Source organism: Notolabrus celidotus, chromosome 23 (genome assembly GCF_009762535.1).
Source record: "Notolabrus celidotus isolate fNotCel1 chromosome 23, fNotCel1.pri, whole genome shotgun sequence".
Classification (NCBI taxonomy): Eukaryota; Metazoa; Chordata; class Actinopteri; order Labriformes; family Labridae; genus Notolabrus; species Notolabrus celidotus.
The window spans coordinates 4,745,846-5,015,845 of NC_048294.1; the positions used below are offsets into that span (position 1 = coordinate 4,745,846).

Below are 270,000 nucleotides of genomic sequence, written 5' to 3' on the forward strand. Positions count from 1 at the left end.
CTCTAAAGGGAGGCGTCTGGGAGGCATCCTTGTCCAATCCCTGAACCACCTCAGCTGACTCCTTTCGATGCAAAGGAGCAGCGGCTCTACTCCGAGCTCCCTCTGGATGTCTGAACTCCTGACCCTCTCTCTAAGGCTGAGCCCAGACACCCTTAGGAGGGTACTCATTTCAGCCGCTTGTATCCTAGATCTTGTTCTTTCTGTCAAGACCCACAGCTCATGACCACAGGTGAGGGTTGGAACGTAGACCGACTGGTAAATTGAAAGCTTTGCCTCCCGGCTCAGCTCCCTCTTCACCACAACGGTCCAGTACAGCGCCCGCATAACTGCTGACGCTGCACCAATCCGCCTGTCGATCTCACGCTACATTTTACCCCCACTCACGAACAAGACCCCGAGATACTTAAACTCCCCCACTTGGGGCAAAGACTCAATCCCCACGAGAGAGAGCAATCCACCGTTTTCCAGCAGAGAACCATGGCCTCAGACTTGGAGGTACTGACTCTCATCCCAGCCGCTTCGACTATGCTCTGCAACAAGCGTAATGTATTCCCCCCAACCAGTCAATGCAATATTTGTTTTCAACCATATCAAACTTGATCAAAGTACCTCAAAGTAAATTAGCAGCGCTGTGATGCTCTCAGAGATTACAGCTCTGGTTTGAGAGATCACCTTGATAGGACAGGTGCATTTTAACATACTTTCATGAAAAAGAGAATCCTCCCCGGAGCAGCTTTAATTCGTTGCATCCAAATCAAATCTGATGAGTGTGCCTGAGAGGCGGCGAGAGAGAGACAGAGAGAGAGAGAGAGAGAGAGAGAGAGAGAGAGAGAGAGAGAGAGAGAGAGAGAGAGAGAGAGAGAGAGAGAGAGAGAGAGATACAGAGAGAGAGATGAGATGAGATGTGAAGGGGATACAGGTGCAGAAATGCCTCGGTCTGATCTCTAATTCTCGATCTGGAACAAACACAGACACTCCAATCCAAAAGCAGGGAGCATGCCAAGCTCCAGCGGAACAAAGCCTCGAGACTTGTGATGAATTTACGACTGTGCCGCCTGACAGATATGAAGACGGGACAATCGCTCAACGTCAGAGCAGTCGACAAAGACGGAATACGCTTAAACAAGCCCAAAGACAAAAGGGGTTCACAAAGTACGCCAAAAATGCAATTACATGAACATTAACAAAAGAATGGACACATTTTGAGGTGGATATTTGAACCAGATGCTGGTGTCAATATTGTTTTTGCATTTTGAGAGGTGTATTGCGAGTATTGATATTCTGAAATGGAAGTGCTGGCAACAGTTCAGTCCATTAATCAACACAAATACAGAAGAGTAGGTTTAAAGCAATCCCTCGGCTCCTCTTTCAGAAAGCTCTTAACAACCACGCTATCTGCATTTGCTCTCTTAATTAAACAAGAAGATTGATACAGGTTTCATTTCTGTAAGAAGCTAAAGCTAGCAGCCTGTTTGCTTGGTTCAAAACAAACGATATATAGTAACCCACCCAAGCTGGTACCTTTTTAAGGTTTGAAGATCTTTTACCTGATTCTTTCATTTAAATGGGAGTCAATCTCAAATTCCATAATGGAACTCAGTAAAGATGACTTACTTTGGTCATGCAACACTTAAAGGTGCAATTACTGAATCTGTCCTAAATCTACACATTGTGTTCACATTGTATTTTTGAGGGGCTTAAACTCGGGCTGTCAGCATCCAAAATGTACATTTTTCATATCCTGTATTATTTTGTCCCTTTTGGCGCTCCATAGTTGAGGTGCCGCATTGTCCTCCTGCTTCCCACTGCTGCTATGATGCAGGATGCCTACACCACTGCACTTCTGAACTGGCGCTTTCACTTTAAAACACTCCCAGACAGCTCAGCTGACAAAAAAAGTTATATCATTATAACCTTTATTGAAACTTGGAAATTCACTGAGGTTGCCCTCATTTACAGTGGCGTCGAGTGACACACAAGTCAAACACAATTACACAACAACATACAAAATGCAAGGTACAAACAGAGGAAGTTGCACACACTCAAAAGCAATAATAAAAATGGAGAAACCCCATATTCGCTTAAATCAGTTGCAGAAGGATACACAGTGGTTTGCACTTTTGTCTCAAACAGGATTAAGACATTAATGAGGTACAAAAAAGCGAACACTTGGACATAGATAAACACATTAAGAACAAACTATAATGACATAATGTATGTGCATTTTGATTTTGAAGTTTGACCCATGTCCCATCTGTTAACATGGAGGAGGCAGGCTTTGTGACCTATGTTGTATCCAACCTGGGGGCTCTTGATGATTTATTGGGAGATGTGTTTGACATCTGTGATATGTGATATCTCACCCCCTTTCCCCCAACCCCCTCATCACTTACTTTAACTCTCCCTGTCCCATTAAAGTTACCAATCATAGACCTTTCTGGAGTCCCTGAGCTCCCTTGTCTCGTAGGTTCCTCTGAGCTGCCGTAGACGTCCTCCTGCTGTGGACGTTCCAGACTCCAGCTGATACAGACGTGCTGGACTCAAGCGGCAACAGCTACTACTACTTGTCTCATCACTATCGCTCCCTCCCTCTCTCTCTCTTATTCTCCTCTATCCCTCTTTCCAGACCCAACTCGGTCCAGGCAGATGTCTGTCTAACATGAGTCTGGTCCTGCTTGAGGTTTTTGCCTGTTAAAGGAAGTTTTTCCTCACCACTGTAACTAGCTAAATACTTCGAGGTGCAATGCTCATGGTGGATTAAGGTGGGGTAAGACTGAGTCTTATCCTGTCTTGGTGTTGGGTCTCTGTTCATAATTTGACATAGAGTGATCTAGACCTGCTCTGTTTGTAAAAGCATCTTGAGACAACGTTTGTTGTGATTTGGCGCTTTATAAATAAAGATTGGTTGATTTGAAAAGCGGAAAGGGCAGGACGTCAATCCATTATTGGGTGTATATGACTCCAAAACATGAAACCAGATCAAACTGTAAAAGTCAGAGGCGCTATTTTGGCTTCACTTTTTTTTTTTTTTAGAAGAGATGGAGGCATGCCGTCCATTTGAATGTTCAGTCATTGTACTCAACAGGTTTTTCTCGTACACTCATATCACATGTTTCCTGCAAGGTGTATGCTCACAAGTTTGTGCTAACCCTTGATGGGAGCTTAAGAGGGTTGGAAGAAACGTGTGTGGAGCTCACATGTTGAAGACTTAATCCAAGGCTTCCCTTGACATTGTTATTGACTTCTCTCTGAGTCCAAAATACCTCTAATTCTTGGAAAAATTGAAGTTTCCTTGGACAGAGACCAAACACTGTAAATATGTGTTTGCTTTTGATCTATATGAGAACTGAAATCAGACATTTTCAGAAGATAGGCGTCTTCTCTTGGTGCATAAAAGGGGCTGTGTTAAAAGTTCAGCCTCAGAGGACCACGGAGACCTTCTCTGATCTATTCTTTAATCATCATCACCATTAAAACTTCCTACACATGGATGGATAAGTGGCTGCACTGACGGATGGAAACTGTAGGATTTTTGGCTTTGAAATGAGGCGACACTTCAGACACTTCATTAACTTTCATTAATTCCTAAAGACTAAGGGGCTGCTTAGTAAGCAAAGTGCTGGCATGAAGAGAGCTGGATGAGTCCAAAGTAACCGTTGTGACTTGTTAATCTGTGCATGCAAGGAATTTGCATGTGGAAACAGAGACCACTTGCCAAACAAAGTGCTGGAACTGGACAGCTCTGCAGAATCCTGGATTAAAACATATTTTAATTGGACTCCTGGAAGTTTCAAACACAGTTCATGGAGAGAGCTGAAAAATAAGTTTGAACAAAAGAAGACTTTTTTGTACATTCCTTTTTGCTTGTATTATATCAGAATACAGTCACATTAGATATTCCTCTTTAGACTAATCTCTGCAATTTAGGCTGGTTTAACCTGATATTTATCACTTAATGAATATCCAACCAATCAGAAATGAAACTGAGTTACATGCACACATGCTCAACAAAACTACTCCTCTCCTGCTCAGACCGTCTCCTGACATCTCAGCAAGCTCCCCTCAGTGTTGTCTTAGCTGCTAGCTTGTTTGCTAATCACGTACAGGCTGTGATCTGTCTGTATAGCTGTCTCTCTGCTCTTTGCACTGCTGTGCTCATGTGTCCCTGTCTGCACATCCACCACTGAAGATGACAGCTTGGGGACGCGGTTGAGTTGATCTGCGACCGAGTGGCTAAAGTAGTCCCACACATGCTCTGCTCATTTCCCCAGGACAGGTTCACTAACTTTCCCGAGGACTGGTTCACTAACTTTCCCCAGGACCGGTTCACTAACTTTCCCCAGGACCGGTTCACTAACTTTCCCCAGGACCGGTCCACTAACTTTCCCCAGGACCGGTTCACTAACTTTCCCCATGACCAGTCCACTAACTTTCCCCAGGACCGGTTCACTAACTTTCCCCAGGACCGGTTCACTAACTTTCCCCAGGACCGGTCCACTAACTTTCCCCAGGACCGGTTCACTAACTTTCCCCATGACCAGTCCACTAACTTTCCCCAGGACCGGTTCACTAACTTTCCCCAGGATCGGTTCACTAACTTTCCCCAGGACCGGCCCACTGTCTTTCCCCAGGATTAGTCCACTAACTTTCCCCCGAGATCGGTTCACTAACTTTCCCCAGGACCGGTTCACTAACTTTCCCCATGACCAGTCCACTAACTTTCCCCAGGACCGGTCCACTAACTTTCACCAGTATTGGTCCACTCACTTTCCCCAGGACCAGTCCACTAACTTTCCCCAAACAGCTCTGAGTTTAGGTAAACAGCTCCGTCTGACACCCAGAGCCGAGCTCCTCTGCGTGCACATACTACACTTCAGCCTTTGCTGCTCCGGGCGTCCCATGGTCCTAATTCCTGGGAGACTACGAAGTGACTCAGCACTCAGAGACCATTTGAAATGAATAATTTTCAGATTCTGGAGTTTTTATGTCTTTGGATTCAGAGTCAGACGGCTCAAACATGCAGGCAGTGAACTCTCTCTTGACCTATCAATCAAAGAGTTAGGCCACGCCAACACAGTCCTGAGAAATGCTCTGACCTGGAAAATAAGCTGTTTTTGAACAGAGTTTTTTCAGAGTTATGGATGTTTATGTTCACACAGATTTCTGTTGAAGCTTGATTACACATTTCATTTTGATATTTTATGTGAATTTTAAATATTCCATTTACGTTTCCAGAGCCTTTAACAACGGGGCTCAGTTTCGGGGACTTTCAATGACGTTTTTCTTGCTCAACTAATGCAAACAGACACACAAAAGCACACACACACACTTGCAGATGACTACAGGCCGAGTGGGCCAGCATCTCTCCGGTGTCTCCAGCGCTGCATTTAGTCAAGTGCAGCCTGAATCTTCTCCGGGGGATATAAAAACTGCTTCATAACCCTCTATAGGTATGTGTATTAGAGTGTGTGTGTGTACCGGTGTACGTCTTTGTGTGGCCCCGTGTGAGCTGCTTTTATTCAGCTTGTTCGGTGGGTGTATGACTGGAGGGAATACTCGCGGCAGGGGAGCTTATCTCAATTACAGTGGCTGCGTTTTTTGCTTTGATAAGCTATCTGACAAGCCTGTTTATCTGCTGGAATGTTATATTCTCCACAGAAAGAAAAAAAAAAAAACATTAAATGTTGCTCAAAAATACCTTCAGCTCCAAAAACCCAATAGTGATACCATGAAACCTTCTTTTTTATTGGATCTGTTTTAGGTGAAACCAGGCCCAGGAAAAAGAATAATGATGCAATCACACTTAACCATTTTCTTCAGTGCAAACCAAAATGGGAAAGTTGAACTTGTTGGATTTGGCTGTTTTGTTTAGAAAGCCCAGGAGAAACCATTTACAGGCAAAACCAGAGAGCGTGAATGAAAGATAGGAGGACTCACAGGCAGTGCCTCAGACTGCTTTAAAATGAAAATAATAAATTAGAAATATCAGAAATTGCTCTTGTTGTTTTCCATTAGTGAAAGAACTTAAGCTGCATACATATGGACTGTGAAAGTTACTAATGAGTTGCTTCTTTGCTCATCAGAAAGACACTCAGTGTTGGCGCTTCTGACAGTGATGAATAAAAGTTAAGTTTGTTTTTTGCTCTGTTTTGGTCTCCACCACAGATTGTATAATAATGTGGTCAACATCACAGCTCCCCAAAAGTGAAACCAAAGCATTTGGAGCTCACCCGACCAGTGTTGTAGTACTGGAATCCAGGACTCTTTTACGGACATGGCCACAACCTTAACGAGGAAAAGACTGAGGTCATTGTATTTGGACAGCCCCAACAGTTCGATGGGAGCACTCTCGGCCCTCTCGCAGCAAATGTTCACTCCTCTGTAAAGAGCCTTGGAGTTCATTTTGACAGAGCCTTCAAATTTAGGAAACAAAACTCTTCTGTGGTTCAGTCCAGCTTCTTCCAGCTGAGACTCATAGCGAAGGTGAAGGCATATCTCCCTCCTAAGGATCTAGAGAGAGTTGTACATGCCTTTATTACGGCTAGGCTTGATTATTGTAATTCTTTGTATGTGGGCTTAGACATGGCGTCTATTCAGCGCCTGCAGCTTGTACAAAATGCGGCAGGTCGCCTCCTGACTGGCAGGAAAAAGAGGGAGCACATCACACCTGTGCTGCGTGCTCTCCACTGGCTCCCAGTCCGTCACAGGATTGATTTTAAAGTTGCACTTTTAACATACAAGGCCCTAAATGGATTGGCACCATCCTACTTGGCTGATCTTCTCCATGCTCACAACCCAACCCGAGCACTGAGGTCAACAAACCAGCTGCTCCTGGATGTGCCTAAAAGTCGCCTTAAAACCCGGGGAGACCGAGCCTTTGCAGCAGCGGCCCCCAAGCTCTGGAATGGCTTGCCACTCCAATTAAGATCGGCCCCAACTGTTGAATGTTTTAAATCTTTGTTGAAGACACATCTCTTCTCTTTGGCCTTCTACTCGTGAAGAGGACATTAATATCCTGTTATGTTGTTGTTTATTGTTGTCTTCATGTAATTTTTACTTTTTACCTTGTAAAGCACTTTGGCCAACACTGGTTGTTTTAAATGTGCTATATAAATAAAGTTGACTTGACAACCTTAGTTTCCCTGTGTTTTCCTGTGTTTCCTCATCCCTCTTGTGTCTATTGCTGTTTTCAGAACCGCCTACTGTACTAGCAGTACGTACTGATTTGGCCAAAATTCAGTATGTAGTATGCGAATAAGAGAAAAATTTGCAGTATGCCAAAACTCCCCAGATGTCGTACTGATTCAGGAAAACTTCTCAGTGTGCATCGGACCAGTCTGCCTCGGAAACTGTTTCACAAAATTCACAGCGCTAACGTTACGCTTTTTAAATTGTCTTCTTTTTTGAAGGGGGGAACTCAGTTTTTAGGTGCTGTGAAAATTATTAAATTCCATATGAACCACTTCTTAACTTTTTAAATCATAAGTGATGCTAAAGAAGCAGTTTATCTATCAGCTTGGTCGTTGTTTACCTCCACTTTCTGAAACCGGAAATCCAGCGACGCCTGACCCAGCATCCTGCAGACCAGATCCAACAGAACAGTCATACTACAGACTACCTTCAAACACAGTGAAACGGCCTGCTACATAATGCCTAGAACTGTAGTATGCAGTACTTACTGCATACTACAGTTCTAGGCATTATGTACCGGTCGCTGTCGGCCGTGATCACGACAACCAACAAAACAACAATCAAAGTTTGAATGAATGAAGAACTTCTCCTGCTTGTCTCCCCTCTCTCCAGCTCACACATTCTACTGTACACCTCTCCTGATGCCTTCACTGACTGTCAACACTGTAGGAATTAAGAGCATCTACACTGAACATGTTTAACAAACAGTAGAGCTGTTACAGTATTACATGTGTTATAACTTTTCTCCTGATATCGTGTCACCAGTACAACTGGATAATGCTAGAATGACAGTTGTGAGTACTAACAGCAGCCATGTTTATTTGTGTTTTTAACTTTCACTATGATAATGTTTTGGTGAGGACCAGTTTTGAATCAGTCACCATCATATGGTTGCAAGTCAGCGGCGGTCGTGCATGTGAGCGGGGGGGGGGGGGCGTCGTTTTGGAGGAGCTCTGAGGGAGGAGGGGAGGGGTTAGACGGAATCATGAGGAAATGCTACATTCAAATTCATGCTAGTTTTCCGAGACTGCCAACCCCAGCTTTAACATCAATAATGGGGACAACTAAGACTCCAAGAAAGCAACTGCTTTTTCAGGACAGATGAAGCAATTGTAGATCTTCACATGCAATCATTTTTCATTTCATCCGCCACACATTCAGTTATGTTTCCCAGCACGTTCCTCTTTGTCTGGCTCTATCGATTTCCCTGCACGCAAAAGATAGCTCAAAGAATTTCACCCTCAAATCTTTGAGTCTGTAAAACACTTTTCCTTTTGGTGTTTCATATTACCTGAAGTCAGTCATTTACACTCTCAGGCGTGGAGGTGACAAAGTCAAATGAAGATAAAGGATGAGGGTTGAAAGTATGATGGGTTGGAGAGTGGAATAAAAAGGAAAAAAATGTATCAGGTAGAGGCACAAAAGGAAAGACAGGGTGAAACATTTAGACGCGGCGATGGAGCGAAAAAAGAAGCATTACGAGGATGGAGTTGTGTCGCAGAAAGTCAGAGGATGAAAATAGATAGCAAGCATCTGCTCAGCATGTAGGATGGCTTAAAGAAGAACATCACTGAACATCATTACAGTAAAGGGTGGAAAGATGGAAAACACACAATCCAGCATCAGCATTAGACTGAAAACGAGAGCTTGCAGCGATATGAATCCTCCTCAGCCATCTGGAGCATCTGGAAGCTGATAGGCTCGAAAAAGGTTAATGTGATTTGGGCGGCCATATTTATTACAAAGCTGCTTTAAAGCCCATTCATAACAATACGGTCCAACGTTTCTGCAGTTACTTTATTACAGTAAGCTCTTTAAGAAACAGCAAGGTGGGGAGATTATGACCTACTTCTCCTCACATGCTCAAGCTGTAGTTCAGCTTTGACAGTTTCACGTGCAGGGACGTAATTTTCCTTGACATATCTGACTTTGGAGCCGTCTTTGTGCGCCAGGAGATGTCCGAACCTGAGAGAGGAGTGATAAATTTAGAGACAAAGAGTGTTGTTGTTCCAGCCTTGTAAGACTGGGACAACCACTGTGCTGGCTCGCCAAGTCTTAGGGTGGATGGGAAAGAGGAGAAAAATGAAAGTGACAGTGCACCTGCAGTGATCATGGCTTGTGGTCAAACTTAAACTACAGATGGGCCAGGTGCTCGTGCTATCCAGGCATGGCACTTATAAAGGGCAGTATGCTCTCTCTAGAAGGGGGCAATATCCATCCTGTTCCAACTGTTCATATATTGTTTGCTGCAACCCTCCAGTTTTGAGATATTAAGTGGCTGCAGAAGTCCCCAAAACTGCAGTTCCACAAGTGACCACTTCAGGCTGTCTACAAAGACCCTGTAAACCACATACACACTTATTCTAAGAAGCCGATCTTTACAGCAATGACTCAGATCTCTATCCCCAAGTTTTTGTGAGACCCAACACACAACTAGTCATTTAACACAAACAGGAATAAATCAAAACAGGGGTAGATCAGCAACTCCCATGCTGGAAGAGGTGTCTTTTTGACACAGTTGATCTGGTAACTTTAAAATTAAGGTGCATTTCGACCAAGAGTTCCGGGGTCTTTTAGTCCCCAGAACTACTTTCCCTAGAACTAAAAGGTTCCTGTGCCCTCATTGTTGTCTCAATTCGACCGCGGGCTGAAGTCCCGGGTAGATAGTGCAAATCAGGCCAGTGACGTATAGAGAAAAAAAAAAAAAGTAAATGCACTACACCACCAGACCAGTAGAGGGCAGTAAAACAAAGACGAATGCCATTCATCACAGATGACACCATAGAAGCAGACGGACAGGCAGGTATCATTATGAGCAACACAACAGTTAGCCTGTTAGCATGAAGAGACTCAGCTGGCGCTGTTTTAGATGGTGCTATATTTCATCACAGATGGATTCACTGAATAAACACGTGAGAGGAGATAAGCACGAGTAGCAAAGACGTTTCAACACGGCTTTAAAATCCTTTTGAACTCAAAAAGCTGTGGCAGAGATCGGCCGGTGTTTTGGTTTAAACAGCGACCCTGTTAACTGGAGTCTCTCAGCCGGATGCATCCCTCATAAACGTCTTTAGACGATCATTAAATATCTGATGAGGATATTTTGAAATCTTAATAAAAACTAAACTAGTTTGCATTCCCAGGAGCTCCCTCTGTTTCAACAGCTGTGTAAACTCCACAAACACTGACACGTTCAGCTGAAGGTCTCCAGTTTACAGGGTCACTTTTAAAACCGGAACACTGGGAGAGACGCATTCACGGTGGGGCTGAGAGAAGACAACTGTTACAAGCTGCTAAATCAAGAGAATCACAGCTTCTTCTTTTGAAAAGTACACACACATACAAAAAAGATAGAACAAATAAAAACTAATGAAAGAAAGAGAAATCAAGTGAATCACAGATGTGTGTGATGTTATTGTGGACGGCGGGTGGAATAAAAACACTGCGGTTAATCTACCAATCAGACACGTTCAGCATTGCAGGCCCTGGGGGAGAGATTAACTACCCCTGAACTAAATTTAGACCCTGGTTCCTCAGGTTGAAACGCACATACAGTAGTTCAGGGGTAAGGTTCCTCCCTGTCATGTCTATTACTTACACTCACAATCAGTTATTCCAGTGTTCTGGTAGAGAGCATATTACTGTTTATCATTTCCTAATGTTCAGGAAACAATAAACTGCTGGGTCACCTGTGGTAACATGACATCGTCTGCAGTTCTGGACAACCAGGGAGACATGAAGGATTAAAAGAGGGGTTAAAACCAGGGAGACCGCTTTGAGGGAGAAGATTAAGGTGAAATAATAAAGTCAGCCAGGAGAAGAAAAAGAGGGTGTAAGATCTGGGAATGGATGACACAGAGGGGTAGAGTTGATGGAAGAAGATACGGCCTTGGCAGCATCCATTTGAGATATAAATAGCAGGGCGGCTAAGTGGCTGGAGGCAGGGCAGAGGTCTCATATGACATTGGGTGATATTGCTGTGATGTAGATATATGGCATGTTTTGTGCATCCATCGTCCACTCTCTTCTGGAGAAACCTACAGAGCACTAAAAATGACTTACGGCTTTATGATTCCCCGTTTGTTCTGGTTATTGAAAATGGACTATTAAAAAGTGCTTCATATCTATATCTACTTTTAATTGTTAAACCTAAACGTCTTAAAACCAGGGGCCCTGTTTGAATGATCTAAAATGCATGGTTGGGTGAATTGGGGCGTGTCCAATCACATACTGCTAGTTAAGCACCTGGGTGTTCAGTGAGGCGCAGGTGCAAAGAGGTTGGGTTAAGTCCTTTTGATTATTCAAAGATGAATCAAACCAATCAGTGTGCTTGCTCTCGTTCCTTCTTAGAGCCAGGTGCGACTGCAGGCAGGTGTGTCAAGATCTACGAGGGGGATTTCAGCCTTTCTGCTGAAATACACCAGGCTCCAGTCTGCATTTTAAACTTCTCTTCTTCCAGTGTGTCCTCAAAACACACACAAGTCACAGGTGAGTTATGGCGATGCATGGATTAATGTTATGGATCACATGTCTGCATTCTTTACTGGATGCAGTCAATTTTCAATTGGTTTCAATTCAAATTTGCTTTATTGGCATGAACAAAGAGATGTTATTGCCAAAGCACATACATTCATACAATATTCATCACATACATATCAATCACATATTACATATATTACATATTCTATATGCATCAATGAATGATTACCCATACAGCATATCTCAATGTCCTCACCCGATGCGGCAAGCTCACAAAACCCCCACCCAAAATCAAACACCATGGGATGGTGCGTCCCTCAGGCTGTGACAAGCAGACACATATCTAACAGCCAGAGGAGCTGCTGACCCTTCCCCCAGGAGAACTGAAAGTTTCTCTTCTGGGGTTAATGTTGGGAAGTTTGGTACCATTTTAGTAATTTTCCTGTAGTGGGCATCTCTTAGAAAAGAGAACATGCTACAGTCTTTGTTACTGTTGGCAAAGATAGTCATGTTTGAGGACAAAAAAAAAGAACAACCTTTAGTTGTGTGTGAGTGTTTCTGTTTCTGCATGTAACTATGGAGCTTGGTGATGTCTAGTTCCACTAGATCCGTGTCCGGTCTGTCTCCAATCCGCTCCAAACTCTCTCGTCAATCAACACCCACCGGTTGTGTTTTCAGAACAGAGCACGGAGGAGGACCGCCGGACAGCTGGAGTCATGTGACCGAGGTTTTGGTGCCTGACTTCCTGTCCCACTCCGTCTGCTCTGTTGAGATTGATGCATCGTGCTCGGGCATTCGGCAAAAATAGAAGTCTTGTGTATCTGATCCAGAGGGCTCAGACCTGCCGGATCAGAGACACAGGCGGAGCGCAACATAGTGGATCCAGTGGAAGTTAACACATTGACTAGAATAGAAACCTATCAGATCCGGTGCTGTGACGGACCGGACTTGGATTGGGTGGAATTGGCTGTTATTTTGCAGTTCTTGGCGGTGCAAGGCTGAAGTGAGGCAGGCATGTAAATAACAAAATAACCACATGAATCTGAAGCTACAGTTGTATTTCCTCTTTGAGATTCGTACCGTCCTCATTTCAATTTGGAAACACAGTCAGGCTTACAAAGTGGTTTCACTTGTAGAATCATATATTTTAAAATAATGTCAAGGTCGTGCCCTTCTTGTTCTTAACTTGTCTGATCTGCATGCAAACTGTCCTCGTCTGTGTCCCCATGTTCTGGTCCTTTTGGAAGTCCTCTTCTCAGGTCATTTGGAATTAATTGGATTCCATTAGAGGGTTATATACAGATGTTATCGTCCTGTCTGGGAGCCTAATTGGGAATTTTCCTACAAGAATAAAAAGACCACCGGAAATTTGCAGGAGTCCAGTACAGGTTTATTATCTCACAATGTCTTCCTTCTGTTTCCACCTACTCTACCTATTTTCCCCATACACTTAAATGTCATTTTCCTCACACAGACAGAACATTTCTTCTGCTCAGACACAGTTTGCACTCACTCACCTTTTCTCAAAACACACACAACATATCCTCTCTCCCTCCCTCACCTCTGCGTCTTCCACACTCATGTCCTCGTCTCTTTCCGCTAACTGAATCAGCCTGGACGTGAGGCTAGAGCTGGCCCATTACTACCCCATAATGACATTCATTTTCGCCACAGACTACATTTTCTGCTACTCGTCTCTGCTTGTGTTTCCATTTTAACCCTTTAACTTTATCCCTTGTGTTTTTACCAAACACTGCTTGTCCTTTAGCGCTAATTACATTTCAAGCTCCAAGTTTTGCAGAGGTGGACGTAACAAGGGCGACATGTGAAAGTCTTCTCGTTTAAAAGCCTCATTTGTGGATGAGTTGTTGTTTTTTTGCGGTGTTCTGGAGAGTTTGGGGTTCGTTAAAGTCGCTTGTGAAAGCTTTAAGATTGTCCACAAAGTGTGGAGCAACAAGCATGAGGAGGATTAAATTGGAGGACGCTGTAGATATATAAATATCGATATATCCGATATATCCGATATATCGGTATAGCGGACACATTGAAGAAGTAAAGATATCAAAAGAATTTCCCCACATCACTGGGTGTGGGCGTGGCAGAGGGTCAAAGTTGGAGGTTTAAAGCATTTGCTCTTTGTACCGATGCTCTGATTACATTTCCAGGCCTTGTGCTACTTCGTGTAGTATTTTTTAATAGAGTTCTGCACAGTCAAAGCCCCTGTGAGGAGTCTTTAACATGTTTTGAAACAGATGCCTCTTTATGACCTACAAAAGACCACCTCAATCAACATGGACTGCTTCTATATTGTAGTTTTTGATTCCTGAAACCACTAATGGGGGTAAGCGCCAAACAGACGACTGACAGCACACAAAACACTGCTTGTCCTTTGCAGTAATTGTTGGGGTTTCAACATATTTGCTCCAAGTTGGAGCATTGGAAACATTACGAGGGAATTAAATGTTAAATCAGTGGTTCTCTTACATCTATAGAGTCTGCATATGTGTACAGAATCTCCTGGTAAGGGACAAGGTTTAAGGTTTTGTTCTGATCTCCGTTGACCGTCTGATGTGTATTGTCAGCTTGCACGTTGGAGCAAGCAGAAAGAGCTGGATGGCATTGTTTGTATCATAATTCTGGGTCCCATCAGTGGTTTCCTGTCATCAATTTGACAGCTTTTTTTTTTTAAGTTATATTTTTTGGCCTTTTTGCCTTTATTTTACAGGACAGCTGAAGAGAGACAGGAAATGTGGGGAGTAGAGAGTGGGGGAAGACATGCAGGAAATGGTCGACCGGCCAGGAATCGAACCGGCGACCCCTGCAAGGAGGACTGTAGCCTCTGTACATGGGGCGCTTAGACCACTAGGCCACCAGCGCCCCTCAATTTGACAACTTTTAACATAGAAGCTGTTTCAGCTCAGCAGTAATGAATTTGCCCCACATATACGGTCTACAGTCCTTGATGCAGTGACCCCAAGGCTCAATCCTTACCCTTACCATCAGCATTACTGTAGAGACTCTGTTGTTCTCAGTTGTGGTTCATTAAGTAGTGATTCCTTTGTTTGGTATCGAAAGTATCAACTATACCCCAAATTAGAGGATGGAACACTTACTTCACCAATGATCTTTAGAACAAGACAAGTAAGAGCTCTCTGGATCAGGCCCTTAGGTTAGGTTTAGGCACTCTAGGCTTGGTTGGGCTCCAACAAAACAAAACAAAGCATGACAATTCCATAAACTCTGCTGTGTTAAGAATACATGTCTGTTTAAATACCATGTTTGTGTCACGACTACTTTCAGTCCGACAGTATTGGCGAATGTTCCACTCCCTCTTCTTCTTAGTCAATGACGGTCACCAAGAATGCCCTTGTGTCAAATGCCAAATCAAACCTCTGGCAAAATGATAAAGAAAATGTCAGCAAGTGCCCACAAAACAAGTGTCAAAAGACATTAAGTAAAAAGATCTGATTTGTCAAACCAGTCAGAGACAGATTGACCGTATCTTGACCTTTTGATTTGCATTCATTCTCCCAATGTAGCAGCTAGGTCATTGGCCAAATGGGTCAAAATATGACACGGTTTTGGACACGGTCACTCAACTTGCTGTTTGGATGTTGCATGAATCCGGTGGTGTTGTATAATGTGCTGGAAAGTCTGCCTGGGGTTGCATTTTGGGGCATCGGGTGGGTCACACAAACCCTAACCCTTACCAATAGGGACAATTCTGCATGGTATCACATCATATTCTATCCCGTCATAACGTATCATATCCTATTTTCACTAACAAGACCACGCCCTTGTTCGTTATCATTATATTTTGACAAGACCTGCTGTAGTACGGAAACAAAACCACATCATTGAACATCAAAAACGAAACCACGCAATAGTACAGTTTTAATAACTTTATTTCAGTAAGTTTAAGGGTCGAAGTAAGGAGGGATGAGTAGGGGTCTTGGTAGATCTGCTTGAGCTGCTGCCTTCGCACCCCGTGGATGGATGGATGGATGGATGGAAGGATGGATGGATGGACATAGTGACAAGTTGAAGTGTCTTCCCACCATAAGAGCCAGAATGTTGACTTTATAACTTTTTGGTGCTTCTTGAAAGTTTGGGGGAAAAATGGTGACTTGATTTTCTGTTCCACGTACATAGGTCTATGTGATCCGCAAGCTCTGCTCTTTATGCATTTAAATCCACGTCCAAAGACTTTGTTGCCTAATTGCCCGCTCAATCATCTCCTAAGCGCTGGACCTGAATACCTTTAAGTGCCCTCTTTAGTAAAAGCAGAGTGTCTTGTATCTGATTTTGAACTTACCAAGAAGAGAGACCTTGAAAAAGATAACTTATACCTATGATTAAAGCATCATACTCAAGTTTTTAAAGTGTTTATAGGGGCGTTACAGCTTCTATTTGTATATAATGTATGTATCATTATGATGCTGTATGCCTCTACAGGAAATCAGTCTCTTTTTAGTCAACCTGCCAGGCTAGTAGGGTTAAAAAAAGGCCTCTCTCCATCCGCCAAAATGTAGAAATTGGTTATTTTCCACACTTTCAAGCAGGTGTTATTCAGCATAAGTCGACTGTTGGAACAAAATGACACACAGAAGAGCAACCTCTTGTGCAGCTATCCCACACAAATAGCTCCCCTTTTGTCCTCTCTCTGCATCCTGCATGTTTCCACTCCACACCTCTCTCTCTCTCTCTGCGAGTCATCCTCTCCACGCTGCAAAAATAGCACCTTCACCTGCAAGAGAGCAATTACACCGATTACTCCGAGAGGAGAAATAAGCATCGCTAACAAACCCAGCCGTTATACATACAGTTATATACGGTGAGGGCGGCTAAAGATAGTGACTACCAGCTGGCAGGTAAAGCTTGAGGCGGAGAGTCATTCATCACCTGATTAGAGGTTGCACATGGTGAGTTGTTTCAGTGCCGAGGCTTTAACAGAAGAAATATTCACTTCCTGTTAGCATAAATAGCAAAAAAGAAAAGTTCTTTTATTATTGCATTTAATCATTTGTGGGGGAAAAAAAATGAGCATCAGAGTTAGATGAATGTCTCCAATGTATGCAATTTTTTTATTGCATTTTTTATATTTTTTGTTCCAAACTTAAACAGGACATACATCTCAAACATACATTATATACAGTATGTACACAAACAAGAAAACAAAAGCAGGATGAGGACAGTGGGTGGGCGGCATCAGTAGATACTAGATAAAGTGTAAATTCATGTTAATATGGCTGATATGCTAATAAGGCCAGGAGATCATTAGTAAAATATAGTAAGTGAAAATACAGTAAAAAAAAATATATTCAAATATATGACCCCCCTGCTTCGCGTCAGGGTCTTGTCTCACCCTGTCGGGATTCTTTTTCCCATAACAACCTTCTTACCATACATTGTCCCTTACATAATGTCACCCAGAGACATTTTGGAACAACAGTGTGAAGGATCCCTGTGAGAATGTATGCAAAATAAATGAAAGCTAGAATGAGCCACAGCTAGTTATCGTAGCTTATTCAAGGATTCAAGGTTTTTTATTGTAATACAAACACAAGCTGTTGCATATGGGACGAAATTTTGTTTCTTAGGTCCCGTATAAAGCCACAAAGAACACACAATTAAAGGAAGACATTAGTAATATATAAAAATATAAATACAACCTACAAGCTTATGGAAATGACTCAAAACAATGGAAGCAATGTAGACTGGGTCTGTCCAATGAGAACAAAGCCTGCCCAACAGACCTTACAGAACTAGGCCGAGAGCCAGGCCCAGCCCTCAGGATGGTTTTTGCTACTTTTTTTTTTTACTAGTATTTCCAGTTAGCATTTTCCATTGCGCCATTTCATGGTATGCCCCTTTTCTGAAAAATGCTCCTGGCATGATGACGTAAATCCAGAAATTAAGGTGTTAAAATTGCATTATTTGCCATTCAAGTATGGAATTTGGCATAGAGTATCCTGACACATAGAGGAACGTTTTCAAGATAGGATTCTGGTGCTTGCTGATTTTAGATTTTTCAAAATATAATCCACAAATCTTAAAGGTGACATATCACGCTTTTTTCATCAATATATATTGGTCTAAGAGGTCCCCAAAAAATGTCTTTAAAGTTTAAGCTCAAAAAAACACTTTGAAATCAGATTTTGGCATCCCAGAAAAACCCTCTTTGTCAGCCCTGCTTAAAACAGTCTGTTTTCTCTCTGACCACGCCCCCTCAGGAAGTGTGTGTGTGGGGGGGGCTGAATATACACGGCTGCTCACAGACCCGCGTTACTTCAACCCTCTGAATCCAGAATCTGATCCTGACAGAGAGGCGCATGCAGCAGGACCTTTCTGAACCATTGGTCACAGATTTAGTGTTTCTTGTTGTTTTATTTGTCGGCATGTCGACGTGTGTCTTGGTAAACAGCGACGAACGTGTAGCTATGTGGCTATGCTAACTAGCGCTAGCACTTTTCCATGAAAAATACAAATCATCCACTAGATCTTCAAATCTGCAGACGTGGGGAGTAAAACCGACCTTTGTGTTTATTAAGACAGCCTACAACTAGCATGACTCCTTCCTAAGCTCCTTGTTAGCACACACGTGTGCATGGAATGAAAAACGGAGGAGGGGTTGAGTTGTATTTTATGCAGTCTATGGGCTGAACAAGCTCCGAGCTCTGACTTCCTGTTACAGACCGAATGTCATTGTGACGTATGAAAAACACTGAAAATGAAACGGCTTGTTTCAGCACACATTTACAGAAAGGTGGAGAAATCAGAACAGGGGCAGAATGGATTTTTTTCATTCTCAGGTTGTTTGCAGACATGCCAGGGACACATATTTCAGGTAGAGAACCATTAAAAAGTCGATTTTGCATGATATGTCAGCTTTAAGATCATAACCAAGTTATTCCTTATCTAGTGTTTTTTAAAAATATGAAACAAAACACGTGTGACGACATGGGATAAGCTAGGCTAACTATCACCAGTCTTTATGCTAAGCTAGGCCAACCTCTGCTGGCTTTAAGTGTTGTCACTGTCAATACCAACAATACCAATAGTCTTGAGCGTTACAGATTTGTGTCAGTTTGAGTCGGACACTCACGGTTATGGTTAGTGTTGATTCCATTTCCTCTCACCTTTCCTCCTCCACTCTCAATCTGACACACACACTCACACAGAACAGTCAGTTATGGCCTCATGACCCCTTTTATTAATATCTGGACATAAATCTGTACGATAATAAATAACTACACTGACAGAAATGATGTGCAACCTACAAGAAATGGATGTGGATTTTGATTTTATAGTTTGACTCATGTCCCGTCTGTTTATATGGACACCGTATGCGGGCTGTACTGCAGCCCATCAGTCTGATATCACCCTTTAATACAGTCAATGAGAAGTTATCCATCTTCTGCATGAAGGCTTATATCCAAACCATAATTTTAGCTCTGGGAAAGTTGCCATGACAACATCAGCACTTGTTGTGCTCCAGTCTTCAGACCATTGTCAGTCAGAGTAGCCCTTAAAAGGAAAGAATCCGATGCATCCTTGGCATCTCGTCGTTCCTCTTTGTTTGATATTCATAGAAAAGCGGGGGTGAGATCAGTACAGACTCCTTTTTCATCCCCTGCTTTGTTCCCTTTGTCCCGCGGCGACTCTTGACTTTATTCGGGCTCGACAGCCCGAGAGGTATTAGTTGTCAGAGCGTTCCAAGTATCAGTCTTTTATTTTCTGGATGCTTAAGCAAGTTGTCACTCTGTCTGTGAGGCTAAGCCGCCCATCACGAGCGCTGAATAATGATGGAGGAGATGGCATTTGAGAGAAGACAGGGGAGGGGAACGGCTGGAGGAGAGACAAGGTGGGGTCGAGGATAAGTCACAGCCAAGTACAATCTATTTTGGGGAAGTTGTACATTGACTTGCTAACAGGGCTAGGGGGGGCGGATGCCAGTCAGATCTGAACCTGGGCCAGTAAAACAGAATGAAAGAACTCTGAAAATGTCACAACTCAGTTTCATTGAGGCTAAAACTAGCCTAGCTTTTAACCATCGACAGCAGGCTAATAAAATCAATGTATTCAAGTCCCTTCCACTGATGTTCTGACAGCTAGCTTATCTTACTTAGAGGATACAAAAGCATGCTATGTTGATGGGAAACTGCTGTCATTGGAAGCAGAGAGAGCAAATTACCTCTGTTGTAACTGAAAATGAATAACAAAGACACATACGCTAGCTAGCCTAGCTGAGTTTGAGCTAGCAACACAAAAGTATAGCTACTGCATCAAGGCAAATATTACGTTAATGTGGACTCTTGACCAAATTATCAACCTGCTTGTCAACAGTCTCTTTTCATGTTTGCTAGCTTGGGCTCTGAATGAGCACCTCGCGTCTTGAGTCTGACGTAAAGCTAGCATAGCTGTTCAATCTAAACCTTGCTTTAAAATTAACATGTAGCTGTGTTGTACAGAGTAGCTGAAGTCCTAAGTTGATTATTTCAAACTCCTGAGCTCAACAACTACCTTGCATGCACAAGATTCTTCTTATCTTGTATGCACAAAATAAAAATGGTTACCTTTCCGGGACTTCAGCAGCCATGTTGTATTGAATTTAAGTTTTTACATATTGTATTTACTGTCATTTTTTAAACTGCTGAGTCTCTTTTGACAGTGTAACAGCTCAGTTGTTGTTATACTGCTGCGATACCAGGTAGCGCCACCAGGTGGTGACACCTTTCTGTTTCTGAAGCCCTGTTTTGAAGCCAATCATCGGCGGGTGCCATATTGCTGAACTTAACTTACTTCTGTTGTCAGCTGTGACTCTCATTATGGGAAACTCGTAATCTTAATATCTTCCAAACTGCTGCGTTAGGAAAAAAAAGAACCTCCCATAAAGTGTGCCAATCGAGAAATGAGCTATTCAGACTACCCTCGGTTTTTGAACCAGGCTGTAAACATGTTTATTTCTGCTGTAAAGATCGGCTTTTTTAATTAGGTGTGCATGTAGTTTCGGGTACTTTCGGAGCCAGCCTCTCGTGGACACTCAAGGAACTGCAGTGTTAAACACTTCCACATTGGCTTCAATTCTCAAAATTTCATTGCAGACTTACACCTTATACCTTTTTCCATGAATGTGTCCATGAGATGACCTGACAATCATTCAGACTACTGATAGTACCTGATAACTCTTACAACAATCAAGTACAACCCCAAGTAAAGATAGAGCTGCCGCCTGTAGTGGTCTGTATCAATGAACAGTTGGAACCTCTGCAAGAAAGTCCCTTTACATGCAGATACTCAGGAGTCCAGACATTTTTGGACAGAGAAAAAGTTATTTTGATCTTTCCTTTTAGAGGAGCTGCAAGACTTTTAAACTTTGCTTTCAGAAAAGTAATAGTTTGCCTCAACATGGTCAGAGCAAGACTTGCAAACTCTGACATGGCTGAAGATGTGGAAGCTGTCATAGACCAGGATCCCCATGTGCCTCACAGAGAAAGAACAACTGAGTACTCAGATTACTGGGAGGAAGTGTCTGAATTGGATGTGACAGAAGAGGTGGAGCCTGAGTACTTCCCAGGTGATCTTGAGGAAGAGTCTGACTTGGATGTGAGAGAAGAGGTGGAGCCTGAGTACTTCCCAGGTGATCTTGTGGAAGAGTCTGAATTGGATGTGACAGAAGAGGTGGAGTCTGAGTACTTCCCAGGTGATCTTGAGGAAGAGTCTGACTTGGATGTGAGAGAAGAGCTGGAGCCTGAGTACTTCCCAGGTGATCTTGAGGAAGTGTCTGAATTGGATGTGACAGAAGAGGTGGAGCCTAAGTACTTCCCAGGTGATCTTGAGGAAGTGTCTGAATTGGATGTGACAGAAGAGGTGGAGCCTAAGTACTTCCCAGGTGATCTTGAGGAAGAGCCTGAATTGGATGTGACAGAAGAGGTGGAGCCTGGGTACTTCCCAGGTGATCTTGAGGAAGTGTCTGAATTGGATGTGACAGAAGTGGAGCCTGAGTACTTCCCAGGTGATCTTGAGGAAGTGTCTGAATTGGATGTGACAGAAGAAGTGGAGCCTGAGTACTTCCCAGGTGATCTTGAGGAAGTGTCTGAATTGGATGTGACAGAAGAGGTGGAGCCTGAGTACTTCCCGGGTGATCTTGAGGAAGAGTCTGACTTGGATGTGACAGAAGATCTGGAGCCTGAGTACTTCCAAGGTGATCTTGAGGAAGAGTCTGAATTGGATGTTACAGAAGAGGTGGAGCCTGAGTACTTCCCAGGTGATCTTGAGGAAGTGTCTGAATTGGATGTGACAGAAGAGGTGGAGCCTGAGTACTTCCCAGTTGATCTTGAGGAAGAGTCTGACTTGGATGTGACAGAAGAGGTGGAGCCTGAGTACTTCCCAGGTGATCTTGAGGAAGAGCCTGAATTGGATTCGACAGAAGATCTGGAGCCTGAGTACTTCCCAGGTGATCTTGAAGAAGTGTCTGAATTGGATGTGAGAGAAGAGGTGGAGCCTGAGTACTTCCAAGGTGATCTTGAGGAAGAGTCTGAATTGGATGTGACAGAAGAAGTGGAGCCTGAGTACTTCCCAGGTGATCTTGAGGAAGTGTCTGAATTGGATGTGACAGAAGAGGTGGAGCCTGAGTACTTCCCAGGTGATCTTGAGGAAGAGTCTGAATTGGATGTGACAGAAGAAGTGGAGCCTGAGTACTTCCCAGGTGATCTTGAGGAAGAGCCTGACTTGGATGTGACAGAAGAGCAGGAGCCTGGAGCTGATCACAGAGAAAGAACAACTGATGGCACCTCAAGAAATCAAATTGTAGTTCGACGTCCTGGGATTGTTGTAGATGCTTCAACCACCTTGTCAGTGCTCGGGCTTTAACAAGTAAGTATTCCTAAATGCAAGAAAACAAGATGTTGCCTGTAAGCACTTTCAAATTGCAGTAAACTTTTTTATGCCTCTTTGGTCCTTTCATTGTGAAGTATTTTTGCCCTCTTAAACGCACAATAAGGGAACAACTGCAGTCAGCAGCGATCCCATTTAGTCGGTTTCAGGAAGGTAATTACCAGCAGAGCCTTGGAGTGCAACATTATCCAAAACATTCACCCTCTCGTTGCAACGCTGAGAGGGAAGCAAATCAGACTCAAAGCACTTCGGCAAGCACTCAGAGGATACACACGCCCAAAACAGAGGTCCCCACACACGGCTGTAATTATTCTGAGACCCCCTTTTTTTAAAAAGCAGAGAGGAGGAGCAGCAGCTGGGACCGCTCAGACCACCGATACCCTCAGACTCAGACCAGCTCTGTGATGTATGGTCTATCGTCGCACTGTAAATGAATGCAGAGGTGAAAAAATATGCACGTAAAATCAAGCAAAAAATAAAGATTGTCTTGGTCTTTTATTATTATGTGTAAATAAAACCAAATTAATTAGTACATGTCACTTAAAGGTGACATATCACGCTTTTTTCATCAATATATATTGGTCTAAGAGGTCCCCAAAACATGTCTTTAAAGTTTATGCTCAAAAAAACACTTTGAAATCAGATTTTGGTCTGCCTGAAAAACCCTCTTCTTCAGTCCTCCTCAGAACAGTCTGTTTTCTCTCTGACCACGCCCCCTCAGGAAGTGGATGTGCCCTCGGCTCTCCGGCACGTTGATCTAATGTTTACATGTTGGCTGAATATACACGGCTGCTCACAGACCCGCGTTACTTCAACCCTCTGAATCTGATCCAGAATCTGATCCTGACGGAGAGGCGCCTGCAGCAGGACCTTTCTGAACCATTGGTCACAGATTTAGTGTTTCTTGTTGTTTTATTTATCAGTATGTCGACGTGTGTCTTGGTACACAGCTACGAGCATGTAGCTATGTGGCTATGCTAACTAGCGCTAGCACTTTTCCATGAAAAATAAAAATCATCCACTAGATCTTCAAATCTGCAGACGTGGGGAGTGAAACTGACCTCTGCCAGAAAGGCAGCAGGACCTTTCTGATGGATTGGTCACGGATTCTGTGTTACTTGTTGTTTTATTTGTCAGTATGTCGACGTGTGTCTTGGTACACAGCTACAGCTACGACATGTAGCTATGCTAATTAGCGCTAGCACTTATCCATGATAAATAAAAATCATCCACTAGATCTTCAAATCTGCAGACGTGGGGAGTAAAACCGACCTTTGTGTTTATTAAGACAGCCTACAACTAGCATGCCTCCCTCCTAAGCTCCTTGTTAGCGCACATGTGTGCAGGGAATGAAAAACAGAGGAGGGGTTGAGTTGTATTTTATACAGTCTATGGGCTGAACAAGCTCCGAGCTCTGACTCCGTGACAGACCGGATGTTGTTGTGACGTAACAAAAACACTGAAAACTGAAACGGCTCGTTTCAGCACACATTTACAGAAAGGTGGAGAAATCAAAACAGGGGCAGAATGGATTTTTTTCATTCTCGGGGGGTTTGTAGACATGCCAGGGACACATATTTCAGGTAGAGAACCATTAAAAAGTCGATTTTGCATGATATGTCATCTTTAAACGAAACTAAATGTGTGTCTAGACAGGGTAAACTCCATTCAGTGCAATACAAATTCCTCAGCTCTAACTTGAAATATGCTCCTGTGACTATTCAGACATCTTCTCATTTATTTGATTTCATCCATTCAGCCGGCAATCCCAGACAGTCCTCGAAATGGAAACACGGTTGTAAATAAAGATGAATGGGGAATTTACGTCACACAAAAGGCTTCATCTGAATGAAACAATATTTGATTATTTAGCATGATTCCAAAGGATCTGATTAACTCTGATTAAGAAGCACTACGGATAGAATTTAAAGCCGCAATCAGTGATGAACGGGCCCTTGCACAGGGCATGTTGAAGGATACAGGAAGTGATTATATTTTGATCTATCTTTCCTTTCTTTCCTTTTTTATTTATTTGTGTTTTGTTGCAATGACAGATAAGTTACTGGGTTATGTTTTATTTGACCCTTTTATTTATTTATTTACTTATTTATTAATGTATGTTTTTATTTATTTAGTTAATAATTCATGTATTTATTTAATAATGTAGTTATTTATTTATTTATTTATTAATTTCCTTTTTTTCCTCTTGTTTTTGTTTATTGAAGCAGATACACTATTTTTCTGTCTTATGCTATATAAAAATCTGCAAATATAGGAATGTTACAAAACAATTACAAAAAGATAAAAAATGAATACATGTTTAATGCTAAACACATAGAACAGTGTATCACTAGTTTCATCAATAGGTGTGCTTTGAATTTGTTGGACAATGTTTCTGTAACAGTTAAATTTTCTAGGTCAGTAAACAGTAAAGATTTTCATCGAGTGGTCTTGTGGATTTTTTTGAAGTGGAACACAAGAAAGGAGTTGTTAGTGTGTTAAACTAAAGCTTCATTAAGTGGAAATCTGAACTCTGCATTATTCAGGCCCTGAAGCTTAGCTTAGCTTAGCTGTGTGCTATGAATATTTCATTTGTTTTATTCTTTGGTTGTTTCACTTCTTGATATAACTGTTTTATCAGCTTTTTAAAAAAAATGTATGTCTGATGGCACCTTGTAACTCTGGTTTTAAAAGGTCTGTTAATCAGTGGTGGACAAAGTACACATCTTCATTACTTAAGTATAGATAGATAGATAGAAGTATAGAAGAAGAATTTGGAGTAAAGGAGTCCCCTGGGTTTGGTCTTCAGACGACCTATTACCCTGACTAGAATGAATCAGGGCCTGTGGTGCAGTGGTTAGCACTGTTGCCCCACAGCAAGAAGGTCCCTGGTTTGAATCCCCGTCCAGGCAGGTGTCTTCTGTGCAGCAGTTAGCATGTTCTGCCTGGGTACTCCGGCTTCCTTCCACCATACAACAACATGGTGACTAAATTGTCCAGATTTATGACTGGTTGTTTGTCTTTACATATTGAGATGGACTGGTGACATGTGCAGTGCATCTCGCCCAATGACAGCTGATTATATAATACAAGGCTCCAGCTGCACCCCCACGACTCTCAATCAGGTAAGTGGTAAAGTGATGGATATAAAGTATTTTTCCTGAGGGAAAAAGAAAATCACTTCCTTCTGCAGCCACTAAGTGGTGCTGATTGTGTTTTCACGTGTGGCACCTGAATCATTGCCCTTTGAACTCTGTTGGAGGCCACTTTGTTTGTCAGTGAAGCCACTGAAGGAAACCACATAATGGGATTTATTGGTCCAAGCTTCTACATCCGTCAGATTGGAACCACCAATACAAGAACTGTGAGTACAGGTTTAAAGACACACCTGTATTTACTTTGATGTTGATGTTTTGAGGAGATGATTGGATGAAAGATGGCCGCCCAGTTTAACTATCTCACCCTAGACTACCCGAGGCAGAAATGAGATACTTCTACTTTCTGAGATAAAAACCTGAAAGTTAAATTATAGTGCTTTCTATATTTGCTTTAAAAACCATGAGACAGGGGATGATGCTTGGAGATCCTTGGAAACACCGCTGCGTTTCCAAGATCCTCTGAAGATAGCTTTCTGGACCCACATGGTGGCATCATTTGCGAGTCTACCACAACTTCTGCTCCACATGTCAGCTGGGATTTGTTCACCTTGCACACGCCGTTTCCACTACTCAGCTAAACTCTGTAAGCCTGTTTTTCAAGCAGCACAGTTAGCAAGAAAGTTTGATTACAGCCTCAAATGCCCCTGATTTAGAGGCAAATGCTTTAAACAGCAAAATTAGATTCAGCTGCAAATTTCCTTTTATAAACCGTATTAAGTACTTGGCAGAGAAAGCAGGCTCAAATCCAGCGGTTTTGTCTTTTGAGGCCACTTTTTGCAGATGAATGTGCAAACGGCAGAGCGTGGAGCAAATGAAGATTAAGCCCACATTGTAAATCCACCGGGACAGGCCCAACTCTTCTGTCTGCCACTTATCCAGATAGCACAGGGATAAAGAGACAAACAGGGAAGTGTGTTGTGCCAATAGGATAAGAGCTTGCTGTCCTATTATGCTCAAATGGGAAAGTAGTTTGGCACTTCAGAGCTCAGCACTGTAGCGTTGTAGACTGCAACAAGTAAAACCTAATCTACATCCAGAGTTCTACTGTACGGTGGTTTAGTGCACAAAATAAAATGTGCTTTTCAGGACTGAAATTGGTACAAAAGGAAGGAATATGCACACAATTACAGAAGCTGTGGACGAAAGGAAAGTAACAGGTTGATTTGGAGGCATATCTAATGTTCTTTATGTTATGGACCAGGGGTGTGTGCAGACTTTCAAGTGGGGTGGCCCTGCAGGGGTGGCCTAAAACAAAACCCAATGCATAGGCTGCTCTAATCACATAAAAATACAGATGTTTTTGTACTTTTGTGCCACTTTTTAGTTTTGCAAAGTAACCGGTGCTGTTGGTATTAATGTGTTAATCACATGGACAGTATAAATAATGGACGGAGTATCCGTGATGTCACCCATCTGTTTCTGTAGCGCTGTTTTGAAGCCAGTCGTCGGAGAGAGCCATATTGGAAATGCAGAAGTAAATTTAAATTTAACCAGGGCATCAGCAAGAGGAGACTGTTCAGCTAAACGTAGGAAGACTGCATTTGGACAGTCTGCATTTTCAGTCGGAGCAGCAGGAAAATGGAACTCAATCCCGACCCACATTAGAGACTGTACAAGCCTCAGTGTTTTTAAAAGTACACTGAAATTATGGCTCAAGGAAAAACAATCATGTGATCATCTGAATGCATCAAATTAGAGACAATGAAATGTAATTTTAAATGTGTCGTTATTAGTGATGGACTGTGTTGAGTAGCGTATGTATTGTTTTAAATGCTAGTATGTTTTTTTACCGTTTGTATTGTACATTCGTTAACATCTTCCTGCCCAGGGACCACAGATGAAAATTAGCTTAGAGCTAACTCAGGCTTGACAGTTTTTGTTTTGCATGGCCCCTGTCAAATAAACTAATAAATAAATAAATAAATTCTGTCGTGGTAAAGAGACGGGCTTTGAGCCTCCTCGCTAACAGCTACAGTGTTCCTGCCTGTCAGTCAAGTCAGCTGTGCCTCTCATTGGAAGACTCGTAATCTCAATATTGTCGAAATTGCCACGTTATGAAAAAAATTCACCCCCCGCACAGTGTGTGCCGATCGAGAAATTAGCTATCCAGACTACACTCGTCTTTTGAACAAGGCTGTAAACATGTTTATTTCTGCTGTAAAGATTGTCTTTTTTGACTTGGTGTGTATGTGGTTTCTGGTATTTATGGAGCCAGCCTCTAGTGGACACTCTAGAAACTGCAAGTTTTTTTGCATTGACTTGACGGCCAGAAGTTGCCACTTAAGGTGTGAAATTAACGCATTAATTTCTATAAAACCACGTCTTTTTTGTGCCTTTCAGCAAACCATAGTCCAAAAGCCGCAGTGTCTTCCTGCTTCCTGCTGTCGCTGTGATTGAAAATCAGAGGTCAGTTGACGCGCTGAAAGTTATATGCACTTTGTGTCAAACTCACCAAAATACTTCAAGTTTGAGCTACAATTCGAGTTAAGCTAAGCACTAATGGAAGCTAATCAGGCTGATGCATAGACTGTAAATAAAAATGGACAGCGTTGCTCCGCCTCTTCCCGTTGTGCGGTTCTGAAGCCAAAAAATCCCGCTCCTGGGCGCAGCCATTGTGCAGCCAGAGCCTGTGAAGCCACTGTAATAAGCTCCGCCCTACAGCGTAACGTCACAAGACGCTGTGTGTCCTTTTGAAGTTTCCCTCTACGGCGGCTGTGAATCAAAGGAAACAGGAAGTAAAACCCCGTTTTTTAAACTCTAATAACTAACGAAAAAGAAACTTTTCAGGAAAAAGAGGCCTTGGACACAAAACAGTCAGATACTAACTACATATCACCACAGCATATAGATGTGAGAAATATTCGTACAACGTGTATTTGTTTTTTAAAGTTTCACTGCTCCCCCATTCAAATGAATGGGGGAGACAGATTTTTTGACCTATACTGCAGCCAGCCACCAGGGGGCAGACACACGGCTGAAAGCCTCACCACCAGGGCCGCGTCCAGCACGCTTGGGCTGATGTCAGTGTAACCGCCTCACGCAAGCTAGCAGAGCACTGTTTCGGAGGTTGTGCAACGCCAAACCTGTGGAATTCACTACATAGAAGGTGTTAGCTACAGCGCTTGCTAAATGGGTGGCCAGTAGACGTTGTGACTCACGGCTAAGGGACGTCCTCAGGTCGGCGTGTTTTTAAACGTAAAATAATGGAATTTTAAATTCAGGATTAATAATGTTGTCTGCAAAGTTATTAATGACATAGATAGTCTTAAACAAATTGGTAAAAATGGATACAGGGAACATGGACCTGAACAATTTGGGTCTACACTAACAGTTACCGAAGATGGATTTCAACTGGTACCATTAGTGAGACATAAAAGTGGTTTTGAAATCAGCTCTTTGAAAACTCAATTACCAGATATTATTGAAGTGAATATTTGAGGGGCTCTAGAGAGGCGGAGTTAGCCCCATACTGGCAGGAGTTTAAGATTGAATCTGAAAGCAAACCTAAAGGTACCAGAGCAGCTGAAAAGTTTAAGGAAGATTTATCCGAGAGTCACTAACTGGAGTGGACAAACTGGGATTGAAGGTAAATGGAGAAAGCCGGCAGAGGGACAGACAGGAAAACCAAAATGGGCTTACTGAATGAAGACTGAAGGCAGCTGAGGAGACTAACGTAAACAGACTGGTTGTGGACAACAGGAGAAGGCTGGCAGGCTGCGAGGGATATTCATCAGGAAGTTGATGGGATAAAGCAGGATGTTGAAGACTTGGAACCCATTTCTCTGGCAGGCGAGCTTCTCTCTTAAGGGGATCAAAGAAACTTGACGAAATTACATTTTCTGGCTGAGGGTGCTCTCCCGAAAAGCCAGGAGTGATGAGGAGCAGCTGGGCAGAGGGACATCAGCTGGGTAGATCCAGAAATCGAGAGCTTTAAAGCAGGTCTCTCCAGCAGGACAAACAACCACATTTTAATGGAAATAAACAATTTTAATTGGATAGGGTTTGAGTTTAGCTTACTTTAACCTGACAAAATTTAGTTTTTTAACATTTGCAGATCACCACAAGAAGCTAGTTTTTTTTTCTCTCTACAAAACCACTAGCTAGCTAAGACAGCTAATTTGGGCAACCAATTTGACCTGCTAGCTATAGAATATGTCCCAGGTCATCTGTGACAGTGGTTAGCTTACCAGTTTGCCTCATCTTACAACATTGTTAGCTAGTTATGTTAACAATTCTGAGATTCAATCCCTCTTGTCGTCTCTTGGTACCAACATAACGATAAAACTCAAGTGCCTCTTCAACAATCACATTTTTTTCAACATTTATGCTAAATTTTAAAAACAATTAAGATCACCAGGCTATTTGCATGATCTAATCCAGAAAAACTCTTCAATATAGCTTTGGTTTAATATTTTAAGCTGAATGTAAAGACATAATTTAATGGCATTTATGCAAAATTCCAAGACGGCCTCCTCTTTTGGAAGTCTTGTAAGTAACAAAGTCATGGTAAATGTAACTCTTCTTATCTCATCATGGTTGGAAGACAAGTCCATCCTGTATGTGTATAGTCAATGATGCACAGAGAAAGTTACTTACAGTTGCTTTAAAAATACTATTTGTTATATATACTATTATAATACTATTTGCTCTGTCCACAGGGGGCGCCATAATAAACAGAAACTTAAAGTCTCATGCAGGAGGTTTGGCTTCTTTTGCTACACTGCTTTTTGTAGAGGTACAGGAGACATTTAAAGCTGGGGTTGGTACTCAGATTAAGATAGACTTTTAGTTATACAGGTTCATAGTGATGGGAACTCTTAGAGAACCGGTTCTTTTGGCTCGGCTCACTACAAAGAGCCGGCTCTTTCGGCTCCCAGGTGGCTCCTCAGATTTTTTCTTGTTTAAATTAATGCATTACCTAAAATAATGTAAAATGAATTACTAATGTAAAAAACTTACATTATATCAAATGTGTATTATTTATCAGGCTTTATTTATAAAATCAACATGGAGCAGAGTGCTACAAAAATTAAATATAAAGTACAAAAACAAGACTCATCTCAGTTAGACAAAAAGGTCCAATCTCTGATCGTATATTATTCATAAACTTTTGAACACCTTTATTAACAGCAGGTTTATTGACTGTCTTTATTCTTCTAATTGCACTGGAGGGATAAACAGTTCTAATGTCCATGACCTGGATGACTGAGAACCTTCACAGACCGATCTAATGGGCCTTTGCAGGTTTTTTGTGGACCCTGATTGTTGACATTTTCACCTTGCACAGTCTACACTCTGCCTTTAAACAGTCAATGCCTTTTAAATGTGTCCAAAGTTTCCTGCGTTTCCTGCAGTCACTGGTTTTCTCACCTTTCAAGTGTGTTCTCTCTCTGTTGCGCATGTTCTCCCTCTCGTCTCCCTCCTGTTGGTGTGCTCACTGTGTTGTGTGTCTCTGACCCCTCCCCTCCCCGTTCTGCTCAGTGTAGATGCCACCATGTCTTGACCAATCACGTGAGGCTTTAACAGAAAAAAATGAGAAAAATAAAAAAACAGCTCCCAGTCGTCAGGAGCCGGCTCCCCGGTCGTCAGGAGCCGGCTCCCGAGACGTCAGGAGCCGGTTCCTGACGACTGGGGAGCCGGCTCCCCAGTCGTCAGGAGCCGGCTCCCCAGTCGTCAGGAGCCGGCTCCCAGTCGTCAGGAGCCGGCTCCCGAGTCGTCAGGAGCCGGCTCCCGAGTCGTCAGGAGCCGGCTCCCCAGTCGTCAGGAGCCGGCTCCCCAGTCGTCAGGAGCCGGCTCCCAGTCGTCAGGGGCCGGCTCCCCAGTCGTCAGGAACCGGCTCCCAGTCGTCAGGGGCCGGCTCCCCAGTCGTCAGGGGCTGGCTCCCCAGTCGTCAGGAGCCGGCTCCCCAGTCGTCAGGAGCCGGCTCCCCAGTCGTCAGGAGCCGGCTCCCCAGTCGTCAGGAGCCGGCTCCCCAGTCGTCAGGAACCGGCTACCAGTCGTCAGGGGCCGGCTCCCAGTCGTCTACTTCAAAGAGCCGGCCCTTAGAGCCGGATCGTTCGCGACCGACACATCACTACTGGTTCAAATTCTTACTGCTGAGTGAGACATGAGTTGACGTAGTGCAAAAAACAAACGATGTGCTGAGGACCGCTTTTGAATCAGTCACAATCATATGGTCGCAAATCAGCAGTGCATGTGAGTGCGGGCGTCGTTTCGGAGGAGCTCCGAGGAGAGGGGTGGAGGGGTTAGACGGAGTCCTGAGGAAATGCTACATTCAAATTCATGCTAGTTTTCCATGCCTACCAACCCTAGCTTTAAGTCTAGTCTAATTTATTGCAACAACACATTGAAAGCTTCTGTGAAGAACTCTTTGTGTCGATTTTGGCGCCCCCTGTGGATGAAATGTTACTACATCTCTTTTGTACAAATGTATCATTTTTTAACAAAAAAAAATCTCTGCCTGCAGTCTTTGTAAAGTAAAGTGTATCACACATCCGAACCTGTGACAGAGGATTCAGACAATTCAAATGAACTTAAAGCTGGGGTTGGTAATCTCGGAAAACCAGCATGAAATTTGAATGTAGCTTTTCTTCATGACTCCGTCTAACCCCTCCCCTCCTCCCTTGGAGCTCCTCCGAAACGACGCCCCCCCGCTCACAGGCACGAGCGCCGCTGACTTGCGACCATATGATGGTGACTGATTCAAAACCGGTCCTCACCAAAACATTATCATAGTGAAAGTTAAAAACACAAACAAACATGGCTGCTGTTAGTACTCACAACTATCATGCTAGCATTATCCAGTTGTACCGATGACACGATATCAGGAGAAAAGTTATAACACATATATAATACTGTAACAGCTCTACTGTTTGTTAAACGTGTTCAGTGTAGATGCTCTTAATTCCTACAGTGTTGACGGTTAGTGAAGGCATCAGGAAAGGTGTAGAGTGTGCGAGCGGGAGAGAGGAGAGACAAGAGGAGAAGTTCTTCATTCATTCAAACATTGATTGTTGTTTTGTTGGTTGGCGTGATCACGGCCGACAGTGACCGGTTATTAAAACTCAATGTGTTCACGAATCGGCTCGTCATCCCTACAGCATCCGGACGGACGCTACAGTACATCTACATTTTCTGTAGGACTTAGTAAATGTCATTCATTCTTCTGCTTGTCAGAGCCCCCGTGGTGAGAGCTTATTAGACTCTGATCCGGACTACAGTCCTGAGCAAAGCACCTCATCAGGTCAGAGGGGACAGGACTGAGGTGGAGCGAGAGGGGCAGTAAATAGAGTCAGGGGAAGCAGGGGCTGGGGACGGGGACTCGGAGGAGTGCACGCCGGGGAAATGTACGTGCAGGAGGAGGGCAGAACGGCTGGACGGGATTTGATTGGTTTAAAATTTGGGGAGCCAAAAAACGGTGATTGGTTGGTGTTTTCCCAGGTTTACTCCGGCTGTAGATAGCAGCTTTTTTTTACTCTTTTTTAGGAACACATCATGTATTGATTACCATCAGGACATAAAGATCATTTTAACCAGTATAACAAAAAGTGTATCTAAATCTGATTACCAACCCCAGCTTGTTAATGCTGATGGTCTTGTTGGCTTTGTCAGGTCATACAGAGGCATTAATATTTCAGTCTGTTTCATATCAAGCTCAAGATTCCTCACAGGAGATTTAAAAAAGACATGAACAAAGTGCTTCACAGATATTGGCACAAATGAAAAAATACTGGTATACCGGACAAATATCAAGTTAGAGAGGAGTCATGTAAATAATCCATGTGAACACAGGTGCAGGGTAGCATTGTGTCCTGATGGTATTTTACCTCATCACAGGTTTTGTTGATCTTATAGCAGCAGTGAGTAATTCACATCACAGCCCAGGCTCTGAAGCTACAGTACATCCAGCTTGGCGTCGGCATGTAGCAGTTGTGTCGTCTTTACGACTGCGACAGTTGAGCTGAGAAACTGTCATAAAACGCAGCGTGACGACGGCGTTCATCTGATTTAATCTCCTCCAGTCTGAAATGATGCAGACGCCACATCAAAGAGGGGTTTTATCAAGCCTGAGGAAATGACTGGTGGCATTTCGAATGTTTATCCGCTGCTGGAAACTGTGTCATATAAAATCACTTCATGTTTACAAAGCACACACACAAAGCAAAGCACAGACTACATTGAAACTTCCTCCCCTGAGTGGATACACAATCTGCTTTTTTACTCTCAATGAGTTGATTTTTTTTTTTTCATCTCAGGCTCGCTCACTGCAAGCTTCGGGCAATTCAATTTCCTTTATGGTCCATGTGCTGGAGAGTGTATGATGTGAACTTGTTTGGGGCTGTACAGTGGCCTATTAGACGGAGGCTGTTCAGTTTAGTTTGCAGGATGAGTTTAATGGAGCCCTGGGTGTGTTTATAATGTCTGCTGCAGCTTCACTTTGAAATGACTTCAGGGATAATGGAGAGCTGGAGGGACACTGAAAAAAAAACACAAAAACAGATTTGAGTGGTCTGTTTATGAACCTCACAACCTTTGATGTGCTCTTTGATAAACTGGGAACATTGTATGCACAACAGGTGGTGTGGTCACAATTGTGAAGTTTGGCTTGGTTCAGACACTTTCACTGCTTGTTAGGGATGTAGGATACAGAGTTTCATGAGCCAATACCGATTATGAATACCATTCTCCTGATGTCAGATACTGAGAAAAAGAAATCCTGATTGTCTCTCTAAATTTTGTATTTCACAAAGTATAGTCCATGCACACCTGAGGGTCAGAACTCTGCATACTCACTGGACTAAAATCAGAAGTCTGCGGTAAAGCTCATGTCACTGACGTTGCGGATCAGACTGTAATGCGAGTCAAGATCACGTCAAACATGGCAGCTATCTACGACTTATCTCTTATTCTCCTCAATCCCTCTTTCTAGACCCAACTCTGTCTCAGCAGATGTGTGTCTAACATGAGTCTGGTCCTGCTGGAGGTTTCTGCCTGTTAAAGGAAGTTTGTCCTTGCCACTGTAACTTGCTAAATGCTGCAAAGTGCTCTGCTCATGGTGGATTAAGATGAGATCAGACTGAGTCTTACCCATAGGCTGTATCAATAATGGACGTAGTATCCGTGACGTCATCCTTCTCTTTCTGAAGCGCTGTTTTGAGACCAATCGTCAGCGGCAGCCATATCGCTGCTGTCCAGCGATTGTGACGTAACCTCCTCGCCAACAGCTACAATGTTCCCGCCTGACAATCAAGTCAGCAATGCTTCTCATTGGAAGACTCGTCATCTCATTATCTTTTGAAATTGCTGCATTATGAAAAAATTCAACCTTTACAGTGTGTTCCGATCAAGAAATTAGCTATCCAGACTACACTTGTCTTTTGTACCAGTCTGTAAACATGTTTATTTCTGCTGTAAAAATCGGCTTTTTTTGAATTGGTGTGTATGTGGTTTCCGGTACTTCCAGAGGCAGCCTCAAGCGGATCCTTGATGAACTGCAGTTTTTAGCACTTCCGCATTGGCCTCATATTTTCAGACCGGAGGTTGCCGCTTGGTCTTACCCTATCTTTGTGTTGGGTCTCTGTTCATAATTTGACACAGAGTACGGTCTAGACCTGCTCTGTCTGTAAAAGCGTCTTGAGATAACGTTTGTTGTGATTTGCGCTATACAAATAAAGATTGAATAATTGGTACAGGATACTGTTTAAATACACCTTTAGCTGGTGATATTCTTTGTCTTCTACCTTTAGAAAAAGGTGAGCAAGTGCTGTTAATTCACTGATTCTGTCATCGATGAAGTTTGTTGTGATTTGGCGCTGTATAAATAAAGATTGATTGATTGTGATGACGACTTGTCAGGTGACTTAGCAGATTTGTTGTGTTAAAACTGGAGGACTTTGTTTCTTCCACTTAGTATACTTTTTGCACGTTTTGAAATTAAGAAGAAAGGTACTTTATTGATCCCAAGGGGGGAAATTCAATTTTTACACTCATGCTATTTTGGACATGCTACACATACAGTTTTTTTGGTATATACATACAAATGCACACACATGCAGTGAACATGCTTAGGGAGAGATGTCAGAGTGAGGATACTGCCGTCAACCAGCGCACCCCGGGCAGTTGGGGGTTCGGTGCCTTGCTCAAGGGCACCTCGGCAGTGCCCAGGCAGGTGAACCAGCACCTCTCCAGCCACCAGTCCACTTGCCAAACTTTGTCCATACTGGGACTCGAACCAGCGACCCTTCGGCCAAGTCCCTATGGACTGAGCTACTGCCGCCCCCAAAATTATGATTGTGCTAACCTCTGAAAAAGTGAAAACATCCACACCGGTGACGCCATCAGAAGATAAAAGTGTTAGCCAACAATTGCCTCTTTTCTATATTCAGTAGACAAGGACAAGGAGTTATCTCTCCTAATATTATTTGTCCTTTTCAATCTGTTTTGGTCTCCACCAGTGCTGTAGAAACCTGACCAGCTCTTTTAGCCCTTGAATACTCTAGAAATGATTCACGTCTCTTGACCTCTGAGGAGAGAGCTACATTTTATTTTTAGAACCAGTTGTCTGGACTTGGAAGTTTGGCTGCATTATACCAGAGTGAGTGGCAGAAGAGAAGCAGTTACAGAGACAGACAGCCGGAGAAGAGCAATTGAGGGGAACTCGGAAGAGAAATCTAGAGAGGGTAACAACTGAGAGGGGAGGCAAAGAGAGACGGGTGAGGAGTGCAATGAGGCGACGACAGAGTGACACAGTAAAGCAGATGAGAAGGAGAGCGAGAGACGGACAGCATTAGATTTTAATGAAGCCCTCAGTGCATCACACAATCTGATCGGGTGACACTCCAGAGACAACAAAATGGCGGGAGTGTTGGAGTACGTGTGTGTGAGAGAGCGTGTGTGACAGATGTGATGTGTAGCGCAGGCCTCTTGTTGCTCGTACGCTCTGGCTGCCCGACAACCAGAGTGCCTCTGCAGTGCAGGAATCTGAGTCACTCGGTTGCAGACCACTGCAGCAGCAGCAGCAGCAACGACCCTCCGGATGTCTTTTATTTTCGTGCGTAAAAAGAGGACGGCGTGACGAGGTTCTCTGATTAACAGCTCACGCTTTATAGGCAGCACTGATGTCCCATAATGACGGTGAACGTGCTTGTACCAAACAGACAGCTAGTATCTACAGACCCTTTCACACACACACTGCTCTCCTGAAAATGTACCAACATCATGTGAGAGGGCTGTTTCTGTAAACACAAACAGCAGAATCTGATTATTCAGGCTTTTTAATGTGGCTTCGTACAGAAATCTCTAGGGGCATTCACTAAGAATGGATTTCGGCGACTAAGCGCAACTAATTGGGCATCATTTGCCCCTGCTATCTGCTCCCTAGAGGTCTAATTCACAAAACAAATTGTGCTATTGATATTGAAGCGTAAAATATCCACAGATTTGCTCTTGTTTTGTGTTTTATTGTGACCGAGATGAGCTGTAAGCATCTCTAATCTCTGCTGCTAAAAACTGCAGTTCCTGGAGCGTCCACTAGAGGCTGGCTGCAGAAACACCAGAAACCACATACACACCCATTCGAAGAAGACGACCTTTACAGCAGAAATAAACATGTTTACAGCCTGGTTCAAAAAACAGTTTAGGTCTACATAGCTAATTTCTCTAACGGCACACACTGTACGAAGTGAATTTTTTTATAACTCGGTATTTTTGAAGATATCAAACTTACGATTTTTGCCTAAATAAGGGCATGCCTGACTTGATTGCTAGGCAGGCACCCTGTAGCTGTTAGCGAAAAGGCTAAAGGCCCGCCTCTTCACCCACTAGCTTGGAAGAATTTAAGTTGCGTCCAGCATTTCCAATATGGCACCCGCTTCAAAAACAGATGGGTGACATCACAAATACTAAGTCCATTTATTATACAGTCTATAATCCCAACCATTTCACTTTGCAGCTAGCTAGCTAGCAAGCTGGATCACTCTCCTATGATTCTTAAGTACCCAAATAACCTCATATATAAATGAGCGATGTATAAATTGAAGCGTTCGTTATCAATATCCCTCCAAAAATCTCATTTTGTTATACACAAAAAGCTAGCAGCAAGGTAAAGCACAGTTACAGCTAACAAGCTAGCTACACATTTTTGGAACCATTATTCACATTCTTATTAAAGGTGACATATCACGCTTTTTTCATCAATATATATTGGTCTAAGAGGTCCCCAAAACATGTCTTTAAAGTTTATGCTCAAAAAAACACTTTGAAATCAGATTTTGGTCTGCCTGAAAAACCCTCTTCTTCAGTCCTCCTCAGAACACTCTGTTTTCTATCTGACCACGCCCCCTCAGGAAGTGGATGTGCCCTCGGCTCTCCGGCACGTTGATTTAATGTTTACATGTTGGCTGAATATACACGGCTGCTCAGAGATCACGTTACTTCAACCCTCTGAATTTGATCCAGAATCTAATCCTGACGGAGAGGCGCCTGTAGCAGGAACTTTCTGAAGGATTGGTCACAGATTTTGTGTTTCTTGTTGTTTTATTTATCAGTATGTAGACGTGTCTTGTTACACAGCTACCAACATGTAGCTATGTGGCTATGCTAACTAGCGCTTGCACTTATCCATGATAAATAAAAATCATCCACTAGATCTTCAAATCTGCAGACGTGGGGAGTAAAACCGACCTTTGTGTTTACTAAGACAGCCTACAACTAGCATGCCTCCCTCCTAAGCTCCTTGTTAGCACACACATGTGCAGGGAATGAAAAACAGAGGAGGGGTTGAGTTGTATTTTATACAGTCTATGGGCTGAACAAGCTCCGAGCTCTGACTCCGTGACAGACCGGATATTGTTGCTACGTAACAAAAACACGGAAGTCTGAAACGGCTCGTTTCAGCACACATTTATAGAAAGGTGCAGAAATCAAAACAGGGGCAGAATGGATTTTTTTCATTCTCGGGGGGTTTGTAGACATGCCAGGGACACATATTTCAGGTAGAGAACCATTAAAAAGTCCATTTTGCATGATATGTCACCTTTAAATATTTTGTCATCATGATGAGAAGCCACCATCAATATAGAGGTAAGCTGCGTCTAACAAGCTAGCTAGCTAAAACTTAAAGCTGGGGTTGGTAGTCGGATTTGGATCCACTTTTTGTTATACTGGTTAAAATGATCTTTATGTCCCGATGGCAATCAATACATAATGTGTTCTTAAAAAAGAGTTAAAAAAAAGCCGCTATCTACAGGTGGAGTAAACCTGGGAAAACACCAACCAATCCCTGCCATCAGGAGCCAAATTATGGAACCAATCAAATCCCGTCCTGCCGTTTTCCCTGCCTCCTGCAAAGCGTACATTTCATGCTTGTTTGTGTTTTTAAACTTTCACTATGATAATGTTTTGGTGTTAGACGGAGTCCTAAGGAAATGCTACATTCAAATTCATGCTAGTTTTCTGTGACTACCAACTCTAGCTTTAAATTCTGCTGTAGCTGAAATAAGCCCAGTGGCGTTAGCTTCATGATTTGGCTCTATAGTCTGAGTAGCTTTATTATGTTTGTGTCCCATTGTGTTGATTTGTATGAAGTCTTTTGTAGTTTCCCTTTGTGAGGCATTGTTACTCACAGATTGTTAGTTATGTAAACAGAACCCAGTCTTACTATGTTTGTGTATCGGAGTGAAAAGTGACTTTCCATTCTTTGTAAAAGTTCCCTCAACAGTTGTTTTTTTACGTGGCTGTCTCTTCCATACAGTTAACAGTCAGCGTGTGGTCTTCTTTATTGTGTTTCTGTCTGTCAAACTGTCAGGGTCTCATCATAAATAAATGATAGAGAGACTGCCAGCCGATGTGGAGAGAATGAGTGAGTACTGTATGAAGCTTGAGTTTACTTGCAAACAAGTTTGAACTTTGAGTGCATGAGGGGAATCACCCAAGGAAAAAAAACTACTTTAACTTCGACACTGATATGATGCTAATCAAGGTTCTTGAACTAGACATTAACACTTATATAAAAAGGGCTGTCACAGTGAGTTCAAGCACAGAAGTGTCGTTAGCCGCAGACATCTTAAACATCCTTTTAGCCATTGTCACGTTAAATGACAATGTTGTTTAGCTTTTGCATGTAAAAGACCAAAAATACATTTAAACTGTCACCACTCTCTTTTGCAAATGAGACAATGTGGGCACTAAAATGTTAACGCTTTGACAGCTTAAAAGAACCCATTCTCATACCTACGAATGACGGGCTGTCTCGGAATTGTTCTTGGAAAAATGTGCCTTAAATTATGCAGAACAATGAAAGAAAGAGGGGGGTATGTTGAATCCTGAGTCATCGTGTTTGACAGCAGCATCATTAGAAAAATGGCAAGAAGGAAAGCTGGAAAATGCACTGCAGTGAAACCATCAAGGGCCAACATGTATGAGACGAGAGGCCATTTGAAGGAAGGACTAGAGACGGGACAAGGATAGGGTTTCAAGGTGGCGTGAGACGACCGACTCTGTGACAAATACAGTGTATTCATATTCAAGTCATGAGCTCACATACATGTCAATCCGCCGGCGGTCGACTTCCAGGAAGGGAACAAAGCCGTCAATGGTGTGTCTGCAGACGGCGACAGAGGCAGAAAGAAAGAAAGCCAAAAAGAAAACAGGACTCGAGAGAATTTGAAGGTGAGGAGGGGGTTGAGTGAGAGCATCAGATTTAGTTGCCCACTCGAGGCATACAAAAACTTGTATGTTACTAGTTTGTCTGTTCTGTGCTGCTTAAAAATGGCGGTGCAAGATGGAAGGTGACCCCTCCTTATGTAGATATAACAGTCTCATTCTAAGTTAACAAAAACCAAACCATTGCTCTATTAAGGTGATTATACACAATTTAAACTTAAAAATACATTTCATGTTCAATTTCCTCTAAGTCTGTTCTGCTAAATGCTGCTAAATACTACAAACTGTACATTTCAATTCTACACACTGCAGCTTTAAAGCGTGTAGTAATTAAAGGTACAGTGTGCTGTATTCAAAGGCACAGTGTGTAGTATGTCAGGGTATGTCGTTTGGTATTTAAAGGTACAGTGTGAGGTATTTAAGGGTACATTTAGCTGTATTTAAAGGTACAGGGTGTGTTATATACAAGTATAGTATGTTATTTAAATGTACAGCGCGCAGTATTTAAAGGTACAGTGTATATTATTTAAAGGTGCAGTGTGCTGTATTCAAAGGTACAGTTTACAGTGTTTAAACGCACAGTGTGTAGTTTTAAAAGGTACAGTGTGTTGTATTGAAAGGTACAGTATTTAAATACTATACACAGTACCTTTTTAATACTACCTGCTGCACCTTTAAATACTACACACTGTACCTTTAAATACCACAGACTGTTCCTTTTAAATACTACACACTTGGGGCACTGGTTGTCTAGCGGTCCAAGTGCCCCAAATACAGAGGCTATAGTCCTTGTTGTAGGGGTCGCCGGTTCGATTCCTGGCCGCGACCATTTCCTCTGTCTTCCCCCACTCTCTCCCCACATTTCCTGTCTCTCTTCAGCTGTCCTATGGAATAAAGACAAAAAGCCCAAAAATAGAACTTAAAAAAATAAATAAAAATACTACACGCTGTTCCTTTTAAATACCACACACTTCACTTTTAAATACTGCACACTGTAGCTTTAAATACTAAACGTTGATAAAGAATTTGGGAAGTATTCCGGACTTCTTTAACAGATATTTATATGATCTAGTTGTGCCTGGAGTAGCTATAATTGTAAAATAAACTTGGTGTGAGTTAAAATAACATTTTTCTCAGATTTCAAGAGAAGGACAAATCGAAAAAACAAACTGTACACTACTTGAAAAGTTTGTTCTTTCCATCACAGCTACCAAAAAGAAATACACAAAACAAGGAAGCAATTACTTAACTCAGTGCAGCCTACCATAAAAAATCTGAGTAAAATAACATCTCACTCAATTTAAAGTCCCGAAAGGCACGACTTCCACAGCAGCTGAATAATAACTCATTTAAAGGAATATTGGCATCTGGGGCATATTCTCATCTTATCAGCTGTGTGCAGGTCACTCTGGGGTTTGTCCAGACCCAAACTTTCCCTCCTTCAGCCCTCTGGGAGGAAACTTCAGCAGAGCTCCGTGTAATGAAGGGCAATATGGTAAATTTGACATTTAGCCTAAATGGCTAAACGTAGGAGAGTGAAATCTCTCAGTGGAATAAAGCTGCATGACTTCCCACTTAATGCATTAGAGACGTGAACTTCAATTTCATTTAGTGGTATCTAATCAGTTATTTATGTATATTATAAAAAAGATGTATTTATTTTGCAAACACGCCTTGATTTTTCTCAAACTGATGTTTCACTAACGGACGCTAAATGGCGAATGTGTGTTCTCCAGCTGACAGTTTCACTTTAGATATTGACTGACAGGAAACAGGACTATCGTTTAGGGCATCACCCATTTAATACAACAACACACACACATACACACCCACCCAATGAAAAGGCCATGTCGGCTAACATATGGTGCATCATCCATCTGCATCGGGTGTGTTCGAGGGCTTGACGCACGCCTCGCATTATCAGAGCTGTGTGCCATATGGCGCCGCTAATTACACCTGAAGTCACGAGGGAGACATCGAGGGGCGTAAGTATGAGAAATGAGGGCACAGAGGGAGAGAAATGACGAAAGGCAAATGTTGAAAAATGAGGGAAGGTGACACCGTGAGTGTTGGCGCGAGGGGGACCAACAACCTTCTGCTTCACGTCAGGTGGAGGGAGAGTTTGGAGTGACGCAGGAGGGACGGGGAAGTAATTCACAGAGGGGATGTGAAACTGAGAAGGTTGTTCGTACATAGCTTGCATTTATGGCGGGAAGAAATCATACTTACGAATGTATTAGGAGTAAAGTCCAGCAAGTTCAAATTATAAAGAGAAGAAAATGACTGATATAGAATTGAAGTGACTTATAAACGTATAGAAAACAGTGTTTTCGTGTTGCATTTATTGCGTATTTGATGCAGAGATAAAACACATTTCTAAAGACCTTGCCTCGTCGTCTCGTTGAGTGATTCAAACACAGTTTATTCAGCACCATTTAAAGGCAGTGTCTCCATTTGGTTATTTGGTTTTCATATTTTTCTGCCATGAGAGTGGTGCTTTTCGTTGGTCGAGACAGAAATCTGTCAAATTTTTGGATGGAGTGCCAGGACAGTCTGTACTGACATGCAGAGAACAAAATTAGCACCTGCCACCTGTCAAACACAGGGTACATGCTGACTGAAGAAACCAAAAATTTCAGACCACCTGCTCCAATGAAGACGGCTTTTCCGAGAAAAAGTTGGAGTAAGTGGCAAATGAAAGGGAATCAATCCTACATCCAGTGAGACGAGGACTGTACCATCTGTACATGTGGTGCCTGCTATACCAACTGGGCTAAACCAACGTACCTTATGGGGCGAATTATATTTGTGAATGAAGCAAATTTTACGTACCAATGAAGCAAACTATTTGTACGAATTAAGTAAATTATACGTACGAATGAAGCAAACTATTTGTACGAATTAAGTAAATTATACGTACGAATGAAGCAAATTATTTGTACGAATGAAGTAAATTATACGTACGAATGAAGCAAACTATTTGTACGAATGAAATAAATAATACATGTGAATGAAGAAAATTAATTGTGTGAGTAATGGGAATTATACGTGCCAATGGAGTGAGTTGTATGTACAAATGAAGTAAATTACACGTACGAATGAAGTAAATTGTACGTACAAATGAAGTAAATTATACGTACGAATAAAGTAAATTATACGTACGAATAAAGTAAATTGTACGTACAAATGAAGTAAATCATATGTGTGAATGAAGCAAATTAATTGTGTGAATAATGTGAATTATACGTGGGCAACAAGCAAACTATACCTGCGAATTGTACGTGCGAACGAAGCACATTACACGTACGTATGAAGCAAATGAATCGTGTGTATTCAGAAAGTTATACGTATGTAGGAATGAAGTGAATCTAACATAGGAATGAAGCAAATTATACGTACGAATGAAGCAAGTTATATGTGCAAATGAAGCCAATTATACGTGTGAATGAAGTGAATCATACGTAGGAATGAAGCAAATTATACTTGTGAATGAAGCAAATTACACGTACGAATGAAGCAACCAGTACGTGTGAATGAAGCAAATAATACGTACGAATGAAGCAAATTACACGTACGAATGAAGTTAATTATATGTACGTAGTTACGTACGAATGAAGCAAATTACACGTACGTATGAAGCAAATTATACTTGTGAATGAAGCAAATTACACGTACGAATGAAGCAACTAGTACGTGTGAATGAAGCAAATACGTACGAATGAAGCAAATATTACGTATGAATGAAGCAAATAATACGTACGAATGAAGCAAATTACACGTACGAATGAAGTTAAATTATATGTACGTAGTTACGTATGAATGAAGCAAATTGTACAATCAATTATCAATCAATCTGTATTTGTATAGCACCAAATCACAACAAACGGGATATGTAGGAATGAAGCAAATTATACGTAGGAATGAAGAAAGTTATACGTGCAAATGAAGCCAATTATACGAGTGCATGAAGTGAATCATCCTGACAAATGTACATATGATTAGCGAGTTTTAAAAAATCTGAACTCCAGCGAATCATGAGGGTACACTAATTTTAAAGATAAGATGTTGAAAGTAAAGTCTAAATCCAGAGTATGAGATGATCCCACTTTAAGATAAACTAAGGAAAAAAACCTGTCCCATATTCCGGTCAATGCGGTTCATCATTTGATTATTATGTTGGTGTATTCATGTGGCACAGGAGGAATCTGGCATGGTTTTATTGTACAGCTCTGTGTTTGAGAATGATTGATTGATGATTATTACTCTTTATATCAACAAGCTCATACTTATCTGATAACAGTCTATCACAACCCCACCTACACGTATTCACAATCAAGACTCGCCAGATAGCTGAGCTTGGATGTCTTCTTAATGTCAGAGAAACCCATGAAGGAACTGGAGAACATTCAAACCAGAGATGTTTCCAAATCTCAATCTGTTTTTCAGGATATCAGATGAAACACTTCTTTCTAATAGCTTTAATTACCTGAACTCAGGATCTTTATTCTGAGAGCCAGCAGCAGTTCTAAACATCAGACAATTGAGGAGCTGAGATAGGAAGACAACTCTTATACGTAACTTTGACTCCCTGTGGGTGAAAGCAGACGCTCAAGGCTGAATTTAAATTATTTGAGGAGCGATTACTTGTCATACGACTCAGGTTTGGAGCTAAAGAGAAGGGATCAAAGTCTTCCTGGATAAATCCTGCTGTTAGAGCAGTTTAAGCCTCCTTTTCCCCTCCTCTTCTACTCTCTTTCCCTCCTTTCTTCTTCTCCTCCATTAGTCTGGCTCTGCTTCACTAAGAGCTGGAGTGGTCACATGACCTCGGCTGCTTTCTTAGGTTTGCATCATCGAGGAAAATGGATGGCAATATAAAAGCAAACTGAACATTTCAAGTGACACAATCCAAAGTTAGGAATGTGACCGTGACAGACTTGTTTTTACAGATTCATGAATAACTCACTGACTTGAAGATCCAGATGATTAAAAAGAGGCCATGCTGAGTCAAAACTCTAACTCTTATTATTACTGTTCATTCCTACAAGCAAAGAGCGATGAATGAAAGAATGTTAAAGACAACAAATGTGTTGATTTCATGCAGAATCAGTGAAGAATGACGCTTTTCCTGCTTCATTTTGGGCCAAGTCGATGATTTCTGTGACAGTTCGGCTTTATTTCTAACACCCGAACCACTCAGAGACAGCTTGACATGCTTTATTTACACACTTTCATTTATTTGGTTGAAACAAAATTAGCGTGTCATCAACTTTGCATTTATTACAGAAGCATCTAATTTTACACATAGTGGCTACAAGTGAATTAAGCTCAAGGGAGAGCGATAAATGAGCCAGCGAACGCTTAAAAAAGTAACCAAAAGCGGTCGTTCATGAGCGAAATCCAAGTCATGGAATAAGCCACTGTAACATTCGTCAGACTGTCTAGGGCAGTGTTTTTCAACCTTTTTTGAGCCAAGGCACATTTCTTACATTAAAAAAATCCCGAGTCACACCACCAACCAAAGGTTTTACAAAATGACACATTTAGTCTCTCAATTCATGAATCTATTTATCTGAGAGAGGGACTTTGGCTACTTCTTTAACTGTGTCAGGGCAAGCATCTTATTTACAATAGCTTTTGCAGGTAATATTAATGTCTCTGCCACAGTTGATGGCTTTTTGATTTGGCTACGAGTTCAGAGCTCTCACAGACACCGTTGTAGTTTTTCTCATAAAAGTTGCCTTTTCGACCACCCATATTACGCTCTTCATCCGGGTTAGAATTTTGTCCAGGGCCCAGTTTGGAATTTTCATTTTTCCTTTTTTGAATATTTATCCATCGCTTTTGTGCGCCTACTTCTTGTCACATACACCTCTCATTAATTCGATTGTCTTAAATTAACAAGATCATAAGTGTGCTTTATTGCCACCCAGTTGGTGGGCAGCGCAGGTCAGTACATGGACAAGTATTTAATTACTCCGCCAGTCACTGCACTGAAAGCACAGTTGCACTACATGACAAATTATTTGCAGTATATGTATAATATTTTTTGGGACTAATTAAGTGAAATCTGATAATGTCCCATGGCACACCTGACGATCTGTCACGGCACACTAGTGTGCCACGGCACAGTGGTTGAAAATGACTGGTCTAGGGAAAACAAGTTTACTCGGAGGGAGAGATGGAGGAGGAAATGGTGTGTTATCTTCCTGAAGCAGTGATTTCTGAAGCATGTTTAGAAATTTACAGTAATGTCAAAAATGGGATTGTTTTCTTTTCTTATTGGCCCTGTTCATGTGAAAAGGAGAAGTACTTTGAATGCTAATGGAACTTCTTAATAAATGGGTAAATGGTAAATGGACTTGTACTTATATAGCGCTTTTCTAGTCTGTCTGACCACTCAAAGCGCTTTTACACACTACTCGTCGCATTCACCCATTCATACCCATTCACTCACTGATGGTAGAGGCTGCTAATGTAAGGGACCATCAGTATTAGATAATCTCATTCGTACACATTCACACACCTCCGAACAACAGAGGGAGCAATTTGGGGTTCAGTGTCTTGCTCAAGGACACTTCGGAGCTGGGATCGAACCGCCAACCTTCCGATTGATAGACGACCGACTCTACCCACTGAGCCACAGCCACCCATAATGTCCCTATCATACTTGCTTGGCGGTATCTGGGCGTCTCAGCAAAACGGAGAGATTTCCTCATAATTAATCTTGAAAAAATAACATGTACTGTATGTACAAATGAGGCAAATTTTACGTACGAATAATGGGAATTATACGTGCGCGTGAAGTGAGTTGTACGTACAAATGAAGTAAATTATACGTATGAATGAAGTGAATCATAAGTTTGAATGAAGCAAATTAAACCTGCAAATTCCACGTAGTACTAAAGCATATCATATGTAATCATTTTGTTCCCTCTTAAAGCTGGGGTTGGTAATCAGATTTAGATACACTTTTTGTCATACTGGTTAAAAAGCTGTGTGTGTGTGTGTGTGTATTTGTTTGTTTGTGTGTGTGTGTGTGTGTGTGTGTGTGTGTGTGTGTGTGTGTGTGTGTGGTTAGCAGGTACATCTTTGTAAACGTGTTATTGTCTGCGAGGGAGACGGAGGCAGGAGGAGATATAGTAAGACGCAGCATGTTCACCAGTTTTAGAGCTGTGAAAGGAGCACAAGGTATATTCAAACACACTTTATAATATCACCCATTCACTCGTACACGCATCAGAGCACCAACACACACACACCTCCTCACACACACACACACACACTACCCTTTCTTTGCACACTTGCTACATCCTTGACAGACATTACAACAAATTCACACACACTTTTCTGCCCGTAACTACCCACATTCAAGCTCTGACAGAAAGCTAAAGATGCTTGTGCCTGGCCAGCACACACACACACACACACACACACACACACACACACACACACACACACACACACACACACACACAGGCAGTGAATGGAGTGTGTGGGTAGTGACAGGAGCGCTGGAGCACACTGGGACAAGGCGGAGGAAAGAGAAGAGGTGTGTTCCAAAAGCCAATGAGAGCTGACAAGTCTCCCCACAGGCTTTCAACAACCCCGACCAAACCCAACACAGCAGTCTGCGTTCAGAGAGTGTGTGTAAAAATATCCGTTTGTGTGTGTGTGTGTGAGGCTGACAGAAAGAGAGGAGTGAAACTGGCAGCTAGACTCAGAGAGAAGATTGACAATATCCAAAAGATTTTTTTTTTAAAAAGAGCAATGGCACAAAGACAGCCTGTTGATATTTTCCTGTTGCATTAAATATCACAACACATGGGATTAGACGTCATAACATCCTGTTTTCTGATCATATTTATCATTGGCATTTTCAGCTGGAGCCATCTTTAAATTCAGAAATGATTCCTCCATCTGAGTTTTTTTATGGAAGTGGCAAAGTGGATTAGCAGGAAAACCAGGCATGTGTGTGATCTGTTAACTATTTATGTTTGCATAATAATGATGAGCATTTCAAGCCAAAATACTACCCGATAATCACTGGCATCTATTCGGCGATTATTCGTAATCAATCATAGAATCACGATGTTGTTGATCTGAGTCTTTAAGTCTGTTTTAAGTTGAGTCCAGCTCTCTGACAGCAGGTTTGAAACGTTAAGTTGGGACACACAACACTTGTTGCTCTGCAGGACTAGACAGTAAACACTGGACGTGATACCTGTCACATTGACGGTCCGTTTTTTGTGGCAGTCGCGTTAACCAGCACTGGGACGAGGTGCTGCTAGTAGCAGGCACTGACAACGTGTGTCTCGACCTTAATGACGTTGTTTCTGTGATGCAGCAGCGTGGCGTGTGTTTACATTTTACAGCCATGCTCAGTCTTTGCAATTTTCTGCAATGTTTTCTTCTTTTTTTGTTATTTAATGTAGTAAGCATTCTTCTTCTTCTTCTTTTTCTTGTGTTACTTAATGTCGTTAGCAAACAGCTTTAAAACGGCGCTATAGCCAACGTCTGGCAAGAGTACTGTATTAAAACCAGGCACCAATGAAAACAATGAACATTTTTGCTTTTAAAATTAGATAATATTCTATAACTCTTCAATTTTTAATAAGCAAATGAATATTAGAGCATTCGTAAATCATGTCCCATCCCTAATGTATAATCCTGTATATAAGTATTATCTTGTACTCATTATCTGGTGCTAACAAAGTTTTTACTATCACACAGTGTAACTTTTAGCACTACTGACTATTTCTGGCTAATGAAAAAAATACAATTAGCGACTGTAAAATTGCGTTAATTGGTTCGTATTTTATAAAATATCACAGTTAACTGGATTTTCATGCATTTAAGTTTTTTGTTTAAATATATTATTGGCATTTTCCTTAGTAGCCATATTCAACAAGTTTCCATTCTAAGCTTTTCCTGGAAGTTGTGAAGATTGCCTTTTTTTTTATCTTAGATGAATTATCTGGCTAGAATTAAGTTTATTAATCCTCAGTTTTTCTGAATGAATGAAAACAAAATTATCTTGGACATATGAGATTTTTCTAAATGAAAAAATTGCACTATGTAGCTTCACTTCTCAAAAACTGCATCCCCAATGCAAGAGTGCAACATCAACAAACTCATGCTGATACCAAACATTAACAATACCATGCTACTTAAAGACACAAGCATCCCCCAGTGCTTTAAACCAAATAATACTGGATTAAACTGAAGAGTCAGAGCAGGTTTGCCTCCTCAAGTGGCCTCGAATTAGAGCTTCCATTGGGACTTTGAGATACCAGTATGCTGTAATTTTTAAGTCAGTGAATACTGTAATCTGGAGCGATCTGGCACTGTTGTTTATTTAGAAACAAATGTAATTTAAGGTTCTGCTAATGAGTGAAGCTCAAACTCCACAGGGCACGGCTGCATCGCACTCTGGCTGTAACAGAACCAACAGAGCTTATCGCAGGCACTCTAGTTAATGCATGTGCTTCCAACACATGCACCGCTGTGTGTTTCAGAAGCGTCCCAGAAGCAGCTATATGCTCTGCTCCTCTAAAAATACACACTTTGTCTATTCTGAAAGAGATGTTCGACAGTCGTCTCAAGCTGCAGAGAAAAAACAGCCTGTGCAGGGTTCTGTTTACGACAACACTGCATCAACAACACAGCCTGTAATAAACCAAGGTCATTCGTAGAAGACCGAGAGCTCCTTCAAAGCAGATTGTGGACGTAGTCTCTGTGGTGTCGCCTATTGGTTTCTGAATTGAAGTTTGAAGCTTCCACTCAAACCTGACTTTCAATCAACTTTCAATCAGGCATAGAGGTGGAGTTGAGACAAACTTGTACCCTCTGTCAACCAAACCCAGCTCCCAATTATGCTTTTTTTTTTTTTCCCAACTCTTTGCTTTAATAAAATAAAAAGGATACGTTATTAAAAATGTTTAATTCACCCCCTGTACAGTGTATTAACAACTCTGCTATATACCAACAAGGCTTTTGTACCAGGTTGTGAACATGTTTGTTGAGGACACTGAGGTGTCCCTCATTTCCAATGTCGTCCAGATCACAGGCACATCAGAAACAACGAACAAACTTGCATAATCACAAAACAATAGATTCATTAAAACAGATACAATTTTGAGACACAGTAGTCTGAGAGGGAAAAGGTATCATCGTCTGTTGGAGGGTATTCCATGAGTAAGGGGAATCGATGGAGAATGCTGACCTACCGAGTTCAATGTAATCTCAAGGGGCTTTCAGAATGAGCCAATCAGAAGAACAAGGATCCATAATGCCCCTCAATGTAAGAGGGTAGCTTTCCAGTAAGGGCTTTAAAATAAAGACCAGAGTTTGTTTCCCCTCTGCTCAAGAGAAGGCCAACCAACCTTCTCATAAAGGACACAGTGATGAGTGTTGTATCTGTCACCAGTTATTCATCGGAGAGCAGAGTAGTATACACTACCAGTCAAAAGTTTGGAAACACCTTCTCATTCAAGGGTTTGTATTTATTTGAATTATTGTAAACACTGTAGATTAATACTGAAGACATCAAAACGAAAGAGAGAACATATATGGAATTACTTAATTCACAAAAAAGTGTTAAACAAAGCAGAATATGTTTTATATTTTAGATTCTGTAAAGTAGTCCCCTTTTTCCTTCATGACAGCTTTGCACACTCTTGGTATTCTCTCAGTCTGCTTCATGAAGTGGTCTCCTGGAATGGTTTCTAATTAACATGAGCCTTGTCAAGAGGTCATTTGTAGAATGACTTGCCTTCTTAATGTGTTTGAGACCATCAGTTGTGTTGTTCAGAGGTAGGGTTAGCACACAATGGATAGCTGTATTTGACTACTGTTGTAATCCAGATTATGGCAAAACCAGATTATTTCATAGTTTTGATGTCTTCAGTATTAATCTACAATGTTGAAAATAATTTAAATAAATTAAAAAAATTGAATGAGAAGATGTGTCCAAACTTTTGACTGGTAGTGTATATATACAACGAGTCTGCAGAGCCAGAGGCTGCAGTATCAGGACCACAATTCTGGGACTTGGTGTTGTTGCGACAGTTAAGCCTGATTTATATGTCTTGGTCAAATCGACGGCGTAGCCCAAGTTGTAGGTCTGCGTAGCTCCCGTCCGTACACAGAGGCCTACGCATGTAGCTGCCGCACACCTTACTACCCGTCAAATTGACGCGGACTGCAAGCCCTGTCATTGGTCAACTCGGCGGCATTGTATTTCCTGCTTTAACAACACTTCCTGGATCCCTGCACATTGGCCGTGTATTTCATCTCCACCAACGTCTACTCTCTATTCTTCCCTGTAATCAATGCTGTATGATAAACAGCAACATGTCTCAGCTCTAAATTAAAATCAAACAGAGAACGTAGCGGGGACTGAAACAGGCAACCCGACTCCCATCAGCCACTGCTGCTTTGGGGCGTTGCAGAAGTATAAACTAGCCTTTAGAATAAGGGTTACGGTAATACACTAAAATGATACATTGGATGCTGGAGTGTAGTCCTCTGGGATCTAGTGTACTAGGGGGTGCTGTTGCAAATAATGGTGTTAGAATTGAGGCCCCAGAATGTGTTCCTGAATGGGCAGCTTCCAGGTCTGCAGACACAAGCTACTCTTAAAACTGGACATCTTAACATGGGACCGAATCTGGGTTTCTTGGTTTTTGTAGCCAGCCTCAATTGGACACTTGAGGAAGCTTCCAGGTCTGCAGACACAAGCTACTCTTAAAACTGGCGCATCTTAACATGGGACCGAATCTGGGTTTCTTGGCTTTTGTAGCCAGCCTCAAGTGGACACTTGAGGAAGCTTCCAGGTCTGCAGACACAAGCTACTCTTAAAACTGGGCATCTTAACATGGGACCGAATCTGGGTTTCTTGGTTTTTGTAGCTAGCCTCAAGTGGACACTTGAGGAAGCTTCCAGGTCTGCAGACACAAGCTACTCTTAAAACTGGGCATCTTAACATGGGACCTAATCTGGGTTTCTTGGCTTTTGTAGCCAGCCTCAAGTGGACACTTGAGGAAGCTTCCAGGTCTGCAGACACAAGCTACTCTTAAAACTGGCGCATCTTAACATGGGACCGAATCTGGGTTTCTTGGCTTTTGTAGCCAGCCTCAAGTGGACACTTTAGGAAGCTTCCAGGTCTGCAGACACAAGCTACTCTTAAAACTGGGCATCTTAACATGGGACCGAATCCTGGTTTCTTGGCTTTTGTAGCCAGCCTCAAGTGGACACTTGAGGAAGCTTCAAGGTCTGCAGACACATGCTACTTGTAAACTGGGCATCTTAACATGGGACCTAATCTGGGTTTCTTGGTTTTTGTAGCCAGCCTCAAGTGGACACTTGAGGAAGCTTCCAGGTCTGCAGACACAAGCTACTCTTAAAACTGGGCATCTTAACATGGGACCTAATCTGGGTTTCTTGGCTTTTGTAGCCAGCCTCAAGTGGACACTTGAGGAAGCTTCCAGGTCTGCAGACACATACTACTCATAAAAATGGGGCATCTCAACATGGGACCTAATCTGGGTTTCTTGGCGTTTCTTCTCAAGTGGACATTTGAGGAACTGCAGTTTTTAGCAAGGCTTTTTTTGGGGGGCATTTTTTCAATCCCTTTTTCCCTTTTTTACAGGGAATAAAGAGCCACCACAGGTTCTTGGAACATGAAGACCTGCATACAACAAGAGGCGGCACATCTCGTGGGCATTAAGGTAGGAACCTCCTTGTTGGAAAGTACACTGAACAAGCCTTCTGAAGGTTGAAAATGATATTGTGGTACAAAGTTTAAACTTCCTCTAATTGCACTCTAAATAGGTAAACCAGTCGCTCTCCCTTTATGGTCATTTTTGAAGATAAGCACATGTTGCAGGTAATCATTTTGAGGACTCTGGCTTATGATGAAACACCATTCACTCGACAAGAGCGGTGTGACTTTTCTGCAAAAGTCTGGCACATCTCTAATAAGTGTTATTAGTGTTACCTCTTATTTTATTATCTATAATGAGTCATATGTTAGTGTTTAATTGGACAAACATACTGGACATTCAGGAGAGAAACACCCTTTAAAAAAAACAGTGAATTAATACGCCGTGTCCTTTGTTTGGATTTTCTGTCGTCAAGCTGAAATAATCACGAAGAAGTGTTTCTCACACAGCGTCAGTCATTTTCTCCAACACTGACTCCGACTTTGATCACAAACACTGTAATCATCTCTCAGCTGAATGGAGGAACACAGGCTCTGCTGCCATCCCATAACTAATTTACTGTAGATTACTATCAGCTGGAAAATGTGAGATACCGCACCGCGTATACAACCACCGCCACTCTGACTAATGAAGGTAATTCTCATTCACATGCTGACAATGATTGTGTCTGCTTTTCAATGGGTCGGGGACTCATTCAGATCATCACAACGGTACATTACAAGAGATAGAAAGAACTGCTACCAGGCAGATTATGACTCATTCAGACTCAGATTTGGGGGTCTTGGAGTCTGATGTTGATTAGCGAGTGCCTTGTTATTCTTGTCTTCCTTGTTATTCAAAATTGGCCGAAGGCAGTTGGTGGTTTTTGACTCACTGATTGAAGTATCTTCACCCATGAGTGCTCCGTCTTGGATTCACAGCAAACAGTTCAACACCACATAAATCAGGGATTTCCAATCCCGTCATTAGCATGCATGGCTGTGTGGAGTCTTAGCAGGCGCTCCAGTGGGAGGACACATTGGACTCTTTTCTTTTTGAAAGGAGAATCAAAACAAAGCATGTTGGCACGGGGAATCTTCCTGTGCAGAAGAAGGTTTACACATGCAGCTGAAAGTCTTCAAGGTAGTTTTGATGTGTATCCAGATCCTTTTCATGCCTCTGAATACACAGTGTATAAGAAATGGTCACAGCCAAATTGGTGTTTCCCATTACTCTGTTGACTACCTGTTTTGGGCTGTCGCCATCATTTTATTCCGATTTAATATCTTTATTTTTTCCCCCAAAAGAATAAAAAGTGCTCAATTGAAAGGATAAATAATAATGACCATAGCTACTGATGTTATTTTTACAAATGGCACTTTCTAACTTGTTTTAATTGACTTTGTTCTTATTAAATTCTCATTTCTTACTCCTATTGGGAGTTCCATTTTAGTACTGAGATCTTTGTTTGTCGTGTCTTGTTCTATGCTGTTTGTTGGTTGATGCAAAAAGGAGGCGGACTCACTGCAAACCAAATCTACCTGGGTACAAATAAAGTAACCTTGATAGCTACAAAAACTGCAAGGACAACAGCAACAATGACAAAGACAGAAAAAAAGGACAACTACAAAACTTGTTGAAACAACAACTTAACAACCTTTGTTTGAATAAGTTGTTAACTTGGGGTGCCTGTGTATTAAAGAGTTATATTAAGTAAAAATGATGACATCATCAGAGGGTGTAGGCAGGACTATGTAGTTTAAAAAAAAGGAGCAGGGGAATACCATAGACTGTAAATAAAAATGGACAGCGTTGCTCCGCCTCTTCCTGTGAAACGGTTCTGAAGCCAAAAAATCCCTCTCCTGGGTGCAGCCATTGTGCAGCCAGAGCCTGTGAAGCCACTGTAATAAGCTCCGCCCTACAGCGTGACATCACAAGACGCTGTGTGTCCTTTGAAGTTTCACTCTACGGCGGCTGTGAATCAAAGGAAACAGGAAGTAAAACCCCGTTTTTTAAACTCTAATAACTAACAAAAAAGAAACTTTTCAGGAAAAAGAGGCCTTGGACACAAAACAGTCAAATACTAACTACATATCACCACAGCATATGGATGTGAGAAACATTCGTACGACGTCTATTTATTTTTTAAATTTTGACTGCTCCCCCATTCAAATGAATAGGGAGACGGATTTTTTGACCTATACTGCAGCCAGCCACCAGGGGGCAGACACACTGCTGAAAGCTTCACCACCAGGATCGCATCCGGCTCGCTTGGGGAATACAAGTAATATTTTTAGAAGTAGGTAACAAATTTGTTGGAGAAAAGTTGCAAACTCGTGTTAAAAAAGTCCCAAATTCATGTGGACTATTAGCTCAACTTGCGTGTCTAATCGCGTGCACACAAGTTCCAACAAAGGCAAGGCTGGCTATGCTAATTGGCAAAGTGCTAAGTTGCTGGTGCAAGGGATAACTGGAATCAAGGGTTTACTCAACTTGTTAGATAATTCGACCTCACTCACTTCCCTCAATGCAAATATTTTGTTATTATTATATCTATTACCCCCCCCCCCCAAAAAAAAAAACGGTGGTGCTGAACAGTTGAGGGTAGTCGCACATCATTTTCCAGATGAATGAACCTCTGCCGGTCACATCTCCTTGCTGTTTGGCCATCGCCAATCAAGAATGATTTGCTGTAGGTCAGATTTGTCAACTCTTGAGAATAAGCAAATTAAGCTAGTAGCATGTTGAACATATCGGGACTTTGCATGATGTTTCTATCCATGTATACAACTCACTCCATTGGTGCGGCGCTATTCCCGCCATTCACGTCACCCAACAAGAACTTGAGTTGAATAGCGTCTTTACATTGACATGTAATTTGCTTGCCAGAGTGATTTCTGTCCAAAAAGTTAAATTAATGTAAAAAACAAAACAAAACAAAACAGAAAAACGGATTAGGAATGTCAAACTTCCGAACTCAAGTCTTTCAAACTGTAGCTCACTTCCTCGTTGAGGATGTCACTCCGTCTACATTTCTGTTTACAGTCTGTGTTTACCTCTGGCATTGAGTTCCTGCGCTCGGCTTCACCTTAAACACCCCAAACAGTCCCCTTCTTACACACTCCACCTGGCAAAGCGTCCTCTCCCTGATATCGAAGGTCTGCTTTAACTTTGAATAATTCATAGCAGTTGAAGCAACTGGCCTTATTGTTTAAAAGGTTTTAAAAGGCCTCATAATAACGGCGTGCAATGATGCATTAGAGCTCGTGCGCGCTAAGCTGAGATGTGCAGCTTTAAAACTGCAAACCTGTTCAGCTCCCTGGAGCTCTCCATCAGCCTCAGGCACCAAGGTCCTCCACTCACTCCCTAACCTATACACAGCTGAGGAGACAGATGCTGGAACAAACATCTGCACTCATGGGGCACGGTCTCCTGCAGAAAAGGCCAGCTCGGGGCAGGTGTTGTTGTGGTGGAGAAGAATTGCACAGATACATCAGGTGCTTTTCTACCTTGCTCAAAGTAATTGTAATGACCCTGGTGATGATATCAGGCAAATGAAGAAACAAAATGCACCTGCTGCAGTTCTGGTGATGCATATGTTGTTCAGAGGCTGCATACAGATGATGCTTTTAAAGGAACAATGCAGAAGATTCAGGGAAATATATTGGCAGATAGAAACACAATGATGAGATGATGTTTCTATGTAAGGATAATGTATAGTGAACAGATAGTTATGGGAAATAGAATCCCGACAGGGTGGACAAGACCTCGATGTAAAGCTATAACTCCCATAACTACCTGCTAACTATACAGTATCCTGCTTATAAGCCAGCTACTAACTTAAAATACAAACACGTTGGTAAAATAACTTTGATATTTTTATAACTTTTATTTATTTTTTGAAGTATGAATCCTCATAATATGTTTGTTTAACTTGGTTTTATGTCATCTTCTGACACGGTTATAATCCCCTCCATCCTAAAATCAATGGAGGTGCCTGGAGATATAATGTGGTATAAAAATAGCCTTTAATAATTCAACAGCAATGTTTTCCAAAACAAAAAAAAATCCCCTAAGTTAATACTTAAGATCATAAAAAAAAAAACCCACTGAGTCAGGATCACTACAGTCATGGCCAAAAGTTTTGAGAATGACACAACTATTAATTTTCACAAAGTCTGCTGTTTCAGTTTTTATAATGGCAATTTGCATATACTCCAGAATGTTATGAGGAGTGATCAGCTCAACTGTAATTAATTGCAAAGTCCCTCTTTGCCTTGAAAATGAACTTTACCACCAAAAACACATTTCCACTGCATTTCAGCCCTGCCACAAAAGGTCCAGCTAACAGAATTTCAATGACACACAGGTGTCACACACATTAACACAGGTGTGGGTGTTGATGAGGACAAGGCTGGCGATCAATCTGTCATGATTGAGTGACTGGACACTTTAAAAGGAAGATGGTGCAAGACACCATTGTTCCTCATCTGTTAGCCATGGTTACCTGCAAGGAAACACGTGCAGCCATCATTGCATTGCACAAAAAGGGCCTAACAGGGAAGTTTATAGCAGCGAGTAAGATTGCACCTCAGTCAACCGTCTATCTAACTTCAAGGAGAGAGGTTCAATTGTTGCCGAACAGGCTCCAGGGCGCCCAAGAAAGTCCAGCAAATGCCAGGACCGTCTCCTGAAGGTGTTACAGCTGCGGGATCGGGCCACCACCAGTGCAGAGCTTGCTCAGGATTGGCAGCAGGCTGGTGAGTGCATCTGCACGCACAGTGAGGCGAAGACTTTTGGAGGAAGGCCTGGTGTCAAGGAGGGCAGCAAAGAAGCCACTTCTCTCCAGTAAAAACATCAGGGACAGACTGATATTCTGCAGAAGGTACAGGGACTGGACTGCTGAGGACTGGGGTAAAGTCATTTTCTCTGATGAATCCCCTTTCTGATTGTTTGGGGCATCTGGAGGAAGGCTTGTTCGGAGAAGACGAGGTGAGCGCTACCATCCGTCCTGTCTCTTGCCAACAGTGAAGCATCCTGAGACTATTCATGTGTGGGGTTGCTTTTCGGTCAAGGGAGTGGGCTCTCTCACAATCTTGCCTAAAAACACAGCCATGAATAAAGAATGGTACCAGAACGTCCTCCGAGAGCAACTTCTCCCAACCATCCAAGGGCAGTTTGGTGATGAAGAATGCCTTTTCCAGCATCATGGAGCACCTTGCCATAAAGCAAAAGTCATAACAAAATGGCTCGGGGAACAAAACATTAAGATTTTGGGCCCTTGGTCAGGAAACTCCCCAGATCTTAATCCCATTGAGAACTTGTGGTCAATCCTCAAGAGGTGGGTGGACAATCAAAAACCCACAAATTCTGACAAACTCCAAGCATTGATTATGCAAGAATGGACTGCCATCAGTCAGGATTTGGTCCAGAAGTTGATTCACAGCATGCCAGGGAGAATTGCAGAGGTCTTGGAAAAAGAAGGGTCAACACTGCAAATATTGACTTATTGCATGAATTCTGTGTAATTCTCAATAAAAGCTTTTGATACTTATGAAATGCTTCTAATTGTATTTCATTATACCATAGAAACATCTGACAAAAACACCTAAAAACCCTGAAGCAGCAGACTTTGTGAAAATGTAATATTTGTGTCATTCTCAAAACTTTTGGCCATGACTGTACACCTCCATCGGCTGTACAGCTATCAGTCAAACTCCTTCTACTCAGCCATCGGAAAACAATGTGGGGAAGTGGCTGTTAACACCCCGAACACAAAGACCTGAAGATAAATCCTCCCAGGACACAGCAAAGATTTACTGCCGTAAAGAGAGATTTCCCTCCTCATTAAATCGATCCATTGTTGACTGTGAGAGAGGGACGGGGGACGGGGGACGGGGGGAGCAGAGCGCTCCTGTTTGTGTGCTTTTCTGTGCAGGTGTGTATGGATTGGCGAGGGGTGTGTGTATTTATGCTTCTGTGTGTGGCCAGGTGAGGAGGTACGCTACTGGGCTCAGGTGGGTCTTTCATTCTTCTTCTGCCAGTATAATTAAAAACGGCTGTTTCCACGAGGGCAAAAAAATCACTATCGTATTAAGAGAGAGGATGAAACAAACAATTAGCCCAACAATTCATTGGTGAGTCGATGAAAGGCTCTTTATTGCCCTCAATGAGTTAGGTTGTGTCCTTCAAAGAGCACTCAGAGAGATCTACTGACCCGGGCTCAAACTTTGAGAGGGAAGAGAAAGAAAGAGGAGAGAGAAGAGGAAGAATAGATGAAGAGGTAAATACAGGGACTAGAATTAGCTACAGTTTGCAGCTATTTAGCTTAGCTGAAAGGCTGAAAGCAGCTAGCATTGCTCTGCCTGAAAGTCAAACACATTCATTTGCATGAATATATTTTTATTTAATCCATATAGTAGTCACAATGTAAAATGAATAGTTGTGCTGTCATGGGGTTATTAGCGGGTCTATTTTTTTAACATGAAGCAGTGACTTTCTTTGAGCCTTCGCTACTTTGCCGTCAAGCTAACCGCTCTGCTCTCTGCCAAAAAAAACACCTGACATTTTTTCACTTCAGGTTTTGCTTGGCTTTTCTAAGCAAGACATATTTGATGTAATCAGTGTGCTAAAGAGGTACTGGTACAAATCTGGTTGGCCAACAGAATTATCAGACAAAGCAGTTCCCTCAAGATTCATTCATGTAGCTAAGCTAGCTAGCTGCTGCAGCCTTATTTTGACGGTTTGGATAATAATAGACTCAATCTTTTCAACAAGTGTAATCAAAAAGTAAATAAGGTCATTATACCAACACTTCAAACCCATGAAAATGTTTTATTTGTTGTGTATTTCTAGTAATATCAATGTGCGACTAATGACGATGCTAAATCCCAGATTGTTCCCAAAAAGATGGGATTTAGCATTAGCATGCTTAAAGGAAAGACTTCGCCAACTAAATTTAAGAACAAGAGTTCTACATCTTGAAAATTATAATTCATTAATTATTCATTTGTCTATTAGCAGTAATTATCTACTTGAATTACAAGATGTTTCAAATAGATTCTAACTTGTACGGTAGCCCTGGGAGGCCAGTGAGGAAAAAATGTGGTGTTCAATTTTATTCCTTAATCCATTTTATTTTTTGAATGTCTTATGTTTTGGAAAACCACTAATTGTCAGAGAAATTATCTGCAGAATAGATATGTGTAGATATTTTTACCATTTTTTACGTTTTTCTTTTATCTTGTAAAACAGACGAAAATTTTCATTTTCAGGTAAAAGTTTTTGTTGTAATTCTCCTTTTTGCCTAAGTGCTATTGAGGCCAAGTTTCTCAATGAGAATAATAATAATAATGCATTTTATTTAAAGGCGCCTTTCACAGCACTCAAGGTCACCGTACAGGGCAGAGTTTAGAAAACAACAATATAAAACTAGTCTGTTAAAATCAACAAGACATGATGCGGTGTAATCAATAAATAAAATGAGCAGGATGAGATGCAGTGCAGTAAATTTGACAGTTTTGAGATCTGATTTAAAAATGGAAAGAGAGGTATGGAGGAACAAGGTTATAGATGGATTTAAAGGTGAGGGTCAGAATCTTGAAATTGATGCGAGTTTTGACCTGCAACCAGTGAAGCTGCTGAAGGACGGGAGTGATGTGATTAATGGACGGGGATCTGGTGATGATGCGATCAGCGGAGTTCATGGATGGCTTTGAGAGGGAGACCAAAGAGGAGGGAGTTAAAATAATCAATGCGTGAAGTTACCAGGGTGTGAACGAGAACGGTGGTTGATGTTACGTAGATGGAAATACGGGGACTGAGTGACATTATTGATGTGAGATTGAAATGATAGTGTGCTGTTGAGGATGACACCCAGACTCTTAACCTGGGGGGAGGGAGAAACTGAGGAGTAAGTGAGAAACTGAGAACCATAAAAAACAACGAATACTCTAGTATTAAATCTTTGAAAAAAAAAGAAAAAAAAAATTTTTGTATACTACCAAAATAACATTTTTTCCTTTATGTTGAACAAATTAAAAGAAAATGTAACTCCAAAAAATGATCCTGTCTAAGCTTTATTCCAATGGCTCTAGAGCATAGACTGTAAATAAAAATGGACAGCGTTGCTCCGCCTCTTCCCGTTGTACGGTTCTGAAGCCAAAAAATCCTGCTCCTTGGCGCCACCATTGTGCAGCCAGAGCCTGTGAAGCCACTGTAACAAGCTCCGCCCTACAGCGTGACGTCACAAGACGCTGTGTGTCGTTTGAAGTTTCACTCCACGGCGGCTGTGAATCAAAGGAAACAGGAAGTAAAACCCCGTTTTTTAAACTCTAATAACTAATGAAAAAGAAACTTTTCAGGAAAAAGAGGCCTTTAACACAAAACAGTCAAATACTAATTACATATCACCACAGCATACGGATGTGAGAAACATTCGTACGACGTGTATTTATTTTTAAAAGTTTCACTGCAGACAGATTTTTTTACCTATCCTGCAGCCAGCCACCAGGGGGCAGACACTCTGCTGAAAGCTTCACCACCAGGGTCGCATCCGGCTCACTTGGGGAATACAAGTAATATCTTTAGAAGTAGGTAACAAATTTGTTGGAGAAAAGTTGCAAACTCATGTTAAAAAAAGTCCTATACTGCAGCCAGCCACCAGGGGGCAGACACTCTGCTGAAAGCTTCACCACCAGCCACCGTATCCGGCACGCTTGCTCTTGAGTCTTAGGAACAACGTCCATCAAACTTATAACATGGATTATATTTTTCCTGTTTGCTTTCTATTTGCCTCTCAGTGTTTTCTAGGAATTGTGAAGATTTTGAGTTGTTGGTCTGATAATGAATTAAAAAAAAAAAAAAGTTTATATTGTTCCCTGTATCTGTCACTAAAAGACGTTGTTGCAGGAATAATTGCTGGAGTCCATTTAATGTAAAGTGCTGCATTCTTCTGCTCTGAAGGACAATTAAACCCAACAAAACCGTAATTGCATAATAGGCCGAGGGCATTAAAATGCCGTAAAAACAACACTAAAACAACAGCTGCATTAAAGACAAGATTAAAATAACCATAAAAATGAGCGTAAACAGCATTAAGATATTTCTGCTGAATATTCTGTATGAGTGGGTAAAGTGAACATCCTGTTTCTGACCACCTCAGGGGTGATGAGTCTCCGAGGAACCTAATCTGCTCTCTGATGCTTTCCCAGCACTTTGGAGATGTGCTGCAAAAAAAAAAGAAGCCATGAACAGGGCGGGTGGAGCGCCCAGTGCTGCTTCCAGCGTTATCCAACACTTACAGTTGGAGGTGTGAAGCTCTGACTGTAGTTTTCTTACTGTAATGGTGTTTCATGCTGATTTAATGGAGCACAGCGTGGTGGTGGTCATTGATTTTCATAGCACACTTTGATGCTTCAGAGGTTCGGTTTTACTTTGGTGGATTAGAAAAAAGGAAAGAATGTAACGTCTCTGTTGAAGATTCAACAGATCAGAACGGATCTAACGAAGCAGGAGTGGGAACATCCGTGGATGGAGTTTCACAGAGGTAGACACATTTTTGAACCATCAAACAGATGATATTTTTGTACAGGAACTACGCAAAGGTTTCATAAGTTGAAAGTAAAATCTGAGGAAGCACAACTCAGATGAAAGATACTTTCATGCAGTTTATGGGTAACACTGTGGCTCAGACTAAAAGATGAGGAAAGAGGAAGTGGTGAACTGTTTTTGGTGGTTAGCCCAAGTCACGTCCTTGCCTTAAACCTTGCAGTGACCCCCAGGTTTTGAGCCAACTCAGCCACGGTTAGCTCAAAATCAAGCTCACAATTTGTTGGTTATCTCATAGAATCCTAGTTTCTATTTTATAAATTGGCAATGCTAAGTAATGCTAAGGTAAAAGCCAATACATCCATCCATCCATTATCATGACCGCTTATCCAGTTCAGGGTCGCGGGGGAATGGAGCCTATCCCAGCTGACTTCGGGCGGAAGGCAAGGTACACCCAGCACAGGTCGCCTACCTATCACAGGGCTAACATTGAAAGACAGGCAACCATTCACGCACACACTCACACCTAAGGGCAATTCAGTGTCACCAATTAACCTGGGAAGCATGTTTTTTGACCGTGGGAGGAAGCCGGAGTACCCGGAGGGAACCCATGCATGCACAGGGAGAACATGCAAACTCCACACAGAGAGGCACCTGCCTGACATGGGCGAGGCAACAGCGCTACCCACTGCACCACTGTGCAGCACCAAGCCAATACAGAAATGCTAAAAAAAACTGCAGTTCCTGGCACTGTTGGCCTAGCGGTTTAAGCGCACCCCACATACAGAGGCTATAATCCTTGTCGCAGTTGTCGCTGGCTCGACTCACGGCCTCTACCATTTGTTTCATGTGTTCCTACACTCTCTACTATCCACATTTCCTGTCTTTCTCCAGCTGTCCTATTCAATAAAGGGAAAAATGCCCAAAAAACACAACTTCAAAAAACAAAAATACTGCAGTTCCACAAGTGTCCACTTGAGGTTGGCTCCAAAAGTACTGAACACCTATTAACAACCATGTTAAAATTCATATTTTTACTTCAGAATAAAACATGATGACAGCCTGGTACAAAGAAACAGTCGGGGTTGAACTTCACCTGCAACGCACTCATTTTGAAGATGCTAATGCTGCAAGTTTTGTATAATTAGGCGTAATCAGAGTGTGGCTGACTTGACTGGCAGGCGGCACAATGTAGCTGTCAGGTCTGCCTCAATTCTGCCTATAAGCATGAATTTTGGTTGTGTCGGCATTTCCAATATGGCGCCTGCTATTGTTGGACTTCAGGGCTCAGTTTTGGAAACCAATGGGTGACTTCACTGAGACTCTGTCCAAGTTATGTGTAGTCTATGGGTAGATTAAGCGAAACAGTTAGCTAAAATGGATTGGACCTTTTTGTCAAATTTGGCAAACAAATCCTGTTGTTCACTTTGTTCTCTATTTTTTTTACGACTGACTCTTTGATTATTTCAGTATGTTCTGAGTGGTGCGATTGTTTTACAATCCAGATTTAGTCGTTAGTTTAGTATCATGGTTAGTTGATCACTGCAAAACTGGTGCTGGTAGCCTAGCGGTCTAACCGCCCCACATACAGAGGCTACAGTCCTCGTTGCAGGGGTCGCCAATTCGATTCCTGGCCGGTCGACCATTTCCTGCATGTCTTCCCCCTCTCACTACTCCCAACATTTCCTGTCTCTCTTCAGCTGTCCTCTCAAGTAAAGGAACAAGGCCAAAAATATAACTTAAAAAAAAAAACTTGTGCTTTACTAAGGTATTACATTTTTTAGAATCTGGCATTTAATAGGTCTCATTTGGTAGTTTGGAGCTCTATTTTGAACGTTAGGTTTGCAGCTTTCATAGGCATGTACCATTCGTCTTTTAGATTTGCAGTATGTATTGTTTCTCTAACTTCTTACACCTAAACTCAAAGGAACCATTGAGACAACATTACTGATGACATAGAAAGGTGACACTGTAATGTCCACGGAACCAAACCTCTGTTAGTTTCTGTTGGGGCCTGTTGGTTTCAGACTCTCAGAGAACAACATATCCTCTGAAATCTCATCTACGAAGTCAGAATATTAATATGTGGTGACTGATTATGGAGCACAAAAAGCTGCCAAATTCCGAAAGATTAAATTGGATTTTGAAATGTTGATTTGTAAAATGGTCAGCAAGAGTCCAGAAGCTAAAACTTGGTGGTGTATTTTGCACTTTTAGAAATGTTCCTCAGTTTGTTTTTTTTGGCTTTGCACCGTGAGATTTAATCCAATCTTTGAAGTTCCTGCTGGCTTCTCAGCGGACTCTGCATGGCTTTAAGTGTGTGGATAAATACAACTTTAATGGGGTGGGTGTAAGGGACAAAAGAGCAACAGAGGAAGTAAGAATGGTGGGTAGACGGCAGGAAGGTGAGAGACCACAAAAAAAGAAATAGATGAGACGAGAGAGCGGACGAATCAGTGGCAACTCATTCATCCTCAGTGGTCGATACACGGCTGGGTGAATAAGCGGGGAAAAAACAGGAGTGCAACCCGGGAGTCCCACACACCTGTGGGGGGGCTATTGATTGGTGCACCACAAGTCGCTCTCCGCGTGTGATTGGTCCTGCTGTGTTTGAGATACCCCGCTTACCTTGACACAAGTGTGAGTGGGTGTTCAAGCGTGTCTCCGTGTTCAGTTGCAAACACTTTTAAGGTGTTGTTAGGCCACGCTGTGTGTGAAGATAGCAGCCAGAGCTCGATAAGCACCCAGCAAAGGGGAGCGCCGCAGAGCAATTATACAGAATGACTCAAAGGCGAGACGGGGAGGAGGGGAGAGAGGAGGAAAACAGGAGGAAGGAAGTAGCATCAATAGAAAAAGAGAGGAGAGAGCATGAGATAAAGGTGAGTGAGATAGGGGAATAGAATAGAAAAGAGCTTTTGTTGTCCTTTCACTGAATACAATAAATTCATTATAAAATTAAATACTTGACGTCTAAGAGAGACAACATCCAGGCATCCACTGTCACATTGCTCATTTAAAGGTACAGGCACAATTATGTGTATTGCAAAGTATACAATAGAACATGTATGCTGCAAGGTAGGTGCTGTATAATGCATATTAGGCAAAAGATAACATATAATGAAGGGTAGATAATTTATATTACAGGGTAGATAATGTATAATGTGCGTTAGATAAAGTATAATGCACAATAGATATTTTATATTGCACAGTAGATAATGTTTATGTCATGGTAGATAGTGTATATTGCACCATAGATAATGTACAATGCACCGTAGATGATGTGTAATGCATGGTAGATAATGTTTAATGCATGGTAGATAATGCAGAGTAGATCATGTGTAATGCATGGTACAAAATGTATAATGCAAGGTAGATAATGCATAATGCACTGTAGATAATGCACAGTAGATAATGCATAATGCATGGTAGATAATGCATAATGCACCGTAGATAATGTATAATGTACTGTAGATAATGCACAGTGGATAATGTAAAATGCACCATAGATAATGTATATTGCACCATAGATAATGTATAATTCACTGTAGATAATGCACAGTAGATAATGTATAATTCATGGTAGATAATGTTTAATGCATGGAGGATGATGCAGAGTAGATAATGTGTAATGCACTGTAGATAATGTATAATGCACTGTAGATAATGTAAAATGCACCATAGATAATGTATATTGCACCATAGATAATGTATAATGCACTGTAGATAATGCATAGTAGATAATGTATAATGAACTGTAGATAATGTCTATTGCATGGTAGATAATGTATAATGCACAGTAGTTAATGTTTAATGCATCGTAGATAAGGTATAATGCAATGTAGATAATGCACAGTAGATAATGTATAATGCACCATAGATAATGGATAATGCACTGTAGATAATGTATAATGTATCGTAGATAATGTATAATGCACCGTAGATAATGACCAATGCACAGTAGATAATGTATAATGTATCGTAGATAATGTATAATGCACCGTAGATAATGTATAATGCACCATAGATAATGGATAATGCACTGTAGATAATGTATAATGTATCGTAGATAATGTATAATGCACCGTAGATAATGACCAATGCACAGTAGATAATGTATAATGTATCGTAGATAATGTATAATGCACCGTAGATAATGTATAATGCACCGTAGATAATGACCAATGCACAGTAGATAATGTATAATGCACCATAGATAATGTATAATGCACCGTAGATAATGTCTATTGCATGGTAAATAATGTATAATGCACTGTAGGTAATGTATAATGCACCATAGATAATGTATAATGCACCATAGATAATGTATAATGCACCGTAGATAATGTATAATGCACCATATATAATGTATAATGCACCGTAGATAATGTATAATGCACCGTAGATAATGTATAATGCACTGTAGATAATGCACAGTAGATAATGTATAATGCACCATAGATAATGTATAATGCACCGTAGATAATGTATAATGCACCATAGATAATGTATAATGCACCATAGATAATGTATAATGCACCATAGATAATGTATAATGCACTGTAGATAAAGTATAATGCACTATAGATAATGCACAATAGATTATGTAGAGTGCCTGGTATTGTATATTGAACAGTAGATAATGTTTATGGTACATGATGTGCATTGTACATTGCAAAAGCACTTTACACAGTTGGTAAGGCTTGGTATATACATACATTTTTACAGTATGCATATTGCACTGTTGATATTGCACAGGTGCATTTCCGCAATTTAGAATATTGTGAAAAAGTTGAATATTGGACTGTGCCATGTCATCTGCTGGTTTTTGTGCAATGGGTTTTATCAAGACCAAATTCAACATAGCGGACTACCAGCTTTCATCCACTGACAAGCTCTATGGAGATGAGAATTTTTCACCTGCCCACTGCGCCAAAACTACCACCAAGTTGTTTTACTCAACATGATAGCCTGACCTGGGCTTCAGTACCACCTCAGCAGTATGGGTTTGGAAGCTTATTGTACAGTGGAGCTCTGGCTCTGTGGAGGAGAGTGAATCTGAATCAGTAGCATCTGTCAGAGTGCCACAAGTCAAATCAAGGAGCCTGATAATGAAGGAAACCAAAGACAGTGAGAGAGCCATTAGTACATGGAATTAATGAATGAGAAGAGAAAAAGGGGAGGATGAAGAAGAGTAAAACAGAGAGAAAACATGTTTTACAAAGAGAACACAGATTAGTATTCATGCCGAGAAGACAACATCTTGCTCCCTCTGTGATCTCTGTCTCTTTTCACCTTGCCTCCCCTTCTTAGCCCTCCTTCTCCTCCCTCTTTTGTCTCCGGCTAATATCTCCAGTCTCCTTTTTTCTGCACTCTCTCCATCATACCCTCCCACCTTCTCCTCCCCTCTGTCAGTCCCCCTGATAGGAAGGTGAATCAGACCGTGAAGAAGGCGATGTGAAAAGGAGGAAAACTTGATGCTTATCTGTTGTTTCCCAAATTGAAACTGCCAAGTTCGCAAGAGTCTGGAGGTTGATTGACCCTCAGAGGAGGGTGTGAATATTTCATTAGTCATGAAACGTCCCATCAGGATCGGTGTTAAAGGGATAGTTCTAACAGGATCCTTTATGTAGTTTTAGATTGAAATGCTGTAGCTATTTCAGAAATCAATTATTCATGCTAACACGGGACTTCCACCAGATCAGTGTCCGGTCCGTCTCCAATCCGCTGCGGTCAGTAGCCGGACCGCCGGACAGCTGGAGTCATGTGACCGAGGTTTTCAAGAATTCTCCTCCTCCTCCTCTTCTCATCCATGTTGTCTTCTGGTCCTCTGAAAACCTCTGACCTGTTGACTCCAGGCCTGGCTCCGCTCATCATGACGGTTTGTTGTTGTAGTTAAGTGAAATACGATCTGGTGATAACACAGAGTGTTTTATTCTGAAAATTAACCGGATGTTTTCATTTTGTTTTGATGAAACCTGACTTCCTGTCCTGCTCCATCTGCTCTGTTGAGATTGATGCGTCGTGCTCCGGCATCCGGTTAAAATAGAAGTCTTGCATATCTGATCCAGAGGGCTCCAACCTGCCGGATCAGAGACTGAGCCGGAACGCAAAGGAGCAGATCCAGTGGAAGTTAACACAGCGTAGGATAGAAACCTATCAGATCCAGTGCCGTGACAGATCGGACATGGATCTGGTGAAATTTTTGCCAAAATGATGAGTTACAAAACCTTCAACTGCAAATTTGAAATATATGTATTTTAAAACTGTTACCAGGGCAGAAAATTAGAATAAAATACCTAATTTCAGCAATTTCCTTCTGCATATTGTCAAAGCGGGGATATTAATAACTGTTGGCCGCAAAGCGCCCTCACAGGAACATGTTTCAGATCAGTGCCCAAGAGTTAATTCATCCATAAAAGCCTTTTTTTTTCTCCACTTTGTCTGCCCAGTCTTTCCCGGTTTTGTTTGGAGTGTCTGCCAAGAAATGTTATTTTTCAACTTGTTATTCATGCAGAAGAAGTCTCCCACAAAACACGAGTTGCCTTGGAGTTCCTGTTAGTGTCTTTGAGCTACGGAGTGCATCTTCAAGGCCCCCCCGAAGACGCTTAAAAGGAAGGAAGCGGCGCTGTTTTTAGAAGTATTTCTTAAAAGATTCTCATCCTGTTGATGTAAGCTTTTGCAAAGGATGGATTTTCACACAATCCCTGCAAGGACAAATTGGTTCAATACCCACGGGGGACAGCCGGTGTTAATGTATGCAGTGATTGGTCCTGGAAGGTTCTGGATAAGGAACTTGTTTTTTTAGCTAGAAGACTTGTAAAGGTACCAGAAACTTCATCACGTTCAGCTCTTCTCTTTCCTCTTTCGCTGCTTTTCAGCTCTCCTAAAGAAACTCATTCGTATTTGTTTCGGCGTCGACTCTCCCGTCTCTCTGAGCCATTTGTTTTGACTTCATTTGCTCTCCGTGCATTTGGCAGCACATTTTCATTCCCTGCATTTTCTGTCTCCATTCGCCCAATTCAGTCCCTCATCTCGCTCGGCTCCTCTGTCCTTGTTTCACCCTCGTGCTCCCGCTCCAGGTTGTGTTCTTGCATTTAGCTGTGTCCCTGAGTTCAGACTGCTAATTTGTGTGTTTATTTTCAACCAAAAGCTGAAAGCTGTCAAACCTTGAAGTTGAAAAAGGAATATACACATTCAGAAACCCACGCTGTGCACATGAACATTCAAATATACCCTAAAATACAAAAAGTCATACCTTGGCACATGAGAAAATTTCTATACCGCAACTGAAAAGCAGTTAATGAACAAAATTTAAAGACAGTTGTGACTTTGATGGATCAAAAACATTCAACCCCTCAGAATCTTGAAGTATTAATACCCTTGCTTTTAGGGAGACTTCCACTTTCTCTGAACTTTGAAACAAAGTTCAAGTTCTTTGATACAACAACAACAAGTTGCTACTTGAACTTCAAGGAATCCACTATCTAAGAGGACCGGTGCCACCTCTTAAAGAGACCTTAGAAGTATCTGCATATTATTTTCACTGGAGGCCTGCAGCTGTGTCTGTGTTGGTAAGAAGTAAGAGTGGAATGAGTTAGGATGAATATATTCTAATATCGTCACACGTCTCAGGACGAAAGACTTTGAACCATTAGTTCTGATTAGAGAGGTAGGTTTAGAGTGCTGCTGAGAGACTGGAGGGGAAGCGGCGGAGAGGCTTGTTCTCATGCTGTGAGCTCTGTCTTGTTGCTTGCTAAACATTTAAATGTTGAAAGCAGGTTAGCTCAGCTTAGCTTAGCACTGCTCCTCCATTCAAATGAATGGGGGAGACAGATTTTTTTTTTACCTATACTGCAGCCAGCCACCAGGGGGAAGTCACACTGCTGAAAAGCCTCACCACCATAGACTGTAAAAAATATGGACGTAGTATACGTGACGTCACCCATCTGTTTCTGAAGAGCTGTTTTGAGACCAATCGGCTGCGGCAGCCACATTGCTTCTGTCAAGCCAGTGTGACGTAAAGAGGCGGGCTTTGAGCCTCCTAGCCAACAGCTGCAGTGTTCCCACAGGCAGCTGTGCCTCTCATTGGAAGACTGGTAATCTCAATATCTTGGAAATTGCCGAATTAGAAAAAAATTCACCCCCCTCACAGTGAGAGGACATCGAGAAATTAGCTATTCAGACTACACTCATCTTTTGTACCAGGCTATAAACATGTTTATTAATGCTGCAAAGATCGTCTTTTTCCCATTCAGGTGTATGTGACTTCCGGTACTTCTGGAGCCAGCCTCAAGTGGATCCTCGCTGAACTGCAGCTTTTAACACTTCCGCATTGACTCATATTTTTAGACCGGAGGTTGCCGCTTGGTCACCACCAGCCACCGGAACCTCTCCCTTGGTATGAAGATACAAACAAAAAAAACAACAACTAACAATCAGACATTGAAGAACCCAGATAAACAAACAAAACATGAACAAACAAAAACAAAAAAGGACAACGAACACAAACAAACGAACAAACACGTAAAAACACGAACAAATAGGCACGAACACCAACAAAGAAACAGACACGAATAAACAAACAAAATCGAATGAACAAGCTAATGAACACAAACAAACAAACATGTATGAACAAACAAAAACAACAAAAAACAACAAACCCAAATAAACAAACACGAACAAACGGCCAAAAAGAACAAAGTAATGAACACGAACAAACGAATGTACATGAACAAACTAATGAACACAAACAAACGTGTATGAACAAACAAAAACAAACAAAAAACAACTAACAAACAGATTGAAGAACCCAAATAAACAAACAAACATGAACCAACTAACAAACACAAACAAACTAATGAACACAAACGAACAAACGTACATAAACAAACAAAAGCGAACAAACAAACGTGTATTAACGAACAAAAACAAAAAAAACAACGAACAAACAGATTGAAGAATGCAAATTAATGAACAAACATGAACCAACTAACAAACACGAACAAATGGACAAAGAAGAACGAACAAACTAATGAAGAGAAACGAACAAACGTACATGAACAAACAAAAACGAAAAAAACATGAAGAGACACGAACGAATACAAATAAGCCAACAAACACGAACAAACACGAACAAATAAGCAAAGATGAAAAAAAACACGTACAAATTACGAACGGACTAACAGCTATTTATACCAGGTTGAAAATTCAATCATAAAAGCAAATGTTGTGATTTTTAAAATGTCTATGTGCTGCAGTCTTTTTTGGGGGTTGGCAAAGTCACCTTGAATTGCAACTGTCTTCTATGGATCTACAGTAAAGCTTAGCTCTCAGAATCAAACGTATGCTAATATTTAGTGGCCCTGAAGATGTTTCTTTAAATATTTGTTGTTATTTGCTGAAATGTTTTTCAGTTCTGTGAAATATTTTGTTTCTGAAATAATTTTTGTTTCCTGAGTATATATTTTTTGCATTTAAAGAAATTATTTAACGTTGAGTGTAACGCTTTTGGATTAGATTGGTACAGGTAACTCTGTGATGTATTCCACCATTAGCCGTCCTTTTGTCCCTTATTTTCAGTCCGCCTTATAAAGCCCAGCACCAAATCAACATTTCATGCTGCATGGATGTTCCATTCACCTCAGTCAACCTGCAGGTCTGCCAGCTATTCTGTTTATCTGCCTGTTGTTGCCTCACACCTGTCCTCCTTTTCGGCATTATTCCCTGCCCACCTTTTGAGCCTGTTATGTCTGGCAGTCAGCTCATATGTCCAGGGTCCCCAAAGCCAAGCCTTTCCCTGGATTTCCCCAAACCTCAGAGCACAGTTATCATGCAGCCACACTGTCACCACCTCTGCTTTTAAAATGTAAATATATTCTTAATGGTGTTGTGTTTTCATCTTAATGCTATATTAGTGATTTCCCCCTGTCTTCTGAGAATGATCAAGCCTTGAAGGTGGTGGCTAATCTTCTGGAGCTCCCAGTGAAGCCAGTTTAAATGCAGATGGGGCCAAGTCTGCCACGTAATTTAGCTAACTTTGAGGGACTCAGAGTCAGCAGTTTACTTTGCCATCAAAGAGCAGGTTTGTGGATCAGCTGTTTGGGTCTGGAGGCTTCAAAGAGACAAAAATAAGAATTAGGCTCAGTGGGTCAGAGGAAAAAGGGAGAAACTTCTATGCTAACTGGAGAGCAGAGTGATCCCAAGTTGTGTGGTGGTGCATGTGGGTTAAGTGTGCTCGACCTGGAGGACCACTTGTTTTCATGAGTAGGACTCTGGAACCGGTTTTCTGCGCCGGGAGCCAGACTTGCAGTCGTAACATGAAAAACCAGTTCTCATTTGAGCGCCGGCTCCAAACCAGCCCTGAAACTGCCTCAGTCGAAAAGGGGTATATGTGGTTCCCGGTACTACCAGAACCAGCCTCAAGTGGACACTCGAGGAACTGCAGTTTATAACACTTCCGCATTGGTTTCAATTCTCCCGGCCGGAGGTTGCCGCTTGGTCAACACCCACCGGTTGCTTTTTCGGAACGCAGCACGGAGCAGGACTGCTGGACAGCTGGAGTCATGTGACCGAGGTTATCCAGGAGCGTGCCTATGTTCCCACGCTTCCTTTTTCATAAGTTTGTGTCAGATTTTATCCTCCTATCTCACAATTTGGTAGCCAATTAAACCCAACCTGTTATCCAGTAGCAATGGACTACATATGGAATGTAGCTTTTAGCTAAATCTGGTCCGCCCGTCTCTTTGTTCACTGCACTCTGTAAATATACATGTAGATATACAATGCAACAATTCTCAAGCAGAATTCCATATTTCTATTTTTTGTATTATTTAACTTCTATTTTACAATGTAAAACTACCTCTGCAACTCACCACTGCACTTTATCATATTATTTTAGCCTGTACATATTAGTCAAGCTATTTGTTGTTTCTTTGTATTTATAGCTAAGGTTATTGTTATTATATTTCATTTTATTTTTTATTGTAGTTCTTATTCTTATTCCTATTCTTATGCCTTGTACAAAGAGAGCACAGTTTACCAAAGTCAAATTCCTTGTGTGTTCAAGCATACTTGGCGAATAAAGCTGATTCTGATTCTGATTCTGATTCTAACATTTAACCCTTTTAAGACCTAGACAGCTGGCGGCGGCTACTTGTTCTTAAATGTTTGATAACTTTTGAACCGCTAATCCTATCAACAAGCTTTAAAAGCTCAGCTACAGTGGACATTCTCAGCTATTCATTGACACCACATTTGTCTCATTCAGCATATTCAAATTAAATTCAGGAGAGTCTGGCGCCCCTAAAAATGGTCTGGGTCTTTAAGGGTTAAAGAAAGTGCACATTGTCCTTTTAAAGGTGACGTATCATGCAAAATGGACTTTTTAATGGTTCTCTACCTGAAATATGTGTCCCTGGCATGTCTACAGACCCCCCGAGAACGAAAAAAATCCATTCTGCCCCTGTTCTGATTTCTACACCTTTCTGTAAATGTGTGTGAAACGAGCCGTTTCAGACTTCAGTGTTTTTGTTACGTAACAACAATATCCGGTCTGTCACGGAGTCAGAGCTCGGAGCTTGTTCAGCCCATAGACTGTATAAAATAATACTGAATCCCTCCTCCGTTTTTCATTACCTGCACACATGTGTGCTAACAAGGAGCTTAGGAGGGAGGCATGCTAGTTGTAGGCTGTCTTAATAAACACAAAGGTCGGTTTTACTCCCCACGTCTGCAGATTCGAAGATCTAGTGGATGATTTCTATTTTCCATGGAAAAGTGCTAGCGCTAGTTAGCATAGCTACATGTCGTAGCTGTAGCTATAGCTGTAGCTGTGTACCAAGACATACGCCTACATACTGACAAATAAAACAACAAGAAACACAAAATCTGTGACCAATCCTTCAGAAAGGTCCCGCTGCCTTTCTGGCAGAGGTCGGTTTTACTCCCCACGTCTGCAGATTTGAAGATCTAGTGGATGATTTTTATTTTTCATGGATAAGTGCTTGCGCTAGTTAGCATAGCCACATAGCTACATGTTCGTAGTTGTGTACCAAGACACACGTCGACATACTGACAAATAAAACAACAAGAAACACTAAATCTGTGACCAATCCTTCAGAAAGGTCCTGCTACAGGCGCCTCTCCGTCAGGATCAGATTCTGGATCAGATTCAGAGGGTTGAAGTAACGCTATCTGTGAACAGCCGTGTATATTCAGCCAACATGTAAACATTAGATCAACGTGCTGGACAGCCGAGGCCACATCCACTTCCTGAGGGGGCGTGGTCAGAGAGAAAACAGAGTGTTCTGAGGAGGACTGAAGAAGAGGGTTTTTCAGGCAGACCAAAATCTGATTTCAAAGTGTTTTTTTGAGCATAAACTTTAAAGACATGTTTTGGGGACCTCTTACACCAATATATATTGATGAAAAATGCGTGACATGTCACCTTTAAATAAACAAACTGAACTAAGTAGCACAGAGGCCTCGCGTTGATTAGCTTAAAGTATAATTACTCATTCATTCATTTACTATAAAGTGCTTCCAAAAAATCATGTTGGAGGATAGGACTTAAATTGAAGGGTAATGTAGGAACACAAGGCCTAATTTTGAAAATGTCCTAGAAATGTGGGAACATAGGGATGACCCCGGTTTTCCTGCTGTAATCACTGAATCAAGGATTCTCCTCCTCCTCCTCTCCTGATCCATGTTGTCTTTATGGTCCTCTGAAAACCTCTGACTTGTTGACTCTCTGTTCATGACTTGACATAGAGTACGGTCTAGACCTGTTCTGTTTGTAAAAGCGTCTTCAGATAACGTTTGTTGTGATTTGGCGCTATACAAATAAAGATTGATTGATTGTGGTCGTCTCTTCTCAGACTGAAACCCGCCCTGAAACAAGAACAAGAGAAACATGGTTTCGGTGAATGATCCGTCTGTAGAGGTCGAACCTGAGAGAAATAATTGTTGGTAGATTAGGCCGAGTGTTAATGATTCCCGAGAGGAGAAGGAGACCTACACACATAACTGCGTCTTCCTGATAATGTTCGGCATTTGGCGTTTGAGCTCACGTCAAACTGCGATGGGAAAATGCATCCCACAAACGCATCTTGGTCACGTTTTCCTCCTTTTTGCATCTCGTCTGACACAAACAGCATTTTGTTGTTCTGAAAAATCCTCGCCCTCATCGCTCGCTCGGCTGTGGTGTTGTTTACCTGTGTGCTTCAGGGAAACTCCTCGCCCACCAGAGTGTGATTTTGTCAAAGCAACTGCTGTGGCTGAGCTGAACTGCCTAGTCCTCTGATGCTACCAAAAGCACACACACACACACACACACACACACACACACACACACACACACACACACACACACACACACACAACACACTCGCAGAACAGCGGTGGAGTTTTTACTTGAATGGAGACTCTGTCGGGAGAGATTACGCGTAAGGAAACTGGGGCAGTTGCTTTCGGTCAAGGCTTACGTCGGGGGCAGGATGACCCCGGCTGTGGTTTTATTCGAAGCTTCTTGTGTGGCACACAAACACACTCGGCACACAGCTCCCCTAGCATCATTTGCACTACTCTATATTCCACCCACTGGCTCTGCACGTGGATTAGTTGCTTTCTGTACGACAGAGAGAGAGAGAGAGGGAAGCAGATAAAGGAGGAGGGTTTTTCAGTGATTGAGGAGAAGCAGGGAGAGGGAGGCTGAGAAACACTCCACTTTTTCACAATGACAAACCGACTTATTGTTCAATCCACTCAGCTTGAAGATACAGTCACACACACACACACACACACACACATGAGATGAAATCTAACATAGGATGAAGTGAAAAACCATTCCTGGAAATCTCTGCCTCCTTTTGACCTTGCAGCTGAATCAGACTGGCACGTAATCTCGTCTTCAAAATCAGTGATCCAATCCTAACGCATGACGAATACCAATCACATCTGTCTCCTAAACCACGTCCTTGAGAATACCCGGCGTCGTATAGAAATGTGATTTCATTCCCCCTTGTGCTAAAGGTTACTGAGGAGATCCCTGGAGAGAGAGAGATGCTCCTCTAAGTCTGGTCACTTGGATAATTGAAGTTTTCATCCCGGAGGATTTCTAAGGACTCCCCCGAAATCAGCCAAAATAACCTCAATTTCCTCCCCGGTGCCGAGGAATCATGAGTTTAATTTAATTCAGCACCCTCTATATTCTGTAATGATGAGTCACACAATAACAGGGAGTATGCTGCACAGATATTCCACCTCTGAGGTCTCATTAATCATTGTCATGTTCCCCAGACACAAGTCACGAATATCTCCAACAGGCTTTTATAAAAGTATAAAAGCTTCTTTTAGTTTTCAATACTTCAGTTTTGTGATTTTTTTTTTTTAGTGCTTTAATGTTAAAATAGAGATATAATCAAACAATTTCATTGACTAATTAAAAGTTTCAAAAAAATTAATACTAATGTGATTCAATGTTAATGACTCTGTGACATTGGACTACCTCAAGATCCGTGTCTGGTCCTTTCCAACACCCACTGGTTGCATTTATTATTTTATTATGCTAATGGCTGTGCAAGACTGTACTTCGAAACAGCATTGCTAGCATGCTAACACAGGTTTTCCACCAGATCCGTGACCGTTCCGTCTCCGTGCTCTCTCGTCCGTCAACACCCACCGATTGCGTTTTCAGAACGTAGCAGGGAGCAGGACCGCCGGACAACTGGAGTCATGTGACCGAGATTTTCCCACGGTAATCACTGAATCCAGGATTCTCCTCCTCCTCCTCTCCTCATCCATGTTGTCTTTCTGGTCCTCTGAAAACCTCTGACCTGTTGACTCCAGGCCTGGCTCCGCTCATCATGACTTTGGTTTGTTGTTGTAGTTAAGTGAAATACGATCTGGTGATAACACAGAGTGTTTTATTCTGAAAATTAACCGGATGTTTTCATTTTGTTTTGGTGAAACCTGACTTCCTGTCCCGCTCCATCTGCTCTGTTGAGATTGATGCGTCTTGCTCCGGCATCCGGTTAAAATAGAAGTCTTGCGTATGTGATCCAGAGGGCTCCAACCTGCCAGATCAGAGACGCAGCTGGTAAGCAACGGAGTGGATCCAGTGGAAGTTAACACATTGACTAGAATAGAAACCTATCAGATCAGGTGCCGTGATGGATCGGAGATGGACCGGACATCGATCTGGTGGAATTTGGCCTTAAGACCCTAGTTCAGGGGTCAGTAACCTGCAGCTCTTTCAATCTCATGCTGTGGCTCCCTGTGGCTTTGGAAAATAAATGATGAGTAATCAATTGAAGTGTATTTTATTTTTGTTCGTTAGTTTTTTAAAATTGTAATTCTAAATTTGAAGATAATCGTGAACCTTAAAAACCTTTTCCGCCAGATCCATGACCGTTCCGTCTCCGATTCTGTTTTCAGAATGCAGAACGAAACAGGACCGCCGAACAGCTGGAGTCATGTGACCGAGGTTCTCCCACGGTAATCACTGAATCAAGGATTCTCCTCCTCCCCTCCTCATCCATGTTGTCTTTCTGGTCTTCTGAAAACCTCTGACCTGTTGACAGGAGTGTTTTATTCTGAAAATTTGTTTTGGTGAAACCTGACTTCCTGTCCCACTCCATCTGCTCTGTTGAGATTGATGCGTCGTGCTCTGGCATCCGGCAAAAATAGAAGTCTTGCGAATCTGATCCGCAAGGCTCTGACCTGCTGGATCAGAGACGGAGAAGGAATGCAACGGATCCAGTGGAAGTTATCACATTGACTAGAATAGAAACTTCAGATCTGGTACAGTGAAAGATTGAACATGGATTTGATTGAATTTACCTGTTAGAATCAAACATGCTGCTCTAGCGACCTCCTGGTGATAAGGAGCTACTGGACTCCAGCGGCAATAGCTACTACTACTCGTCTCATCACTATCACCGCTCCCTCTCTCTCCTATTCCCCTCTATCCATCTTTCCAGACCCAACTCGGTCTCAGCAGATGTGTGTCTAACATGAGTCTGGTCCTGCTGGAGGTTTCTGCCTGTTAAAGGAAGTTTGTCCTTGCTGCTGTAACTTGCTAAATACTGCAAAGTGCTCTGCTCATGGTGGATTAAGATGAGATCAGACTGAGTCCTGCCTGTAAGATGTCTGAGTCTAATCCTGTCTTGGTGTTTGGTCTCTGTTCATAATTTGACATAGAGTGGATAGACCTGCTCTGTTTGTAAAAGCGTCTTCAGATAACGTTTGTTGTGATTTGGCGCTATACAAATAAAGATTGATTGATTGTGGTACAAGTCCAGAATGTGATTAATAATCGTCTCTTCTCAGACTAAAACCCGCCCTGAAACAAGAACAAGAGAAACATGGTTTCAGTGAATGATCCGTCTGTAGAGGTCGAACCTGAGAGAAATAATTGTTGGCAGATTAGGCCGAGTGTTAATGATTCCCGAGAGGAGACCTGTTATAATTCCTGAAGAATTGGAAACAAAGGCTGCTTACACTGATAATCTCTGTTGCCTGAAAAGAAGGTAATTTGTCTTTGTCCCAGACACGGCGGCGACCATTATTAGCACAGAGACAGATGGAGGTACTTGAATTCTCTGCACACCGCGCCGTAGGAACACAGACTTCACATTGAAATTCAGTGTCACATTTGATGATGGAGGCACCTTGCAGAGGATTCACCTTGTGCCTGGAGGAGAGGAGAGGATGCAGTAAATACAGAGGCCTCCATTAGACAATGAATCACACCCCGTCATTAAGGATAACAAGCTCTCTTAAACTCTTGATTGTTATGAAAAGGAAATGAGCCATAATTTGTTTCTGTGCTCATCTGAGCTTTGCTCTCACCCTCTTTTCTTGTTTGTTTATGTTCCTTTTTGTTCCTTTTTGTTGGTGGAGGACAAAAGTCAGTGCTGTTTGGAAATGAGAGAAGAAAACAAAGATTACACCAGACTGATTTCATAGAGGAGAGAGCGACAAGTTAAAGATGGTACACTCAGTGTGTTTTGAGCATAGACTATAAATAATGGACGTAGTATCAGTCACCCATCTTTTCCTGAGTGCTGTTTTGAAGCCAATCATCGGTGGCAGCCATATTGGAAATGCTGAACTCAACCTAACTTAGTATGACGAAAAGAGGCGGGGTTTGAGCCTCCTAGCCGACAGCTATGTGTTCCCGCCTGTCAATCAAGCCAGTCATGTCCTTATTTGGGCAAAACTCGTAATCTTAATATCTTCTGAACTGTCACGTTAGAAAAAAAATCACCCCAGTGCAGTGTGTGCCGATAGAGAGATTAGCTACGTCTTTTTAACCAGGCTGTAAAAATGTTTATTAATGCTACAAAGATCGTCTTCTTTGAGTCTTTGGGTGTGTATGTGGTTTCCAGTGTTTCTGCAGCCAGCCTCAAGTGGATGCTCCATGAACTGCTGTTTATAACACTTCTGCATGGGCTTCAAATTTAAGACCAGAGGTTGCTGCTTGGGCTATAGCCTCAACGCCACGTCTTTAAGTCATACTAGATTAGGTTGAATGAGCATTTCAAATATGGCGACCTCCAACAGTAGGGTTCAAAACTCTGCTTCTGGAACAAATTGGTGACGTCACGGAGAGTACGTCCATTTACTAAACTGTCTAAAGGTGTATTTCGACCAAGAGTTCTGAAGTCTTTTAGCCCCCAGAACTACTTTACCCAGATCTAAAAGGTTCCTGTGCCCCCATTGTTGTCTGCGTTTCGGCCGCAGCCTGAAGTCCTGGGTAGATTGTGCAAATCAGGCCAGTGACGCATGAAGGAGAAAAAAAAAGTAAATTCACTACACCACCAGACCAGTAGAGGGCAGTAAAACAAAGACGAATACCATTCATCACAGATGACACCATAGAAGCAGACGGACAGGAAGGTATCATTTTAAGCAACACAACAGTTAGCATGTTAGCATGAAGAGACTCAGCTGGTCTGTTTTAGATGGTGCTATATTTCATCACAGATGGATTCACTGAATCAACACGTGAGAGGAGATAAGCGCGAGTAGCAAAGACGTTTCAACACGGCTTTAAAATCCTTTTGAACTCAAAAAGCTGCGGCAGAGATCGGCCGGTGTTCTGGTTTAAACAGCGACCCTGTTAACTGGAGACTCTCAGCCGGATGCATCCCTCATAAACGTCTTTAGACGATCATTAAATATCTGATGAGGATATTGAATCTTAAAACTCCCTCTGTGTTTCAACAACTGTGTAAACTCCACAAACACTGACACATTCAGCTGAAGGTCTCCAGTTTACAGGGCCACTTTTAAAAAAGGGAGATTATCTACCCCTGAACTAAACTTAGACCCTAGTTCCACCGGTCGAAACGCAAGCTTAGCCCCTGCTCTTTCCCAGAAGAAACCCTGTAGCTTTTTTGAATACGGCCACATTTTCAATGGACTGCAAAGACACGTCAACAAATGCAATATCCCTTGCACCACCATCATTAGAAAATATTTACTTACATACTTTTAATATTCTTTTAATGTTTTGAAATAATTTCCTGAGATAGTGTTTGTAGTTTTATACTCCATACCTTCCTTTTCATGTGTGACATAGTAAGACGAGTCAAAATGAGTGTGATAACACCTGTTGTTGATTTATCACACACTCTCTCTCTCATCATTATACCTCCTCATTATTCAGGGGTGTATCCTTAATTCAACCACAGCAGATTTCATGGACCATCGCCAATGATCGCTCTGAAAGCCTGGGGTCTCAGGATGTGGCAAAGCAACTTAGTTGAGTCATTCTTTATCGATCTGCTCTCACATCAGTCTCTGCACATAACTTTTTGGTATAAGTTTGCGCTATAGGAGAGCATAAATCTAACCTACAGACTCTTTAAAACCCAGTGTGTTTACTACGTGAGTGACTGTGGAGGCTCTCAGTGAATGATGTGACTCCAGGGCAGGAAATGGCCATTAACCACTGGATGGATGCCACGGTCTAAATACTGCCCCTGTCTATATTCTCAACTTCAATATTGACTATTGATTTACTGTCGGGTCACATTTTCTGCTGTCGAAGTTTACAGAGGATGAAATGTAAGATCCTAATGTGCCCATTAGAGGTGGGGTGTGGATCTGGCACCTTTTACATTACATTATACGCTTCATTCAGATGATCTCGCGTGATGCTGGCTGTTCTTCCAAAGACTAAACTATTTCCATCCATCACTGTCAACGCCCGGGAAAGAAGAGAAGTCATTGTGCATTAATCCCACAAGGGGAGATTCAGCTTTGCACTTGTTTTTATTTCACACAAACACACACACATACACACACACACACACACACACAGGGCCTTTGCACATGCATTAATGTAAGGAGGGATGTCAGAGTGAGGGGGCTGCCTCAGAGGAAGGCAGCTGAGCAGTTAAAGGTTCAGTGACTTTCTCAAGGCGAGGAAAGACTTAACTTATGTAACATATCACAAAGCGTTAGAATGACGGGGAAATACATTTATTTCAAGTTACTCATGAGAACATTAGAGAGAGTGATCTAAACTGTAGTTATGGTGCTGTTGATTGTTTAGTTGTAGGTCCTGAAGTTTGCCATATGTGAGCTGTAAAAGGTTAAAATCCTGCGCTCACTGTGCTCCAGGGATCTCTCCTTGTAAAATGTAAAGCACATAAATCCACATGGAAATCCATCTGGGTTGTAAAACAGCTGGGGTTTTTTCATTTTCAAAGAATATCTTACAGTATACGTCAGTTTCTGGGGGAGTAGTGTTGAAATGATGGGAGTTGAATCACTGTGAAATGGATTTGTCACAAATTGTGGGTCTAAATTTTACAAAATTTGACTGAGGCTCATCTCTGCGACAGAATTTGGGCCATTGTAGAGAGAAAAACAAATTAAAGGAGAATAGTAATATTCAGAGATTTGAGTCGCAAAACTGTGAGGAAAAGTTTAGAAAACGATCCAAATTGTCTGGGAAAAAAGTTTTAAATTCATGAGAAAAATGTCTCAAATTTATGATAATGAAGTCTCAAATTTATGATAATGAAGTCTCAGGTTTATGAGAATAAAGTCTCAAATTTCTTACAATTAAGTCTCAAATTTATGAGAACAAAGTTTCAAATTTATGAGAATAAAGTTTCAAATGTATGAGAATTAAATCTCAAATTAATGAGAATAAAGTCTCACATTCATGAGAATAAAGTGACAAATTTGTGAGAATTAAATCTCAAATGTATCTGAATAAAGTCTAAAATTTATGAGAATTAAATGTCAAATTAATGAGAATAAAGTGACAAATTTGTGAGAATTAAACTAGCATGCCTCCCTCCTAAGCTCCTTGTTAGCACACATGTGTGCAGGGAACGAAAAACGGAGGAGGGGTTGAGTTGTATTTTATACAGTCTATGGGCTGAACAAGCTCCGAGCTCTGACTTCCTGTTACAGACCGGATGGCGTTGTGACGTATGAAAAACACTGAAAACTGAAACGGTTCGTTTCAGCACACATTTACAGAAAGGTGGAGAAATCAGAACAAGGGCAGAATGGTTTTTTATCATTTTCGGGGGGTCTGTAGACATGCCAGGGACACATATTTCAGGTAGAGAACCATTAAAAAGTCCATTTTGCATGATATGTCACCTTTAAAAGTATGTTTTTTAGCAAATAAAGCCGCAATCAGGAAGTCTAGATGTTGGGTTCTAACGGCGGGATATATAGCCCACAGAATAGAAAGTATCGCCCTGATGATTTGTAATTCTAACCGCAAGCTTAACAAGAAGCCCCCAAAATTGCTTCTCGTTCCTAGAGACTATACCTCTTAAACACAGTCTCTAATTTTGCAATGAAACTGAGAAATGATGGCTTTTTTATTCTCAGTGATACACTACAACGATGCACTTTCCTTTTCTCGTTTGTATTTAAAGACAGACATGCTGAACTTATGTTTTGCAAATAGCTTTAATGAGCGCCTTTTAATCCTTTTTCAATATTTAATCAACTCTCAGGGAGGCCGATGTTGTTACCACGCTGATAAGCCTCTCTTAATGTTCTTCTAAATTAAAAAGACAGCGTCTCCGCAGTGAAACTTTGCATTCTTCCTATTACAGACTTTTAACAGGATGCTGTGGCACGACATCTACTCGCTCTCCTCATCGTGGAAGAGAAAAAGAAGAACAGTAATATCATGAACTGCTGGTTCACAGCCATTTTTCATCTGTTTTCCTGCCAGTTCACTTCCTGCCCCTCCATTGGAAAACAGCGTCCGAGCTGATGTTAATTAGATCAGGACGATCGAAGGTAGAAAGTGATGGTGAGACGATGCTGCGGGTGGAAGCTGGCCAAAAAAGCAAGCGTGTGTGTGTGTGTGGATGTGTGAGTGTGTGACAGTAATATTAAGAGGAGGTCATGAGAGGCTGTGTCAGGACAACTTCTTAGTATTCATGAGTTGAACTGAAGTCCTTCGTACCTACCTTGTGTTTCAGCTCAATTATCGATGTCTCCTCCTACTCCTACTAATGTCCTTATTTTCCTCTATTTATTTGTGTGCGTGTGCGTGTGCGTGTGCGTGTGTGTGTGTGTGTGTGTGTGTGTGTGTGTGTGTGCGTGCGCAGAACTCCCTCCTTCATGACTCTTATCCTCAGTATTTATTCACAACGCTAATTCAAATTTCAGATGGATAACTGTAGCAATCAATTCATTTCTTAAAGGCACAGTAAGGAACTTTCTCATCCAGTTGATTTTGTCACCTCCTTTGTACTGCATTTCCCATGAGCACCATCGCCCACTGTGGTTAAGATGCGTTTCTTGCCAAAACGATCATTTGTCTTGTTAGCAAATTAAATAATACAGATCTAATATTTATCCAATTTGTCTTCATTCAAGGCAGAGTGACGAGGCAGTGTATTGCTTTTTAGCTACGTCAAATTACTAGCTATAACGTTGATTTATTACCAAAGCATTTTCAGTTTAGCCAACGTAAATGAAAACTATAGCTGGAGTTATAACCCTCGCTACCATGCTTTTTAAGCTAACACTAGCTCCATGAGTCCATAGCTGTGACTGAAACCACACACTAACGTACGACCTACTACATACTCTAACAGAACGTACTGCACACTGCCTTCTCACTTGATGGTTAGTTTGCCAGTCTGGGCTACAATGGCTAAGCTAGCACACCAGGCCGTATATGGAATTCACTAACACTATACGAATGTTTCTTACTTATGCAGCTATGTAATAGTTTAAATATATTCTTAACCACATATAAGACCTTTTTCTTACAATGGTATGCCACTTCTTACTGGTTGGCTAACTCCGCTGATGTGTAGTTTCATTAGCCACACTCTATTTTTGGGCTGGTTGAGAATGATGAGTGAGCTCCTGTCTTGGAGTAAAAAACTTTGGCCAATCTATGTGTACATTTTGCATTTCTTGCTAGCAAATACATGCAAATTGTGAATTTAAAATGTTCAAAATACTTTGCTATGCCATACTTAGTGTGGATATCATGACTGTGTGTGGTTTCAGGGTAGTGATGGGAAGTCCAGCTCTTTTGGCTCAGCTCCCTTAGAAGAGCCAGCTCTTTATTTAGTATCACTTGGAGCATTCTATCTTAGCCTAGTTTAGCATTTATGAATTGTTTGTGTTAGTAAGCAATTCTTCATCCAGTGTTTTCATATCTGCCTTAATTGTATGCATTTTTTTCAAGCCAAAAAAAACACAGTTACAATTGGTGCATGGACGGGTTGGCCTGATCTTCATTATACAGATTCTCCACCCAGCTTTGTAGTCCCTATATCATTGATATCATGAATGTAGCCAGATGCTTCCCCCTTTTTCAGTTTTCAGTAATTTCTTCATTTTTTCCACCGTCTGTCGCTCTGTTTGAACCTGGCCTGTACCACTCAGGGGTGCATCTTGCTCGGCTGGAGGTGAAGCTCTCAGCAGAGTGTCTGCCCCCTGGTGGCTGGCTGCAGTATAGGTCAAAAAATCCAGTCAAACTTTAAAAAATAAATACACATCGTACGACTTTTTCTCACATCCATATGCTGTGGTGATATGTAGTTAGTATTTGACTGTTTTGTGTCTTTGTGTTTTTCCTGAAAAGTTTCTTTTTCGTTAGTTATTAGAGTTTAAAAACGGGGTTTTACTTCCTGTTTCCTTTGATTCACAGCCGGCATAGAGAGAAACTTGAAAGGACACACAGTGTCTTGTGACGTTACGCTGTAGGGCGGAGCTCTCTACAGTGGCTTCACAGGCTCTGGCTGCACAATGGCGGCGCCCAGGAGCGGGATTTTTTGGCTTCAGAACCGTACAACGGGAAGAGGCGGAGCAACGCTGTCCATTTTTATTTACAGTCTATGGTACCACTACACTCGCTATATTTGGAGCGTCTTCCCCCCCTTCCTTCTTTCACACAATGGTATGATCCTAGTCTATCCTTGCATGTGATTGGCGGCATGGTGTCAAGCGTAACGGATACGGCCCTGGAGGTGAAGCTTTCAGCAGAGTGTCTGCCCCCTGGTGGCTGGCTGCAGTATAGGTAAAAAAAATCTGTCAGTCAAACTTAAAAAAAATAAATACATGTTGTACGAATGTTTCTCACATCCGTATGCTGTGGTGATATGTAGTTAGTATTTAACTGTTTTGTGTCCAAGGCCTCTTTTTTCTGAAAAGTTTCTTCTTCGTTTGTTAGAGTTTAAAAAACGGGGTTTTACTTCCTGGTTTCCTTTGATTCACAGCCAGCGTGGAGTGAAACTTCAGAGGACACACAGCGTCTTGTGACGCTACGCTGTAGGGCGGAGCATGTTACAGTGGCTTCACAGGCTCTGGCTGCACAATGGCGGCACCCAGGAGTGGGTTTCTTTGGCTTCAGAACCGTACAACGGGAAGAGGCGGAGCAACACTGTCCATGTTTATTTACAGTCTATGGTGCCACTACACTCGCTATCTTTGGAGCGTCTGCCCCCCTTCCTTCTTTGACACAATGGTATGATCCTAGTCTATCCTTGCTTATGATTGGCCGCATGGTGTGCCCATCAAAATAAAGTCCTGCCCCAATCTGCATGGCATCTCAGCCAAGTTGAGCAGGAGCGGCTGGAGATTCGCTACGAAGAATCGGCTCTTAGAGTGTGTTCGTTCGCGAACAACACATTGCTATTTCAGAGCCTTTCCTATCTTTGTTTTAATGCTATTGTCCACAACTAAACTTTATCTGGAGTCAGGATGTTTGGCTAAAATGCTGAAGTTTGTGGCTTTATATGTTTCTTCCTCAGTTAGCTCAGTTTTTTATTTACGAAAAGAAGGGCTGCTATAAAAGGAAGTTCTCCTTACAAGGCAGTGGAAGTGTATTGTTTCCAATATGGCCAAAAACGGCTTGTGGCTTCCATGGTCTTTTTGCACCTACATGCAAAATCGAGCGTTGAATCACTTCCTAACCACCTGGTGCTGGAAATGTTTCAGAGCTGCAGACATTCTGTGTTTGCGGTGTACCGTACCATGACGGGAACTGTATCTACACGGGGAAAAGAGGAACATAAAGTCAGTCTATTGACCATATGTCGAGAGGTAATGACCCATGAATGTTTATACATGTGTGCACATGTGTAGTGCACGTAATATGTGAAGTCACGTTGACATGTATGGCATGATATGTAGGGTCTGATAGCTGTTCTTTCTCCTATTCATAAATCAAGTATTTGGGACTCAAACGAAGTCAGTGTCAGGAATGTGTTTTATTTTTTGATATAGTAAATTTCATCTTTGCCAGCTTTCTTTCTCCGTCTCTCTGTCTGTCACCGATCATGCTATCTATCCATACATGTTATACACATGAGAGACGGGAGGGTGAGCGCTCATAGGGCAGCTTACAGGATGTGAAGCGAGACGGATGATGTCAGTTCGTTGGAGTAACTTGATGGACTAAGCTCCCCTGGGGACATGACAGAGACTGGCACACTGGCGTGATAACAGAGCAGAGCTGAACTACAAGACCCTGTCACTTATTTGACGGGGAGAGGGGAGCGGTGTATGTAGAAATCCAATCATTGGAGAAGTGACTTTAGCTGAAAAAAAAATATGAGGTAGAGGTTATTTAAAGCACGTGTGTGGAGTTTCAACTGGTTCTGAAACCGACTGAAAGCTACAAACACAACCAAGACCATCAGGAGGAGAACACCTTCAAACACTGTAAGGGGTAGGTGCTAGATAAGGCGACTAACAGCATGTTGAATTAACAGCCTTTTTAACTTTTTCCACAGATAGTACAGATGTCTGAATCCCAAAAATCATTGGGATCCATCCTCTGGGGACATGGATATTTGTTTGAATTTCAATGGCAGTCTTTCAATGTCTCTGTTTCTGAGACATTTGATCGTAACCCAAATAACTTAATGTTATTACCCAGGAAAAGCTCACCAGAGGAGCACCAGAGCTAGGGAGCTAAGATAAGATTTTATCAATGCCAATGCCATTGTCGATTTCTGCTTATCAATCCAATTCCTTATTAATTCTCCTAACGATTCTTGAGTATTTTTTTGAGGGGACAAAAAGTAGTTCAGTCTTCCGCACCAAAAGGAACCGTTTTATTTTTTCCAAAATTATGTCTGCACAAGACTGAACATGAACATATTCAACTTGAACATAATGAACAATAGGTTGACCTCACTCTCGGCTGCATGAGTCCGGACGTGGCCCCTCGAAACTGGATGAAAAGACTTTGACCTTGGAGAGGAAAAACATTTTCCTCCGGGGGTCATCGTGGAGGTATTTTACCCGCTCTCAGTGCCATATTTTAGGCCGCATGAGTCCGGACATGGCCCCTGGAGCCTGGATGAAAAGACTTTGAATTTGGAGAGGAAAAACAGTTTCCTCTGGGGGTCATCCCGAGGGTATTTTACCCGCTCTTGGTGCCTAATTTTCGTCCGTGTGAGTCTGGACGTGGGCGCTGGAGCCTGGAGGGAACTACCTTGAATTTGGAGAGAAAAAAACACTTTTCCTCCAGGGGTCATCGTGGAGGTATTTACCCACTCTCAGTGCCATATTTTAGGCCTCATGAGTCCGGACGTGGCCCCTGGAGCCTGGATGAAAAGACGCTGAATTTGGAGAGGAAAAACATTTTCCTCTGGGGGTCATCGCAGAGGTATTTTACCCGCTCTCAGGGCCTCATTTTCGGCTGCGTGAGTCCAGACGTGGCCCCTGGAGCCTGGAGGAAAATACTGTGAAGTTTCCTCGTGGTTGAAGGAGTTCTGCTTCACAGAGTGTGTGTGATGTAATGCAACGTACAGCGGCGTGACGTGACGTTGTGCTGGGAAATGAATCATTAAGAAGAATCGATAACATTTGAGGTGTACAATTGTGATGGAATTGATCAATTGGAACCGGTTCAAAGTCGGATCCGGTTTTCGATTCCTACCCCTAACCAGAGGGGACCATGAATCTCTAATCATATTCTCATGAGTTGTGTTTTTTCCAATGTGGCTTCGGTGGCAGTTCTGGGGAGGGGCCAACAGGGGCCAACAGGGGCCAACAGGGGCCAACAGGGGCCAACAGGGGCCAGTGCCCCTGTAAAACTGAACCTGGACCCCCCTGTGCCCCCCCTTCCATAACAAAATAATATTAAACCATAAAAAAAGCTTAGGTATCGCGCCGATGTTACAGGCGGACCACATGCGTGGCACTTGGTTCCAGTCCCTTAGAGCGTTAAGGGACTCATGTTGAGTGTACACAGCCAAACAGCTGCTGTCAGTCTGCATGTTGAGCTAGTACACAGTAGTATATATGTCTAGTATAAAGGGATGCACTGATGTTTTGCCAGTTTGTTCTCAGCCAGTTCTTGCCCTTCTCAGTCTCTTTTGTCAGGGTTGAATGTGTCCCTCTGACAACACCCTTGGCCCCAGCCTGATCTCAAAACCTGATCTCAAAATGTGCCCAATATTGATCAGATTTCACAAAGAGCCTCAAAGAAGTCTGTCCAAAGTAGATTTGTCAAAGTGACTTTTTTTTAATTTCCCACAATAAGCTCTGAAGTGCACTTAAATCCTGCATGTTACATCAACAGTTATTTCAAAATGATGAAGAGTTGGCTTTCTGACCAAAACACCATTATCTCTCATCTGTGTTACAGAAACACAGTAAAGTCCTTGTCTATTTGCAGACTGGCTGGCCTTTACTTCATTCTGTTTGTTTGTTGCTCTTCATTTTCATATTAATGTTTTCACAAGACCATTATTGCAGCTATCACACCACCATGCTCTATATTTTTACAGCTGCCCGATCCGTTCTAAGCTTAAAAAAATGTCATTCCTCTCCAGAAATAGATCCTCTGATTATTCCCTTTCACATTTCTTGTCCGCTTTCACTCTCTTCAGATTCGCTTGCATGTGTCTGAAATCACAGATCAGACGTCAAGGTCAATCTACAGGAGATGGTCATAAATGTTTAAAGAGCATTTTGAAAGGCCGCTCACATCTGACTAATGTTGGGGGCCATAAAGCAGACTACAATTACTACCAGACGTAATAAAGCCTGTCAGGATTCCTCTGGCACATAAGTCACTCCCTCTACGATGGGCCGCATAAAGATTACTCGCCACACACTATGACGCGTCATCCATTAAGGACCCTACGCTACCGAGGTCTGTCGTCATTCCAGGCGTATAAATTCAGCGTCATCCGCCCCTTCCTTCCTGTTATTACCATCATTTCCTGAGATACGATAAAGCTGTTTCCCAACTCTCAGTGCTGGTATAAAATCCCATTACACTATTAATCAACACACACACACACACACACACACACTCACACTCCTCATGCAGGAGTGTGTGTGAATGAGTTTCTCTGCTTGCACTGACTCTCTGTCTGCAGGAGTGACACATCTGTGTCTGAGTGAATGAAACAGGGTCAGTGTGTGTTGAATTTTTCATAGTATGTTGACACTTTATGTTGAAATATGAGGACCAGGTTTACTATGGCTTGTGTAAATTTCAGCAGAATTCAAAATTTGCTTTTATAACTGAGAGAAATAATGCAGGAGAATGGAAAAACATTAAAATAATACGCCTGTAATAAGAAATAAATAATTCAACAGGGGTTTAAAAGCTACTCGGGCTGCTGCAATATACCCACATTTACGATAACTGTCTTCTTAAAACATCAAATTATGATATTGTATTTAAAATAAAAAACATACAGTTATATTTTGTAACTGATATGTTCATAGTTAGGTTGGTAGAAGCCTTTTGTGTTAGTAATATGAAGGAAACACAAAGAAGTGGCAGCAGCAGCAGAAGAAGACTCAGTAACCAGCTAGCTAGCTAGTCTTTACCGCAGTGTGTGGCTACTTTGGCAGCCCAAATCAAGTGTGAGGAGATGACAGATGAAAGAAAGGTAGGGGAGAATGGGGTTGGTTGTCACACTTTTTACCGTTTTGATGATTGCTCATCATCAAAACGTCTTTCAATACTCATTCCCACATTAAATTGAAGCTTAAGGCGTTAGCTTGAAATGTGCATCCCTTCATTTTCTAGCTTTTCAGCTAGATGATAGATGTGATTACTATTTGTACACCCAGCAAATGTTGGCAAGGAACACTGTCATTAGCAAGGAAGTCATTCCTAGCGTTTGTTAGGTAGTAAACAAACTTTCTTGACTTTCTTGCTAAAGTAAGGTTAGCTAGGAAAGGGTTCACCCCTGACATTAGCTATTCTGGCTATTGGATTATCAAATAAGTTGCAAAAATGTCCTTCATGGATTTTATTGCAAAATGTTGTTTAAGCTGCTTATAAACTGGGAAATGGTGGATTCGTGTCCGTTTTCGTACACCTCACACTGTAACAACTTCCAACTTTGGATACAGACGTACAACATTTTATGATTTCGGATTCAGACAACTCTATTGATCCCAAGAAGGACAATTCATTCATAGCTTACCATCCAACATTTAACATTTACAACACATCCATCATATATACATGCTACAATTCAAGCACCGGATCTGTACGTGAGACCAGATGGTCTGTGCAGGACATGGGGGTGCATCTCACTTAGCCAAGCCAAGCGTCTGCCCCCTAGTGGCTGGCTGCAGTATAGGTCAAAAAATCCATCTCCCCCATTCATTTGAATGGGGCTGCAGTCAAACTTTAAAAAATAAATACACGTCGTACGAATGTTTCTCACATCCGTATGCTGTGGTGCTGTAGTTAGTATTTGACTGTTTTGTGTCCAAGGCCTCTTTTTCCTGAAAAGTTTCTTTTTCATCAGTTATTAGAGGTTAAAAAACGGGGTTTTACATCCGGGTTTGCTTTGATTGACAGCCGCCGTAGAGGGAAACTCCATAGGATCTAGTGACGCTACGCTGTAGGGCGGAGCTCGTTACCATGGCAACACAGAAATTGCTGTGGCAACCACAGAAAATCTCTAAAGCGCAGACTCTGGCTGCGCATTGGTACTGGGTTTTTTGGCTTCAAAACCATACAATGAGAAAAGGCGGAGCAACGCTTTCCATTTTATATACGGTCTATGACACACACACACACACACACACAGTTGAGTGTACTCCATACAGCGGACTGAGGAGGGAACAAAATGTAGCAACCACCACAAGAAAAGCAGAAAAAAATCTCTGCCTTTTTTTAAAGCACTCTCAGGGCCATCTCTGTGAGGATGGCAACACTCGCTCTCCTGCGAGTAGCAGCTGGAGTAGATCTCCTGCTCTGGGTCCAAGTATAGAAAAGAGCCCAGTGGGGAAATACTCCCCATGGCTGTACAAGACTGATCTTGGTAAGTAAGGAAGGAAGGAAGGAAAGAAACACCATGACTCCTTCAAGTGTGTTTGTGGCAAAGTCTGTCTGAGGAGCACTCAGGTCAAAAGATGTATCCTGTGGGGTCCATGAATATCTAATGAAAGTCTTTAAAATGTGGTATGGTTGTTGCATTTTTCAACATGGCATACAATAACAGTGTCATCAACATACACATTATCATCCCTGAAGTTGCACCACTTGTGCATATTATTAAAAATGGATGCAAAAAATCAAACACAGTGCTAAAACAAGAGGAGGAAAGAGACTGTGTTACAGAGAGATGTGGTCACTGCTGGCTGAAAGACTCCTCAGAAACTAAACCTGACTGATACATTTGAATCAAATTGGTCTGTTTCCATTTCTGATAAGGAGCTCCAAAGCTGCCCGTACAAAGTAGATTTCATGATAAGTGACATTATCTTCAGTACAATGGAGCTTTGAAAACTTGAGTTGAAAATGTGCCCAGTCATGATCAGATTTTATAAAGAGCTTCGAAGATGTCTGTCTGGAGTAGATTTGGGGATAAGTGACTTTTTCATTGCCCAAAATAAGCTTTGAAGTACACTTTGAGTCTGCAGGCATCGAATGCTTTTCATTCCAGTACGATCACATTGAGATGCTTAGAGTTATGTTTTCTTAAAGTGAATACATCTGCATCTCTTCCTGCATTACCTGAGGTCACAATTACATCCACCTAATTTACCACACTTAACCTCTGACATCAATCAATCTTTATTTGTATAGCGCCAAATCACAACAAACTTTATCTCAAGACACTTTTACAAACATAGGAGGTCTAGACCGTACTCTATGTCAAATTATGAACAGAGACCCAACACCAAGACAGGGTAAGACTCAGTCTGACCCCACCTTAATCCATCATGAGCATTGCACCTTGCAGTATTTAGCTAGTTACAGCGGCGAGGACAAACTTCCTTTAACAGGCAGAAACCTCCAGCAGAACCAGACTCATGTTACACACACATCTGCTGAGACCGAGTTGGGTCTGGAAAGAGGGATAGAGGAGAATGAGAGAGAGGGAGAGCGGTGATAGTGGTGAGACGAGTAGTAGTAGCTGTTGCCGCTGGAGTCCAGCACGTCCGTATTGGCTGGAGTCTGGAACGTCCACAGCAGGAGGACGTCTACGGCAGCTCAGAGGAACCTACGAGACAAGGGAGCTCAGGGACTCCAGAAAGGTCTATGGTTAGTGACTTTAATGGGACAGGTGGAGTTAAAATAAAGGGGGAAGGGGGTGAGATAGGATCCCAGTGTGTCAGTGTGTCAGTCTAAGCCTTTAGCAGCATAGCTAAGAGCTGGTCCAAGCCTGAGCCAGCTCTAACTATAAGCTTTATCAAAAAGGAAAGTTTGAAGCCATGCATTTACCCCTCACGACATGTGACACTCAGGGTGGGAAAATAGCACGATAACAAAATGTTAAACTGCTGTATTGCAAGTTGTTAGCCATATACATTTTTTTGCTATCCTACAAACAAATTTCACAACTTAATTTTGGCGCCTCCATATTGTTAAATTTAAGAAAAAAAGGGTGCAAAGGGAAATTTTGGAGGGAAATCTGACCATCATTTATTTTGGGATGGGGGGGGGGCTTTTTGCCTTTATTGATAGGTAAGTTAAAGAGAGACATGAAACGTGGGGAGCAGAGGGTGGGGGAAGACCATAGACTGTATAAAATATGGACGTAGTATCCGTGATGTCACCCATCTGTTTCTGAAGAGCTGTTTTGAGGCCTGTCGAGCAATTGTGACATAAAGAGGCGGGCTTTGAGCCTCCTAGCCAACAGCTACAGTCTTCCCGCCAGTCAATCAAGTAGGCTGTGCCTCTCATTGGAAGACTTGTAATCTCAATATCTTTGAAATTGCCGTGTTAGAAAAAAATTCACCCCCTGTACAGTGTGTGCCGATGGAGAAATGAGCTATCCAGACTACACTCGTCTTTTGTACCAGGTTGTAAACATGTTTATTTCTGCTGTAAATATCGCCTTTTTTGAATTGGTGTGTATGTGGTTTCTGGTACTTCAGGAGCCAGCCTCAAGTGGATCCTTGATGACCTGCAGTTTTTAGCACTTCCGCATTGGACTCATAATTTTAGACCAGAGGTTGCCACTTGGAAAATGGTTGTGGCAATGAGAGCTTCTGTTTATGGGGCGTTCTTAGACCGCTAGGCCACTGGCGCCCAAAATCTGTCCATCTTTCAAGCTAGGCAATAGATTTGATTACTATTAGTACACCCAGCAAACGTTAGCATTCTGCTGCTTCTTAGCCAACACTGTCATTAGCAAGGAAGTGGCGTGAAGCTTGAATTAACATTTCAACTTGGCGCATAGGAAAGAAAGACATTCCTAGCGTTTGTTAGGTGGTGTAAGTGTCGGAATGGACTTTCTTGCTAATGTATATGGCTTAGCAAGTATGGTCTATGCCCGCTGATGTGCCAGAATAATAGAAAGCAATGTTGGAAATAAGGAGCAAACAAGGGATTTACCCAAAAACCTGACATCTTCATGTGGAGAGGAAAATCCATGAGAAAGTGGAAAGGATCAAATCCTTAGTGAAACAGAGGGTTGTGAAATAAAAAAAGAAGAGAAAGAGAGAACTAGAGTGTCAATACCCATCCCTCTCCTCGCTGGTTTAGGAAGTAAAATCAGCAGAAGCTGCTATTTTCTGTCACAACCACTCAGCCTCCCTCTCCGCCACCTCACTGTTTCAGCAAAAACCTCCTCAGGGAAGTGGACTGCCACCAAGTTGTCTGCCTTTGTCTGTGTGTGCTCTTGTTCTGTGTTTGCGCGCGTGGCTGAGATTGTGTCGTCTCCCCCGTGTCGCCAATAAACCGCCGGGTTTCCTTGGAAATTGGACCCCATTGATTTCCAGAGGGGGAAATCTTGTGTTATTTTCCATAGATAAATACAGAGCAGCAGATCTGGGCTGGATAGAAAAACACCACTCACTGAGTTTATAACCTCACACTGTATATATCATGGCAAACCACATATTTTCACTTTGTCTGGGATTGAAATTTAAACATCTTCCTTTCCAGTCTGGGTTTATTTTCCCTCCTCAGTGTTAAAGTTGGCGACTGGGAACGATAAGTATTTTTAAAAGGCAACAGCTTCCAGCTTACTAATTAGATTTACAGTTTATCATAAAGGTCACCAGCATGGAGGCCAGTAAACTTTCCTCTCCTTCACTCCCATGATTCCAAAACCAAGTGTCGATGTGTCCTTGAACCCGACCGCGCTCAACCAGAGCCGAGTCTTCAGACCACTGAACCGTTTCACTGCTCCTTGACAGCTGTAAAGATGGATGGATGGAAAATCACTCATCTCTTCCAGCTGAGACAAGAATGCAATTTATTTGTCTCTCTCCTCTATGAAAATCTGACTTTGATGTAACATTTTCTCTAAATCTGAGTTTGATTTAACATTTTCCTCAAATCTGAGTTTTATTTAACTATTTCTCAAAATCTGAGTTTGATTTATCATTTTCCCAAAATCTGAGTTTGATTTAACATTTTACCCAAATCTGAGTTTGATTTTAAAATTTTCCCCAGATCTGAGTTTGATTCAACATTTTCCCCAAATCTCAGTTTGATTTAACATTTTCCCCAAATCTCATTTTGATTTAAGATTTTACCCAAATCTCAGTTTGAATGAACATTTTCTCCATATCTGAGTTTAATTCAACATTTTCCCCAAATCTGAGTTTGATGGAACATTTTCCGCAAATCTCAGTTTGATTTAACATTTTCCCAAAATCCGAGTTTGATTTAACATCTTCCCCAAATCTGAGTTTGATTTAACATTTTCCCCAAATCTGAGTTTGATGTAACATTTTCCCCAGATCTGAATTTGATTTAACATTTTACCCAAATCTCAGTTTGAATGAAAATTTTCTCCAAATCTGAGTTTGATTCAACATTTTCCCCAAATCTGAGTTTGACATAACATTTTCCCCAAATCTGAGTTTGATGTTACATTTTCCCCAAATCTGAGTTTGATGTAACATTTCCCGAAATCCGAGTTTGATTCAACATTTTCCCGAAATCCGAGTTTGATTTAACATTTTCCCGAAATCCGAGTTTGATTTAACATTTTCCCCAAATTTGAGTTTGATTTAACATTTTCCCCAAATCTGAGTTTGATTTAACATTTCCCGAAATCCGAGTTTGATTCAACATTTTCCCGAAATCCGAGTTTGATTTAACATTTTCCCCAAATTTGAGTTTGATGTAACATTTTCCCCAAATCTGAATTTGATGTAACATTTTCTCCAAATCTGAGTTTGATTTAACATTTTCTCCAAATCTGAGTTTCATTTAACATTTACCCTAACTTACGAACAATCGTAAGCACCTAAAGGACTGACTGCAGGCCAGACAACACTGTGAAAGATTTTATTGCATTTATTTGATACCTCAAAGAAGACACTGGTATGACTTGCTTTTCTTTGTAAATTATGACTGAAAAACTTTGTTAAATATTAAGAAATTGAATTTTCAAAAGCATTTTTAAAAAAATTATTAATTGCAATTAACTGTTAAAGTTCAGGGGTTCATCATGATTCAAAATATTAATAGTTTGACAGCCCTACTTGAAATACTTGTGTGCCCCAGCTCGTTTTCTTCTCATAACCCTTCCTAAAGTATTTCAGGCACTTGGCTCTTTACCAAACTTCCACACTTTCACACTTTCACATCACTCCCTCGTTCATTATCGTCTGAGCAGCTCAGAAATTGGACCTTTTTCCCAGAAGCTCTAATTTAAAAAAGGGACGATGGATAAGCCGCCCAGCTCTACAAGATTGTAATGAGTCTGCATTGCGTTTTACAGCAAAAATGTCGATCTTCAATTACAAAGTAGTTATTTGTCTACTTCTGCTTAGCATAGCAAATACGCACAGAAGCCAGTTTAACTCATGTTGGAGCTCAATGGATGAATTAGTTGGCTGTGGATATACAGGAGGTGAGTGTGTGTGTGTGTGTGTGCTGAAGGTGCAGACACTTGCTACTGCAATGACTCATCCATTGATTTCCAGTAAAAGCTCTGAGGTTTTCCAGAGTGTGGGCCAAGACTTATACTGATGCAATGGTGCAAAACTGTAACTTTAGACAGGTTCAGTCAGTAAAGGAAGGAACTCCCAATAGTACGAGAAATGGAGGTAACATTTCCACTGGAAGAAACACAAGTTATAAACATCTGAGGGTCCACACGTTGAGAAATATGCACTCAGAGGGTGAGCGTGGATTATGGTCTGACTACCCTCAATCTGTATTTTTAGACTCTTTCCGCCATTCTCGAATGTTTGATGAATTGTAGCTTCAACTCCCGGCTTTGACCATTTGCTGCATGACCTCTTCCACTTTCTACTCTCCACATTTCATGTCACTCTTCAGCTGTCCTATCAATTAAAGGCAGAAATGCCCAAAACTTAACTTTAAAAAAAAAGTTGGCATCTGTTGGCTAACAATTAGTAAGTGGGTGTGAAATAAAATGTGGGAAATCCAAAGAAATAACAATGACAAAGATTTCCCCGGGTATATTACATAAATAAGGAAAACACTTTATCAACCAAACTATAATGTTTTATTTTTATAAATCACATTAAATGTAACATTTTCATTCATATTAAAGTCTTAACAATATAATTATTTGTTATAAATGACATTAAATTTAACATTTTCATTGATTTTAAAGTCTTAACAATATAATTATTTGTTATAAATCACATTCAATTTAACATTTTCATTGATTTTAAAGTCTTAACAATATCCTGCTTTGTTATTATAAATCACATTAAATTTAACATTTTCATACATGCTAGTCTTAACAATGTCCTGCTTTGTTGTTATAAATCACATTATATTTAACATTTTCATTCATGTTGAAGTCTTAACCATATACTTCTTAGTTATGAATCAGATTAATTTAACATTTTCATTCATTTTAAAGTCTTAACCATATCCTGCTTTGTTATGAATCATATTAAATTTAACATTTTCATTCATGTTAAAGTCTTAAAAATATCTTGCTTTGTTGTTCTAAATCACGTTAAATTTAACATTTTCATTTATGTTAAAGTCTTTACATATCCTGCTTGTTATAAATCAGATTGAATTTCAGATTTTCATTCATGTTAGTCTTAACAATATTCTGCTTTGTTGTTATAAATCGCATAAAATTTTAACATTTTCATTCCTGTTTAAGTCTTAATATCCTGCTTTGTTATGAATTACATTACAATTAACATTTTCATTCCTGTGCAAGTCTTTATATCCTGCTTTGTTATGAATTACATTACAATTAACATTTTCATTCCTGTGTAAGTCTTTATATCCTGCTTTGTTATGAATTACATTACAATTAACATTTTCATTCATGTTAAAGTCTTAACAATATCCTGCTTTATTGTTATAAATCACATTAAATTTAACATTTTCATTCATGTTAAAGTCTTAACAATATCCTTGATTTATTGTTATAAATCACATTAAATTTAACATTTTCATTCATGTTAAAGTCTTAAAAATATCCTTGATTTATTGCTTTAAATCACATTAAATTTAACATTTTCATTCATGTTAAAGTCTTAAAAATATCCTTGATTTATTGCTATAAATCACATTAAATTTACCATTTTCATTCATCTTAAAGTCTTGAAAATATCCTGCTTAATTGCTAGAGATCACATAAAATTAACATTTTCATACACGGGTAATTTGAAACACTATCAATTTTTCGTTAGCATTTTTTTAATACATGTATTTATTGATTTTTTATAATTATGACAGAGTAATAAACAGATAAGCACACTTGATTAGTTTTGTACATGTAGCAACAAAAAAAAACAAACTAAATAGATAACTTAGAATAAAAAACAAAAGGAGGGGAAATTAAAGAGAATAAATGGTTGGCATTCTTAAACAGATACTGAGAATACGTCATGTTCTAAAACAGGATGGTTAAACAGACATCGTCATTGAGTACATACACTGTACCAGACTGGATCCAGTCTTACACAACAGCTTCTGTGTGAATGAGGGGGTTTCTATCTTTTCACTGTTTGGTTTTCTCCTCCTGTCAAAGTCTGGGTCAAACCAGACACTCTCCAGATTTCCTGTGCGTCCTCAGTGACTCAACAGTATCTGACTCACACGCTCATTGCTCATCTTTTTTTAGGTTGTACCTCTGAACAGAGATTACCCACTTGTGGATCCTGCCTCAGACAGCTAATAGGGCAGGTTATGCACCGTCTGAGATGACGCAGCTTTAGAGGCAGAAGTCTCCCTCACACAGAGGCTGTAATGAGAAAGTTGCAAGTTGAATTTTCAAAATCGTACAAAGAAGTAACATGTGGCCTTTTTATTCTGAGGGGGTGAAAAAACACACTGGAGATTTGGATGCTCATTAAAAACCCTTCTATCATGACACTGGGGACAGCCGGCAGGACGATACATAAGCAAGGCGAATATTTTTTTTTTAAAGGAGCTGTTTTATAATTCATAAATACCAAATCTTCTCATTTTACCATTAATTCTGTCAAGGTACGTTCTCCCGATGAGACACCCAGACTCTTCATTAGGTTCTTCTTCAGCTGTGTCTGACATGCTCGTGTTCGTGACCTTTTGTAAGCACAGGCTGATAGATGTAGCTTCCACCGCTGCTGGTTTCCCACGCCATTTTTTTAACATTCATCTCCAGTTCATTGTCCCTCAAAGAATGTCTCAGGGAGGGATTCACTCAAAGATCTTGTTACCGGGAACAACATCACTTCGACCCTGTCATGACAAGAGTTGTGTGCGATGTTTGAATTAGAAAGTGCTGCCAAATCTCATCCTGGACTAGCAATTAAAATTAAATATGTGAGCAAGAGGAAGCACAGTGACTCTTTAAACAGCAAGGACAGTCTAGGGACAGCTACCCTCAACATTTCCCCCTTGTTCCTGAAATGCGTCCTTGTAAGATCGCCTTTTGTACACCTTAAAGGTGACATATTATGCTCTTTTTCATCAATATATATTGGTCTAAGAGGTCCCCAAAACATGTCTTTAAAGTTTATGCTCAAAAAACACTTTGAAATCAGATTTTGGTCTGCCTGAAAAACTCTTTTTTTAGCCCTGCTCTGGTGACTGAAATCCTTCATGTAAGCTTCTGTCTGAAACGCTCTCTCTTTAAATCCACCTCTACAAGCTCACTCTCTTCCAATTGGCCAGCTTTCCAGAAACCTCCTCCACTGTTGCCACCAGTTAATTGGCGTTTCTCAATTTTAAATGACAAATAATGGCCATATCCAAATAGATTGGATTGGAACAACAACTCTGAGGGTACATATTATGTTAAAGGTGACATATTATGCTCTTTTTTATCAATATATATTGGTCTAAGAGGTCCCCAAAACATGTCTTTAAAGTTTATGCTCAAAAAACCACTTTGAAATCAGATTTTATATGCCTGAAAAACCTTCTTTTTCAGCCCTGCTCAGAACAGGCTGTTTTCTGTGTCTGTGCCTTTAAATGAGAAATGAGCTCTCTGACCACGCCCCCTCAGGAAGTGGATGCGGCCTCGGCTGTCCAACACGTTGCTCTAATGTTTACATGTTGGCTGCTCACAGACCCGCGTTACTTCAACCTTCTGAATCTGATCCAGAATCTGATCCTGACGGAGAGGCGCCTGCAGCAGGACCTTTCTGAAGGATTGGTCACAGATTTAGTGTTTCTTGTTGTTTTATTTGTCAGTATGTCGACGTGTGTCTTGGTACACAGCTACGAACATGTAGCTATGTGGCTATGCTAACTAGCGCTAGCACTTTTCCATGAAAAATAAAAATCATCCACTAGATCTTCCAATCTGCAGACGTGGGGAGTAAAACTGACCTTTGTGTTTATTAAGACAGCCTACAACTAGCATGCCTCCTTCTTAAGCTCCTTGTTAGCACACATGTGTGCAGGGAATGAAAAACAGAGGAGGGGTTGAGTTGTATTTTATACAGTCTATGGGCTGAACAAGCTCCAAGCTCTGACTTCAGTTACACACATTTACAGAAAGATGGAGAAATCAGAACAGGGGCAGAATGGAGTCTTTTCATTTTCGGGGGGTTTGTAGACATGCCAGGGAAACATATTTCAGGTACAGAACCATTAAAAAGTCAATTTTGCATGATATGTCACCTTTTTAGAACAATTTGCACAGGATCAGGATTTCTCCTTCTCTCCATCATAAATGTATTCATACTTATGATCCACAAGTTGGACATAGGAGGGTTATTTTTCTCTCGAATGATGCTCTGACATTTGGAAAAACCATTGCAGCATGGATGGACTGGTGGAAAACTCCCACCCCCACCCCCAACCCCCACCCAAGAGAGCCACATAATAGAAAAGGCACACGCAACGGATTCCTGTCGTCCTCTTTGTCTCTGTGTCACCCTCCGCTCGTCTCTTCTCTCGGTTCACTGGTGCAGACATGTTGTCTTGACCAGGTGGAAGATACACAGAGGGAAAACACAACAGCGACAGGTCTCTGTTTACCTGTTGCCAACATGCATGACAGGATTAGAAGAATAGACTGAGGAAACTTAAAGCTCCTGTGAGGAGTATTTAGCTGGAAATGAATTACAGTAAAGGTAATGCATCTTTAAGACCAGGACCATCTACCACACGAGTAACGACTCCTACATTGTAAAATTTAAAGTCTGTAACCACTGTGAGGGGGTTAGTGTCAGACCACAAGAAGAAACAGCCATTTTGTTTAACTTTCCAAAGCAAATTTAGAGCGTTACATTTCACTATTACAAAAAGGCAGAGGATATTTTGCATCAGAAACACTTTTAACCCAAGTGCAGAATGATATCAGCAAAGAAATAAGAGGTATCACTTTGTCCACAGGGGGTGCCAAAATTGGCATGAACACAAAGTTGCTTACGGGAGCTTTAATAACAAACAAGGCATGTCTAGACTTACAGACTAAGATAGACTTATGTCCAAGTGGGCGCTTGTATGTTTTGACTTTTTGGGAGTGAAAAGACACAATTTGTCTACTTTTTTTAACTTGATCTATTTCTTTATATCAAGAAACACACTGATTCGTGAGCTGTCCAGCATAAGACTTGAAAGTTGTTCAAGCTACATGGCTTTGTTAAATCAGAATCAGAATTACTTTATTTATGCCAGGGGGAGGGAATTCAGTCATTACAGTGGCTCTATACACAATAAGTTATACAAATACAATAATAAGCTCTGTAGAAAATAAATACATGGTTGAATTCCCCGAAGATCAGGAAGAGGGAACTCTGGGGGTCTGTCTGGAGCCCGGAGTTATTATGTTTTAAATGACTAATTGTTTGGACTTTTAAACATACATTTAAATTCTGACTAGTCTAAAGGTGAGAGAACACTCAGAAAACAGTCATATTGAATTTATTCAATGCCAACTTAACACAGGATCACAAAGTCAGTGGGTAAGCGTTGCCCTCGGTGAGTGTGGCTAAGGATAGCAGAGCTAGCACCACCAGCATTTGGTTAACATCAACATGCTTGTGTTGGTGACAAATTCACTGTGTGGTACGAGGCCTGAACTGCATCCTGCCGAATGACCCTCCAGCGCATCGTAAGAACAGCTGAGAAGATTGTTGGTGCCTCTCTCCCCCTCCCTCCATGACATTTACTCTTCCCGCCGCAAACCGAAAAGCCCTGCGCATAGCAGGCGACCCCTCTCACCCGTCTCACAGCCTCTTCAGCCTGTTGCCATCAGGAAGGACACTACGCAGTCCCTGGGCCAGAACCAGCAGTCTGAGGGACAGTTTTATCCACCAGGCAGTCAGGATGCTGAACTCTCTCCCGGTTGTGCCCTTTCTTTCCATAGTGCCCCCGTCACAGACTTAACCCGGTCACTGACAGCCCCCCCCCAAATCAACGCTGAGGGTCTGAGAGAGAAACGCAATATCAAATCCTCAGTATGTCTAGTGCATACTGCAGTTTATTTGACAATAAAGAATAATTTGAAGACTTTGACTTTGAAATTTCTCATGTAGAGCAGTTAGCAGTTTTCTAGAACAAAATACTGACAAACTGCATCATGGTCCGAGATGCCATCTGTCATTTGCACTTGTTTAAATCCGGGTAGTAGAGCACTACGACATTATGGCAGCTACAATTAACCGGAGCTACAGCATAGACAACATATGACAGACATTTTGGGCTTAAAATGATAGAGACATTAACTTGTTTAACTAGCTAGTCATTCTAGTGCCCACCAACAAGGTTCACATCTTTTCATTGTTAGTTATCTTGATGCTCTCATTCCAAGATGCGATTTTGTCATCACTGAAAGTTGCAAAAGCCCCAAAATGTCCCATGGACCACACACTCATTTATTCCACAATCTGTCAACCCAACAGCCAAAAGTTATCAGTTCAGTGACCGCTGGATCTGCAGATGTTGACTCCCATTTCAAAACATTGTACAAATATTTTAGAGGACACACACATTCTTGTTTTTTAATCGTTTTGAGGACTTACAACCCTGACCCCAGACCCAACCACCCCAACTGACACAGTATGACATTATGTAGAAATGAGGGATACCATCCTTGAACCTTTTCCGTCTCAAATCAAACATGTCACCTTTACACAGATGCTTTCATGAACCTGCTGTACATGGTCACAGGTGAGTGAAGGCGACTGACCGAGCTTGTACTACAACAAAGTCAAACATCAGCGTCAGGAGGTTCAATTTGTCAATTAGTCAAGCGATGCATGGCGGAGGAGCTCACAGCCTCCGCTGACCTGTGCCGCCTCATCTCCTGCACACCTGCGCCCTGTTTTGACGGTGTGTACGGGGCTGTTTCCTTTTAAGGACGACAACAGTTCCCCTGAAAAGTGACTTCTGTGCTTCAGCACCTCCCTCAAAGACATTTTTCTTTTTATGGTTTGTCACGCACAATAAAACAAAGGTTACAACATTTCAAAGTTATGGATTTTTTCCTTGGCAACATTCTTTATCCTCACTCCAGGGATATCGCCTGTCAATAAATGTGTTCAGAGGTGTTTAGTAAGGCAACATTTTACAAAAGTTCAAGGTACTTTTCCTGGTGAAATAAAAAGCACTATTGGATTTCCACCATGTAGAACATTTTTCAACAGCTTCTGAGATGTTAAGAGATATTTCTGTAAGAACAGCAGCACAGTTACCAACCATCAGTGCACCAAAGAGAGCAGTTTGGACAACTTTTAGCAACATGTTCTTTCTTTGTCCTCAAAGTAAAAGGAACAAACTGATCAAATACGCTAGTTGGTGGGGAAAAAACTTTCAACATTCACTCCAGTTGTATAACTACCAAAGTTGAATAGCTTTGTTTCAAAGTACGCAATGTATATGTTTATTAATTTATATTAATTAATTATGTTTATAAGTGTTAAGAAATCGTAATATTAGCGACATCTAGTGGTCAGATTCTGGAATTAACCCCTCCGTTCCTAATCCTTCACTTAAAGGTGACTTTTTACGCTCTTTTTCATCAATATATATTGGTCTAAGAGGTCCCCAAAACATGTCTTTAAAGTTTATGCTCAAAAAACCACTTTGAAATCAGATTTTGGCATGCCTGAAAAACCTTCTTTTTCAGCCCTGCTCAGAACAGGCTGTTTTCTGTGTCTGTGCCTTTAAATGAGAATGAGCTCTCTGACCACGCCCCCTCAGGAAGTGGATGTGGCCCTGGCTCTCCAGCATGTTGATCTAATGTTTACATGTTGGCTGCTCACAGACCCGCGTTACTTCAATCCTCTGAATCTGATCCAGAATCTGATCCTGATAGAGAGGCGCCTGCAGCAGGACCTTTGTGAAGGATTGGTCACAGATTTAGTGTTTCTTGTTGTTTTATTTGTCAGTATGTCGACGTGTGTCTTGGTACACAGCTACGACATGTAGCTATGTGGCTATGCTAACTAGCGCTAGCACTTTTCCATGATAAATAAAAATCATCCACTAGATCTTCAAATCTGCAGACGTGGGGAGTAAAACCGACCTTTGTGTTCATTAAGACAGCCTACAACTAGCATGCCTCCCTCCTAAGCTCCTTGTTAGCGCACATGTGTGTAGGGAATGGAAAACGGAGGACGGGTTTAGTTGTATTTTATACAGTCTATGGGCTGAACAAGCTCCGAGCTCTGACTCCCGTTACAGACTGGATATTGTTGTTACGTAACAAAAACACTGAAAACTGAAACGGCTCATTTCAGCACACATTTACAGAAAGGTGGAGAAATCAGAACAGGGGCAGAATGGATTTTTTTCATTCTCGGGGTGTTTGTAGAAATGCCAGGGACACATATTTCAGGTAGAGAACCATTAAAAAGTCGATTTTGCATAAGTCACCTTTAAGCTTCAGTGACCGTGGAGGACCGTAAGCTCTCCCGAAAATGGCAATTAGTTGACATCGTGTTACCGCCAGACAAAAGACAGTATTAAACTATTAGGACATCCTCAGGTCTCAGACTGAGGTATCAGACCGCAATTGAAAAAGCATCATGTTTCGGGAAAACCTCCGTTATGTGTCAGACTTCAGATGGAATGGCCGCAGTCAGAACCGCTTCAGGAATAAGTGATTAGTTTTATTCTGAAGGGAACAAATTAAACACGTCGTTAGTGTAACACGGCGTGAGAAGGGAGAACGGTGAATTAACAAAAGGGAAACAAAGAACGTTATCTAGACTGGTTTCAGTCCTCCAGATGTTGTTGTGTTTACTAAACGGCAGGAGTCGTGCTCTGCTTTGTTCGTCACACATTTACCAACGATTTTCGGGTCTCATCTGTTGCAACAAAAATGATTGTATCCGTGAGTAGAGCATCACAGCTACTGATGGTTTGTGCTCGTCTGAAACCACTGGTTCCCTTGAGTTCATGTCAGGAAATACTCGACCATATTTAGCAATAAATAAATTATCTAATGAACAGAAAAAGTGTTAAACAAAGCAGAATATGTTTTATATTTTAGATTCTATAAAGTAGCCCCCTTTTTCCTTCATGACAGCTTTGCACACTCTTGGTATTCTCTCAGTCTGCTTCATGAAGTGGTCTCCTGGAATGGTTTCTAATTAACATGAGCCTTGTCAAGAGTTCATTTGTAGAATGACTTGCCTTCTTAATGTGTTTGAGACCATCAGTTGTGTTGTTCAGAGGTAGGGTTAATACACAATGGATAGCCCTATTTGACTACTGTTGTAATCCAGATTATGGCAAAACCAGATTATTTCATAGTTTTGATGTCTTCAGTATTAATCTACAATGTTGAAAATAATTAAAATAAATAAAAACCATTGAATGAGAAGGTGTTTCCAAACTTTTGACTGGTAGTGTAGTTGATTATAGACACATTTTAATATAGTAATAAGTATTATATCCCATTTCCACCAAATCTGTTCTGCTAAATGCTGCTAACGTCTACACAATGCACCTTTTTAATGGATGAACCAATTGATCATTGCTAGCTTGAAAGCTACATGCTCTGTACCTCTCTTGCAGCCTGCAGACAGACCCCTCTCAGAACAAAAGCAACACAAATCAAAGCTGAAAGTCACTGCACATGACACCAGATAAAATGGACTACCTGTAAAGTTGGCAATAACCCCCAGAGGCTCTATCACTGTCATAAAAGAGCCAGTGGGTTTCCAGATTACAGCTTCAGTTACATGGCTGGTTTGAGGTCTGAACAGTTTCTCTTAGGGCTCAGGGAAAGAAAGGTGTGGACGCCGGTTGGAGAACTAGCAGTGGTCTTAATTTGCTTAACTAAGACTGTCATACTATCTGTACACCTAATGGACTACAGACTTTTGAGCCTCTTGTTCATGTGCATTCAGCTGCTGTTGGTGTTTTCCAGTTACATCCATCCACTGTCTTTCAATGCTTCGTGAAATACTGCGAGGAATCATCCGTCCCTGACGCACAGTGTGATGAAAAGGAGAGCAATCGTACACCAGAGCCTTGATACTGTGATTTAAAGGAAGGGCCAAGGTCTGACCTGTGGAGGACATTGGTAATAAATTATAACATCAAAGGTAGCAGTGTGAGGTGTCCTCTTATGCATTTTAATGTTTAAATCAAGTGCCTGTGTGACAGAAGAGTGAAATATGAGTATTTGAAAAGACAGCTTCTGACACATTGGAGAATTTCTCCCAAAGCAGTAAACCCGCTCCTCCTTTAAGCTCTAAAGTCTTCAGAAACATTTACAGAAACTTTCAGATTCTGGTCAGTGTTCTGCCTGCCAAAGCCTCTAATCCTTTTCAGTGCATTAAAAAGACATCAAATCAAATCAACCTTGCCAGAGGTGAGTAAAAAATGTCTCCAAATCAGTCTGATGTTGCGTCAGATAACCTCTGATGAAGTGCGGCCCACACTCACCTCTAACATAAAAGGTTGGAGGAATCAGCTTGGAGGGCATTAATAAATTCTGTGTGTGAAAGGTTCAGATACTCCTACACTGCCATTAGTGGGGATGGCAGTATGACTGGAAGGAACATCTGCTGCAACTGAAAGACGAGTATTTCACATGATATATCTGCTATTTATCATTAAAGAGGGGGGGGGGGGGTGTTTATAAGCAGGCTTTATACGTTCCCTTTGATACATCTATAGAAGCTTTACTTGATTCTCTGATCAAAAATCTCTTTATCTCAGCCTGGTGACTGAAATCTTTCATGTAAGCTTCTGTCTGAAACGCTCTCTCTTTAAAACCTCCTTTACGAGCTCACTCTCTTCCAATTGGCCAGCTTTCCAGAAGCCTCCTCCACTGTTGCCACCAGTTAATTGCCGTTTCTCAATTTTAAATGACAAATAATGGCCATATACAGTAAGATTAGATTGGAACAACAACTCTGAGGGTACATATTACATTAAAGATGACATATTATGCTCTTTTATATCAACATGTATTGGTCTAAGAGGTCCCCAAAACATGTCTTTAAAGTTTATGCTCAAAAAACACTTTGAAATCAGATTTTGGTCTGCCTGTAAACCCCTCTTTTTCAGCCCTGCTCAGAACAGGCTGTTTTCTGTGTCTGTGCCTTTAAATGAGAATGAGCTCTCTGACCACGCCCCCTCAGGAAGTGGTTGTGGCCTCGGCTGTCCAGCACGTTGCTCTAATGTTTACATGTTGGCTGCTCACAGACCCGCGTTACTTCAACCCTCTGAATCTGATCCAGAATCTGATCCTGACGGAGAGGCGCCTGCAGCAGGACCTTTCTGAAGGATTGGTCACAGATTTAGTGTTTCTTGTTGTTTTATTTGTCGGCATGTCGACGTGTGTCTTGGAACACATCGACGAACGTGTAGCTATGTGGCTATGCTAACTAGCGCTAGCACTTATCCATGATAAATAAAAATCTTGCACTAGATCTTCAAATCTGCAGACGTGGGGAGTAAAACCGACCTTTGTGTTTATTAAGACAGCCTACAACTAGCATGCCTCCCTCCTAAGCTCCTTGTTAGCACACATGTGTGCAGGTAATGAAAAACAGAGGAGGGGTTGAGTTGTATTTTATACAGTCTATGGGCTGAACAAGCTCCAAGCTCTGACTTCCTGTTACAGACCGGATGGCGTTGTGACGTAACAAAAACACGGAAATCTGAACCGGCTCGTTTCAGCACTTCTCCTGAAGTCCACTGTCATCTCTACCGTCTTGAGCGGGTTCAGCTCCAGATGGTTCTGACTACACCAGAGAGCCAGCTGTTCCACCTCCTGTCTGTAAGCAGACTCGTCTCCGTCCTGGAGTTGCAATATATATATTTTCTGTTTTGATATATATTTCTCTGTAAACAAAGTAGTCCTTTTTCATTTTTAAGGTGTGTTGTAACTCAAATAAAATCACTGCACACTTTTTTTCAGCACCAAAGAACTGTCTTTCTTTAGCAGGTTTTTCAGTTATTATCCACACTTCAGGGTAGTGAATGGAGAATGGAAAAGGTTCCTCCTCTGGGGAGAACATATTTGTTCTAAGTCAGTTTCTTGCTGTTCAAGATCTTTTTTTTTTCTTCTATTTTCATAAAAAGTGGAAACTTTCAATGCAAGCTGAAAGTCAAGTGTCAACAGAGAATTAGGAGTCATCCTCTGGGGATCATGAATATAACATTACTGACTCACAAGTTAAGGCAGCCTCACTTCTACCAATCCTACACCAATGAATACTAAGTGGCTGAAATCTCTTATTTAAATTTGTATTCATCATGAAAATGCATACATCTAGATTAGACTACCTGGTCTATGTGAGATAAAACTGTTGAACCAGGTCTCAGCTGAAATATACTGTCTTGACAAAGAATAATCTTTATTTAATTTTCATTCTTTGCATTTCCCTGAAACTCTCGCCTAAATGTGTCTCCGCCAACAAGCCATCCTCCTCTATTACATTAGCTGCCTCTGGGCTGTGTATTGACCTCTGGCGTTGCAGCTCTTAGTCTCTTTTGCCAGGTTAAATTTACTCAGGGAGAGGCTTTATGAAAATGTTTCTAATTCAGCACTGAGCAGAAAAGGACACAACAGAGCAGAAGAAACAAACCCTGTTAAGACAAAACACTTGCAGCTCTTATTTTACATTAAAAGTCATCATTTGTAGCCGACTACATGTTCCTGCAAGTCACCGGATGTGCAATGTAACTGTGTATCGTGCTTGCACAGGTTATTGTTTTTGGGCTAACCTTTGTTCGTGTGAAGTAGAGCATTTGTTTTCTTTTCCTTCACTCAGAGTCTGAGGCTATCGTATTCCCTCAGATCAGCTTTCTCTGACCTCTGTTTTGTACAGCTCCTTGTTCTACCATTTGTTCTCCACTTATTTTCTTCATTCTCTGATATTGTCTCCTTTTTTTTTCTTTTCTGAGCTTTCTGCCCAAAAGAAATTGTAAGAGTGCATCAAGCCAATGTTTGTGGGTTAGCCTACTTGAAAGGGACCATGGGTAGAACTCGATTCAAACATTAGTAAACCTTTTTTTAATGCTTCAGTAACAAGTTTCAAGTCTTTTTCACTACAGAACAATGTTAATTTATTGGAATGGTTCCATTCCAAGCACTAGCACAGGCACTAGTTGACTTAGCAGATTAAGTTTGCGCCCCGTTTGCAGAGGCTAATCCCCTTATTGGAGTGGTCGCTGGTTCAACTTCCAGCCACAACCCTTTGCTTCATGTCTACCCTCACTGCAAACGTAGCCAGTTTGGTGTCCATGGCCAACAAATGAGTCATTAAAAGACATGACAGGCTCCAAATACAAAGAGAACTAAACAGATATGAAAAAAGGCCGAAAAAAGAACAACGAAGAGAGAGCCGCTGCAACAAGCAGCCACCCGAGCGGCGCATGCTCTATATATCTAATAATGAATATATATAAATACTCAGACCTTTAAGCCTGCACCGAGCAATTTCACTCAAACACCGCTGGCTTCATTAGAAGAATAAACTTCAGAAATAAAGGCATGGAGGACCGGCTAATTGCTCTAAAAAGATATATTATTGCAGGAGTCCTGCAGGTGGTTAGGCTCATCCCCAGCCTTCAGAGTCAAGGTGAGACCGTAACTAAAGGATGTGTGTTGTGTGCTTGCTGAAATAGCTTCCACTGCAACACAAACCAAAGACCCCATCGTCCATCTTACGCCGCAGAAAATATACAATCCAGCCATGGTTAGAGGATTTAGGAGTCCTTCTGACCTGTCTGCAGAGATGCCTGTGTGCAATGTGAGTTAGAGTTTATGTGCTGTCACAAGCAGAAGAATAACTTTGATAAAACTTTTGGTATAAAAGAAGATAATATATGAGTGGTGCAACAATTCAGACAATTTATGGCAAAAAAAAAAGTAAACTGCTCCGGAGGAAAAACAGGACCTCAGTGACTCCTAAAAGGCTGAGATAAAGGCCGGACAAGACGATAGCGTCTCAGTGGCATCCGGCTCTGAAAAAGATCACAGAGTGTTATCCCAGTAGGTGGACTAATATATGAGGAAGCAGGCTTTGTATTTGAACTCTACAGGCTTAAATATGACTCACAGCAGGCTCACAGCCAGCCTCCCTCTCCACCAACCTCTGTCTCTATGCATGCCTCTCCCCGGTGTACTCTACCCCTCTGTCCTCTGGTCTGCCTACAGATAAGCTGCTAATAGGGTGTCATGGAAGTGGAAGGTTTTACCTCCTGCCCACTCTCTATAGGAAAAAAAACAAAACACAAGCAGTGGAAAGAGAATGAAAAAAGGTCTGCTCTTCTTTGAAGGTAAAGAAGTGACTCTTGGTTGAACTGAATCAGAGGGTGGCTTAATTAAACGAACAGAGGGATGAATGAGTGGACGCTAAAACCTGCACTTGAGGCGTGTCTGATCTGTAGCAAGGAGCGGAGACGTTGGATTCAGAGCCTTCAGATTCATTCCTGTTTACACGGCGAGTCTTCGAGAGGGAACAGCTGATGGAATATTCATGAGGAAGTACTCCGAAGCAATGAGTCGTGACATATACTGCTGTTTTTTTTAAAATGTCAAACGCCGTGGATGTTACCTTTTCACATTTCATAACCCGATCTATCACAGTCTCACAACTGCAGAGCATTTTGTCAGATATAACCCAGTGTGGGTTGATGGAGGAGGAACCCCCTGATGCGATGGCATTGGTAGCTAACATTTTGTCTTCTCGTGATGGGGGTTAAAAATACCAATAATGAATATACATGGATTCAAATGGCCAAGGAAACGTGAATGATTTATTGGAGAGAGGAAAATGATATTTGATGTTGATGATGTTCTGGTTTCCAGTTGGTAGTCGGTGTAGCATTCGGGTTTCCAGCAGGCTCAGTTGAGTGCACATGCCAGTTGTGAACATCACCTCTCAAAACCAACTCCCATACCCGTCCACACGTACGTGGACACACATTTGAAAAAATATTGTTTCTCTATGTTTTGGCTTGTAAACTGGGATTTATGACACTGAAGACAGGTCATCAAAAACGCTTTTCAAGGTAGAGATGGAGACTCAGGACTACATTTCTTGGTCAGCAAATCTAACACGGGACTTCCACCAGATCCGTGTCCGGTCCGGTCCGTCTCCGATCCGCTGTGATCCGGCTCCGTGCGCTCTCATCTGTCAACACCCACTGGTTGCGTCTTCGTCATTTTGGAGGAGCTCTGAGGGGAGGAGGGGAGGGGTTAGACGGAGTCCTGAAGACATGCTACATTCAAATTCATGCTAGTTTTCCGAGACTACCATCCCCAGCTTTAAATCAGATTTAGATACACTTTTTGTCATACTGGTTAAAATGATCTTTATGTCCTGATGGCAATCAATACATGATGTGTACCTAAAAAAGAGTGAAAAAAAGCTGCTATCTACAGCCGGAGTAAACCTGGGAAAACACCAACCAATCACCCTTTTTTGGCTCCCCAAATTTTAAACCAATCAAATCCTGTCCAGCTGTTCTGCCCTCCTCCTGCGCGTACATTTCCCCGGCGTGCACTCCTCCGAGTCCCCGTCTCCTGCCTCTGCTTCCCCTGACTCTATTTACTGCCCCTCACCCTCGTCCTCGGGCCTGTCCCCTCTGACCTGATGAGGTGCTTTGCTCAGGACTGTAGTCCGGATCAGAGTCTAAAAAGCTCTCACCAACAAGCAGAATAATTAATGACATTCAGTAAGTCCTACAGAAAATATATATTTATTGTAGCGTCCGTCCGGACGCTGTAGGGATGACGAGCCGATTCGTGAACACGTTGATCTTTAATAACCGGTCACTGTCGGCCGTGATCACACCAACCAACAAAACAACAATCAATGTTTGAATGAATGAAGAACTTCTCCTCTTGTCTCTCCTCTCTCCCACTCACACACTCTACAGCTCTCCTGATGCCTTCACTGACCGTCAACACTGTAGGAATTAAGAGCATCTACACTGAACACGTTTAACAAACAGTAGATCTGTTACAGTATTACATGTGTTATAACTTTTCTCCTGATATCGTGCCACCGGTACAACTGGATAATGCTAGCATGATAGTTGTGAGTACTAACAGCAGCCATGTTTGTTTGTGTTTTTAACTTTCACTATGATAATGTTTTGGTGAGGACCGGTTTTGAATCAGTCACCATCATATGGTCGAGAATCAGCGGCGCTTGTGCATGTGAGCGGGGGGGCGTCGTTTTGGAGGAGCTCCGAGGGAGGAGGGGAGGGGTTAGACGGAGTCCTGAAGACATGCTACATTCAAATTCATGCTAGTTTTCTGAGACTACCAACCCCAGCTTTAAGGTAGAAAAACAATATATGCACTGTTATCTTCATTTTAGATGTCAAAAAGGATTTGCGGCTCCCTGTGTTTTCTATTTTTGTGGAAACCGGGTACAAATGGCTCTTTGAGTGTTAAAGGTTGCTGACCCCTGCCCTAGTGCATTGGATCCCCAAAGACCACATTTTTAGTGCCTAACATTAACCAATATGAAGCCGTATACCTCAAAGCCATCTGGTTCGCCATCCACCAAATTCCCATAAATGAATCACAAGCTGCCAGCACTCCATGAGACCTCATGACGGGGTCAGCCCTGGTGTGAACCAATGGTGGAAAATAATGATCCATCAGTGCTTCACACTCTCTCAGTCATAATCCAGCACAGGACGTCTGAATGAACACATGCATCAACATAATAAATGTGGTCAAATACGTAGTCAACCAACTCTCTCATATATAATACAGCATGGCTGTAAATATTGATTGGATCATATAAATCTCTAATACTCTTCCTCCTTCTTTATTCAGTCTGAGTTGTCAGTCATGGGCGAGGTCCCGGCCTGATTACAGCTTTATATATCATCAGCTATATGAATAAATCTCTCTCCATTACTTTATCATAGCATAAATGATGTCTCTCTATCTTTTAAGGGCAATTATTCATCCAGATTTTTTTCCCACCATGATGGGATCATGAGGTCTTTTGGAGCTATTATAACTTAAATAATTTCACCCGTCTGGGTTTTTAATGGAGTTTTGGCTCGTCACACTATCAAAATGCCATTTCAGTGGCATTTTCAAACGAAGTTAATTGGGAAAACGATGTCATTTAACATAAAAGACTTTAATTGTAAACGTGTAGGCAACTGTTTCCATCGTTGTATGTTAAAAAGAAATTGAGCAGCTAAACAGACGGTGTGCTCTTTACGATATCGGTGTCATTCGGGACGGGCGTTGCTCTCCGTCGGAGGGAAAGAAAGACACATTGAAAAAGAGGCAGACAGAGATAATCATGATGATCACTTCGGGGTCCACAGGGAAATCAAAGTGATCACAGACGTGGGCTTAACAGGGCTGTGCTGCTCTGCTGATTGAGATGCACATGATTGATTTGTGCCAAGGCCGCACACAGGTCACAAAGTCAACAATGCAGAATGTTCAGAGCGTGTCAGTCATTGGGATATTTGATAGCGGTTGATTCAAGACTTCTTTTTCTGTGCATTGCCTTTAATCATGGTCCAAACTTCACTGTGAGAGGTAAGAACAGATAGAGATGGTAGACGACGTCTGAGAGCAGATCGTTTTCCTCTCTTCATGCAAATATCTGTTTATAGACATCAATAAAAGTTAGCAAGTGGAAAACACCTCGCTGTAGCCAAAACACTTCCAATGCCAAACCTGGTGCACCGCCAAGAGACTCTGCAGGATCTGAAAAAAAGACATTGGTACTCCATGAACTGTTGCAGCAGCAGCTGTGATGCACTCTCACTTTCACTCTTGGTTTGACACTGTTTCAGTGTCTCCAATTATGAAGGATCCAAAAAAACTGAGCAGCCTGAGTCTCCTGAGCCATTTCATGACAAAGTCTCACCGTCCAGGCTTTTTAAAAATCAAACGGGACTCAATCCAGATATGCCAACACCACATTTCTGAGCTGCTGGAACAAGGTCTTGTAGTCCTCAGGAGAGAGAGAGACCAGTTCCTTTTGATCAAGTACTGATTTACACTTGAGGCAGCAGGTGAATTCAATTAGAGCGAAACCAGCTGTTCCTTGACTCGCTGGGATCAAGGCTGAAAACAACTGCAATTGCTTATACCTTAAAGTTGAACAACAAGTCTTCCAACAGCTTGACATAATGTGATATCTCATTGCTTTGGCTTTGTATGTAAGGGAAAAACACAGCTTGTTGCATATTGCCATTTCAAGGCAGGGTATTTGCACCCCTGTTACGCCTCGTCTGCAGTGTGTAATACCTGGAGGCATGAGGTCGAAGCGCTACGCTTCTGATCCGCCGTCAGAGGTAGTTACGATGGTGGTGATGTGTAGCATTGGAGGCAGTTCTGCAACACCTTTAATGCAATGTGAAAATACAACACTGGGACACAGATATAAAGCAGTTTCAGGGCTCAATGTGCAAGCACAAAAGGCGTGATGACAGAGGGTGCTGTTGTGGAATTACTATGCTTAAGCAGCTATAGGCTAAGGGGCTTAGATATTCCAAAGGGAGCTTGTGCAAGCTGTTGTATAATATGGCCAATCCCTTAGAGTTACACAAAGTCATGCAAATTCAACCAATCCCTGAGCATTTTTTCAACCTTGCAAGTTTGGACAATTTGAATCGACTTATTTCCCCTGAGGAACAATTTCGGTTTGAGATTATTTATCAAATTTTCCATGTTGAACACAGTTGTCCACACTCTGATAGCTTGTGTTGAGTCTGTAAGCCAACCAGAGTTTCAAATGTGAGTCAGAGCTGATCTCAAAGGCAGTGGCGGTTCTGGGGAGGGGCCAACAGGGGCCAGTGCCCCTGCAAAACTGAACCTGGACCCCCCGGTGGCCCCCCCTCCACACCAGTGGAGTAAACAGTACACAGTAGTATATATGTCCAGTATAAAGGGATGCACTGATTTTTTGCCAGTTTGTTCTCACTCGGTCCTCGCCCTTCTCAGTCTCTTTTGTCAGGGTTGAATGTGTCCCTCTGACAACACCCTTGGCCCCAGCTTGCCCCCCCAGTAAAATTGGTCTAGAACCGCCACTGCTCAAAGGGTGTAGATAGAAATGATAGTCTCTTATAAATTCAAAGCTTGAGCCGAAAGGGCAACTTGACTTGGTAGAAGGCCCTGGTAGCAAGTCCAGTTGCCCTTTTGGATCAAGCTTTGAATCACCATGACCTAGATCAGGGGTTCCCAAAGTGTGGGTCTGGACCCCCTGGAGGGTCACAAGACACAAATGGGGGGTCCTGAGATGTCTTCCAGAATGTTTTTAAAAGTTACCTAAAGATAGTACATTTTATCCATTATAGTAAAAAATATGAAGAAGAAGAAAGAAGAAACGTACTTTATCAATCCCCGGGGGGAAATTCAATTTTTCTACTCGTGTTATATTTTTTGGGTCATGCTACACGCACAGTTTGGTGTATATACATATAATGTTATGCACAAAAATACAGTGGACATGCACTTAGGGAGAGATGTCAGAGTTAGGATGCTGCCATCAACCAGCGCACCCCGAGCAGTTAGGGTTTCGGGGCCTTGCTCAAGGGGAACCTCGGCAGTGCCCAGGCAAGGGAACCAGCACCTCTCCAGCCACCAGTCCACTTGCCAGACTTTGTCCATACTGAGACTCAAACCGATGACCCTCCAGTTGCCAAGCCAAGCTCCTATGGACTGAGCTACTGCCACCCCAATGGACAAAAATAGTAGCTAACTTTGAAATAGAAACTTGAAAATAGAAAATGTAATAAGTTTTCTACCTTTTCTTTGTTTCCAGATGACTCCTAAGTTTAGGGTTAGTGAACAGTTAATTATCAAAAGCATCAGCAGCAGTAGGTTCATTCATAACGGCACAGGAAAAACAGACACATGCTCATATAGGTAGGGTCATTTTCTGCAGACCAGCTAAATGAAGACACATTAAATCACTTTGAGGGACACAAGTCTTCGGCACCTATATTTTGGAGGTCGCGGGCTGAAATGTTTGGGAACCCCTGACCTAGATGACTGAGAACCTTCACAGATCTAAGTTTAGCACCCAAAATAAAGAGTAGAATGGCATATAAGTAAGAGGCATGTCGGTTCTTCTTTGCCCTTCTTTGCATAACATTGAGGAATAAGCCTTCAATCCCAATGTGCTGCAATTTCAATCAGTTTTTACACACTTTATTTGGTGTCTGGACAAAAACAAAATGCCTGAAGGTGATGTTAGAAGACAAACAGCTTGCTCAGCCAATCAATGGCAGTAGCTCCCGGGGGGATGTGTAATGTGTTTTATAGAAAAAAGGCCTGAAACCCTTTGAAACTGGCACGGCAGCTTTTTCAAAAGAAAGGGATTTTAGGGCACAATAACTACAGAGAACACCAACAAAGTCCTGCAGAGTCTGAGCAGTGTGTTTGACATGGAAAAATCAAGTTGTTTGTTATTGTCTTTCCATTTTGATTCTGATATTTGGCTGCGACTGCAACAAACACCTGATATGTGTGTATTTGAGATTGAATGGAATTTGGATAACCACTGATTTGTTACGCTGCACAGGTTGCCTTTGTGTTACCGCCCTCCATTCCTGAATTGGTTGTTAACACAGATGTTTGTGCTGCTCAATGAATTTCTGACACATTTCTGAGCTCTGAAACTACGGTGGCCCTGAAGGAAGAAAACTAGTTTACAAAGGAGGAAACACTCTTACAAAGTTGGAGACAAATTCACATTTTGGAAAACATTTTTACATTTTATAAAACAAAATGACATTAGCAAAACTCTTTTACCAAGGCCGAAAACAAATTTACATTTCAGAAAACAAATTTACAAAAGATGAAACACTTTTACAAAGTTGGAGGCAATTTAACAATCGACAGAACACTTACCGTTAAGTCTGACTCACTTTAGCCTGAGGCTATGTGGTCTGAGGCCGTTTCCTCTGGATTTTGACACATGATGAATGAGAATCAGCGGTGCTCGTGCATGTGAGCGGGGGGGGGCATCGTTTTGGAGGAGCTCATCAAAAACGCTTTTCAAGGTAGAGATGGAGACTACATTTCTTGGTCAGCAAATCTAACACGGGACTTCCACCAGATCCGTGTCCGGTCCGGTCCGTCTCCGATCCGCTGTGATCCGGCTCCGTACGCTCTCATCTGTCAACACCCACTGGTTGCGTCTTCATCATTTTGGAGGAGCTCTGAGGGGAGGAGGGGAGGGGTTAGACGGAGTCATGAGGAAAAGCTACATTCAAATTCATGCTGGTTTTCCGAGACTACCAACCCCAGCTTTAATGCACTGATCCTCTTATTATTATTATTTATTCATTTCAGTAATGCAGTATCCAGATTCCTTTACTGGCTCTTTTGTTTTACTTAGCTAATTTAATATTTTTTGAGAAAAGAGAAAGCTGAGATGAGAGTTGGCCATCATCGTTACTTGGCAATAAAGTGCTGTACATCTGTGGTTGCATTATTCTATAATCAGTTTACCATCATTTTTAAGCATGTAAGAGATGATTTCATGGATAGCCATAGACTGAACGTCTTTCAATGTAGACTTCCACTGAGAGGAACATATTACAGTCATGGCCAAAAGTTTTGAGAATGACACAAATATTACATTTTCACAAAGTCTGCTGCTTCAGGGTTTTTAGGTGAGTTTTTTTTAGATGTTTCTATGGTATAATGAAATACAATTAGAAGCATTTCATAAGTTTCAAAAGCTTTTATTGAGAACTACACAGAATTCATGCAATAAGTCAATATTTGCAGTGTTGACCCTTCTTTTTCAAGACCTCTGCAATTCTCCCTGCCGTGCTGTCAATCAACTTCTGGACCAAATCCTGACTGATGGCAGTCCATTCTTGCATAATCAATGCTTGGAGTTTGTCAGAATTTGTGGGTTTTTGATTGTCCACCCGCCTCTTGAGGATTGACCACAAGTTCTCAATGGGATTAAGATCTGGGGAGTTTCCTGGCCAAGGGCCCAAAATCTTAATGTTTTGTTCCCCGAGCCATTTTGTTATGACTTTTGCTTTATGGCAAGGTGCTCCATCATGCTGGAAAAGGCATTCTTCATCACCAAACTGCCCTTGGATGGTTGGGAGAAGTTGCTCTCGGAGGACGTTCTGGTACCATTCTTTATTCATGGCTGTGTTTTTAGGCAAGATTGAGAGAGAGCCCACTCCCTTGACCCAAAAGCAACCCCACACATGAATAGTCTCAGGATGCTTCACTGTTGGCAAGAGACAGGACTGATGGTAGCGCTCACCTCGTCTTCTCCGAACAAGCCTTCCTCCAGATGCCCCAAACAATCGGAAAGGGGATTCATCAGAGAAAATGACTTTACCCCAGTCCTCAGCAGTCCAGTCCCTGTACCTTCTGCAGAATATCAGTCTGTCCCTGATGTTTTTACTGGAGAGAAGTGGCTTCTTTGCTGCCCTCCTTGACACCAGGCCTTCCTCCAAAAGTCTTCGCCTCACTGTGCGTGCAGATGCACTCACACCTGCCTGCTGCCATTCCTGAGCAAGCTCTGCACTGGTGGTGGCCCGATCCCACAGCTGTAACACCTTCAGGAGAAGGTCCTGGCGCTTGCTGGACTTTCTTGGGCACCCTGGAGCCTGTTTGGCAACAATTCAACCTCTCTCCTTGAAGTTCTTGATAATTGGATAGACGGTTGACTGAGGTGCAATCTTACTCGCTGCTATAAACTTCCCTGTTAGGCCCTTTTTGTGCAATGCAATGATGGCTGCACGTGTTTCCTTGCAGGTAACCATGGCTAACAGATGAGGAACAATGGTGTCATGCACCATCTTCCTATTAAAGTGTCCAGTCACTCAATCATGACAGATTGATCGCCAGCCTTGTCCTCATCAACACCCACACCTGTGTTAATGTGTGTGACACCTGTGTGTCATTGAAATGATGTTAGCTGGTCCTTTTGTGGCAGGGCTGAAATGCAGTGGAAATGTGTTTTTGGTGATAAAGTTCATTTTCAAGGCAAAGAGGGACTTTGCAATTAATTGCAGTTGAGCTGATCACTCCTCATAACATTCTGGAGTATATGCAAATTGCCATTATAAAAACTGAAACAGCAGACTTTGTGAAAAAGAATAGTTGTGTCATTCCCAAAACTTTTGGCCATGACTGTAGACTATTTAGGAACTAAATTAGGAACTAAATTTAGACTGTCATACCAGCTTGTTCATCACTGAAAATGTCCTTAAAATGTCCTGGAAAATGATCTCTGGAAAAGAGTGGGAACCCTGAAAAATGTTTTCCAAAATGTAAATTTGTCTCCAAATTTTGTAAAAGTGTTTCATCTTCTGTACATTTATTTTGTCCTTCAGGGCCACCGTAGAAACCTGCTGCCGATACTCTGCACCTCCTCTCAGTTTTCCAACAAACCCAATGCAGCACAGCTCTGCAGTCCTCCACATTGTTTACCTAAAAGTTATGAATTACATGCACTCCGGCTGATTGACTAGAGCCTCGGCGAAAAAAACATAAAGCGCCGCAATGCACCGCCTGCCTCTGACACAAGTGGTAATGAGGTGAATTCCATTATAGGCCGATAATGTGTGTGAGTGTGTGTAACATAATGAAATGTAACAGGATAAACAGTTGAACCAAAGCAGCGTGACAGAGGGCTTAAGACGCCGGATTTGATCCATCGCGGTTGGTTGGGGAGGGAATTGCGTCAGTGCACCGAGTGAGACATGGAGGGGGAAGCAGGCTGAACGGGGAGAGAAAGCAAATCCTCTGTTTCTGTCATGTGTGTGTGAGAGAGTGTGTGCGCAAGTATGTGTGTGTGTATAACATATAGCAGCAATAAAAGGATTCATTCCTGAAAGGTAATTAATTAAAAGCTAATGAGATGGGAGGGTAATTCATATTTAGATTTATAGTCACACAGTCTTTCTGTATGTGTGCGTGTGTTCTTGTTTTACTATTCATGTGGGGACATGCGTCGGTTTAGGTCGTCTGGGGACGTTCTTTATTTTGGTCAGACCTCTTCATTTCATAAGTTGTTGATGTTTTAACATCCTGCACACTGACACATGATTTCTAAACACACTGCATATCAATATGAGCATTAAAGACACCATTCATGACCTGTACAAATGTAAGTTTTCCCGCCCTTAGAGGTGCCACAAAATACGTATTCCTTTGAACGGATGACGATTTTGTTGTCATTGGGATAACTTTAACTTTTGGTGTGAAATATAAAGTGGAGACGATCCTGTAACACTTAAAGCTGGGGTTGGTAGTCAGATTTAGATCCACTTTTTGTCATACTGGTTAAAATGATCTTTATGTCCTGATGGTAATCAATACATGATGTGTTCTTAAAAAAAGAGTGAAAAAAAAGCTGCTATCTACAGCCAGAGTAAACCTGGGAAAACACCAACCAATAATACGTCCATTTATTAAACAGTCTATGATTCCAACCATTTCACTTTGCAGCTAGCTAGCAAGCCGGATCACTCTGCTATATTTGTTTTTTTGATGTATAAATTGATGAGTTAGTTATCAATATCCCCCAAAGATCTAAATTTGTTATACACAAAAAGCTAGCAGCAAGATAAAGCTCAGTTGCAGCTAACAAGCTAGTCATTCAGGTCACTCCCTACACATGTTTGGAATCATCATTCACATCCTCATGAAATATTTTGTCATCATGATAAGAAGCCACCAGCAATATAGAGGCAAGCTGCATCTAACAAGCTAGCTAGCTAGCTACAACTTAAAGCTGGGGTTGGTAGTCAGATTTAGATCCACTTTTTGTTATACTGGTTAAAATGATCTTCATGTCCCGATGGTAATCAATACATAATGTGTTCTTAAAAAAAGAGCAAAACAAAAGACGCTATCTACAGCCGGAGTAAACCTGGGAAAACACCAACCAATAATACGTCCATTTATTAAGCAGTCTTTGATCCCAACCATTTCACTTTGCAGCTAGATAGCAAGCCGGATCACTCTGCTATATTTGTTTTTTGGATGTATAAATTGATGAGTTAGTTATCAATATCCCCCAAAGATCTAAATTTGTTATACACAAAAAGCTAGCAGCAAGATAAAGCTCAGTTGCAGCTAACAAGCTAGTCATTCAGGTCACTCCCTACACATTTTTGGAACCATCATTCACATCCTCATGAAATATTTTGTCATCACGATAAGAAGCCACAAGCACTATAGAGGCAAGCTGCATCTAACAAGCTAGCTAGCTAGCTACAACTTAAAGCTGAGGTTGGTAGTCAGATTTAGATCCACTTTTAGTTATACTGGTTAAAATGATCTTTATGTCCTGATGGTAATCAATACATAATGTGTTCTTAAAAAAAGAGCAAAACAAAAGACGCTATCTACAGCCGGAGTAAACCTGGGAAAACACCAACCAATCCCTGCCATCAGGAGCCAAATGATGAAACCAATCAAATCCTGTCCTGCCGGTCTTCCCTGCCTCCTGCAAAGCGTACATTTCATGTTTGTTTGTGTTTTTAACTGAAACTGATGTTCTTGGCTGGTGAAAGATCAACAGACCATCCTACCGAAAACTGCAAAATTAGCCAGATCAGGCGGGGCAGTCGGGCTGTAAACGGGTTCAGGCTATAAAAAAAATCTAGGTCGTTTGGCCGGGTTCGGGCAGAATTCTCTCGGGTTGGGTCTAACTTTTAAGGCCCGACTACGGCTCTACATAGCAGTATTAGCTTTGCCTTACTTTCACTTCTTCTAAAGTTAAATGAAAGCAAGAGTTTCCTGATTCAGGCGAACTTTACCCGACTCCAGTGAACTCGCACATCAGAGCTCATCTTCTTCAACCTTGGACGCACAGAAGGTGCAGGATCAGCCAACAAAAAACACTGATGCACTGAGTTTGGAGAAGTTAGAGTCATTTATCTGGCGCTTTCAACGCCATGTTTTGTCACAGGGATGTGGTTTAATTGATTGGAAGGCTTAGGTGACCTTACTTTGAAAGGACAAACACATAATGCTTCACACAGCAGGTGTTTTCACTTAGTTTGCCTGATTAGACATCTACCAAGGACTGTGAGCATGTACAGAAGCAGAGGTAATTACATTATTTAGCCTCCCGTTTTTATCAAAAACTACATTTAAGCGAGTGGATACAACCATTAAACTGCAGGGTCATGCAGCTGCGTCAACTCTGATGAGCTCAAAACAATGAGACGTTTCTTCCTCACAGATCAGCAGAGTCTAAAAGAAGTAAGATTCAAATCTGCAACAGGAGAAATGAAGAGTTCCTGCAGTCCTGAAGTCACTGGGGAGTCTTGTTCCGCCACCGTGCAGCCGGAACAGTGAGTGGTTGTGACCATGTCCTGGATGAAGCATGAATCCGAGTCCATTTGTATTGCAGTTGGTGAGTACTGGCGACTTGAATAGGAAATTTGAGCAGCCACCTGGAGCCAGAGCAGGATGTGGAGGAGTGCTGTTGTGTGGGAGAGAACTTGGGTAAATTGAAAACCAGCCAGGCTGCTGCATTCTGGATGAGCTGCAGAGGTCGGGTGGCAGATGCAGACACATTTGCACAGGAGGGGGTTGAAGTAGTCGAGGCAAGAGAGAGAAAACAAGAGCACGGACTAGAACTCAGACTTACATATTTCTTATTCTGCAGGCCCTTTTTGTACAACAGAAGCTGTATTCAAAGCTGGCTTTTGTTGCAAGCAGAAAGGGAGGGATATGGCCAAGAAGCACCATGTGGTGTTCAAACAAGAGCAGAATATGTAGTGTGCCACGGATATCACACTATCCTTCAACTTTTTAAAGGTCGACAATGTTTATTCAACCACTCTATACTCTATACCCTGCTGGATGTGTGCAACAACCCAATACATTTCCCCTTTTGGGCTAACCTTATCACACCATGCTAATACTGAATATTTGACACGCAGGTTTACATCTTTCCTGCTTTTGGTCACTAATATTGTGGAAATTTGATCAGTCAACATTTTTTCCTTTCTTTTATAAGTGCAAGAAGAGATCCTGCCAAGAGCAGTGGTTTAAAATTAGCCATGCTACTGCTACACCTAGCCTAGCATGCTGCAAAAAAGGATTTTTACTGTTTCTCATGGAGGACGTAGGTTTCACTGAATATTGCTATAGAATGTAGAGTGTATTATTTTATTCAGATTAAAGCTGGGGTTGGTAGCCACGGAAAACTAGCATGAATTTGAATGTAGCATTTCCTCAGGACTCCGTCTAACCCCTCCCCCCTTCCCCTCGGATCCCCTCCAAAATGACGCACGAGCGCCGCTGATTCGCGACCATATGATGGTGACTGATTCAAAACCGGTCCTCAGAACATCGTCTGTGTTTTGCACTACGTCAACTCATGTCTCCCTCAGCGGTAAGAAAACACCAAAACATTCTCATAGTGAAAGTTAAAAACACAAACAAACATGAGATGTTTGACAGTCATTTTAATGTAGCGAGATACCTCGTCGTCTTCCCAGTCAGCTTGCTGTACATTTTCCCCCTCCTCAAAAGTCGCTCTTTTTGCCGGAGGATGACCGTGCTCATCTCTGGAGAGCTCTGGGTCTCGAGTCTCCACATCTCGTCGTGCACCTGCAGCACCGTGCATAGCTTGTAGAAGAGTGCGGGCATGAGCATGAGCATGTATGGCCTCCCTGTCTGAGTGTTACAACATTCTCAGCTGGTTAAATTTTGGTCAGAGGAATGATGCAACCTTATAGAGGTCCTGTATTATCACTTTACACGCAAGCCAATGCTCGTGCAGTTGACGCACGACTGCTTGCTGAGGGGAGTCCAGATTCACCTGACCGCGCAAGCCCAAGCGGGGTCGGGTTGGGTCGGGTCGGGTGTTTTTGGCCCACTTGTTTGTCCTGTTCGATGAGGTGTTCTCTCTTCAGGTGTTCATCCTGGGGCACAGGTACGGTAAAAGAGACAAGGTGAAGTGTCAGCTGATGAACTTTCTGTTGGGTCAGGCTAAGCTGGCCATTTATGTGAGCAGGAGGGACCAGCTGGAGTGCTCTGAGGACGTGGATCCTCAGGTCCTGAAGACCGATTTTAAGTACTCCAGTCTGATCCACGGCCTGAATGAGTTCACACACCTGTGGGGACTCAAACAGGGGCTGTGCTCTGTGGAGAACCAGGAGCTGGTGTTTGGGAACATCCTGTGCTGAGCATGTGTTAGCTTCTTTATGTGTTGTGTCTTGTTGATCTCGGCTGGCTCATGATTGGAAAGACCGAATGAGACAATAAAAGGAGTTTGAAAAGTCAAAAAAAAAAAACGGGGTCAGACAAATATCTTCAGCTCTGCTGCTATGTACGGTGTGAGAGTGAAGATTGGTGTAATGGAGCATCCTGCTCAAAATAACACAGCAAAGTTCAAAACATACATTCTTGAAGTCTATTTGAGTCGTACCCCCCCTATGGGAACCGCCCCATGCAGTTCCCTTTATGGACAGAAGGAAGGGATCTATTTTAACCACCAGTCAACGGAAGTAAATGCGTCACAACAAGTGACGTATGACCTACAGGTGTCGGTGTGAGTTTCGGCTTTAGGTATAAAAGTCAGACTAAAGCATTTCTTGCTGCTCGGTTGATGCGTCCACTTGAAAGTGTTCTGTTCCACTCATCTGTTGTCATGTCCTACTATTGCTCTGAAGGCAGCCATGGCTTAGAGGTAGAGTCTGTCGTCTCTGAATTAGAAGCAGTTTGATCCCACAGTTTGCATGCCAAAGTGTCCTTGGGCAAGGCTATGAACCCCATACTGCTTACAGTTGCTTCACAAAAGGCATCTGAATAGGATTAGCTTGTACTGAAGGTGACTTTGACTGTGTGACTGAATAAATGTTGATACAAAGGGCTTTGAGTGGTCAAAGAACAGAAAAATGTTAAAAACTGAGGTCTGTTAAGCCACTTTTGTCCATGTTTAGAAATGAACGACACTTGGAGCACAGGTCTTGGTTAGCTTCAGGGTTGGGCATACAGAGACCAGTCAACAGGAAGTCCATGCACACTTGAACACTCCAGTTAAAGTTACTAACCATAGTCCTTTCTGGAGTCCCTGAGCTCCTTTGTCTCGTAGGCCCCTCTGAGCTGCAGTAGACGTCCTCCTGCTGTGGACGTGCCAGACTCCAGCTGATACAACTACTACTATCCATCTCACCACTGTCATCCCTCTCTCTCTCTTATTCTCCTTTATCCCTCTTTCCAACCCCAACGCAGTTTCAGCAGATGTGTGTCTCACATGAGTCTGGTTCTGCTCAAGGTTTCTGCCTGAAAACATCTACTTTCACGCCCATAATCTGGACACATTTTCATCTATATTGAGTGGGCTTCAGTATCCTGGTTTTGATCGGGTTACTCAAGTATCCCAAATTTTGTGTTTGTGCATGTAAACATCATATCAGTTGAGGCTAACATGAGTCTGGTCCTGCTGGAGGTTTCTGCCTGTTAAAGGGCTCCAGCTGATACGGACGAGCTGGACTCCAGCCGCAACAGCTACTACTACTCATCTCATCACTATTACCTCTCTCTCCCTCTCTCTCTTATTCTCCTTTATCCCTCTTTCCAACCCCAACGCAGTTTCAGCAGATGTGTGTCTCACATGAGTCTGGTTCTGCTCGAGGTTTCTGCCTGAAAACATCTAGTTTCACGCCCATAATCTGGACACATTTTCATCTATATTGACTGGGCTTCAGTATCCTGGATTTGATCGGGTTACTTAAGTATCCCAAATTTTGTGTTTGTGCATGTAAACATATCAGTTGAGGCTAACATGAGTCTGGTCCTGCTGGAGGTTTCTGCCTGTTAAAAGGCTCCAGCGGCAACAGCTACTACTACTCTTCTCATCACTATCACCTCTCTCTTATTCTCCTCTATCCCTCTTTCCAGACCCAACTTGGTCTCAGCAGATGTGTGTCTAACGTGAGTCTGGTCCTGCTCGAGGTTTCTGCCTGTTAAAGGAAGTTTTTCCTCACTGCTGTAACTAGCTAAATACTGCCAGGTGCAATGCACATGGTGGATTAAGGTGGGGTCAGACTGAGTCTTACCCTGTCTTGGTGTTGGGTCTCTGCTCATAATTTAACATAAAGTGGTCTAGACCTCCTATGTTTGCTTATGTCAGAGGTGAAGGGGTAAAAAGAAGTTGTGGTGGTGTGGGTGGAAGGACTTGATTCCTTGATTTACACTCATCCAAGAAGAAGGGGGAAACTCAGCGGTACATGACTTGCACAGGTGATTGAATGAGAATCTGCAGACTGGGCTCCTAAAGGCATGTCTGTCCATTTTTGAAGTAAATAAAGTACAGTTTATTTTCTTCCATTGCAGTTAGAATTTCAGAGCCAAATTCTGAAAAACTAAAATCAGAAAAACAAAAACAACTTAATTAATTTTATTTTTTTTCTCCACTGCAGAGTTGTATTTTCTCGCCATAACCCCCCAGAGCAGCAACAGCAGCAGCTGCAGCTCTATCTTCAGGTGACACCACACTCCAGCTGCATGAATAAATATATAACAGGCATAATCCTGAATATTGCCTCCGGCTGCTGCGCTGCTTGTATTTCATTTGCACGCTGCACAAAAGGCTTTAAGAATCCCCGAATTTTGCAGCAGCATGTTTGGATTTCAGACCTTGTTGAAGCGTCACAGTGTGAGGGGATGGGAAGTCAACTTGTGGTTGATGAAGCGAGTCGGAGTCTGCAGCACTCTCTCGCTCTTTCTCTCTCTCTTTCTCTCTCTCTCTCTTTCTCTCTCTTTCTCTCTCTCTCTCTCTCTGGCTCTCTGTCTCTCTCCCTCTCTCTCTCCCTCCCTCTCTCCCTCTCTCCCTTTCTCCCTCTTTCTCTCCTTATCTCTCTCCCTCTCTCTCTGGCTCTCTGTCTCTCTCCCTCTCTCTCTCCCTCCCTCTCTCCCCCCCACCTCTCTCTCTCCGTCTCTCTTTCTCTCTCCCCTCTCTCTCTCTCTCTCTCCCACATCTCTTTCTCTCTCTCCCCCCTCTCTCTCTCCCTCTCTCCGTCTCTTTCTCTCTGTCTCTATCTTTCTCTCTCCCCTCTCTCCCACATCTCTCTCTCTCTCTCCCCCCCTCTTTCTATCTCCCCTCTCTCTCTCTTTCTCTCTCCCAGCTCTCTCTCTCTTTCTCTCTCTCTCCCTCTCTCTCCCCCCTCTCTCTCTCTTTCCCTCTCACCCCCACTCTCTCTATATTTCTCTCTCTCCCTCTCTTTCTCTATCTCTCTCCCACCTCTCTCTCTCTCTCCCCCTCTCTTTCTCTCTCCCTGTCTCTCTCTTTATATCTCCTTCTCTTTCTCTCTGTCTCTTTCCCTCTCACCCCCACTCTCTCTATCTTTCTCTCTCTCTCTATCTCTCTTTCTCTCTCCCACCTCTCTCCCCCCCCCCCCCTCTCTCTCTCCCACTCTCTCTCTCTCTCTCTCTGTATATATATCTATCTCTTTCTCTCCCCCCCATCTCTCTCCCCCCCCTCTCTCTCTCTCCCTGTCTCTCCCTTTCTCTCTCTCCCTCCCCCTCTCCCTCTCTCTCTCCCTCTCTCTCTCCCTCCCTCTCTCCCTCTCTCTCCCTCCCTCTCTCTCTCTCTCTCTCTCTCTCCCTCCCTCTCTCTCTCTCCCTCGCTCCCCCCCTCTCTCTCTCCCTCCCTCTCTCCCTCCCTCCCTCCCTCTCTCTCTCTCTCTCTCTCTCTCTGTCATTGAGGAAAACGTTATCGCCGTGTCTGTAGTCTCCTGCGCGCTCTGCTCTCCGCTGTGAAAACTTTCCTTAAAGGAGCTCAAATCAACCTCACACATTAACCCACATGTTTATATCTCTTCTGGATCTCCAACACGGACTTATTGTCGTTTATGTTTTTATTCTGTGTTGCTTCATGAAGCTCCTGGTTGCACCTCGGACCACAATGGACCACCGAGCGTGTCCGTTGCCTCCATGCTTGATCTCACAGCGACAGAGAGCCTGGCTCCAGTTGGACTAAACGCGCGCCGACACTTGACTGCCCGTCTCCTCTCCTCACGGCTGTGCGCGTGCCTCCACTCAGAAGACGAGCAGGAGAAGCGCTCAAATAAAAGACACGGACACTCTGAATGAAAGATAAGGAAGGAAGGAGGATGTTGCTATAAAACAAGAGGGGGGCATCTCAAACTGCTGCGGACTAAACGGATGTCTTCACTGGTGAGTGAACCTGCTTCTGTGAAATGTGAATATCTGGTGCGTCCTTGCATCCCTGGCACGGCTGGTCAGTGGAGGGAGGGAGGGAGATCCGAGCTCTTGTTGTAGTTGTGTGTGAGGGGGGAATTGAAAGTTGGTGACAGGGGAGCGACAGTGAAAACAGACGCTTTTGGATGAAAATGAAAGTTTGAGGGAAATCTAGTTTTTGGAGAGACAATGGAGAATAAGACAGGTACTGAGGGGTTGGGGTGCTGAAAAATAAGTGTGTGCAACATCATAATGCAACCTATACATAAGGAAATGCACAGAATGTGTTGTATTGCAGTGGATGAAGAGGTTGGGTGTTCGTGGGTATGCGTATTTACGCATCCGAGCGTCTAAGGCGCAGTAAAAACGCCAAAATAAAGTGATTTACTGCAGTTTAAGCTTCCAAAATCTGCCTCTTTTGTATTAAACTGAACCTCATAATTGCTCACAATCCTTTCCATGCGTTGAAAATGCTCTATGGTGAAGAATGAGCCCTCCACAATCAGAGAGAATTCTGGCAGATTTGCGCAAAAACCCAGCAGGTTTTGTTTTCATCCCTTGGATCTGTCGCTGTGGAACAGATAGCATGTTTTCATGTGTTCAGCCTCGGTTTAATGGCTTGTAAAGAGGCGTGCTCAGCTTCTTTTTTTTCCCCCTTCCCATGTGTGCTGCTGCTTTCATTCAGAGAGGGTGTGGCTGCTCGCGTGTCCATCCCTGCTCTGCTCTGCTCTGCTCTGCTGGAGGCTTTTCAGTTCATCCAAGCTCTGTGAGGGATGCAGCAAACTGTAAATTAATTCATCTAGTTGTGCGATTGTGTGTGTGTGAATGTGTGAACGTGCGAGTCCCTGTGTGTGTTCATTGAACGTCCCACTAATCCACCTGTCCTCAGGGGAGGGGGATTAAAGCTTATGGGACATTTTTGGGACCATGCTCTTCTCCTCCTCCTCCTCCCGTGCCTCCTCCTCTGCCTTTCAGCGACACACTCTGAGAGACTGAACATCAATTCCTTGAGCTGCACACACACGAGACGGAGCCACAAGTGCAACATTTGGTGGAGGCGTGTACCCAAAGAGCATGGATGAGCCTTGAGTGCGGGTATTTTTAGTATCCAAGGCTGGCTTGGTCCCCGCTGATGATGGGATGTCAAACTGTGACATGTGTCAGCTTGGAGGCTTTGTGGGCAGAGCAATTAGTGTTATCAAACCTCAAACTGGTACAGTAATAAGAGCGGGGGAGGATTCTAAGGCACTTTGGGTTTTTTAACTTGAATGTATTCAGGTTTAAAAAGAAGAAGGAGGAAGAGCAGAGCAACATGTTGATGCATCATAACCAGTCTCTGTCTCCTTCTCTGTCTTGGTTTTGGAGACAAAGTCCAGCTCAACCGGCTTCACTGGCATGAAAATGAGAAGTCTCAGACATGCTTTGCCATCCCTCCTCCCCTCTTCATCCCTCCATCTTTCCTCCAAGTTGCTTCATATTGTTCGCGGTCGCACCACAGAGAGTGAACATTGGATTCACACTCGTCATCAAAGCCTCACACACACACCCCCACCCCCTGAAAAAAATCCAGGGGCTCGCTCATTGGTATTCTCAACGTGAAACTAACACTTTCACTGAATGTATTCAGGGTTTTTTTTAGGGGGTGGGGGAGTCTTGGGGGTTCTGCTCGGCATATAATTTCATTCATCACCAGTTTTCTATCATGATCCTGCTTACAAAGCTGGAATCAGTGAGAATCATATCATGGAAATATGGAACGATTGAACTGTAGTGTCTCTTTTTTTTGTCTCACCTCTTCCTGCGCTCACTTTTCATGCTCAGGTTGCCAGAACATGTGCGTGGAAAGAATCAATAGATAATGGTTTTAAAATCTGCAGGGTTTGGCTGTTGTATTTCTTGATAGATCACAGCTGGAGGGACTGAGGATGTTAAACGAGACAACACTTGATCCATAAACATGCTCATGAATACCCTTCATAAAAACGCCACATCCCTCCGTCGTTCGGCGTCAATCAGAGTGCATCAAGCAGTCCTGACTTGGCGCCTCCAGCTGTTTTGTTTCCTCCTGAATGCAAAAAAAACCCAACAACAATCTAAAAGGACAGCCTCGCTCTGAATGGCCGCCGCACCAGGAAAGAACAATAACTGTCGAGGAGGAGATTTCGAGTGGCGGAATCCAGAGGGAAAACAGATTTAGAGGGAGAGCCTCGTAACTCGGGGACTGAAATGAAATGCGATGGCGTGCGTGAGTGTGAAAGCATCCATATGGAGAAATCACATGAACTTATCAAACTGAACATGGACGGTGTGGTCTGAAGCCATCATGTCAAGGTTGTAGTTAGCGTTCATAAATATGCAAGGCCACTAGGGCTTTAAGTGGAATCTGGTAAGCACTTCCACCACTTTCAACTTTAACCCCTTGGCATACTGGGACTTCTTACCAGCTGCCACTACCCTTCCCTGTCCTCTCCACATTACACAACAGCACCTTAAATACATGACCCATGAGGCTAACTTTTTCGCCATAGAGCAACTTCAAACTAAGGCCAACTTACTGTGTCGGATAAACAAGGAAAATCGGAGTCAAAGGAAGACCACAAGAATGTTGGCCTTGCTCAAAAATGGCACAATGATGGCACGAATCAGGATCAAACTTAAAACTAAGAACTTGGACAGAAGCCAACTCTCCTTAAAGGCTGGTTTATACTTCTGCATTGCCCCTACGCAGCAGGGGCTGACGCAGACATGAGCTCCACATACCTCTGCGTTGATGTGTGCGTGTCGCGCAGCGAGTCTACACACGAAAGTCAAAAGAGTAAAAATAACTTAAATTTAAGACATGCTGTTGCCCTCTTCTGCTTAGGGTCAGATTCTAGGTAATTTGGGTAGTGTACTGTTTTTTTCCGCCTCTGCATCCATCTGTACTGGTCTGCAGCCTGACCCTTCAGACAACAAATACTTGTATCTTTCTGTTTTGGGTCAGATTCTGGATTATTTGGAAGTGAACTGGTCTAGGCTCTTCTGGAGCACTCGCCATTTATTGGTGTTTTTCCACCTCTGCATCTATCCGTTCTGGTCTGCACCCTGACCACTCAAACACCAGAAAGTTGCCTTCCTCTAACTGGGGTCTGATTCTGGTTCATTTGTGTAGTGTACTGGTGCAGGCTCTCCTGGAGCACTCGCCATTTATTGGTGTTTTTCCGCCTCTGTATCCATCTCTACTGGTCTTTACCCTCCTCCCTCAGACACCAGAAAGTTGCCTTCCTCTAACTGGGGTCTGATTCTGGATCATTTGTGTAGTGTACTGGTGCAGGCTCTCCTGGAGCACTCGCCATTTATTGGTGTTTTTCCGCCTCTGCATCCATCTATACTGGTCTGCACCATCCCCCCTCAGACACCAGAGAGTTGCCTCCCTCTGTTTAGGGTCAGATTCTGGATCATTTGTGTAGTGTACTGGTGCAGGCTCTCCTGGACGGCTCGCCAAGTTTGTTTTGTTGTTTTTCCGCCTCTGCATCCATCTGTACTGGTCTGCACCGTCCCCCTTCAGACAACGAACATTCGCCTCCTTCTGTTTGGGGTCAGAGTCTGGATCATTTGTGTAGTGTACTGGTACAGGCTCTTCTGGAGCGCACACCATGTTGGTTTAGGTGTTTTTCCGCCTCTGCATCCATCTGCACTGGTCCGCCACCTCCCCCTCAGACACCAGAGAGTTCCCTCCCTCTAATTTGGGTAAGATTCTTGATCATTCATGTAGAGTACTGGTGCAAGCTCTCCTGGAGCACTCGCCATTTTTTGATGTTTTGATATTTTTCCACCTCTGTATCCATCTCTACTGGTCTGCACCCTCCCCCCTCAGACACCAGAGAGTCGCCTCCTTCTGTTTGGGGTCAGATTCTGGATAACTGAAGATTATCTTTAAGGTTCTAATGCCCTCTGTTTTGGTTGACACCATTTTTTTGGGACCTTGTGAATCGGCCCTTACTGCTCTCAACTGGGTTCATCAAAATAGGCGCAAACTTGAAGTCCTTCAAGTGAGCTTTAAGGGACCAACATGAACATTACTTTTCCTTTTCTGTCTCTTTAAGAGTCTGAATTGATTACGCAAACCTGAATCTTGCAATGTTTCCATTTCAAGCAGACACACTCCGGTCATGGGTCGTTCCATGCATTAAGACGATTGCACCGCTCGATTCAGTCAGTAAGTAGAAGACGTGTCATTTGGCTGAATTGCCTCAGTTCCTCCTGGTCACGACTCGACGCGAGATGAGAGTGACATTCATGTGAAAGAACAACCACCATCTCCCACCATCTCCTGCTCTCGGTAGACCTGTGACCTGTCTGACAAAGGGGACTCACTGATCACAGATTGGAGCTTTAACCTTGGGTGTTGGGCGGCAGACAACAGACAACCCTCATGAACTGTGAATCAATCCCTCTCGCTGCTGCTGCTGGTTTTCTCTCTTTAAATAGAAAACAGAGATAAATGTAGAGGCTTCTTGAGTCTGATTGCGTCTTTCTTGTGACAGTGAGGGGATGGCTTAGAGTGTGTAAATTGGGATTCCCCAGCTGCAAGTGCTGCTTTAGGATGGCTGAATAGAATCCAAATGAGCAAAATACCAATCAATGTCTCATTTCTAGCAGAAATTTTTCCGCTTAAAACTCCATTTCATGGTCTACCATCTATATTAAAAAGATCATCTTAAATTATGCAAAGTAATTGGTTTTGGTGAATCAGCTGACTCCAGTAATACAGGGACAACTTAAGTGGTTAAAAGATTAGATGTCAACCTTGGAAAAACTCAACATCTACGTTGAATAAATCAATAGTTGAGCCACCAAGGCCCCCTGGATGTGAGGAAAACTATCCTTTTATTGTCTGCAGTCATCTGCGGTCTTTAAATATTGATCAGCGAACATCTTTTTATTCTTGTAGGAAATGGAAACTGCCTGTAGCGTTTGGAAATAAAAGCTATTTCTTGTAAAGTGGGAGTGGGTGCTAGGAGCAAAAAGCAGGAGTCTTGGAATAGCACGTTTTTAGGGGTTGGAGGTAGATTTACAAGGTACAGGTGGAGAGTTAGGACTAGCCTTACTTCCTTTGCTTTAATCTGGCACATATATTTGATACATGGTGAAATAAATGGTTTCAGGGCTTTTTAGAGTTAAAATCTGGATGTTGTAAGAGGTCTGTCTGCTTTGTTTTTTTATGCTTTAGTGGAGGAATTAAGCCTTTAGAGCACTCCTTGTAAGGCCAAGCAAACAAATCAAGAGCTCAGCTGAAGTTACGAAGCATACACTCAAAAGGCTCTTCACAAAAGCTCACTCCTCCTTGATTTTTTTCATAAAAAGAAAGAGAGTTATTTGGCTCTGTAGGGGATGGGAGAGAGAGACTTGTGTAGTTTTCCTGCAGAAATACATTAATGCATTCATCCTGCACAGCCTCGGATTGTATCATTGATTTGCTGTTTTGTCTTACAGCCAACTTGGCTCTCATTTGCCCTGCAGAGGGTTTTTCCTTTTTCGTGGACCTTCTGGAGATAGTTTTTCATTGTAAGTATTTTATTGAAAATTGCCTTCTTTGGGAACGAAATCCGTGTTTTTTTGGTCTTCTTTTTTCCTGTGAAGCTTGAACTAAGCAACCAACTCTTTGCAAAAAAAATCTATTTTTTTCCACATTGTCGCACCTGCAGCCCTTTTCAATAAGCAGATATAAAGAAAGAGGTAAATGTATGTCAGAGTGATCCCAGAATGAGACTGCAGGCTGCTCTGAAAGGCTTGTTCAAAAAGTCACATGAGAATTGCACAGAAGGGACACGAAATTTGCTCAATTTGTGACATCACTAATTGGTCAAACTCTCCCCACAAGTGCTTCCTTATGAGTTCAGGTTGCAGCTGGCCAAAATAGGATATAGAACCCTAATTTCAGGATTTTGACAAATGCAAGTAAAATATTTAGTCTCCAAAATTTCAAACGAGGGACAACATCCATGTTTTTTGTCTTCTTTTGTCCTGTGTAGCTTGAACTAAGCAATAAACAGTAAAACAATGTCTTTGCAAAACCATTCAAATGTTTTGCACATTGCTGCACCGGCAACCCTTTTCAATAAACAGATATTTAAAAAGAAGTAAATGTATATTGGAGTAATCCCAGAATGAGACTGCAGGCTACTCTGAATCCTGTTCAAAAAGTCACATGAGAATTACACGGGAGGAACACGAAATTTGCTCAATTCGTGACATCACTAATTGGTGAATCTTCTCACAAGCGCTTCAGTATGATTTGACATTGTAGCTGGCCAAAATAGGATATAGAACCCTAATTTCAGGATTTTGACAAATGCAAGGAAAACATTTAGTCTCCAAAATTTCAAACGAGGGACAACATCCATGTTTTTTGTCTTCTTTTGTCCTGTGAAGCTTAAACTAAGCAATAAACAGAGTAAAAACATTGAAATGTTTTCCACATTGTTGCACCTGCAACACTTTTCAATAAACAGATATTTACAAAGATGTAAATGCATGATGGAGTAATCCCAGAATGAGACTGCAGGCTACTCAAAAAGCCAATTGAGAATTACACAGGACGGACACGAAATCTGCTCAGTTTGTGACACCACTAATCAGTCAAACTCTTATCATAAGTGCTTCTGTATGAGTTTAGGTTGCAGCTAGCCAAAATAAGATATAGAACCAAGTGGCAACCTCCGGTCCCAAACTATGAAGCCCATGCGGAAGTGTTATAAACTGCAGTTCATTGAGAATCTGCTTGAGGCTGGCTGCAGGAACACAGGAAACCACATAGACATGAATGGGAAAAAGGCGATCTTTGCAGCATTAATAAACATGTTTACAGCCTGGTCAAAAAACGGCTTGGCCCTACATAGCTAATTTCTCTATCGGCACACACTGTACGGGGGGGATGAATTTTTTTCTAACGCGACGGTTCAGAAGATATGAAGATTACGAGTTTTTGCTCACATAAGGACATGACTGACGTGACTCCCGGTCGGGGACACATAGCTGTTGGCTAGGAGGCTCAAACTCCGCCCCTTTACGTCACACTCTGCCTGGTTGAGTTCCGCATTTCCAATATGGCTGCCACCGTCGATTGGCTTCAAAACAGTGCTCAGGAACAGATGGGTGACATCATGGATACTACATCCATATTTGATAAAGTCTATGTATAGAACCCTAATGTCAGTATTTTGACTAATGCAAGGAAAACATGGAGTCTTAAAAATGTCACTCTATGAAAGTCACAAAAAGAAGAGGAAAAGGAAGCAACACGAGGGACGACATTCGTGTTTTTTGCCTTCTATTTTCTGTGAAGCTTGAACTAAGCAATGAACAGAGTAAAACAATGTCTTTGCAAAAACATTCAAACGTTTTGCACATTGTTGCACCTGCAGCCCTTTTCAATAAACAGATATAAAAAAAAGATTTGTCAAAAATGTTGCTCACAGCAACAAGGTTAGAAAGAAAAAGCATGACAGAGGTGACTGAATAGCTGCTGTTCCGTTCTTTGCCTTGAGCCCTCTACTTCAAACTTTCAAACTTGTCTTTCATCCCGCTTCACCTCGTCCTCCTCTTTAGTATTATTAAACGTATTGTGCATCAGCACAGTTCACTAAAATGATTCCGAACAGTCGCAGCAGAGTGTTCTTTAGCCGAACAAAGGAAAGACTCTTGACGCTGTGGAGACCTTCAGTCGAAAGGAATGCAGAGCCAGGCACGACTTACAGTACGTTTATTTCATCGCTCCATGGCAGAGACCTTGAATGGTTTTATGGTTTCAAACCTCTGGAGTTCAAAGGGTTTGTCTGTGCGATGCAACAGAAAAACATGTGTCAGGGTAGAGAGAAGAGAAAACTGGAGGTTTGGTGGAAGCGAGAAAAGATTGAGAGTTCAAAAAGAGATTAAAAAACTAAAAACAGAACACAAACAGTTTGAATCTCTGTAGGTTGACCTTTATTATGCAGACCAGATAATGTATAGGTCTTAATCCAGCAATTAAAACCACAAGGTCGGCAGCAGAAGTTATAATCCATTATAATCCAGATTATCTATCTCTATGTATAGCTGAAAACAGCTCACTGATTTGGCACAACCCATTTCTATTTGTTAATATTCAACCAGGCACCTTGAAGTGGCCAATGGGGAACAATTAAGGGGGGTACGTACGCCTGCTGTTCCATCTGTCGCATTAAAAACCCAGGACAGATCTTATATCATAATTGATACGATGAATTAATAAATGCACTCTGCATTAACAGCTTTCTACATGATTGCACACAAGTGAAATGTATATAAAGGCATTCAACTCAATTAATAACTTGGGGAAATCTCTTTTAATATTTACAGTTGGAACTCAGATAGCATTAGGATATTTTGAATGTGTTTTACTAGGTTGTTTAATGATTTTAAGACTGCCTTAAAGAAGTGAAAATGTTGCTTCTTATGGGAAAAATCATGAAAAATTTGAATATTTTGCTTCTGGTGCAAAAAAACATGAAAACAGTGAAAATGTTGCTTCTGATTGATTTGTCTTTGGGGATTTTTTAGATCCACTTTTGGCCATTCTAGACTTTTCAGCCGAAACCCTTTTCGATCAGCCTATTTTATTTGGTCTTGTAATGATTGTGATTGTGACGATTTCTGCTGATCGACAAAAAATTACTCATTCATTCATTCATTCATTTACTGTCAAGTTATGTGTGGTTTGATCTCAGCCCCTGCCCAAACTTGAAAGGGCCTGGAACACATGAAAAGACGCTGGGACAACTCAAATCTGCTTTTTCCATGCAGTGGATACAACTTAAATTGAAGGGAAATGTAAGAACACAAAACCTAATTTTGAAAATGTTCTAGAAATGTGGGAACATAGGGATGACCCCCTGTGGATTACTGTCATGTTGCTAGATCTAAAGCACAAGCTAGACAAGCTTTTTTCATATTTTGCAACTACATTTAAAGCTCCAATAAGGAACTTTGGGGTTGTGTCAATTTTGGCGCCCCCCTGTGGACAAAGCAGAATGAGTTTCCTCTTTGCTGATTCTGTCCTGCTGATGTGGAACTACTGTCTTTCAACACAAAATATCACATCCTTTTTTATTCTAAGCGTCTAACAAGTAAGTCACAATTAATCTTTGATGTGGAATGTTTATCATACAGCAAAGATTACAAGAGAGACGTCTGAGGAGATCAAATGTACGGCAGACTGCCATTGAGGGGACCAATCACAGGGCTTGCGGTCCACATCAATTCAACCTGTGGTTACATTTTGGAGGAGGTGTACATCGGTTACATGTGTAGGTAAGGGGGCTACGCAGACTGTACGTAGAAGTTTAGACCAGGCTTAAAGTTATATTTTTGGGGCATTTTGGCCTTTAATGGAGAGGGCAGCTGAAGAGAGATAGGAAATGTGGGGAGCAAAGAGTGAGGGAAGACGGGCACCAAGTTGGGAGTTGAACCCACGACTGCTGCGACAAGGACTATATCATCTGCATATGGGGTGCACGCTTAAACCGCTAGGCCAACGACGCCCCATGATGCCTTTCTTGATAAATATGGGTTTCCTTGCAACAGAAATTAAACAGCTGTCAAACAGCAAATAAATATGATGTCACAGAGTGTGATGTCCAAAGATGGGGAGCCCAAAAAGAGTGTGTGAGGGTGTTACTGAAAAAATTGCCAAAACAGGGTTTGATCCTGGAGAAGCCTTCTAAAAGATAGTCCCAAAAAGGGGAGGGCATCGTGTATTTAGGGTCATCCCTATGCAAGGCTGTATGGTATGTGTTTTAGGCCTTTAATGCTTTTATTCAGGGCGGACAGGAAAGTGCATAGAGTGGGAAACTTGGAGAGAGAGTGGGGAATGACATGGAGCTAAGGACGACAGGCTGGATTCAAACTCAGGCTGCCGGCTTCTTGTACCATAGCTTCTGTGCTCAAGTTTCAGCACAAGGCCAAACTGGCGCCTGACAGCATATAATCCTTAATATGTTTCCGCCTCTTTACACCCAAACAATCCTTATTAAAACAGAGTATAAAACACTTTACTGTAGAAGAAGAAGACACCATTGTAGCGTTAATTCAAACTGGGCTGCACATTCATTTAAAGCCTTTTTGAGCCCCAGATCCAACATTATTTTTCGCCTCTTCAGAACAAGACAATCCTTATTAGAACAGGATCCCTCATACTTCACAGGATACTTAAACCGGCCTCAATTAAAACACAATTCTTTCATATTTCCTGGTCCATTGCGGACGTTCTCAGAGCCGCTCTTTTGTTCCTCCACCAGAGAAATGCTTGTTATCTTGGGAATACAGTTACACCGGTATTATTTCTTGTTCCTCTATTAAAATATGATTACCAGGATGTTTTCTAATACAGAACCTGACGTTACGCCCTCCGACTTTGTCTTGCTGTTGCTCCCCGGGGTGTCCTTTGAAATCATCTAAGTGTGAGGAAAGGTGTAAATTGCATCCCATATGGCTCTTTGTAGATTTACCTCAACGCCGTCTCTTCTTACATATGCACGTTTCTTGCAGCCTGTTTCAGTCCTTTTTTTAAAATCCCTTTATGGTTCTCCAGTGTCGGAGGGAAAGAGAGAGTGCGTGGGATGAAAGAGGACGGTTAAAGACAAGGAAGTAAGAGGTGAGAAGTGGAGGCAGAGTGGACTTAATGCATGCTTCCTGTTCAGGTGAAAGGTGGAGGACAAGGGCGTCAAATATCTGATGACATAATGGCCACTTATGACTTAAGTGAGTGTGTTTAGATAAGAGCCCCAGCTATAAATAGATAAAACACAAGTGCCAGAGTATATCGAGAATGCATCGAGGATGTCACTGATGTTAGTGTAAGACCAAAGGGGGTGAGGTCAAGCTTACTGTATGTGTCACACCCTGAAGTTACACAAGGAGATAAGAATTTTAATGGATCTCATAAAGTACTTGAGTAACAGGAGAATCATGCTTTGTTGAGTTGGTGATCGTGCTTGGGTTGAGCTAAGATCATTGAAATCGGGACAGTCAAAACACAACCAGACTGTTATGATGCGAATAACTTTAAATACTTTGCAGAATCCATCCAAAAACAAGAAAACAAGCCTTAGTTTGCAGAAAAATGAAGTCAACATGGATTATACACGGACTAATGAAACTGAAAGCAGAATTTCATCAAAAATATCCTTGTAGGATTTGAAAAAGTGATGCAGTGGAAGCGTGAACTGTACCATCATCCATTATTTCCTGGAGAGGCGATAAGAAGCCCCAATTTGGAAATGCTGACTGACTAACTTTTGGCTTATCTAAAAACCAACAGAGTCAAGGCCATTGTCTAGCCACTTGGAAAACATCTTCAGCACACCCACCTGTCAGTCAAATCACCTTATAATCAATCAATCAATCTTTATTTGTATAGCGCCAAATCACAACAAACGTTATCTCAGGACGCTTTAACAAACATAGGAGGTCTAGACCACTCTATGTCAAATTATGAACTGAGACCCAACACCAAGACAGGGTAAGACTCAGTCTGACCCCACCTTAATCCATCATGAGCATTGCACATCGCAGTATTTAGCTAGTTACAGTGGTGAGGAAAAACTTCCTTTTAACAGGCAGAAACCTCGAGCAGAACCAGACTCATGTTAGACAGCTATCATGCCTCGACCGAGTTGGGTCAGGAAAGACAGATAGAGGGGAGTAAGAGAGAGAAGTGATGGTGATGAGACGAGTAGTGGAAGCTGTTGCCGCTAGTTTCCAGCACGTCCATATCAGCTGGAGTCCAGATCGTCCGCACCTACGAGACAAGGGAGCTCAGGGACTCCAGAAAGGTCTATGGTTAGTAACTTTAATGGGACAGGCAGAGTTAAAGTAAGTGATGAAGGGGTTGGGGGGAAGGGGGTGAGCTAGGACAATGAAAATAGATGAGATGAAAAACCATGCAAAGTTCCAAGAAATTAAGAATTAAGGTCTGGAAAGTAAACCCAAGTCACCCATTGGTTTCTGAAGATCACTCATGAAGCTCAGAAATGATGGACGCCATATTGGAAATGTCGACTCCAAGTAACTTTGGGCTTATCTTGAAACCAGCTTAGTTGAGATGCTACCTGGCAAACGACTACAATCAGTCAGTCAAATTAGCTATACCCCCGAAATCTTAGCCTTCATATAATATAGATTATATATTAAAATCACCATGAATAAAAATGTAGATAAAGGGTCAATTTTTGTTTTTTTGAACCATGCTTGAATCATGTTTCATTTTGCTGTAAAAATCAACTTAAGTTTATTTGAGCTGGTGTCTCAGTCAGTGATTTGAACATAATGTTTTGGTCTTTTAACATGGAGAGTCTAACCTCTCAGAGAGAGACAGTTTGGATTAACTGAATTGGTGCGACAGATAAAACCATAACCTCACCTTTTACTGTCATGTCAAGGAAACAACATCAGACTGTTTCAAACATGGTTAAATCTCAGTGAGGGCCCCTGTTGGTGTTGGAAGAGGCATCATGAAGCCAGAAAAAGGTGAACGCCATATTGGAAAAATGGTAAATGGACTTGTACGTATAGCTCTTTTCTAGTCTTTCTGACTACTCAAAGCACTTTTACACTGCTAGTAGCATTCACCCGTTCACACCGCATTCACACACTTACTCATCAGTAATTCAAACACACATTCACACACCGCTGACCAACAGAGGGATTTTAGGTTCAATGTGTAGCCAAAGGACACTTCGGCATGTAACTGAAGGAGCCGGGGTTGAACCACCAACCTTCCAATTGAGAGACGACCCACTCTTCCCACTGAGCCACAGCCATCCCATTGGTTTCTGAAGAGGCGTCATGAAACCCAGAAATGGTGGACGCCATATTGGAAAGGCTGACTCCAACTAACTTTGGGCTTATCTTGGAAACCAGCGTAGTTGAGGCACTGCCTGGCAAACAGCTACGATTCAGACCTGCCAGTCAAATTAGCCACGCCCCCTAAATCTTAGCCTTAATTTAATGGAAATGGACCACATTTACAAAAATCCACATGGTCTGTTTTTTAAACATTTGAACCCTGCTTTAAACATGTTTAATATTAGCTCTGATGAGGTTCCCTTGGGTTTTTGAGTCAGTGTTGAATGGGTTTTGTACTTCCTCATTACAAGAAGTCAGCAACCTCCAACATGAATCACCCATTTGCTGTTCAGGGTAATTGTGGTTTGTACCCGTCGATAAATCCAAGGCAATGAGAGGGAAACAAAGTCCTCCTGCAGTGCAGTTTGTCAGAACTAAATGAATCCAGAGATTCAGATTGAGGCAGATTCCAGACATGAGTATGTCACTGTCCTGTGCAGCATTACAAGCGTGTGATGCAGAACAATAACCGACAGCCGTGCAGTGATTCTGCTGTCACGCTGCTGCAGAATACCCAGGTGGTTCATGTTTATCTGTACAGTATGTTGATCATGACAGCCCCACTCTGCATTCAGATTCCCCTCAGACCTCAATCTATGCTAGCAGACGCCCCCTCCGAGTGCAGCTGTAAATCACAGCGCGTATTGAACACACACTCAACACACATATGGGTCTGCACATGACAACATGTACGCTCGATTTAAAGGAAAACTTTGGGATTGTCACCAAACAAGGCAGCCATGACCGAAGCTGTCACGCGCCTGTGCACATGAAGACAAACACACATAATTGTTGTTTCTGTCGTCAGCTTCTGGGTTTGGCTGTGCACGCACTAAAACACACACATAAACACACACATAAACACACATTTGTGCAGCTTGCCACATTCCCTGCGTGTCCCGAGGGTTCCCGGGGAGTTTCCATCAGAAGAGAGGATTTGCTTCACACCTGTCACTGTGTGTGTGTGTGTGTGTGTGTGTGTGTGTGTGTGTGTGTGTGAGAGAGAGAGAGAGTGGCTAAGCAGCATTAAGGATTCCTACAATTCCCTGATGTAATTTGTCAAGTGATGGAGGGAATAGATTCTAGCAGCAGCAGCAGCAGCAACACACACACACACACACACGGACTCACACACACTGTTAGCATCTAGTATGAGCCAGTGTTAATTTTGGCGGCTATTTCAGATTTAGCCTTAGTCTTTAGACAAAAATGCCTGTTAGTTTTAGTCTAGTTTAAGGCGGAAACTCAAAACATTGCAGTCTTTGATTTTTGCCGAAACATCTTCACTCTTTAAAAAATTCATGTAGTCATCAGATATTGGTAACAGGGTTGTCCCTGCTAAAAAGTCAAAAGCAAACATTCTTGATGTGACCTCTGTGACACAAACACTGACACGTTCAGCTGAAGGTCTCCAGTTTACAGGGTCACTTTTAAAACCGGAACACCGGGAGAGACGCATTCACGGTGGGCTGAGAGAAGACTACTGTTACAAGCTGCTAAATCAAGAGAATCACAGCTTCTTCTTTTGAAAAGTACACACACATACAAAAAAGATAGAACAAATAAAAACTAATGAAAGAAAGAGAAATCAAGTGATTCATAGATGGACAAACAATGACTGGGAATGATTTTTGGAAAAAAATAAAAAAAAAATAATAAAGATTGAAAAAAAATGTGGAATAAAATGTTTTGAATAAAAAGTTTTGAAAAAAAAGTTTTGAAAAAAAGTTTCGAAAAAAAAGTTTTGAAAAAAAAGTTTTGAAAAAAAGTTGAACAAAATTTTTTGGAAAAAAAAAATTTGATTTTTTTTTGGGGGGAAAAAAAATATTTGATTTTTTTTGGGGGGAAAATTTTTTTTTAATTTTTTTTGGGGGGGAAAAAAAGAATTAGATTTTTTTTTTTTTGAAATAAATGAATTGGACAAAAAAAATGTGAAAAAAAAAATTGACAAAAAAGTTGACCTGGAACCTTTCGAAAAATACATTTTCCTGAAATTTGAAATTGTGCTCCAAAATTAGAAAAACATGAAAAAAGTGAAAATTTTGCGCCTGCAGTTAAAAACATGGAAAAAGCAATGATTATCTTGACTCACAGAAAAATGCCATAAAAGGACTGTATTGCACATTTACGACGGTGCCTGAATGTACCTGCTAGGGGTGTCCAGATTAGGGATGCACAGATCCTATCCTGGTATCGGATATCGGCTAGATTGGACTCAAAAAGCTAGATCGGATATCGGTGACAAGGGGCCGATATATGGTGCCATATATCCATATGGCAGATCTATTCATCTCAGTTCTATGCTTTTCTGTGTTTACATCATCAGCGCCAGCCGGTCTTTGCATTTTTGCCCGGTGGAGCATGATGGAGGATAACAACAGAGACTCTGCAGTTTAGGTGCATGCTTTTTTTGCTAACAACTCCGCCGGAAACTCGCAACATGTGCACTTGCAGCGGTAATGTTTCGACAGATGGCAGTCGCGCTGAAAAATATAATGGAAACCAAAAGGACAAAGTTTACGTGAGCTGTAGTGTACTGCAAAGAAGCAAGAAACCTTCTATTAATGGATTCAAAGTGTGAAAAAACAGACAGGTTATTGGATTTAATTGTTCCGGATCCTTGAAATGAAGGGATTCCGGCCTCTGGTTTAGCACTTGGAACCCAGGTACAGTTCACCATCAAGTCAGAAAAGCTTGAAGTTGCCAAAACATGATTCTATCCTCAAATTAAGGAATAGAGATTGTTAAATCAATACCAGGATCGGATCGGCTAGTATCGGTATCTGCAGATACCAAAGCCCAGGTATCGATAACGGTATCGGGACCTAAAAAGTAGGATCGGTGCATCCCTAGTCCAGATACAACTTTTTCACTTCCGATATGATACCGATATTGCAGCCTCGAGTTTTTGGCCGATACCGATATCGATCCGATACGATATCAGCACGAATCATACGTACTTTTATTACTTACTTTGTAGTATGGAATGTTAGAAAAGGCTTGATCAAGTGATATTACTCAAACAGAGAACAATAAATAAAACACTTTTGTGTAATATCTGAAGTTAAACGATTCAGCCTATCACTGATAAAAAGTAAAAAGAAAACATTCTTGATATAAAGATATTTTGATTCTCTTGATTCAAATAAAAATGCCATGGACACAATATAAGGGCTGGATTGCACTTTTACGACGGTCCCTGAATGCACCTCGCAGCGACAGGCGGACTGGACAGACAGTCAGTTCACGGCACTCTGAAATGCATCTGCATCTTTGATGACAAGGAGTTTATCCAAACTTACTAAATGTGTCTGATGTATCAACAAACTGGATTAAATCAAGCTGTAGACGGGGAGCTTTTTACGGTAATGGCGGCAAAAATCGTCAAACATCAAATATCCAACAGACGTCCCCCGGTTGGGTCTCCGTCACTAACGCACACCAGAGTTAGGTTAAAAATCCTCAATGAAGATGAGACAGATGCATGGAAGTGAGGAGAGCTGGTTCATAAAGCACACCTGCTGCAGGTAGAGACCATAGACTGTATAAAATATGGACGTAGTATCCGTGACGTCACCCATCTGTTCCTGAGAGCTGTTTTGAAGCCAGGCGGCGGCGGCAGCCATATTGGAAATGCGGAACTCAACCAGGCAGAGTGTGACGTAAAGAGGCGGAGTTTGAGCCTCTTAGCCAACAGCTATGTGTTCTCGAACGGGAGTCAAGTCAGTCATGTCCTTATTTGGGCGTTAGAAAAAAATTCACCCCCCGTACAGTGTGTGCCGATTGAGAGATTAGCTACGTAGGGCCAAGCCGTTTTTTGAACCAGGCTGTAAACATGTTCATTAATGCTGCAAAGATCGCCTTTTTCCCATTCATGTGTATGTGGCCAGCCAGCCTCAAGTGGATTCTCTATGAATTGCACTTTATAACACTTCTGCATGGGCTTCCTCGTTTGAGACCGGAGGTTGCCGTTTGGTAGAGACCAAGCTAACACTGAGCCCCTCAGATAATAACTCAGCCTGTCACAGGAAGTCATCACTTGTGTTTCTAAAGATTAGAAGCACAGCGGGGGGGAAACAGGGATTCTGAATGTCCAACGATCCCCTGCTAATGTTTTCGTTTCGTCATCGTCTCATCAATGAAATCAAAACGTGTTTTCTTCAGAGTTTTTATTACCAGTGATGCACTTTAGCTCGTCATGGTCTCATTTTCGTCATGAAAAATGAGTCGTTGACAGTATTTATCGTCATAATTCAATTTACTAAATTAACACTGGTATGAGCTTAATTAAAAACCAAGCTAAAATCTTCACAATGTGGAAAAACAAACAAATTTTCGTCCTCCATGTTCATGTGACTCTGACTGCTGAAAGCTCATTTTAATGCGAGTGGCTTGAAACACAGCAGGTGACTGTGTTTGTTAACCTACAGACTCCAGCAACATTAATCATGTAAATGTTGAGTTTTTTTTTCCACCACTCATGAATAAATTCCTCCAGCTTCCCGGCCCCCCTGCCGCCAATCCATCTCCCCTCTACCCATAATTCCTCACTCTGCTCTCTCGCTCCCTTTTCCCAGCTTGCCTCCTGTCTATCCTTTTTCCTTTTTCAAACATCTCCTTGCATCCTTCGCCTCTTACTCTTCCATCCTTCTCCTCCATGCTCCATCTATTGAGAGTCTTCGTACTCCCTCATCGCCTCCTTCTTCATCCTTATCTCCACCTGCCTCATTTCATTCCTCTCCTCCCTTGTGATGCTCTTCACCTTCCTGTTTCGTGTCCTATTCTTCTTTTCCCACTTCACTAGCCATTCGGGGGCCCCCTCGATCTTTCATGCATTTCTGTTTCCATTTGATTTTTCACTGCTGTTATTGTTGCTGTATTTCTGATTTGATTTGTTCCATACTTCATGCACTCACTCCATTCATTCCTGCGCCTTTGTTCCTTTTTTTCCCTCTTTTCCCAAAGCGCATGTCCTGCAATTTTTTCCCTGCTTTCCTGCACGCTGAAGCAAAGTGTTACTGAGAAGTGAATCAGATCCCTCTCCATACCAACTGTCTTTTCTTGCATGCACCAAAGCCTGCTGTATGAAACATGAACAAAGCAACTTGGACAGCGGCCTTGTGTTTGTATTGGAAGTGAAGTGATGTCTTGAGGTTAATCAGATCCCTGCCAGCAGGAGATTGCATTCAGCCTGCTTTTGCTTTTCATACCAACTGTCTTTTCCTGCATACACCAACGCCTGCTTTATAAAACATGGACAAATTCTGAGAAACTCTTCTCTAATTGCTCCTACCACTTTACTTTGGTCCCATATTGTTGATATTTATCTTTAAAGTCTCTAATTTGACTTCTTTGAGTGACTTTTTATAAAATATATTTGCCTCTGGGTTCGATGACAACGTTTTTTGAGCTTAGCAATGACCCACCTCCAGCCAAGACATGGGCTGCATTGTTTGTAGTGTGATTAGAACAAAGCAACCTGGGAAGCAGCCTTGTGTTCCAATAGGAAGTGTAGTTATATCGAGCGATAAATCAGATCCCTGCTAGCAGGAGGTTGCATTCAGCCTGCTTTTGCTCTCCATACCAAGTGTCTTTTCTTGCATACACCAACGCTTAGTGTATGAAACAAGGACAAAGTCTGACAACTACCTCTCTAATTGCTCCTACCATTTGACTGTGGTTCCATATTGTTGACATTTATCTTCATAGTCTCTATTCATACTTCTTTAAGTGACAATTTTTGCATCAATATTTGCCTTTTGGATTCGATGGCAACCATAGCAATGAACCACTTCCAGCCAAGACATCGGCTGCATTGTTTACACTCTGATTAGAACAAAGCAACATGGGAAGCAGCCTTATGTTTAGGTCAGAAGTGAAGTGATGTCTTGAGATTAATCAGATCCCTGCCAGAGAGAAATTGCATTCAGCCTGCTTTTGTCCTTTGTGGGGAATGCCTGTTTGAAAAGGTAAGTTTTTAACTGTTTCTTAAATGAATGAAGTGAGTCAGAAGCACGGATGTGTGGGGGGAGAGAGTTCCAGAGGGTGGGGGCGGCTATGGCAAAGGCCCGGTCCCCCAAGGTACGGTGGTTGGATTTAGTAATGGGAGTGAGGAGGGTGGAGTCAGAGGATCAGAGGTGGCGGGAGGGGTGGTAGTACTGGAGAAGGTCAGTGAGGTATGGGGGGGCCAGGTTATTGAGGGATTGGCTTTTTTGAATGGGTGTTTATGTGGCATCCTCTGCCTCTAGAGCCAGCCTCAAGTGGACATTTGAGGTACTGCAGTTCCATCTCAGTTTCACTTCTCTGGACTGGAGGTTGCTTCTTACTGCTGAAGTGTAATTGGTGAACACTACACCGACTACAAACAGTAACCAGAACCATTCATAAACTGAAACCAGACCTCCTAACACAGATTTGGTATTTGTTTGTAGAATCTGCAAACAGACCTTAAAATGGACCTTTACCTTCTTTCTTCCTCTGAGAGCTTGATTTCATCCCTTCCTCCTTCCTCAAATCTGTCCTTCAGGGACAACTCTTCTATTCCTCCTCACCTCTCACTCAAACCTTTTTTCATCTTTTATCTGTTTTTGTCTCCTTCCTTTGATGGTTCCATTCCTTTTTTTTTATCCTTCTGTTTTCTCCCTCCCACAGTTCTGTCATCTATCCCCTGCTGTCTTCCCTCTTTTGTCCCTCAGTCCCTCTCTAAATCTTTTTTCGTCTGTCCCCCGCTGCTTGTTTCCCGTTATTTCCTTTTTCTCTCAATAAAGCTGTTTCATCCTTATTTTGCTCCTCTTCTCATCTCCTGACCTGTACTGTCTGTTCTTTTTTCCCCACTTGTTCTCCTCCACTTCTGTTGCACCTCTATTTCCCTCATTCCCATGTCTCCTAGTCCTCTCATCCTCTTCCTCCCTCGCTTTGTATTCTACCCACCTCTCCTTTTTCCTCTTAAGAACTGGTCTTTCAGGGTGACTGTGCGTGATACAGTTGCTACATTCACACACTCCTCTTTTTTTCCCCCCTCTCACACACACACACACACTTGCTCACACAGTCTCTGGGTAGTCTTCACTTTGAAGGTGATGTGCTTTAGGGATTTGTCTCTTCCTCTGCTGTTTGACAGTTTGGCAGCGCATACCGTGGTCCAAGTGTGTATATGTGTGTGTCAAGCGCAGTTTGCCAGCTAACATACTCTCTCGCTTGTCAGTTTATCAACTCACAACTCCTTCACACTCTCAGTTTTTTCCTCACGTACACACTCATTAAAGTGTGTGGCTCGTGGTGCGGAGAACCGAGCTAAGCCCGGCGGGGTTAGAGAGCTTTAAATCTCAGTCAAAATGCTAACAAACGACAGTATGTGACCCCTCCAGTGACTGCAGGACGTCATATAATAACTCCATAAATCACATGTAGGGGAGTCTATTAATTTTAAGTGCATAACCTGTGATGACATCACTAATTCATTGGTCATGGTTAGGGGTGCAACGGATCAAAAAACTCACGGTTCGGATCAGATCACGGTTTTGAGTCACGGATCGGATCATTTTTCGGATCAGCAAAAAAAAAAGAAAACAAGACAAATATAACTTTGTCCCTCCATTTATTTTGTAAAACACTTTGCCCATTAAATAAAAACAACATTCAACTCAAAATGTACTGCATGTGCAAAGCACCCTATCTGTGGGCTGTCCTGCCTCATTCACTGCATTTCATGGCATGGCAAGTGAAGGAGCAGAGGAACTTCTAAAATTTCACTCTATTCTTCTTTCAATCGCTGATTTTCACCATCCACTTTTCTTTGAGCTGCAAACTTGGAACACACAGTGTTCCAAGTTTGCACACAACTTTTTTCATTAACCGATCCGCGGACCACGTCCGTGCCGAACCGTGGAGAGGCATCCGAACGGATCACGGATCAACGGTGATCCGTTGCACCACTAGTCATGGTCAGTGCTGTCATGGTTCACCATGCAGAATTATTATCAGCCTTTGTACTGGTTTGGTAATCACAGTTAAGTGTGTACAATCTAAACAGATGGAACTAGTGTTAATGTTTGTTGTTGTGTTCATACTCACACTTTAAAAGGCAACTTTTTTGTTTTTTAAGGTGTTTTTTGGGGGCATTTTAATGGATAGGACAGCTAAAGAGAGACAGGAAACTCATTTTTATTTACAGTCATAGCCAAAAGTTTTGAGAATGACACAACTATTAATTTTCACAAAGTCTGCTGTTTCAGTTTTTTTAATGGCAATTTGCATATACTCCAGAATGTTATGAGGAGTGATCAGCTCAACTGCAATTAATTGCAAAGTCCCTCTTTGCCTTGAAAATGAACTTTATCACCAAAAACACATTTCCACTGCATTTCAGCCCTGCCACAAAAGGACCAGCTAACATAATTTCAATGACACACAGGTGTCACACACATTAACACAGGTGTGGGTGTTGATGTGGACAAGGCTGGCGACCAATCTGTCATGATTGAGTGACTGGACACTTTAAAAGGAAGATGGTGCATGACACCACCTTGCCATGAAGCAAAAGTCATAACAAAATGGCTCAGGGAACAAAACATTAAGATTTTGGGCCCTTGGCCAGGAAACTCCCCAGATCTTAATCCCATTGAGAACTTGTGGTCAATCCTCAAGAGGCGGGTGGACAATCAAAAACCCACAAATTCTGACAAACTCCAAGCATTGATTATGCAAGAATGGACTGCCATCAGTCAGGATTTGGTCCAGAAGTGGATTGACAGCATGCCAGGGAGAATTGCAGAGGTCTTGAAAAAGAAGGGTCAACACTGCAAATATTGACTTATTGCATGAATTCTGTGTAATTCTCAATAAAAGCTTTTGATACTTATGAAATGCTTCTAATTGTATTTCATTATACCATAGAAACATCTGACAAAAACACCTAAAAACCCTGAAGCAGCAGACTTTGTGAAAATGTAATATTTGTGTCATTCTCAAAACTTTTGGCCATGACTGTATATAGCACCTTTCATGAACAACAACAGCAATAGGTAAAATGATACTAGGCTAATACATGATAGAGGAAAGTGATACGAAATACTTAAAAAAATAACAAAATCATTACAATACAATCAATGAAATAAAATAAGATACATATCAAAAAATGTAATATTTACAATAAACTTTTAAAAATAGAAATAAGAGAAATATCAGAAAAAAATAAACAAAAGCATCACAATAAAATCAATATAGTACAATCTGAATAATTTCAGAAAAATAACTCAAATCAATACAATAAATCAAAAGAGTATAAACAGGGGCGCTGGTGGCCTAGTGGTCTAAGCGCCCCACATACAGAGCCCACAGCCCTCGTCGCAGGGGTTGCCGGTTCGACTCCCGACTGGTCGACCATCTCCTGCATGTCTCCCCTCACTCTCTACTCCCCACATTTCCTGTCTCTCTTCAGCTGTCCTATACAATAAAGGCCAAAAAGGCCAAAAATATAACTTTAAAAAAAAAAAACGTAAAATCAGATAAATGTAAAAAATTATGCTCCATCAATGGTAATAATGCTAATAGTACTTCAAGTTAAAAGCCAGATTAAAATGGTCAGTCATTAGTTTACTTTAAAAAAAAAAAGACCAATGGAGTCCAACATTCATTTACCAACTAAGAAATTGAATTATATGGTTGAGTTTTGTAACATATTGTATTAAATGATATCATTTTACGTCACAGTGTGATGAACTGCCTGCATCAAATCGTATCATATTGTATCGAATAAGGTTGCATCAGATTGTATGGTGTTGTATCTTAGCATAAATTAACTTATCTAATATATATATATATCATAGAGCAGATCAGTATCATCATATCGCATTGTTTTGTGCCTTATTGAATGTATGATATTCCATTATGTAGTTTCAAATTACTGTATTGCACTGTAATGTACTCTTAATCTACCATTCTCTATGTTTTCCACTGAATGCCCTTTTTGTAATTTCAAAGCGAGGAAATGACACAATGATTTGAATTTAAAATAATGAAAAAAAACATCATTGTCTGTTTTTCTCTCCTACTTTTCTTTCTATATCCTCCTCCTATCCATCTGCTATGCAGTTCTATATGTATTATACAAATGCAGACAGTCAGCAGCCACTGTTATTTAAATCGTATAAAGGGAAAAGGAGAAAAAAGTAATTAAGTGTATTAATTAGACCAAGATTTGTTTAACGAGTGTCCCATTAATTACCATTATTTAAATAATCTAATAACATCACGTAGACTCATTGAATCACAGACTTTGTGGTAATATATGAGTTAATTCTGTACTTGCTGTGTAATGGACGGGTGTTAAATAGTTCAGTGTGAGTGTGTTTATATTAGGCTTTCATGTGTAACGCATGTACAACTGCAAAACAACAAATACATACTCCAAACACACTCTCTGTCTCAGCCGGAGATGAATGTTTCCAGACTCTAACACTTATATGAATAATTAATGGAGTGAAATAACCTCAAAGACAAAACAAAAATCACGGATTAGTTTGTTTTTTGGGGAGTTTTGTAATTCTCTTCTTGTAAGTCAGCCAGCTGAAAGTGGATGTCCCCTTTGTCTTCACACACCACAAAGCAGAAAGCATAACCTTGTGCAGCAGAGTGCCAAAGATCTAAAGCTAGAGCTGAATCTTCCCTAAGCCCTTCCAGATACAGTCTGGGTTTTTTGCTTTATTCTGGCGGGGATCCAGATGTAGAGGGGGATTTGACTTGGGGATATTAGCCGCCTCTCCTTTGCTGGGCGCACTCAATCAAATCTTTTTTTAAAAAGAAGCCGATGGGAGAATGTCAAGCTGTTTCTTGATGTTTGAGACAAGACGGTAAAGTATGTAGATGGAGTGTCGATTCAGAAAAGGTTAAACCAAAAATTCAACATGCAGTTTTACATGTTTGCAATACTGAATGTTAATCTGTGAGGTTTAAAAACATCATCCAGGGAAGGTTTTTCTCACACTTGCTCTTTCTGTTGCAGCAATGAAGCTTTTCTCTTCTATTTGGCAAGTTGACAAAAACAACAGAGGATACAAAAGAGAGAATCCAACCTTACTATCACCCCACTTATCCCACAAGGCAATGTTAATTTTGTCATCTTCTCCATTCTGGCTTTTTGTTTTTGTTTTTGCAACCAAATCAGAAAAAGTTGGAACGCTGTATTAAATGTTAACAAAAACAAGTTTAAACCTGATAGCAGTCAACAGAATTAAGTGCAAAGACAACATATGAAATGTCAAAACTGAAAATGGTAATGTTTTTCATTAAAATGATATGCTTATTTAACATTTGATGCCAACAACATCAGTTGTTGTCGTGTTGAACAGTCACACCTCTTCTTTTCAGAACACTGTAAATGTTTGGTTTTAGAGGAGACCAGATTCTGGACACACCAAATGTTTTAAAGTGGTGACAAGTCAGGAGCATGGACGGTATAATAAGTGGACGTAGTATCCGTGATGTCACCCATCTGTTCCTGAAGTCCTGTTTTGAAACCAATTGTCGGCGGCGGCCATATTGGAAATGCACAACACAACGAAACCTCGTCCGAGCTAGTGTGAGGTAAAGAGGCGGGCTTTGAGCCTCCTTGCTAACAGCTACAGTGTTCCCGCCTGTCAATCAAGTCAGCCATGCCCTTATTTGGGCAAAACTCTGAAGTTTGATATTTTTGAAAATACTGAGTTATAAAATAATTCTTCCCATACAGTGTGTGCCAAGAGAGAAATTAGCTATTCAGATCTAAACTGTTTCTTGAACCAGGCTGTAAACATGTTTATTTCTGCTGCAAATATCGTCCTTTTTGAATGGGTGTGTATGTGTTTTCCAGTGTTTCTGGAGCCAGCCTCTAGTGGACACTAGAGATAGATTTTTCTAGCTATCAAGGTGATTCTAGTTGTACCCAGGTAGATTTGGTTTGCAGTTACTCAGCCTTCTATTTACATCAAGCAACAAACAGCGTAGGACAAGACACGACTAACAAAGGGACAAAGTGCTCAGCACCAAAAATTACCCTCAATAAGTACAAAAAAATTACCATTTTAATAAGAACAAAGTCAGTTAAAAGAAGATAGAAATAAAATCAACCATTCCTCAATAAAAACATGATAAATTAGAAGAAATCCCAAGATAGTGTCTGCTACCCTTGCCATGCTCACTAGTGAATCCCCATGCTATCATGGATGCTGGCTTTCTATCTGTGTGCTGATAAGCTGGGTGGTCCCTCTCCTCTTTAGAGTGGAGGATGTAGCGTCCATGATTTCCATAAAGAATGTCAAATGTTGATCATATTTCTTATACATGGTTTCCTCATTGCATGTTGCAGTTTCAACTGATCATAAGCTGCAACCTCCAGCTGTGAGAATTGAAGCCAATGCGGATGTTATGAAAAACTGCAGTTCCTCAAGTGTCCACTTGAGGCTGGCTCCAGAAGCGCCTTAAACCACATACACACCAATTCAACAAAGCTGATCTTTGCAGCAGAAATAAACATGTTTACAGCCTGGTTCAAAAGACGAGTGTAATCTGGATAGCTCATTTCTCTATCTGCACACACTGGGGTGAATTTTTTCATAACACGACAGTTCAATTATGAGTTTTGCCCATTTAAGGGCATGGCTGACTTGATTGACAGGCGGGAACACTAGCTGTTGACTAGGAGGCTCAAAGCCCGCCTCTTTACCTCACACTAGCTTGACAGAAATTAGGTTGACTTCAGCATTTCCAATATGGCACCCACCGATGATTGGCTTCAAAACAGCACTTCAGAAACAGATGGGTGACGTCTTGGATACTACATCCATTTATTATACAGTCTATGGATTTAACACAGTGTCATTTTATTAGCATGACTTCAATCTTTCACTGGTCAGCCATGAACTTGACAGACACCTGTCTGGTTTCTATGATAAGAAAGATTGAGATGGAGGCAGTAAGACTCGACGTGAAACACGAGTTAAAGGTCATTCTTATGGTTTCGTCTGTCTTACATCCATATATTGAATGTCAATCAAACTGTTCAGGCGGTATCTGTTTCTGTCAGTGGATTCTGAATTTCTCCAGGCAGTGATTTGTTCTTATCATGGCAGCCAGAACAGTCTTTTCATTTCTAATATTTGTTCAGCTGTCAGGAAGATGAAGCTTCAAAATGTACTCAAGGTGGGATTTGTTTTTTTTTATACACATAATATTTGAAGCAGTTCATGTTTACTTCTTACTATACTCCAGAAATGGAAAGGGCCAGTGGGAACCCTGCAAGTGAACAAAAATGTCAATATTCTAAGTAACGCTGTCCAGATTGATCGATGAGTTTGGCTGGGAGTTAAAGTCAAATCCTCGGCAGTCTCCTGTCTTATTCCAAATCCCTGACCTGCTGCCAAGTTTCCCACAATGCCCCTGGGTGCTATTCACTGCACCAATGGGACTGAGATACACAAGCATGCGCGAGGGTGTTTTTGTTTGTGTGTGCTGATGGTGATGTCGGTCATCCGTCTTCCTGTCTGTGTTGTCTAGACACTTTTTTCCCCCTCCTATGACATTAGCTAGAAACGTTAGCTTTCAGAGAGCGTACAGAGAATGGAGGTTTACTCTCCGGGAGTGAGAGAATGGAGGGGGAGAGAGGGATGCACAAAATTGGGTTCACACAGACATGAACCCACAGCTGCACACACACACCTATGCACTGAAACCCCACCTGAACCGGGTGCTCCTGTTTGACAGGGTGAATCGGACAGGCTCAGACCCTCCCTGCATGTGTGTGTTCGTGAGTGTATGTGTGCACACTGCTGACGCGAGTCATGCCGTGGCCTTTGCATGATAGAACAATAACACCCGACTCTCCATGCGGTCATTCACACATTTACTGTTACTGGCTAATGTGTTTGTCTCCGGGGTCCGGCTGTGTGAACAGATGCCTGCTCCCTAACTCGAAGATGCAACTGTTGCATGTATGTAATGAAGCAAGCAAACACATTTGTTCACACATATAATGCGACACGGGGACTCATGGTTTACTGTTGACTGTACAAAACAAGGACACAGTCGGGCGCCTGATTGGCTGAGTTGGTGAAGCGGGTGCTGTGGTCCTCATGGCCCTGGTCTTGGGGTCGATCACTGGGCTTGGAAGTATTTGGTGCATGTCATCCCTCTCTCTCTCTCCACATCTCCAATATGCAATAAAGGTAAACAGGCACAAAAATAAGGACATGGTTTCTGTGAGGTCACCTGTTTGATTCTGAGAAGGTGTTATGAAGCCCAAAGATGGTTGTTACCATATTGGTAATGCTGACTCCAACTAACTTCCTGGTAGTCTAGAAAGAGGTTGGACGTTGGTCTGGTAGCTGGAGAGATGCCAGTTCACTTCTTGGGTGCTGCCAAGGTGCTTTTGAGCAAGGCACTGAGACCCCAACTTTGACTTGGGGGCTTCATCCATGTGCTTGGTCCCTCACTCTTACATCTCTCCATTAGTGCGATTTTTCTACTTCTTTTTTATCTTCTTCTTTTTCTTGATGCCATTGAACTGCCACCTTGCAAGCAGCTGCTACGCAATAAAGTGTCAATGACCCAAGAGTGGACAAGCCACCCCATTTTGAGCATATCTTCCCATTAGACAGCCCTTGTAAATCCAAGTTTTTAACTTTAAATGATACAAGGCTAAAACAAGATAGAGGAAATTGATATGAAATAATTAAAAGGAATAAAATGATTACAATAAAAAATGTATTAAAATCAGACATATCAGAAAATAAAGTAGCATTGCAACAAAATCAATAAAATCAAATTTGATTAATACCAGGAAAATACAGTAAAGTCAAAATAATAAAGTCAGATAATTACCATAAAAATAAAATCATAACAATAAATACATAAAATAAAATCAGATAAATGTTAAAAAAAATCCAATACAATTATTACAATAAAATAAAAAAAATATCAGATACATATTAGAAAAATAAAATCACTACAATAACATACGTGAAACGTATTAATACCAAAAAAATACATTTAAATAAAAATAAAAAGGATCCTAAAACAATGCTAATAATGGTAATAACTCAATTAAATAACTCCAAATTAAAAGTCAAATTAAAAAGATGAGTCTTAAGTTTACTTTTAAAAATAATAATAATAATACATTTTATTTATAAAGCGCTTTTCTAAAAATTCAAAGACGCTGCACAAAGGATAAAAACATATAAAACAACAGAATAATAAAAACATGAATAAAATACATTTAAAATCAATCATACATTAAAAGCAGTTCTAAATAGGTGGGTTTTGGTGAGTGATTTGAAGGTGGACAGGTTGGGGCAGTTTCTAATGTTAAGTGGTAAGGCATTCCAGAGGGTGGGGGCGGCGACAGAGAAAGCTCTGTCCCCCCAGGTTCGGTGCTTGGTGTCAGGTGGTAGGGAGAGGAGGTGGGTGTTGGAGGATCGGGGGTTACGGGAGGGGGTGTGGTGGTGGAGCAGGTCGATAAGGTAAGAGGGGGCCTGGTTATGGAGGGCTTCGTGGGTGAGAAGGAGGATTTTGAAATGTATGCGCTGTTTGATAGGGAGCCAGTGGAGGTTTTGGAGGACAAGGGTGATATGGTCACGGGAGCGGGTGTGGGTGAGCAGGCGGACAGCAGAGTTCTGGATATATTGTAGTTTGTTGAGTTGTTTTGAAGGAAGGCCATAGAAGATGCTGTTACAGTAGTCGAGTCTGGAAGTGATAAAGGCGTGGATCAGGGTTTCAGCGGTGGAAAAGGAGAGAGATGGACGGAGACGGGCGATATTTTTAAGGTGGAAGAAGGCGGTTTTGGTGATGTGCTTGATGTGCTGTTCCAGAGTGAGATGGGAGTCCAAAATGATACCGAGGTTGTCAACATGTGAGGACGGAGTGAGGGAAGCATTGTCGATGGTGGATGATGATGGATGATTTGGGGCCGATGATTATGAGGTCAGATTTTTCACAGTTGAGTTGGAGGTAGTTTTTTTTGCATCCAGGATTTAATTTCAGTCAGGCAGTTGGTCAGGGTGGAGAGGGTTGGAGCAGTTATGGAATTGGTGGAGATGTAAAGTTGGATGTCGTCAGCGTAGCAGTGGAGGCGGAGACCGTGACGACGGATGATTTGACCGATTGGGAGGATGTAGAGAGTAAAGAGGAGGGGACCAAGCACCGAACCCTGGGGGATGCCTTGGGACAGGGGAGCTGTGGGTGAGGTGCAGTTGTTGATATTGATGAATTGGTGTCTGTCAATGAGGTATGATCTGATCCAGGAGAGTGCAGTGGGTGCAAAAACACCCAGAGAGCTCGCTGTTTTAATGTTTAGAGGCAGAGAGTTCAGAGTTTAGGGGTATAAAATCAGAAAGCTCTACGGCCAGCACATGAGGAACATTTGAGAGATCTGTGATGTATGGAGGAGCTGTTAAGTGCTTTGAAAAACAAGTCAAAGAACTTTAAAATACTTTCCAAAAGAAACACGTAGCCAGGTAGGTAACCAAAATGACTTCATCAAGTGTTCCCTTTTTCCAGGAGGCAGTTTATTCATGATCTTAAGGGAGCATGATTATGTATTAGGCTTTCTAGAAGAGATTTTCCTCTAACATTTGCTTACTTAATAAAATACAGGAATACAGATTGCAGAGCTGCCAGATTCAGAACTAGCCTGGGAATTTTAGCTCCAGTGTCAATTAGCAGTATTTTCAGCTAAAACAAGGTCTGGCAAACATCACAAATTGGCTCTCGTCACTTTGAGGTGTGAGACATTGGCGCAACAACTGAGTGATCTCCAAAGAGGCCTAATCTCATCGTTGGCACAATGGCAGGTGGATTGAGGATGATAGCATGCCAAGAAAAACCATATGGGCACTCCTGGCTTACACGCCAGAAAAATTCTTTATCACGGGGACTGTAGCAGCGTTCTTCAAACAGCAGACCGGTTATTTTAAGACACTTCTCTTGTCTGGATACAAAAAGATATCATCAGGAGAACAGAGCATTTCAAAGCATGCGATTTCTGATTGTGTCTGTCCAAAGGGTAACGAACACTGACTCACATTTGCTCTTTTCCTTTCCCCCAAAAGTACAAATCCACTCTCTCCCGTTCTAATCTGAGAGGTTTAGGAATGTGTTTGCTCTGGAGGAGTCGAAATGCACACAAACAAACACACAGTATGTTCCTCAGCACTTGGCTACAGAAGAATTAAGTTCTTATCGTTCCGTACGACCTACATCTCGGTTTACATCCAAAACAAGCTGTCTCCCTCTCACGTGCAAGCCAGCAGATGTCAGACGTATTTACTAAAGGCAAGGACACACACTGGATAATGGTTGCTGAGCTGATTATGATTTGGGTGTGACGGATGATAGGACCCAGTTTTACTGTGTGTGTTCCAGTCTGGGCCATTTAAGGATTAGAATTGTTTGTCCCTTGATAACGGCAGCATCTTGTTCTGTTTCAGAATGTTTGAAGCGTGTGATAATGACAACATCAAGTTTACAAGGAGTTTGGGAATGAGGCAAATCTACAAGCTAAACTTTTTGTGTCATCTGGCTTCAATTCTGTGCAATCACATTGTTGATCCACCATGGGTTTAATACAAAAGACTGGTTTACAGGTCCACTTCTAATTGGATTCTAATAGGAAAAATGGCCCAGATGGATAAAAACTGCTCATATGAACACTTCAGAATAAAAGCGTCGATCAGATTGAAATTTAAAATGTTAAAAAAAGGAGTGGAGGATTCCTTTTCTACACTGTTAAAATGAAAAAGCTGTGAAAACTGAAAATTTCAAGGCAACAAGATTTTTGAGTTTTGAGGCTAAATAGAAATCTTCCATTTGAGCCAACTGATTAGTTTTTGTTGAGATAACTTATCATTCATATGTAGTGTAACTTAAAGTTTTGAGTTCTACATACTAAGAAGTGAAAGTTGTGCCAACTTATTATTTTTGGTTCAGAAAATGTCCCTCTGTTACTGCACGTTACTGCACCGTTTTCCCACTTGCAAGGTAGCGAGCTAATGTTCAAGGTGGCTAACTATTGGTAATGACCATAGACCAGGGGTGTCAAACATACGGCCCGCGGTCCAAAACCGGCCCACTAGAGGTTCCAATCCGGCCTGCAGATGACTTCCCAAAATGAAAAAATGACAGAGAAGACATAAACTGCAATTGTTCAACAAAAGTAACTGCTATATCAGATTAGTTCTCTGGGGGTCGCATACACTCATAGTCCTGATGGAGCGCACCTGAACAACGCAGGTGAGTGGGAAACCTGTGTGTTTGGTGTGTTTGCAGCAGGTTTCAGGGCTTAAAGAATATCATATATTTTGCCCCACTATGAGACTCATCATGGAGAAAAATACAACAGCTGTTTTTCTAAAAAGGAAGTTCATGTAATGTGAACATTTTCAGAATGTACTTGTACTTTGTTGCACTAAAACAAAGGGAAACATTTGGAGTTGCCATTATTTATAGGGTTATTGAGTTATGATTTTACTGGTCCGGCCCACTTCAGATCAAATTGGGCTGTATGTGGCCCCTGAACTGAAATGAGTTTGACGCCCCTGCCATAGACTGTATAAAATATGGACGTAGTATCCGTGACGTCCCCTATCTGTTTCTGAAGAGCTGTTTTGAGGCCAGTCATCGGCGGGAGCCATGTTGCTGCTGTTGCGCGATTGTGACATAAAGAGGCGGGCTTTGAGCCTCCTAGCCAACAGCTACAGTGTTCCCGCCTGTCAATCAAGTCAGCTGTGCCTCTCATTGGAAGACTCGTAATCTCACTATCTTTGAAATTGCTGCATTAGAAAAAAAAAATCCCCCCCGTGTGTATGTGGTTTCCGGTACTTCTGGAGCAAGCCCCAAGCGGATTCTCTGTGAACTGCAGTTTTTAGCACTTCCACATTGGACTCATATTTTTAGACTGGAGGTTGCCACTTGGTAATGACCATGCCTTATAGAACTAACTAAACAAATTAAAGTTACATTAACCGGTAATCAACTCACCATCAACTGACCAACTGTAAAGTTGGAGTTTCAATTCAATACTCAAACAACGTACTCACCTTTAGGGTGATCAAATCCACACAGGACAGGAGAGATGGCACCACACGTGGGGAATTGAAAGTGTGGAAGACCCCTGTAGATTTGAGTTGGAGACCCGTTCTTTGCCTGAAGCATACTCATATATTTCAGCAGAGCCTTAAACCCATCATTTCAAGTTTTACCAACCTAACTTATGAAATGAGACCAACTTTACACAACACACTTAATACAGGTAGCTGAGATAACTACTTTGATGTAGTTTGTTTACTTAACCAAAAAATCATTTTCAGACCAACAATTTTAAGTTTTTATTTTTACAGTGTATTTTCAGTCTGAGTGTACATTCATGCCTTCTGTTGGCAGGTGTTTTGTGCATGCTCATTTCTCCCGTCTCATGACTTGAGATTGTGCGAGAAGACTTTGAAGCAACACGGTGGTGCGACACTGGTCAGAGAATGATACAAGGGTCCTTTTTGGACATGTTAAAGGAATTAAACATCCGTAATCAGCTTGATGGGGGAAATTTGGGAAATAATCATCCCTCCTGCAAAACAGTCAGCTTCTCACATTGATGTAACAACGCACTATTTTCACACTGCTTCATTAAAAACAAGACGACAAAAGCTCCTTATCCACACAACAGATGCTTGACCTCCATCTCCTTCATTGTGTTTCGCTGCTATAATGCCATTGATAAAAAACATGTGATTCCACTTCTTAAAATGGTCCTCAAAAAAGTTGTATTTCCTCATTTGAAACTCTATAATTGTGATATTTCAGTTGGACAGCAATGAATGGCCCTGAGTGCCATATATTTTGGGATTGATGACAATATAATATCAAATTCCTTCAGCCTTCATTTCAATAAGTCATATCTCTCAAACCAGAACGAACAAAGGGCATCATTTTTGTATAGTGACTTAATTTAGCGTGTCCTTTGCGTGACTCTTTTGTCATCTCGTCTGTGTTCCTTCTTTTTCACCTGCTCTCCTTTGATCTGGGAGATCAAACAAGTGTCACAGCAGGAGGAATGCCTTGATTCTGTCAGTAGCTGTGGCAGAAAATTGAGATAAAAGCGAAATTTGCGATAACAAATTACCTTTGGTAAGCGCCATGGACAAGTCAGCCGAGCTTCAAAGCCCCTCATCTGAATTTCTTTTAGATGTTTTTTTAGACTTTTCATCAAAGAGCCACAGGGGATGGGACCTGCTGGGGGGCTCACCTGGTTAAACACATATGACAGGGACCCAAGTGGACTACGTTTGAAGGCATTTGCTACATATCTTGGTCTCAGCAGATGTGTGTCTAACATGAGTCTGGTCCTGCTGGAGGATTCTGCCTGTTAAAGGCATATAAAATATGAGTTTTCAGAATGATAGAGCAAGAAGATACTACAATGTCACATAAGGTGACAACTTGTATCTTGCACACCTGGAATAAGAAATGCAGCAGTGGTAACAATTTCACATGTCAACAACTTCCATAATTTTGTCATTGAATGCCTTTATATACCAGTGACAGTTTGCAAAGTACTAGTATGGGACTGGTATGTTGTGTGTAGAAGACACGCCCCCTACTGGGCAGAGTTAAGTGGTGCGCCCCCATGTTAGCTTGGACCAGGTCTTCATTATGTTGCTATAGGCTTAGACTGCCAGTGGAACTGACACACTGACACACTGGGATCTTATTTCAACCCCCTCCCCCCACCCCATCACATTAACTCTCCCTGTCCCATTAAAGTTACTAACCATCGTCTTTTCTGGAGTCCTTGAGCTCCCTTGTCTCGTAGGTTCCTCTGGATCTCTGCTGCTCTTACTCCCCTCTATCTGTCTTTCCAGACCCAACTCAGTCGAGGCATGATGGCTATCTAACGTGAGACTGTTTTTTTCCTCACCACTGTAACTAGCTAAATACTGCGATGTGCAATGCTGATGATGGATTAAGGTGGGGTCAGACTGAGTCTTACCCTGTCTTGAAGTTGGGTCTCTGTTCATAATTTGACATAGAGTGGTCTAGACCTCCTATGTTTGTAAAAGCGTCTTGAGATAACGTTTGTTGTGATTTGGCGCTACACAAATAAAGATTGATTGATTGATGATTGATTGCTGCTGCAGATGTTCCAGACTCCAGCTGCAACAACTACTTCTATCTGTCTCTCCACTATCATCTCTCTCTCTCTTCATCTCCCTCTATCCCTCTCTCCAACACGGTCTCAGTAGATGTGTGTCTAACATGAGTCTGGTCCTGCTGGAGGTTTCTGCCTGTTAAAGGAAGTTTGTCCTTGCCACTGTAACTTGCTAAATGCTGCAAAGTGCTCTGCTCATGGTGGATTAAGATGAGATCAGACTGAGTCCTGTCTGTAAGATGGGACTGGATCTGATCCTGTCTTGATGTTGAGTCTTTGTTAGTAATAAAACACAGAGTACGATCTAGACCTACTCTGTTTGGAAAGAGTCTTCATCTTTCTTTGCCTTTCACTATAAAAAATAATATATAAAGAGCCTCAGCTCATCATTTGTAATCATTTCAATGAAAGAATTTAGTACAACTTATCGCAGTGGATGTTCTGTTGTTGACATGTACGTTTAATTGGCACAGCTGCGTGATGAAATTGATGAATACGTTGTGCATTAGTCTCCATCAAGGACGACTATTCAGCACCAACTCATTCAGCGACTTTACTTTCCCATGTTTGATTCACTTTGTGAGAATAAAGTCAAGCTTCAAAGCTTGTTATCTCTGTATGAAGTGTAACTCGTGGCCTTGTGCGTTGTGTTGCACAGGGAGGAAATATGCTCTTGGTTATGGCTTAAATTACCTGGATTGCAGGAACAGGATGTTGCTCCACTTTTCCCTCTCAGAGATGGTTGGGGGTCCAGTAGCTCCTCAGGCTGCTCTCACATCTGTGCCCACTAACTGTCATTATTCCAAACTCTTAAGACCAGCCTGAGACTACACTAATGTTTTACCACAGCGTCAACAGGCAGAGGGGAAATGTGACAGACTCCTTTATGTGGATTGATTGATTTGATATGACGTGTGTGATCAGGTTGTCTCTCGTGTCCAATTTGTTGTTGAGAATGAATCACTATTGTTGCAAGGTTTTGAACAATCAGATTCAACCTGAAGACATGTTTTTCTTCCTGAAATACATCTGATAAAAGCGGTCCACCTGATCCATGTCCAGTCCGTCTCTGATCCATCACAGCACCAGATCTGATAGCTTTCTATTGTAGCAGATGTGTTATCTGTCACTGTATCTGCCCTGTTGCGTTCAAGCTCCGTCTTTGATCCGGCAGGTCGGAGCCCTCCAGATCAGATACGCAAGACTTCTATTTCTGCCGCATGCCGGAGCACGACGCATCAATCACGACGCAATGTTGTCTGTAGATGCTGCACGTGTGTTTGCATGTCCAGCCCCTTGCATGATACTATTATATACAGATTAGGTGAGTTATTGTGACAGGCTTGTGTTTTTGTGTGTGCGAGCATTGGATAAACTGGGTACAGCAGGATGTTTGATAGATCCTTCGTGTTCGTAGTTTCGGTGAAAGATCCGTTTGCATGACGCTACATTTTAAAATGATATATTTCCAGATAAACATGATAAAAGGGTGAACACATGAAGGCACATTTACTTTATATAACCACATAAGACTGTATGTGGACTCTTCTTTAAACACTCTGTGATCATTTGATGACTGAGGTGACCCCTTTCCGGAGAGGCTGACGGCCAAATTCCTCCTGATCCGTGTCCTGATCCGTGTCCTGATCCGTGTCCTGATCCGTCTCCTGATCCGTCTCCTGATCTGTCTCCGATCCATCACAGCACCGGATCCGATTGGTTTCTATTCTAGTCAATGTGTTAACTTCCACTGGATCCACTCCGTTGCGTTCCGGCTGCATCGTTGAGCCCTCTGCAGGTCGGAGCCCTCCAGATCAGATACGCACAACTTCTATTTTTGCCGGATGCCGGAGCACGATGCATCAATTTCAACAGAGCAGATGGAGCGGGACAGGAAGTCAGGCACCAAAACAAACATCCGGTTAATTTTCAGAATAACACTCTGTGTTATCACCAGATCGTATTTCACTTAACTACAACAACAAACCGTCATGATGAGGGGGAGCCAGGCCTGGAGTCAACAGGTCAGAGGTTTTCAGAGGACCATAAAGACAACATGGATGAGGAGAGGAGGAGGAGGAGGAGAATCCTTGATTCAGTAATTACATTGGGAAAGACTGGGTCACATGACTCCAGCTGTCCAGCAGTCCTGCTCCGTGCTACGTTCTGAAAACGCAACCGGTGGGGTGTTGACGGACGAGAAAGCACGGAGCTGGACTGCAGTGGATGGAGATAGACCAGAAACAGATCTAGTGGAAGTCCGATGTGAGATTATAAAGCAACACGATCTCCTATATGTCTGCAGAGGTGGAGGCTGGGGAATTGGCGATGGCAGTTGGCTTTAAAGGTTTAAAGGTGTACAAAGAAGCTTAATCACAACATATCCGCCAATCCAGTCAAACATCGTCAGTAATAACAAGCTTTCTTGACTCATCCATGGAACATGTCTCTCAAAGCGATTCGATTCGTCAAGTTGTTTTTAAATCCACTGTCATGATGCCCCCTGCTTTGATAAGGGCTTCTTTAAGTGCCTCTCCGTCCTGTATTCAGGTATAACGCTCATCCAGAGGAAGAGATTTATCTGTGTTGAAGGCAAATGTGAAAAGCCAGGATCCAATTACCCCCGTTTAAAATTCCTAATAAAGTTATCTGCTGCCACAGTGACGGTGGGAGGTGTAGGAAGGTGGGGACAAACACAGCAGATAACACTAATCCACGAAAAACAAACCAGAGAGCAGAGATATCACAAATGTGTGTACGAGCATGCATGTCTGGATAAGAGGATGAAATTATAGAGAACATCTAAAAACACGTCTTGGGTGCTCATTATTGCTAAATCCCTTGTTTTGTTTTAATACTACCTCAGTGTCTGCACGGATAACATCATACGAACAACCTAGGAGGAGCGCTATTAAAGGTGTCCTTGTACCAAATAGGAGTTATTACAGAAGTGTGGGTGTGTGCACACGGCGGGACACGGCTTGTTGTACTTAAGTGTATGAAAGACATCCTTGGATGGGAAATGAATTTGCAAAGCGGAAGAAGGACACTCAGTGTAGTGGGATTGAAGGCAGGAGGAGGAAGATGCCCTGCTGCTACGTCTATTTATTACCTGGCTGTGTTAAATACTGTATTGGCCTTAATATAGGAATACATATACTGTATACTGCCCTCCCTTTTCCAGACACATTGAATCTCAGATTTGGGGCGCCGATGGCCTGGTGGTTTAGGCACGCGTCCCGTGTTTGAGGGCTGTGGTCCTAACCTTGACCGTTCGCTGCATGTCTTCCCCCGCTCTCTGCTCCCTGTGTCTCTTCAGCTGTCCTATCAAGTGTGGGTGGAAATGTCCCAAAATATAACTTTAAAAACAAAAAGTGTATTTTATATAACCTGTACTTTATTGGGTCTAGTAAGGGTCTAAAGAGGTATTAAAAAAAAAGCCATTTGAGGCCTCAGTTTTCCGGGTACTGAGCTCTCTCTCTCTGCGTTTATTGTCTCTTTTCCCTTAGCTCTTCTATTTCAAAGAATTTTCTTTGTGAATTAAGCTGACAGATTGTAGAGTTAGATGTGTTTCTAAGTTTCCACCATGAGCAGAGCACTTTGCAGCATTTAACAAGTTACAGTGGCAAGGACAAACTTCCTTTAACAGGCAGAATCCTCCAGCATGAACAGACTCATGTTAGACGGCAATCTGCCACAACCAATTTGGGGTGGGAAGTGGGAATAGAGGAGATTAAGAGAGAGAGAGATAGACGACTAATGTTAGTGAAAGTTAATAACCATTGTCTTGTCAAGGGGTTTTGTACTTTACCTGATTGCTTTAGCAGGTTACAGCGACAAGGACAAACTTCCTTTAACAGGCAGAAACCTCCAGCAGGACCAGACTCATGTTAGATGGATATATGTTAGGGAACTTGTCCTACTTTTCAGGAACTTTGTACACCATATCTCTCCATCTCACATCCCCCTCGTCATCCTTGCAGTATCAGACTTCCACCAATTCCGTGTCTAGTCCATCTCTGTGCTCTTTCTTTGCGTTCAGTGTCTCTTTTCCCTTAGCTCTTCTATTTCAAAGGACTTTCTTTGTCTATTGCAGAATATTAAGCTTTCAGATTGTAGAGTTACATGTGTTTCTAAGTTTCCACCATGAGCAGAGCACTTTGCGGCATTTAACAAGTTACAGTGGCGAGGACAAACTTCCTTTAACAGGCAGAAACCTCCAGCAGGACCAGATTCATGTTAGACGGCAATCCGCTGCAACTGAGTTGGGGTGGGAAAGGGGGATAGAGGAGATTAAGAGAGAGAGAGATGGACGACTAATGTTAGTGAAAGTTAATGACCGTTGTCAAGGGATTTTGTACTTTACCTGATTGCTTTTTGCAAGTTACAGCGGCAAGGACAAACTTCCTTTAACAGGCAGAAACTTCCAGCCGGACCAGACTCATGTTAGACAGACAGATGTTAGGGAACTTTTTCTACTTTTCAGGAACTTTGTACACCATATCTCTCCATCTCACACCCCCCTTGTCATCCTTGCAGTATCATACTTCCACCAAATCTTTGTCTGGTCTGTCTCTCTTGTCTTAAATTCACAACACTGCAATCCTAGGCAGGTGGTCGTGTTCTTACGGCTGTGGTTCAGTGTGTATTTCTAGCTGTGTTAGTTTTGAATGAGAGTTGCTTCACAGATGAGCGGTGAAACATCTTCAAGTATTTAAGATTAAACTTTGAATCATCATGACCCGTATGACCGAGAGCCTCACCTTTATTATTTGCCGCGCTAATGCGCCGTGAAATCTCTCCCACTTTCACGATGATTGCTAAACATTATATCCTGAAATGATGAATCCTACTAACAGAAGCACCAGACTAAAGAACATATAGACCTGAACTAATATCAAACCGGTGCTTTCAATGAGAGGAAAATGGAAATAGGGGAAGTAAAGGTAATAAAGGGAGTAATAACCTTGGAAGAGAGTAGGAGAGGATGGCGCGACGATTGGATGAAGCGATGCCTGGGAATAATAACGAAACATTACAGGTGCAATGAAGAAACAGAGCATGGGAGAGACGGAGGTGTGCAGACAGACAGAAAGGAAGAAAGGGTGGGGGAGTGGTGCACAGCAGAGGACAAAGGATGACAGAGAAAGATGGATGGTGGAAATCAGTGGTGGAAAGATGCAGCCTGTTGTCCATCGTGTCCTTTACCCAGTGGTCTTCCCACCGTATATTCTGTCATGACACGAGACAAATCCCCGATCATTTTTCGTCCTCGGTTAGCAAAGTGACTCTAATTCAGCCTGTGATGGAAAAACAAAATGATAGTGCGGCAGCGAGAGCGGAGGGACTACAGACAGAGAGCGAGGGAGGGATGGAGGGAGGGAGGGAGATGACACAAACCTCATGAATGAAGTGAGTAACGACAGCAGGGTTTAGAGGCGACTGATGGAGGAGAGACGCCGCAAATGAAGGATGAGCACAGGGACGGAATTACAATGAAGCTATGATTCAAAGAGGTGTGGATGAATAAGGGAACAAATGAACTACTCAAGTGATGAAGGTATGGATGGGTGGAGAGATAAATTGACTGATGAGGACGTAAGGAATAGAGAAGGAGATGACAGATGAGGCAGAAGCGATGCCATAAGGAGAGGAAGGAGATGGAAGGATAGAGCGCAATTTACATTCAGAGATTCTTTAGGAAGGAACGGCGTCTACATCGAAGAGTCTAGATATCAAAACAAACGTCACATCAGATCCAGAAACTTTTTGAAAGTAATGAATAATTGACTTCTCTGAAGATCAGGAAGTTCCAAACCTCCATCATCTCCAAAACCTCCACTTCACTCTAAAACTCCTGTGGAAGCGGCTTTCATCGCCATATTATCGGTTGCTTGAGATGGCCTCCATTGGTGAGAATTTGGAGGATTGGTGCATTCGGAGTGGTAGATGAATGTGTTTTGTTGCACTAAGGTGTAATGTAAATGCATTGTGTGACTCTCAAGTATAGTTCAGATGTATTTAATGACAGCCTTGTTGTACTCGTTCCAAAACACAGGAAACCACATACACACCCATTCAAAAAAGACAATCTTTGCAGCCATAATTAACATGTTTACAGCCTGGTTCCAAAAACGGTTTTGGTCTGGGTAGCTAATTTCTCTATCGGCACACACTGTACTGGGGTGATTTTTTTTTTCTAACTTGTTATTTTTTAAGATATTAAACTTATGAGTTTTGCCCAAATAAGGACATGGCTGACTTGATTGACAGGCGGGCACCCTGCAGCTGTGAGTGAAAAGGCTAAAGGCCTGCCTCTTTACTTCACACTAGCTCAACAGAAGTTAGGTGGAGTTCAGCATTTCCAATATGGCACCCGTCGACAATTGGCTTCAAAACAACGCTTCAGGAACAGATGACATCACAGAGACTAATTACATTTTTTTAAAAGGCCTATGCTGGGACGTTGGTGGCCTAGCGGTTTAAGCGCCCCACATACAGAGCTTACAATCCTTGTCACAGGGGTCGCAGGTTCGATTCCCGGCCACAACCATTTCCTTCATGTCTTCCCCCACTATCTAGTCCCTACGTTTCCTGTCTCTCTTCAGCTGTCCTATCTAATAAAGGCAAAAGCCCAAAAACATGACTTTAAAAAATATTTTAAAAAAGAGCCTATGCTTCAGCCACCAAAAATCCATCAAGTTGGACAAAGATTTGAGTTTATTTTTGACTTTTGTCTGATGGACCCCTGACAACATTCTGAAAACCATATTGAAACTTGAAACTGCTTCTGATTGTTCCAGCTGTGTTATATCCGATGTCAAACTTGCTTTGACAAAAAAAATCTGAATTGGCTTGTCCTTTCTTAGATTACCCAAAAGTTTAATATGACTTCCCCTTAAAAGATCAAAAATCACCAAAAAGAGGAGTCTGACTTGGAAGTTCAGTTTTGCCAGATGAAAGTACAATTTCTTATCTATATAGCACCAAATTACTACAAATGTTATCTGAAGACTCTTTACAAACAGAGCAGGTCTAGACCACTCTATGTCAAATTACAAACAAAGACCCAACATCAAGACAGGATAAGATCCAGTCCCATCTTACAGACAGGACTCAGTCTGATCTCATCTTAATCCACTATGAGCAGAGCACTTTGCAGCATTTAGCAAGTTACAGTGGCAAGGACAAACTTCCTTTAACAGGCAGAAACCTCCAGCAGGACCAGACTCATGTTAGACACATATCTGCTGGGACAAAAATATGTTGCAAAGGCCGTCAAACCTAGTCAACTTGGGTACATCTCACATCCCCTTTGTTATCCTAGCGGTAACTTGGACTTCTGCCAGATCCATGTCTGGTCCGTCTCTGAGCTCTCTCTCTGAGTTCAGTGTCTCTATTCTCTAAGCTCTGCTATTTCAAAGAATTTTCTCTGTGTATTGGGGTGTTAAAGTTGGATCCTATAGCAGAATATTAAGCTGACAGATTGTAGAGTTAAATGTGTTTTTAAGTTTCCACCATGAGTAGAGCCCTTTGCAGCATTCAGCAAGTTACAGTGGCAAGGACAAACTTCCTTTAACAGGCAGAAACCTCCAGCAGGACCAGACTCATGTTAGACAGATATATGTTGGTTAACTTGTCCTACTTTTGAGGAACTTTGTACACCATATCTCTCCTCAAAGTTCCTCAAAAATGGAGCCAAAGAAGTCCTTGCTGTAATGTCTGGTCCTCCATTTTTTGAGGACATTATCATGATTGAGAGTGAAAGGAAACCTGGTAATGCTTCCGCTTGAGTTTTGTCTGTTATATTATTTCTGGCTCCCCATCATATCAGTCCATTATTTTTGATTTATATGCAACACAACAACTTTTTTTTTATGTTCAATTTTTGTAAGAAGCTTCAAACTTGTCAGAGATTCCTTTAAAGCCTACGCTGGGTGAGTCATCAATACTGCAGAGCTACTTTTGTGGTAATGTTATTATCAGAATTCAAACAAAGTCCATGAAATCCTGCGAGCCGCTGTACCCCCGCTTGAAACATTCATCTCCTATATCACCATCTGCCACTAAATCAATGCAGACGGAGCTGCAACACTCTCACATGTACCGTAGAATCATTAAATCCACTCAAGGCAATGTTTTCTAAAGCCTGCAGCCATTACTCTTTCCATCTCCACTAACTGACTCCCCGTCTTTTCTTCTCCCTGCTCGTCCAGCTTGTCTTCCTGACCTCACGCAATATTTATAAGAACCTGTGCGGCAGCTGCTTCTTCGCTTTTTGACCCCTCTCTATACATCCCTGCGGATAACATGATCCCGAGCACTGTATACAAAAACGTGTTGGCTTCCTCGCAGTCTAATAAAAGACGCTCCTCTCCTCACAGGAAGTGACACCCCGTCCCCCGCAAGGCTCCCCGTGTTTGCCTCTGCAGTCCGTCTGCATAAACAAATGCAAATCAGCAGCTCACGCCCACTTTACACCACATACTTTCTTAATTACTTTGCTCTTTGGCTTCATCTCCAACAAACAAAAAAAAAAAGTGTCAATTCTGCAGGATAAACGCAGGGAGGAGTATTTCTCTGGTGATTTCTTCTGTCTGCAGCGCGGATGCACAATAAAGACAAGGAGGAAGACTTCATCAAGAAGCACGTTTATGAGTTCATCAATACTCCCTCTCTGCAGGGAGTAATCAGCTTGAGAGGAAATTTCGATTGCAATGTTAGTCTGTACAATGAGTCTGTTAATAAGGATTTATCTGATTACTCCTTTGTTTTCTGATGAGCTTCTTGAATCCATCATTTCTGACGGTGCCAACAGGAAGCAGGTCTTTCATGTAAGATGAGATTTTTGTGAAGTTTTAGTTTGTAGATTCATATTTTTCTCAGATTGAGGTTATTTCCATAATTTTATTTAAATTTATAACAAATATTTATAATTGCATTCTGTGTATCAGTTTATATAGTATTGTTTGGAGTTGTGCTCTCCCCTTTAAAGCTGCTGTGAGGAACTTTTAGCTTGTATCGATTCTGGCGCCCCCTTGTGGACAAAGTGATACCTCTTATCTCTCGTCCTGTACATGCAAAATAATTGTCTTCAGACAATAACCTCATCCTGTTGTCTTTTAACTTTTAGACTTATCTTACAATGTGATTATTTGCAATGAAAACAGCCAAAAAAGGGTGTTTCTAAAGCGAGTTGTCAATCATCTGTTCTGACACCTACCCCCTCAGAGCAGTTTTAGACATTAAAATGACAACAGAGAAGGTATCAGTGTTGTTGTCGATGGTCTTGTTTGCTTTTGAGGGTCATAAAGAGGCATCAGTATCAGTTTCAGCCTGTTTCTCAGCCAGTTAAAAACTGCTCATAGTGCCTTTAAGATTACAAGGATTACAGGCAGAGTGATGTTGTTTCCCACAGAGCAGCGAATGCATCACAGGTTATTCAGTATTCAGTTGTCCTACGGTCGCGGTGGACATTAAACGTGTCTTAAATGCACAGCTGAAGTTGTCTCCATGCTCTTCCTTTATCCACATCCTGAAAGTATATTTAATGAAGTTAATAGTTAGCGCAGAGTCGACACTATAAGACTAACAACTCTGCTTTGAGCTGGTAAGATTTGAGTCTTTAAGCCCCGCCTTCCTCTCATCGCACGACATGATTGGCTGCTCAATGCCGTCTTCTTCTTCTGTCTAATGTTGGGTGGCATCTAGCGTTTAAGGCTCATAAGTGCCCCCTCCATTTTAAGTGACTGCATGTTTATTTATATCGAATTTTTACCACTTAAATATTGTGACCCCAAAAGAGTAAAGAAAGAAAATTCAAATCTACGTATATCAAAGATTTTGCAAGTGGACATGGATCACATTCAAAAACATCAAATGCATTTATGTTAAATTGGAAATTCTTACCAAACTTGTTGCATAATTGTTTTTTCTGCTCAAATCTTGATTTGGTTTTTAATTATTTTTGTCTCTTTGTGATAGATATGTCCTTATATCAACAAAGAGGGTCATTTTGTGTGTTGGATGACTCATTCCAGATCTGAATTAATATTCTAACACATCCTCGTAGCTGCTTCTTGCCTATTCCCCTTAGTTTAAGTAATGTGGCAGCCTTTATATTAATCTAAAGAGGTGTCTGCATCTGGGTCCTACTTCATGGGTGACTACCAAGGTCATACTCATCAACTATAATAAGGCTATGCCATTGTCAAATAACCTTGACTTGACTGCCTCCGAACACTATGCTGTCTGCATTTAGGTCCTATTTCATGGGTCACTACCTAAGTCATGCCCATTAAATTAAAATGGACCTACAGCATTACAGCATTGACCTGACTGCCTCTCAATACAAGGCAATGTAAGGTTATTTATATAAAGCACATTTTGGCAATAAGGAAAGTCAAAGTGCTTCACACAAAAAATGTAAAGATTGACTTGAACTGTCAATAAAAAACACACTTAAAGAAAATATTTAAAAATGCTTTAAAAAATACATTTAAAAGTAATTTAAACAGTGTGTCAGTTCCCCCGGCAGTCTAAGCCTATAGCAGCGTAACTAAGACCTGGTCCAGGCCTGAGCCAGGTCTATGGTTAGGAACTCTAATGGGACAGGAAGAGTTAAAGTAAGTGACAGGCAGACAGGTGAGAGAGGGAAAGACAGGATCCCAGTGTGCCAGTTCCCTCAGCAGTCTAAGCCTACAGCAGTCTGAGCCTATAGCAGCATAACTAAGAGCTGGTCCAAGCTTGAGCCAGCCTGAGCCAGGTCTATGGTTAGTAACTTTAATGGGACAGTAAGATTCAAAGTAAGTGACAGGTAGACAGAGGAGAGAGAGGGAAAGACGGGATCCCAGTGTGTCAGTTCCCCTGGCAGTCTAAGCCTACAGCAGCCTGAGCCTGTAGCAGCATAACTAAGAGCTGGTCCAAGCCTGAGCCAGATCTATGGTTAGTAACTTTAATGGGTCAGGAAGACGTAAAGTAAGTGACAGGCAGACAGAGGAGAGAGAGGGAAGACAGGATCATAGTGTGTCAGTTCCCCTGGCAGACTAAGCCTATAGCAATCTGAGCCTATAGCAGGGTAACTAAGAGCTGGTCCAAGCCTGAGCCAGGTCTATGGTTAGTAACTTTCACGGCACAGTAAGAGTCAAAGTAAGTGACAGTCAGATAGAGGAAAGAAAGGGAAAGAGAGGGAAAGACAGGATTCCAATGTGTCAGTCTCTCCAGCAGTTTAAGCCTATAGCAGTCTGAGGCTGTAACTACGAGCTGGACTAAGCCTGAACCAGCCCTAACTACTATAAGCTTTATCAAAAAGGAAAGTTTGAAGCCTACTCTTAAAAGTAGAGAGGGTGTCTGCCTCCCGGACCCTGACTGGTAGATGATTCTTAAGAAGAGGGGCCTGATAACTGAAGGTTCTACGTCCCATACTATCATACTTGGACAGCCCAATGAAGACAACGGTAAAATAGGTGTAATTGGCGGTCATACAGTGTGCTTGTCTTGTAGCATTGGATAGGGAGTTAAAAGCAGAGTGTGATCAGTTGTGCTGGCAGCAGAAAGTTACAGGCATCATTGGGATTGTAAAACAACAAAGACTTAGTTAAGGAGTACCCACAGTGTTTTTAGCCTGTATGTGTGAACTTTTTAGCAGATTCACAAGTCTGTAATGTCTGTAAGTGGAATCTGTTTTGAATAAATACGCTCACATTGATCATTCAGCTCGTGTTTCCTTTAATTTCTAAGCAGTGGCTCTGGAACGATGTAGAAATGGAGTTGGAATATTTGTAAAAACAAGAAATATGCCATCCCAGGTCAGTAACAAAGTGCAAAAGAATTCTCTGCCAACATTTCACTGTTGGGCCTGCTGACTTCCCTTTTCTGCTTGAGTGTGTGCCATGTAGTCTACACAGCTGGTGTGACGCCTGTTAGGGTCTGGCTGGGATAGGACTGGGCAGCAGATTCAGAGGAGTTGTTCAGACTCCTTTCCGTGTATATGCACAAAGAACAAGGCGCACAGCTTATCCACTGAACCAGTGAAAACCACCTGCCAGATATGCATTCATGCGTCTGTTGTTACTGTGTGCAATTGGGCTGTCGCTGAGTTGCGATGATTGATTGCAAACATTAGGATCAGTGACTTCTGCGCTGATATGGGGAAATCTTCCCAGCTGTGAGGTATTAAAAACAGGTTAGAAGCCTCGGCCCCCTGCAGGTTCTCAGCAGCTGCCGCCAAACAGTGATGGAAATTAATCTGACAGTCAGTATTCAACTGGATCTGTAAACTGGGGTTTGGATTTCGTACTTCATTGTGCTGTTTTTTCCTTGCTTAAAAATTGGCTTAAATGGTATTCACGCCGCTATTCTTGTAGTGCTAGATTTAGTTTGCATTTTACCCCTCATGTCTCATATTTTATGCAACATTTCATCTCCTTCAGACATGTATGACAATCACTCAGTGCAGCTGCAACAGATGCTTCAGCTTCACAAGGCTGAATAAACCATCGAAGGAAGGAATATTAATGGAAAGAAGGCGGGGTAAGGGGTGGAATCATGGGGAGAAAAACCCACAAGTCAACGTACAAGTAAATGACGGACAGCTGAGGAGCAGGGAGCAGGACTGTAGAGGGGAACAAGGAGCGTGAAGTGAATACACATGAGAGAGGAGGAGGTAGGGGGACAGGTGGAGATGTCAGGGAAGACGAAAGAGATGAAGGGGAGGAGAGAAGTGGAGGGTTTTTTTATGGGGAGCTCTGGAGACTGCTCAGGGAATTGAAGATGATAAAAGCAGAGGGATGAAGGAGGAATTATGCGATGAAAGAAGCTGTCATGCCAGACATGATGTAGTTAGGGTTGGGTTTCCATCTATGTGTGATACCTGGGGTCTCAAACTGGTCAAAGATTCAAGAGGAGACCCAGAACGAGGTGGCAACCTCTGGTATTGGAAAAAGAAGAAAATGTGGAAGTGCAAAAAGACTGCAGTTCCTTCTTCAAACAGGCAGAAACCTCCAGCAGGACCAGACTCATGTTAGACACACATCTGCTGAGACCGAGGGTTAGAAAGAGGGATAGAGAGAGATGGAGAGAGAGAGATGGTGATAGTGGTGAGACGGATAGTAGTAGTTGTAGCAGCTGGAGTCTGGCACGTCCACAGCAGCAGAGATCCAGAGGAACATAGGGACAAGGGAGCTCAGGGACTCCAGAAAGTCTATGGTTAGTAACTTTAAAGGGACAGGGAGAGTTAGGAAGGGAGAGATAGGATCTTAATGTCAGTTCCCCTGGCAGTCTAAGCCTATATCAGCATAACTAAGAGCTGGTCAAAGCCTGAGCCTCCAGCTCTAACTATAAGCTTTATCAAAAAGGAAAGTTTGAAGCCTACTCTTAAAAGTAGAGAGGGTGTCTGCCTCCCAGACCCTGACTGGTAGATGATTCCAAAGGAGAGGTGCCTGATAACTCAAGGTTCTACCTCCCATCCTATTCTTTAAAGACTTCTATACAACACCAGAATAAAACTTGTTTACTGAATGGTGCAAATAAATGGTTTCAGACTGATTAGCCTAATTTGTTATTCGTACTTCACTATGACTCAGCCGTCTTGACTGTGTTAAGGTTAATATTTATGCATAGTTAGGCATAATTAAGAGCATGGCTGATTCGACTGACAGGTTCAATCATCAAGCTGCAAATCAAACGCAATTCAAAGTGCTTTGAGGCAATAAAAAAATAAAAAATCTAATAAATAATTTATTTAAAGGGACAGTACATTTACAGAACATTTCAGCATAGCATCCATGTAAATATGCCATTTAGCCATGAGGCTAATTTTCATCTGTAGTCCCCAACAGGTCATATCAGAGTTCATAACAATACATCATGATAGCATGACAATGAAACACGACTCAACATTAAACAGATTTAGAAGTAGAGACTAAAGGAGTGCCGTTGACTTAGAGGTCTAAGCGCGCCCCATATACAGAGGCCATAGCCCTCATTGCAGAGGTCGTAGGTTCGATTCCAGCCTCGACCATTTACTGCATGTCCTCCCCCACTCTCCACTCCCCCCATTTCCTGTCTCTCTTAATAATAATAATAATAATAATAATAATAATAATAATAATAATAATAATAATACATTTTATTTCAAGCGCCTTTCCAAGCACTCAAGGACACTTTACAGAGAGGATAAAACACAATAAAAACAACACGATAAAATAAATAAAAACAACAAGCAAAAGTAACACCAAGTTAAAATGAGGCAGTGAAGTTAAACAGAGAATGAGGATTTGAACAGATGGGTTTTGAGTTTAGATTTGAATACGGGAAGTGAATCAGTGTTTCGGATGTCTGGTGGGAGTGAGTTCCAGAGTTGGGGAGCAGAGCGACTGAAGGCCCTGCTCCCCATGGTGCTGAGACGAGCAGGGGGCACAGAGAGGTGGAGGGAAGAGGAAGACCTGAGGGAGCGAGAGGGGGTGACAATGTGGAGGAGATCAGACAGAAACGGGGGGAGAGGTTGTGGATGGCCTTAAAAGTACACAGGAGGACTCTTCAGCGGTCCTATCAAATAAAGGCAAAAATGCCCCCACAAAAAATATAGAAAAGTAGAGACTAATAAACACTAACTGTAATTAAATGTATAAATAAACAAAAAATGGAAATGGTTAAAAAATAAGTAAATTAGAGATAAAAATAAATAGTTAAGACAATAAAAAAGTCTAAGATGAATAAAATCACCAAAAATAGCAATAAAAAATAATTGTTAAATAATACATTTGATGATTGAAAAATAAGTACAATTGTAGAATTTTGAAATAAATATAATAATAATAATAATAAAAATAAATTGTATTTAAAATGCCTTTCTCAGCACTCAATGACACTTTAAAGAGAGATTAAAAACACAACAAATAAAATAACACAATACAAAAAATAAAACACAACAAACAAAAGTAACACCAAGTTAAAATGAAGGAGTGAAATTATGCAGAGAATGCAGCTTGGAACAGATTGGGTTTTGAGTCTTGATTTGAAGAGGGGTAAAGAGTCAATGTGATATTAAAATGATAAATCATATGAATTCATAGAAAACCCTACATAAAAGCCAGACTAAGTAGAAGGGCCTTTAATTAACTTTTAAAAGTCTCTATATTCCTGGCTGCAGGTTGGCGCTCTGCAGCCAACAACTATGATTCCTTCGGCTCTCCCTCTACGCCAATTTCTAGACTAGCCTGAAGTAAGTTGGAGGCAGCATTCCCAATACGGCAGCTTTGGGATTCGTAACACCTCGTCAGAAACCGACGGGTGACGTCACTGAGACTACGTCCATGTTTTGTACGGTCTAAGCCCAAAACTAAATGGCAGGATTGAATGTCCCATCTGGCCCAGGGTATGCCTTGATATACCCCAAAATATCCAGAAAGTATTGCTTGAGAAGGAAGTGTGGGCTAACTTCCTCAACCAGTTGCTAGAGTAACCGGGCCTTGGATCAGTAGAGGAAGATAGATGGAAATAAAAAATGATAAGGCAAAAAGTTGTTAGAAAAGGGTTCGGAACAGCTGGGGAATTGAAATCTACAAGAAAAAAGACAAGAAAGATATAAAGAAACAGCCTATTTTTTTAATGTTAGCTGAAAGGATTAAAGGGAAGAATAAAAGAGGAGAGACTTGAGGGGTAAAAGCAGCATAGATAAAGAATGAGCTTACCTGAAGACCTCAAGACCTGAAGACCTGAATCACTGCTGCTGCAGAGATTCCGACTCGTCTCAGAGTTTGTGTGTATGATTCACTTTGTCAGCCGAGAGAGGAAAAAGATTGATGCTGGCGAGGAGGGAGAGAGGACATTTGATAAGCGGGTGATGAGCTCTCCAGTTAGAGAATCAATGGCGAGGAATAAGTTTGACCTCTCACCCCTGTCTGTCACTGCAGAGACGGTCACAGCGGACCGGACTGTTGGAGCGTGAAGTCATCAGAGTGTGCCTCTTTTTCTTTTTTTGCAGATGACAGCACTTTCTCCGCCTCACATCCCCCTGTGTTTATACATCTATCTCTCCCTCCGCCATATGGACATCCCTGCTGTGTATCTTTCTCCCCTCTCTCATTCAAAGTGTAATGTGCTGTAGCGGACTCGCGGACTGCTCTGGTGGCACGCAATGAGGGGGAGGGGAGGGGGGGTGCGACGCTGTGCTGAAGATTGCCTTTTTCCCTCTCCTGCCTCCTACGTTCCTCTCAAAGAAATCTTATTCTATCATTCCTTTGCACCATTTCTTCTGGTCCACTCCCAGTTTCTAAAAGTCAACTTTAGGGAATACTTCTGCTCCATCCATCCACCCGAATGACTTGACATGATCCCTCTTAGTAATGGACAGGATAACCTTTGAAAGACTGGTTCAAACGTGTCCCGCTGCTAGTAAAAACCTGCACACACGCATGAGTACCCACACACATATTGAGACTCTCATTCAAACACAAACACAGCAAGGTTTCCCTCGGGTATCTTTAGTTATGCAAATCTCCTGTTTGTTTAGTCCTGCAATCATGCAATGTTGTCTGTAAAAGCTGCACGTGTGTTTGCGTCTACAGTCTCTTGAATAATACTATTAAATACAGATTAGGTGAGTTATTGTGACAGGCTTGTGTGTGTTTGTGTGTGCAAGCTTTGGATAATTGGGGTCATCCCTATGTTCCCACATTTCCCTTCAATTTAAGCCCTATCCTCCAGGAGAGGAGGAGGAGAATCCTTGATTCAGTGATTACCTGACCATCCTGCTGGGTGTTGACTGAGGAGAGACTGATGTCATTCCTTTTTTCGACCAACACGAACCGGGTTGTATTTCCGGAGCTGGTTGAACTTGCGAAACAACATGGCAGCTGTTTGTTTTTCCGCCCGCTCGAACCCGTGGAAGAGGCACGTCATGACGTCAAATTTGCATGACCGCTTTTCCCAGCAGTGCTAGCACGAACCTTCCCTCACAACAACAACAATGATGGCGGACAACGGCAGCTTGTCTTCCTCGGCCGTCCACTGGTTTGCCTTGGAATGTATTCGTCTATTTTATTTTTTCGCTGCAGGACAATGGCGGAAACACGTTTGGTTTGGGTTTTTTGATCAAAGCAGCTCGGCCCTCGCCCCTGACATAAGCGGTTTGCGGTTCTAGACCAAGCGAGCCGGATGCAACCCATGTGGTGAAGCTTTTAGCAGTGTGTCTGCCCCCTGGTGGCTGGCTGCAGTATAGGTCAAAAAATCCGTCTCCCCATTCATTTGAATGGGGGAGCAGTCAAACTTAAAAAAATAAATACACGTTGTACGAATGTTTCTCACATCCGTATGCTGTGGTGATATGTAGTTAGTATTCAGTCCCTCCAGGATTTCGCGCAATTTTTTTGTGATTGTTGCGACAGCTTTTTGACAAAATTGCGGTGAAAGTTGCGATTTTTTTTTCCTTTTTTCCCCCAATAACATCTCAGGGGCGAGTAAATATGCTAAATTACAGTTGTTTTTAGAAAACATTCTTGATGTGGCCACTGACTGTATTTTGATTCTCTTGATTCTCAGAAAAATGCCATGAAAGGACTGTATTGCACATTAACGACGGTCCCTGAATGCACCTCGCAGTGACAGAGGCACAGACAGTCAGTTCACGGCACTCTGAAATGAATCTGCATCTTTGATGACAATGAGTTGATCAAAACTTACTGAAGGTGTCTGATGTTTCACCAAACTGGATTAAATCAAGCTGTAGACGCAGAGCTTTTTACGGTAATAGCGGCAAAAACGGCAAACCTCAAATATTAAACAGACGTCCCCCGGTTGTGTCTTTGTCACTAACGCACACCAGGGGTAAAAATCATCAATGAAGATGAGACAGATGCATGGAGGAGGGAGAGCTGGTTCATAAAGCACACCTGCTGCAGGTAGGTGACCAAGCGAACACTGAGCCCCTCAGATAATAACTCTAGTATCTATAAATAACGTTGTCATCGTCACTTGCCCTCCTGCTGTCCTCGCTTTTCACCCGTTCTCCCTGCGTGTTTAGCTGTTGAAAAGTGACGATCAAGTGAGGACTTATGTTTATGTTCCAAGGAAGTGAAATTGGTGACAAAACCGATGACGTACAGGGGCTGAGATCGCGAAATCGCAACTTCCTGGAGGGACTGAGTATTGGACTGTTTTGTGTCCAAGGCAGCTTTTTCCTGAAAAGTTTATTTTTCGTTAGTTATTAGAGTTTAAAAAACGGGGTTTTACTTCCTGTTTCCTTTGATTCACAGCCGCCGTAGAGTGAAACTTCAAAGGACACACAGCGTCTTGTGACGCTACGCTGAAGGGCGGAGCTTATTACAGTGGCTTCACAGGCTCTGGCTGCACAATGGCGGCGCCCAAGAGGGGGATTTTTTGGCTTCAGAACTGTACAACGGGAAGAGGCGGAGCAACGCTGTCCATTTTTATTTACAGTCTTATGTTCTAGACCAGCAAAGAGTTGGAGCCGCTTTGGAACGGGTTTTCCTGGCCGGGAGCCATTCACTCGCAGCCGAAACACGAAATGCGGTTCTCAATTAAGCGCCGGCCCTGAACCAGCCTTAGTCGAATAGGAGTATCAGAAGTGAAGATGGGAGGTGGTTCACCACTCTGTGAGCGACTGCGTGAGCAAAGAGTTCAACAATAGTTGTGCATGTGAAACAAATAACATCTTATTCAAGGTTTCTCTGCTTAGTTTATTAATTATAATATGATATTATTGAATTAAATTAGATCTTAGTTGAAAGACACTTTTTTTGATAAAATAATTAACTTTGGCATCACTTCAGGATCTTTTAGAAGAAAGAAATCCTTTACTCTTTACTGTGCTCCATCTGTCCTGATTACTGTGGTCTCCTTTTAAGTTATTGATTGAACTTCACCCCCCATTAACCCATCCTGAAATTATAAGCGCCATTTTGCAAGACCCTAGGGAGACGTATCGTATTTTCTTTGAGTGGAAGCAACCCGTGGAATTGATTCCAAGCAGTTCACCTCTTCCTATTGACAACACTAAGTCGCCTCAGCTGTGGAAAATTCACCTGATTTGCTTCTCAATCTGTTCTCTTTTTCATCCGCCAGATTTAAAGTCAGCATTTTTCTGAAAGAAGAACTGTATTCTGCATCTATGCGCATTCAGTCGACTAATTTTATCTCCTGCAGTTTCATCAACGTATCAGGGTTGTTGTGGCAATCTTTAATGATTCTCAAGTCTCACCAAGAGAGATATTAAAGTTAACACAGACAAATCTCTGAATAAAGGTGTGATGATTAAATGAAAATCTGATAACAGGTGTTTATTACATCCACAGGAGGTGTGAGCAGACTGTAAAGTAGCAGTGGAAGCACATTTCAAGCTCAGGCCTGGCACAGTGAATGGAATCTGGTGCAGCATCTTGAAAAGCCCTGTACAAACACAATGCAACATAATGGTTATTGACATACAAGCATTAAGCCTATTGATGCACATGCAATCGCCGGCTTTTTGTCCCCCGGTTGCTACTTTGAGGCCACTTTTCCTTTTGTATGAGTCAGAAATATTCCCTCACAATTATCAGCTTTGTGTGGCTTCATGTGCGCGACTAGGAGAGAGGATCACTCCTGGAAATCAACACCAACCTGCTCGGCTTCTTTAGACGTATTTATCCCTATCTCTACAAGGCTGGGTTAAATACTTGATTCTGATTGGTCAAGATCCAACGATTGTGCCACAATTAGGACAACTTAGGATAATATTGAAACATGGATCTCTAAAATATGTGATCATAAAATTGAGTTTTCACCAGTGATTTGTCTTTTCCAAAACTGCAGCAAAATAAGACACCCATCTGGATTTCAAATTCTGTTTTCATCATTAGTTTTTAAGAAACTTATTCAGCAAAATTGGTAAAATAAGGAAGCACCAATGCTTCAGATGTGGAATACACTAATGAAATATTATCTGAGTACTGAAAGGACAATACTTCCATCCATCCATTTACTTCTGCTTATCCGGGGTTGGGTCGCGGAGGCAACAGTCCAAGCACTTTCCAGCTCCTCCTGGGGAATCCCGAGGCGATCCCAGACCAGGTGGGATATATAATCCCTCCAACGACTTCTTGGTCTGCCCGGGGCCTTCTCCCAGTTGGACGTGCCCGAAACACCTCTAAAGGGAGGCGTCCGGGAGGCATCCTTATCAAATGCACAAACCACCTCAGCTGACTCCTTTTGACGTAAAGGAGCAGCGGCTCTACTCCGAGCTCCCTCCTAATGTCTGAGCTCCTGACCCTCTCTCTAAGGCTGAGCCCAGACACCCTTAATAGGAAACTCATTTAAGCCTCTCTTATTCTTTCAGTCATGACCCACAGCTCATGACCATAGGCGAGGGTTGGAACATAGACCAAACAATGGCCCCTACTTAGCTCACGTAAATCAGACCTGGACCAGTTTTTCAGACAAAACATACAATTATTTTTGGAAAACGCAGATTTAAAGAAACTTTGCACTGAGGCAAGTAAATTACAGTTTCAAAATAGTGAAATCTTCTTTATTTCAAATCCTGTTAAAGCTCCTGTGAGGAAATTCCTGTTTGTATCAGCTTTGGCGCCCCCCTGTGGACACAGTGATACCTGTGTCTCGCTGATTTTGTCCTGTACATGTGTAAATTATGTTTTCTGACTGCTTTCAACTAACAGACAAATATTTCACCCATTAAGAATATTGACTGCAAAAAAAGTGGTTGTCTTTGACGTGCTGTAAATCACCTCGTCTGACACCTACCCCCTTGCAGTGATTTCAGGCTTAAAAATAACAAAACAGAAGTTATAAATACCTTTTCTAACATTCTTGTTTGCTTTTGAACATCATAAAGAGGCATCACTGTTAATTTCAGTCTGTTTCATGACCACTGAAAAACTCCTCACAGGAGCTTTAATGAGAAACAGAAGTTTCCTCAGCTGTCTTCACATTTACATTTCTTTAGTTTATTTCTGCTGGAATAAATTTTCTCTCACATAAATTAAACTTGATAATATTGATGTTACTCAAACAGAACTGTAAACAGTCTGTATTGAGGCATATCTTAGTATCTGTGGGCAGTCTGAGAGAAACATGTAAAATGTGAGTCACGTTCAATTACAAAAATGTTTTTAACTCACTTGTGATGAATCCTGAATGAGCGGTAAAGATTCAGTTTATCTTTTTTTAAATTATTAATGAAAACAGAAGCCGGAGAATTAAACATGTGCAGAGGACGAGAGAGCCTATGGATGCTAATGACTGATTTTTAAGGGAGCGGTACTTCTCTCTGACATCATGGCATCTCTTAACCGGGGTCTACGTTCGTCTGCATCCTAACGAGTTTATTGATCGGTTCTGGAGGAAATGGATCAATTCTGTGCATCTGCACTGAGTAATGAGTAACGCTAAGACGCTCGCTTCGGCATGTAGATTCTCTTTGGTGTATGCTAAAAAGCCAAATACTGAAGAAAATCATTAAGTGTTTCAGGTTCACTCTTTGCCTCTTCAACCAAAGTAGCAGAAAAGTTTCTCAGAGCTGGGCGGTTGCTTCCTGTGGGGAAAAAGATGAGGAAAGAAGTAAGACTCAGATTGGAAGTTGGGGAACGTGTGAGCATGTTGTGTTACATGTTAAAGTTATATTATGTGGTGCTTTTACACCTTTATTTTATAGAAGAGAGGACGTGGATAGTGTCGGAAACTGGGAGAGAGTGGGGGAATGACATGGGGGGGAATGGGCCACAGGCTGGATTCGAACCCGCGCCGCCAGCCACATGGGCGTGCAACTAAACCATTAGGCTAAGTCCGTGCCCATTACATGTTAAAAGTGGGAAAGGGTGTGTGCAGTAACAGTATAGTATATCCTCTTAAACTAAAAACATATAAGCTTAACAGGCTATATATCAGACTGTATAAATATTGGACGTAGTATCCGTGACGTCACCCATCTGTTTCTGAAGCGCTGTTTTGAAGCCAATCAGCGGCGGCAGCCATATTGGAAATGTTGAACTAAACCTAATGTCTGTTGAGGAAGTGTGATGTAAAGAGGCGGGCTTTGAGCCGCCAACAGCTACAGTGTTCCCGCCTGACAATCAAGTCATCTGTGCCTCTCATAATGGAAAACTCGTATTCTTAATATCTCAGAAATTGCAGTGTTGTGAAAAATTTCACCCCCCGTACAGTGTGTGCCGATCGAGAAATGAGCTATCCAGACTACATTTGTTTTTTGTACCAGGCTGTAAACATGTTTATTTCTGCTGTAAAGATCGACTTCTTTGAATTGGTGTGTATGTGGTTTCCGGTGCTTCTGGAGCCAGCCTCTAGTGGACACTCGAGGAACTGCAGTTTTTAGCACATCCGCATTAGACCGGAGGTTGCCGCTTGGTGATATCAAAGTGACTTTGTCCATGTATGCTAGAAAAAAACAGTTGGTATGGAGAGCAAAAGCAGGCTGAATCCAATCTCCTGCTGGCAGGGATTTGATTAACCTCTCGATATCACTTCACTTCCAATATAAACACAAGGCCGCTGTCCAAGTTGTTTTGTTCTAATCAGACTGTAAACAATACAGCCCAAGTCTTGGATGGAAGTGGTTCATGGTTGAGCTCAAAAAGGTTGACATCGAACCCAGGTGATGTATGTATGTATGTATGTATGTATGTATGTATGTATGTATGTATGTATGTATGTAGACACAGATACACATATTTAAACACATATATCATATATATAACACAAATGCAAAAATGATTTTGGAGTCCTTTAAAGAAAATAGAGCACCATCATAGTCCCATGTATTTTGAAAAGCAGCTGGATCTTCCATTTTTACATAATATCCGTACTTTAACAATACTCAAGCTTTGACAAGGTTCTTGAAAACAAATCAAACTATCACACCTCCACCCATTTCCCATTCTGTCTTTTTCTACTTGAATAAATTGCCAGCTTTGCTTGTCCAGCGAGAAAATTCAGAAGTCGACCTGTTTTCTTCTTTTTCTACTCCTACTTCTTGCTCCTTTTATATCTACTTGAATTTCCCTTACAAATTAAAATAGCAGGAGAGCTGTTTAATGATGCTAGATGTGGTCAGTGTGGCTGTATGTGGTAATCCCCAACTATCTGGTTAGTATGCTGCATGTTTCAGCCTTGCCGTGATTAGTCTTATGTAAATTAGTCCAATTAGTGTCAATTCCAAAGTCTGGCTCATTAAAATGGAAGCAGTTGGAAGTATTTCTAATTACATGATTTGTAGTAAATGGAATCCAAGAATATTATCACTTATTAAAGGGTTCCTTTATTTTAATATTTTTGCGTACACGAAAGTCTTCAAATGAAAGTCCTGAGCTGCTTCACGGATCAAAGGTGGGATAAAGAGCGGTTTATATTTGTTGGATTCATGTTTAATATTCTTCACAGGTCATCTCTTTAATCAGTGATCCCTGAATGTACAGTCATGGCCAAAAGTTTTGAGAATGACACAACTATTAATTTTCACAAAGTCTGCTGTTTCAGTTTTTATAATGGCAATTTGCATATACTCCAGAATGTTATGAGTCTTACCTAAAAACACAGCCATGAATAAAGAATGGTACCAGAACGTCCTCCGAGAGCAACTTCTCCCAACCATCCAAGGGCAGTTTGGTGATGAAGAATGCCTTTTCCAGCATGATGGAGCACCTTGCCATAAAGCAAAAGTCATAACAAAATGGCTCAGGGAACAAAACATTAAGATTTTGGGCCCTTGGCCAGGAAACTCCCCAGATCTTAATCCATTGAGAACTTGTGGTCAATCCTCAAGAGGCGGCTGGACAATCAAAAACCCACAAATTCTGACAAACTCCAAGCATTGATTATGCAAGAATGGACTGCCATCAGTCAGGATTTGGTCCAGAAGTTGATTGACAGCATGCCAGGGAGAATTGCAGAGGTCTTGAAAAAGAAGGGTCAACACTGCAAATATTGACTTATTGCATGAATTCTGTGTAATTCTCAATAAAAGCTTTTGATACTTATGAAATGCTTCTAATTGTATTTCATTATACCATAGAAACATCTGACAAAAACACCTAAAAACCCTGAAGCAGCAGACTTTGTGAAAATGTAATATTTGTGTCATTCTCAAAACTTTTGGCCATGACTGTAGACACAATTACAAAAGATAACACAACAACCACAGGTGCAACAAAGAGAACTCAAGGGTTTGATCTTCTACGGGAATAAATCTGACCTCTTCAGACCGACAAATACACACACACACACACACACGCACACACACACTGACACACACACGGATCATCTCCACACATAAAGTGAAAATCATCCACCCACTCACACCAGCAGGAACACGTACGCCCACACACAGCCCTGACCAGTCTTTCTGCTTAACTTGGTCATAAGAGAAGAGACTCAGGATCTTGCACCCTTTCAGACTCTCTCCTCACTTTCACTCCGAGTAGTAACACCACTTGGCTAAATCGGACTTCTTCACATGTGGGAGAAAGCTGTGAAGGAGATGACATAAACTCTCAAACCTGCTGACTCGGATTAGAAAAAGCACCGGAGTGTCTGGAACGCCAAAAATCCAAGGGGGTGCTGTAAATATACTTGAAAGTTCTTGAAAGGTTGCTGGATGACAGGCAGACTTCTGCCAGGATTTATCCACGCGGTGACTCAGGGTGAAGCCGCGTGCCAGCCCCTCTTATATCATCTCAACATCTCGATGGTCTGACAAAACCTGAGAGCTCTAAAGCTTTTAGTTGTGTTTGAAGTGGCTCCGGCTTTAGCCTGAGAGCGCTTCTTACAGCGCTTACATAAATCCTTTATCGTATGGTGAATGTACAGATCTCTCTGGCCTTTCGTTTCATCTAATCTCTCAGTTTAATACATTAAATCACAGAACAGGAGGCCTAACCTTTAACCGAGGTTTGAAGCCTTGTAAGTGATGTGGCTGTGTTTCCACAGTTTGTGCTGAGATTTGTCTGAGTGTGGTGTTCATGTCCACGAGATCCACTTCAAGCCTTTCATGACGTTGATGGATTTATGACGGCGTATTGATCCACTTTGGTAAGCATAAAAAAGATGCTATGTGCTAACAGTGTTCATTTATAGTCATTTATGTGTCCCTATTTACTGATCCTTCACCTGCAAGACTCTCAACACAGGTCATTACATTTACACCATCAAATGATGTGCATTGCATCAGCTTAAGTTTAGTCCTGACTGTTGACCTCTGGGTTTTGCAAATGCATCCACATATGAAGCATGTAGAGGATGTAAAATGGGTAGGATAGTGTGCATTGGGAGAATTGAGTAGGGGAACCCTGATTTTTCACCCAGGAGACGCAAGTCCTATTTAACCAAAGTCCTGCTTTCGTATGAAAATGTGATTGAAGTTGTGTACAAACATTATATTCCTCATGCCAAATTTATACAGGGAGCAGGTGCGTTGCGTTCCTTCTGAACATCATATTACCAACAGGTTACAGAGCCTTTCTGTGGTTGAATTAAAGCTCATTTAGATAATACCATGTTACTTCAGTGCTTTGATAATTGCTAAGTATGCTGTATACTATAACGTTTACCCTTTTGCAGGTTTTTATTAGTTTAGTATTAATAACTTTGCTCTACTTTGTTGGCCAGCTACCTTCCGACACCTTAAAGCCCTGCTATGGATCACGAATATGTGGTTGTTTTGTAGCTGGTACCAATAACATCCATCATCAATGAGCATTTCTGATCTATGCAATCTTTTAAAAAAAACAGGAGTCCGTATATGGTGATTTACATTGAAATTGAGCAGATGTTGCATGGCATCCTTGTGCCTGACTTCTTGTCCAAAATTATATTCCTTGTTCAGTTTGACACGTGCCAGGCGTGGGGGTCTGCTCCAGGGGGTTCCTCTGATCTCCAAATATGAAGCCAATGAAGAGGTGTTAAAAACTGCAGTTCATAGAGCATCCACTTGAGGCTGGCTGCAGAAACACAGGAAACCACATACACACCCATTCAAAGAAGCCAATATTTACACCAGAAATAAACATGTTTACAGCCTGGAACAAAAAAATGGTTCAGGTCTGAGTAGCTCATTTCTCTATTGGCACACATTGTAAGGTACAAGTTTTGCCCAAATAAGGGCGTGGCGAGGTGTTTCAAAGCCCGCCTCTTTACCTCACACTAGCTCGGATGAAGTTAGGTTGAGTTCAGCATTTACAATATGGCATCCACTGATGATTAGCTTCAAAACAGCGCATCAGAAACACAGGGTGACATCACGGATACAACTTCCATTTATTATACAGTCTATGGTAATGTAGTAGTGTGCAATTGGAGGAGTGAGTAGGGAAAATCCTAAACTTTCACCCAGGAGACGAGGGTTCATGTCCTATTTAATTAAAAGCCAGTGTTGATGGGTCACTGGTGGCCTAGTGGTCTAAGCGCCCCACATACAGAGGCTACAGTCCTCTTCGCAGGAGTCGCTGGTTTGATTCCCGGCCGGTTAACCATTTCCTGCATGTCTTACCCCACTCTCTACTCCCCACATTTCCTGTCTCTCTTCAGCTGTCCTAACAAATAAAGGCTAAAAGACCAAAAATATAACTTTAAAAAAAAGCCAGTGTTGATTTAGCTTTCTTACAAAATTTGTACTCCCTAGTTAAAGTCAAAAAACAACATAAAACCAAATCCTTGTAAGAGACTGCGTTTAGAAAGTGAGAGTCACTGTTTTTCATACGCCTGTTTTGGTGTTCCTACTTCCCAGGTTGTAAACCCTGGATGGTGGTCAACTTGTTATAGATGTTTCAGATTGACTTTGATCTAATATGGGGCTTTAATTAATCCCTACTTCCATTCTTAATCCATCACTTTTCTGTGAAGTGTTGGAAAAACACTGAAAAAGTGCTCATCAAACTTTCTCAGAGCCAAAGATTTCTTGTTTTGTCAGAACAGATGGACAGAAAATCAGCCAAACCTCACATTTGGGAGCTGCAACTACAGAGTGTTTGGTACATATAATCAAAAACCAACACAAATAATGACGAAAAACTATGAAAAAAAACCTGCTAATACTTTTGATGGCATGTTCTGCTCCCACTGCTTCCTGACAGAACATCCTCACACCTGAAGATCCATGTGATATCTCACACCTGCAGAGACACATCAGCGCTGACAGGTGTTTCCTGTGAGATCTGAGGAGGACAGAAAACAAGACAACAAAACTTGTGCCGTGAAGCAGCTTGTAATATAATTGCAAATCACTTTAGGGATGCCACACAAGCCTGGAAGGTGAAGAATGAGTCACTCAAGACTTTGTAGCGTGTTGCTATTAAACTTTTGACCCTGAAGGTCAGGAGGGAGAATTGCCTCTTGCATGTGAACATACTATCACACTTTATTTATCCTTTTCTGCACACGACTTTGACTCTCTTTAGTTTTTTTATTCATGAATTCAAACTGTCTTCTTTGCTTTCATTAGATGATGCTGCCCTGAAGACCTGAGCGTGCCAGTCTGTTAGGAAACACCGCATACTTAATAACGTGAAGTTTTAAACACACCACACCACACCACCTCCTCTGGCTGATTTACCTCCGTGTGTCGTCTAACACATTTGCCAAATCCAATTAAGGAAATTGCACAAGTAGGTCCAATGTTGCTCAGAGGTCTCTGAATGCACTGCAGCTGTTTATCTGAAGTGGGAAAAACCTCCTTAGGAAAGAATGTAAATCTCCTTTAAGCTTCATAAAAATGATTAAAGGTGACATATCATGCAAAATTGACTTTTTAATGGTTCTCTACCTGAAATATGTTTCCCTGGCATGTCTACAAACCCCCCCAGAATGAAAAAAATCCATTCTGCCCCTGTTTTGATTTCTCCACCTTTCTGTAAATGTGTGCTGAAACAAGCCGTTTCAGACTTCCGGGTTTTTGTTACATAACAACAATATCTGGTCTGTAACAGAGTCAGAGCTCGGAGCTTGTTCAGCCAATAGACTGTATAAAATACAACTCAACCCCTCCTCCATTTTTCATTCCCTGCACACGTGTGCTAACAAGGAGCTTAGGAGGGAGGCATGCTAGTTGTAGGCTGTCTTAATAAACACAAAGGTCAGTTTTACTCCCCACGTCTGCAGATTTGAAGATCTAGTGGATGATTTGTATTGATCATGGAAAAGTGCTAGCGCTAGTTAGCATAGCTACATAGCTACATGTCGTAGCTGTAGCTGTGTACCAAGACACACGTCGACATACTGACAAATAAAACAACAAGAAACACTAAATCTGTGACCAATCCTTCAGAGAGGTCCTGCTGCCTTTCTGGTAGAGGTCGGTTTGACTCCCCACGTCTGCAGATTTGAAAATCTAGTGGATGATTTTTAGTTTTCATGGAAAAGTGCTAGCGCTAGTTAGCATAGCCACATAGCTACATGTTGGTAGCTGTGTTCCAAGACACACGTCGACATACTGACAAATAAAACAACAAGAAACACTAAAGCTGTGACCAATCCTTCGGAAAGGTCCTGCTGCAGGCGCCTCTCCGTCAGGATCAGATTCTGGATCAGATTCAGAGGGTTGAAGTAACGCGGGTCTGTGAGCAGCCGTGTATATTCAGCGAACATGTAAACATTAGATCAACGTGCTGGACGGCCGAGGAGGCCACACCCACTTCCCGAGGGGGCGTGGTCAGAGGGAAAACAGCCTGTTCTGAGGAGGACTGAAGAAGAGGGCTTTTCAGGCAGACCAAAATCTGATTTCAAAGTGTTTTTTTGAGCATAAACTTTAAAGACATGTTTTGGGGACCTCTTAGACCAATATATGTTGATGAAAAAAGCGTGATATGTCGCCTTTAAATCAGGTCAACTTTGACGGGATAATCAACATTAATGCAGCGGTGTGTCAGATCTGGTTTCACAGGGTTAAGGGCTTTGTGCAGTTTGGTTCAACCTAATGATTCGTTGAATCTGGACAAATAAGCACTGTCATGGTTATTTTATATGAAGTGTGAAAGACAGCAGGACTCTGATTTATCTGGTTGTAGCTGCCTCTGCTGCATAATTAAGGTCTAGCGGTTACAGCAACACCCACATTGTTGCTCCCTCAGTGCTTCAGGATTCATCATCCACCTCCACTAAAGGTTAGTGAGAGGATGCAAAACCTGTATCCAAAGATTCGCAGGTCTGACGGATGAAACAGCATCGGCAGGGTTTTGCTCTCACAGACAGAGATTAGATGAGATTCACCGGAATAATCAGTCCTGCGTCGCTGCTTTCTGATGAGTTCTTGGAACAAACTGTTCATTAAAAATCAACACAAGCATAATAGAACAAATGCATTCGTACGCACAAAATTTATATTTGTCAGTTGGCGGATTCTGATGCAGCTTTGGCCCGTGTTTTCAACCAATCACAACCCCCTTGAAGAAGAAGAAGAAGCCGCATGGTGGCTCAAAAAGGATGTAATGGTTCCCAGTTCCTGCTGTGTCAAAACAAAATAGAACAAATATATTTGTACCTATAAAATTAACATTTGTCAGATGCTGGTTCCTGATGCCACTGTTTTCAACCAATCACATGGCGACTCCCGGAGCTGGTTTTTGCCTGTGTCTTTAACTAATCACAACTCTCAAGAGGACTCGTTCTTTGGAGGATTACCCCTTTGAAGCAGAAGCCACATGGCGCCTTGAAAAGGATGTAATGGTTCCCAGTTCCTGCACTATCAAAAGAAAATAGAACAAATATATTCATATGCACAAAATCTGACATTTGCCAGATGTTTAATTTAATTTAATTTGAGTTTATTTGATTAGGACAATGCACATTAATCAACATTTCAATGTAAATATGCTGGAGTTAGCACAATAGCTAAGTTTCATCCGTAGTCCTACGGCAGGTACTCACTTAAAACATAAAACAACAAGTTTTAAAACTACAGGATGTCACAGAACAGTTAACAGGACACTACATGAACTGACTTACAAACACATTTTACTTACAAAATGTTTGTGACTTTATAAAAAGAGGATGGAAGGTGAGGCCAAAGCCTCCAGGAACAGGCATCAAGTAAGAAAACAGATTATTAATGAGCACATGACTGGTTTGTTTTTAACCAATGTTTGACAGTTTTTTTAAAGGTACCATGATGTTGGTTCATGATGCTGCTTTGGCCTGTGTTTTCAACATAGACCATAAAATATGGATGTAGTATTCGTGATGTCACCCAAAATTTGACATTTGTCAGATGGTGGTTCCTGATGCTGCTTTAGCCTGTGTTTTCAATCAATCGCAAAGCTCAAAAGTCCTCATTCTTTGGAGGTAGAACTGGTATGGTGCCTAAAGAAATGCATGTAATGGTTCCCAGTTCCTGCAGTATCAAAACATTATAGAACAATTGTATTTGTAGGCATAAAATTAACATTGTGAGATGGTGGTTTCTGATGGTGCTTTGGCCTGAGTTTTCAACCAATCACTTATTTCAAAAGGCCTCATTCTTTGGAGGTAGAACCAAAATGGAGCCTTAAAATAGATGTAATGGTTCCCAGTTCCTGCACTAACAAAACGTAATAGAACAAATATATTCGTACACTTAAAATTAAGCAGCGGATGCTGCTTCGGCCCTTGTTTTCAACCAATCACAACGCTCAAAAGTCCTCATTCTTGGGAGGGTTACCCCTTGAAGTAGAAGCCGAATGGTGCCTTAAAATGGTTCCCAGTTCCTGCAGTATCAAAAGAAAAGAGAACAAATATATCTGTATGGATAAAATAAACATTTATCAGATGGCGGTTCCTGATGCTGCTTTAGCCCGTGTTTTCAACCAATCACAACGCTCAAAAGTCCTCATTCTTTGGAGGTAGAACTGGCATGGTGCCTAAAAAAATAGATGTAATGGTTCCCAGTTCCTGCAGTGTCAAAACAAAATAGAACAAACATATTTGTACGCATGAAATCAAAATTTTTCAGATGGTGGTTCATGATGCTGCTTAGGCCCGTGTTTTCAACCAATCACAACGCTCAAAAGGCCTCATTCCTGGGAGGGTTCCCCCTTTGAAGTAGATGCCTCATGGATGTAATGGTTCCCAGTTCCTGCAGTTTCAAAACATAATAACAAATAACTTTGTACGCATGAAATTAACATTCGTCAGAAGGAGGTTCCTGATGCTGCTTTGGCTCCTGTTCTCAACCAATCACAACGCTCTCAAAGCCTCATTCTTTAGTGGGTTACCACTTTTGAAGTAGGAGCCACATGGTGCCTCAAAAAGGATGTAATGGTTCCCAGTTCCTGCAGAGTCAGCACAAGAAAATAGGGCAAAGTCCTCAAACTGCTAAAAGAACCAAGCGTACGTCCCACTGGTCTAAAAAAGCTTATTCATCCCCCGGGCCGCGCTGCCAATATGGCTAAAAGCACTGAAATGGAAATGGATGGAGTGATGGAGTGTTGAAACAGTTGGCAGCTGTCACTGTCCTGATCATAAAAAAAGTGGAAGTATAAAGCTCCCCGGCTGTGCTGTGGGAGTTTTCGAGAGTTGGAAATAAGTCCTCTTTGTTGGCAGTGACAGTTGGTTATTATGGAAATGAAGTGTACAGAGCATATTCTGTTTTTGATCAAACTCTTTAACTGGCGTCTGCAGAGCAGTAATGATCCAAGGGAATCTTTTAAGCCTTTTTTGGTCCTTTTGTTTTGTTTGTTTACTCACCGAGGTATTACATCCTGTGTCTTGATTCTGACTGAGCATTTTCATGTCACGCTGATTGGTCCAAAGGGAAATCGCAGAGATTGAATCTGAGATTGGCAGGGTTTCATCAGGCTATGTTTAGGATGCTAAATATTTCTTTGAATGCAGCTTTTGGTGTTGACTCAAATTCCATCGCCCACGCAATCTACGTCTGGAGCAGAACCTTGGCGGGCGTTTTTCTTCACTGGAAATCACAGGAAGTCTTGAGTCATTGGGTGGAAGAGGAGGCTTGGATGATTAGGGCGTCTGCAAGGTTAGCAACATGAAAATGAAGGAATAGGTTAAAAAAAAGCTTTACAAACAATCACCACTGTTGGTGGAATGATGTTAAGGAAAATAGCATTCAGTATGCAGAGCCAGAGAGGGAGAAACCAGAGACTTTAAGTAATATAATCCATGTCAAATTATTAATAACCTGCCAGCCAAATTCATTCAAAAACCCCTCTGAGTACCTGCTCCCACTCAGGTAGTCTCTAAAGCAATAAAGAGAAAGACGTGTGAGGTGTTCACGGATCAACCCCAGAGGAGTAACACATCATTCAGAGGGAGCAGCACGTCCACTGGTGCATCATTTATGATCACATTTACAAGGTGAGGATGTTATATAGATGTGCCAATAATAATAAGGACTTATAAAGTGCTTTACATGCTTCCAAATGAAGTTTCTGTGAGGAGGTGATGGCGTACATTTGGCTTAATATTGTCAATCAAGCTTTATTTGTATAGCACCAAATCACAACAAACATTATCTCAAGACATAGCAGGTCTAGACCGTGCTCTATGTTGAATTATTAACAGAAACCCAGTCTCATCTTAATCCACCATGAGCATTTAGCTAGTTACAATATCTTCCGGAAATTTGGCATCCACTTCCACTGCTTCGTGGATGACACCCAGTTCTATCTGTCCAGTAAACCCAACTCCACTCTCCCACCCTCCACCCTCACCCACTGCCTCTCTGAGATCAAGTCCTTCGTGGATGACACCCAGCTCTATCGGCCCAGTAAACCCAACTCCACTCTCCCACCCTCCGCCCTCACCCACTGCATCTCTGAGATCAAGTCCTTTGTGGATGACACCCAGCTCTATCTGCCCAGTAAACCCAACTCCACTCTCCCACCCTCCACCCTCACCCACTGCCTCTCTGAGATCAAGTCCTTTGTGGATGACACCCAGCTCTATCGGCCCAGTAAACCCAACTCCACTCTCCCACCCTCCACCCTCACCCACTGCCTCTCTGAGATCAAGTCCTTCGTGGATGACACCCAGCTCTATCGGCCCAGTAAACCCAACTCCACTCTCCCACCCTCCACCCTCATCCACTGCCTCTCTGAGATCAAGTCCTTTGTGGATGACACCCAGCTCTATCGGCCCAGTAAACCCAACTCCACTCTCCCACCCTCCGCCCTCACCCCCTGCCTCTCTGAGATCAAGTCCTTAGTGGATGACACCCAGCTCTATCGGCCCAGTAAACCCAACTCCACTCTCCCACCCTCCGCCCTCACCCACTGCCTCTCTGAGATCAAGTCCTGGTTCACCTCTAACTTCCTTCAACTCAACAGCAATATAATAGAACTCCTCCTCATAGGTACCAAATCCAACCCTATCCAAAGCCGACAGTTTCTCCCTCACCATAGACAGCTCAACAATGCCCCCCTCCTCTCATGTAAAGAGTCTGGGTGTCATCCTCATATCAATAACATAACCCTGTCTGCATACTTCCATCTCCGCAACATTAATCGTCTCCGCTCCTCTCTCACCCCTCACACCACTGCCATCCTGGTCCAAAGTCTTGTCACCTCCTTGTAACTCTCTCCTCTTCGGTGTCCCTCACAAATCCCTCCATAAGCTTCAACTGGTCCAAAACTCTGCAGCCTGCATCATTTCCAGAAACCCTCTCCTTTCACCACATCACCCCCAGTCCTCCAGCAGCTTCACTGGCTCCCGGTCAAATTCTTAATTCCCCCTCCCCTGTATCTGTCCGATCTCCTCCACATTGTCACCCCCCTCTCGCTCCCTCAGGTCTTCCTCCTCCCTCCACCACCTCTCTGTGCCCCCTGCCCGTCTCAGCACCATGGGGAGCCGAGCTGGAACTCACTCCCACCAGACATCAGAAATATTGACTACCCCTCTTCAAATCAAAACTCAAAACCCATCTGTGTCAGTCCAAATCTCTGTTTAATTTCCACTGCTTCATTTTGAACTTGGTGTTACTCTGCTTGTTGTTTTTATTTATTTTATCATGTTATTTTATTTTATTGGGCTTTAATCCTTCTGTAAAGTAGCCTTGAGTGTTAAGAAAGGCGCTTTTGAATAAAATTTATTATTAATATTATTATTATTATCATTACAGCGGCGAGGAAAACATATTTTTAACAGGCAGAAACCTTGAGCAGAACCAGACTCATGTTAGACAGCCATCTACCTCAACCAAGTTTGGGTTGAAAAGAGGGATAGAGGAGGAAAGTGTAATTTCTGCCGTGCAATCAAGTCTGAAATATCCAACTTCTCATCCGTCTCCTGAAAAGCTTATATTTCCCCTTAGTCACACTGGATCTCTTTGTACCCTATAGTCCTATAATGTCTTTAGGTTTAATTATCAGGTAGAGCAGGAACACTGGAAAGTTTTAACAAGAATGCCCTGTCCTTGACTGTCACAAGAAAGTGAACATGGCTCTCCTCTCTTCTCTCTCCAATTAGTCTGAAAGTGTTGCTCCTCGGTTCAGGACATGGAGGGAAATTTATCTCTCTGCCTGTCACGGCGTGTGGGTTGTTAGTGGGGAGGTTGGCCTGGAAAGAAGATGCATGTGTGTATGGAGAGGTGACTGCATGTGTGGTGTGTTAAGCATGGTTAAGGGAGAGGTGAGGGGGGGATGTGCATATGGTAAATGCTGCCTTACACCATGTAAATTACAGTATCTGTGTTATATATCCCTACAAACGTTATCTGAAGACTCTTTCCAAACAGAGCAGGTCTAAACCGGACTCTATTATTAACAAAGACCCAACATCAAGACAGGATAAGATCCAGTCCCATCTTACAGACAGGACTCAGTCTGATCTCATCTTAATCCACCATGAGCAGAGCACTTTGCAGCATTTAGCAAGTTACAGTGGCAAGGACAAACTTCCTTTGACAGGCAGAAACCTCCAGCAGGACCAGACTCATGTTAGACACACATCTGCTAAGACCAAGTTAGGGTTGGAAAGAGGGAAAGAGAGATGGATAGTAGTAGTTGTAGCTGCTGGAGTTTGGCACATCCACAGCAGCAGAGATCTAGAGGAACCTACGAGACAAGGGAGCTCAGGGACTCCAGAAAGGTCTATGGTTAGTAACTTTAATTGGACAAGAAGAGTTAAAGTGACAGGCAGAGAGAGGGTAAGACAGGATACATGATTGTCCGTTCCCCCGGCAGTCTAAGCCTATAGCAACGTAACTAAGAGCCGGTCCAAGCCTGAGCCAGGTCTATGGTTAGTAACTTAAATGGGAAATGAAGAGTTAAAGTAAGTGACGGGGGAGAGAGGGAAAGACAGAATCCCAGTGGGTCAGTTCCCCCAACAGTCTAAGCTTATAGCAGTCTGAGCCTATAACAGCATTACTAAGAGCCGGTCCAAGCCTGAACCAGGTCAATGGTTAGTCACTTTAATGGGACAGCGAGAGTTGAAGTAAGTGACAGGCAGAGAGAGGAAGAGAAAGGGTCTAAGTGTGTCAGTTCCCCCGGCAGTCTAAGCCTATAGCAGCATAACTAAGAGCTGGTCCAAGCCTGATCCAGCTCTAACTATAAGCTTTATCAAAAAGGAAAGTTTGAAGTCTACTCTTAAAAGTAGAGAAGGTGTCTGCCACCCGGACCCTGACTGGTAGATGATTCCAAACGAGAGGTGCCTGATAACTGGAGGATCTACCTCCCATACACCACTCTAGTCCAGACGTTCATCAACTAAACCTCTGCTTTATCCTAAAGAGACAACATATTGTGTTGGCTTTTCACAGAAGAGGAGATGAAAGGTTCAATTTATGCTCAAAGTGGTCTGTTTCTGTTAGCCAATCGCAACATTACTGCTGCACTGCTTCCTGATTTACCATGAGGCATGCCAAGGATCAGCATGTATTAATTAAAAAAATGTAGGTGTTAGAAGATTTTTGCATTAGCCTTTTGATAGAGACAACTTTTTAATAAATCAAGGGTCAATTTTAGATAGATGAAGTGTAAGTGTATTACAGTGACTAGATTACTGCACACAGTGAAGAGCATGGTCAGGCTGTTCAGGCATGCCTCAGGGCTCAACATATCAGAGCAGGTCTTGCTCAGTACTAGAAACAGAAACACTGTGAGCTTCGGTTCACACCCCAGGACATGAAGCTCATTAAAGGTTATATGAGAAGGTATCCTATCAGAGCTTATTAAAAAAACGATGTGCTGCCTGACTCTTGACCGTTTTGTAATCTCTTTTTTTATCATAAAAGATGAAGCCAGCAGAGAGAGAGAGAGAGAGCTCTGATTATACTGCTTAAATTAAGTCATCCAAAGTTCAGGGAGTGAAGAAAATCCAAAAAGTGAGTTACTGCGTGGAGTCAAATTAATGCATGCACTATAAATTTATATCATTCAGATTTATAGATGGTTTCCAACCAATGTAATTCACATTATTCTAAATTAGGATAAATTGCCTTTCAGGAACAGGCACGGAGCATTTTAAAGTTATTTTATTTTCTATTTCCTTAACTTTTGGGCTGCAGCTCTCTCTCTCTCTTACCAGGAAATTGCAAAGCCAGTAGTTATATTTCCATCCTCTCTGTAACATTTTTTCTGTTCTTTGTCACCATCTTCCTCAGTCTCTGTACCTCTGCCTTTACTTCCTGGCTGTTAAAACCAGGCGTTCGGCCAGAAAGCTGCGAGGTAAAGCATTACACCTTTTATGTGGGAGATTGTACCCTTTAACTAAAGTTTAATAATGCAAGACGAGTTGTTCTGGGACTGAAAGAGGCATTGTGCTCTCTGTTACAAGTCAATGCATATCAAACTATCAAAATGTGTTATTCTAAGGTAAAATACTCACATACTGTTGCATGTTTCGTCCACGAATAACCACCTTATAATGCCAATCAAAGTATTCTATGATGTTTTCCTTGCAAGCAGTGGCTGGTTTGATATGAACCAGACCTTACCTGCATTATAGAACTGTATCATGATGTGTGTTACGTTTTTAGAGCTCCCCACCTGGTTTGTGGCGTGTACTTGATTGGTGAATTCAGCTGCAAAGTTTAGGGTGTTTCATTTTCAAAAGCTAGTTTCAGTTTTTAAGACTTTTTTTGGGCTCACCAGAATTCTTTTGATGCGTCATGACAAGTTTGCAGGGGTGCATTAGTGGACATCAGGTAGTTTTGGCTTGCACCAAGTGGTTTCCATTTCACAACGTATGGATGCTTTGACAGCCTCCCTTTGGGGTCTTGTTTGGATGCCGAAGCCCACTTGTCCACCCATTTGTTCACTTTTGTTACTACTTGTCCATGTTCCTCCCCAAAAAGGAAAAGCCTTCTGGCCATGGAAAGTGGTGATGAGGGGGGTGAATTGTAAAATTAGGTGTGTAGAAGCACTTATAATACCATTTTATTGTGTTATGGTATTTTACCCAGAAAAATGGCGCTATATTGGCTTCACTATGGACGTGCACCACCATGATAGCCAATGCAGCCGCTGCCATTACAAACTGCACGCAACCAGACACTTTGAAAGTTCGCCCCACTCTCTGAATACTCCAAGCAGGCATTTGCTGCACAAAGCATGCTGGGATACACAGCAATGCAAAATAGTGGCGCTATTCTGTACCCCTCAAAGACCTAGACAGCCTGCGGCGGCTACTTGTTCTTAAATGTTTGATAACTTTTGAACCGCTAATCCTATCAACAAGCTTTAAAAACTCAGTTACAGCTACAGTTACTTCGATTTTATGTGATACTACAAACATTTCAAGCCACAAGTCCAACATAGAAAGGGCTTGTTTGTGCTCAAGGACAACTCCAAATGCTCTTTCCTTTCAAACACATTAAACCCATTATGCATATATAATGTAAATGGCACATTTTTTAGGTAGTTCAGTAAACAAAAAGACCACAAATACAAAAGTAAGTTAGTGCAATTTTCCTTGCGCTGAGTAAGAAACAACTAAGACAGAACAAATTAGGAATTAGTGTCAAGGTGTAGTGTCAGTTCTCAGCTTTCTATTGAGGCCACATTTGTCTCATTCAGCATATTCAGGAGAGCCTGGTGCCCCCCAAAATGGTCTAACGGCATTTCTTCCTCATTAGGTTATAGTCATGCATTTTGAAAGATAAATGGTGATATACTATGTAAGGGTCTTGGGTCGGGGTCATGTCTTGCCCTGTTGGGATTCTATTTCCCATAACCACCTGCTAACCATACATTATCCCGCTTATTACCAAGCCACTAACTTAAGATACCAACCAGTGGACAAACAACTTGGTCAAAAGATTGTTATTGATCTAAAATGATTTATATAACTTACAGAAATTAAAAAATAGTCCCAGTGATTCCTCGTCAGTGATCGTTCCATTGTGATGGATTCTTATCTGCCTGTTGCGGTGGATTTAACATGAAACTGTCCTCATTCAGCTCTCCTTCTCTGAGCTCTGCAGTTCACACACTTTTAAAAATAAACTAATGTCACAACTTTGAACCCTGCTGCTATCATCCCCACCACCGCTCATGGTTTAAGTTTCTTTGCAGTGACCGAAAGTTTCACTCGCTTCCTTGTTGCTAGATTTGCTGAACAGGACAAGATCTAATACGAAAATGTCCGTGTTGCTAAGCCTTCCAAATTAGCATGCTAATGGTTTACCTCACCTTACAGTCTGTGGTGTCAACAAGCAGAAGCAAAATGAGCCAGAACTCTTTCCGTGGATTCATTTGACATGACTTGCTATCAGTTTGCCTCTAGCGCTGCTCATGTTAGTGAAAGTTAATAACCATTGTCAAGGGGCTTTGACCAATCAGAATCAAGCATCTTATACAGCTGGAATATCAGTAAGAAAGCTGGGTAATAATAAGTATTAAACTTGTGTCCCATCCCTCTTTCTTCAGTTTCTTGCCTTTCCACCAAAATCCAAAGTTTAGTAAGTTCTCCATAACAAAACATGACGTATGAGGACCGGGTCGATTACAGCTAAGCACACAATCAGCGTGAGGAATTCAGCCGTGTACAGCTCGGTGGCCTCTCTGCTCCCCATCTCTGCTGCTGCACCTTCTCTGTGTTTCATTGACCAGCGGGTCAGCCTCATTTGTTTGTCCATCAAGTGCCTGATTAGCGTGCCGTGCCGCCGCCGATCCGTTGTGTTTTTCGGCCTCCTCATTGTGCATGCTGTGTGTATATCTGTTTGTACCACACAGCGCCTGCAATGTGGAGGCCGAGGCACGCAGAGACGACTCGCAAGAAACCGCATGAATGTTTGTCTTACAAGGACAAGTGACACAAAGAAAACAAGCTGTTCTTATTCCTACTCACTCTGCACTTCTCGCTGTGTGTGTTTGCACGAGTATGCACACACACGTTTTCAAGGCTTTCCACATATAGATGTCTCCCAACACCCACAGACGCAGCGACACAGAGGCGTACCCTATGGATTTCTGCATCGACTGACCACAGAGCATCAGCCGCTTCTCATGATTCTCCCTGTGAGTCAAGTAGCTTTTACTTCGTCTATAGGTCAGCTTATTGCCCCATCTCTCCAACCGCGATCCATACACATGTGGGTGGTCTCGGTGACAGGCCTGTTCCTCTGTGGCAGTACAGAAAACCATAACTATCTTGGGTAGTGCTTATTATCTAGTGCAGCTCTCCTGCACTGCAGAGGCACCATGGAGCTCTGGCAACATAATGACCTGTGTAAAAACCCAGTTTAGTACCACACGGATGACAAGCTATACAATGCTATCATTCTGCTGCGGTTAATGTACGAAAACCGCATTATTCTAGGTCGCATAACGCCTAATTATGCACCCCATTCGTTCCTTGGTCCCACTGGGTTTGTTGTTGCTGAAAAGCCATAATAAACCTGATTCTAATCTTTAAGAGATCTCTAACACCCTGCTCTGCCTGCTTTATGTTTCCTCACCCAATTACCTCAAGTGCTAATTTAGCATTTTCTCACATGGTCCGTAAGTGTTCCACCTCAACAGCTGCTTCGCCCTCTTTAATTCCCCGCTTTTTTTCTCCTTTAACTCCTGAGCCCACGTCTGTCCATTCCTAGCTCTTCTCGCAAAGCCTGTTCAATCACGTGCATGCTAATTAGCCGATTCCACAGGGACAGACACCGGGGTAATTGGCTTGTGGCTGATAGGCGTTGCGGTGGCACCACAGAGGCGGAGTGGAGACGCACCATTGTTGCCAGACAGTTGTTTGTCTCTGTTGGGTATGGCTGCGATGTGGACGGATTATGTGAGGGGGACACGTGTATGTGGAGGCTGCGGGAGAAAGATAGCTGCTGGATTGACCACGTGACTTAACCTTTTAAAGACCTAGACTATCTTTGGGGGCGCCAGACTCTCCTGAGTTTATTTTGAATATGCTGAATGAGACAAATGTGGTATCAATGGAAAGCTGAGAATGTCTGCTGTAACTGAGATTTTAAAGCTTGTTGATAGGATTAGCTGTTCAAACATTATCAAACATTTAAGAACAAGTAGCTGCAGGCGGGTGTCTAGGTCTTTGAGAGCTAATGGAGCCACATTTTCCTTTAGTGGATTAACCTCTTGATTTTGTGTTGTGGTACATGTCAAGTGGCACAGTGGTAGACCCATATTTCTGATACTGTGGCTCTTTTGATTGTACGTGATATTATTCAGTTGAAAAGCTACGTAGTCCAACTTTAAAGCTCCTGTAAGTAACTTTCTATTTGTGTTGGTTTTGGCGCCCCTTGTGGACAAAGTTGTAGCGGGTTTAATTAGTGTCTGGGGAGCCAGTCAGAGTCAAGTCTGACAACTTCAAAGAATTGCAAAAAAACCAGATATTGATCAAACCCTTACAAAACTAAACAGAACAGCAAAGAAGAGTCAGAAAATTGAAATACCTGCAGATGCAAAAAAATACACACAATTCAATAATTCAGTCCAATCCACAGTTTTCTTGATAAGAATTTTATTGATTTGATTTGAATTTGATTTGAAAGTGTTTATTTCGGACATGTCAAAAAATAAATGCAAATAAACAAAAAGACATACACCAAAAAATGAAAAATGCAAACATCACAAACAATGCAAAAAAAGTGTATAGCAGTGCAGCCAAAACAACAATTGAAAACAGTGGTGAGTGTGAGTGTGTCCCAGTTCATTCAAAAGAAAAATGGTCCATTCCAGAACTTCCCCCCACCCAAAGTTCAGTCCGTTCCAGGTCCAAAATAAAATAAAAAAGGACTCAAAATCAGCTCTGGGTTTTACCACAAAGTGATCAAGCATCTCTTTTCACAGTCAATTAAAGCAAATAAACCAACAGCAACATGTCAAGGTTACCAAAAACCAGGCACCGGGGTCAGTTAGTCCCGTCAGGAGTCTGACTTTTATACTGGCGAGAAAACTCCCGTTTGGAACGTCCTCCAAAAATATATTCCAACAGTGAAAATCCTAATTATTAATCCGCTGACAATGAGGACCGATCCACAGCATGCTCAACACATAACAGGGACTACACAGCACTCTCCATGCCCGAGGGAGGCCGGCATTTCCTCCACTGACTCCTCACACACCAATAACTGCACCCCTCAAATGAATGAATGAATGAATGGACGAATGAACTGGAATATGTGTGGCAGCGCTGACGTTGTGGCGTTACAAAGTTATCTCTTTGCTGACCTTGTCCTGTACATGTGGAAGAAGTTTTTCAGGGTTAAAATTCTCTTTTTGCTAACTTTTAACACTCAAACACATCACTTCCTGTCAGTATTTCCTGTGGGAGGAGTTAAAAGGCTTCTTCTTTAGCATGCTGTGAAATGTCCCGCAGCCTCACAGCAGTTACACGCAATAAAAATGTCACTATAGAAATGTTTAATCATGTTTCTGACAGTCTTGTTTGATTTTAAGATCACATCGAGGCATCGCTGTTTCATAAGCAGCTAAAGCTCCTCACAGGGGTTTTCATTTTGATTGAATGTTTGAACAAAGTTTGGTAATGACTCATTTGGCACTGCCAATTGTGTATTTAGCATCTCAGCGATTCACACTTTCAAACCTCTTAAATTAAATTCTAACTTTGGGAATTTTTCAGATTTATTGCAGATCTAATTTTTATTGCACTGCCTTCGTTTTAACAAGGTGCGCCCTCTGAACCGACCACTGAGTGTATTCTCTTCATGGAATGTGCTGCAGGAGTAGCTAATGAGTCCATCTTCAGGAGTCTTGCTAGCTCATGGGGAGTTCAAAAGAAAAGGTACCTTTTCAAAAACTGCACACTGGATCAATCTTACAGCGGGTCATATTACAAGGAGTGCTCTAAAAGCACAACCTACTGGCAGAGTGATGAGCGTGACATGCTGCCAGGGTGTTGTTTTTTTTGGATGGTTATGTTTTGGAGATGATTCTAGTTTTCAGTAAATTGTGTCATTTTCAAGAGGAGGACAATTTCCCAGAAATTCTTAGCTTTTTGGACGAATTGATCCGATTCATCCAGTGAATCAACCAGCAGTGGATAGAGGACAGACGTGTCTTGGTATGCAAAAGGAATGTAAATATTTGCGTTGGTAAATGTGTGACTTCTGATGTTAACAGAGAGCTTTGAGTGGTTTTTGCTGTATCAGGGTTGTCGCAGATTACTGGTATTGACCATAGACTGTATAATAAATGGACATAGTATCTAAGGTGTCACTATGGTGGCTGGGAAGTGCAATGCAAATTTACAAAGGATGAAACACTTGTACAAAGTTGGGGCGCTGGTTGCCTAGCGGTCTAAGCACCCCACATACAGAGGCTACAGTCCTCGTCGCAGAGGTCGCCGGTTTGACTCCCAGCCGCGACCATTTCCTGCATGTCTTTACCCACTCTCTACTCCCCATGTTTCCTGTCTCTCTTCAGCTTTCCTATCTAATAAAGGGCTAAAAAATATAATTAAAAAAAAAAAATGTCCACAGACTAGTAACATAGGTTAAAAAAAATAATAATAAAGAAGATAAAGAAGAAGCAGCAGCAGAAGAAGACTCAGTAACCAGCTAGCTAGCCTTTACTGCAGTGTGAGGCTACTGCAGCGCAAATCATGTGGAGGGAGTTGACAGATGAATGCTAGGTTCTCTACCCACACCCCAAAAATACTGTCCATGCCAGTTTGGAAGCTTGTTCGGACCCAGTAAAAAAAAAAAAAAGAGAGACAGTTTATGTTGAATTAGAAGTTTCTGTCACAGGGCAGATAAAACATACCTTTGAATGTCAGGAGAAATGGATGATGACGTGTAAGGAAGTCAACTGAAGTAACATGTCGCACCATCCTGGTTGGTTTTATTCCAAGTTCCCCATAAATAAGGCAATCATATTGTTATCCAGCAGTTTGTTTTGGCCCCAATAATAATGAAGTGAAAGCCTGATTCCAGACAGTCCTATACGGTATGTTAGGTGTGTTTGAAGCAGCGGATTAAGAGGAGGAACTGGCGATCTAATGATGCACCAATTGGATTTTCTGTCCATCAAAACAAACAAAGGACTGATATTAAATGATGGCTGAGATAATGATCAGCTTTCTGTTTATTTTCCCTCAAAGCTGGTCTCATTTTTCCACAGGTATCAGAGGTGAAAAGTCTTTGAAGATGAATTTTTGCGATGAATTATACATGAACATCCACTTGGAAGGAGCAAAGGTTCTCCATTGAACACAGATACTGTAAGAGCTGATTTTAATCCACCTACCTTTTTAAAATTCTGGTTGCACGTAGGTTCCCAGAACCTGATACAACAACATCTTTTTTTATCCGGTTTGGTCTGGCACTCCACAACTGCATTTCCATGTCACTTGTTCGAGTACATCAGGGGAGGGAAGCCAGGAAGCGATAAGGAGAGAGAGAGAGAGAGAAAGAAGAGGAACAAATTGGCGACTCACTTACTCATTTTAGCTCGGGGGCAAGACCAAACCTTGTGTGAGGAGGGCATGCACAAACTCTAACACACATTATTGCCAACAATTCCGGCCTTTACACACACACACACAAAGCAAAATTATTCATTCATTCAGAGATGGCTGAGTCAGGTTGTGGAAATAAGTCTTGCACTGGTCCAGCCCACGCTCCATTTAGCACATCTGAATGAGTTGCTGGGTGTATAAACGGACAGCGCAGCCACCTTTGAGGCAGACTGTGGACAGCGTTTCACTGAGGAGGATGCACCACATTACACAGCGGTCCAGCGGCCATTAAACTTCATTAGAACCATATTAGGAAACGTGTCACGGATGTTGTCAGCTCTTGTTCCTTAACTTATTATTTGAAATTATTGCCGTATGAGTGCAAACAAGCTCAATTTAAAAAGTAATAATGTTGAAAATTGGAGGGGCTGACGGGTCTGGGAGTGTTGAGCTCAGTTCGTATTCCCACTTCAACTATGTCGTTAATCAGAGTGCTTGATGTTACTTAACACAGACAAATTACAGTCTAGGATGATGTTACAGTCTTATGAGTTTGTGTTTATGACCACCAGACATATTTATTTCATGTCGTATTTACTTGCACATGTACACCTTCGAGGATACAGTCTAAGTCTGTCCATTAGTCATTTGTAAAGGTGACATATTACGCTCTTTTTCATCAATATATATTGGTCTAAGAGGTCCCCAAAACATGTCTTTAAAGTTTATGCTCAAAAAAACACTTTGAAATCAGATTTTGGCATACTTGAAAAACAGTCTTTTTCAGCCCTGCTCAGAACAGACTGTTTTCTCTCTGACCACGCCCCCTCAGGAAGTGGATGTGGCCTCGGCTCTCCAGCACGTTGATCTAATGTTCAACCCTCAGAATCTGATCCAGAATCTGATCCTGACGGAGAGGCGCCTGCAGCAGTACCTTTCTGAAGGATTGGTCACAGATTTTGTGTTTCTTGTTGTTTTATTTATCAGTATGTCAACATGTGTCTTGGTACACAGCGACGAACATGTAGCTATGTGGCTATGCTAACTAGCGCTAGCACTTTTCCATGATAAATAAAAATCATCCACTAGATCTTCAAATCTGCAGACGTGGGGAGTAAAACCGACCTTTGTGGTTATTAAGACTGGATGGACTGAGGCAAATTGGAAAACTGTCCTGTGGTCTGACGAATAAAAATCTGACATTCTTTTTGGAAATCATGGAAGCCACTTTCTCTGCTATAAAGAAGGACTAATCAGCTTCTGGGATGGTATGGGGATGCATAGAGGATGGGAAGACACCTTTAATGCTGAGCAATTATACAGATCTTAGAGCAACATGTACTGTCATCTCGACAATGCCAAACCACATTCTGCACGTATCACAACAGCATGGCTCTGTAGTAGAAGAGTCCAGGTGCTGAAATGGCCTGGCTGCAGTCCCAACTTGTCACCCATTCAACCTTTATCAATCAATCAATCAACGTTTGTTTATATAGCGCCAAATCACAACAAACGTTATCTCAAGACGCTTTTACAAACATAGGAGGTCTAGACCACTCTATGTCAAATTATGAACAGAGACCCAACTTCAAGACAGGGTAAGACTCAGTCTGACCCCACCTTAATCCATCATGAGCATTGCACATCGCAATAGTAACAGCTAGTTACAGTGAAACTAAAACTAAAACTTCCTTTTAACAGGCAGAAACCTCCAGCAGGACCAGACTCATGTTAGACAGCCATCATGCCTGGACTGAGTTGGGTCTGGAAAGACAGATAGAGGGGAGTAAGAGAGAGAGGTGATAGTGATGAGACGAGTAGTAGAAGCTGTTGCCGCTGGAGTCCAGAACGTCCGTATCAGCTTGAGTCCAGATCATCCGCAGCAGGAGGACGTCTTCGGCAGCTCAGAGGAACCTATGAGACAATGGAGCTCAGGGACTCCAGAAAGATCTATGGTTAGTAACTTTAATGGGACAGGTAGAGTTAAAGTAAGTGATGAAGAGGTTGGGGGGAAGGGGGTGAGCTAGGATCCCACTGTGTCAGTGTGCCAGTTCCCCTTAGCAGTCTAAGCCTATAGCAGCATAACTAAGAGCTGGACCAAGCCTGATCCAGCTCTAACTATATTATCAAAAAGGAAAGTTTGAAGCCTACTCTTAAAAGTGGAGAGAGTGTCTGCCTCCTGGACCCTGACTGGTAGATGATTCCAAAGGAGAGGGGCCTGATAACTAAAGGTTCTACCTCCCATACTACTTTTAGAGATTTTAGGTACAACTAGCAAGCCTGCATGTTGGGAGCGTAGAGTTCTAGAGGGGTAATAGGGCGCTATGAGCTCTTTAAGATATGAGGGTGCCTGATTTTTAAGGGCTTTGTAGGTTAAAAGAAGGATTTTAAATTCTATTCTACAGTTTATTGGGAGCCAGTGTAGAGAAGCTAACACTGGAGAAATGTGCTCTCTCTTCCTAGTTCTAGTCAATACTGGAGCTGCGGCGTTTTGAACTAGCTGAGGAGTCTTTAGAGACTTATTGGGGCAGCCTGATAAGAGGGAGTTACAGTAATCTAACTGTTGAGCTGTTAAAATCCTAAATCAGACAGGAAAGAGACAACATGTCACTTCAAATGTCCACAAACTGGTTTCCTGTGGTTCCCATATGTTTACATCGTGTTGTTAGAATTTATTTATTTAAAGGGACAGTGCATATTAATGAACATTTCAGAGTAGCATCCATGTAAATATGCCTCAAACATGCCCCCGTCTCAACTGTTCTGACGTGTTGCTGGCAGATTTAATTTTTATGTAGCAATTAAATGTTTCAGTTTCAATGTTTGGTTGTCTCTGCACTATTTTCATTTAAATACAGAGTTTAAATGATTTGCAAACCATCAAATTCTGTTGTTATCATTTTACACAGCGTCCCAAATTCCTTGTTATTGGGGTTGTATTTTCTGTAGCTATATATCCATTCATGCTTATTTTACAACTCCACATAGGCTATTGGAAAAGCAACCAAATTTGGGCTCAGTGCACCGAGACGCAGAAAGTTGAGGTTTCTAAATTAGACTCAGCAGTTTGTAACATCATCTCTTTTATAAGTTACTTGGTTGATTCGGTTCAGCCTAACAGTAGTCAGAGTATTTGGTTTTTCCATCCTGTGTGGGGCCTGTTGGGAAATTAAGCCCCAACTCCGGCTGTGTTTTTATGATCTACTGTCTGAGGCAGCAAAGCACAGCAAAGACAGAACTGATCAGCCCAGAAATGTACCCATCCCCTTGATCCTCTGCTAAATGAGAACGCAGAGAGGGAAATGTGATGAGGGGTTGGAGAGGCGGAGGCAAAGGTCTATTGATCCGACTCTTCAAACTGGACTCTAAACCGTGTTTGTCCTTCATGATTTAATCTAAGGTTGCCTGGGCAGTACATCAGTCTCCTTTTGAAGTCTTCATTTGTTCCTTCTTTCTGTCTCCCATCCACATTTGTCAGATTTCCTCACACCTTTTTGGGGAAACGTTGTGACGCCCTGACCCGATTTGAATTGGAGGGGATGATTGGATTCCAAGAACAACCGCCAGATCCCTTTTTGGTTCTGATCCAAGCTGTGGTAACCTGGATCTGAATCATTTCGCAAACCTTTTATCTGCTCTTCAATAAAAGCTGTCTCTCTTTAGGAAAAGCTGAGGTTAAGTCTGGACTAGAGTGGTGTATGGGAGGTAGACCCTTCAGTTATCAGGCACCTCTCCTTTGGAATCATCTACCAGTCAGGATCTGGGAGGCAGACACCCTCTCTACTTTTAAGAGTAGGCTTCAAACTCACCTTTTTGATAAAGCTTATAGTTAGAGCTGGATCAGGCTTGGACCAGCTCTTAGTTATGCTGCTATAGGCTTAGACTGACACACTGGGATCCTGTCTTTCCCTCTCTCTCCTCTGTCTGCCTGTCTCTTCCTTTAACTCTTCCTGTCCCATTAAAGTTACTAACCATGGACCTTGCTGGAGTCCCTGAGCTCCCTTGTCTCGTAGATTCCTCTGGATCTCTGCTGCTGTTGACTTGCCAGACTCCAGCTGCTACAACTACTACTATCCGTCTCACCACTATCATCTCTCTCTCTCTTCATCTCCCTCTATCCCTCTCTCCAACACGGTCTCAGCAGATGTGTGTCTAACATGAGTCTGGTCCTGCTGGAGGTTTCTGCCTGTTAAAGGAAGTTTGGAAAGTGCTCTGCTCATGGTGGATTAAGATGAGATCAGACTGAGTCCTGTCTGTAAGATGGGACTGGATCTGATCCTGTTTTGATGTTGGGTCTTTTTTAATAATAGAACATAGAGTACGGTCTAGACCTGCTCTGTTTGGAAGGAGTCTTGAGATAATGTTTGTTGTGATTTGGTGCTATAAAAATAAAGAAAGATTTGTTGTTCCTGCTTAGAATCAGGGACCTTGGCTCCTTTGCATTCAAACATTGACCCCATTCGGCCTTCACTCCAGCTTCATTGTTGCCGTTCCACAAATATATGTGATACATGTGAGATCAGGTTGTCATGTTGATGATCATTACCCACTGTTTTGAATGGTTTTGACCAATCAGAATCAAGCAAAAATACATTATACATTCATGGCAGCTTATTTTCCTTGAGCCTTTCACCTCGGTCTTTCCTCTGTGAGCAAGTCCTGTTCTGCAGTTTGTGCATTTGTTTGACATTTGTTTTTTCCTCTCTCTCTCTCTCACACACACACACACACACACACACACACACACACACACACACACACACACACACACACACACACACAGTGACAAACCCCGGTGGGCTGATTGATTAGAGATGCTGCAGAGAAGAGCTAAAACAATAAGGATCCTCCACCGACTGCAACACGCTCCGGTCTATCAAACTGACTCCACACACACGCCCTGTGTTGAGTGTTATATTGGTATGCAGCACCAAGTTAGGCTGGGACAGTCCATTAATTCATGTGATCAATCTTTTTTACTTTTTTTTCTGTCCATCCCTCTCCATTCCTCAGTCTCTACTGTCTTTATTTAATCACATCTTCATCCATATATTTGCTTTAACCTCTCCTTCTGACTTCTGTATTGGTCCTTTTTACTTCTCAGTCTCTCAAATCCTCTCATTAGATTCATAATCAGGATTAAATGGGTTAAATGTTAAAAAGATTTAGAAGGTTTTTTTTTTGCATTTATTTATTTATTCATTTCTCAACCTAACGGATTATGGTGATGATTCTAGTAATTTATTTGATGGACTTATTTATTTATTTAGTTATTTATTTTGTAAGGGATTATGGTGATGATTAAATTCATTGATTTGATGGACTAATTAATTTATTTTAATTAAGTATTCATTTATTTCAAGGGATTATGGTGATGATTCTAGTAATTGATTCTAGGTTTTTTGTTTTTTTTTGGTACTTATTTATTTATTCATTCATTTGTCAACCTAAGGGATTATGGTGATGATTCTAGTAATTGATTCTAGGTTGTTGGTTTTTTGGTATTTATTTATTTATTTATTTATTTATTTATTTATTTATTTATTTATTTATTAATTTGTCAACCTAAGGGATTATGGTGATGATTCTAGTAATTTATTTGATGGACTTATTTGTTAATTTCTTTATTTATTTAGTTATTTATTTTGTAAGGGATTATGGTGATGATTAAAGTCATTGATTTGATGGACTAATTAATTTATTTTAATTAATTATTTATTTATTTCAAGGGATTATGGTGATGCTTCTAGTAATTGATTCTAGGTTGTTGTTGTTTTTTGGTATTTATTTATTTATTAATTTGTCAACCTAAGGGATTATGGTGATGATTCTAGTAATTTTATTTGATGGACTTTTTTTATTTATTTATTTTATATATGTTGTATTTCGTGTAAGGGATTATGTTGATGATTATAGTAATTTATTGGATGAATTTATCTTTATTTATTTAGTTATTTATTTAGTTATTTATTTTGTAAGAGATTATGGTGATGATTAAAGTCATTGATTCTATGTTTTTTTTTTTAAAAATTTTAATTTATTTATTCATTGATTTGTCAACCTAAGGGATTATGGTGATGATTCTAGTAATTTTATTTGATGGACTTTTTTTATTTATTTATTTTATATATGTTGTATTTAGTGTAAGGGATTTTGTTGATGATTATAGTAATTTATTTGATGGATTTATCTTATTTATTTATTTAGTTATTTATTTTGTAAGGGATTATGGTGATGATTAAAGTCATTGATTTGATGGGCTAATTAATTTATTTTAATTAATTATTTATTTATTTCAAGGGATTATGGTGATGATTCTAGTAATTGATTCTAGGTTGTTGTTTTTTGGTATTTATTTATTTATATATTTACTTGTCAACCTTAGGGATTATGGTGATGATTATAGTCATTGATTTGAAATAATATTTTTTTATCTCAGGGATTATGATGATGATATAGCCATTAATTAAATGTTCTTATTTCTTATTTATTTATTTATTTATTTTGAGGGGTTATTGGGATGATTATAGTCACTGATTTCATGTACCTATTTATTTATTTATTTATTTTAAGGGATTGTGATATTTTTAGTCATAGATTTGATTCACCTATTTATATTTTTATTTATTTTAGTTTTTGTATTTATTTATTTAAATGGATTATTGTGATGATTATAGTCATAGTCATTGATTTGATGGAGTTACTCATTTATTTATTTATTTTAATATTACTTGATTTTCTTATTTGTTATATTTCCTTTGTCCATTAACGTCCAACGCCAGAGAACCATCCAAAATTCTTCCTTTGCATTCACAACATCAAACATAAGCACACACATACCTACTTATTGGAATGTTTTTTCTGCAAATAAAAATAATGAATATAATCAGGATGGAAAATACGCCACCACCTCCTCTTCATCTACTCGCTTCCACACCTTTCTCCTTTTCTTCTTCCACTTTTACTCCTCCACCTTCTCTCTCCTCCGTCTCACCTCCTCGTCTGCTCTCACCTCAGGTTTGTTTTAACAGCCAGTTCCTCCATTCGGGAATAAGAAGAAGGAAAATAAAGAGGTTAAAAAACAAATTGGGAATCTGCAGCACCTGCTCTTTCAAAAATGGCCGCAGACATGTCAGTGGAAGGAGTCATTTTGGAAGTGCAGGTGACACCTGAAACCAGGATCTGAAATTGCTGCACTTTAGGAGGCAGTTTTAAGAAAAGTGGAGACATCTGTTCAGACAGTTGAATGAATGAAAATTAGAACATCTTGGCATAAATATCCGTTACTTTTCACTTCTCTTCCACAGCTGTAATCTCTCTCTTTCTCTTCTCCTGCCCTCATCATCTCTGTCTTCTTATCCTCTCTTCCGCCTATGAATACTGAATCAGCCAGAGACAGACGGTGCGTGGGGTCTCCCCGGAGGTGGGATAGAAACACACACGTACAGCGCACTCACACAACTACACACCAACACGCTGACATATGCCCGAGCAGTAAAAAACCCTCGGCTTTAAACCGGACCACCATCACACGCGTGCACACGACGACTCCGGCTGCACGGGATGATTCTGGTGCTGATAAATTCTGACAGTGTAATTTTCCTTATCGGTAATCTGCAGTCACTGCATCTCAAATAGCTTCTTCTTCAAACATTAGTGAAGCTCCGGGGGAGGAGATTAATGGAAAATGCACACATGTTCAGGAATACACACACACACACTCACACATGGAGGCTGCCTCACACTTAGTGGGGGAAAGTATGAAACGCCTTTGATCAGACTTTAAATTACCTTCTTCTCCTCGTGTGATCCTGCTCCTGTCGAGGAAATAATCCAACTCCTCTTCCTCTCTATTTCAGTCTTTGTCCCTCCTTTCATCTGGGCCTCTCATTACTTCATGATAAACATCTTCTACCTCTTTGTAGCTTCACTTTGGTTCTGATTAACATCCACACCACAGTGTGTGTGGTCCTTTCCTGTCTTGGTTCACCGGATTAAAAGTTCACTCCTGGTGAAGATGAAGCTCTGATACTGAGGAACAAGACACACAAACACATCTGGTAGCAAAGATCTGACTAGATCACCCCTGTGAGGGTCTCTTACATCAGACTTCCATGTACGGTCCGTCTCCGGGGGCACAGAGCCAGACCGCCGGACAGCTGGAGTCACAAGACCAAGGTTTTCCTGCGGTAATCACTGAATCAAGGATTCTCCTCCTCCTCTCCTCATCCATGTTGTCTTTCTGGTCCTCTGAAAAACCTCTGACCTGTTGACTCCAGGCCTGGCTCGGCTCATCATGACGGTTTGTTGTTGTAGTTAAGTGAAATATGATCTGCTGATAACACAGAGTGTTTGATTCTGAAAATTAAACTGGATGTTTTCATTTTTTTGTGGTGAAACCTGACTTCCTTTCCCGCTCCATCTGCTCTGTTGAGATTGATGCGTCGTGCTCCGGCATCCGTCAACAATAGAAGTCTTGCGTGTCCCTCCGGATCAGAGACGCAGCCGGACCGAATGGAGTGGATCCAGTGGAAGTTAACACATTGACTAGAATATAAACCTATCAGATCCGATGCTGTGACTGATCAGAGACGGACTGGACACGGATCTGGTGGAATTTGGCCATTAGTCTCTATTATAGTAGAACTTTTGTGTTTTTCAATTTGTCATTGTGGTTTATGGTTGTAGCTGCTTCGACCAACAGGTGGTCACATTGAATCTGTTTACCAAGCGGCTTGGCAAAAGTCTCATCTCCACCTCCTCGCCAGTTTCTAGTTTGGCCAAAAGTTGGTTGGAGTCAGCACTTCCAATATGGCAACCGCAAACTGAGGTTTTTCACACCTCTTCAGAAACCAATGGGTGACATCACAGAGACTACGACCATGTTTTGTTACCACGTTCACGTTGTTACCACTTAAGCATCTTTGCATGAAGGCAAACTTGAGAGCAACAAGTATTCACCAATCACAGTACAAGATAACTAAAATATGTAACACTGTGAGCAGCTTTACTGACATGATGTCATGGTCTTGGGACCATATCACATAGGTCAGTTGTGATTGGTTGGTGTTTCTTTGTGTATTTAGCGCCAACATACAAAGATCAGATCTTGTTATATATTCAGCCCCTGACCCTGTAATGGCAATTTCAGTTCCTTTTGTGTTTTAAATTGGGAGGTCTAGACCGCCTAAACCTCCCCCTGACAACCCTGTCTTGGTGCAGATACCTGCCGTGCTTGAGGTGTCCCATCTTCTGTTTTCTCACCAAGATACCAGGTCCTTTTGTGTTTTAAATTGTGACGTCTAGACCCCCTAAACCTCCTGCCTGAATTCACAACACTGTCTTGGTGCAGATACCTGCAGCAGACGAAGGTTGTGAAGCATACCTTAGGGGGCATTCCTCAGGTATAAATATTTAGGTTTTCCCCATGTTAGGCGTCTTTCTTCATTCTGGCCGCTCGGGTGTTGACTGATCTTTTATTTGCAAAGAAAATAAAAAACCTTGTCGGCCGGTAGAAGTCTCAATTTCATTATTCACCAGGAGCAGGAAAAACTTCCACAACAACCCCCAACTCGCACTAACCTAGGCCTTGATTCTTTGCTCCATACTGGTTGCCCTAAACTGGTAATTGAAAAGTTCCACCTGCAAGAATTGAAGCAAATGGGGAAGTATTAAAAACTGCAGTTCCTTGAGTGTCCACTTGAGGCTGACTCCAAAAGTACTGGAAACCACATACACACCAATTCAAAAAAGGTGATCTTTACAGCAGAAATAAACATGTTTACAGCCTGGTTCAAAAAATGGGTTTAGCCTGATTAGCTAATTTCTCTATCGGCACACACTGTACGGGAGGTGAATTTTTTTATAACTTGGTATTTTTGCAAATAGAAAAACGTATAAGTTTTGCCCAAATAAGGACATGCCTGACTTGATTGACAGGCTGATTGACACTGTAGCTGTTTGCAAAGAGGCTATTGTCCCGCCTCTTTACCTCACACTCATTTGACAGAAGTTAGGTTGAGTCCAAATTTCCAATATGGCCCCAACTGATGATTGGCTTCAAAACAGGGCTTCAGAAACAGATGGGTGACATCATGGACACTACGTCCATTCATTATACAGTCTGTGGTAATTGCACAGAGCCCCAGCTGTTTATGCTAATTACAATTTTCTATATTCATTTCTAATCTGATGATGATATAATCTATATGCAAAATCAAGTTGTAATTAAGTCGCAGGGGTAAGCCTCCTCATTTTCATTAAGACAGCAGTGTGTTTGTCACTCTTGCTCCTCTGTGGTCAGCAGCTCTTAGGAGCATCATTCTGACGTCTTAACATCTAAAATTATCAGAGAAGAAGAAGACGCACAAAGAGAACTGGAACACAATTTGCTCCAGAGTGCAAAGTGTGAAACCTTTCCTCTGCATGAGCCAGCATGGGTTTTAACAAATGGCAGATGGCCATGGTGTTACTCATTCAGAACTCTGAAAGTGTTTGGACTTCATTGTGACTCAATCATCTCGGGGCCTTCAGCGATGATGGAGGAGATGTTTGGGAAATTAAAGCCTTGGAAGCTTTGGCCGAGGCCTGAGACCCATTAAAGGTGATATATCATGCAAAATGGACTTTTTAATGGTTCTCTACCTGAAATATGTGTCCCTGGCATGTCTACAAACCCCCCGAGAATGAAAAAAATCCATTCTGCCCCTGTTCTGATTTCTACACCTTTCTGTAAATGTGTGTGAAACGAGCCGTTTCAGACTTCCGTGTTTTTGTTACGTAACAACAATATCCGGTCTGTCACGGAGTCAGAGCTCGGAGCTTGTTCAGCCCATAGACTGTATAAAATAATACTGAATCCCCCCTCCGTTTTTCATTCCCTGCACACGTGTGTGCTAACAAGGAGCTTAGGAGGGAGGCTAGTTGTAGGCTGTCTTAATAAACACAAAGGTCGGTTTTACTCCCCACGTCTGCAGATTTGAAGATCTAGTGGATGATTTTTATTTGTCATGGATAAGTGCTAGCGCTAGTTAGCATAGCTACATAGCTACATGTCGTAGCTGTAGCTGTGTACCAAGACACACGTCTACATACTGACAAATAAAACAACAAGAAACACAGAATCTGTGACCAATCCTTCAGAAAGGTCCTGCTGCCTTTCTGGCAGAGGTCGGTTTTACTCCCCAGGCCTGCAGATTTGAAGATCTAGTGGATGATTTTTATTTATCATGGATAAGTGCTAGCGCTAGTTAGCATAGCCACATAGCTACATGTTCGTAGCTGTGTACCAAGACACACGTCGACATACTGACAAATAAAACAACAAGAAACACTAAATCTGTGACCAATCCTTCAGAAAGGTCCTGCTACAGGCGCCTCTCCGTCAGGATCAGATTCTGGATCAGATTCAGAGGGTTGAAGTAACGCTATCTGTGAGCAGCCGTGTATATTCAGCCAACATGTAAACATTAGATCAACGTGCTGGAGAGCCGAGGCCACATCCACTTCCTGAGGGGGCGTGGTCAGAGAGAAAACAGAGTGTTCTGAGGAGGACTGAAGAAGAGGGTTTTTCAGGCAGACCAAAATCTGATTTCAAAGTGTTTTTTTTGAGCATAAACTTTAAAGACATGTTTTGGGGACCTCTTAGACCAATATATTTTGATGAAAAAAGCGTGATATGTCACCTTTAAGGTTACATCAAAAATAGAGGCCGCCATCTTTGTTTGACAGATTTGTGGCGCGTGTATATCTTATACTCATCAGACAGAGAACTTTGTATAATAACCAGAGGAGACAGGAGATTATTGCTGAGGCTGTGTATTGTTGATAAGATGAGTCGGCACTTGGAACAAAAAAAAAAACAAGCATTCTTCGAAAAAAGAAGTTAACACCTCCTTCGTATTATTTACTGCTATGATTATGAGATTTGGATCGTGTGCCGCTAAAACATAAAAGATGAACCACGGCTTTGAGAACAACACATCCCTCGCTCACTCGCTCGCTTGGGGAAAGCGAGGAAAGGTGACACGGGGAAGATGCAGCGATAAACACAAAAAAAGGCAGGCGATGCGGTGGAGAGAAATGACAGGGCAATTTTCAGAAAGAGGAAGAAGGAGATATAGGGGGGGCTTACGGGAAAGATGGAGAGAACGGACCAAACAGAGGGAGATTTTGAAGACAGCCCAAGATTAATAGCAGAGGAGTGGGCGGCCAGAAATTAGAAATGGGAGAATGAGAAGGGAGATTTAGAGGTGTGAGGCGTAAGAGAAAGTGACATGAAAGTAATAAAAGGATTAATGTTTGAAGGACTGCGGTGCAGGAAGGTGGAGGATGGAGTAAAGGAGACGTGATTTAAAGACTTCACGCCAAGCTGGTGTTCAGAGGTAAGATAGAGGGGGGTGAAGTCGGCAAAGAGAGAAGTTTGGACAGTTGGGATTGATTGTTTGAGGAAGGACTGTACATTCAAATATAAAACATCCGCACCAACAGAAGGAGGAGAGATAACTGGATGCTTCGATGCTTAAAGAAGCAATGGCTTGGCGAGGAGAGCAAATTAATTCCTCTCTGCAACCCCTGAGGGAACAGGAGAGAGCAAGTGAAGTCAAGGAGGGTGAAATGCAAGGGACCAAATATAAAAAGGAGGAATAAATTAACGCTGCAAGGGAAGAGGAAGAGAAAATCAAAGAGCTGTGAGGAGATACCCCAAAAGTGGAGGCTGGATCAAGTCGTGTGGACGAAAAACTCACTTAAAGGAAATTTCCGTTCATTTCCGAGACGTATCGCTTTATTTCCTGCGTGACCTTTCTTTAATACCTTCCTCTTAGTCGTTTTCACGCTCTTGTTCGGCATTGCTTAGTAATATGGAGCACTCAATAGATGGAAAAGGACAGCATTATCTGTTATCCCCTTCCACATTACTGGATCCTCTTACCAACTGTTGCTGCCGCTGTGCATCGTCCCCACAAGTATCATTACACTTTAATGGGACTGCAGCTCTGCCCATCCTTACCCTACTTCTTCTTTATTTACAGCTGATTCGCAGTCTCGTCTCGAGGACGGTCTGCCCTTCTCTTTCTGCTGTCCCAAAATCTCTCTCCAACTCATGTGGAAATCGATAATTCGAACCACTGTAGTTATCAAACTTTGGTTGTGTTTGTATCTGAAAACTGATTCAATCTTAATCAACATCCATCCCTCTAACAGACTTGGTGCCAAACCCGCTCTTCACCCTGGAGACTTGTGTTCGTGTTCAGTGTCAACCAAGAGTGAGGGATGACAAGAGATGTTACAAAGCAGCTCATAGTCGTTTAAACGGTATTTTAAATTCCGACTAACTGATAGTCCAAAGGTGAGAAAACACTGAGGAAGCTGCCAAACTTTGAGGACAGTCACAGTTATGTAAAGTCCCTGACTCTTGTTTTAGAGTTTGTTTAATCCCCTCTTGGGAAGAGCTGTCAATCACGGTTTCATAGCCTTAATTAGGGCCCGAGCACCGTCAAGGTCAGCGAAGGCCCTCTTGAAACCCGAGTGATTATTATTATATGGGGGCGGCAGTAGCTCAGTCCATAGGGACTTGGCTTGGGAACCGAAGGGTCGTCGGTTCGAGTCCCCGGATGGACGAAGTTTGGCAAGTGGACTGGTGGCTGGAGAGGTGCTGGTTCACTTGCCGAGGTGCCCTTGAACAAGGCATCGAACCCCCAACTGCTCTGGGTGCGCTGGTTGACGGCAGTATCCTCACTCTGACATCTCTCCCTAAGCATGTTCACTGCATGTGTGTGCATTTGTATGTATATACCAAAAAAACTGTATGTGTAGCATGTCCAACATAGCATGAGTGAAAAAATTGAATTTCCTCCCTGGGGATCAATAAAGTACCTTTCATTATTATTATTTATTTATTTCTCCTTGCCTCTTTGAGCCCCAATTTGCTTGCCTTAACGTGGCTCAAAAGTCCCCAAAAGTTGCACATGCATCAGGCCTGGCGAAAATTTTGATATTTTTCTGGTCCCGTGAAAAATGTCCCCAAAATGGCTAAACAGCGCCCCCTTGAAGTTGAAAATTTCAAAGGGCCAGCCCCAGAATACAGTTCAACATACATGCATGAAAACAGGACCACCCCTTTGACAGGACCACGACTGTTGTTTTCAGGCAAAATGATGACAGTGTTCCATCACAGAAGAAGACAGAAAAGAGAGACATTTATAAATCTGTTTCAAGAAGTCAAATATCGAAAAATTTGAGTCAACAGATGCTGAAGATGGTGTCAGATGTGTATCTGTCTTGCAATGTGAACTTCAGGTCAATACCAATCAATGGTTTTCAGTTCAGTACCCCAAGGTCACGGCACAATTCTTGTCAAGACCACACAGAGCGAGTCATGAAATGTCAAATAGACAGATTCTTGGAGCTGCTCCAAATGTACGACAACTGACCGAGTATTCGAAACAAGCCTGAGAATCCATCCTGTCGCCCAACAGCCGGACTCATTGGTGATTATGAGGCCAGTTAATGAGAGGTTACAACCCCCATCACGGAGATGATCAAACCACGGCCACCCTGGCAGGAATTGGCCCAATTTTAAGTGGGTTGAGGACTCCTGATCAGGTCCTTCAATCAATTTAGAAAATGTAGCATACCAACTGAGTGAAAAGCCAACTCTGTGACTCTCCTTCTGCAGAAACAAGCCCTGTTTTCCCTTTTTTAAAGCTTGTTTTTCTGCTTTCTGCTATTTCCCTAACTGATGCAATCCCGCTCACCTTCAGACAAATTCGAGGGTTTTGGTTGTGCACTCACACAAACTGATCATAATACATCATTTTTTTGTTCCCTGTCACCTGCACACACTGAAAACGCATCTCCTGAATGCAGCGGCGCTCATTTGGTGAAAGAATGAATAAAAAGCTGCATATAGAGTTCTGTGTGTTACAGCAGCGTTAAAGCACGACTGAAATAGCTGCAGTGAATGTATTCAGTCTGCTGCCATTTTTCCAACCTCTGACTGGGAGTCAATACATGAATGTTGATGCATCTATACAGTGCTGCACTTCCCTCTCTCTCTCTCTCTCTCTCTCTTGCATTTGCAATCTTTCTCGCTCCCTTCTGCTCTCCTTTTATTATACACTTTCCTTGCACACTCGTGTACGAATACACCCACATGCAGCACGCTTGACTGGCCTCTCTTCTGACTCACTCAAGCACCTCAGACTTCATATATGCACGTCTGAGATTGCAATTTGAGCCAAACAAACACAATCACATACACAGCAAGGTTCTCAGGCTGGAACGAGGGTCTGAAAGAGCATTATCTGCATTGGTCGAGGCTCCCGCAAGTTGACACACACACGCACACACACAGAGACGCTGGTTAAAAGGGTGTAACAGACAGCTCTGACAGAGAGTTTTATCTGCCGCGGTCAAGGCCTGGCAGCTTGACATGCAGAGATGCACACAGGCTCTCTCTCTCTCTCTCTCTCTCTCTCTCTCTCTCTCTCTCTCTCAAACACACACACACGCAGCGTCTCGCCGCTAATGCAATGTGTTGTTTTTGTGTTTTTTTTCATTAGGACCCAGTCATTGGAAGCAATTACATGGGTCATCCTGAATTTTAATGGAGAAATAATGGACTTGGGGGAAAGGCAGACAGAGATAGAGGCAATAAAGAGGAGAGGGGGCAAAGATGGAAGGAGAAAAAAATAGACCATGACAAAGAGGAGAGGGGGAATAGCCGGAGAGGGGAATGATTAGCTGACAAGAAATGTCTGTCATACTTGTGCTGCGTGCCAATCTGAAGTTCGTGTGTGTGTTTGTGTACCCCGCAGATATGCATGTGGATATTTTCACCAGACAGTGGAGAAACAAACAGGTTCTCAAAATGATCGCATTACACATCTATAACGCTCATTTCATGCATATAGCAGTATAAAACTGTGGAAGCTTTAACATTTACCGTCCAGTATTGCAATCGTTAAACATCTTGATTTAAAAGAAGTCATCCTTTCAAGACTGAAGCTGATCAGGTGCAGCTAAATAAAAGAGTAATGGATGCATATGTGTTAAATGAGTATCTACTTTTAGCTTCAGTCGGGGTTTTGAAGTAACGACAGCATGCTAGAAAGCTAGCTTAGATGCTACTGTAGGGGTCATCTCTATGTTCCCACATGTCTAGGACATTTTCAAAATTAGGTCTTTCCCTTCAATTTAAGCCCTATCCTCCCACAAGACTTTTTGGAAGCACTTCATTGTAAATTAATTAATAAATGAGTAATTTTATTTCGTTCAGCAGCAGCAGAAATCATCACAATCACAATCATTTCAAGAAAAAATAAAATAGGCTGATCGAAAAAGGGGTTCGGCTGAAGCAGAGCTTATAGATGCTGAAATGTGGAAACAAAGGCAAGCTCCCCTACTGTAGCATCAATACATCCTTAGCTGGAGAGTTTTCTTCCTTTTAAAGTAGAGCAAGGAAAAGGGATGAAGGAGAGCTGTCCGAATAGATGGTAAAGAATATGGACAGCAAAACCACTTCAGGACAGTGTTTAAAATCATTTGGAGCTCCCCCTAGTGACTGGCATCAGGTCGACACTGTCTGTTAAAAGGCTCACCAAAGAAGGTACTTTTATCGGAAGCTCAGGGGTTTTCATTTCGACACAACTTTTATGAAGATGTTTTATTCCTGTTTTATTGAATCGCTTTTAACCTTTTCAATGGTGTCCCGGTATGGGTCAACAATTCTAAAAAATAAAAGTAGTAGTGCTAATATAGTGCAGATATGCAGCAGGGTTGCGGGCACACCCCTGCCTGACATGTCAAGCCTTCCCCAAGCCAGGACCCTCAGCAAGGCCTGGTCCATCGTGCCATCCTCTTTTTCATGAATTCCACCGGCTTCCCTCATGCTGTTTTGAATGTTTGCTTGAATGCTTGTTGTACTGTCTGAAAGAAAAATTGCCCCCCCTGGGGATAATAAAGAAACCTTCAACTTGAACTTGGCTGCAGTATAGGTCATAAACCCTGCCTACCCCATATCAACACATAGAAAATTAGTCAAACTAGAAAATTGCAATAGATATGTCAAAAACTGTCCTGGAACTTAGTTTTTGTCATGCAGAGTTATGCAAGATTGTTCATTTTGCAGATACGTTTACATTTAATTAGTTATTTGATGTTAAAATGACTGGATATGACGTCATGATTGACAGCTCTGTTGGCCAATGTGGCTTCGGCAGCGCTCTTTATTGGTTTATCAGAGTATAGAAAGGAAACACAATGACTCAAACCCAAGGGTGGGAGTCTTGGTGCCAAAGTAGATCACCGGTGTAGTATGTCAGCACCCATGATGGTGTATTTTGGTGTCAGTTTTTTTTTTTTAATTGGGAGGAAATGGAGACACATTGCTTGTATTTATCATCAGTCATTTGTTAGAATATGTTTTTACTCTCCATCAAACTGGCTTCTATATAAGTTTGATTTACTAACTCTGCAGTTTGATTGAGGTAAGCCTGGAATGGATGGGAATGCCCAAGTGGTTGATCCGCCATGTTGTCTGTATAACAAACAATCTTTCTCATTAGGTCACTATCCAGTAAATCAGATACAGATATAATCTCTGGCCTTCTTTGTCTGGTGGAACTCAAAAGTTATGCAGGTACATGCATAACTTTATTACCCAGGAGAGGAAATGATAAGTTTATTGACCAATACTAAAAAGAACAGAGAAGTTCTCACTGTTTAGATTACATCCCAGAAATAATGCATTTATATGTGTTTACACCAACATTACAATGATTGTTGACACTTAAGCTTAATAGTAAATGTGTGAATAATCAGGTCGGTTGTTTGACTGGATTTTTAACCATGATTTGAATGAACCCAAGCTGAGTATTGGCTTTTCTTGCTGGAAAAGGAAGCTTAGAACCCAGAGGAATATTTTAGTGAGACTATTCCTTTAAAATTGATCGTCAGTGTTTTTGCATGGCCTGGCTGTGGCCTCTCTCAAACTCCTTGAAGCAAAGCCAGGCTCATTATGTACTATCTGTTGTGATGAATAGGTTAACTCATGTCTTTATTGACCCTACATGCTCAGTGAAATCATTGATCCCTGTTTTTTTTTTGTTTTTTTTAACAGGAAGCCAGCCTGATACGCAGAATACTGAGTCCTAAGGGGGCAGGGAGACCGATTTGTTTGGTTATAAAAAAGATAATCTCGACCTCGGCTGACCTTTTTGCTCTATGAAGCATTCCAATACTCAGTCCAACACCCAAATAGACAGTGTGTGTACAGAACATTACACACACAGGGCCTTCCTTTCCCTTTTCTATTCTAAGAGGGATCTCCCAGACTAATGTGTAATCCCACACAATTGTACTGTTGTATCTGCTATTTACAAGATCAGCTCACAATGAATGCAATGTCAATTTATGGATAGTTCAACAGGAAAAAGGACACAACGCATCTTTTAAAGTGTTTTTTTTCTGAATTAGCATTCTTTGTAATGTTAAAGGTGACATATCATGCAAAATTGACTTTTTAATGGTTCTTTACCTGAAATATGTGTCCCTGTCTACAAACCCCCCGAGAATGAAAAAAATCCATTCTGCCCCTGTTTTGATTTCTCCACCTTTCTGTAAATGTGTGTGAAACGAGCCGTTTCAGACTTCCGTGTTTTTGTTACGTAACAACAATATCCGGTCTGTCACGGAGTCAGAGCTCGGAGCTTGTTCAGCCCATAGACTGTATAAAATAATACTGAATCCCCCCTCCGTTTTTCATTACCTGCACAAATGTGTGCTAACAAGGAGCTTAGGAGGGAGGCATGCTAGTTGTAGGCTGTCTTAATAAACACAAAGGTCGGTTTTACTCCCCACGTCTGCAGATTTGAAGATCTAGTGGATGATTTTTATTTGTCATGGATAAGTGCTAGCGCTAGTTAGCATAGCCACATAGCTATATGTTCATAGCTGTAGCTGTAGCTGTGTACCAAGACACACGTCGACATACTGACAAATAAAACAACAAGAAACACTAAATCTGTGACCAATCCTTCATAAAAGGTCCTGCTGCCTTTCTGGCAGAGGTCGGTTTTACTCCCCACGTCTGCAGATTTGAAGATCTAGTGGATGATTTTTATTTATCATGGATAAGTGCTAGCGCTAGTTAGCATAGCCACATAGCTACATGTTCGTAGCTGTGTACCAAGACACACGTCTACATACTGATAAATAAAACAACAAGAAACACTAAATCTGTGACCAGTCGTTCAGAAAGGTCCTGCTACAGGCGCCTCTCTGTCAGGATGAGATTCAGAGGGTTGAAGTAACGCGATCTCTGAGCAGCCGTGTATATTCAGCCAACATGTAAACATTAGATCAACGTGCTGGAGAGCCGAGGCACATCCACTTCCGGAGGGGGCGTTGTCAGAGAGAAAACAGAGTGTTCTGAGGAGGACTGAAGAAGAGGGCTTTTCAGGCATGCCAAAATCTGATTTCAAAGTGTTTTTTTGAGCATAAACTTGTAAGACATGTTTTGGGGACCTCTTAGACCAATATATATTGATGAAAAAAGCGTGATATGTCACCTTTAAATATAGTAATAATATAAAACAAATGTCAAATATAAACAGTCAGGTGGGGAGAAGAAGTATTTGGGTTTAGGATAGTGCACATTATATGAAAAGTTTTCACGGTTCCCAGTATTACACTTGACTTAAAGATGTATTAGAATAAAATTACGTAAAGATAGACTAATAGAAGAGAGTCAATGTAAAGTCTTTAATATAAATATTTACATATGAATTGGTCTCCTTTTAGAGATATCTCTGTATCAATACAAAGTAAACACAAAGCAGTCAGACTCATTTATAATGTAACAAACTGGCAGTGAACGCACTGAGTGTTACTCACCAAACAACCAAGCTGTCAGCTTAACTTAGTCTTCACTGTTGTTATATCTGTGTTGTGTATCCAAGACATGACTCACATAAACTGGAACTTTTTCAGACTGGGAACAAAACATAAACAAAGATCGACTGTTTTCAGATCAGCTCATAAAAGAGCAGGTTACACTGACGCTCCGACTGAGCGGATGTAATCGTTCTTGCTGGAACATGAAGTGTCAGGTTGTTAGCTGACTTGCGAGCTTGGTCACTAATGACGCTCTTTACATAGATTTCTCTGAGTGCTTCATATTCCTGAGTGGTTTTTGTGCTGTTGCTTTTCTCATAAAGCAGCTCGAATCATGACTTAGCATTCTACTGACTGCTGAAATGGATTTCTCTGTTGATTGAGCCGGGTTGAGTTCACTCCAACGTCTGATCTTGTGGGAGTAGAAACCCTGACGAGGCATTTTGATGAAAATTAGAACATGCAAAGGAGACGTGGAGTATTGATTTGTTTTATTAAACATGATTGAATTTTTGCGACGTGGGTGGAAGCCGTCGTGTTTTTGATGCTTGATTTGAACAGGAAATGCTGATCTTTAGGGTTAACTGGCATGTCGGTATTGATTACCAATAGAGTCGAGTGTTTGAGTGTTTGTGCATGTGTGTGTGTGTGTGTGTGTGTGTGTGTGTGTGTTAATCCACTGGTGTTGTGTATGGGAATAGTATTGATTGTGCATTGATGACTCTAACTACGTATTTAGAGATAAGAGATCCCTAAAGAGCTTCCAATCAGCAGAACGCTACTTGAATGGGATTAAGTGTTTGTGTGAGTGTGTGTGTGTGTTCGCGTGTGAGTGAGTGTGTGTTTGCGTGTGAGTGTGTGTGTGTTTGTGTGTGTGTGACTGATGGTTTGTGTGTGTTTGTGTGTGTGTTCATGTGTGAGTGAGTGTTTGTGTGTGTGTGACTGATGGTTTGTGTATGTGTGTTTGTGAGAGTGTTTGTGTGGGTGTAAGTGTGTGTGTTAGTGTGTGTATTTCTGTGAGTGTGTTTGTCTGTGTTTGTCTTTGTGTGTGTGTGTGTGTGTGTGTGTATGAGTGTGTGTTTGTATTTGTGAGTGTGTGTGTGTGTGTGTGTTTGAGTGCGTGAGTGTGTGATTGTGTGTTTGTGTGTGTATGTGTGTGAGTGTGTTCGCGTTTGTGTGTGTTTGTGTGTGTGTGACTGATGGTTTGTGTATGTGTGTTTGTGAGAGTGTGTTTGTGTGTGAGAGTGTGTTTGTGTGGGTGTAAGTGTGTGTGTTAGTGTGTGTATTTCTGTAAGTGTGTTTGTCTGTGTGTGTGTGTATGAGTGTGTGTTTGTATTTGTGAGTGTGTGTGTGTTTGAGTGCGTGAGTGTGTGTCTGTGTGAGTGTGTTTGTGTGTGTGTGTGTGTTCGCGTGTGTGTGTTTGTTTGTGTGTGACTGATTGTGTGTGTGTGTTTGTGAGAGTGTGTTTGTTTGTGAGAGTGTGTTTGTGTGGGTGTAAGTGTGTGTGTGTGTATTTCTGTGAGTGTGTTTGTGTGCTTGTCAGTGTGTGTGGGTATGAGTGTGTGTTTGTATTTGTGAGTGCGTGTTTGTATTTGTGAGTGCGTGTTTGTATTTGTGAGTGTGTGTTTGTGTGAGTGTGTGTGTGTTTGTGTGTTTGTGACTGATGGTTTGTGTGTGTTTGTGTGAGTGTGTTCGCTAGTGAGTGAGTGTGTGTGAGAGAGTGTGTTTGTGTGTGTGACTGATGGTTTGTTTGTGTGTGTGTTTCTGTGAGTGTGTGTGTTCGTGTGTGTGTGTTCGTGTGTTCGTGAGTGTGTTTGTGTTCGTGTGACTGATGGTTTGTGTGTTTGTGTTAGTGTGTGTATTTCTGTGAGTGTGTTTGTGTGTGTTTGTCTGTGTGTGTGTATGAGTGTGTGTTTGTATTTGTGAGTGTGTGTGTGTGTTTGAGTGTGTGTCTGTGTGAGTGTGTATGTGTATGAGTGTGTTCGCGTTTGTGTGTGTGTTTGTTTGTGTGTGACTGATTTTTTGTGTGTGTGAGTGTGTATGTGTGTGTGTTCGCGTTTGTGTGTGTGTTTGTTTGTGTGTGACTGATTTTTTGTGTGTGTGTGTGTGTGTTTGTATTTTGAAATATTTTTCTGTATCACTGTATCTTTGTTAAAAATAAAAAAACAGTCTGAGAACTCGATCTGTAAAACCATGTCCTCTTCCTGTATGTGGGTTGTTGTATGGCATGCATCTTTGTGTGTGTATGAGTGTGTGTGTGGGGGGGGTCCCATCTGTTTTTCAGCCTCTCACTATCTCCTCTCCATTCTCTCCTCTTGGCAAAAATCTATCTTCCTTCCCATCTGATGTTGCAGCACATCATTACAAAATCAGACTGCAGTGCTGTTCTGCTAATCCCCTCCGTCTTCTACTCCGGCGTCTCACGTCTGTAACATCCGACATCCAACCCCGACGCCCTGTGTGTGGTATTTGTGTGAGAGTGTTTCCCTTGGATGCACTTTAATGCTCATCAACACTTCTGTTGCACATATTGTGAAAGGCTGTAACACCTACAAGAGGCTTTATACTGCACAACATCACCGTATTGTTGATTTAATTGCCTCTGCTGTCAGAGAGGTGTTACCCAGAGATGTAATTATGCACAAACATTCCCATGTGACGCCTGAATGGTTTTAATATCCCTCACAATCTGTTCCTGGTATCTTTAACACTACTGATGTTCTGTTTGTGGAGAGGAGCAGATGAGAAGTTACTTACCAAGGCATGTGGTGCTATTTTTAGCCAAGTGCTGATATTCGTTGCCAAAAAAACAGCCAGAAAGGGTGGAAATGGATGGAAAAACATCAATCCAATATAATGGATGTAATGCAAGTTGAATCTTGGTATAGTGAGCAGGACTGGAGTTTTAGAGATGACAAATTCTAACATTGTTGCTATCATCACTTCCTCTTATGACTTAAGGTACACCAGATTGAAAAATGTCAGCACTCCCAATTAGGGTTGCAAAGGGGTGGAAAATTTCCGGTAAATTTCCGGAAAGTTTCCGGTAAATTTCCATGGGAAGTTAAACTGGGGAATTTTGGAAATATTCCAAATTGGAAATTATGGGAATTTAATGGAAAAGTATCATATCCACGCATAAATATTTGTTTTGTTCTAAGCAGACATCCATCCAAAATAATACTATTGAAACAGATTTATTTGTTAGTAGAACTTTATCAAGTGTTAAATATTTTATTGAACAACAAAAACATGAATGTTGAGTTAAATATTACTCATCCCTCCGACCCAACCCATTCAAAAATTAACAACAATGCAATCCCAACAAAGTCCCATTCAAAATGTTAAATTAAAAGAGCCCCTCTCCCTCCAAAAAAGTCCCATTCAGAATGTTAAATTAAAAGTGCCCGTCTCCCTCCAAAAAAGTCCCATTCAAAATGTTAAATTAAAAGTGCATGTAGGGGGCGTGGTCTCAATAACCCTGCAGTAAGCAGTGTGCTATGTGCATGTGATTGAGGAATAGCATATACATTCAACTGTACTTGAATGAAATCTGGTTGTTTTAGTCAGGATTATGCTAAAATATATTTTCCCCAACTATATTTAAGTTCCCTACTAAGAGCCAACCTTCAATTTAGTAAATTCCTGGTTTATTCCTGTTTATTCCCGTTAATTCCCGTTAATTCCCATGGAAAGTTTCCAACTTTGAAAATTCCTGGAATGTTGCAACCCTAATCCCAGTACAGCAGCTCAAAGAAACTTAGGCGTTTCAGCCCTAGGCTTTCATCAGCGTCTCCTCCTTGGAGACTAGTGGTGGGCGTATCGATTCTGTTGTATCGGTATATCGATATTTACACGCTACTCATTTGAGTGTCGATTAATTTAATAAAATATCAATATTTATAAATAAATGCACAATAAAAGCGCATGTGTCACTTCTGATTCTTTTAGGGTAACTTACTCCAAAGTTTTGTACCAACAAATTCAGAGACATCCTGATCACAGTGTCATTTTAACAGTAGGCATGGTGAAGAGGCTTTTTTAAACTTGTGGATTATTTATTATTTATGTGTTTTTCTAAATTTGTTTCATTGTTTAAAAAAGGCCAGCAAAGGATTTGCATATTAAACAGTATTTGACATGGGCCTTTCAAGGGTTGCATTTTATTCAAAGAAAAAAATCACTGAAAGTATTGGGTATCGAATAAATATGCCAGAAAAGTAGTCGGTATCATATCGAATCATAAAAGTGTGGTATCGCCCAGCACTATTGGAGACGCTATTGCAAGACTGTATTGGGAGTGCTGATATTTTAGTAATTTTCTGAGTAGCTTCGAGTCTTAAAGTACACCAGCTCTGCTTCCATTACTCTTAAGACCAAACGGCAACCACTGATCGTAAAATATGAAGCCAATGTTGAAGTGTTAAAAACTGCAGTTCATCAAGTGTCCACTAGAGGCTGGCGGCAGAAACACTGGAAACCACATACACACCCATTCAAAGAAGACAATCTTTACAGCAGAAATAAACATGTTTACAGCCTGGTTCAAAAAACAATTTAGGTCTGAGTAGCTAATTTCTCTATTGGGACAAACTGTACAGAGGGTGAAATTTTTTTATAGCCCCTCATTTTTGAAGATATTAAACTTCAGAGTTTTGCCCAAATAAGGGCATTGCAGACTTGATTGACAGACGGGCCCCCTGTAGCTATTAGCGAAAAGGCTAAAGGCCCACCTCTGTACCTCACACTAGTTCGACCATAGACTGTATAAATAATGGACGTAGTATCCGTGACGTCACCAATCTGTTTCTGAAGCGCTGTTTTGAGGCCAATCGGTGGCGGCAGCCATATTGCTGCTGTCGAGCGATTGTGAGGTAAAGAGGCGGGCTTTGAGTCTCCTCGCCAACAGCTACAGTGTTCCCGCCTGTCTATGATTTAATGTAGTCAAAACTGAATGACCAGAGGGGGGTATATAAATATCAGAGGAGGCAATTTGTATAGAACACGATCAAAAATAGTCAAAGTGTGTTCTCCATCTTGGATTTGAAAACTACAGACCCCCTCAAGTCCTGCAAACATGATCATTTTTACCTTGGGTGCACAAGATAAAATTGTTACCTTATGAAACTTCAGTCTTTATAGAAAAAACACTTACTTACTTTATGCATAAGAAGCTGCAGGAAGATAAATCCCAGGTTGACTTCAGCATTTCCAATATGGTACCCTCCAAGGAAAACAGTCACGGATACCACGTCCATTTATTCTACAGTCTATGCTCAAGACCGGCCTGCGATGGAAACTAACATTTTTGCCGCAGTGTCAACAGGCAGAGGTGAAATGTGCTGGACTCCTTTCCACTTTTTGATTTAATGTGACATGTGTGATCAGAATTAATCACCATTGTTATGGAGTTTTGACCAATCAGAATCAAGTATTCAGCTCAGCTGGGTAGTAATGAACCTTAATGACTCTGATGATCCCCTGACTCCAGTCCTCTAGCTGGTTGAATGTGCGTATTATAAAATGTATTTTAATGTAATTGGATTGCCGGATTAATAAAAATATGTTACTTTGTCACATGGAGTCATCAGCCCTCAAAGCCCCCCTGGTATTAATATTGAATTGAACTGGCTAATGCTCTTAGGATTATTTATTGAAAAGGGAGCTTGATCTTTCACTCTAATCCATTTATTTTGCATAGGAAGTGTGTCCCAGACAGATGTAGAACATGGCAGGGATGAAAATACAGTACATGTTGAACTTTCAAAGTTCAGCAAAAGGGACAGGATGTCTAGAAAGTAAGTGGGACAAGCACAGGCACGAAATCCACGATTTGCACAAAACTCAAGTCAGATACAAGAGTTAGCACAAGCAGCTTAAAGTGCACATAAGTACACAACACAACACTCTTTTAAAGTGTGCTTTTGTCTGCATTACGATACACTGATGCAGAAACCTTGGTGAAAAGCAAATGCAATTTTTGGTTCATTTTAATAACCTCTTTATGAGACCTAGAACTGGACCAGGAGCTTTACCTAAGACACAAAATTGATACAAGCTGTGGTGGGGTGCCCCGGCCGTGAGGCGATCGTCCAGCGGAGCAGTGACCAGAAATGAGGCTTTGAACTCAGTATCAAAGTTTACACACAAAGTTTATTCATGCAGCATGAGAGAGAAGTTACAGCATACTCAAGAGCATCTGAAGTTCTCCACCGAATGACAGAGATGCTCAATACTTTATAGTTCTTCAAACATAAGGGAGGAAAAAGGGAGGGGGGAAACGTGTACGTGTGACCTTAATACAGTTGTTCATATGTAAGGAAGAACAAAGGCTGGGGGAGAAAGGAGGGGGGGGGGGGTAACAGGTGTGGGTGAGTTGCAATCAAGGGTGAGCAAAGGGTCTTGTCAGGTGAACATTGTACCCTGGAAACAACAGAGACATTTCCTCAGTCTAGTGGTTTACAAAAAGCACGCATCTGCACATATCGTATTCATCTTACGACATTTGTGGTAATCAAAAGCACATATCAACAATTCTTAAAAGCGTACGTCGGCTCTTTTATCTACCAACACATTTAGCATAGTTACCAAAAATCCCCTTCGCTTACATTCAACTGCAATATGAGGCTAGGGTTGGTTCTCGGTCTTTGCAAAACCACTTATAAATAGATGAATTAACCACATCCGGGCTGAACCTGCATTGAACTTGCAGAAGCTGGGTCTCTGACCTCAGTCTCACCTTTATTCAGAGATCTGCACAGATCTCTGGCCTTATGCCTTACTATTTGCTGGTTTCTTCAATAAAACATATAAAATGGAAAACATATGAATATAATTGTTAAAAGAAGAATACATGAGCATAATAAGAAAAACATGATTATATAAAAAGAAAATGCATGATTATAATAGAGGATATTAATCAAGATTCCACAAAGCGTTACATTTACATTTAATTCATTATTTGATGTTGAAACGAGGGGGATATGACGTCATGATTGACAGCTCTATTGGCCAATGCAGCTTCTGCAGCGCTCTTAATTGGTTTATCAGAGTGGAGGAGAGAACATAATGAACTCAAACACAAGAATCATTGAACTTCAAGGTTCAAAGTTCAAGGTTCAAGGTTACTTTATTCGTACGCATGGGTAGATTTTGTTTGCAGTGAGTCAGCTTCCTTTTAACATCAAAACAACAAACAGCACAAGAAAATACATGCCAAACAAAAGTGACAAAGTGCTTAGTGCTTAAGAGGTAACCCTGAATAAAAACAATAAAAACAGGAAATGAGCAATCAATTGGAGCAAAATCAATAAAAACAAGATTGACATAAAAACAATTGTTGGTCAATAAAAACAAGATAGAAACAAGATAAAAGAAAGAAAGTGACACCAGTAAAAAGCAAGATACAAAGGTCCATAAAGACTTTGTAAATAGTAGAGAACTTGTTTATAGAGAATCATGCTGTATTACTGTGACTTGTTTATGTAACTGATGGCTGCTGGAACAAAGCTGCTTTTATATCTCTTGGTTGAGCATGCCGGGACCTTATACCTCCGTCCAGATGGGAGGAGCTGAAATTCAGGGTTTAAAGGATGGGAGTCACTGCTTAAACTTGCTTGAACTTTCCATAACTCTGACTGTCTGCTTCAACATACTCAAGGATCTGTTCTGCTGTGGACTGTAACCACCCGAGGGATATTTATTGTTGTAGGTGCAGGAGTCAATACTGTAGCACTAGCACTGATTTTGTTGTCAGTTTTTTAAATAAGAGGAGGTGGAGGCTTGTTGGTTTATATTTATCATCAGTCATTCGTTAGCACATGTTTTTGCTCTCCATCAAACTGGCTTCTAAATAAGTTTGACTTACTAGCTCTGCTGATTGGTTGAGATAAGCCTAGGATGGATGGGAATGCCCAAATAGTGGATCAGCAAAGTGCTTTGTGAAAATACGTCACACAGTCGTCTGTATAACAAACCATCTTTCACATTAGGTCACTATCCAGTAAACCAGATACAAATATAATCTCTGGACGTCTTTATCTGGTGGAACTCAAAAGTTATGCAGGTACATGCATAACTTTATAATCCAGGAGAGGATTGAACAGTTTGACTTGCAACACTTTGGAAAAAAACTGAGAAAAGTTGATGAACAGTCCACAAGAAAGTGGTCTTACTGTTTAGATTACATCCCAGAAATAATGCATGTGTTTACACCAACATTACAATGAATGTTGACACTTAGGCTTAATAATAAATGTGTGAATAATCAGGTAGGGGGTTTGACTGGATATTTAACTCAAGATTAAATGAACCCAAGCTGAATATTACCATTTCCTGCTGGAAAAAGGAAGCTTAGAACCCAGAGGTATATTTTTGTGAACTATTCCTTTATAATTGATTGTCAACTTTTAAACCTTTGTAAGTAGAATAACACCCCAAGGCCTTCATTTAACATGGAAGTATCTTAAAAACAGCTGACACATTACAACCCACTCAGGGCCAGTGTCAGCACTGCTGAACCTTAGCCCTGGTGTATGCCTTGGGGTGTTTTTTTGGAGGACAGTTGCCACTTTCATTTTTTGCCTGAGATCACTTTTTATGTTTTACAACCTCCACATAACAAGATTTTCCAAACAGCACCTGTATGTGATTAATGCAAAACCCCATCAGCTCTTCTCCTCCTTTGTCTTTAGATATTTCAACCATCATGTGAAATAAAACACAAGCACTGTTCTAAATGTGCATAAATGTCATACATTAAACATGCAAACACACCGGCATGCTCCTTTAATTTCCTGAGAGACACATGCAGCCATATCAAGTTCAGCTTATCTATTTTCATCAAATGGGACCTCTACCTGAACTCATGTCTATAATTAAATGATGCAATGTGTGATAAATTGAAGTATTCCACTCCCGACTGGCGCCAAGGCTGCAGGCCGAGTCCACACTCCTGTTTAGTTTGGATTCGAGACTAATTACATCTCAATTATTCCCAGAAAAACAAAATGAAACAGAGTTAGATAATTTACAGATTGAGAGCTTTTTACCCTCCGAGCTGTTACATCAGAGCATGAGTGTTGCTTGTTGAGATCTTATGTAACGACTCCGAAGGCGTTGAAGCTTTTTAAAGATTGAGGAGATGCTTGTGTTGCCCGGCGGAGTCCGCACAGTGTTTATCATTGTTTGGAATCCAGCTCTCTGATTGGTTCGCGGCACGCTTCCATTCCCAAATAACACCGCCTTGGCAGCTCTGGTGGTAGCAGGGGATCTAATTAGCAAATGATCCAACAAATTAACAAATCCTTCTAGTCATATGTGTTTTGAGTGAACTTTTCAATACAGAGGCGTTGCTGTTTGAATGTTAAGCATGGTGCACATCCCTCAAGTTAGATAGAGGATTAAAACTTCAACAAAAACTTCTCTATTGCTCTTGAATTCAGCAGAAATAGATTGGATTCCTGCCGTCTGCTGCTGTGGTTTTCGACCCTTTTTGCTCCTTGTATTGGCGGCTTGTGGTTGTGGCTTCTTGTATTAATAGCTCAGGTCCAAGGTGGGTGCCCTGGGGGACCCCAGATGGACGCTTTTGTTCAGCTCCAATGTAGCCTTGTTCAATTAACTTCAAAAGAGGAGAAGACTGAGAGAAACAGATAGGCAGGGAAGGGAATCAATGTTGTATCCGGAGAAGTCGATACAAATACAGAGTTTTCCAGCTGTAGGACACACTTGAATGCTCTAACTCCCAAATAGGACTGACTCAGCTGTGAGTTTCACTTCTGTTGTTTTCTTTGAATAATGAGAAGGATGTATGTTTCTCTTGTTATTCAACTCTTTGCAAAAGTGACGATAAAAGAGACAACCACATTAGATTTATTCCAACACAGATACGCCACTGGAAACAAAGGGGGGCATTATGAAATGGTCCAAACTAAGGATGCCAATTTTAAGTATTCGCTGTGATCGATCTTTGGAAACCTTAACGATTAATCATTAAGAAAAAAACAAGAGAACTCACACTGTCCAGATTTCTGCCAACTTGTACTTACTGAGAAAAAATAAGCATGTCTACATGGTCAGGTGTCAGTCAGGAGCGCAACCATATTTCCCAGATCTCAGTTAAATTGAGTGTCTTTGGGATGGCCCCAATTCACTTAAAGGACTACTGATAAAGGGTCCCTCGCATATTGTTTCCAACAACACAAAGCCCTTTTCCTTTTTCAGCCTGGTACAAAAAAACGAGTGTAGTCTGGATAGCTCATTTCTCAATCGGCACACACTGTACGGGGGGTGAATTTTTTCATAACACGGCAATTTTGAAGATATTAAGATTACGAGTCTTCCATTATGAGAGGCACAGCTGACTTGATTGACAGGCGGGAACGCTGTAGCTGTTGGCGAGGAGGCTCAAAGCCCGCCTTTTTACGTCACACTAGCTTGACAGAAATTAGGTTGAGTTCAGCATTTCCAATATGGCTGCCGCTGACGATTGGCCACAAAACAGCGCTCGTCAGCTTCGCCGTTGTTTACTTCCACTTTCCGAAACTGAAAATCCAGTGACACCTGACACAGCATACTGCAGAACAGATCCAACAGAACAGTCATACTACATACTACCTTCAAATGCAGTATGCTGTACATACTGCATTCATAGGTAGTATGTAGAAGGCAGTTTCGAAAACAGCCCTTGCCTCATTATGTCAAGGCTGTTTTGGCAAATTCAGGGTTCCCACGTGTCCTGGAAAACCTGGAATACCTGGAAAACAGTTGACCAGTTTTCCAGTACTGGAAAACACCTGGAAAATGGGAGAAAATGTAAAATGTCCTGGAAGATCACAGATTGTCCTGGAAAATGATTCCAACATGACTGCGTGGGACCTGACAAGGTTAAAAAAAACACATCCCCATTCAACATTTGTGGCTATTTAAGATAAGATAAGATATTACTTTATTGATCCCCCGGGGAGGAAATTCAGTTGTTACAGCAACCCAGACATAAGTACAATCAAGAAAGAAGTTTCAATAAGTACAAAATAAAAATAAAACAAAATAACATAAAATAAAATAAAAAATGAAATGGTTGGTAATGACAAATTAAGCAATAAATTGAAATAATATTTGTATGTAATATGACCATGGGTTGTAGTTAGAATAGTAATGTAATATAACAAAATATAATATAGCAAGATAATTATATAATACAGTATATTATACATTATAATGCCAGCAGCAGTTTGGGATGGGATGATGGAGTGTGACAGACAGAGCAGGGATGTTATGGGTCTGTTAATGGTGGGGGGGGTGTCAGTGGTCAGCATGGTGCAGTCTGTGGCCTCCGTTACTGTTCAACAGTCTGATGGTGGTGGGCACAAAGGAGCGCACTTACATCATTCAGTTCTACTTAGGTCAATTTAAGCACTGATCCTCTGATTATTAATATTGTTTATTTCAGTAAGGCAGCTTCCAGAGTCCTTTGCTGGCTCTTTTTTTGGGGGGATAATTTTATATTTTTTTGAGAGAAGAGAAAGCTGAGATGAGAGTTGGCCATCATTGTTACTTGGTTACATGGTTGCATTGTTCTATAATTCATTTGCCATAATTTTTAAGCATGTAAGAGATGATTTCATGGAGAGCCATAGACTGCACGTCTTTCAATGTAGACTTCCACTGAGAGGAACATATTAGTCTATTTAGAAATTAAATTTAGACTGTCATACCCGCTTGATCATCACTGAAAATGTCCTGGAAAATGATCTCTGGAAAAGAGTGGGAACCCTGGAAATGGAGGGCTACACAACCATAGGCATGTGGTCATAATGTTATTGACTCTTGGTTATAATTGTAGTTCCTTCCTTTGACTTCCCATCATATGGAGAATTTAAGCCTCCATTGCGTGCTTAATTTCAAAATGAACACTCAAAAAGTGAAGTGTGTCTAATGCAGATTTGGCTTCAGTGTATCATCAACAATTACTGTCGTTTACAGGTATTAGTTTTACCCTTTGAAATTAATGAAATGTGTTAATACACAGTTAACATTTAATATTATATCCTATGAAAGACACAAACTTAACAGCCCTAAACCTAGCTTGAAATTACCTGCTGACCAGAATACCAAGGACGCTCTGTATGAAGAGCCATAAAAGTTTGTGAGGCGACATATTCATGATGGATTATTTCCTCTCACGCTTTGATTGATGGACAGTACGCGGAGTGTGAAATAACAAGCACACTCGTAAGAAAACACCCAACTCAGGAATAATGAAGTAACAATAAAAAACAGCACTCTCACAAGGAAACAGATGAAGGCTTCATGTTTTCTTTGATGGATTACCTCGGTGTGCGGAGGCTGTTTATCGTACGGAACAAGAATGGATGGCTGCAAATGGATTCTTCTGAAGGCAGGAAAATGAGTTTTAAATGTAAAGGAGGGGAAAGGGAGAGGAGGGGGGGATCTACACTACTGAAACAACAATACAACACAGAGCCTGATATTTTAGCAAGAGCTCAACCAAACCTCATTGATTTCACGCTGTCAGCAAACTACATTTTCATGCATGAACCAGAACTCTGCACAACAGCACGAGTCAATACTTCAACCTCGTGTAATTCTCTTCTACACACACACAGGCCTGTAAAGCTTTCATAATGGTCTAACTGGCTGCTATGAATTATTAACTGATCCATTTATGAGGATTTAATTAGAGGAAGACTGGCTGTAAACGTGCAGATATTAATGGCGGTAATGTACAGCAGCGCTCATCGTTAGCGGAGGGCTGTCACAGAGAAGGACAGAGAGAGAGAGAGAGAGAGAGAGAGAGAGAGAGAGAGAGAGAGAGAGAGAGAGAGAGAGAGAGAGAGAGAGAGAGAGAGAGAGAGAGAGAGAGAGAGAGAGAGAGAGAGAGAGTCCATCAGCAAGAAGCTGCTCTTTAAGGCAGTGCTGACTTTGCAATTTACCTCAAAAATCACAGACACTCAAGACACTACCTGGCAACCACGCAGCATATATCAAAAGAACATATTGTCCAAACGTAGTTAACTTTTATTCAGAGTTATCACTGAGCGGTGGCACATTTACAGTCCGATCAACTGTAAAATATACTTTTTAGAGCCTCGCCCGAAGCGATAAATTTGTCCAATCCACCAAAATGCTGGACTCTATTGATAAAGTAGAGATTTAGCTGTTCTGTAGAGCAGTGGGATGCCACAAAAATTGCTTTGATTTGCAATCCTCTCTGAATCGCTCGTTCTACTTCACCCATGAGATTGCTCGATGAGATCTGAGTGAAACAAAAAAGTGAAATTCTGCCTTTCAGCTCAGCCGAATCAGCTTTCCCCCTACACTTTCATTTATGCTCTATGCAGACAAAGCCTTCTGCTTTTACTCTGTCTTCATTTTGCTTGTATTTCTGCACATTTTCTGGAAGCTCCCAGATACGGACCAAACATTGCAGTACCACAGGGAACCATAGGGGGCAGTATTGAGCAGTGTAGCCAACAACTCAAGACGAATACGTCGGAAAATGGTTGAACTTGTTGATGAAATTTCATGCAAGTTGATTGGAAACTATAAACATGATTATGATGCTACCTTGCCTTGGCTTCGTCCACATGTGGAGTATTTAACGGCCTCACAGGCTCCACAAAGCTACCTCAGATTACACCTCTTCCCTTCCCATCGGCTGTTTTCTACACCGCCTGCTACATACTACCTATGAACGTAGTATGCTGTACGTACTGCATACCAAATACTGCGTTTGAAGGTAGTATGTAGCATGACTGTTCTGTTGGATCTGGCCTGCAGGATGCTGGGTCAGGCATCGCTGGATTCCCGGTTTCGGAAAGCGGAAGTAAACAACCACCAAGATGATAGAGAAACTGTTTCTTTAGCATCACTTGTAATTTAAAAAGTTAAGAAGTGGTTTATATGTAAGAAGAGGAATGTTAGTGCTGTGCATTGTGGGAAACAGTACGCAAAGGAGACTGGTACGCCTCATACTAAGAAATTTACCCGAATCAGTACGACATCCGGGTAGTTCTGGCATTCGACAGATTTTCAGTCTCAGCAGATGTGTGTCTAACATGAGTCTGGTTCTGCTGGAGGTTTCTGCCTGTCAAAGGAAGTTTGTCCTTGCCACTGTAACTTGCTAAAGTGCTGCAAAGTGCTCTGCTCATGGTGGATTAAGATGAGATCAGACTGAGTCCTGTCTGTAAGATGGGACTGGATCTGATCCTGTCTTGATGTTGGGTCTTTGTTAATAATAGTACGGTCTAGATCTGCTCTGTTTTGGAAAGTGTCTTCAAACGTTTGTTGGGATTTTTCTCATTTACATACTACATACTGAATTTTGGCCAAATCAGTACATATTACTAGTATAGCAGGCGCTTTTGAAAACAGCCTAACTCCTCTTCTTTGGTGTATCTTGTGACTCTGTGGTGCCCTCTAGTGGACACATTGTTTAACGTCTATCCCAACACAAAGGACGTATGAGAGTATGTGGGTCCATTGGCATTGCAGTATAACTTTTAAAGCATACTTATCTTCATACTCAAAGGATGCAATAATTAGCCTTCAACCTCACCAAGTAACCAACCAACCAACCAAACTGCCCCACCTGTTTTGAGCTTTGCAAATGCTGAGCAGTTGGCGACTTTTGGATGCCATAGCCACTCTGATATGTTTCAGAAACAGTTGCTTAACTTAAAATCAGAAACACTTTAGTGCATAGTGACGGACCCTGCACACAATGAAGTAGCAACTTGATCAATTTGGACCGCAAATCCAGTGTAAACATTCAACATTTGCACGCTGAAATGGTCTCACTGACAACGCAAATGTTTTGCAAGTATTATGTTTTTGTGTGTCTTCAACTTAGCTTGGCATATTAGCTTGCTAGTGTTGCAGCCAAGAATACAGCACCACCTTGTGGTGTAAATAATACAGCGCATGTATCACATGTCAACATCAGCTGCCAAATTAATACTGCAGTCCAGGAAAATACATTAAATCTCTATTTTCAAAACACAAAAAGACATATTTAACTATAACAAATTCCAGAAGGAATTATTAAAACCAAACAAATACTCATAGGGTCCCTTATTAACATTATCAAAAGCGGTAAACCTCAATAATCCCTTGTTGATCTCTCACACTAGCACTTTCTAATGGCACTGACTACAGCTGAAGGTGCTTTAAATATAGACTGTTTTGATTCAAGCAGTAATTGGTCATTTAGCTGCAGACTTTTTACTTTAGACAATACATAAGATGATGTTCAAACATACATAGAAAGTCATCATGGTGTATCCTCAGGGGAACGTGAATGTGTGTACTGAAAAAAAATCACAGGATTCCAATGAAAATACATCCAGATATGTTTCAAAAACACAAATGTTAACCTGAAGATGAAGCTCAAAGTTAAAGGGGTAATCCAAGATTTGTAATGGGTGTGAGGGTGAACCCAAAAGCAGCACACTGGATCCCGGAGGAAACAGCAGGTAACAGTCTTTACTAACCAGGTCACACAATGTCTGTTGAGAAGCTGGTTTCGCTGTGTGGAGGATCAGGCTGGAAACAGAAGAGGAGCAGGCAAATCTCTTGGTCGGGGACAGAAGGCTGAGGTAGTTACCAGGGCAGAAACAAGGAAGGAAGGTCAGGGACAGGCAGGGTCGAAAGCGGGAGATCAGTCCGAGGAAAAGTGCTGGAGAGTCTTGCATTTGCAGAGAGAACAATCTGGCACTGAGTGAGCTGAAACCGGGACTTAAATACTGGCAGCAGGTAATGAGAAACAGGTGATTTGTGTTGGCTTAATGAGGAGAGTGTGGTTAAGGTAAACGAAGGGGAGTGGAAATGTAGTGGGCTGAGAGGCTGAGCAGGTGTGGCAGGTGATAACTGTGACAAGATTTTAGGATACATCCTCTGGAAACCATGAACGTTCATACAGAACCATAGATGAAATTGTTCAGAGGTTTAAGTGTATTAATATGACTGCTCTCATTTCTGTTTTTCAGCCTTTAAAGCACGTCAGATGTTAAGCGCCTCAACTTTGAAGACGGTTCGCCTGATGTGCACATGAATGCAACAAAGCTCTAAAGCGGCTCATCCAGGAGAGCTTCGACGCCAAATCAGCATTCGACAAGGGTGAGTACATCAGTTGAACGCCGACACTGCTTCTCCCTTTGAGATAAAATTGTGTACAGTTGTTTGCCAGAGTGGGACATGAATTTTTTAAACTGTGACAAGTATACACAGTCCAATGTCACACAGTTACTCTGCTTAAGGAGAGCTCAGAGATGCTGTGATGCACGTTGGATTCAAACAGAAACATCAGCATTCAGTGTTATGTGGTACCATCTGTCCCCGAGCTGGAAAACTCCCACATGACACACACACAGAGACACACAGGAACACACACAGGCAGACACACACTGACATGTTCCCCCCCTCTCACACACAGATTTCCTAATTATCCCCCTCCAGCGGAAGCTTGATTCTCAATCTCTCCCTCCGTCTTTTTTCACCTCCGTCTCCTCTCTCGGTCTCACACTGCATTCAACAGCGTCTATTTAAGTGGACTGCCCCACAAATACACACACACTCACACACACTGTTTCTCCCCCTACACTCCCTCTCTTTTTTTGTCTCCCTCTCACACACTGAAATTTGCTGCCGACAACTGAACATTAATGTGGTCAACAGTCTACTCCCCTGCTTGTTAGCAAAGCTGTGTTTGGTGTTCATATGTCGCTGAATATTCACATTTGTATGGCTTGTATGAACCCTAGTTCACCTCCTTCATTCCCTAGTTCAGTTGTGTGACACACTGGCTAGCTGCAGGGTCGGCTTAGCTAACAACCAGTTAGCATATTTAACTTAGTGTTCACTGACAGTGTGGCTAGCTGTAGGGGCGGCTTAGCAAGTACCAGCCATGCATAGCTTGTTAGGAGGGATAATTCAGCAACATTTAAACTCTGCAATAACATGTTTGGGCGATATAGGCTAAACTGTGTTCTCACACTGACATTTCATTGACTTTTAAGTGGCTCTAGAAAGGCTGCTAGCAAGTGTTAGCTTACTGTACACTCACTCACTGTTGCTCACTGATTCTTTGGCTACATGTAGGGGTGGGCTGAAAATTTCCAGTTAGCATCCTAGCTCATTTGGTACCCTAAGACAGTGGTTTTCAAAGTTGGAGGGGTGCCAGGGTGGGGCTCAGAAAATTGGAGGGAAGGGAAAAAATAGAAGTTTCTTTACATATTTTGAAGCATTGTCTGTAGGTTTGCAAAGGGGGTCCCCAGCCAGAAGATAATGCTGTTTGGGGGACCTTGGGATGGTAAAGTTTGGGAACCCCTACCCTAAGAAATAGAAGATAAAGAGATCTATTTTGCTTCTTAGTTGTTTGTAACTTAAATATGCTAGCTAGCCACTTGCTAACTTTGTCTTTCAGGTGTTTTCTGCAGAATAGACAGAAAGCAGTGTTTGTTGAGGTACCTAAAACCCCCCCAAAATGCCAGATCCTCTTGAGCCAAAGGGTTACTTGATGACATGTTATTACACAATTCTGACTATTAGCGTATTTTTTATACAATGAAAGCAAGCGCTGACATTTCATTGCCTGTCCAGTTTATCTACCAAACCTGTTAGCAAGTGTTAGTTTGGACTCACTCACTGTTGCTCACTAATTCTTTGGATAGATGTAGGGTGGGTTGCCAAGTTTCAGTTAGCATCCTTGCTTGTCTGGTACCTTAAGAAAGAGAAGATAAAGAGATGTATTCTGCTGTTTACTTGTTTGTAACTTAAATATGCCAGCTAGCCAGTCGCTAACTTTGCAAATCCTCTTGAGCCAAAAAGTCAGTTGATGAACTGTTATTACATTATTTGACTGGCTATTAGCATTTCTTTTTATGCAATGAAAGCAAGCGCTGATATTTCCTTGCCTGTCAAGTTGATGTGGAAAAAACGGCAAGCAAGTGTTAGCTTAACCTCACTCACTGTTGCTCGCTGATTCTTTGCTACATGTAGGGTAGGGTTGCAAATTTCCAACATCCTAGCTAACTTTGTACCCAAAGAAATTGAAGATAAAGAGATGTATTTTGCTCCTGACTTGTTTCTAACTTTACTATGCTAGCTAGCCACTCACTAACTTTCAGATGTTTTCTGCTGAGTAGACAGTATGCAGTGTTTGTTGAGATAACTGCACATTGTTGTGCCAGATCCTCTTGAGCCAAAAAGTCTCTTTATGAACTGTTGTGACATTATTTGACTGGCTATTAGCATTTCTTTTTATGCAATGAAAGCAGGCGCTGACATTTCACTGCCTGTCAAGTTAAAGCTGCTGTTGGTAGGAATGGTGTTAAAAAAAACTGTACTTTTTTTTCTGCTGGGTTTGGAGAAAAGGTCATAACACCCATTGGTACTTATCTGTAAGTGAAGTAATTTGAGATTATGGTGAAATCTCCAATGCCTTTGTATCAAGTAATGTTATTATTCCCCCTCGTTCCCGTTATCACGGACCAATCAGAGCTGCTCCCCAACCCTCTGTCGTGATTGGTCGAGTGGCGGCCCCACTACGTTGCCCTGATTGGCTGGGAAGCCACTACTTCCTCATAGAACGCTCACAACGATCTTTTGTGGGCGGGGTTACGACAGCAGAGAGGGGAGGGGTAGCTTTAATCAGCAGCTTTAATCTATCAAACCTGCTAGCAAGTGTTAGCTTAGACTTAACTCCTGACGGCTCATTGATGCTTTAGCTACATGTAGGGGTGGGTTGCCAAGTTCCATTAAGCATCCTAGCTTGTATGGTACCCTAAGAAATAGAAGTTAAGAAATATTTTTTGCTCCTTACTTGTTTGTAACTTAAATATGCTTGCTAGCCAGTCGTTAACTTTGTCTTTCAGGTGTTTTCTGATGAGTAGACAGTATGCAGTGTTTGTTGAGATACCTTAAACTGCACATTTTGGTGCCAGATCCTCTTGAGCCAAAAAGTAACTTGAGGAACTATTGTTACATAATTTGACTTTTTTTTTTTAATGCAATGAAAGGAAGCGCTGCATTTTTCTGTCAGTGTTACTGGTGGGACAGCAGAGTGAGGACAATTTCAAATTTGGGGTAAAGATTTCAATTTCAAATCTTGTCCATAAATTTTCAACCAACATTTCTCTGTCCTGATATAAACCACATGCTCAACATTTGTACGTTAGCTTTTGGCTATTGTATTTTAATTTCAATGGCATGTCAGGGTCTTGGTGCTGGAGGTCCCCTATTATACTGCATATATTATCTATTTATTTACCCAGTTCAACCCATAAAGTTACTATTTTAACCAAGTCTTGCCAAGCAGAAGTGTCCCAATTTTTGAAGACCAATATCAGATATTGTCCCTCACATTGTTAGGCAAACAAGAGCACGCACACACACATTGAATTACTGATATTTTAGAGGCGATTTGAAGGTGAAGTTTAGGCCAGTGATGGTGAAAATCTCAGACTTCAGTGTTCCGTTTTGATGCCACTTCATAGTCCTCATATGATGATGAAACATGATGTTTGATGTCCATCCAGCTGTGATGACTCTGCCTTTGATTTGATTCAATGTATACACTACCACACACACACGCATGTTCTCTCCCAGTAAGGAGAGAAAGGTCATGTCTCTCGAGTTAATTAGCCTCTGCAGCCCTCAGGTCTGGAGGAGCTTTCCTTTCCTCCTCTTCTTCCTTATCTTCCTCTCTCACCCTCGTTCCCTGCCTCTACAATCTGCCACCGGAGCGTGAAGGTCGGAGAACTTCTCCCCAACGTTTCCTTGCATCTGTCCTGCTACATTTCCCTACTTGCTTTTTTTTTTTTTCTAAATGCACTGTGTACACATAAACTTTGGGTGCGTTCACAGTGTCTTTGATCCTGAAGCCAGAATTGATTTGTCTCGTCTGTGCAGTGGAGCTACTAAGTTTAATTACTTCTTCAGTGTAGCTGAAGGGGCAAAATATGTGTGTTTGGCTGGAGGACTGAGCCATAATGAAGCATGAATGAATCTGATAATGAAAAAAAGAAAAGTGTGTGAGTATGTGAACTTGCCTCGAGGAACAAACACAGATTACCTCTGTTTATTTTGAAGTTTTCTCTTTACTGATTCCTTAAATCAAGATCTTAAAGGTGACATATCACGCTTTTTTCATCAACATATATTGGTCTAAGAGGTCCCCAAAACATGTCTTTAAAGTTTATGCTAAAAAAAACACTTTGAAATCAGATTTTGGCATGCCTGAAAAGCCCTCATCTTCAGTCCTCCTCAGAACACTCTGTTTTCTCTCTGACCACGCCCCCTCAGGAAGTGGATGTGGCCTCGGCTGTCCAGCACGTTGATCTAATGTTTACATGTTGGCTGAATATACACAGCTGCTCAGAGATCACGTTACTTCAACCCTCTGAATCTGATCCAGAATCTGATCCTGAGGGAGAGGCGCCTGTAGCAGGACCTTTCTGAAGGATTGGTCACAGATTTAGTGTTTCTTGTTGTTTTATTTATCAGTATGTCCACGTGTGTCTTGGTACACAGCTACAGGTACAGCTATGAACATGTAGCTATGTGGCTATGCTAATTAGCGCTAGCACTTATCCATGATAAATAAAAATCATCGACTAGATCTTCAAATCTGCAGACGTGGGGAGTAAAACCGACCTCTGCCAGAAAGGCAGCGGGACCTTTTCTGAAGGATTGGTCACAGATTCTGTGTTTCTTGTTGTTTTATTTGTCAGTATGTCGACGTGTGTCTTGGTACAGGGCAACAGCTACGACATGTAGCTATGTAGCTATGCTAACTAGCGCTAGCACTTATCCGTGATAAATAAAAATCATCCACTAGATCTTCAAATCTGCAGACGTGGGGAGTAAAACCGACCTTTGTGTTTATTAAGACAGCCTACAACTAGCATGCCTCCCTCCAAAGCTCCTTGTTAGCACACATTTGTGCAGGTAATGAAAAACGGAGGGGGGATTCAGTATTATTTTATACAGTCTATGGGCTGAACAAGCTCCGAGCTCTGACTCCATGACAGACCGGATATTGTTGTTACGTAACAAAAACACGGAAGTCTGAAACGGCTTGTTTCAGCACACATTTACAGAAAGGTGGAGAAATCAGAACAGGGGCAGAATGGATTTTTTTCATTCTCGGGGGGTTTGTGGACATGCCAGGGACACATATTTCAGGTAGAGAACCATTAAAAAGTCTATTTTGCATGATATGTCACCTTTAAATCAAGATCTTAAGTTTTGATATTTTGCTCATTTGTGGCAGGGAAATTTCAGAATTTAAATCACGTCCACTGCAAATTTACCCAGAATTAAAATCATACTTATTTCTAAAAAGGGCAAGGTTATATTTTAAATGTGCCAGGCATGTTCTCTACCCTACGAATACTCCATATTAGAACATTTTAGTGTCGTGGTCAGGAGTTGAAACGGCGACCAGTGTCTGATTATACACTAATTCAAGCAGACTCCATTTCTACCAAGGCCGCTAAATACGACACTATACCTTCAAGGACAGACTTTAGTGTCCTCAGTGGTAGTTATGCTACTTGTTTTATGTCAGGTTTATGAACATGAGCACCACTCGCGGCCTATTCAAGGTCGGTTATTAATATTAATATAATGAAATGATGTGCAGCTGGAGCCTGGGGCAATTAGGCCTCTGCAGGGACAGCCTCAGAGGTAAATGCAGTGAGAATGACTTTATTATAATGAGAAATGGGCTCTTTGACGGTAGTTTTCACAGACCTGCATACAAACACATTCTATGTATTCGTGTCAGCAATGGTTTAAGTGCATGTTTATGTTTGTGTGTGCAGTTTTAAGGGATCCGTTCTGTTTGGAGGGTTACTTGAAAGTGAAAGGCGCTACAAAAGAAGGGGTTAAAGACTTTTTCTCTCGCCCTCTCTCATTTTCTGCCTCTAGCTTTTGTTCAATCTGTTTCTGGAATATGAGTCTGTCGTGAGGAAGGGAAACTTTAGAGCTTGGCAGAGAGGTTGTGACATCTGAAGATAATAAAAAATACTGGGATTTACCCTCCTTCAGCTCTTATGCATAAAGTAAGTTTTGCTGAAGTGTTTTTTTCTATAAAGACTGAAGTCTTATAAGGTACCAATTTGATCTTCTGCATATTGCATGCAATCTGTCATAACCAAGCCATGTCAGCCTGTCACTACTGAATAACATTTGCTTACTGCCTGCAATTACAACTATTTACACCATGTGTAACATTTGTATATCTTTACATTTTATTCTATCTCTATTATCTTAAGATAAAACTGATCGCGTTTACAGGACTTGAGGTGGTCTGTAGTTTTCAAATTTTCAGCGGCAAGGACAAACTTCTTCTAACAGGTAGAAACCTTGAGTGGGACCAGACTCATGTTAGACACACATCTGCTGAGAGAGGGATAGAGGGAGAAGAAGAGAGAGAGATGATAGTGGTATGATAGTGGTACATCCACAGCCGCGTGCCGTCTATGGCAGAGATCCAGAAGAACCTACGAGACAAGGGAGCTCAGGGACTCCAGAAAGGTCTATGGTTAGTAACTTTTTTTTTTTAAGTTATATTTTGGGGCTTTTTGCCCTTATTTTATAGGACAGCTGAAGAGAGACAGGAAATGTGGGGAGTAGAGATCGGGGGAAGACATGCAGGAAATGGTTGCGGACGGGAATCGAACCGGCAACCCCTGCAAAGAGGACTGTAGCCTCTGTATGTGGGGCGCTTGGACCACTAGGCCACCAGCGTCCTGATGGTTAGTAACTTTAATGGGACAGGGAAAATTAAAGTAAGTGACAGGCAGACAGAGGGAAAGACAGGATCCCAGTATGGCTGTGTGCCAGTTCCCCAGCAGTCTAAGCCTATAGCAGCAAAACTAAAAGCTGGTCCAAGCCTGATCCAGCTCTAACTATAAGCTTTATCAAAAAGGAAAGTTTGAAGCCTACTCTTAAAAGTGGAGAGGGTGTCTGCCTCCCAGACCCTGACTGGTAGATGATTCCAAAGGAGAGGTGCCTGATAGCTGAAGGCTCTACCTCCCATACTATTGTGTCGGTCACATTTCAAGGTATGGAAAATTCAAAACAAGAGGACGAGAGTTGTTATTGAACAGTGCCTAACCCTAACACTGTCATTTAAACTCCATCCAACTGTGATTATCTGATAACTACTGTAAGGTGAATAAATGAATAAACCACCACACCTCTTTGGTTTCTCAGAGTCAACCTGCGGTCTTGATGAAACGGCACGATACTTTCTTTCTGCGAGCTGAAACTTTTAAATTTACGCTCCAAATTGAGACCGAGTCATATCCGTCCTCTCTTTGCAGAACCTTCCTCTCTCTTCATTAGCTTGTTTTCCCCGTACAGTGTCAAAGCAACATCATCGGGGTCATCAAGGAGCCAATTCGAACAGTTAGCACTGAGACTCTTCACTCCTCCGCACACAAATGACTCAATTATGCTTTAAATGACTTGAGATACTTATTTCCTGTAAATTGTGCCTATTCTTTTTTTGAAGCAGCTTTGTGATTCTCAAACGGACTGAACTGTCTTTATGTGTTTCTCGGAGCCGAAATGCAAACATAACCCCAAACTTAAACACTAGAACGAGCTATAAAAGGCGTCTTATATAAAGTCATCTACATTTCCAGAGGCTGGAGTATGTTATGTGAGGACTAGGGCTTGTGATGTAACCGCACTTCAAACGCCCTTTTTATCATAAATAACTTCATGAAAAAGCTTTGTTGGAGAAGATGTGAGACGTGGAAGTGGCCGGATGAGGTATCTCTTTAGCCCACGCTGGTTTTTCTATATTGTTATTCAGTCTACTTGAAGTGTTGCTATATTCAAAAGCACAGATGCATTCTTTTTGGAGCACCATTACACCATCTTTTATGCTGACATTGAGGCACTCCTAGTTCACGTGGTCCATGTTGCTTCTCATTGCAGCGGATGTATTTTGGCATTTTTATTTATACAGCGCCGAATCACAACAAACGTTATCTGAAGAGTCTTTCCAAACAGAGCAGCTCCAGACCGTACAATGTTATATTTCAATCAGGAGAGACACAGTTTGAAGATTAAATGTTACAACTTAATGAATAATGAAACTTGAAATCTTTGGCGTAAGGACTCTAGGGGGATAATCTTGTGAGTGTAGGATGTGTGAATTTGGCAGCAGAAGAAATCCCCCTAGAGTCCAGACTCTGGTGGTGGAGGTTGATGAATTCCAGGAATTGAAGACTTGCAGAGACCAGGTGGGGATGGGGGGGGTGGAGGGTTGCGCACCATCAATGCAAGAAGGAGCTAGCTGGAGAGAGAGACACATTTAAAAAGACAGCAGAGAGTTGATTGGCTGACGATAAGGGCGTGCCACTGAGCTATTGGATGACAGCCGCCGCTGATTAACCAATGACAGCTCAGGAGAGTGCAGCTAGAAGCGGGTGAGCTATTGAACGAGGGAAAGGAGAGTTAAACAACTGCTATGATTGCTTTTATAGTCTTCCTGTCTAAACTTTAGCTAGAACTACATTTTTAACAAAGACCCAACATCAAGACCGGATCAGATCCAGTCCCATCTTACAGACAGGACTCCGTCTGATCTCATCTTAATCCACCATGAGCAGAGCACTTTGCAGCATTTAGCAAGTTACAGTGGCAAGGACAAACTTCCTTTAACAGGCAGAAACCTCCAGCAGGACCAGACTCATGTTAGACACACATCTGCTGAGACCGAGTTGGAGAGAGGGATAGAGGGAGATGAAGAGAGAAAGAGATGATGATGGTGAGAGGGATAGTAGTAGTTGTAGCAGCTGGAGTCTGGCACGTCCACAGCAGGAGAGATCCAGAGGAACCTACGAGACAAGGGAGCTCAGGGACTCCAGAAAGGTCTATGGTTAGTTACTTTAATGGGACAGGGAGAGTTAAAGGTAGTGACAGACAGACAGAGGGAAAGACAGGATCCCAGTGTGTCAGTCTAAGCCTATAGCAGCATAACTAAGACCTGGTCCAAGCCTGATCCAGCTCTAACTATAAGCTTTATCAAAAAGGAAAGTTTGAAGCCTACTCTTAAAAGTAGAGAGGGTGTCTGCCTGCTGGACCCTGACTGGTAGATGATTCCAAAGGAGAGGGGCCTGATAACTGAAGGCTCAACCTCCCATACTACTTTTAGAGACTTTTTTTTGTCTGATTTGCTTTCTCGAAAATACTAACATCTGTCTTCACTTCATGTGACTGCAGATACTCCGCTTAACATCCTTGAGACAAACACGACACTAGCTTGTTCTGCTTGACGGGGCCGCTAATCAAAGACACTACCTAGATTTTTGAAACATCCCTTCTGCTAACGAAGCGTTGTGCTTAACATATACTGTCAGGTATTAATTAGCCACCACAACACACACACACACACACACACACACACCTCTTGCATGCCTCTGATTGCCAAATATAAAACTAATTAGCATCAGAGCGCTTTTTGACATTGGAACACGCGGCTGACAGCCCGTCACCACGCCCCCGCCGGGTGCTTAGAGCCAAATTAGCTCTCCAGACGCCCTCTGTATTGTTAGGCGGGGGGGGGGAAGACATGTGTCACCAAATTGTTGGAATGAGTGTGGTTAACCTTGCTGAAAATAGTCTATTATTAAAGCCCCCCCCTGCAGAGATGTCTGGAGTAGAGTGTCAAAGGTTTTGAATATCTGATTTGAGAATGAATTTGGCCGTTCTGCCCGGAAGAAAAGCACCAAAACTGGCACAGAAAGTGGAGAATAGTGGGTAGAAATCACCCCAAAAGATGCACACATCTTAGCCTTAATATGTAGTAAACAGGACTGATGACAGGCACACGTGAAGCACCCTTAAAGTAATTGCTTTCCTCCAGGCTGCCTGTCAAACACAGCCTGCTTTATAATGACATGCTAATAGGGCACTAACAGCAGAAAAAAAGACTAACAAGCTTTGCAATTAAAATAACCGAAATATTCCTCTCCTCTTCAGTCCTACCTCTCCTTCGCTCCCTCCCAGGGGGTCCCGAGTGTTTTGTCAGCCTTACTTGGTTGAAGTAGTTTTTATAATAGCAGGCAGGCGCATCAAGAAAGTGTCAGAGAGAGAGTGTGTCGAGTGTGCGTTTTTTTTTTTTCTTCTTCTTCTTAATTTCCAATAATGTCGCCGTTTAAGAGCAGGACGGGTTGTGTCTGAGAGAAAATCCCTTGAGGGCTTCGACGCACACTCCATCCGCCTACTCTTCCTTCTTCTTCTTCCTTCGTTTTTTTTTGTAATAATTTAAAAGGACATGGTCTGAAAATTTCAAATCAAGCAGAGTGGGAGCGGCAGAGGACAAGAGAGGAGGGAGAAAGAGGCTGCTCAAATGGGATGAAGGGGTTTAGCATCTCCTCTGTCATTTGCATAAATTATTGAACGCTTCTCCCCGAGTTGACTGTAGAAATCAATGGAAACAGCAAATTACCCACTCGTCACCACTCTTTATATATGAACATGAAGCCCTCGTGGTGTTCGTACGAGAGGAAATCGTCCAGGGGGGAACGTTCAGCATAAATCATACACTCTGTGACTTTTTTTGGTCGCAGGCGTTGAATCCAATTTTGATCAAGCAAAGGCCTGTCGACGGTAAAGGTGACACAGCCATGAAATGCTCTGTTTAGGAAGCTTGAATGCTGGTTTCAAAAGGATATGTCATGCTGTGGTGTTCCAGGTGAGGAGCCTGGCAGGTGAGTCTGGAGTCGCTGTCAGTCTCACCAAGCTCAGGCGTACCAGACCAATTAGAGTCCTTTAATTAGGAGGTGGGTGGGTATTTTAAGATGACAACACAGAAAAGCTGCTTTAGCTTATTCCTGAACAACCAAGATGGCAGTTTTAGGTGCAGGGAGGTCCTTGAATTGCAGCAGTATAAACCATAGACTGTATAAAATATGGACGTAGTATCCGTGACGTCACCCATCTGTTCCTGAGAGCTGTTTTGAAGCCAATCAGCGGCGGCAGCCATATTGGAAATATGGAACTCAACCAGGCAGAGTGTGACGTAAAGAGGCGGAGTTTGAGCCTCCTAGCCAACAGCTATGTGTTCCCAACCGGGAGTCAAGTCAGTCATGTCCTTATTTGGGCAAAAACTCGTAATCGTCATATCTTCTGAACCGTTGCGTTAGAAAAAAATTCGACCCCCGTACAGTGTGTGCCGATAGAGAAATTAGCCACATAGCGCCAAGCCGTTTTTTTGAACCAGGCTGTAAACATGTTTATTAATGCTGCAAAGATCGCCTTCTTTGACTTGGTGTCTATGTGGTTTCCGGTGTTTCTGCAGCCAGCCTCAAGTGGATTCTCGATGAACTGCAGTTTATAACACTTCCGCATGGGCTTCATAGTTTGAGACCGGAGGTTGCCGCTTGGTATAAACACAGGATGATGTACTTTCAATGAAACAAATATTTCGTACGAATAAACACTGCACTTCAGTGTTTATTCATACGAAAGATGTGTTTTCTATACCAGTGGTTTTCAAATTGGGGGCCGCCAGGGTGCGCTAAGGGGGCCTCATAAAATTGGAAGGTAGGGAAAAAAATAGAATCAAATTTGTACACATTTGTACAAATTATTGAAAAGTGAATAAAAGAAAGACAATACACTCTAAAAGTTGATGTTTCTTAACATATTTTGAAGCATTGTCTGTGGGTTTGCAAAGGGGGTCCCCGGCCAGAAGCTAATGCTGTTTGGGGGGCCTTGGCATGGTAAAGTTTGGGAACCCCTGTTCTATACTAGCGACAGGATTTAGTAAAAGTTTCATTTAGCTCCTGATTGGTTATAAGTCCGCCAATGCCCTCCAGAAGCACTTCCACATGCGCCTCATGGAAAAGAAAATGAATAGAACGTATCAACACCCATTCACCAATGTGAATTCACATAGTATGCCATCTCTTTGATGCTAATCAAGATCTCCAGTGCAGAGAGGTCGACATGCCACTAAGGTCAGCCCAGTGAGAGTGCGTGGAAGGTGGACACCCTTCCCTGAAAGTGCCCCTGTCTGTCTTTTTTAACTCTACACTTGCCTACGACCACATTTGGTCTCAGAAAATGAAAGAACTAGACATTTTTCCAAAGTTTTTTAACTGTTGTGTTAGCGAGTAATGGTTGAAAGCTAAGTGTTGTTATCCAGTGGTAGCTCAAGTGTGATTCCTGGAGTTTCCCTCCAGATTCTCTCCCTCAAATGTCTTCAGAGTCATTGAACGATCTCAAAGCAAATGATCAGTTTGTCATTTATATGGCTTGTTAAACTGGAAACTAGCAGTTCGACATTTTAACAACATTTGACTCTGCGCCAAGTCCACTGTCAGAAAATTTCCCACCGTGTGATTGTGGTTTAAGTCTCTATAAGGCTACCTCTCTTTCCACCTCTTTGTCTCCGTGATGATGAGTGTATTTCCAAAGAATCTCCTGGAAAGAAAACAGAAAGAAGACACAACGCCTTGTAGAGTCATCCTAGCTCTGACAGCTGAGCTAGCTTCATTGTCTCTTCTTTAAAAGCCTTAAAATTAAGTCCTACAGGTCTCTTTGTTTCTTTTGGCTTTTGGCTTTGACTCGCTCAGCTGAGGAGAACAGACAAAGCTGTCAGGAGAAGATTTACAACCAGGCAAAACTCTCGGCTCTTAATCTGCCTCGTAGACGGAGATGTCTGCGCCGCAGCATGCATTTAAGAATAACATTTATGAGCGCTGTGCACTTTGAATGTTTCCAAATCCTAGTTTTGAAAAATTGTTTTTGTGCAAAGTCTCTGAATCAAATCCAAGGTGAAGAAAAAGTTACACAGGGAAATATTTTCCAAGACGGTATCTTCATCTGAGGTAATAAATGCTGTCTAGAAGTCTATGCTTCTGCAACTACTCACACTCCTGACACATCCCTTCTTTATTTTATCACTGGAATTTATAGTCGGCTCGACCATTTGGAATTTAATATTTTATCATGTGGTGATATTTTCAGAGGGTGTATTTATTTGTCAAGGGGGCGAAAATCCCCTGTAAACACAGCATTTAAGCTACGAATCAACACTGAGAGTGCAGCTCAGAAACTCAGGATGCAGTGTATAAGAACATGATATTTAAAAGAGACTTATTGACTGATCATCCACACAGTTCATCTGAGGCTTCAGTGTTATTTATGGAAGAACCAGGACCATAAATTCTAAATTATACTTTTGAAATAGAAGAAATAAACATTGGAACTGCACGAAACAGGAACTGAAGAGTTTTGAAATTTAGTTTTGAGTGTATTTGTGGCTTTGGAAGTCGGGGTCAGTCGACTCAAGAGGGTGTTAGAAGTTAAGTGGGTGTTTGTTCTGGCAACTAAGCTTCATGCATGTACTGTTCGTACAATTGAGGGAGCTTCATACTGTAATTGGGTGTTCACACCACACGTAAGTAAAGTCAATTTAAAGACGCGAATAGACAGGAGTTCTGGTCTGACAACGTGAATAATAATTGATTTTATTTATAGGCGCCTTTCTGGACACCCAAGGTCTCCAACACTCAACAGTAAATGAACACATGCATTAGAATAAAGAATACAATACTAGAAAAATGAAAGGGGGGAGGGGAAGTCATTCCAGTCCCAAAGAGACAGATTAGAGAACGTATGCTTGGTGGAAAAGGTGAGTTTTTAAGCGGGATTTGAAGGAGGTGGGAGAGGTGGAATTTTGTACGTCCAGGGGGAGAGAGTTCCAGACATAGACTGTAAATAAAATGGACAGCGTTGCTCCGTCTCTTCCCCGTTGTACGGTTCTGAAGCCAGAAAATCCCTCTCCAGGGCGCCGCCATTGTGCAGCCAGAGCCTGTGAAGCCACTGTAATAAGCTCCGCCCTACAGCGTAGCATCACAAGACACTGTGTGTCCTTTGAAGTTTCACTCCACGGCGGCTGTGAATCAAAGGAAACAGGAAGTAAAACCCCATTTTTTAAACTCTAATAACTAACGAAAAAGAAACTTTTCAGGAAAAAGAGGCCTTGGACACAAAACAGTCAAATACTAACTACATATCACCACAGCATACGGATGTGAGAAACATTTGCACGACGTGTATTTATTCTTTAAAGTTTGACTGCTCAGATTTTTTTACCTATACTGCAGCCAGCCACCAGGGGGCAGACACACTGCTGAAAGCCTCTCCCTTGGTTCCAGAGGCGGTGGGCCGAGCGGCTGAAGGCTCTCGACCCCCATGGTGGTCAAGCAAGCAGGTGGGTGAATGACATGAATTGGGCAGCGCCATTAGCACGAATGACGCGATTAATTTGCAAGAGTTGCAAAATCTGAACTCCAACGACTCATTAGCGCTGTGATAGCCAATTAGCGTTCAAATCCCCCAGTGATGTATCATGTGAGGTATGGACCAACTGAGGTGCTTTAATTTTGGTTAAAGGTGTGGCCAGTAGCACCCAAAGCCAATCCCTGAAAACGCTCCTGCTGACGGATGTTTGAGTCAAGGAAATATTCAAAGTTGGCACCTTGATGTGTTTTGTTTATCTTTAGTACCCACTCAATCTGGTCAAGACTTCAACGAATCATGGTGGAATGTTTTTCACATGGGAAGCAGAAAAATGGCCACCATCTTCGTCAGGCAGGGTGAAAATATTGAAACTGAAAACATGATGAAAGCAAAGACTGACACTTCTGTAAAGGGACAGACTGGGTAATGGAAACTGGGTATTCTCTTCTAGTCATGCATGTTAATTCTTTCCTCTGCCTTTCATCAACAGCTCTTCACTGTTTTTAGCGGTATTATTAGACATCAAGGTCGCAAAGTTTTTCATTTCTGTCAGCCGCACTCTTCCTGATGTGATGGGACCCAACACAATAAAACCTCACACGTCACTGGAGCCATCAAGTGCCACCAGCACGGCGTGACTGTGTGTGAGTGTGTGTTGCGGTATTAAGGAGGTGGATTGAAGGTGAAGGCTCCAGCATTGTCACGCTCATCAGTGCTCTTCTCTTTCTGTCATCTGCTGCCTTGAAGATAAAAGGAAAGCGAGGGGAGGTTAGAGTTTGGGGTTGAAGCTTAACTTTTTCAAACGTGTCATATTTCGGCTTACTTTGTATGAAATCAATCAAGGAGAGGCCAAGACAAAAGAAAATGTGTAAATGAAGATGAGGAGAAAGAGAAGTAGTAGCATTCAGGACTCAAAATCATGGATTGACATTGGTTTGGGAGGATGTGACAAACAAGGAGGCTCAGTTAACACCATCTGCTTCTTCTTCTTCTTCTCCTTTGGAGCATGCCGTACAGTAACACATACTTGAGCAGTGCAGTGACATGATGGTTGGTTATGCCAAAAAAAAATAAAGCCTCTTAGTAGCAGGTTCTTTGAAAGCCAAAAACTCATCATAGCAGTGAAAGAGAAGAAAACATTTGAAACAATGGCATAAACAAAGCACTTTGCAAGTCCTTCAAGTGAACAGTGCCTTCAGGCATTGTTCACTGTTTGGAGAAAAAGGTACTTTGAGTTTGATTGAGTTCCAGCAATTTGCCACTTGAAGTTTATTGTGAGTTTTTTGCCAGTTTTTTGGGCCAGCGTCAAAGAGTGTTCATTTATTTTTTTTAATGCTGAAATATATTTTTGTTCTATCTATCTATCTATCTATCTATCTATCTATCTATCTATCTATCTATCTATCTATCTATCTATCTATCTATCTATCTATCTATCTATCTATCTATCTATCTATCTATCTATCTTACCGACAATAGTCCATCTATCCATCAAGACAACCAACCAATCTACCTGTTGTCCAGTGGTCTATCATTTAATGAATCAATCCATCCATTCATCCAAACAACCTTTTAACCATCCGACAGACTAATTGACCAACCAACCAACTGAACTATGAACAAACCAATAAAACAACCAACTAATGGACCAACCAACCAATCAAACAAACAACCAAACACTGATGAACCAACCAAGCGGCCAACTGACCAATCAAACAATTGATCAAATAACAAACAAATCAACCAACCAACCAAATCAAACATCTAATAAACCAATAAAACAACCAACTAATGGACCAACCAAATACCAATGAACCCACCAACCGGCCAATTGACCAATCAAACAAATCATCAACAACTAAACAAATCAACCAACCAAATCAAACATCTAACAAACAAATGAAACAACCAACTAACGGACCAACCAACCAATCAAACAACCAAATACCAACGAACCAAATAAACAATTGATCAACTAACAAACAAATCAACCAACCAACCAAATCAAACATCTAACAAACCAACAAATGAACCAACCAACCAACCAACCAGCCAATGGACCAATCAAACAATTGATCAACTCACAAACAGACCAACCAACCAAATCAAACATCCAACAAGCCAATCAAACAAAGCAACCAACCAACTGACCAATCAAACATTTGATCAACTGACAAACAAATCAAACATCAAACGAACCAATCAAACCAAATACCAATCAACCAACCAACTGGCCAATTGACCAATCAAACAATTGATTAGAGTAACAAACAAATCAACCAGCCAACCAAATCAAACATCTAACAAACCAATCAAACAACCAAATACCAATGAACCCACCAACTGGCCGATTGACCAATCAAACAATTGATCAGCTAACAAACAAATCAGTCAACCAACCAACCAATCGACCAGCCCACATACAAATCAAACAACCAACCAACAAGGTGACAAAACAATCAACAGATCAGCCAACCAACTAACCAATGAACCAACCCAAAAGCCCATTAACTAACCCATGGGACAACCAACCAACAGATCAAACAACTAACAAACCGATCATCCAACCAAATACTGATGAACCAATGAACCGGCCAACTGACCAATCAAACATTTGATCATCTAACAAACAGACCAATCAACCAAATCAAACATCCAACAGACCGATCCAAAAACCAAATACCAATGAGCCATCCAACAAATCAATTGGCCAACCCACAAGCCCATTAACTTACCCATGGGAAAACCAACCAACAGATCAAACAACTAACAAACCAATTAACCAACCAACCAACTGTTAACCACCTATCTGTCTCTGTGCAGCCATCTATAAATCCACCCATCCTTTTTTAAACTGTGCCATTTCTCTTCCCTATCAAAGCTGCTGTTATAAGTCCAACCAGACAATATACACAATCAAATTATGACGATGTTGGAATTTGTAAAATTTCCAAGCCAATGCTTTTAGCTTTGAAGTCACCTTGATATCAATTCATAGGAAACCACATGGAATACGAGAGCAGGAAAGGAGGGGCTACATCTGAGTTAATTACTGGCTTCATATTTTAAGGGACACACTTTAATTCGATCCAACAATTTTCCATCCATGTTACATCAAAACGTAAACCATTTAGTCCGCACAATAAAGCATATGTATCTGGATTTCAGTCAGACATGGGACATTTAGATGCTGATGGATTGGTATAGATAAAGAGCTCACAGTTTTATTACTTAGTCCTCCCCATGTGATTCATGTGATATAGACATTATGCTTAGCCTTACATTTGCGCTATGCATGGAGGGGTCACCTCTAGCTGAGAGAGTGTGTGTCCGTTTGGTATCAAACTCTGTGACATATTCGTGGCTGCAAACAGTAAACATTTGTGGACACTGAGGATGATGGTCATTCAGTGGACTGGCTATTGTGTGTGTTTGTGTGACACTGAGAGAGCAATTTGTACTTCCCATGTTTGCCCACCGTAAATCGTTTGCATTCTATAATGGTGTTTGCAAGAATTTATCTTTCACAAAGTATCTGTGTGTTTGCTCGGTGCATGTGGGAGTAGCTGTGTTTGAATCACTGATGCGTATTCTGTTTGATGTGGTCTGCTTGCTTGCGGTTTCACAGATAATGCTTTTTTTTGCAGTTTTTCCCCTTGGAAGTTTATTCAGTTATGAACAATGATTAGTGCAAAACATGTCCTCTGGTCAAATCCCTTTGTTTCCAGACTTTGAAAGCAGCACAAGTGATTTTTCAGGGTGGAATAAAACAACTGAAAAGGCACGCAGCAGTTCTTCCCCTTAGGATGGAAAAAAAAGAAAGGATTTAGAGTTTTTGTATTGCGTTTTTTTATTGCTGTACTAGGGGGGGTGTTTTTTTTCTCTAATGACCACAGTAATGAATGGAATAAGCGCTGCAGTGGGGCGCTAATTGGGATTAAAAGTTGTTCAATTAATCATATCAAATGAACAGTTTATTCAAATTAGTTTTCCAATAATTTCCGGAAATTAGAGAACCCAGACGAGAGTTTAAAGAATAAAGCAGTTTCCTGCGTGGTCTGCTCATTTGAGAATAATTGCTGACAGGGTGAGTTTAAAAATAGCCGCTTTTCAGAGAAGCATCATAAACTCACTGACATAAAAATTACCCCAAACTGAGTCTTTGTATAATATCAAAATAAGGAAAAACACTCCAACATGTTCAACTCACATTCAACCCAATCATGATGGTGAGCTAATTATCATTATCACAATGCTAGAGGTGAGCTAATTGCAATTTTACTTGATCCTTGAAATACATCAACAAGTCAAGTATTAAATTGACTAGCAATTTTAAATAGTTAACAGGCCTGACAGCTGATGCAATGGTAGAACCACTTAGACCTTAGCCGTTAGCAGTATGATGAAAAGGCCAACCCTTGGACAGATAAGGACCTGCAATACAACATCAGGTAAAAGTTAAATAAATGATAATTTAAAAAATTAAGCACAGTAACCATGATAAAAAAATTCACCTAACCCGTTACTTCATGAATAAGCCCTTTTTTTTTTGCCTGCTTTTATATTTTATGAATATCTTTTTATTTTTGATTATATTTTTGGCCTTTTTGCCTTTATTGGATAGGACAGCTATCTTGACCCAAGTGTTATCAGAAGGTTTATAACTTAAAGCTACTGTAGGTGACTTTTGCTGGCCATGAAACAAACTAAAATTAAAAGCAAATGAGTTCAACAAACAAGAAAATTGTTGAAACAAAAGTGAAATTTTCCAAATTGTACTCATTACTGCGTGTAATCAGTGCAAAGGGGGGTTAGATCAGGCAATTGAAAGCACGCTTAAGAAAAAGCCTTTTAATATTTTCCACATCAAGTATTCTTAGTGAGGGATACATTTGAATGTTAACAGAAACCCGGCTTACACATGTTCAGGACCATAAGAGCAAAGAAATATGGTTTATATTATGTCCACAGGGGGGCGCCAAATTCAGCATCAACAGAAAGTTCCTCAAAGGAGCTTTAAACAACATATTGGCCTATTCTTTCCTTAAACATTAGCATACAGGGCAAAAAGCTAACATGTTAATATCGTTTCAGCTAGCTGCAATCAAATTTTAGCATAATTAAAAAGCTAACCTTTTTATTAGCATGGTTTTGCTTCTTGGTGCCCACTGTGGACCTAGATATGCCCATATAGATATGTCCACAGGGGGCGCCAAAATCAACATCAACAGAAAGTTCCTCAAAGGAGCTTTAAACAACATATTGGCCTATTCTTTCCTTAAACATTAGCATACAGGGCAAAAAGCTAACATGTTAATATCGTTTAAGCTAACTGCAATCAAATTTTAGCATAACTAAAAAGCTAACCTTTTTATTAGCATGGTTTTGCTTCTTGGCGCCCACTGTGGACCTAGATATGCCCACATAGATATGTCCACAGGGGGCGCCAAAATCAACATCAACAAAAAGTTACTCTGAGGAACTATAAATAACATTGGCCTGGGGTGCTGGTGGCCTAGCGTTCTAAGCGCCAGAGGCTATAGTCCTCGTCGCAGAGGTGGCCGGTTCGACTCCCGGCCGAGTGACCATTTACTGCATGTCATCCCCCACTCTCTACTCCCCACATGTCCTGTCTCTCTTCAGCTGTCCTATCAAATAAAGGCAAAATGGCCAAAAATATAACTTAAAAAAACAAACAAACATTGGCCTGAGTAGGTTCCTTACTTAAATATCAGTTAACAGGGCGAAAAGCTAACATGTTATTAAGCTAGCTGCAATCCCAATTTAGTGTAATGAGAAAGCTAACCTTCTTATTAGCATGGTTTTGCTTCCTGGCGCCCTCCGTGGACATATCTATATCCACAGGGGGGCAAAATCGACATCAACAAAAAGTTCCTCTGAAGAGCTTTAAACAACATGTTCCTTACTTAAAAATCAGCATACTGGGCAAAAAGCTAGCTGCAATCCAAATTTAGAATAATGAGAAAGCTAACCTATTTATTTGCATTGTTTAGCTTCTTGTAGTCCAACAATAACATTAAAACACAAGGTTTATATCATGCTAGCATGACTTAGGTAACAGCAGCTAAGGTTTGTACAGGCAAGCAGATAGCAGTTCATCATCTGCAAACAGGAAGAGCGGTTAATTGTGCGACTAAAACATTTAAATATTTAAACTCTTTTTCTTAACGTTGTACAACAAAGCTAAATCTTTATTTATTGACATAGACTAACACATTAAGCTGATATCTATTCAGTAACCTGTAAGAAGCAGGATAACGTCATTAATCATGTGTGTTACTGCAGTGAATGCAGACAGTAGTGTTCAATCATGGGCCATAATAGCACCAGTTCGACAACAGCTGCTAGCTAACACAACCACAGCTAGATTCAATAGCTGATAGGGGCCAATTATCCCTGTGAGCCTCCAACAGTCTGCTCCCCAGACCCCAGAGAGCTACCAGAGAATTCAAAAGACCCTGAAAATATCTGTAAGTTTTAATGAAGTAATTATATTCCCTTCCATTGGTTTAATTATCCTGATTTCAGTATCCAGCTATGCTAATAATTAGCCATTATTTTGCAACATAACATTAATGCATTTTGGCATGTGTGTGTGTTTGTGTGTCCTACTGAGGTCTTATTACAAAGAGGATAAAGTGACAGTGATGTATCACAGCCGGCTCACTGTTTACTCACCCCAGAGGCCGCGCGCACACAACTGCTGTAATTGATTTATTTACTTCTCTAATCACCGTTGCACTCTGCTCCTCGTGTGGCCTTTCTTATTCCTCCTCTATTTACCATCTTTGATATGTATGACAGTGTTAATAAATACATCTAAGAGGGTTATTTTGTCTCCATCTTCCTCTTTTATTACCAATCTAACCTTCATTTGGAGCGTTTAACCAGGCAGGTCATCTTTCAAATACCACAGTCGTGACTGACTCTTCAAACGCTTCTGACAGGAATGATAATTTTCAGGACAGGAGAGTCGATTCTGATAAATCTACTCTCCCTCATGTGAAGGAAACAAAAAAACCTCCTAAGCTTTATTTTCTCATCATAAATTCCTCTCCTTACGTCTGGTCCTGGGTTTTGAGCAATAAATAGTAGAATTTCTCAGTGTTTTGGGGTCTTGGTTGACCTTTTTCTGCTCCCCTTATCCCATCTCATCTCCTGCACAGCCCTCAAGCCAACAGAATGAAAGCTGAAACAAGAAGAGGAAGAGGGAATTCTTGAAATATTGATGCCGACTTTCTCAGACTTTATTAACTGAGTGTGAACTGTGGTCCTTGGACGACTTAAGCGTCCTAAAAATTGGATTCCAGAGTAGGCAATAACACATAAAATCGCAGAGAACTTATCTTATAAAGCCAAGGAGTCCAGAAAGGGAACAGATGGTTTTTTAAAAGTGACATATCATGCAAAATGGACTTTTTAATGGTTCTCTACCTGAAATATGTTTCCCTGGCATGTCTACAAACCCCCCGAGAATGAAAAAAATCCATTCTGCCCCTGTTTTGATTTCTCCACCTTTCTGTAAATGTGTGTGAAACGAGCCGTTTCAGACTTCCGTGTTTTTGTTACGTAACAACAATATCCGGTCTGTCACGGAGTCAGAGCTCGGAGCTTGTTCAGCCCATAGACTGTATAAAATACAACTCAACCCCTCCTCCGTTTTTCATTCCCTGCACACATGTGTGCTAACAAGGAGCTTAGGAGGGAGGCATGCTAGTTGTAGGCTGTCTTAATAAACACAAAGGTCGGTTTTACTCCCCACGTCTGCAGATTTGAAGATCTAGTGGATGATTTTTATTCATCATGGATAAGTGCTAGCGCTAGTTAGCATAGCTACATAGCTACATGTTCATAGCTGTAGCTGTGTACCAAGACACACGTCGACATACTGATAAATAAAACAACAAGAAACACTAAATCTGTGACCAATCATTCAGAAAGGTCCTGCTGCCTTTCTGGCAGAGGTTGGTTTTACTCCCCACGTCTGCAGATTTGAAGATCTAGTGGATGATTTTTATTTATCATGGATAAGTGCTAGCGCTAGTTAGCATAGCCACATAGCTACATGTTCGTAGCTGTGTACCAAGACACACGTCGACATACTGATAAATAAAACATCAAGAAACACAAAATCTGTGACCTATCCTTCAGAAAGGTCCTGCTACAGGCGCCTCTCCGTCAGGATCAGATTCTGGATCAGATTCAGAGGGTTGAAGTAACGTGATCTAATTAAATCTCAACATTAAATCTAAATGTTGAATGTTAAATCTTAACATTAAATATGAATGTTAAATCAAAATGTTGAATGTTATGTTATCGCTTTATGTAGCATTTTATGGTACTTCCACTTGGCGGCAGTGTGAATTTGCAAATTGGCTAAATATTTAGGATCACAGAGCAATATTTAACATTGAACATTTAGATTTAACGTTTAACATTTAGATTTAATATTTAAATTTAACAGTGAACATTTAGATTAACATTGAACATTCAGATTTAACATTGAACATTTAGATTTAACATTGAACATTTAGATTTAACATTGAACATTTAGATTTGACATTTAACATTTAGATTTAACATTGAACAATTAGATTTTACATTGAACATTTAGATTTAACATTGAACATTTAGATTTAAAATTGAGCATTTAGATTTAACATCGAACAGTCAGATTTAACATTGAACATTTAGATTTAACATTGAACATTCAGAATTACCATTAAACATTTAGATTTAATATTTAGATTTAACAGTGAACATCTAGATTTAACATTGAACATTTAGATTAACATTGAACATTCAGAATTACCATTAAACATTTAGATTTAATATTTAGATTTAACAGTGAATATCTAGATTAACATTGAACATTTAGATTAACATTGAACATTTAGAAGAACATTGAACATTCAGATTTAACATTGAACAATTTGATTTAACATTTGATATTTAGATTAACATTGAACATTCAGATTTAACATTGAACAATTCGATTTAACATCTGATATTTAAATTAACATTGAACATTTAGATTAACATTGAACATTTAGTTTAACATTGAACATTCAGATTAAACATTGAACATTTAGATTCAACATTTAATATTTAGATTTAACATTGATTTTAACTTAAATATATTTGTCATGGCAAAAATAAAGTGAAGAAGATCCCACATATTGCTCTAAATTTAATAAAATAGTGACTTTTGAGAATTCACACTTTGTTTTTGTGACGTTTATGCTAAATGTGGAGAAATGTTTCTGTTATTTTCACTGTGCAAAACTTTACAAATGGCGATGAAACTGGACTTCTTGAAATTGGAGTGACAGCGCTGAGACTGATTGAGAAGCCCTTGGTAAAACCCTGCTGTGCATTTCATTTCATATTGAATTACCCCCCGTGTCTCTGTGTGTTTCAGTTGTTTTGTTCTTTGTGTACCCCATAAAAAAAAAACCTCTTTCTTCCTTCTTTATGTCGCCTGTTTACAGACTGTATTTCAATAATGGGAGTAAATTAAAAGACTAACAGATGCATCAACAGATTGGCCTCAGATTTGCCGTTATTGTTCAACTTGTCCCACCCCGTGCTTGGCTGACTGGATCACGCCTTGTTGTGTCTTTGGTGCCAATAAAAGCCAGTAAAATGGAATCAGCCAAGACGCAGATACACAGTGATGAGAGAAAGAAGTAATTGCAGGGAGAGAGAAAATGAAATCTGAGAAAGAACAAAACAACTCAGAACAAAGAGAAAACACTTTCTTTAAAGAGCCGTGTGAGACTGAGAGAAGCGACAGCAGGCAGATTGTTATCCATTTGCATTATTGGGAGATTTTGATGTTATTTAACTAACCTTTGGGGGGCAGATCAGTAGACGCGTCGCTTTAAATGATGCAATGAGCTGCAAATATCAAACATGAAAGAACATCTGATGGAACGGGAATAAATGGCATTTCAGCCTAAAGAAGTGACTTTTATGTATTAAATAGAAAACAAACTTTAAATGAAAAGGCTGCTTTCAAATGCCAATGAGGAGGTGGGGATTTATCTGCCCTGACTTTTCTGAATGTTCTCTCTTGATTTAATAGACCCTGCTTTTAATCAAATGATCCACTTATTTTATTTGAAAGAGCTTTGAGACACTTTAACACTCCATTATGACAACCGCCATCTTTAGTTTTCATGTTGCCTTTTCAAAAACCAATGAGACCAATAAAATCCCATTTATAGCAATTACAGGACACTCAATATTAAAGTTCCAGTAAGGAATTTTAGGCTGGTCATGAAATAGACTGAAATGAATACAGATGCCTGGACATAATAATAATAATAATAATAATAATAATAATAATAATAATAATAATAATAATAATAATAATAATAATAATAATAATTTATACAGCACTTTTCAAAACAAGGTTACAAAATTATTTACAAATAATAAATAAATTAAAATACAACAAAAGAGAAATCTGAGGAAGACAAATAAAAAGGAAATAAAACAATGTTGCAAGAATAAAAACAATAAAAGATAAAAGATTAAAACAATCAAAACAATCTGAAATATAACATTTTAAAAATGTAAAAAAAAAAAAATCTATTTTTTAAAATAAAGTTATAAAATCCTTAGCTTTTTAGCTACAAAAGCAAAAAAAAAAGGGAAAAAATTACATTTTCAGTGAGATGATTTGTTGTCCTTTAAATGGTGCCGGGGTGTCAGACAGGACTCACACTACCAGAATGGCCCTTTAATACATTGAGCCAAAGATTCATTGTGAGAGATGTTTGACAATTTAAAGAAAGCAGGATAACATTTGTTTTGTTAACATCAATGGCAAATTTACAAGCTTACTGCTTTGTCCACAGGGGGCGCCAAAATCAACACAAACTGAACAGTAATTAGCGACATTGAGGAGAACAGACTTGGTACAAATGGACTTTTTTTTCTTAGCATGTTTCAATGAGTGTGTAATAACCTGAATATAGAAATCATAATGTTTTTGTTTACTTAGAACGAACATTTTGTATCTGAGTAAGGATTGGGACCCCATTCTTGGAGGCTGCCATGTTTGTACAGTAGCACAGAATGGATAAACTTTATGATGTATGCATTTTGGCTGCTTAAAATTCAAGATAGTGGTTGTTGTGCGCAAATTAATTTGTATTAATAGATGTTTTTGATTGGGAAATCTTGACAGATGGAGGATTATACCTATCATGAATCACAGGAGCTTCTTGTCCTCAAAGGCCACCGTACCGTCACCAACAGAAGTGATGAGCAAGGGATAGTTTCAATCCAGAATCTGACTGCTTGATATCACTAAATATTCCCATTTCTACACACTGTACCTTCAAATAACAGTATGAGAAACCGGAGAGCTGAGTGTTACACCAAAATATAATAGTTGAACATGTTATCTTGAACCATGTCCATTAATCTGTTGTTGTTACAGCCTTCACTCCTCTGGTTCGAGGCTTTCCAGTAGCTTCCTGAAATTGGCTTCTTGGGATTTTGAGCCGTAGATGAGTTTCAACACGATGCTGGGTGATAAGACTTAGCTCACTCCAGTTCAGGATTTGGTTTGTGGGCAAGTCTGCCAAACTGAGAAAACCATTTAGTGTCATTCAGTGTTAAAGATCAGTGTGGCAACTCTTGATCAAAAGGCCAAACTTGAAAGCAGGTGTCTGCAAACGTCAGAGCAATGACGAACTTCCAGAGTAAACGTATTTGATTTGGAGTTTTTGTGTAACAGAGTCTGTCCCTTTAAGTGTTTCAGCATGTTTGTATTTGTGTCCTTCATGTGTGAATCAACTCCTGTGTTTTCAGCTCTCATTCCCTTTTAATCAAAATAATTTCTTTGCAGACGAGTCAGTCTTTAGCTACTGTGTGTGTATGTGTGTATGTGTGTGTGTGTGTGTGTGTGTGTGTGTGTGTGTGTGTGTGTGTGTGTGTGTGTGTGTGTGTGTGTGTGTGTGTGTGTGTGTGTGTGTGTGTGATTCGTCTTTCTGTGTTTATATATATATATATTTTATGCATTTAAGCCACTCAGGCTAAGATCTTAATAACATCCAGTGTGAGGGCCCTTCAGCGCCGTCGGTCATCTTTTTCTCGCAGCCTGATTAGTGGAAGTGGAAGTGGAAGCTGCAGAGGATTTTAGGTCGGCACAGTCAAAGGCAATCAGAGGGGGTCTGGAGGGGTCTTAATGGTCCAAGACCTCCAGGAGATCAATTAGAGGGAGGGAGGGATGGAGCGAGAAGTGATGGATACACAGAGTAAAAGAAGAGAGCTTGGAGGGAAGGGGTTGATGAATGGGCAAAGAGGTTGAAATTAAGAGAAAGTTG

The 270,000-nt window shown here is 41.7% G+C and overlaps 1 protein-coding gene and 1 long non-coding RNA gene across 4 annotated transcripts in view; both read left to right on the forward strand.

Annotated features, from left to right (window-relative positions):
• Positions 1-25,766: 25,766 nt before the first annotated feature.
• On the forward strand, positions 25,767-190,942 carry LOC117807026. 3 transcript variants are annotated; one of them, XR_004629895.1, is made up of 3 exons: positions 25,767-25,930; positions 53,035-53,113; positions 190,717-190,942. It is a non-coding gene; the product is annotated as an uncharacterized LOC117807026 (long non-coding RNA). The 3 variants fall into 3 exon arrangements; XR_004629894.1 differs by lacking the exon at positions 190,717-190,942 and adding an exon at positions 129,224-129,941; XR_004629896.1 differs by lacking the exon at positions 190,717-190,942 and adding an exon at positions 83,731-83,914.
• Positions 190,943-243,206: 52,264 nt separating this feature from the next.
• The window catches only part of htr2cl1 (5-hydroxytryptamine (serotonin) receptor 2C, G protein-coupled-like 1), a 110,305-nt gene continuing 83,511 nt past the window's right edge, over positions 243,207-270,000 (forward strand). Inside the window, exons 1-2 of the mRNA XM_034676063.1 lie at positions 243,207-243,225; positions 243,352-243,481. The gene's annotated coding sequence lies outside the window, so the exon portion shown is untranslated. The remainder of the gene's footprint in view (positions 243,226-243,351; positions 243,482-270,000) is intronic.